The 288,358-nt window shown below is 40.6% G+C and overlaps 4 protein-coding genes and 1 long non-coding RNA gene across 15 annotated transcripts in view; 3 read left to right on the plus strand and 2 right to left on the minus strand.

Annotated features, from left to right (window-relative positions):
- Window positions 1-3,227: 3,227 nt before the first annotated feature.
- Window positions 3,228-5,450, minus strand: LOC115376511 (fatty acid-binding protein, intestinal-like). Its single transcript, XM_030076143.1, has 4 exons — window positions 5,315-5,450; window positions 4,507-4,679; window positions 3,991-4,098; window positions 3,228-3,881 (listed from the first exon to the last, which is right to left on the minus strand). Exons 1-4 carry the CDS (start codon window positions 5,379-5,381, stop codon window positions 3,831-3,833), a joined length of 399 nt encoding a protein of 132 aa, XP_029932003.1. The 5' UTR covers window positions 5,382-5,450; the 3' UTR covers window positions 3,228-3,830.
- A 6,222-nt stretch (window positions 5,451-11,672) lies between these two features.
- On the plus strand, window positions 11,673-16,373 carry LOC115376776 (uncharacterized). Its single transcript, XR_003929855.1, has 3 exons — window positions 11,673-12,357; window positions 13,576-13,725; window positions 14,103-16,373. It is a non-coding gene; the product is annotated as an uncharacterized LOC115376776 (long non-coding RNA).
- A 16,489-nt stretch (window positions 16,374-32,862) lies between these two features.
- LOC115376477 (doublesex- and mab-3-related transcription factor A1-like) lies at window positions 32,863-34,733 on the plus strand. Its single transcript, XM_030076068.1, has 2 exons — window positions 32,863-33,438; window positions 33,846-34,733. The coding sequence occupies exons 1-2, from the start codon at window positions 32,910-32,912 to the stop codon at window positions 34,631-34,633; spliced, it is 1,317 nt and encodes a 438-aa protein (XP_029931928.1). The 5' UTR covers window positions 32,863-32,909; the 3' UTR covers window positions 34,634-34,733.
- A 1,335-nt stretch (window positions 34,734-36,068) lies between these two features.
- On the plus strand, window positions 36,069-170,039 carry LOC115377074 (glucosidase 2 subunit beta-like). Of its 5 annotated transcripts, XM_030076941.1 has the most exons (15): window positions 36,069-36,256; window positions 36,805-36,921; window positions 38,540-38,635; window positions 40,575-40,632; window positions 41,723-41,840; window positions 48,396-48,516; window positions 57,740-57,806; window positions 62,058-62,136; window positions 79,083-79,169; window positions 92,791-92,860; window positions 127,821-127,890; window positions 130,553-130,642; window positions 150,509-150,580; window positions 165,177-165,276; window positions 168,740-170,039. In XM_030076941.1, the coding sequence occupies exons 1-15, from the start codon at window positions 36,175-36,177 to the stop codon at window positions 168,875-168,877; spliced, it is 1,365 nt and encodes a 454-aa protein (XP_029932801.1). In that variant the 5' UTR covers window positions 36,069-36,174; the 3' UTR covers window positions 168,878-170,039. The 5 variants fall into 5 exon arrangements, with proteins under 5 accessions (XP_029932801.1, XP_029932803.1, XP_029932804.1 ...); XM_030076943.1 differs by lacking the exons at window positions 165,177-165,276; window positions 168,740-170,039 and adding an exon at window positions 152,924-153,826; XM_030076944.1 differs by lacking the exons at window positions 165,177-165,276; window positions 168,740-170,039 and adding an exon at window positions 152,928-153,826.
- Window positions 170,040-191,253: 21,214 nt separating this feature from the next.
- LOC115376344 (ELAV like neuron-specific RNA binding protein 2) overlaps window positions 191,254-288,358 on the minus strand; it is a 175,809-nt gene continuing 78,704 nt past the window's right edge. The window contains exons 1-8 of one of the 7 annotated variants that reach the window (XM_030075863.1): window positions 227,236-227,541; window positions 212,728-212,819; window positions 211,170-211,413; window positions 203,279-203,382; window positions 199,228-199,381; window positions 196,745-196,970; window positions 195,959-195,997; window positions 191,254-193,873 (exon numbers count right to left, since the gene is read on the minus strand). In XM_030075863.1, coding sequence (XP_029931723.1) covers window positions 193,543-193,873; window positions 195,959-195,997; window positions 196,745-196,970; window positions 199,228-199,381; window positions 203,279-203,382; window positions 211,170-211,413; window positions 212,728-212,799 — 1,170 coding nt within the window. In that variant the 5' untranslated portion in view covers window positions 212,800-212,819; window positions 227,236-227,541 and the 3' untranslated portion in view covers window positions 191,254-193,542. Of the gene's footprint in view, window positions 193,874-195,958; window positions 195,998-196,744; window positions 196,971-199,227; window positions 199,382-203,278; window positions 203,383-211,169; window positions 211,414-212,727; window positions 212,820-225,372; window positions 225,500-227,235; window positions 227,542-288,358 lie in introns of those variants that run through there. The other 6 variants (XM_030075864.1, XM_030075862.1, XM_030075860.1 and 3 more) reach the window with 6 other exon arrangements.

The raw sequence follows: 288,358 nt of genomic DNA on the forward strand, positions 1-288,358 counted from the left end.
CGGGTGGGCCCCTGCACCCTCAGCCTCATAGCAATCAAAACACTGAAGACTTACACTTACCATTGTATTCCCTCTTTCTCACGTATTTCTGGCTCTCGTGGTCTTCCAAACGGGTCCAGTCTTTTAACCACGAGTCATTCTTTTAATCATTTGCGTGAAAGATGTAACAATCAACAATGGCACTGTGTAGGTGTGTCTTGTATGAGTTGAGGGGTTAACTGAGAGATTACATCATAGACTGAAGATGCAAGGCTCATCTAACCCCATCCCCACAGATGATATAGAGCTCCACATTGCTACCTACTGGTCATGAGAAGATATTACAGAATGCACTTGAGTGTTACATCAATGTGATTCTTCTGTAAAACCACGGTTTTTCATATATAGATATATATAATTCTGAAATGTCAAATGACTGTCTTGAATGAAGGGGAATAATTTTGCTATGAAACATCTTGATTGTGGCCAAAAGTTTATGATGCATCTCATTTCAGTTATCATCATTACACACTCAATAAAATATTACGGACACTTATGAGGTGAAAAAAGGTAAATCAGGCCATTATTCCTTATTGTGGATAAAGGTAACCTAGTGAGTAAGAGAAGAATTTAAAAGAATTAAGGTGTGGATGGTGCAAGAAGGGAAATGCAAGAATCAATGTCAAGAAAATGTGCAAGATTTTATAGATTAGTTTATTTCAAAACAGATGCCACATCTCATAAGGGCAAGGGAGGATGTAACCCCATTAATTTTTCAGAAACCAGACACAACAGCAATTTAGAATCAAACACAAGGAAAGGAGGACCACCAACCTTCGTTTAGCAGCGCTACAATCAGCAGTGTCAGAGTCCCTGAGCAGCATGTGAGGGGTCTCAGAAGACTCCTCTCCCCGTGGCGGGTTCAGGGGCAAACGAATGTTCAAAGCAGCATTGCTTTGGCCAGATTAGCCTGGGGCGCGGCAGGCTTATACCTCCATGAAAGAGGGTGCCACTCAGGGCTCAGTGGGGGGTCTGTACCGAGGCTGCGATCGATAGATGCTCGGCCTCCTCTCAGGCAGTACCATTGTGATTTTGTGTGTGTGTGTGTGTGTGTGTGGGTGTGTGGGTGTGTGTCAGTGTGTGTATGGGTGAGGAGGAGAGTCTAGTGAGGTCATTAGGGTGATGAGTGTAAGTTTTTGTGGATCCAGGGAGCAACTGGAGCCATATGCAAATCTAAGGCAAATCTTTTCCCTGCACTGCAAGAAAAAAATCCGCATCTTAATAAATCAATCAGCCTCATATTCAGTGTTAAAATCTTTTTTTTTTTTTCTTAGCTTTTCTTCAAAAAAGTGAAAAAATCTGCTGGTGGGGTGAGATAATTTCCTTTTTTGTGAGTGTATTATATTTACCTGCCATCATCTGCTATTGACCTACTTTACTTGAGAAACATGTGTGTATGGATGACACACACCTTCAAGATAAAACAGACCGCTGAAATATTCAATTATTTTTTTTCCTCAGCTCCTGATAGCACAGGTATGCTGAGAGATTCTGTTTTTGAGAGGCCTGGAGGTTTTTCCTGCGTAGGCAAGTAAGGGCATTTGAGCGTCTATATGACTTTTTTGGTTTTGCAAGAAATTATTCCTTTAATGCTGAATTATTTTCCAGTGTGTGGATGATAAAAAAGGCCTTCGGCAAGCTGCACTCCTGACAGTCTTTCCATTTGTAGCTGTCTGATTCCACAGGGATCAGGAAACTGAAAGAAGCGAGGGCCCATCCAAACTCATTTCTTTCCAGACCCTTCAAAAACCAAAACTTTGGACATAGGTGTATTATTAGACAAAAAAAAAAAAAAAAAAATCACTGTGGCCAATCACTTCAAGTCAAATGAACCATGGTCATGTAGTTAATCAGGGCATTGAACACTTCCCACAGACATATTTGTTCTTCTGTAGGTCACTTTATGTACCACAGGGCGATGCTGTGACTGCATTAAGCTGGGTTACATGTCACTTATTGACTATACACATGACATTGACATTTGCCCAGTTGCAATGGTAATTTGGCTCAGGTGATGCGTCATGTGACTGCTGACAGGTTCAAGATGGTGCCTCTTTGTTACTGTGGTCATTTGTGCTCAGCTCTGCATTAAAGAGTCTCCATGGAGCCCTGTGGTATGTGAACATTGTTTTTTGCACTACTTGCCACATGACACGTTAAAAGAACAAGGTTTTAACACTGAATATTTTGAGATTAAGATGGAGATTTTTTGCAGTGTGAGTCTATGTTTCAAATTACACTGACAATTTATATTTAATGACGCTACACCTGGGAGAGTAAAAGCATTACAGAAAAAGTAGTGGGAGTCATCATCATTTTGTGCCAAAAAGCACAGGTGACAGTAAAGGCTGGGCAGTGGTTGTGAATAATAGACAATTTATCTTAAAGGGATAACTGGGCTCAGGTCGACCTCTTGTGGCGAGAGAGGCTCAGTGCATGTGCATCTCTCTCTCTCTCTCTCTCTCTCTCTCTCTCTCTCTCTCTCTCTCTCTCTCTCTCTCTCTCTTTCTCCTCTATGAATGCGAAGCAAAGAACACATTTCCAAATGAATGATCTGCGTTGTCCAACACATTTATGTAACCATCATGTGAGAAACCCTCAGTCCATATAGCTGCTCGAACCTCGACAGTAAAAAGGTTTGACACATGACCGCAAGAGGCGTTGCTGTCATCATGTGATTAGCCCAGAGAAGTGCTATCTTTTAAAGGAGTAGTGCCTCCAATCTAAAGCTGCCACATAATCACAGGAGGCCTTCCTCATACAAGGTTACTTCAAGATATAAGTTTAAAATCAGGGTTTGAAATGCAGCGTCACAGTGACCGCTGTATTGTCTCTAGTGTTATTTCCCTTTATCAGAACAGCTGAACTTGTGGTGCCCATAAAACTAAGGGCAGTCTTTGTGCTGACCTGATATGACTTGATAACAGCTGGCATGATGAGCTTGGACCTTTGAAAGCTCAGATCACAAACTTCTCAGGGACTTGTCTTTATAGACTACTTTATAGTATTACTTAATTCCCCATGTGGTGTTTTTCCACTCATATTGAACACAACACAATAATAATATTCCCCACATATTCATATGTGGTTAAGGGAAAACAAAGAACTATTAGAGCTTACTTATTAACAGCAACAATATCAGACAAAACTTGCAATTCCCAAATTTACCATTCAAACAAAATCCACTGACACATGGCAATATATCTTTATTGTTACAGACCGTACAGTTTATCAAAACTTTTAGTGCAAAATGACTTAGCTCCCAATTGGTTAAAGGTGCATTACAAAGCTTAATTATATGGGAATTGTGCAGCATTATTTTTTTTCCAGGTTCTCCACTCTTTCTGGCACACTGGGCAGGTTTCCTTCACAGTGATTAAGTCTTGTCTGGGACAAAATGTTTTCAAATTAGATTCTAGTGCAGCTGCAGCGGTTGCCTAGGACTCAGCGCTTACGCGGGGTCCAGTTCAAACAATGTGCGATCCATCTCCACGGTTGTAGAGATTTAATCCAAGGCAGGTCTTGATCCATGTGTGAGAAACTGGTTGTTTTGGTTTTGGCCAATGCACTGATTGTTTGAAAGGCACATTGATATGTTATAAGGTAAAATTCAGTGGTCCACAATCACAGTGTCTCGCTCAGAACTCTTTGAAATCTTTGTCAGCATTTTGAGGTATATGGAATCAAATGTAATGGGAATACACTTGACTTTTCCATGTAGTGTTACTGTTAGAAAAACATCTACATAATATCATCTACATCAGAATATAAGTAGAACTGCAGACTCTGGGCTACTGCTTCTTGAAAATCCTCTTGGCGTCGACTCCCTCATAGTTGTAACTCTGTGGGGAAAAACATGGCGATATTCATTGCAGTGAAAACACAGGGGAAAAAAAATATATATCATTGGATTCTTATGAGGATCAACGTTATGAACTTTGACCTACTAACCTGTACAAGCTCTCCTCCCACCAGAGTCCTAGTGGTGGTCAGGACCTTACTGTTGTCTTTCCTGGTGAATTTACCCTTCAGCATCTCCCCCTCCATCTCCCACGTACCCTGGTTACAACATGAGGCATTAACATTTGGAATCATATTCATGTATTTATATTAACAAACTAAAAAAGCTTCAAGTCAGGTCTTTGAGATACTTGCACCTTTTGAGATACACAGTTTTGGGGATGATGCTTATCTTGTGTTACTTTGCCGCTCTTTCCAAAAAACATCAAACAAAGTACGTTTTTTACACTAATTCATGCACGCCTCTTGGGGTTTTTGTTAGCTTTTTGAGGAATTTATCTGTTACACTTCAGCTTCTACAGCTTCATTGCTGAACTGATTATTCTTTGAAACTTTCATATTGAGATGCATCAGTCTAAATCCTTATTTGACCCCGTTCTGGTTGCAAGTCTTAAGTAAATTACAAAACAGGTTCAAAGGATGCCTGAATGACTTTATAGCACTCACTGAGACTTCGGTGCCATCAGCCAGGGCGTAGTCGAACTGGACACCAAGGGTGAAGTCGATGTCTTTGGTGCGGAAGGTGCTGGACTCCTTGATGTGAAACTTGTCCCCTGTCTGCTCGATGATGATCTTCAGGTTGTCGTGCTCTGCCAGCTTCCTCTTCATGACGTTAATACCTGGTGGAACACACAGAAAACATAGGAAAGATAGAAAAACACAGACATATACTGCAGAATTTGCAGTATGGGACAATAGTGGGAATTTATCAAAAATAACTAACACGTTTATAGTTTGTCCTGTAGCAGCAGATTATAGCATTATATTATTGCAGCACGACTTCAAAAATATTATTATATTATGTTATATTCACTATAGGAGATGCAAAAGTTATTTGCAGCATCAAACTCTTTCAGCCAGTCCCTGCCTGGCCAGCACCCAAGTGTGGACTTGAAGTTTCCACCAGTTTGCTTTCCAAGTAGTAAACAGTGCTCATGTCCAAAGAAAGCATTTGTTTGTTGACAGGCTCTTAATTTAGCAGCAGCTATTATTATAGTCGGTGCCATAAAACTTCTCAACACTGTGCTGTGTCATATCCATACAGTATCATCAAATGTAGCCAGGGTGTCAGGTCATGCGGAAACACATGATACTTCAGTAGCACAATGACCTCATAAACTGGAGACACACTTTGATCACACGGGCAGGCAAAAATAAAACTGAGGTATAGGACATCATGAATGGAGTATTTCAGTGTGAACCATGCACACACATACACACACACAAAAAGCACACCCTGCAGGCACCCACTCACCCATTTGCTCCATGAACTTGTCATAATTCTCGCTGCGGTCGACCTTCCAGGTTCCATTGAACGCCATGGCTGCGGGGTTGTCGGGGTTGAGGGCACCAGTTGGTACTGAAGCACTGACAGACCGTGGGATTGTGAATGCCTGTTGGCCCTCAATTTATATATACCCCTCCCCTCTCCCTCTCTCCCTCTCGCTCCCTAACACCCCCCCGCACACCCCTACCCCCTCCCTTGGCTTGACATGGAAGATGCTCTTCTTTATCTCATTGATTATCTATCTGCTGATGTGGCCACATAAAGATTATGTCAAATGTGGGGCAATTGCCGCTTTGCCCTAAAGGATTCACTGATAAATAACTTGGAGGCAACTCCCCTCTGTGAATCTGGCACCGTAAAACACTGTAGCACTGTTCTGCAGGAGAAAAAAAGAGTGGGTTGTTTGTATGGCTGCCCATGGCAGTCGCTCAACTGGGCCCCTCTCTGTCGCTCATTCTTTCTCTGTCTCCCCGTTTACCCCCATCTCTCTTTGTGCCTGGCATGAAAATGACTTGTAAAGGACTTTCCCTTTTACTCTTGGGGGCTGAACTTGCGTGGTTATTATGACTAGTTGTCCAGAGGAACTACAAACTTTAGACTGGAACCTTTTTTCGTTTTTTCTTTTCTTTGAAAATACCAAAATAGTTATCATTCAGGGCTTGTCCTTCGACAATGGTACACCATAGTTGCATTCCTAAGAGGAAAGCTGTGTGCTTGGAGTTGGCATGGTGTGTGGGATTATGGACACCGGGAGAATACTGAATACATTGTTCACACCTCAGAAAGTCATTCCAGCCACTACACGATGCCACATTCATACAATATCACAGTGTCACAAGACAAGCGTCATTGGAATGAGATAGGTACATCTCACATATTGCACCAGCTGGTTTCCATGTTGTTTCTGCTCCAGATCCCCAAGAGGACTCTCATCAAGCTACAGACTTACATGTGAAGTGATTTTGCCCTCGGGACCCTGATATGAAAAGATATTTTAGTTTGTGAATTGTTTTGCTGTAATACTTGACAAATAGCATCAAAGTGGTGAGAGTACAACATAATGTTAAAATACTGTTTTCTATCGCAACAGTTCCTAGTGAATTAGATTACACACACAATCACACACACACACACACACACACCTCATTTTGCTGAAGGCCTCTTGGAAGCCTCTCAAGGACTTCCACTCTGTTATACAGTAGCACCACAAATCCAGTGGCATCACAGATCATATTTCATATGCTTATTATAGTTCACCTGTACCATCACTTTCCTATGCATGACATGCCACACTGTTAAAAATACTATAGGAATCATGGGTAATGTACACAGCTGAGTGAGTGAAGCTAATCTAACGTGACACTGATGTTCTTATAAGAGGCTGTTGTGGACAAAAATATGGGGGAGTTCAGGTTCATCTACCAACTACTGAGCATTCAGTGTCCAGTCTTAAAGGTTTCTCTTAAATAGGTGATAGGTGGTAAACTATACTTTGTAAATAGTAAATGGACTGCATTTCTGGACTGCTTTTACACTGAAATCATTTAGTTGGGTGTTCTGAAGAGTCTCCATCTCATGCTACTGGGAATAGGACCAACATCATAGGAACTTTAACAACTACACAAAGTGCATTATTGGTTAGTTTTGACTTTATAAACCTCATTCTTAAGCAAATGCTCAGTGCTGCGTCTCTGTGATAGAGGGTTTAATAAAGTGCAAGGAAATCTATCCTTTTAGGAAAAGAGTGCATGGTGAGAGAGATAAAGTGTGTTTTGGGACACAATTTGCAGTCTGACACAGACTCCCCTTTGCAAAATCCTATCGAGATTTTATTGATGACAGCATGTGCATAGATAAACTGAACCATGCAGGATGAGTACCAGAATATATTGAGAAATATCCAATATAACTGTTCAAAGCTCAAATAAATCAAACTTGCACAACATGAGATATTCTTCACCTTCCTAAGATATCTGACATATTCACACATTATGCTTTTTTTTTTAATATTCCCAGAGACCTTTTTGTCAGAATTGGGCAACAAACTTGTAATTGCATAACATAAGAGCAATAAAATGTAGTGTTTTATGGGTGAGTAAATCAACGAGAGTAAATGCCAGGCACAATAAAAAGTAATGATGGACGTAGTGTCTGCACATAGTTGCGCCTCCTTTCCCATAATCCTTTTTACTGCTCTTAATAAAGACATTTCGTACTTTGAATCTGTATTCGTGAGCCCATCTGATACAATGTGTACTATAGACAGTGAACACTATTTATATGGTGTATATTCAGACGTGTAAATCACAGCATAAAGAGATAAAGACATGTAATTGCGATTTCATATCTATTACTTATCGGCTTTTTCTGTACCAAAATCACATTTCAACCTCCCATCATTTCCTTTTCCCTCCAGCTCCGATCACCGGGTTGTTTTAGATGATGAGTGTGTTGGCAATGCAACCTATGGTGTGTGCATCTCTCTCAGGTCAGTGTTGCACTCACACTGATATGACTCTACATAATCTATCTAATGACTCCCCAAAGCTTATTTCTATGCACATAATTACTCCAGTTGTTGTTTCTCCATATTGCTATCTCCCCTGGGTCTCAATTACTTGTATTAATGTTAACACCACACCTGGCGCTTCTCCAGTGTACATTCATACTGTAGATCTTGATCTTAATGCAAAGTAAAGCTAAGGTACTCATGAGAGCGGGCCACACAAACACCAGCAAATTATTCATTCATTTAGCCTAATTATGGCATTTAATGATAATTAATGAATTTATTGTATTTTTTTTTTTTTTTTTTACAGGAACATTTGTTGCATAAACACAATGAATACTTCATAGTACAGGCAATTAAATTGCAGCACTCATAAGGTATTTAAACTTAGCAGTGCAGAGTATTGCATTGTTAAAAAGATGAAGGTAGTGGTGGGATGTCACATGTTCCTAATAATTATGGAGAGTGAGGAAATTGTCCCTCCCATGGCCAAAAATGTAAAAAATGTAAAAAGGATTTCCATGTGAATATTCATTGTCAGAAGCAGCAGCAGGACACTGAGCGCTCTGCTGACTGATCTATGTGTTTTTGATAATCATGTCTGCAAAAAGGTAAAACTGATAGATCATTAACCTCACCCTGACGCCTGGTACGGCTCTGCAGTGATCAGAATCGCTGTTGTCATCAGTCAAGCCCAGACCACTGTCATGTTTCCAACTTTGTATAAAGCAGCCAGGCATGTGTCAGCTGCACTGCCCTGAAACACTCTGCTGTTGCCTGTTGCCATCTAGTGGCACACTGATGCAACTGCTGCACACTGTTATTTCACTGCGGGCACACTGCAGGAGAGTCCAAACCAATCTGTAACAACAAATGACCAAGGTAATGTTGAGGTTTTGGTTAAATATATCTGTAGGTGCATGTCTGAGATCATTCTCTTTGATTCAGTTGAGCCGAGCCGGTTTAAACAGGAGCACTGAAGTATTTATTCAAACCAGTGATATGGGTTTGCACATCATTAAATGGAATCTCTTGAGAGACATTTAACTCCAAAAATTAAATTAAATTTAATTCAGATGTAACTACTTACTTATTAATTGTCCATAGGAATTAATTATAGACTTATTGAGAAAAATCCCTAGTTAATACGGTGTAGAATAAGGCTTGCAAAATGTGGGGCTAATAAGTATGACTAATACAAAACTAATTGCTTACTAATACTCACACTGATAAACAGCTGATTAATGGTTAATAAGTGTACGTAAAATAAAGTGTAACCTGGTTTTCCTAAGTCAAGGTAAACATGTTTTCAGTGCTTATCAACTTGTTTCTAGAATTTTCTCAAACCAAGAGTCATTTTCGTGATACTAATGGACTGATGTGCCTTATTCTGCATTGCTTCAACATATTTATGTTACCAGAAATTCCTGAAATGAGTGAAAGTGCATCGGAAACAGGTGGTAGTATCTCATCCTCCTGGCAGATTCTTGTTTGAAGTAAAACAAGATTTTAACACTGAATATGAGACTAAATGGCTTGTATAAGATGGAGATTTTCTTTGCGTAACTCACCCAGTTAGCTACATTATAATTGGGTGGCCCTGCATTTACAGCTATTTCCACTACCTAACATTCAGACGAAACATAACATTATAGCTGACAGTATCTGCATACAGTCCTGAAAAGGCACAGATGCATGCATAAGAAAAAAACACAATCCTGCCCTAAATACATCTCCGGTGCTTGTGGAGAGAAAGTGAAAGTCAATATTATTGAGGCGCAGCAATGAGGCAATATTTGAATTTCAAATGAGCCTCAGATAGCACAGAATGCTAGCATTCAGTCACCCTGACATGAGTGTACACGAATAGTGAAGAGGCGTACGGATGACAGAACGCTGACAAATAGCGGGTCCATTACACTGAATGAGAAACACTGTTTCACTGAGGGGAAATGGGATAATTGATCTAAATTAGGAAAGAGTGACCTAAAGCACCTGTGAGTGCCAGTGTAGGACAGAATGTGAGTAGTGTTAATGCGTCTTCTCAGATGAAGTAGCAATTCACCAACCTGTGTAGTATAAATGCAATGATTTATGCAGTCAAATGATGGAATTCTTTCAGCTCCATTTGACAGAGAGCCTCAGCTATGGGAGGACCACCACAAGGAAGATTGTGGAATGACTCATTAGGGGATACTTTTTGGAGCGACATGTCAACTTTTCTCTTCTGTGTTTCAGGGTACACGAGTGTCTTATGGCAATGTTGCATCACCACTTCAAAATCTCTTTCAAATGCATGCTGCACTGCTGAGCTTTGTTCAGACCCACGGAACTTTATTTCAAATTCAAGTGGAGATCCCAAGGTTTCCAAAGATACCAAATATGTCTTTCTGAATTACAGGGAAATTTTCTATTTGATGCAATGGTGTAGCCATAAAACAATGACTTCTTGGGCTTGAATATTTTACATAGTAATTCTCGCCTTGATGCAACTTCAGGGGAATTTAAAATGAAAATCAAGGGGGAGTTCAAGGGGTTAAAAAATCTCCATGTCTCCATTTTAATAAGAACTCAAACTCAATCTCAGCCTTAAATTCATGGAATAATGTAAACACAGATCCTTGTCTCAGTTGTTGGCTCTTTCCTTGGTAATAGCGTCTCTCCTATGTTCCCTTCCACCCCCCCATCTATATTTATTTTCCTGCGTCGACGGTGCGTTCCAACTCTGACAGGGGGATTACATGCCTGGCTTGGCCTACATCCTACAGACCCTGCTGGGACTGGTGCTGCCACCCACCGCAGGACGTCGGGTGCTCCGGGGCTACCAGCATGGCCCGGGTGTGGGTTTACAAATGATCCAGGACCAGGCGCCATGCAGCACCACCCCTAGAGTAGACCCGAGAAACGCCCCATGCCTAAAACACAGACATGAGCTGTGACTCTGCCACTGCTCCTCTAGTCAGCAGGACATGCATACTATGCTGCCCTAAAGTCTGAAAATGACTGGATCCTGGACTTTAAGTGAGTAATGAGTTGATCATGGGTGTAATTTCCACTCAGGATACAATACAGTGTGGAAAATATACCACAAAACTCTCAAAGCCTCTTTATTATAGACACTATACCAGTGGTTAGGAAGCTATGGATCGCGAGCCATTTCTGACTCTTTGCCAGAAGTAATATGGCTCTCGATAGTAACCACGCTTCAAAATCAGCATGAATTAACATAGTAAAATCCAATTTCTCTTTCTTTCTCCCTTTCTCTTTCCCTCTCTCTATCTTTCTGCCACACACATGCGCAGATAAGATCTGCAAAAGACCCACAAAAATTACAAGTCCGCTATATATGAAACAGCAGCCACTGTTTGACACTTTTTTGTCATTTTTTTTAATAGTCATGAAGCATCAGACTGTGTAACCTATCTAATCCCCCCGCTCTGACACTTTTTACAGTGTTGTTTTCCCTGTTTGTCTGCTTTCTGTTCTGTTGACTTCCTTGTCAGCAGTGTGTAAACTCACCAAAAAAAGCAACACACGTCCTGGATTGTTTTCACCCATGAGTAAAGCGAACACGGTCATAATAGGACAAAAAATGAACAAGCTAGACAGTGAAAGATGTGAGGGACCTGCAAACACCGACCATACAGGCCAGGGGTGTCTGCTGCCAGAGAGCTAAGAGACTGCAGGTTTTATTCCAACCAAAAACTCCACCAGGTGATTTCACTGATTGGTTCCTCCTCTCTGCTTGAAGGTGATGTGATCAGTGAAATCACCTGGTGGAGTTTTTGGTTGGAATGAACCTGCAGACTCCCGTTGGGCTATGTGAAGACAGTAAGACAGATAGCAGCTTTAGTCGAGTGAGTTAGACAGTGATTGACGAGAGAGTGTGAAAGTGGATAAAAGAAATATTTTGTGAAAGAGTTGAATTACCGCAATCATGAGAGGTTTTTCATTGTACAGTCATAACTGTGCACAAAAATTTTGCAAGATTAACCGTGGACAGACACACACATGGGATCAAACACAATATCTCCACAGGCTGCTGCCTAGACCGACTGTTAAGACAACCTGTGGCCTGCTGGAAGGCAAGTTTTCTCTCAAGAAGTTTCCTGATGGATCTCTGAACAGACAGAAAGTCATATGGACATACCACAACACTGAAATGTCATTCTGTTGGAGCACAAGTTTAAAATATCAGCTAATGCCAAATATGTTTTTGCTAACTTAACTTTGCCGTCTTTTGCTGACTATTGGAAGAGTCACAGTAGTAAGTTATACTAGTTAGTAGTAAGCTATGCAGTAAGTTAGAGCAGGTGCTGGCACTTGTGGAGTGTTTAAGGCTCAAATCTGTTGACAGCACACAGCTGAGCGATGCAGTCACGAAATGGATTTCCATGGAGTGTCTGCCCATCGGCGCTATTGAAGACAACCAGCTGAAAAACATCAGATTACATCAAAATCATATCAACAACTACTTAATACACTACACAACACTGGAAAGGTAAGCAATCAAGTAATCCTATACATGTTAAGTATGTGATTAATCATGATTAAGCCATGAGTACTTTGTGATTAACGTGACTGAAAAAATGAATCACTTGACATCCCTAGTACAAAATGTAAGAATTTAGTTTTAAATGGCTAAAAAACTCACTTTCAGATTTTAGTTATGCCCCTGCACATGATCCTCAATAAACCACAAGTGAACATGGACAACAATATTGTAAGACCAAGTGTATATGTGCACAGTGGGTGACTGTGAGTGTGCAAAGATTTCAGACAAATAGCTCTGGTCCAAAACTCTGTTTAATACAAATGAAATGAATTAAGGCTTTTCTGATGGTGACACTCCAAGCCCTGACAAGTGCAATTTAATTAGAAAGTTGAAACTAGGTTGCCCAAGTTTTGATTATCAAGAAGATCTGAATTTTCCTCCGTATATGTTGATGACCTTAAAATGGCAGATGTCGCATTGTAACTACTGAAAAGGTCCTTGGAATTCAGCGGTAAATGTGAAAACACAAAGTTATATTTCCCACACTCCCACACACTCCTTGATTGAAGAGTTAATTAACTGGCAATTGCAATCAGCTCATCTCATCCAGTTGATTCTGATTTGCACTTAGTCATTTGACCCATTTTGTTTCATGGAGTTGGCATTTTCAGGAAAGTTGAGAAAATGTTTTAGCAAAGACAACTTTCAGCCCCGACACCCTCAATTCCCCATCAATCACTACATAGTGCAGAACAGGACCATTATAGTGTTCATTACAGCTCAATGGTTTTTCCAATTACCATGTTGGTATACCTTAATCCTTATGCTGTGCGCTTCTCATAACAACTTAACACCTTCGCTTCCTCAGCAGATGTCCAATTGTTAATTACTCGGTCTAACATATGGAGAAACAAAGGCTTATTGATGACTGACCTCAAGGCCTTTAGGTGTTTAAGGGACATTAATAAGCGCTAGCAATCAAATGCCTCACAAAAGCTCATGCACAGGGTATAAGGTGACTGTCTCTTCACATCCTGTAAGTAATATTCTGTGACAAACGTCTTCATTCTCACAAGTGCTCTAATACCCTCATGGTACTTCCTACCTAATCTTGATGTTTCCTCTCCTTTCCTGCGTCCTATTCGCTGACGGGACGATCTCTAAGCTCTTAATTGCAGGCGGTGTGTGTACGCTTTACCCAATCCCAACCCCTTTTGTTCCCAGAGCTGTGGGAGAGACAAAGGTTCCTTTTTGCTCCTTGCCTTGACTCTCAGAAGTGCGAAGAAAGGATTAAGTCAACATTTCTCATGACCTCTGAGGCCTGGGGATTGGAGGGGAGCCTGCACAGCTCTTACAATAGGCAACCTGGCAGAGGTGTGTGTAAGACTGTGTATGTCTATCGCCTGCCAAAGTGGTTCAGTGTTGGCAAACCTCAAAATAAAATGGCTTCATTTTTAATCCTACAGTGCAATGAGCCAACAGTGCAATGAAAAATACATAGGTAGAGTTTTGCATTTGATGAAAAAGACTTCACAGAAGAGTCCATTCAATAGCATTTTATTGTTTAAAAACCTATTAGCGCCTGAGTGTCTGTCTAAAACGCAGACATTCCCTCAAAACAATAATCAAGTGCTAATATAATTCCGAATGGAGCTGCTCCAAAAATCCCTCCCACTGAGATTGAATGAGTCATAAAGCATGGAACAAGCTGCTACAGTTAACTGTTGTTGTTCATTTGTCTCCCATTACAGAAGCTCCATTTTGGCTAATTAGTCTTGACAGCAACTTTTCCCCGTGGTGTTGATTAGATCTAATTAATGACTCCAGGCAAGATGGAGGACTGGCGCCCTGAAGGAACCATTTCCATACATCCCAGGGTAATTGAAGCCTTCCTTTTTTCACCACAAAGAAATGACTATTTTCCTATCTTGGTTCCACTGTTTTTGTTGTTATTGTTGTTGCTGCCCCCATGGCTGATGTCATACGTGTCTGTTGTGTTAAATGGTAACTCTCTATCAATGTTGTGTGAGTAATATACAGATTCTGAGCACTGTATGACTGTATCAGTAGAGGCCTGTGTATTGTTTTTGTGTAAAGTAACATCCCTGTGGTCCAGCTTGAAACCCCAACTAGCCCAATGGAGCTGCTCAATGAACAGTTTAAAAAATGAAAAATGAAAGGGAAAAAAAACAGTAGTTATTAGATATGCACTCCAAGACTCCACTTTCCTCGGAATTAATTAAAACACAGCTACGTAAAATGAGAAGTATTTTTCAAATTGGCTCCCTTGACCTTAGTCCTCTGTTCCAACATTGCATCCTATAAATGAAAAACTTTCCATAGCAACTCATCCACTGCTACCTGCCAGCTCCCGTCTACCACCGACCTGTGGAGCGGAGACCTTTTGGGGCGGATTACATCTGAGATGAATTTCTCAGAGGAGCGCACCATGCCAAACTATGCATGTTGCAGGGGAACAGATTGTCCGGATAATCTGATTAACAGTGTGAAAACTTACCCTATCTGTGATGACTTGAAACCTCCAAACAAAGAGAGAGAGAGAGAGCAGGAGAGGGAGAGGGAGAGAGTGGTGAAGATGGTGTGATTAAGGTGGGGATGAATTCATCACGTAGGTGCACTGTCTGCCAACAAGTCAGAGCAGCGATTCTTACGTTTTTCAAGTGGCGTGTCACATCACAAAATGTTTTGAAGGTTAAATTATAACCATGAGAAAAACCCGGGAGTGGCTTGACACTATTGAAGCTTTTTGTCTTATTGACAGTCTTGCATCTATCAGAATGATGTCTTCAGATAAATATGCACAGGGAAAACTGTTCACTCTAAACAATTTTTAATGAAAGTATTATGCAAACTATAAAAAAAAAAAACGTTGATAAATTTCAGCCACATTCTCTCAGATACCAGTCTTGAAACATTCAATAGAAAGTAATCTATAGAGAGGGAGAAAGATTTCTGTAATTTAAACCAACAAACTGCTTTATTTCCCATTGACCTCCCGCAAAATGAACTTGGCCCCCGATTAAGAGACACCACTTTATTTTCATGCTGGTATAAACCAAAAGCCTCAGTAGAGCGCAGTATTTTCACCAGGTCTTTGGCTTCTATTGAAATCCTGTAGTGTGTTACGAATGCAAGGTGGGTTGAGGTTGGGGGCATCGTGGCGAGATATGGGGGCTCCTGGTGAGCACTGCAGGGGCTGGTGTTGGTGTGTCTCCGAGTCTCTGATGTTTATCTGGAGATACTCTAGAGTCTGATCACGGACACTCCCTCTTCCATCACCACCTGCTCTCAGAAATCCAAATAATTACCCGGGCACTAATGTGGGTGGTGGTCCTTATCTGCAGCCAATCACGGTGAAGCATAATGGAGTCACTGCCATTGCTCATGGCGTTGCTCATTTCTGCCAGATAAAGGGGGAGCTCATTAAGGAAATGAGATAAATAATACTGCTGCTAAAAATTCCTTGGTGCTGATGCACAACCAATGCAAAAAAAAGAAGAAAAAAACCCAACAACAACTGTGTTGAATGTGGTTTCTCACATACTGTATATACTGTAATCATTTATATATTTACTGCCTATAGGTAATTGCAGAACTACTCACTCTTAATGGATAAAAAAAAAAATACTTACTATGTTGCCCTTATAGTTCGACCAAAGAAGTGTAACGCATGTGAAATAACATATTGTCCTCATTTGTTCATATATGTTCATCCATACCTGCATGGACTCAAAAAGGGCACATATATTTACAAAATATGTTAGGCATATTATGTCCATATATGAAAATGTGTCAAATCTGAATATGTTTCATGTATGAGTATTCATGAGGACATATATGCCATATATGGAAATCCCCTACATGTGCGGTGTTATATTTCTGTGCAGATATCTTCCTTAGTTTTCTTACCAGAAGCCGACAAAAACATCCAGTATTGTCAGACAAGTGGGAATGCAATTCCCTGCAACTGCGTAGGCCTGATCTGACAAGCTGACCAGCGGTAGAGCTCAAAGCCTAAATAAACTGATTGACACAGAAAAAATTGGTTTGTCTTGTCTACAGGGAGCGTAGCAACATCATCCCTCACTATGGTCTTGTTTGACAGGGCAAAAGCAGTGGTGAAACGATCTGTAAATGGCTTGCTCGCTGGGATTCCTCCTGAGTGGTAGCTGCACTGATTTCACAGATAGTGCATGATATACAGCAACACGCTCAGCGAAGTGGTCTTCACACGGCAAAAATCTGCTTCTTAGCAAGCCATTTAGTCTCACATTCAGTCTTTGAAGATTGTTTTTTCTTAAAACAAGTGGAAAAATCTGCCAGTGGGATGAGATAATTCCACCTGTTTCCAATGCAGTTTCACATGATACAGGAATTTTTCCTGGAACAAATATAAATATGCTTAAACACAGGAGAGTAAGGCCAATCATCCCATTTGTATCATTAATGCAATGAGTTAAAATGACTTGTTAAAATGTTTTTTATTTTTTATTTATTTTTTTTTTTTAGTTTTGATGAGCCACATGTTATTTTCTGTTTCCACTTCCCCCTAAATTGCCCTAACAGATCACAGATTAATCACGTAATTTATTAATGCCTTCATTATCTAAATAAAAGCATAAACCATTAGAGGAATTGAGAATTGCGTGCCCTTGGTGTCTGAAGACTCAGGGTATTTCGTCGCCTGTTAAAACCCTGCTCCTCCCACAATTATTAATCCCCAGCATGACAGACACACAATCAGGCGAGACTCCCTGGGTCTCAACAATTTCAACCCTTCCTAAAACACAGAGGAAACATTTGGGGATTACGACGTTAGTTTTTCAGAGTCAATCACCTAGAAAATGGAGCCCTCAATGGGTCCCTGCAACCAATAAACGGTCACTTAGGCACAGAGAGCCGGGCCAAAGAGCACACTCAGGTGGAAGGAATACAGGCATGCTGGGAGTTGAGAGAGTGAATTAAAACTCACCCTCGGATGAAAAATGTGGAGCAGCCGTTCACACGTTTCCACGTCTGCTCACAATAGCTGTCAAATTGGCATGAGTCGCTTGCTGCTTGTGTGTGCAGGAGCAAAACACCAAAGTGGTCGTGAGTGATTTGCCTGTTATTATTCTCATCGTGCAGAGCCATAATTTCATCGCATTTTGATGTAGAAAATGATGAGGTTTTACACCACACTTCATGGAATCCCAGACACACACTGCAACCGAGCCTGCTTATAAAGTCCGGATGCAATTGCACACACAAAGTTTTATCAGCCGCCATTATTTGCACAGTGGTGAATTATTCATCAGATCGAAATCCCCTGAGCATCTGTCTGGTGCAAGCACTCAAAAAAAAAAAGCATTTCACATTTGTATAGATGCTGCCAAGTTATGACATTGCACAAATTATGATGGATGGCAATTACTGTTCATCAGTGTTCAGCAGAATTTGTTCAGGGGCTGATTGAGGATGTGATTGCTTAGCAAACTTTGCAACAAAATGCATCGAATACATAGTATTAATGTACGGCTGCAATCTGATCAGTTGCAGCAGGATAACCCATATATCATGATGACATGTTAAATACTTGTGGATTTCTAACTGAGATTAGCATTGTTTTATTGTTTTTATCGCATGCCTCCACTGACACCCCTATACACTACTTAAATTGGGGAATGTGCTGCATTCTGACTCCCACACTTCACTGCAGCCCATTCAATAAACATTCATGTGCATGGCAAAATCTGATTATGTGGGGCAATTTACCCCGAAACCATCGGAATTTCACAATGAGATCATGAACTTGGCATGTTGGAATTCTTCAGTTTCCTATCCAGACATTTATTTTTTCCCTGCGGCTGCGAGATAAAATGACATTAAAACATAAAAATATGTCAAACATTGATGGACATTTTGCATGCTGTGCTTGTACCACAACACATTGTGTTCTCGAAATGCAGTCACAATGGTTTCTCGATCAACCTCTGACTCATAAAAATCTAGGACAGGATCTGCCTCAGAAAGCTCAGAAAAGCTCCCATTGTTTGAGTCGCTCTCTATTTTTTAAAAAAAATGTTAATAACTTACCGCCAGTGTTTTAAATGACAGCCATTACGCTTGTCAGAACTGATGCTGTTACAGAAGTGGTCAGAAAACTGCCAGGTGTATAATTAGATAAACACTTTTTGTTGTAATTTCACACTGACCCTTTGCTGAGCCGCTGTTACCATCTTGATTTCCACATGCTCTATTGTAATTTCTCTTTGGAGCGCTGTTTATTTAAAGGAGCACAAAAGAAGATGTTGTTTAAAGAATTTCACACCTTATTACCCTAAGCTTGTTCCTCCTACTTTTACTTCTGCTCTGGAGCTATCATATTGCAGAAAGTCAGGTAAATCCACCTGGGGATTAAGGGCAAAAACTCAAACTTCATTCTCAGCTATATATTTGAATAGGGCGGAAAAACTTTGACTGCCTATAGATGTCAAAGTCGAGCTGAATCTCACTGGTGAAGACACTGATTTGGATGAAGGGTAAAGCTGTCTTTAATAGAGGAACACTCTAATTGCAGCAAACAACTATTATTTTTATGCTCTGACATTAAGTAAATCGTTCTACAGTACAATTTAAGACGGAATTAGCCTTTGATGCATTGAAGCAAATGTGGTCATTTTGACTTGATGCTAAAACACTATAAAATAAATCAACCTCCTTTGCCAAAGACAGGGGATTATTTATTACTGTCATTTAACTTTGTCTCATTTCCCTGTTGCACAGCAGATGGTGGATGCTTGTAAAATAATATTATATGAGTGCTGGAAACTTAGATTTTGGTCTTTTTTCCCCTGGATTTTCTGTTGTGTAACATCCGCTTGTGGTTGGCTGAGTGTCAGTGATGTTTGTTAATATTCTGCCAGTATTGGTCTTCAAAATTATACAAAATTGCAAGCATAAAATCTTGAATTCATCTAATGAACCACTGGCTAGCAGTTCTTCACTGATCATTAACTGTGTATTAAAGTTTCCAAGATGTAGTTCTTCATAAGAAAAAACAGCCAGTGGAGCTTGAGATCGAATTTAAACCATTTTCACCATCAAAAAACAACCAAATTGACATTTCATAACCCACTTGAAAATCTGATATAATTAGTGTTGAGAAAGGTGTGAAGTGGGCAACAGTGTTACATCTACATACTTAACTATAGAAGATTTATCGTTGCTAGCAATAAGATAACCAATGTATTTATATTCATATAATAATCCAAAATTTTCAATAGCCCTTGTGATTATAATTCTTACTCTCAGGTGTTTTCTTGCCATTTTTGATGCAGCTGTCAGGAGAAAAGAAACACAGAAGAGAAGCAGCAAGAGCCTCAGTTTGCTGTAAGTGGTGAAAGTTTGCATTAACATTCTCTAATGAAAGGTGTCGATGTGCGGATGCAAAAGCTACACACACAAATAAACTGTAGCGCTCGGCAGCGGTGTGCCATTACCTGAAAATTCACCTGCATTTTTCTCAGCAGGCACCTTCTATCAAATAGGTGTTTCCTCCGACAAAATGAGACTTTGATGTTTTTCCCTGTTGTGCTCGGCTTTTGTTACAGGTGAACAGCCCATCTTTTTTCCGTGCTGGCGGGGTAGCGAGGCATCAGAGGCTTTTCGAACCACTGTTTTCATGGTTAAAGCTTTCATCTCATTTACTGGTCCAGGAAATGTCATGCTGCTGTGGAGTGGTGTGTTGTTTTGTTTGCGGGGGGCAGTCTCAGCTTGCGCTCCTCGTTGGGGGGCTCAAGCATGCTGATTGCTTTAGGAAACCAGGTTGTCCTTAATAAGACAAAGTCCTGGGATTGATTCGACAAAACAGCTATGGACTTAGATGCTGCAGCACAAGCAGAACACAGCTGGGGTAAAAACAATTCTCCCTTCAGGTGGTAGCCATCCCTTTGGGAGCTCTTGTACCCCCTGTGTACCTGAGAGGATCAAAGTGATGTCTTGAGGAAAAGGGAGACAAATCTGTCAAATTTCAGGATGACAACTAAATCCTCCTACTCAGTGGGAAAACAGGAAATGTGCATTAGCTTAATGGGCTAAAGGGTAATTACAACTAGTGGTGTCAAGAGATTAAAAAAATTGAGAGATTAATTAATTATGATCTGTAATTAATTGATCTAATTAATCTCTTTTTTAATCTCACCTAAAATTGCTGAGAAAAGCCCTCAACTTGAGGTATTTCCCTTTAAATTCATTACATTATTGTAGCAGATCAGTCCGATGCGGGTCGGGGGGACGACCCCTCTTTTTCAAGACCCTTTTTTTTTGGGGGGGGGGGGGGGGGGATTATATGGACAAAATCTTGTTTGAATAAAAAAGCCAACGGCCGGCATCAGGCGAGCCGGCCGCGGCACCGGGTCTGGTCTGCCGGATCTGACAGGTGAGCGGCGCACACATAGCCTACTGCCATATCAATTTTTGTTCATACGCGGCTGCAATGACTGCGCAATGCGGCCATTCGCCGGTAATCGCGGCATCAGGCGAGCCTACCTACTGGTTTACATATGCACAATACATGTGTGTTTGCTTAGACCCCCAATATTAGACGAGGGCGTTTTTTCAGGGCATTTTCAATGGAAAAAATATCGTCTTATATTCGGATGAATACGGTAATGTATTAACTTCGATCACGCAACCTTTTCTTCCGCCTCCTCTCCTCTCCTCTCCTCTCCTCCACAGTCAGACACACACACACACGAATCGCGACACCCCCTCCTCAACATGCTGCCTGTTTACAACGGACTCGGACTGTTGGGGCGGGTGTTAATCAAAACAAACCAATCATGTCTTGACCTCTTCACAGGTTGCTGGCCTCTGATTGGCCTGGCCTGTCTCTCTGACTTAAAACACACAATGACAGCCAACCAATGTCCACTTCAGGGTGTGACTGACCATTGTTTTCCACCCCCAGCACAGGAAGCCCAACGCCTACAAACCGATTTTATAAAAAGTAAAGTTAGAGATTAATAATTAGATTAACTCGATTAAAAAACATAACGCGCTAAATATGACTGTAATTAATTAATCTCAATTAACGCGATAATTTGACACCACTAATTACAACACTTATTCCCAGTGACATTAGATACTGGAATTTCATCATCTAAACGAATTCCTTTGCTTGATAAAAGTAGCATATTTATATAGTCATGTTACTTGTATTCAGTCTCTCCTTAAAGGAACAACTCACATAAAAAAAAAAAGCTGTTTATCCCTGGCGCAACCTATCTGACTTAATTAGAAAAGTGACCATTGGTGAACATGATGTAGCCTATATAGTGTTTGTATTTCTTACAGATTAGGCACCTCCCTAGCAGGCAAAGCCACTTTGTGCATGTAAAAAAAGTTCAATTCTGATTAAATGCTTTGGGGTATGTAAACACACATCTTATCAGGTCACTTTGTATGGTGTCCATATAAACAGTGAAGCTAGAATCTCTAATCAGAACGATTGAAGAAATGTCGTCCATGTAACCGCAGCTATTGTCAGTGAATGTCTGAATCCCTACTGGTGTTAATAGATAAAGGTACTAAAAAGGTGATGCACTGCACATCATTTCTACCAAGGTCTATGATTAAAAAAAAAACTCAAAAAAAGGCCACTATGTGGTTAATCAGTTGTCAAAGAGTTCATTATTATAGCAGAGGGCAGGGTGTGACAAGAACCACACAATAGAAACACAACGGAGGCTCTTTAGTTTCAATGAGCCACTCCACTGGTGCAAAGGGTGACATCAGCGCTCCTCTAAGCTGTCCTTTGTGTCCCTTCCTCGTTCTCACCAGCAGGTTGTTTTCTAGTCCTCTCATTAAGCTCTGATCCCAAAATTAGAAGCCCTTCCAAACACTGCATCTGACCCCGCAGTGACCCTGGTCAGGCCAAGGAAGAGACACCTGTGATCGTGATGTTGAGGTGACAGACTGGAAATAAAAACAGTAACTAATTAAAAACAGAAAAAAATATATAAAATAACACGGTGGCACAAAGGCTGACTGCTCTAGTGTTTGATGATGAAATTTGCCCTTTAGTAAGAAAATATACTGCAAAAAAATCTCCATCGTAACAAGTCATCTGATCTTATATTCGTTGTTAAAAACTTATTATTATTCAAACAAGTGAAAAATAATGCAGCTGTTTTCATTGCTAATCAACATATTTCTTGAATCTCGTGTCATTTTATTGATACTATGTGAGTGGATCTGCCTTATTATCTTACACAACCAGATGTTGCAGGACATCTCACATTATCTGAGCACCAGAATTACATGCACCCTCTTGCACACTCTTTAGAACGCAACAACGCCGCATGTTTGCACGTTATAAGATTTAACGACAAGAGATGGAAGAGCCTTGAGTGAGCCCGACTTCAAATGGAAGTGCACGACATGTTGAAATCTCATAGGTTGGGCCTCATGGCACTGCAGCCAGCCATATGGAAAGCCAAATGGTTCAAAAAGACTCCGATACTGGTATCATATGGTGTGCACCTGGCACTATTCTGCCTTGTTTCAGCATATTTATATTGCTCCCAGAAAAATTCCCGAAATAAGTGAAACTGCATTGGAAACAAGTGGGATTATCTGATCCCACTGGCAGATTTTTTTCACTTGTTTGAAGAGAAAGAAGATTCACATATTGAATATGAGACTAAACAACTTGATATGATGGAGGTTTTTTGCAGCGTGGTAGTAATTTTAGATGCCTGAAATGTGACCCGTACATAGTTTTGATAGTAAGTGAAACTCTTTCAGGCACTCAAGTTATCCTGGAGACTCAAGATCCAGCTTAAAAAATGACAGAACCTGTTTGTCATTGGAACATAAAGTCTTGAAGCATACCAGAGGCAAGTTTGTAAGGAAACACGGGTAAATTTAAAATGCCCCTTGACTTAATCTTGCCTTAGATGCCGTTGATCTGTAACAACCTGATCACACACGTCTTTTCATACCAGCAATACAATAGTTTGGTGATTTCCCATTTTTCACAATCTACTGTATCGAGTTCCACAGTTTTGCACTCTTGTCTAACAATCTAATGTGAACTGCACTGGAATAAGGGTGATATCATGGTCATTATGTTTCCAAAAAGTCAGCAGTGCCTATCATCCAACCTTTGCAGGATTTGTAAACAGTGTTATAACTTCAAATAAGACGTACTTTCTCACACTCTCCAAAGCTTCACGAAGAGGATTCCTATCAAAAAGTGAACGATGGATGATAAGCAGTGTTTGCAGTTCGCAGCATCATGATCAGATAAATCCACTAAAGCCTGTGAACTTTAAGGTTGCAGCTCTTAAAATCTAATGCCCGCATTGATTTTGGGACTTCAGTTGTACAATTATACAACTTCTAAACTGATAAAAGATCCCGTTTATCTCCAGTTTAGGAGAAGGGAAGGAGTAAGATCTTCAAAAAAAAGTGCCCCAAAGATCCCTCATTTGGAAATGCTTTTGAAAATCGTGCTTTGTTCACACCTGTGGTCAATGCTTTATTTTGTGTTTTTTCACTTATCTGGGTGAGATCAGCATGCAGCCAGCATTTTGCAGTCCATAGTCCTGAATAGACTGCAGTGTGCATTGTTATCTGTTCCTCAGTCTCTGTACCAGACTGGCTATGGTTCCCCAGTGGCTTTGAACCACAACCAGGTGTCAGTCCATGTACATGCTTGTTTCTATGTTTTGGTGCCAACAGCGCTAAAGGCAAGGAAACAAATCTGGCTCGGATAGCAAGATTTTAACTTTTACTGTTGTCTTAAATTTAAGTTAAAATCATGTCAGCTTGAATATCCCAGACAATCATGCTTTGCCATGGAGTTATTTAGGGTTCATTAGTTAAATTAATTAAACAGCTTATTGTTGGTGTTAGTAGCTCATTAGTATATTGAAATATGAACAGTCTTCTGCCAGTCCTCTTAATAATGTAATAATTAGCTTATCAGGAAATAAACACAAAGAGCAACATCTTTTAATTTGTAACAAAAAGAAAAAAATACACAAAAATTAAAATAGAACTCAATAATGATACTCTTATGATTTCAGACAATTTAGTTAATATTTGAGAACATGATTTTTCTTTCATTGTAAAGTAGGAAAAGACAGATGGAGCGAGGGACTTCACTGTAGACTGGAACCAAACCATTTTAGCAAATGGTTTAATTTAATGTGATCATCTTTCACTGTGTTTCAGTCCTTTATTACTTTATAATCACTCACCAGTGGTGCATTCCTCATCACTGAAAAACCACTGCCACAAAAGGATGCATGAAATGTTTTGCTACTAAATTCTGAATTCTTTTGTGTGTGAACTTGATACATTTGGTGCCCTGAAAAATACTCTCAAAGAGGTCCTACCTTGAGTTTCTTCACTAACAGCGAAATGAAGAATGAATTTGTGTGCAACAATTAGTTTTAGTTTTACAATTTAAATGACCTTTAAATGACCATTTTATTGCATAGCCGATGGCTGTGAATTCACAAACTTGTGCTTCTTTTATTCACTATTGTCCTGTATACCTCTGGGAAAGTCTTGGCTCCCATAACATGCTTCCAGAGAAATTATAGTCGTGTCTTAATACCAAATTTCTTAAAATATTGGCAATCAACCTTGATTCAAAATAATAGGAAATCCTTGAAGTCATAGTTTATAGTTTTACAAATACTGTGATATTTGTTGGTCTATGTGAGAGTTATACATCCACCAAGCTCGGTTCATGAACCCTTTCCCTGTCATGAGAATGAGAGCTTCACTGGGAGGCACAGAACTATTTTCTGACGTAAAATAGTTTGGCCACTTTAAATACCAAGAGGCTGACTGAAGCTCTCATCTTCGTAACAGGGAAAGAAATTATGGAACAAACTTGTGGCTGTATTACACTCGCATAGACCAACAAATAGCACTATATGAATATATGAATATGTATAAATCTGAACCATCTCTTTAAGCGAAAAAGTTTTGCCAGCACATTTCATACCTATGCAGTTCCAGTATTTAAACACATTTTAAAAAGATGCATTTAGTAAAATTAGAGTTTGAACAATTAACTATGATACAGTTAAGCTGAATATAGATGTGATGCCTAGTTCTCATTTCACAAGCTTGCTGAACCAGCAAATTATTTTCACATTCAGCTCGGTACATGTTGTGATTAATTCTACATGGCATGCATTCCAGCCCCAGTAAACGCAGTTTTAGGAAGACATGCTGTAAATAAAACAGTTTCAAATGTGTTTCCCAGTGTGACTCCTGGTGGCAAGATGATAGTCTCATCAAAGCCGGTGAAGTGTGACTCATGTGCTTTTTCTCAGACATTTGGACACCTCATCTTTAACTGTATGTCATGCCAGGTCAAAAATGAATAAGATGCCCAACAAGGAGTGGATAAGATAAATAAGGTAACAAAGAGCCTTGTGTGCTCTCCATCAAACTGTAACAGATCTATCACGGCTCAGTGAAACGGACAGTGCTCATGTGAAGCATGATTTGGTTGATGACTTTCCTGGTATTCTAGGGGCAGAGAACAAATGACAGCGGGGCCGGCTGGGCAAGTATTTTAACGTTAACAAATCTGTAGGCGAAAGTATTTTGAACAATTATGGCTCTGATGATAAGAAATTCAGCATTCATAAACTATATCCACTCATTAACGTTTAATTTTGCATCAAAAGATGTTCCTAGTTGAAACAAATCCATCTAGTGAACACTTAAGTAAAATTAACTGTTTTTATACTTTTTATTCTTACCTGCACATTTTTTACTACAGTTGAAGGAGTCCATATGTCTGAATAGTAAAAGATGTTCCTTTTGCATGAACAAAACATAATCATTGTCCTCGATGTACAAGTTGAGATAGTCTAACTTGTGTGTATATATATCCCAACACCATATTCCAATATATTACATATTCAGTAACATATTTTGCTGTGTGTTTTCAGCAAAAGAGCAAGCATGCAGACTTTCAAAATGCTCCCACTTCCCTGACAGTTTTGAGTTTCCTCAAATCTGTGTAGCAACTCGTGTCTGATTTGTTTGCAGATACCAGTCACTATCATAGACAATGTTTAACAATTTCTAAGCTGTTATTGTCTGTTACTGAAAGCCTGGAGTATTTTCCCATAACACCCTGCCAGAGATGCACCGCACTGATGTCTCTCCCTCACCTGGGAGCCCATCTGATAGCACCTTTACCTTTCTCTCTGCTCACCCTCCCCTTTCCTTGTTTGTAGTTTTGTTCTCAACGCGCTCCTACTTTTTTAACACGGTTGTTGCAATCTAGAAATGTTTAAGATTGCCCCAGTGTGGCTACCTGTTGCAATGGTTCAACAGTAAACTATCAGGAATCTCTAGTAAGTCTAGGACTGCAATGGGGAGCTACACAAAAAGCATTTTAGAGATAGTCTTCTGTGAGTTTTCCATGACAAAGTTACTTGGAATATAACACTGACAAGTCCCAAACAAATAACTATTGTCAGCCTTATCTCATATTGTAAAATGCACATCCAATTTCTTATTCTCTGAATGGCTGATTTCGTGCACATGGAGGATTTTTACGATTTCCAAGCCAAATCCTAAAGACCATCACAGCTGCAGGAAACAAACAGAGACTTGCCAAAATCCTTTCTATTGGAATGATCAGATATCTTTTCACTCAAGGCCTAGTAAACAATACTTTGGAGGTCTAGCTGTTTGCCTGTTTGTATATGAGAAAGGTGAAGAAAGAGGATCCCTGTATCTTGAGTAGCTTTTGTGGTGGTTTGAAAGCAGTGTGACAGCTTAAAGTGTTGTGAATGATCATCAGAATAAATTAATTCAATAAATCTAACAGCTCTGCTAAAATCCCATTTTACTGTGTCATTTTCCATTACTTTTGACAAGAAATGCATTGAACCCTTGTACGAAACTGCTAAATTTGTGACTGATAATTTCTGCAAGATGAAATTACTGTAGAAAACTGGATATCTATTTAAAAGAGAAAAAAAGCATTTTAAAAATACATTGTCATTGCCTTCAAAATAATTCCTACCTAGCTGTCACCTGTGACAAGTTCATTTCAGCCTCTGTAGTCACTGACAACCACTGAACTGAGTGCAGCGAGAAATCTTAAATTGCTCATTCATATTTACAAAGTGCCAAAAGAAGACTCTTCCCCACACACTGTGTCCATCATTAGTGCACCCATTTCCTTGTTAATGCCTTCTTTAATCCTCTATCACTCCGTCTAGTGTCACATTTGATGGAAAAAAACACACTTAGAAACCTGAGTCTTCAAATCCTTCACAGGGGCTTTTGCTCATCTGCCACTAAGTTATGCATTGTTAAGCTGCAAAGCTCTCCTTGTAAGTGTATCTTTAAACAAAGAGGCGTCTTTGACGGGAAACAAATAGAGAGTGTAGCCAGAGTGAGTGCAAAACGGGGAACTCTCGGGTTCAATCTTAACCTGTTTAGACAGTGCAGTTTGCATTCACTGGCACCTGACCAGAACCTTTCAAGGCACTAATGTTCCCTATCCCACAGACACACACACACGCACGTCATTACAACATGAATGTGAAGCATGCACACAGACAGAAACATGCAATGAACCAATGCAAAAGACTAAAAAAAAATTAGCATGCATTTCCGTACAAATGCCAATGTTGCAATGTGTTAATGCAGAGGTAATATACATGATACACACATGTTTGCATGCACACACACATACACACACACACGAGATCCTCAGGAGCAAACTTGGCTGTCTTTGGCCCACCATTGTTCACTGGCACTGAGGCATTGCCGGGCTAAGTAAGGGGCCCTGATGGATACCTACCAGGCTCAGACCACCAATAAAGGTGTGAGAGGAGGAGAAAGAGCCAGAGATAGAGAATGGAGGAATATTGAATAGGGGACGAGGAGATGACGAGAGATAGCACAATATAGAGAGTCCCAGGGAGAGACGAGGAATTGGAACAAAATCTATTGTCCCGTGTATTCAAATGCACAGGTGTGTGCATGAGTGTAATATGGATGCTTCCCTCCCTCTCTGCTTGGTTTGGGGAATAATGAGCCAGTCTTGCAAAGCGAATAAAAACAACACTCAACATAGTTCAGCAGCAGAATTTTACGCACGAAACACCATATAAATGATAACTAATACCTGACTTTTCATCCACAAGTTTATCTAAAAGAAGAAGTGAATAGCATTCTCATTATTTGCCAAACAAAATCATGAGATAAGTTTAGTTTAAGTTTAAATATATCGAAATAAGGCAGAATAAGGCAGATCAGACCACGAGGATCAAGAAATGAGAAAATTATCATCAAATTACACTTCATATTTTGAAATATTATATATCTGATATGGAAACAAAACCTATACATGTCAATGCAAAATGCTGGACCCAAAAACTAACTAGTGCTATCATTTCTGCTAGGACGCTGGATGCAAGCAAAGGCAGCACTTATGTTCCAGGCGTTGAAACAGGGACACCAAGCCCAACTGCAGAGCAACGCTCAGCGTCCCTTAGCATGAAAGTAAAAACGGAGGAAACCATTTTGAAAGCTGTACCAAGGTGAAGTGCCTTGCTGAGCTCCACTGAGGCCGCACATGAAACATGACTCAGTTTGTGGCTTTTACTCATGAACTGCAATAAGAAAACCTGCCAATGCCACGAAAGCACAAGAGTGGAGAAACTCTTATATCCATATAGAGGGGGAATTAACATTTGTGAATCTCTGTGATGCATTTTATTGAACCAGCATGTCAAAGAATTTGGTGGCCATGATCAGAGGCCATTCACCCTGTCGATGGGCTGAAGTGGAGGCTACTGTGTGGCACTTGAATGACAAGGGTGTGTGGTAATTGATGAGAAAGCAAACGAACAAAGGCCAAGAGCCTTCTTGTGCTGAAAGACAGGATAATTTGCAGTCATTTAAGTGCTGTTACTGAACAATGCTGCGGTCTTGAAACTTAACAAATGTTTGAAATGTTTCCACGTCAAAGTCACACCAGTTCACAACTTCCTCGGCGTCTGTAATTCAGAGCTGCACTGCAAAAAAATCACCATATTAACAGGTCATTTAATCTCAAATTCAGCGTTAAAAATCTTCCTGTTCTTAAAACTCCATCAAGTGCCATTTTCTTGATCCCAGCTGGATGATTCTGCCTTATTTCAACATGTTTGTACTTGAAACAACCTGAAACAAGTGAAACTGCACTGGAATCAAGTGAGATTATCTCACCCCATGGTAGGATTTTCCCACTTGTTTTAAGACAAGCTTTTGAGACTCAGTACAAGACTAGATGACTGATATTTTTGTTGTGGGGTAACAACAGCACTGAAATGCTTTTGTGCATCAGAGAAGTTGCAGCTGCAGCCCAAGAACATCTTAAAATTAGGCTACCGATCTATTTGGGTAATAAAAGTAGATAATGTTACAGTTCATTGACCAGTAATAGCCAGTTTCTCTTCCTCTTTGCCCCGCTTCCTTACCTCCTCTGTCTCCCTCCCTCTCTCTACCCCTCTGACAGTGGGGGATGTAATCAGGTTTTGTGAGATTTGTGAGTAGATTAGCAGCCACCTTGCTTCAGATAAGGAGCTGGGCTGATAAAGCCCTGTCCTAGGAGGCACATGGCTGTGATGAAACACCATATCTGACATGGGCAGATCTCTTAAGAACACAATTAAGACACTGTCTAGCCCTATCTACTCTAACTGCACTTAAACCAACCAATCCCATCAGAGAGCTCAATGTTCAGCAATGATGCTGTAAAATTACAAATAAGAGTGTAAAAACACATTAAGCCAACGTCCTCGTTTGTTTCCAAAACACAGCACTGGATGAACTTTTTTTTTTTTCTATAATACAGAGAGAATAGTGCTGTATGGTATAATAGGTGATCCTGTATATGAAAAATGAAAAGAATGAAATTCTGATAGAGTATATAGGAGGTTGGTATTGGGGTGAATCTGGCATTAAGAAATTTTGAGCAGCCAGCCTGAAATGGCCTCCTGGTATGTTCCAGGGAGATAATAGACATAGGATAATTAAGTAATAAGTAAATAGAATCTGGTCAATCAATCCAGTCGACTACATACAGGCTAGTCCCTCTCATGCTTTCCTCATCTGATCTGTAGTGAGAGAGTAAAACTGAAATTAAGCCTTTTCCAAGGGCTCAGCACAGTGACACACACACATTTTGCATAATACATTTAGCCAAACACACGGGGCTTTGACATCCTGCTGCTTCTAGTCACCCGCCCCATGCATGACAAGGCTCTGCCTGGTCCACATAAACTGAATGCCAGGTGAGAGCAGCTTAATGTGCCTGCAAAAAAGCTTGCAAGCCGCAAATCCGAACCTCAAATTCCACTTCACAATGGATGAAATGATAAAAGCTGCATGTGCGTCCACAGAGCGCTGTGCATCTGCATCACTGGCATTTATTTTTTTGGCATATGCTGTCCATGTTGATGGTTGCATTTCAGATTATCTTCATGTCAGTGGTATACTGTACAGCTGGAGTGTGTCTCTCCCAGCCCCTATCAAAGCCCAATCCTTCTGGAACATCTTTCTGCAAATAGCAGATCCGCGCTCTCTCTCAAGGGCTGCAAAGCTCCTTCTGTACAAGTGATTATCTGGATGCTTTTGTTACGACAAATGCCAGTGCACATCAGCACACAGACTGTGTGTGTGTGTGTGTGTGTGTGTGTGTGTGTGTGTGTGTTTGTGTGTGTGTGTGTGCATATACGTGTTCACAAATTTGTGTGTCTGTGAAAGTGTACATGCATGTAAGTGTGTGTGCGTGTTCATGCATGTGTGCATGTGCTGCTCCCCCAAACACATTCGATACCCACAGTTGGCAGGTATGTTGCTGATAAGATCCATCACTTCGGGACTGATGGAGTGGGCATCCATGCGAGGAAGAGATGCAAATGGAGAGAGTGATGCACCGATTGAGGGTGCAAAAAGAGAAGTGAAGACAGGCAAAGAGGGAACAGCACGAGCTGAATAAAAATCACATCAGCCACTAAGTTTTTAAACTGAATAGACAATCTTCAGTTGTCTGGCAGTTCCAACACCCACCTGTCTACGGGTATGGTAATAACACTAGTGAGTAATAATACATTCGTTTGCATCAAATTATTGCGTATTATAACATAAGCAGTTGTCCTTCCTCCAGCAGCTGTAGCAGTCCTCAGAGATACCCTTGGGAGGATCATTATCTCAGCAAAACGCCACAAGGGAGTTGAGTGCTTCCATCCAATGCCTCTTTAACCCACATCTATTATTCAGAGGGAGTCTCGTAGAATCAAAACTGCAGGGAGATAGCAGGGAGGCCACTGATGTCTAAGCTGTTACATCTACAGATGAGTGAGATGTCTAATAGCTAGGGCTATTGGCATTAGTATAATTTATCACCATCAAAATGCTGGCTTTAAATGTACAGTATATGTAAATGCTTGAGTACTCAGTCAACTGCAAGACTATACATACATAGGCATGCATGCATTTGTGCACGCACGCACTGTTATAAAAAGCTGTGAAGCTACAATGAATTCACTGTCATACTCAATGACAGCTATTTTGCTATTGAGAGAGTCAGTCTCTGTGTGGCAAATGTAAACATGCATGCACCATCAGGCTAACATTGTTTTAGGTATGGATCACCCTTGGTGACTGCCAGCATGTTTGTCACATTATGTTGTGTTGTTTTCATGTAATAACAGTAAGGCAAGCTGTTGCGTGTAACTGGATCCTGTCTGAATGGAGAGAAATGAATGAAACATGGAACAAGGTGTCATTAGTTATCCACCGAACTCACTGGGTGTTTGTTGACAGATGGGTCTTTTGTCAAGGTAATTTGTTCAACAGAATAACCAGGTAACTAATTACCTGTTCCTTTTGTGGCTAACAGAGCCATTGTTGTGTTAAGCACGTCTTAACAGGGAATATTCGTTGCTCAATAGAGCAACAAGGGGAGGTATTGTGCGTGACTAACCTGAGGCATCACTGCTTGTCTTGTTCTGAAACAGCTTCAGTTGAATTCCTTGGGAACCCCTAACTTAACAAAGTCCACTTTTTTTTTTTTTTTTTTTTATAAATATTTTTATTTATCTATTTTTTAAGACTGAAGGGCTAGTGGTGAAAATTAAACACAGACCAGTCTACACAACTGCAAAAAAACAAAACAAAAAACCCACAATTTAAGTTTGAATGTAATTTCCTATAGAACACTGTTCAATTAAAGACCATATACTTTTTGGAATGCATGACAAGAAACCTGTTACCTAAAACTGTCCAGGCTCAGATGCACCAGGTAGACCACTATTCATCCAGGACTCAAATAAACATGACAGGATATTAAGAGGCTGGGGCAGAAAGGGGTGTGACGGAGGTGTTGTATTTCATGTCAAACCACCTGGAGACGAGACACTTAAAGCGCACTAGTTCAGGGTGCCAGTGGCATTAGACAGACGCCCGTCACCGAGAGAAGGCCGACTAACTTGAATGACTGCAGTTTTATGTCTGCACTGGACGGCCCGGAGACCTCGTGTGCAGCCCTAACAGCAATGGACGGCAGGATCAGACCGCTTGGCCTGGCTGGACACACCGCCAATCTGTCTGTCGGTGGGTTGCAGGTGCCCCCTTCCCTCCTGCGCCCTCCGCCTCTTTTCCTGCGGGCTTGTAATCCTGCGCTGGAGAGGGGTTACCCCCGCACCCCGAAGTGCGCCAGATGCAGAAACCACGGCGTAGTTTCCGCGCTCAAGGGTCACAAGCGCTTTTGCCGCTGGAGAGACTGCGTGTGCGCCAAGTGCACTTTGATAGCGGAGAGGCAGAGGGTGATGGCCGCGCAGGTGGCGCTGCGCAGGCAACAGGCACAAGAGGAGAGTGAGGCCCGGGAGCTCCGCTTCTTGTACCCCGGCTCCGGGACCGGAGGGGAGCCCGGAGTCCCTGTGGCGTCACCCATAAGGCCTGGGGCGCCCGCAGCTACGAGCGACAGCTCATCAGCCCCCAGTTTTGATGTTTTAGGACCGGAGAATCAAAAAGATGGTGAGTTGACAGCAAAGGCACCTTAACTCTGTTTCCATGTTTTTATTTGGGGATATGGTTTAACTACCTTTTTAGTCAACATGTGCATAAATCATAAGGGGGTAATCTAATAGTACCAATAGTAGTATCAGTCAAATACATCATAATGAATATAGTAAGAAGATTGCTTGTTAGTTATTATTAACTCATTAGGTTATACATTATCTTCCATTGGTGATTTGTCCATTACAATGGTGTATACGATATCGTGCGTTCGCCTTCATTAAACAGTCCTAATAATATATTAAAGAATCAGTTTTACTTTTTCGTGCCTTCATGTGCGTAATTTTTGCACAAACTGAAAGGTCACAATACCTTACAGACACGCTGATTTTAAACCATTTGTTTTTTTCCCTGTCACATTTCAGATGAAAAACTGAACAAGTACAGCTTTTATAACGGATGCATAGGCCGACCTCTCTTTGCTCCCCACCCTATACGACTGGCCTCTCCGAATGAGAAGCAGGCGATGTCTCCAAGTAAGGATAACATCGGTGCTACATTCAAAGATGACGGTGCCAGCACACCCCCAGATCAGCGGGTAGACCACATTGAGAGCCCGCAGAGGTCACTGTCCTCCTCGGATCCGGAGTCGGGGAGCGAGTCGGAGAGGCCCAAGGAATACCCAAGCCTGGATCGGGATCCCACCGATGTCATGGCCAAGATCTTCCCCCATCAGAAACGAGACACCCTGGAGTCCGTGGTGAGAACATGCAAGGGTGACATCGTGAAAGCCATTGAACTCATGCTTGGCTCCAAAGAGAACAAAATTGACTCTGATAGTTTGGCCCTGTCCCTGTCTGGCAACCCAAACGCGCTCAGGCCTAACTTAGGACTCCCACTTGGGGCTCTGGGGGGAAAGTCTGCCTTCTCCCCGCTCCACGCGACACCATCGGCCGCCGGAGGGGACAGCTTGTATGGGCTCAATCCTCATTTCAATATCAACCCCTTGCGACTGGCATATTCCTCTGCAAGTGGTGGGATGACAAGTTTTATGTCACCATATGTGACATCCGGACTGATGCCAGTGTTTCCATTGCGTCCACCCTTGGACTCCTACTCTTTCCCGGGCATGATCCGCGATCTCTCCTACCTCCAGAACAAGGAGTCACTATGCAACACAGCTCTTTACACACGGCTTAACCACGACAAATAAACCGTATTTGTTCAGTTGTCATTTGGCGTTCAGAATGGCCTTTTAAAAGCCCTTAAAGTGCCTCCATCCTGTTTAAGGTGTTAGGTATGGTGCCACTGAACTCTGGCAGTTTCCTGTTTTTACTTCTTGCAGTAGATTGTTTTTGAAAATATAAATTTTGTAAAGTTCAATTATTATTAATAAAGATATTCAAATATGTTCTCCATGTATGTTTGTTTCATGTATCTATAGCTTTTCTCCACAATATAAGAACAGTGTGGGTTTGGGGCCAGAGATGCTTATAAAATGCAATCTGTGACAGAACACAGCTACCTGCTTTAAGTTGCCATTATGGACAAAACAGTTCCAGTTTTAACTTTTTGGATAACTTTGCTTTGATTGCATGTCACATTCATGTAACAAACCATTCCAGGTTTAAAAACTGAAATATAAATCATTGTATTGATAATATCATCCATAAGCTCTATAAACCCATAACTAGTATTGATAGTGTGACAGTCAGAACATATCATAACATATGTCCTGAGGAAAGTGAATACTTGTATTTATTTTGTCTGGTGAGAGTGTATTTCTAAAATTGGGATGGATTATGCTGCCATTTTTTGTTGCCACATTAAAGTAATCCCTTCACATGTAATTGGTAATTTCCCTAACCAAGTGATTCAAACAATGCGAACACACTAATTTCAGTAATTAAATGACAAGAGAAGAGAAAGAGACAAGAAAAATAATAGCTTTAAATGTCTCATCTCCAGGGTAAGTGTTCCTGTATTTCACTTGCTCAGTTTGTTCACAATTCACAATTATCTAACACCTACTGAGCCTCAACTTTTTGTCTATTTTACACCTATAGGATGCATTTCAGTGGCAGGTCATCAGCATTCTTGCCAGTGCAGGTTATCAGTTTTTCTTATGCCAATGAGAGAATTTTTTTTTTTTAAAGAATATCTGACACCACTCTTTAGTCTTCATGCATTTAGTTTGATCATAATTTCCTGGGGTTCACTCTTTACAGTAACTGGTGAGCTCCTTACTTTGCTCACTAAATTCCAAATATGAACCTGGCATTCCCAAATTACTGTCTCCTGATAATGCAAATTTAATCTATTTGTAAGCATTTTGTGGTTTCCTGCTGTGTTATGAAGCTGAAGTCTCCATTCAGAGGTGGGGAAAAAAACTGGCAAACGTTTACACTACTCTGTTGCATTGTTGTTTCACCAGCTTGGAAACAAACAAAGAAACAAACAAACAAAGAAAACTCCTCTCTGCCCAGTCTCACCACAGCAGCGCAAAGTAAAGGTCAGCATCTGTGAGGGGATTTCAATCAAACGCCACCCTCACCACTGATTGGTCGTAGAAATCACAGGGGTAGCTAGGACAACCAATAGGAAGCGTTAGACGCGTCACCTGACCGAATGTTTCAGGAAGCCGTTGACAGTTCATATGAAATGTTGGGAGCATAGAGTAATGTGAACACGAAAAGCATTTTTAGCAGGTTTTTGTGTGACAGGAGGGTAACTTATCAAGTCCCGTGCTCTGACATGCGTCGACACATTATCATGGCCGTTGTTTTTTGGTCTGTTTGCGTAGACTCGCGAAAAATAAGAGGAATATCTTTGTCTTGTAAGTGCAGAGTCCCTTATCAGCTCAGGCTAACTAATGTCAACATCTGTGCAAACAACGCTATGTGTATAACGTTACTTATGAAATATGTGAAAGCTAAATAGTGACACTAGTGACAACAGTTAGTGAAGAAATTACATTGTTTTTTTTATTGCATTATGTGTGTTTTCAGTGTAATATAGTTGCTACAGGTAGTACGGTCTGTAGTCACTGTGTTATGGGTGTTTAATTTGAAAATGATTAGCTATCTAAATGTACAAAATTGGCGTGTATAAGGCATGATGCCAGCCGTGGTTTCACGAGCGAACATTTCATTTACAGACTCTGAAATTCCGCCGCTAACATGAGGCGACACTGTTTTCAGCTGGGCTTAAATCCAGAAATAAATATTTATGGAGCTGTCCATATTGATGCCTAACACATGGAAATTTACTGTACCAAATGTTGTTTTTGTTGTGTTACCCCCCGAGCTCGCTGGGTTACATCTCTAGCTGCAGTTCAAGGTCATGAACGTGTATCAGTGTCTGATTATTGTTACTCTGCAACAGACAAGCGTTTCTACAGGGAGAGGAAGTCTTTCCTGTGCATCGATGGGTCCAAAATGATCCCGTTTGAGCAGGTGAATGATGACTACTGCGACTGTGAGGATGGCTCTGATGAACCAGGTAAAGCAGCTCGCCCGTGGCAGTGTGTGGGGAGGTGTGAGGGGTCACATTGGATCACTGTTGGTATACTGTGTGCCATATTACTCATTAGATAGACTATTTTTTCGTTTTCCAGACCCCAAACAAATTTCCTTTCATAAAGACATGGATCCCAATTTGAAATGATTTTGACACATGAAAAGATACTGCTTTTTGGGTTGTGTTATGTATTAAACTGTTAAGATGTCGTATTTGAACTTTGGCAAATAAATTCAAAGCATCATGTCACCCCATTTTGTCTGCTGTAGACTTGTGGGCCTGTAAAGCCCTTTCAAACTGTAAACAGTGGTTTGGGCCTCTAGATAAACTTTATCTTGAAACTTAAACTTAACTTGAAAACAGTCATTTTTGTGTTGTGATAATTTCTAGTGAATTAGATTATAGTGAAGTAAGCTATTCCTTATTTTACTGAAGACAATGTGAAGGCCACTTAGGGACCCCTGGCAGTCCCCAGACCACACTTTGAACACCACCAATGTAGACCTCTGCACTTTAATGTTTACTACACACAGGGTCTCCCTTTGTGGGCTGATAATGATTTTACTGGACTGGGTATCATCTCGCTGTTGTTTTCACAGTTGGTCCATATTAGCCTTTCAAATGAAGTGGGTGATTAATCAGTGTTACTGTGCATGTGGACGAACTCGGAGCCCTCTGGTGGAAATCAAACTTACGGCACAGCAGAGCTTTGAGAGAGGCTCTGGACTCGGTTTTCTTTGCTTGAAATGAGAGAGGAGTTCCCATGTTGTGCTTTCACTTTAGAGATTTAAAGCGCATGTCAGATGTTGTCATTTAGGACTGGGCAACTATATCATTACTATATTGATATTGTGATATGAGACTATACATTCTGGGATTTTGGAGGTCATAATATTGTGGTATGATATAACCTTTCTTTTCTTGATTTGAAAAGCTGCATTACTGTGAACAGATACAATTTTCTGAACTCCTTCTTCCTGATTGGTCATCATATCCACATTACTAGTGATGATAAAAATCTTGTGCACAAATATCTTATGAAAGCACCAGTAGTCAACTCAGATTCAACTCACAGTACCAGTAGTCTGTCCTAGGGAGGCTTAGATCTCTAAGAACAGTTCTCTAATGACACTGCCCTCCTAAGGGCAACAAGAGCAGTGCACCAATATAAATTACTGATTGTAGTCCCTGTTTATTGTATGGAGTGCTGAAACGATAAGTTGATTTACTGATAAGCTGATCGACAGAAAATGAATCAAGTTCAATAATCGACGGTGTCAGTCATTTATCAAGTACAAATCCGCAAAATTTGCTGATTGCAACTTGACTGAGATCACTAAGAATTGCTCACTTTTCTGCATTCATATCATTTTAAAATAAATACTCAACTCAAGACAGCACTTTGGGCTCTATTAACCTCCGATGAGCATTATCATTATTTTTGATCCTTTATGCAGACTGAATGCTTAATTTGTTAATAAAAAAAAAAATCAATAGATGAATCCACAATATAGACAATCATTAGTCACAGCCCTTTTGTGTCTATTTTTTTCTGAAAGTCGATGAAGCAAGACTGACCTCTTCCCTTTGCCCTGTGTAGGCACTGCCGCCTGTCCTGGTGGCCGGTTCTATTGCTCCAACCTGGGCTTCCGGCCGCACTACATCCCATCATCACGAGTCAACGATGGGATTTGTGGTAAGGCCTTCTTTATTGCACTATATTGGAATGAAATAATAAACTTTTGAGAGGGAGACCTTGGTAAACTTTAGAGAACCTTTTGAAGGGAGGCCACGGATAAACATTGTTTTTGCTTCAAGGTTGGCGAGGCTGGACAGCAAGGTTAATATTGCAAGTGTCCTCATGATTCCCCGTGAAGAACAGACTTATTCTTGCAGGAAATGAGCTGCTGTAATAGTTGCTCAGAAAAACTGGTGCAAAGGTATGGTGCCAAGCATGAACTCCATTTCTTGGAACTGTCATATTTCAAAGGCTGTTTTGAGGTTTTAGTCAAAATAACAGTGCGCCATGAATTTTGCCTCATAAATCACTCAGGGAAGCATTGCGCGAAATTAAATGGTTTCAGTTACCCGCCACATAAGCATAATAGGGAGGATTATATGCTGCTTTTCAATGATTCCTCAAGAGCAGAAGTGCTGCCTTTAGCTACAGCTGGTAAACCACTCAAGTATGCAGAGCACTTAAGAAGTTATACCCATCGCTTGCTTTTTCGCCTTTGTGTTTTGCGTATATGCACAGGAATGCACATTTGACATGCTGTTAGAAGATGTTTCAAGTTGTGCACACTGACATCGGTTTTTGTAGTACAAACAAACAAAGATGAAGTGGTAGACATGGCAAACAAAAGTTCTCTCTCGCATCCCTACACACATACAGGCACATGCACCCTCTCGTTCACCCCCCCTAATTTTTCCTTGAACAGCATTCTGTGCTTTTTCTCAAGCCCTTTCTCCACTCTGTCTTGTGAAACCTGCCACACTCAGACGCCAAATTAGATCTGTTTGGAGCCCCCCTTCCCATCCACTCCTGTCCCTTCCTCCGGGAGCCCCACATTTTGGATAAAATCAACGCATTTCGTTGTCAAGAACTCTTTTCTGTCATTGGGCTCTCGGCAGCTTTAAATGGCACGTAACTGTAGTGGAAAAATAAGAGTGGAAACGAGAAGGTGGATAGAGGAGGATTTCTTATAGCCGCTTGCTTTCTTTTCCCTCAATTCTCCCTCTTTCTCATCTCCCACTTGTCTTCTCATACCTTCCCTGCCTTGAAAGGAGCCACTTAACAGCTAACACAGTGTCATTTTTCCTCTTGGACGGTTCGCTGAGAGATTTTCATTGACTTCCTTTGCTGGGCTCTAATGCCTCTCTTCCAATGGTCACCAACGGGGTTCTGGATAATTGAGGAGTTTCACACTGTGACCACTCTCCCGGCTGAAACATCTGAGCCAAAACCAGATCTGAGCAGTTGTAAAACAACATGTAGCTCATCCTATAAGTGGCTGATCTCAAGAGACCTTCCCTCAACCAGAGAGACATCTCATCCAGACACCGCAATCTTTTCTTCACCAGTCAGAGGCTGAAAACTGATTGTCTTGATCAAAGACATGGGCTAAAGATAATGCACTCAATACTCATACTTCAGTTTTTTCAGTGTAACACAATTAATCCGGGCCTGGTAGACTAGTCATTGCATAGACCTTTTTGGCAAATGTTGGCTTTTCACAGAAATAGGCTGTTGATGTTCATATACATTTTTAAATTTGGCACAGAACATTTAGTTTTTGCACTATAACATTCAGGATGGTACATGTGGAAAAGCAAACAATTGTAGTAGTCAGATTGCCACCATTGTTTCATATTGTGGTCATTGTAAAGAGTACTGCTTTTCAAAAAGAACCATGCTGTCACAAAAACAAATGATCTCACACATGTATTCGTCATTTTATGTGACAAACTTTATTGGATTTAACTTTAATCTCCAGTTTTTAACATTGTATCAGACCCAAAAATGATGCACTGATGAAATGATGAAGAAATACTACTTGGTTTCGTTGCTGTTATGTTGTGTGTTCCTCTGTCTCTGTGTGTAATGGGCTGGTTTCTCCTGTTCCTCTTGACAGATTGCTGCGACGCCTCAGATGAGTACAACAGCCACGCTCACTGCCAGAACTCTTGCAGGTCAGCTGAATCAGCGCTGAGATTGAATATTTGAAAATAGCACATGTAGATTTTGGCTTGACGATCCATCAAATTGCCAAATTTGAGGAATCATGGGCCATGTGTGGCTGAAGAATCTGCATCTGAATAAAATATTAACCCAATCTGTGGTTTAAAGAAAACTATCAAACAACACAGTTTATGTAGTTTGTTAAAAAGTACAGGTTTTTGTTTATCCAAGGTACCCTTTATGTGGTGCAATACACTGTCGTTGTGCAGTGACTCATTCTTTGTGCCACCAGGGGGCATGGTGCCACTATTATAAACACCTACTGTTGGTCTGTGCTGTATGTAGGTTTTTGTGACTTCTTACTGGCACAAACCCCTGCGATTTTAATGCATATACATCAGGGACATGTTTTGACGAGTTCATCCTGCATGAAGAGAATATGACTCACCGCCCCGTCACCATTTACTTTCCCCATCATGCAGCATTTACAGTTCAAGTTCCATCTCTAAAACGTACACTCTAGTCTGTTGCTGTTGTGGCTTTCACCAAGAGAATTTCTGGTGTGCACGGGACAATTACCTCGCTTCAAATTACATATTGTACAGATGGCAGGCCTGTAAACAAACTCTCAGACAAGTCCAAGCCTTTTCAGGATGTATGTTTATTTGAACTCAAACTGCAGAGAGCTATATTTACAGTCTTCACTGAGCTGCACTGCAAAGATTGACCATCCTATGATGCTGAGATGTCGTCCCCCGTGTAAACCCAACTTCTAATACAGTAACCCACTTATTTTGTTGACAGTACTCTATTATTTCACTCCGTGCCGTATGCCTCAAAACCACATACAAGCCAAGCATATCTCATTACGATTTCACAAAGTCCACACTCTTATTGTGTTTGCCAGACTTCGAAAACAATTTAGTTCAGCCACAGAGCGTCCACCCCCATCTTATTTACTCCTCTATTTTCCCATTTGGATTCCCGATGCATCATGGGCCCTTAAAAATTGGATTGTGCCATCTCTAAGACCATATCAGGGGTGGGTGATGTTTTCTCGGTAATGATGGGACTGTGCCTCGGTCGCTCTGTCTCCTCCAGGAATCTGGGACAGAGGGAGAGAGCGGATGTGGAGGGCCAGATGAGGACCTTAGACGAGGGGCTGCGACTAAAGCAGCAACTGATTGAGGAGGGGGTGCTGCTCTGGAGGGAGAAACAGGTAGGATGTAGTATGCTGCAGTAACTTCTGCCAAATGGCATGTTGAAGAAACAGAGGTGCCCCCACACCCGAGAGCATTATCCTTACTGTGAGAAAACCAGTGTCAACTGAGTGCGTTCTGCCTTTATTCTGTCTTAACTGCATGAAAAATACTTTGTGTAAATTTTGTTTGCGTGTATTTTCAATGTATGAAGGCATATAAATTTCACCTTCATCCATGGTTCAAGAGAAAAAAAATGTTGCTACACTGTTGTTATGAGTATGAGCAGAAGCGTACAATGTAAAAAACGAGAGCTATATTACATGAAGTGCCAAGGTGACAAGAAATACTGCAGTGAAAAGGTGATTTCCATTGGCCAAAAGCTACAAAAGACAGGAGCTGTCGATGTATCACCACCAATGTCAGCTTTGCAAAGCAAATGATGTGAAAATCAGTATGAATGAAACTACCTTGAAATATTTTGTGTAGGTTTGACATGAAAAAACTAATGTTGAGGAATTACAGTGGCCTAATTTGGCAAAAGGCGTGTGCCATGCAACTGTAATGTCCCGGTTTCAAAACACACACATCAGTATCAATAAATGAATGAAGGCCAATACACATTACCACAGTATACAATGTAAATAAAACTCTTCTCATCTTAACAAGTCATTGCATCTCATATTTAGTCTTGAAATCTTGTTTTTCTTAAAACCCGTGAGAAAATCTGCCAATAGGATGAGATAATTCTACTTAATTCCAAGGCACTTTCACTTGTTTCAGGAATTTTGCTGGAAATAAGTTGATTAGCACCATATACATTTGTGGTGCTTGCAGCTTTTGGTCAGTTTGCTTTTATGTGTGTTGTGCTGTGGGAACTCCTGATGTGAAGTAGCAGCTTGTGCCCTGTGACACTGGTTTGACCATACATGCTCATGGCAGACAACCCTCTGCTGCAGGCATCTGCTGTGCAGTTGCTAACATCAACCCTTCCCTGCTGTGCAGTCAATTTTGGCTTGTCGACATCACCAGTTTCTGGTTCTAATAACATGAAATACGCATTTTTGTTGCCACTAGCTCACTCATATCACTCTGTATCCTTTCATCAATTAGTGTCATTTAAGCCTTTTTGCGATGTAAGACACCCAGGAATTTGTACTGAAAATTATTGATGTTTTAGTTTCCTGCTCTTATTACTTTGCTTGTGGAACGGCACAGTGATGAAGTGGCAGCGAAAGTATTTTGACAGATAAAGATTATATTCAAAATAGAGCCATTTCTCAACTGTAGTCATAATTCCTTGTGCAGTAACTTCTGAACATCTATAACCCGTAAACAACACCAGGCTTTTGATATCCTCGTTTGACAGTGACTTCGCATTTCAGTGTATCTCTGTAAGGATTTACTGTAGCTGTGACTATACTTCATTTGCAGTTACTCTAAAGCAGTACAGAGTAAGTGGTTGGGGTAAGTTGGCACAAGTAAATAAGTGTCTGAGTTATCAAGCATTGAATCATCATGCTCCTTCTGCAGAGCTTCAAGATAAGTATGAACTACTGTTGCAGTTTTTTTTTTCTTCGCCTACTCTTCACTATCACCTTGACTTCAACAACTACTAGTCCAAATTGGAAACTGGAGCCCTGCAATACCACGGTAGATAAAATCAGCAAATATGACAGCTGAATATTTCTTTAGACCTTTTCAAGTTCTTTCTCTCTCTCTCTCTCTCTCTCTCTCTCTCTCTCTGTCTATCTATCTGTCTATCTATCTATCTATCTATCTATCTATCTATCTATCTATCTATCTATCTATCTATCTATAGGATATGTATATATATATATGTACAGTCTCTGTGGGTGAGGGCCAAGATTTCGGTATCAGAGGCATTCTGGTTCAATTTCCGTCTCTGTTGTAATCTGAGTGGTTTTGTGAAGGTAAACAGTCCATGTGGGGAGTGAAAGAGGCAGAACGAATTGGCAGAAATGCAGAAATGTCGTCTGGATTTTAAACACCGACAAAAACTATCAGTGTTTGTGTATTGTATGGAGAAATGTTTGACTCCCAAAAAAATTGTCGTTGCCCCTAGAGGCCAAATTGTCATCAGACGATAGCTGATAGGTTCTTAGATTGAACACATAATTACGGTATTCTGAAAATATTTGATGGAATCACTTGCAGCCGTTGGGGAAAAAGCTCCTGTGACACTCCGTAGAAACACTCAGTGAAGACTCATTGAGACCTCTTCAGGATTGCCCTAAATCTTTGTGCTGTTTTGTGCATTAATTAATCATTAGAGGAGCTGTTTAATTTCAAGGTAATTTTTTCCACTTTATTACACAGTGTCTCTAAAAGCGTTGTTTTGTGATTGTCAGGCATTTCTCACACATGACATTTTTCTTGTGATGGATGATACAGTTAAAAAGATATCACGGATTTGACAACATAGAGATTTTGACTAAAGGCCACTCTTTCAGACAGACACACACCCACACCCACCCACACACACACACACACACACACACAAGCACACATGCCTGATAGGCCAGCTGATGGCCCTCTGAGTGTATATTCTGCACGCTTTTTTTGTCAGATATTTCTGTTCCATGTTCTTTTCTGTAGCGGCTGATTGGCAGATCGAGGCTGAAGTGTCACCCAGCCCTCCGAGCCCCACTGCACATCGTGATCCTCTGTTCTCAATGTGTCTCTGTTGATATGGCAGGGTTACCTCAGGGGCCCCGTCTTGGGAACCTTACACAATAACTCAAAAGTGAACTCTTCCTAAGGTTCAGGGGTTAAAGAAACTACTTCTGTTGAAGAAATGGAGTGTTGGAAATTTTTTTTAATCAAATTAGACACCCCCCCCCATGGAATTAAAGCTGAGTGTTGCATGTCGGCACTGTGTGTCCTAGAACCAGAAGAAGTAGGGATGCTGTCTTTAATTGGCACAAGTCAGTATTCCGTGAAATTCACTTTAAAGGAACAGTTCACCCAAAAAAAACAAAAAAATAGTTCCCCATTTACTCCTCATGCAGTCACACAGATGATTTTTGTGTGATTTGGTGAGGTTTCCAGTTTGCTGCGGTCTTTCAAGTCTCCCAGCAGCCCAATACAGTGGGGCTGGATCGATATTAATTTGTTTAACTGTCACAATTTTACAGCAACAACTCTTTCCAAAAACAATGAACACTGTATCTGTCCTCCACTAATTCTTACGCTCTGGGGACAGATAGCGACAGTGTGCTGGCAGGTTTTTGGCAGGAAATATTTCCCCAAAAAACTGGGGAACCTGAGGGTTGAGGATTATGTCAATTATCTGTGTCGCTGTCTTTGGAAAAACAGTTGCTGTTGAGTTTTGTTTTTAGCCTAAATTTTGATAGTTTGAGCTCCACATACAAATATCCATTCAGCGTTGTATTGGGATGCTTGGAGACAGGGGAGATCGCTTTAGGATGGAAACCCCACCAAATCAGTCAGAATCTGTCTGCGTGGATAAATTCTAGTCAATGAGTGGCAAAATATTTTTTTTTGCATTTTGGTTGAACTTTTCCTTTATAGTTCATAATCAGCCTGCTGATAATTTTCATAATCTAAGGGTCCAGTCATAATTTAGCAAATGGGAAATGACGTGCTTCATTTGCAAGTCACCAAGCAGTATGGCAACTTATTTCATCTTTGATTTCTGTCTTTCATCTTTGATCTAAGGATTGCTGTGTTGGCCTTTTAGGTTATGTTCTAGCATGGTATCTGACTAAATGTTTGTTAATAAAATGGTTTGTTAGTAGCACTTCTACTGATATATCAAGTCTTTAGATGGTTACTTTGCTGGCTTTGTTAGCTTTTGGTTGTCTGTAGCATGCCAGCTGATATTTTGCTAGGTAGCATGGTTGCTGCCATAGTCATTCTTTTGAACATTTATATTTGACTTTATGGTACAATTTGGTTGCTGATCCGATGAGCTGGTTGTCTCAAGCCAGCAGAATCAGCTGTCCCTTTAGTCTGTTTTCACTGATACAGTTTGGCTACTGAGCAGGCCGTTCCAAGCTAGCAGTGTCAGATGTCCCATTAGCCTGCTGTTGTTGTTGAAGTCAGTAGCGAGTTTATAAATTATTGAGTAATGCGCGGAAGCCTCAAGTGTTGGTAGAGGGTAGTCAAAGTGACTTTACTTTATTTGGTGTCAAGACCAGGTGTTGAGGGGAGGGGTTATAGGACACCTGGAATCACAGTTGAGCCTTCTCAGGGTGTCATGGGCCTGATTCAATGAAACATCTGTGCTGTGAGGTGCCCACTTGATAACCACTGTGACATACCAGCACTCAAACATCAACCCTGTAACATTTAGATTAGGTGGCAGGTGAATGCTGCTGCCTGGCCAGTGTTTTCTAGAGATTTATGACAGCCTCAAGTTGTCCATAGTCACCATCTGTGGATTAGTGCATAGTTCTTTTGAAACCTGAGTTGGTCCTCTGTGTGCCTGCTCTCCTTGGATTATGACACTGTGCATTAGTAAAAGCTGCGACAGTTATATGGGGCTACATTTTTTCAGATTGTTGATGGGTCTGAGAGTGCATTTGTTGTTCAAACTTTAATAGAGCTTTCCAAGAAAAAAGATCCACCAAAAAGCAATGCAGTAGGGAGAACTCAAAAAAAAAATACTGTATGAATAAATCAGTACCAAATCTGTATAGTTAATCTTTTGAAACAAAATTAGTGATCAGTGTCATATCAACAAATCTCAGTTGCAAGCTTCTTCCATTTTCTGTTTAACATGTAATGCAAAATGAGCTGGGTATCGAGACAGATCTCACTGTACAGTATGTGTCACAACACATGGGTGCTGATATGATATGTATCATGGTACACTGTAATATGATATGATATGTGTCACTCCACATAATTTATAAATACAACTTATGATACAGCCGTCTACATAACACGTGGCTAGACTAATAAAACAGACAACATTTTATAGCCTGTGATAAATCAAGTGACAAACGGACTCAAAAAAATATGAAAATCCGTGCATAAACACTACATATTGACACAAGGGGCCAGAGAATTGATAAAGTATTATGAAAAATAATATTGCCATACTTGGCAGCATCGATTTTTTTTTTTTTTTTTTTTGCACATCTGAACATTCAACATGTCTTCATGCAGTGTATTGGAAAACCTGCTACAAGGGTTTACGGAAACACTAATGCCATATACATTAGTTGTTGGTGTGCCATAGCGGTGGACATGGGAGGAAAACTTTTTACACCAAGATGGTACTATACACAGATGGTACTATACACTATGCTCTTGCACACTCAAAATGGACCCCATAAATCACTGCAGCAAACTGAACGGGGCTAAGCAAACGGCATGCCCCAGAAAGGTAGTCATCCCTATCCGAACCAAGCAGAATCCATCACTGCATTATGAGAAAGTCTCTGAGGAGAGATTGGAAGGTAATACTGAGACAGACACACACATGCGCACATGCACACACGCACGCACGTGCACGCACACACATACACACACACACACATACACACACAGAGGCTGCTGCTTTCATATTAATTGGTCTATTACAGAGAGTGATGATAGGTTATGCTTGGTTGTCATATGCTGTCATTTTTTGTGCGACAGCAACACCTCCTGACGCAAGTGATTTAAATAGTCCATTGTGCAGTCCCCACTGCTGTCGTACAAGTCTTTGTAAATACAGAGGGTGGTGGTTTTGGTGGGGAGAGATGGACCGATGGAGAGAGTAAGATAAAGAGAACGAGTGAGCGAGTGCGTGTGGCAGAGAACGATTCAGTTCTTAACACTCATTTGCATAATTCCAGGCTCTACTTTCTCCAAAATGATGTTGGGGCTTAAAGCAAGTTGTACCTCATTCACTTATTATATTACTTTTAAGATTATACAGCTGTTGACATGACATTTCTCAAGTAAGAACTGTAATCATGCACCTGTAGAAAATGATACACACATCTACACACATGAAACAAAGTGCTTCAAATTTGCTTCCATGTTGAAATCCATAAACCATAATCCATACTGGTTGTTCCATATTTAGCAGCCAACTGGTATGTATTTGCTGCATTATGTTGATCTTAAAGGAAGATTCCAGCCTGAAACATGTTAACTCAATTACAACCTTGGATTGATGATTTACATTGCAGTTCTGGTGATGATGTCTTGATGTTTTTTTTTTTTTATTCTGTGCCTAACTAGCCAAACGTGAATTCACTGACATCACTGGGAAACAACAATGACCTTTAATAGGAAAAAATGAACAAAAAACAATCTGAGTTTCACTGTCAAAAATAAAAGATCAAGGCCTTCTTTGTACATTCACTGATTTGCAACAATATTAAGCAAGCATACATGGAGAATGAAAAGAGGGAGAGCTAATTCCTGTCTCACATTAAAATCCACTGTATGCATCACAATTGCCAGTGGATAAACAGAAATGAAACCAAACTCAACAAAATGGCAACAGAAATGCAACTTAAGTCACTCTTGCAATTTAAATCTGTCTTTCAGGGCAGAGTTTTCCTTTAAGCCCTCTTTTCGTGTCTATTTAGGCCCAGCTCAGAGACCTTCAGCAGGTAGCTGAGGACCTCCAGATCAAATTAGAGGAGCACAGGAGGAGAAAGCATGAGGCTGACAGACTCAAAGAGCAAACCCTAAAGGCAGGAGACAGAGGTAAGTGTCATGCCAGCATTAACATGCCATGATGTGGTTAGACTGTCTATCCAATGCAGTTTATCTAATCCATAGGATCCCAATAGTTTGCAGATAAAGTAACGCCAGTGTTACATTGACCACAGGGCACGATTGTGCAACAGCTCCCATTTCATTTCAGTAGAGACCCTCATTGGATGAAAATGAATTGACCCTAGTGCCTAAGGCCAGATGGTCATAATGACAAATGGTAGGGTGGCAGAAACAGCTGGAAGGCTTAAATACGGTAGCTCATGTCATGGAAATAAATAGACTAGGAAAGGAGTGCTGAGCAACAGCATATTGTGGTCCCACAGCTTTCCTTTTACATTCTTCTAACCTTGAGTGACAAGTTGCTTGTGACTCATAGGAAAATTCCCTTATCATGCCAAGCACAAGCTTGCCAGGCATTTACCTGACATTCAGGCTGGCATTGTTGAATGCACAGATAGTTGTGGGGCTGGATAGGAAAAAGGCACTCATTTTTACACTGAAGTCTGTAAGAATTTAGATTCATTAAAATGTGTGGGGGCAGGGATAGGGTTTGGTGAGGGTAAAGCATAGTTTTGTCTTTTTAAACTGGAGAAAGAGAGGGAGAATTTCTCATTTAATTTCTCAAACATTCCCATTCTTAATAACGCCTCATATAACAAACACATACAGAATTACGGTAATGGAAAACTATCATGCCAACGTGGAATTATTTATTTATTTGTTTTAAACATATTGGTCCATATTCATGAAACTCGACAGGGTGTAAGACTTTGATGGTTGCCATTTCCTGTATTCATAAACGGAGATTACTGCCTCAGCTGTACTGCTTTCACTATTTTGGCTCCACCGCTCATGGTAATTTGCATGTCCAGTGAGCGATTCATAAAAGCACACTGCTGTGCCAAAAAGTACCACTTGCCCTAGCAAGGTTTTATAGTTCCAACTTACGATGATCAATTTCAAAAAGAAGTCTAATTAATAAACGGCAATCTCTAAAAGCTACGTTTTGCCAGTGTGATTCAGTGAGGTTCTTGGAAACAGGTTCCAGCGGTTAATATATTTCGTGATTACTGCTGCATTTTAAATTGACATTTATGGTCCATTTGGGTACATAAAGGCCAGTCTCCTTGTAATTCAATTTGACAGTGGCAAACATTGAGGTTATGGCATTGGGAGTGCATTGTGTGACACATCCTCTTCTTTTAATGTACGAGTTCTACTGGTGATCTTTGCCTTTCTGACATATCTAGTTTGTGATCCGTTGTTCTTGCATATATGAGCGGATAATCCAGGGAGTTAAATATGCAACGCTTCATTTTTAAATTGAATTCCATTGGCTTTCAAATGGGCCACTACCTTGTAACCGGAAATTTCCTCTGTAGTTGTAGCCACCATGAAGATGCACTCCAGAAATCAGGAAATTTCACAATGAAGAAGGCAATATTTAAAAGCCTTTATTGTAGTGGTTAAATCACTGAAAAAGCCAACATGTTTTGACCACTGCAGGTCTTCGTCTGTAGTTGCAACAACCAATAGAGGGCAATCACATGACCCAGAGAATATCATGACAACTAAATACAGAAAGGACACAAAACACAAGAGATTCATAGAGCATCATAAATGCAAGTACCTGCCCATGTTTAGGTTTTGGGCACAAAAAGAGAGAGCCTATGCAGAAATAATTACAGAAAACAGGTGAAGTCTATATCCTCATCGAGACCAGGATACTTTAACGCATCCATTCGATGGATCCAGAAGCCTTCCTTTTGATTCCCTTTGATCGATCACTTCCTCTGACCTAAGATTTAATGTGCCCAATGCCCACTATACACAATAAGTAATCACTAGCATTGTGAATTTCCATAGGGTAATCACGATTTATAATTCTAATGGCTTATTTATGCTCAGCAAGGCGATCCCTCAGGCGACTTTTTATGCGGCCTGTGTAGAAAAAAAACGTTCCACACATGGACCTGATGGATGGTATATGACAAAAGTAGTATTGCAGCCAACAAGATCATTTTGTCAGCAAAATATTTAGATTGCACAACATTATCACAGCGAGGGCAATGCATTTGAAAGTGCCCACCGGTTTTGTTCAACTAAATACTGTTTTTATCTGCTGGAACATGTGAATGCATGAGTTTGTCCATGAGAGTGGGCGTTCAGGGAAAACTTTACTGAAAAGGATGTCACTCTCAATCAAGGCCCAGTTCCTTTTGACGGTCCGTTTGATTTGTTCAGCATGTGTGCTATATGTAATGGCAAAAAATAGATGAGACTGACGTGCAGGCTTACGTCTGGTGTTTTTTAGAGGAGCAGTATTCTGCTTAAGTGACTGTGCTCTGGTACATGCCTGCTTAGTCACCCTGGGGTTGTAAGCTTTGTCTAGAGCTTACAATCAGGCTGAGGCAGTGTCTATTGGACATGGCAGTAGTTGATAGAGAGCCTGATATTATGGTTAACAGAGTTCAAATATTTATGAAAATCCAAAAGTCAAGTCTCACTCCTGTCAAAACCTGTTAACACACTATCAATATAACAGCCATACCAGGTAATACAACGATGAAAGGGATAAACACAATTCAAAACTTATTTCTTTTCCTACAAGCCCAAAAACAGACAGGGGTAGTTAGAATAAAAAACAAATCTGTCTGTTGTTTGTCATAAAACAACATTATCCTCAGTCATCAAGGTGAATTCATTTATTTCATGCTTAGCTCTCAATTTCCACACATCCCTCTGCGATGTCCTGACGTGTTCCTGATTGATTTGCCATCTCGCATCAAACTAGCCCCCAAGTAAAAAAATTCTGATTGTTGGATAGGTCATTTGACTTTGGTGGCTCTGCTGAGTGTCCAGCCTTCACGCTCCCTGCAGTGCTAGCTGACCTTTGCTGGGCGCTTTTTAATGACACGTTAATGACACACATGTGGGCGTCACTGATCCCCTGAGTTCCTAGGCGCGCCGTCCCTTTGTTCCATCACTGCTCATCTTCAGGTTCTAATAACCATCAGTTTTAATTTCCACGGTATGTTGGCATGTCTCCTCCATGTTAGCTATCTGTCAAGGCTTCTTTATGCATTTCTAATGGCAGTTTGTGTCTGTATGGGTTTGACTGAGTTAGAGGAGGAAAATGTGCACATTGATGTGGTAGTAAATGTGCACGTGTCCCAGAGTTTGATGGCAGCTTCTGTGTGTATTTCAAAAGGTCAATGGGAATTTCAGAGACTTCAGTGCTAGGGCACCTGGGCAGTCTTTTTGCCTGCTTGCAACCTGCGACATTACATGTTGATTAATCTCTGAATAACGGGGCACAAGCACCATTAATCTGCCAGTGCTGTAGCTCAACAACACTTGATGGCTCCCTTGTGGGTCTTTAGTGTTATTGTTTACTGTGGCGAGCTGATAAGGCTTTTGTGTGCATTTTGATTTCATACATAGAAATAAAATGCACAGAGTGAAGGAAGGACTAAACAAGAGAACTGGCAATCCACAAGGAATTAATTCTCAAATCTATAACTTTGAAGTTTGATTGAGTGTTTAAGTTCATATGGCTGATGTTTTCCCTGACCTTTTTCCGAGAGCAACCTAAGCAGTTCTGACTCTGCTGCCTCTTGGCAATGCTGTGTATACTGGTTATTACATTTTGTAAATACCTGACCATCATACAGCTCTAAACAGCGCTGTTTATTACCAGCAGCATTCAGTGCAAGTTAAATGGATGCACCACAGGAATAATCTTCGGTTCTTAGATCACTGTCATTACAAGCAACCAACAGGAGGGAGCATAAAAGTAACTTGCTGGCAATAATCCTGTGAATGAATTAACAGATAAAAAAGAGGAGTATTGACAGAAAATAAGAAATAAGAGCTAAGGAAAGAGGGAGAGGACTTTTTTATGAGATCAATTTAGACCTAGAGGTGTAGGGCGAGGGAATATGATTCAGTCGGAAGGTGATGTGAGGTCTGTGACTTACACTGTTGGAGAAGCATGGAAGATTGCACTGGCATTCATTTTGAGACATATAAGGCTTTGTAGTGAGCCCTGTAAGCTCTTTGGAAATGTAGAAATGTACTTTTAGCAATGGCTCCATGTTTCACCTCTGGAAAGCAAATCTCGTCTCCACAAACCTCCACAAAGTCTAATGGAGATTATTAAGTAAATGTTCACAGTTTTCTCCAAGTCATCGTAATCCTTGAACATGTTACCATCATAGCCTATTAACTGAATGCCAGATCCTCTCTCTCTCTTTGAACATTAATGGTATGTAACTCTCTGGTGTCACATTAGAATACAAACACTTATCTTGAGATCCCCTTTTACCCCATTTTGTAGCATTTATTACGACACACGTTGTCCTGTCTTGGCCATTTTACTGTTCTTTAATAGTATCATAGTTAGTTTAATAGTTCTGCCTTCGCACACTACAGTGTTTAGTGGGCCTTTTAAACAAAATATTGAATTACTTCAATTAAAAACAGGAAAATCTCAACAAAGAGACAATAGTTTCTTTTAAACTACCTCTTGTCTTGCCTTTTATGACCAGTCAATATCCCGTGTCAATATGGGAATAAAAAGCTTGAGGATCTAGCAGCTGAGCCTGCAAAGTAGAACTTAACAGAGTTTTCCCCTTTGATTACTGCTGCTGTTGCTCACGTTTGTCTCCAGGGCTTCATACTCTGTTATTGGGAATTTTTAAAGGGCCGTGTTATTGGTGCCCTCACAGAAAATTACAGTTCAGTTCTTCATGGAGCAGTGTCATTGGGACGGTAAAAAAAGAATTGCACGGCTTTGGTAATTAGGGATATTGGATGTAATGGTTCAGGTTTGAGTGTCTCCTTTTGATATGCCTGTGCAGGAAGTACCATATCTTGGCAATTTCAGTCTATTTTATCAAGTTAACTGCGGCGTTTGGGAGTTGCAGGTCTTTTAGCGGCATTGACTGAGTGGAAATGTGATACCTTGCCAAATCTCAACCTATAACGCACCACAGATCCTCGTAGTGTGAAATGCTATCAGAACAGTAACAAAAACATTGCACAGTGTTCTTACTAACTGAAGGCACCACATGATGAACTATATCCTTTTTTTTTATTATTTTATTTTTTAGACAAGTGGACTCAATATTTACCGTTCCTGTAGGTTTTGCAAGGCATGCTGGGCGATTTGGAATAAATCCTCATTGAATAACAAAGGCTTCCTGGTTCCCTATTCTTCCCTGTTTGTCAGAGAGGACACTGATCGTGTGGGCTTGTTTTTCAAGGAGTACTTCTTAATGCCAACAGTGATAAGCTAGGAGTTCATGTTGAGGTTTCTTTCTCCTCTTTAATGATGTTTATTTGATTTGATACCCTCATAGAGACATATTTTACTTGCATTACTCCCTCTTTGAACGTTAATGGTACGTCCCAATATGCAAAGCTACGTTGCGCTCGCAGTTCACCCACAGTTTGAGGGGTTCCCTCAAGTTCACCGGTAATCCAGTGGTTGACCTGATTTCACTGGCAGGCTGTCTTGCAAACCGTTTCTGTGCTACCCGTGTTTTCCAAAGATGCATGAGTGCGTTAAGAAATCACACGCATTACTTAAGTGTATTGAAATGACAAGATGCTATAGCAATCAAATCAGTTTAGTTAATCGTAATAATTCCACAACGTAAACACAACTTTGCATGGCGAATCCTACTTATCTTACTTCTCTAAACTTATCTTTGAAGCTCTACAGTACAGACCTTTGTCAAATGTTTTTAGCTTACTTAGGTGTGAGATGGGTAGGGTCTGACCTTTTTGCGATCAAGCAGAAAGGTCAAAAGGTCAACATTTGTGTTTGTACAGCACAATCACCCCCTTTTGAGCACTTACAGTATGCTGTTCATTACACAACACGTAAAAGCACACTCCTACAAAAATATACTACCTGGTTTTAGTTAGATGTTTTATTTAGACTGGCCTAATAATTCTCAACTCATGAAATAGAAAAGACTTAACAGGGTTGCAACATAAAATAAACATGATATAAAATAAACTCTAAACATGGAATGAGTAGCTATGGCACATCCTTTAATTTTATGGTTTTTATTATCATATAATGAGAGAAAAAAATCCAAAAATGCTTGAAATTTATTTAGAAGTCACATCTAAAAAAATCTTTGTAAAAAATTATATGATATAACTCGATTTGGACTTGGAACATTTGTTATGTTGGCAAATGATATTAGATGCAGGGACTTAGTCATAATCTACTGTTAAATTAATTTACACCCTTGTGTCCGTTGCAAGGTCAGTCCAACATCACACCAACCCTGCCAGTGAGTTTAATGAGTAACTGTCATGCTTTTGTTTGCTGTATGAGCTACTGCCCCTTCTCTTAAAATACAAAGCTTTGCTGGAGACATTTTTGGCTTCCTTTTGTTGCTCTGACACATCTGGAGTGCAGTACATTGAACTTTAACACAGGCGCCAGCTAGTCAGCTAAAAACTATGTCAGACGTCTGCTCGTATCTTTAAAAATAAATCATCATTGGCAAACATGTTTCAAGTTTCTTTGAATAATACCCTGGACAAAAATAAAAATAAAAACACATCCAGTCAGGCATGCGGAGGTAATGAATTACCATTGTTTTTTTTTTTTTTTTTTTTTTTTTTTTGTAAAATGTAATTTTCACAGCATGTATTGATACTTTTGTAGACATATACAAAAAGTACATACAGCAACTGAAATGCTAAACGTGTAACTAAACGTAGACAACTTGGAAAGCTGACGTCTGCCCTATTAATGTCATTTTATATCCATATTTGCGGCACAATTGTACCTACAAATACCAGCTTCATTTCCCAGTGTCCATTCAGTCTCTTGCATAAATGGGTTAGGGTCATAAAATAGATTATACCTTTCAAAGTTGTCTGCAATATTTCTGATGCCTGAGAATGCCCTTATATATTTTTGACAGTCCTGTACAATATATATGGCATCTTACATATGGCTATATGGATGCATTCATATGTCAGAAAAAGCCCCTTTGGGCATCCAGTGTCTCACTGCATATTTATTGTATCTATTCTATTCAGTAAATAATTATTTTGATATGATTTTTATTCACATATGCACTTTTATTTTGAAGGCAAAATCACCATACTTCAGCTGTGTTTTGACATAACATGCTTGGCCTAGCTCACACAGGTGTTGATAATCAGGGTGGCTGATAAATATGTAACACTTGATTAACATGTTGATGTTCATTTGCTGACACGTAGACTGTCGCTGCAGAGCAAGGCAGCGGTAATGTGGCTCCGTCACGGTAATCACTGCCCTGGTAAATTTCTGAATAAGTTCACATTACTTTGCCACAGATTTTTCTCTTACTGCTGAGTTTTATGAATACGGCCCACTGTCTGAATCACCCCGGTGCTGTAAATCCCAGCCATTTCATGCTCTGTGCAGGTTGAAACACTTTTGCACACTCATACAATATTTCCTTTTCTTTCAGTAAAATGAAACTTCAGTGCACCACTTCAGACCTGTAACCTTTTTGATCCATTTTCATCTTAAAGCCTTCTTTTTCCTGAAAGAGGTATTTTCCTGCCTGGAAAACCCGCTCTTAGTGTATATAACAGAACGAAATGTGTGTTTTGTTAGCCTTTAAGTACAAAGCCCACAGTAACAAAGAAACCTCTGTATGGATAGCATGGTCGGTAGCCTCGACATAGATCCACAGTCTCCTGCTGATATGTTCCATTTTCTCTGTTCTCTTTGTGCCGCTCTTATTTTACGAGCTCACTCTGCTATCGCCAGGGCAACGTGGGGTGGATGAGTGATGGTGTCCATTAGTAAACATAGCCAGCTATATGTGCCATCGGCTTGGAGAGCCAATGTCTTGAACCTCCTCTTTCTCTGTTTTTTTTTTCTCCCTCCTACTCCCTCCTCACTTATTTTCCACATTCTTCCCCACTCCTCTACTACCTTATCCTCTCCATCTGATCCACACACTCCCTCATCCTCTGCCTTCCCCTCTCCCCTTCACCATCTATCCTCCTTACTGCTGTTTTTCATAGCTACAGCTCTGCAGTAAAGGCAGAGACGAGACCATTTCTCTCCCTCCTTCCTGCACTCATTTTGTGAGACAGAGAGCGTACGAATGGGTTGAGAATGTCAAGCATTAGGATGGGAATGGAGCGCCGTTCAAACAAAGGAAAGGCCACTGACATGACAGATGCTCTGTGTATTGTGGAAGAATATTAGCAAATCTTGTTTTTTCCCCTGGTTTGGTAGAGTCAAAGCCAGGGTGGAGAGTCTGGCTCCTCTGCGAGCACCTGCCGCTCTCTCTAACATTGTGGTCAACAAGTAATGGTACACAATTTTGCATCTTTTTAAATATATAAAATGATTCACAAGAAACACAGCTCAACACGTTTGCATTTTAATTCATGGTTCATTTTGGCAAGGCTGAATTTATAAACAGGAATTTTTTTACATTCCTGCAGCACACACTGAGCACAGCCGCTCTACTGTATGTTGAGGAAAAAAATGCTAATTTCAGAGTTAGCTTTTCTGTAATTAGTGCGGAAAGGTAATTGCGGCGGATGTGCAATTAGCATTATGTAGAGTGCTTTTCCCCAGTCTTAGGGGCCAATCAGTTTGCCCCTTTAGATTCTCAGCTTTGCTGATGATGTGGGAGACGCTTAGTATGGAACATAAGAGAACTTCCTCTCCCTCCCACTTCACCGAATGTGATTCAAAAAATGAATTGCTGTGGGTCACGTGCTCGCTGGAAAGGGGGCTGAGGAAGTTTCTGCGTCTCCTTTTCATCCGCCTGCGAATGTGAATGGAAAAGAGGGAAATCACTGTCATACCAGCCGTTACAGCACAAAGCTTCCTGATTGCATTCTGGACCCTGACATGCTTTTTTTCCTACAGGGAGACCAAATGTTCTTGCACAGCATGACTGACTCATTGCCTGATTGCCCAACAACCTCTCCTCTCTCCCTCTCTCCCCACTTCCTTAAACTCAGCTCTACTCTTGTCTTTTTTCTCCATCCCTGGTATCCAAACCTGCCTCTCAGTTTGCACTCAGTACAGATTTGTGTTGATAAAAGTTGTTGGTCATTAAAGATAGCTTTGGGGCATCACAGTGCTCTAAACATCTGGATTAGTATTAAATAAAACAACCAGGTAATTTTACCCAAATATGATTTTCTTTCCCATACATAGGTCACAGACATCAGAACAGAACAGTAACCAGCATTTTCCAAATACTCGACAGCAATAAAGATGGCAGGTAACTATTTCACGTCTCTCTAATGAAAGCCTTCTCACTCCATGCTTGTTGTGTTTCATGTTTTTACTTGACAGGCTCCTTTTTCTTTTGAATGACTCTAGGAACTCTGAAATTCCTACACAACCCCCTGTAGAATCTGTAGAAAATGTATAGCTCTGTCAATCTTAAATCATAGCATTTGTAATCATTGATTTTTCTAAATCTAACAATATGATTTATTAAACATTCATTTTCTTATATCTTTACTAAACATATAAGAGGTATAAGGATACCTAAGACATAACAGTGATTATTAGATGAGAGGGATAATAGTGGGGGTTTGCTGATATGGGTGTTTCAAGGCTGACAGACAACATCTGATATTAAATAAAAAAGGACAACGTCATTCAGACATATTGGCAAACTGATAAAGCAGTGTAACTCTAGATCATAATGTGAATGCAACTTTCTGTAAAAATGCATAAAGATATGGTGAATCCAGTTCTAATTTTTTTTTTTCTTATTTAGCATTATTCTTGAATGCTGTCTTCATCATGTCCACAAAGATCTGAGTGTTCTTAAAAGTCACTGCATGTATTGTTTTAGAGGCTGTATTTCCTCCTCCAGGGCTGGGTGGGCTTTGGAAATCCAGCTAATCCAACAAATTAAAAAAATTTAGATCAAACTTTAGAGAATAATATGTTTTTTTTTTTCTCATGATACAAAATAGATGTCTGATTCATGATTAACTGATTCACATTATGCACGTCTACCCTGTTCGTTGGTTCCTCCCCAACTTCCGATGCAGTGAAGTGTCATCAGTCCTAGCTGAGTATACCCCCCTCATCTTCTGAAACTACTCCGCCTCAGATCGTTTGTTCTTCAGCCAGCATCAAAAAGCAATCCATTGCCTTGTTTGCATTGTATAATCTGAAAGTCCCAGCAGGGCTCGCTTGTCAAACCCCCCCTCATCCCCCCAGCCTCCCCACACCTACCAGAGTTGACTAACTTGCTGCCGTGAGCAGTGTTTAACCTCTGCCAGTCTTATGGAGAATGGCACCCATTTGCTTTTTAAATTTGCTGGTGGCTTGCAGAAAAACAGAGCTCTTGATATCCAGCGAGCCAATCCCCTTCATCCTCCCCCTTTGGTGCTATGCCCACCCCACCCTCACTGTCCTCATCTACCCACACCCCTCCTGAAAGGAATCAATACTGCTTAAGCTAACTGGGCATATTCTTCCGGAAAGGAAGCGGAGCCGGGCATAGTAAACTAAAGACGCTATAAAACATATGGCTGCATCCAAGAGGAAGTGCTTGTGTTGCGCTTTTCCAGGGAGCGTTGTGTGCCCACTAATGCATTCCTGAGCCTGGATATGTACCATTATTCAGCCCTACACCCCCCCCTGTCCCTTCCCCATCCCTTCCCGCCCCTGCCTCCATCCATCCCCTCCAACCCCTTCCATCCCAAGTGGTATCTATCCATAGACTGTGCTTAAACAAACACATTACTAAGCTAAAATATCTGCAAGTGCCGCTTATTTTTATACAGCCGTTGTTTCAGTCAATCAGTCATTGGGATTCGGGGAGCTGGCTATCTGGAGGCAGGACATGTATTGATGTTCATTTGAATAAAGCAGGAGGTGGAGGCTCTGTATATGTATGCCACATCACCATTTTTCCTGTGAAGCGCTGCAGCTCACACACCCGAGTGTCAAGCTTGATTTAGTCGGCGTTTTGATAAACGCAAAGTACAGAGTCACTGGAATACCTGATGCTTGCACATTCCCAGGCGACTTGCTGACTTGGAATCGGATTAACATGCACATAGCAGACTCTTTATCTTGTAAAAAAAAAAAAAAAAAGGCTCCTGCCTCTGTCCCTAATGACACTTAGCAAAACACTACCCTGTGCTTAATCCACTGGATAGGAATTGCTAATTATCTTTAATGCAGATTCACTGATAGCTGTCCTCTCATTTATAAGCTAATCTCATTTTTGTGTCTGTTTAGCCTATTATCATTAATAATTGCTCATAATTTTCATGTCAACTTTTGAATCCCCTCTGAAATACATATTTGAAGGCAAAAAAGAAGAACGTGTCAGAGGCTGTCACGAGGCTGATTATCATGATAATTACATTCTTCATGCAAAAATTCTCTGTAGAAATTGTGTTGTTTTTGGGAATGTGCAGGGTACAGAAGGTCACATGTACATCAACATATCTTTAGTAAATAAAGATTTACCAGAAAAATTTATCCCTGCTATTTTTTTTATCTATGTGGCGTGGAGATTTCTTGACAAAAAATCAAGACACATTGGTCATTAGTGTATTTGGATTTCGGACTTGTCTGCTTTATTGTGTCCCAAACCTTCCCAAGCACCACACACAAGTGCCCCCCCTGTGCCAGCTGGCAGGCAGTTGGCAGCCCAGTGCAGGATTAACTGGTACCAGTATGCTGGCCTATAAATAGAGTCTACCAACTGCTTCAGGAAATGAACCATGATGGAGCCTCCCAAAGGCCCACGAACAGGTTGTGCTTTTCATCCCCTCCTCTCTGTCAGGATGTGTATTTGTGTGTATGTGTGTTTGTGTGTGTGTTCTCTAATGTTTATTACTGTCGGTTTCACTGCAACCCAGGTGTGCAATGCATGGCACCTTATTTTGTGTCACCCTGCTGTATACTGTAGTTGTGCAAATTAATGTGCAGAACACATTCATGTGTTTGTGTGTTTGTAGCTGTCTTGTTATCTTTTTCCGGAGGAGTTTAACCATGTATGTCTATTCCTGCAGTTTCTACATGCAACCCCCTGCTCCTATACAAACAGCCCCCTCTGTGATTGGGGCCACGGCCAGTTTTCTTCACATAAGATTGCAGTAGCCACTCCTCTAGCTCCTCTGTGAGACGCTTCGTATTTTACCACCAGTTACCTTGAGCATCGATCCTCTATAGTGGACTGAGGCGTTTGCTTTGTATATTTGCTTGACTATCTGCTTTTGAAGGGCTTCTAGGATTGATCCTGCCTATAGAGTCATTATCTCAACTCAGTAGTAAGATAAGATAAAATAAGATAAGATAAGATCAGATCAGATCAACTTTTTGATCACCACCGGGGAAATTCATGCCACTGCCTCTTACAAGAAGTAGAGGGGAATAGAGGAAAAAGATTGAGTTCTAAATGCTAAAAAATAAATGATGAAATATAAAACTATCTAAGCTATATATATATATATTGCATACACTATATGCGCCTGTCACATCATACAAATATGCATATGTGATCCTACAATGGAAATGGTTCATGATATGTTGGATAAAATATTGATATTGATAATTCAATTATTAATAACCATTAGCAGGTAGTAGTATGGATATGATGAGCAGGTACAGTAAAAGCAAACATTGTTCATTATAGTCAGCTAGAGCAGGCTTGTAAGTTCAGAAACCTTATTGTAACTCAGCCTTCAGTAACGCTGATAGTAATACAGTAATGATAATGATAATGATAATTATTATGATAATAATAATAATAATGATTATAACTTTAAAAAAAATAGAAGTTTACCAAGTATTTAATGGGATAAAATAACAATAGTTGTTATTTTATTTAATAGTTCAGACAGCCACTGGCAAACCTTTAAGTTTAGGAAAGGCTAATATTTAAGGTATTTCACAGTATTACTATAATCAAAATCCCAGACTATGACTAGTCTCATGTCATAATATTATTACAGCTCATGGCCTTTGTTAGATGGAATGACTATAATGTTTTAAGTGAATTATTGAACTGAATTATATTCTTCTCCCCATCTTTCGAGTCGCTCTCCAGTACGTACTGTCTAATAAAGGAGAGACGTCATGAAAGGAACTTCATCTAATTCAAGGGCAAGCTCGTTCGTAACGCTTGTGTGTCTGAAACTGGGAGAAGGCTCATTCCAAGTGGAGGCAGTAATACTTGCTAACATGGAAGCCACCAACATGTGTGCAGTCCCTGACAGCTATTTGACAAAGCAAGTCTCAACTTGACTCGGCTGCGTGTGACCATGAGGCTGAACCTTTTTTTTTTCTCCCTTTGCTCATTTGTTCAATCATTTTCTTTTCTATAGTTCCTCCATCTCCCTCTAAATTAGTTTGTTTGTTCGTTCCTCCCTACCTTCCTTCCTCCATACCTGTCTGCCTTCATTGTTCCCTTGTGCCTTTTCTTTTGTTTAACCATGTCACTGTGCTAACTCACCCTAACGCTGTTGCCATCTGTGTCTTTTGAACACCACAGAATAACAGTGAATGAAGTCCAGGCCAAAGTGGCGTTCATCCAGGATGAGGAGCGATCTCTATCTGAGGATGAAGCGGTGGTGAGTTGTCCTATATTCAGACAAATACAATAATGCTGTCACTTCCTCTGCTGTGTAATTGTATCAGGGGTTCCCAAACTGGGATCAGGGGACCACCAGGGGTGTCTGACAGGACCTCAGGGGGTCCCCAGGAGAATCAAGACTAATTTTGGTGCCGTTATTATTCTATTGCCCAGAAATGTATAGTATGAAAAAGTATCTAGGATGACTGGTGTTCAATCACCTGCCATTGTGATCTTAGGGCGGGTAGGTTTTCATTCCAATAAAACACTAATGCATCTGATTTCACTGACTAATATTATGAGGACCACAGAGGAGGAGTTAATCGGCGAAATCAGCTATCGCAATGTTTGTTTGGAAAGAAGAACGGTGCTTTTGGGTCATGGTGAAACATGACTGAAAATCATTGGTATACAGTATGTATAAACAGAAACCAGTTAGAGACCTAACTGGTTTCTATTTGGGTATCCTTGAGATAAAGACATTTAAAAAGGACCTCCACTGAATGCTAAAACACTCAGAACTGTGTTTGGGGATAAAAGGGTCCATGGAGATACTGTAATTATGAGTTAGTTGTTAAAAACAGTTCACTGAGCATAAAGCGTAGGTTCTTATGTGTTATGTGAGCTCAATTCTGCTCGTGACAGAAGCAGTGGGTCTGTCACTGGCATATTTTCACCTGTTTTTGCCAAATTCAAGCAATCTTCCTCTGACACCTCAAGTTTCTAGTTGAGATATAATGAGCTGTCATGTGAGGGACTTTCTTTAGGGCCTTGATGTTGCTTAATGTGTCACTGTTAAGGTTCTGACTCATCTCCTTGGAGATGATAGATATTTAGCTGTATTCAGGTTAACTTTCAGAGAGATTCCATTACAGAGTAGTAAAGTTAATTAAGTAAAGTTTATTTCCTCGGTGCCAACATAACAAGCAACCGATAGCAAGGAGCACAACCAAGCCAAACCCAGACAACATATGTGACAAATGTTTGTTTCCCTAGAATGAAAATATTTGATAGTGGTGCCATCAAGACAGTCAGTAATTCTAGGCGAAGAAGAGTCAGAACAAGTTTAGAAATGTTTTTCTTTTCAGCCATCCAGGGCTTATTTATTTATTTATTTTGGTTTGTTGCAAGCATTCCTCCCTCAACCTAATGCTCCAAACTGGTCAGACCAAAAAACAAAACCAGACTGTTAATACTATTCATTTTTTTTTTTTTTTTTTTTTTTTTTACATTTGTGTTTGCAGGAAGCTTAAGCTGTGGTTCGGAGATGAAGCAGAAATAGTAGCTTAGAAGACAGCTTCAGCTTTTATACAGATTTCAAAGTCGTGTTTCTCCTCTGGAATGATGAAATAATTTTGTTCAGCGACATTTTTGGTCCTTGTAAAATGCTGTTTGTTTCCGGTTTCTGAGTTTTAAGGCTTGCAGCTGTCACTGGGGTTGATCCTTCTAGTCTTGAATCCACGTAATGTGACCCTAAAAATATTAGAAATCAGATTGCGGTGATTCCCAGCCTGATTAAAATGGATGAGCCACCAGTTAGTGTTTCTTCTGCATCCAGATCCAATGGTAAACTACCTCATGCTCAGCTATTTTTTTTTCACGTCACGACCAAACACAAGAAAATGAATTCCCAGGTCACATACACCATACACTCACTAGATGGACAGTATATTCTTGAAATTAACATGCCCGGGGTAGACCACTTGTCATTTGCATTGTTAAGACTCAAAGGTCCAAGCAGCTCAAGTGGATTTCTTACACCTACATCTACCTTGCCCTCTGTGCTTTTTTTATTTTTTATTTTGCTTGGTTCCACTGCCATTTTCCCCCTCTTGTAAAACAGGGTCGCATCCACATCCATTTGAATTCAAAGCTGGACGAGCACAGTTTCCCCAATAGTGATTTTCCTTCAAACTGCAGTGTGTGAGAATGAGGCTGTCTGTTCCACTTTAAACTGTTGAGCCTCCCTCCTACCAGGCAGCAGATATCAAAATCTCTGGCTGTAAACAAAATGGCTGGAGCTCAGTTTTTCTCTTCTCTGCATTTGTTTTTTCAGCTATAAATGGCAATTGGTATGCACTATCACACACGCACATAAAACACAATCTGTTTGGGCCTCCTGGTGCAGGGCAGGAAAAGTTCCAATTGACAGAGCAGGTTGTCACATCACAGAGAATTTAGTCTATTGACAGAGATGCACAAATTTAAGTTTGTCTTTATTTTTAATTATAGTAGAAGTGTCCTCTAGCCTAGCTAGGGTTAATGTGTGTTATTGGCATTAGCTATATGTATCTAGGGGTGAATTTTAGCTGCTCTGAAATGTCATACCAGACCAATGATGAGGCTGGTTTACTTTTTGGGTGTTAGCATGTACAATGTAAAACACCTAAGCTCCAAAGCTTAAGCTGTAACTCACATGAAATCCTCATGGATGAGAAAAATCAGTGCTTGTTTGTTATTTCTCCACACTAACAGGGACACATTCCTAATGAATTCAAATGCATCTGAAGAGAGTGAATAAATATGAATATGCATGATTATGAAAATGCGTACTTATCTGTAATCAAAACAAACGGTGATCAAGCTGGGCAAATTAAATGGTGCCATTGACAGTAGTTAACAGGCAATTTATACTAGAATAGACAAGCAGCCCTGCGTTGGCAGCTTAACACCAAGGTCCAGGGGCAGCAACAGTGGTGCCATACAAGTAGATATTTATTTGTGTGTGTAAGGGGGTTTAGATAAATTATTTTGTTTTATGTTTGTCCAATAGCATTTAGTTCCTCTTCAGTTCATATCATCCCCTGGGGATTTCTACAGTACAAAGACATTTCTTTGGCGGCTTGACATTGCAATCCTGTTGTTGTATAGCCAGTGCATACCCTATGTCGGGTTCCTTTCAGGTTGATGGATAAATACCAGAATTGTGTTGATAATACAATAACACAATAACACACTAACACAGGCTCTTGGTGTAGTGTAATCTGCGGAGGGGCAGGAAAAAAGAGGAGCTATTTCCTCATCGGTGCTCAGTTGTAATGTCTGATGACCTTGATTACTTTTCTTCCGATGGGGCCTTTTTTTTTTTATTTTTTATTTTTGCATGCTTATTCAATTTGTGCGATTTTCACACCTTTTTTATTAGTTTCCCCCCTCTTTTTCCTTTCTCTTAAGAAGCTTTGGGCTCCACAGAAAATTCAGTTTCCACTTCAGCGGTCCAGATAATTCAAGAACAGAGAGGATTTTCAGGAGAACAATTTGATGATCAAAGGAGGCACTCCACTCTGCAGGAAAGGGACATTTTGAAGCGGTGCTCCGTCAGTATTCTGCCATTATGTTATCGTCCTCCATTCCAGCAGAAACCATTATTAATGTAGATTCAAGCACTCATATTCAAAAGGTAATCATTGGTATCGGAGAGGAATTTTCTTTCACGGTCGTTGAAGAATAGCATCCATTTATATTGAATTGTCTCCCATTTCAATACACATTAAACACAGGACAGATAAATTGTCCTGAATAGATATCATTTGACTCACATTAAACATTTGTACTAAATCAGCACATATGGTAGCAACATATTAATGCACCAATCGCTGCAGGAATAGCTGCTCTTAACGGTCAGCCTTGTTGTTTCAATTTGGTATCAACCACGGCACAGTGCATTCTCCGAAGCACTGATGTGTGACCAGGCTTGGACAGTAGCTGTGTGCTGGTGAACAGAACTGGAGGAAATTGCCTTCTCCCTAGCAATAAGCATTTGTGCAGAGGTGAATTTCACTTATCCATCTACTACTCACCCCCCCGCCCCCCCCTTCAAAGCCCCTAACTCACTCTACCAGAAAGAGAGACTGAATATGGAATATTTTTTTCCAATTGAACAGGAGGGTGAAAGAAATCCCCTGATGAAAAAGAAAGTCAACCTTTGGTGTTCAAGCACTCTTTGGAGGTGATAAGAGGAGAGGAAAGTTGAGGAAATTTCACTTTTTGAACGTGTAGGTGGAAAACATTACTGTAGGAATATGATAGGTTGGGAATCCCCTAAAAATAGCCTCCCAGTGGGCATGGCAAACCTGCTGTTTCACTGCTTAATAATATTGGCTATTCTCTCGGGCATCCTATATAGGGGGCTCACATAAAGTCTGTAACAAGGCAGAAATGAAGACAGTGTAGCTAAACTAGTATAGTTGGGGGTTAGTGGTGCGTGGACAAAGGGAAACAACGGACTCTTAAACATCTCATTATAATGAACTCCTTGGCATCCATAAGTACCTTCGAGCAATCCTGTAATGGTATCGTGCTGGTTTACACAATTTTCCATTTTTCAGTGAATGATGGAAGAAGAAATATGTTGGAGGCTGTATAATTGCATTGGAGTTGCATTCTATTTGCATTCAGACTGGACTGTTTGCCTGTCTGATGTCTGCATAATTGCATTTCTATACTGTGCTATGAAATACAACGGCAGCTGTGTAAATCAGGGTTGTCATGGAGTGCTGTACAGGACTCAAGATGCAAACATGGAAAAAAAAATAAGAATAATTAAAACAATGGCATATAGGCTTTTTTCCACAGACTAGATGACAAAATTCAAACACCTTGTATAAACACAGATGAACAGTGTAAACCTCCTGCATGCATTTGGTTTATTTCTGGTATTCTCTGTCATAGTGGTGGATTTACACCATCCCACAGAATCAGGATGCACCTGCGAAGCAATCCGGCCTCACGTTACTCGTCACCTTTCCATCTTGGCAAGACCGAGCTTTCTTTCTTGATGCTCACAGCAGCTATACTGTTACGTAGGCACACACACACACACACACACACACACACCTCGTGCCTTGCGGTGCCCTCCCTCCCTAGTCGCTACCAGCCAAGGTCAGCCACTCGGCCCAGCTCTTCACACCATCTGTTTGAGCTGGTTGACATTTGGCCTGAGCCAACACTGTGAATTCTCATTTCAGAGGGGGCCCGACACATTTGCATTCTGTTTCTATATTCTGTGTCAAGAGGGCATCTTTCACACATTTTTATCTTCAAGGCTAGAATAAGGGTCTTGACTGTATGTGCAAGTTATTAATCACTGATTGAGAGATTGAGAGTAATTATTCAAATTGGATCAGTGTTTGGGCTTTGCACATTCCTTGCATAATAGCTTTAGCCTCTTGGTAGAATATGGAAACTGCCCATTAAAGTCTTAATCCCTTTAAAGATGACTTAAACAGTTGCAATTTTTTATCAGCCCAACAGGCTTTTTGTTGGATTGTAAAGTTGTGACTTAAATTACAGCCACATGAACAGGAATGTAGACATATAGGTACCGGATGATGTTTCACAAGCCTCCACAAGGGGGCAGCAGACCTCCAAGCAGAGTGAGAGCGCATGGAGAAATGGAAAGTCACATTCACAGGTCATTTAATCTCTTTGTTTTGTCATGGGCTGGGCCTGCAGTACTGCTTTTCTGCTTAGCTCTCTCAGAAAGGGACAGAGATCCCTTCTGTTCAAAAATGAACAATCCTTACCTGCCTTGAAGAATTTCTCTTTAATGCATTTGCTGGGGGGTTTCATAAGCACACAGTATTTCGAGGATTTTGTGTTTGTGTGTTGTGGAGATTTTTTTTGGACCTGGGTGGTGCTAAAAGAGCAGAGGTTTTTTTTTTTTCGTATCTGCATTAAATTGTCTGAAATGCCTTTTTGGAGCAGTGTGAACTCTTGCGTCACTGAGGGTATCCTAGTAGTTCCACGAGTGCAGAGCTACAGTAAGCTGTGCTTAGGATTCAAGCTTATTGGAAATGACTGTATAGCTATAGGCCTTCGTGTTACTCGGTGTACAGTAGTTGTGGTATTCTGATAGCATGCACAGGCTTGACATTTCACATAATGTTTGCTTACAGATTTTTCAGTGGGTTAGGTACACCATATGTTCATGTAGTCTACTGGTTGGAAGTATTCAGAGTATGCAGAGAGTCAGAATGATGAAGCTCTATTATAGTGGTATTACGAGCTATGTAAAGCTACACAAGGCTTACATGATCACTATAACTTATGCCAGAAAAGTGGTTTGTGCAAGCTAGCAGGATCAAGGTAGTACACTCACTGGTGGTCAGTGAGGGTGTTGCTTATTCATTAATGTATCTCAACAACAGTGGTCTTATGCCAAAAGCCTGCAGTAACTAACTATAGGGCTAGATTGGTTCACAGGGAAAATGGGTGTTGTCTGTGCTGTCTCCCCCTCAGTACTGCTCATCACCTCCCATCACATGCCTAGTGTTTTTTCAGTGCTTTCAAGTTATATAATGTAAAATGACAGGCTAAAACCAGAAGTGGAGTGATGTGTAGTTTGTAGTGGCAGGGTAGAGAAATCTGACGTGCTAAAAACACTTTATTGTACTGTGTCATGTTCTTTACAGTGAGGAAGAGGTTATGGGAAAAATTTTAGTGGTAATTGTATACGCTGGTTTTTCTTTTTGCTGTTTGGAACTGCAAACCTGACAAGAATGTGAAGATTTCCCCCTCAATCTCTTTCCTTGTGCCTGCCCTTTCCCCTGCATCTCTAATCATCCCTACACACATTTTTTTGTTATGTAACTGCCGAGATTGGATGCACTCGAGGTCACACAGGTGGTATTGGTAATAGAGCCAGTGGGAGGTCAGAGGTGAGAGAAGGATGGAGAAAGGTGAAGGAGACATCATTTCGTGCTGCTCTGCCAAGTCCTGACAGAGGAGGGGATGGAGGCTTCTCAACAAGCCTCATTTCACCCGAACATGTTCCTGATGAAGGGGATGTCTCTGAGCCAAATACTGTGGCCATGAAGAAGCAATGTGCTTATGCTCAGTCTGTACTTACTGTGGGGTTTCTAAAGATTTCTAAAAAAAAAAAAAAAAAGTCTTTATACTCTTATTTATGCAAACAAAAGAGAATCTCCTTAAGCCTGACATTCTCCCTGTTTTGACATTAGCATATTATAAATAAAGTCAGAATGCAATCATTGCCTGTTCATCAAATTTTTGACATGCATCTGATTGAATATTCATGATGCCTCACACTGAGCGGTACAGTATATATAGAGACATGGCACCCCTGCCAGGAAAACAATGAGTCTGCACCTCTGCCACCATGTAAAAACCAAAAAATGACAAAGGAATTGGAAACATCTGTTTTTCTGTTCTAAGTGGTGGTCAGGGTTCAGTTTGAACTAAACAGATGGTTGGGTATATGAAATTATTACAGAGGTACTGTATTGTTTTTGGATACACAACATAGATAACCTATTGTTTTGTTCATTTTATTTCTTTTGATACAAAGGAAGATGGAGCCAGGGAGGTACAGGGGAGGAAACTATAGTTTTCTCCACTGGCAGATTTTTTTTTTTTTTTTCAACCTCGTTTGAAGCAAAACAAGATTTTAACACTAAATTTGAGACTAAAGGGCTAACATGGGATTATTTGCAATGAGGAGATTTAACCAGATGACATTCTCTGAGCACACAACAGTTCTAAATAATTATCATTGTTTCAATCACCCCGCAATATGACTAATAAAAAGCAGAATTACTGAAATATTACATACAACACAAGATAGCCAGAGAAAGTTACCATGCAGCAGTGTTTATAACACTATGTGAGTACATTACTGGAAGTGCTGTCTTACAAGCAGCACTGACAAACCACCCTTAAAGCAAGCCCACGGCAATGATTTGTATTCTTATCAGTGTTAACCACTTGACAAATACTATCGATGCTGCACCCGTGCAACTGCAGTCTCAAGAACAGGGTACATAATGTACAACGAACGATGTCCGAGCAGAAAAGACACTGTTGTCCCGTGGGGCAGGTGATAACATTGATCAGTGATCACTACCGCGTTCATATTACACTGAACATGCTCAATACAGGATTACCTAAACATTTCTAGGAGGATGTTGTTCTCCAAGTCATCATTGTACCCTGTTTTATTTACTTTTACTTCTTTTGGTTAAGAGGTTGAAGGGACATTTGACTTCATACTTCATTTTCAACCTGTAAACAATGAAGCCTGATGGGATTGTTGAAAGTCAAGCTGGGGCATTCTTGCTTTTCAGATAAATTTCAAATCAAATCGCATCAAATGTCTTCTGACCCAAAACAGGATGGGTCAGGGGAGTCGTGTGGCCGACAGACCGGTGGCTTGTTGAAGACCTCCATGCACCATGTGGGGAGAAGGGAAATGTGTTTTGCGAGGTTTCCATGGCGACCCCACCGCGCGGCATATAAGACGATAATGACAAGCTCTCCAAGACCACAGGGGCACCAGAATAGTGCACATCCTCCAGGTTTTTCATCTATTGTGGCACTTGGAGGAGTTGCACAACCTGACGTTCACCCTGAGAATGTTTCTTTCCCCATCATCTCAGGGCTTTTGAGGTCGGCAAAGATTGGGCTTGCTAGCAAAGGGATGACACACGGAATGACAAAACTCCTGTGTCTGTCTGTCAGGCTTGGTCTTTATCCGACTGACATTTGCTGGCTCAGGCTCATCCAGGCTCTGGAGAAGCCAGGGATAAGAGTCAGACACAGATGGCTTTTTCCCTTGCAGTTCTGTCTAGCACAACATTCGGGGGGGGGGGGAAGTTTGAGAATCTTCACCCTGTTTTCACAAACCCTTAGAAATGTAATTGCTCATACATGTAGTGGGAGAGACCACAGAATGTACTGCAACAGTCTGTCACTGTTTACTGTAATATCTTGCCTTGCAGTGCTGTACCAATTTCATTTTGCATTAGTAGCCATGTAAAGCCATACACATTTGAATTTTTCCCCATTCTGCCCAAACATTATTCGTGATTAAGGCTTGGTAGGGCTGTTCCTTCAGTAGAGAGAGTTTCAAGCCTCATGTTCTTTGAGAAAGTCAAAAGAACAACACAAAAATGGCTGGTGCTATTGCAGACTGATGAGGCAAAGCCAGCATGAAGGAGAAGAGGGGAGGTGTTGGTGTTAAATTGATTGGCGAGAGAAAAAAGCATCTGCTTTGCAATAGCTTAACAGTTGCCTCAGAAGCATGCCTGCCATTGTTTCCAAACAAGAATACCCACTTCTGTGTGCTGAGGAGTGTCGCCTTCGGAAGAAATCTGTGAGAGGGAAAGAAATTGTTACATAAGGAACATTTAGAGCCATCTTCTTTTTATAGCCCTCCAGGACCTTGATCTTTTTCCTTTTTTCATAGCTACCTCAACTCCTTTCTGTTCTCCAGGCTGTTCAGAGTTAATACGTAGGCAGAGAACAAAAGACTGGGGATACAGGGAGTCAACAGCTGATCCAATGACAGAAATGGCATAGAGGCGAAAGGGTCCCAGGTGTAGCCCTGACTCAAGTACCACTCCAAGATAGTGGGCTGTGATTGAGGGGGGCATCATGGACGACTGGGTTCTGTGTGACAAGCTGCCTGTTGTGCGCATATTTTGTGTCAGCAAGCAAAGAAACAGGACACCTTTGACCTTCACCAAGACAAAACAACCCAGATTTCAGTTAAAGGACAGCGCCAGCATGAGAGTGCAACTTTCTTGTCTCCACATTGATTTGAGTGAAGGTGGTTTGATCGGTAAGAGGTCCCTGATCTTGTTCAGCTGGAGCCAATATGCTGTAGGTAGACATTTTTGTATCAAAGGCAAATTTGAAATATATTACCTCTCTGTTCAGGATTTTTTTTTTTTTTAAAGATCTGCACGGACTTCTCACACAAAAGAGCATGTTTATCAGCAGAGGTCCTGCTGCAGTGATTAAAAAGGTTGCACTTCTGTTCTACATTGATTTCTACAGGGGGGTAAAGCTGAAGTAAGCTGAAACTAACAGAAACCGGCTTGTTAGATCTAGCATGGTTGCATCAGCCATAGTGCTAGTCATTAGTCATTACAGTGATGGGTTAGGTGTAAGCAGGCCATATAGTCAGTTCAATTCCATTCAGTTCAGTTCAATTAAATTCAATTTAGTTCAATTCAACTTTATTAGCCCTTGACAGACAATTTGATCTTGTGCATAGTGAACGCCAGCACAAAACAATCATAAACCCAGACATGACTAATACAAAAGCAATGATAGGACAATATGGAGGAGCAAATGCCTGTATACATATCTAAAATCTATTGTCTTTTAGATACAGATCTTCAAGACTTCAAAAATGATCATAAATTCTGTCAGCAATTTTGTCCAACATGACCTCAGCATCCTGTTGTGTTCTGAGGCTGAACAAACCAAAGAAATTCAGATGATGCATTATAAGCTGCACCATTTAAATGAAATGGTTTAAACTTCCTGTCTCCTTAGTGGGTGTGCTCACGTTTTTCCCTTCCCGTGACATCTCTGCAGCAGGTTAGCTGAAAAAGAGCAGGGGCCAGAGGTACAAAACGCTCAAAGCCTGAGATATGCATACGGATACTTTTTGTTGGATTTATAAAGCTGTGTGTACGCGTGGTTTTGTTTTATAAATCACAGTCTTTGTGTGCACTACCTAATGCCCACTCCCACCATCAGCCATAAATGGAGGTTGACACACCCCTAATTAGCTCATTTCCATATAAATACCTGTTGCTGCTCATTCACATTTTTAGACATGGCAACTAAAAGGACAGCAAGGTCCTCTAACAGCGCCAAAGCCGCCATCGCTGTCATTACGCATGGCCCAGCCTACTTATAGTACTCATCATAATGACTGTTAATTGATCGCACATGTACCTATAAATAAATCCACCCATCAATTACATCTGTATTATGTGTGACACAGTGCTACAGACACATTCTCACTCATAAATATAATAATATTGAAAAACAAAATCATACACGCACAATGAAATTTGATATTAGGACAGTTTGTATATTGAAATAATAAATATTTTCTACCATTTACCCACCAGCCTGCAGCCAAAACTCTGTGTAGGCATGGTGTGAAGTATGCGGGAAGGTACACACATTCTCACCGCACAATATTTTTTATAAATACTGATTTCTGTGTAGAAAATAACATATGCATGTTTCTGTCCTTATGCAGCGTTTATACATCTGGCCCCTGGTCCTGAACAAAATTACATTCCTCCTGATTTGTTTGTCTGAAAAATACCAATTTAGTGTCAAAATGTTTCGGAGGTCTGTAGGTTGTGAAAAGCAGGTCCAGTGTTTAATACAGTGACGGAGAGACCTAAGAATCATAATCTGTGCTCAGGTATTTCTTCTTCCATTGGAACGACTATACTTAGAAGATGACTGGGTGTTGGGCTCTCTCCCTTCCGAACGTTCTCTAAACAGACCAAACCTGTAGTGTTTAGTCAGTGGAAATCCTATGTTGGTTCATGTAACATCAATGCAGCACACTGGGGCATTCAGCGTTGTTGTTTCATCTGCATGCTCCATGCTTCTTCCAAGTCCTTCTTAATTTGTTTTTACAAACAGGCTTTGCTCCTGTTCTACACCGCAAACACTTCTCCTACCTCAGAGCTGTTGTATGTTTTATAGCGAGGGATGTAGTCAGAATCAAATCACATACATGTTTTCATGCTTGTATGAACGCAATCTCCTGTGTTTTTATTATATGAAGGGATATCGTACAATTGTACCTCCCTTTGGCCTGTGTTCCCCTGTGTACTTAAGTCAGGATCAGTATTGCATGCACTCTGATTCCCTTCTTCTCTCTTTCCATCTCTTTCTTTCTCTCTTTCTCATGCACTCCCCTCACTCCCTCTACAGAGTGACATTTATTAATTAAATATGGTGTACTGCCGCAGGATGCGCTTCCCTTTCCACTATCTCCAGACACTAATAATTACATTGGCATTTAGCTCCGTGATAAGCCGACCCTATGGCCTTTATGAAATGTTCCCTGGGCCTGGATACTGAGCAAAATATAGACCGATGTGATGCTGTACATCGATCCATCTGCCTGTCTGCTTGCTTTTATGTTAAGAAAAGAGGCACTGTTTATTGGCATGGTCAAAGAATCTATAGATATCTAATGTATACACCTGACATACACCTTTGAAGAATAAAGTTGACCTTCCGTATCAACACGCATACTCTAATTCTGTACTTAGGTGGGCTGTTTATATAAGGTCAGAGCTGATAATGATAGCCTATAACAGAAAATGACTCAGTCAGTTACTGTAGACAGATTTGTTGTTGCCTTGGAACATGATTTTTTGTAGCCTCTGTAGCTTTTTCATGCCGGGTGTACTCCTGCTATATTGTGACCTCTTGACTTATATTCTTCATTTCACCTTTTTTCCCTCCATTATCTGTGTGCTAACCACAAAGCTTTGTTTGTTAAAATTTAGGATCCCTTTAATGACAAATTGTGTGATGTGAGGATAAAGTGATGGATGGATGGGTAGATGGGTGGATGGATGAATAGATAGGTTGATAGGAGGAGATAGATATATAGCTACATAGATAAATAAGAACAAAGATAACTTAGTAAATGAATAAAATACAAAGTGTTCAGCTTGCAGTTCTTGTAAAGACCGTTTCGCTCTGCAATTCCACATTAGTACAGATATTACACAGGGTGGGAAATCTGACACAGAGGAGGGCTGCTACCTGAAAGGAACGACATTATTTTATAAATAATTTGGCACAGCTCGGTTTGCATTGATTATGCCCTGATTGATAAGGTCAAAGCAAAATCAGTTGGAAGTTAAAAATAAATGGGACCTTTGAACACTGAATCATAATGTGACTTTGAATGACATATCCTAAGACACGCTCTAACAGTTTATGTGAGTCTAAAGTAGCAGAGAAATGATAGGGATAAGCCAAACAGTCAATTATAGCAGTTTTTCGCTTTAAGATTATGCCTTAGTGGATCTAGTTTAAGTTACCCAGAAGGGTTTAGCCTGTTACGTTTGATTTTACCTAATTACCTTGCCTCAGGTGGCCTAATCATGCTTGTACATTGCAAGATTATAATGTGGCTTATCAGCTTGAGGGATGTATCAATTGATGCTTAAATTACAATTACTGTAAACATGTATTTAGTTTGCAAAAAGCTCCCCTGCACCACTTACATCTTAATAAGTTGACAGCAAATAGCCTGTCATCTCCCTCCACGATTCTCTGCTCTCATTGTCCCATGATTCCTGTAGTACAACCACTTCCCTTACTTGCACTGGCAGGGACAAATTGGTACCTAGATCTCATCCTGTTTTAATGACAGACTGTTGTTATTTGCTGTAATTTTGGTCTGTTCCACATCTTTCATGCGGCTAATGTTATTTCTCAAAGGCGATTCAATAACTTTCCAACAGGTAGGGATTAATTTTTGTCCTGCTTCGGTCGTAGAATAATTCCACAAACCACTGCGAGGCAATCACCCTGGCTTGGTTTGCTTGATTAATCTCTGATCACAAATTTAAACTTGGGAAACAGATTGAAGCCTAGCTTGTTCCAGCATGGCACCAGCTTGAAATCACCAGGGAAGGTTTGGGTGGAAATCATCTGGGCTTCAAATTGGACCTTTTGGACTCAGGAGATTGAATGTACCGTTCAGTATCAGCAACTATCATCAGTGTCGCACCTTGGGAAATCTTCCAATGAGTTCTATTATTTTGGTCGATGTTTCCCTCTTCGTCTATCAGGGTGGCTGAAAGGGGATCACTTGTTAGTGCTTCGCTGTCTGAACAACACGCCATGTGTTGCTGGAGACCTAAACAGAGCAGAGGATACTGCCCTGAAAAAGTGAATCAAGGTGACAAGGAGAGACTCGGATAAGAAAAAACTGAGATAAGGAGGATTTCTAACAGCTATACTTTGCTTTCCACCTGGCAGATCCATACCATATGTGACTTTCTAACAGTATGCACGCACATGAACTTTAGCGCTGCGTGGGAGCTTTAATATTTTCTCGTATAGGTTCATGGTAATATATGTCTCATCTTTTTGTTTGTGCTTTTTCCACAGATATGCAAGATGATACTTTTCATAACTCAAACTAGAAATCTAATATTCTCTTGCCAGGTGGATGCAAGTGGTATTTGTAGGTCTGTGCTGCTGGGGATAGCAAGATCTATCGAATAACATAGCTCAGTATGTAACTATGTTATTTGATCTTTCCTCTAGCTGTAAGGCAATATCTTTGCATACTGTTTTATCAGCCCTCCTTGTGGTTTGACTAAATAAAGTGTGGAGCTTATATGTCAAAACTGTGTATGAATCACCACTAACAGGATTCAAATCCCTCAGTAGCAACAGTTCATATACAACTTACAGACTCTGACTATATTGCTACATAAAAGTCAACATAACGGGTTTACAATTTTAACCATGTTAATATCATCATTGCTATATTACATGATACCTGCCGGCAGAGATGGGGGATGGGTGAACCCGACAGCAGCTATTTCACCACTTTATTTTCCCTACAACTGTAGTATTTTAGTTTGCAAACATCACCATGTTCACCTAATAGACCCCTGGTTGTATATTTCAACTAGAGCAAAGGGACCAATTTGCAGTTACCCAGATGCAGGCTGTCTTCTACTATTCATTTCATATATTAATAAATAAACATGAGTACGATGGAAACACATTACAGTTGTATTGTGAGGGAGAAGGTTAAAATTAGTCCCCCAGTTTTGTTTCATTATTAAACTGTTGGCCAAGTAAGCAAAGGTGCTTCATTTTCATTTTAATATAAATGATGGGAGCAATTTTTAGTCTCTTGCAGTTGCAGGACCAAACCACATTATTACACTTACTGTTACCTCATTTCACATATTGAGTCACTTGTAACCATTACGTGGTGTGGTACTGGGCTAGTGTAGTAAGTTGCAAATGGTTAACTGTTAAATATGTGATATTACTTTTAATATTTAATTTTCTCCTCATGGCTTGTAGAGGCCGATACAAATTAGACATTTGCTCGTTGATAATGATTGATCATGAACTGCTTTAACAAGCGTTGAGCTTATGATGCAGAGAGCCCATCATCACTAAAAAGATGAAGACTGAATACTGCACAATAGCCACTGAACTTCAGCCTCAAACAAAACACACGCTGAACCAATTTCCTCTCAGTTCACACAGCATATTTTTTCTGCATTTCAAACAAAAACAATTCTACAAGGTTCAAAAAGACCACCTAAGCACAAAAGAGCTCTAGCTGCTCAAGTCAAGGGTGATTCACAACACCTGCCTCCCAGTCCAAATGTCCAGATCCACAGTTGTGTTTATTAGCTTAGCTTAATTGTGCATAGTATCTAAAGGTCAGCGCCTGCTGTGATACATCGCTGCCAAAATGGCTTCCAGGGGACACTGTTTCACATGAATAAACACCAAGAGCTGTACCAGCTTCCACCCCTCTGTCCCCATCCCTTACCTCCCAATGTGCACCAGCATCACATTCGACTTTACAGGCCCTGCACAAGGCCCCGGTGACTGATGGGCATCCACTCATAGGCATCGCCTCGCTGACTTCCATTTCAGCTGGCAAAAGGCAGCAGATTAATTCGCTTGTCAATTTTTCCCCCTCTTCTGCAGAAGCCTATGTTTATTCAGATAGGAGAAATGATGTGTTTGTCCTCCACTGAATTAAAACATGCAGTATATCTGTATAACTACAGCCTTCTCCATGATGAATGGTATTTGACTTCTATAAGCAGTAAACTTCTCCGTTTGGCTGTAAAAGCTGATTTAATGAGAGAGTGACTTGAATAGATAAGCAGATATGGCAGTGGGGATATTGGGAGGCGAGCTGAATGGGAGATGGATGGTGTGCAGTTTATTATCAGTTATGTAATGCACTTTTTATAAGCCCGCACCTGCGGGGCCAGCAGGCACTGTGCAATAGATGAGATTGCAAGTGTGTGCATGAGGCTGTGCGTGTCCAAAGAGTGTGTGAAAGAGGAGGGGATGTGCATTTGTGGTGCAGGTCATGTACCAGATTGTGTTAAGAATTTACAAGGGAGGAAGAAATGTTATGTATTTTGAATACTAGAAATGGGCCTCAAAAATCAAATACAGTTAACAGCTGATTATTTGGGAAGGATTACTGTTTTTTTTTTTTTTGGTAATGCAGATATTCATATACCAAACTATCAAAATTTGAAGTATTCCTAATACCACCAATTTTATACATGTTACAAAAACTGTTTTAAATATGCCCTTTTAAAGTTGTGTCATTTAATATGTTATCACACAGAAACTGTAAAGTAGAACAAGGCTGCCGGTCTGTGTTCAACAAGAGCACAAAGGCAGAAATAGACCAGAAAGCTCCTTCTCACTTCTCTTTTACTTTTGTTCTTAATTGAAAAAGAAATTGATGAAGCATTCATTATTAAGGTAGCAAAGAAACTCAATCTTAAGCCTACTAACAGGACAGTCTATTTCAAAGATACAGACTGACTCATCAACGAATTGTTCGGGTAGCACACTGACCGCATCTTGATAAAATGTACTGTTCCACAACCATATTTATCTCTATTTTTTTATATTTGGACACTTGATGCTGTTTAATGAACAACGTCCAAACACTGGGTCTCTGTTTGTTTGCCCTTTTTGGGGAAAATTGAGGCATATTTTGTCAATTTCCTATTTAGCCTAGCTTTGGCTGTAAACAGGAAAATATCAAGTACCTACAAGTAAGAGCAGGTGAAGCCCTGGCTTTATACCTTGTAGGTTTGAACCAAAGGTGCTGTCACATCTTTAGTTCACCTTTTTCTTTGTAGCTTGATTGACATTTGAAACTGAAGGAATACCCCTGTACATGTTTGCATCTGCATAAGGTACAGTGAGTGTGTGCTTGTCAGACTTTGCTTAAAATATATTTCCTGATTATTCTTTGTAAATTGAAGTTTTTTTTTTTTTTTTTTTTTTTTTTTTGTAGTTTCCCTGGAGCACCCCGCAGTAGGGTTCATTGCATCGGGACAATTCAGAGTCAGTGTTAGTTTTTGCACTCTGTTCTGATCAGTATCTTCCTCCCCCCAGGCTTTGCTGGGAGGAGGCCACGAGATGGATCTCTCCATGTTCCAGCTCACACTCTGGGACAGCCTGAGAGCTGGGGACAGTGTCAAGGTGTGTTCCATCATCTTTCATTTCATCCCTCCACCTCTCTATTCCTTGGTTCTTTTCTACGTCTCTGCTACCCAACCACATCCTTCATTCCCACCTTGCTGCCTTGTGTTCCTTTGTTCTTTCTACAATTTTTTACTTTTACATTTTAAGTCCCTTGCTTCCTTGTTTATGCGCCCGGATTTTTTTCCTCTGAAACTTTTCCCTCTGTTCGTGATTTTACTGTAATCCATACTCATCACTTCAATCCACTTGCACTGCTTATAAACTTATGAACTTATAAACAATAACTACAACGATATGCAGTCAGAATTGGGTTGTTAAATCGAAAAATAAAAAGATGAAATACTTTAGCACTGTTTAAAAAAAAAACAACCACTGGCAGTATACTTTGCATTTCTGGGCCCGATTTGCTTGTCATGTTGTTGTTTTGTTGCTGTTTTTTCTTACTTCATATAACAGGCCAAAACTAGAAAAGGTCACGTCAAGATATTTTCAACACTGCACTAGTATAGTCTATTGTACAATGGACTATGCTAGTGGAAAGTTTTTTTTTTTTTTTTTTTTTTTTTTTAGTTATCTAAAGCATCAGTGTTAAATGTCAGCTTTAGTATCAGCGCCTAAGATTCAAAGAGAAAGAGCTTCTTTTGAGATTTGCCATTTTGTATGAGTATTAATATGGAGAGAAATCACTGGTAGAAGAACTACAAGATATGCATTTTGATTGAGGGAGCATGGCTGTGATATGGACATGCTTCTCGCTGCATATATTTATAAAACCACCCAGCTTTGACTTGAGAACAACAAGTTTATGCTCCTTCATATGTAGTTGTCAAAAGTCCTTCTGGGATTCAGGAAATGTAGGAAATCACTGCCTGAAGTAGAAGAGAACAGGACACGTTGAGGGCAATTGGTACTCCAAAAAAATACATTACAGCGTCTCATCGCAATAACTCTTGGAATTCACTGAACATCATAATATTTGATTATCATGGCTTGACTATTCAAGTAATCTGATCGTGGGTTGACCCATCTAAACATCATATCTGGAGCAGAATAATCCAGTTAAGACATCAGGCTTATTCTGATATGTGGCATGCACTCCTTTCACTTTTGGATTTTGTTGCCATTTAGATCTATAGCCCAATTATTTCTGTCTAATTTAAGTCTAATTTACATTTCCCAAATCATTTCTGAGTGTATAATACTTTTTTAAAGACTGTGTTGTGTCAACCCTAACTTGAAGTTAATTGTTGTCCTGATTAACTAAGTTGGCACAAACAAGAAGACATGGATATGACATAGATATGATATTTTCTATCAGACTTCCATTACCAATTTTCAAGTCTGTGAAAACTGTTTTCATATACAGTACAGGCCAAAAGTTTGGACACACCTTCTCATTCAATGCGTTTCCTTTATTTTCATGACTATTTACATTGTAGATTCTCACTGAAGGAATCAAATTCTCACTGAAGGAATCATTTATATTCTAGTTTCTTCAAAATAGCCACCCTTTGCTCTGATTACGGCTTTGCACACTCTTGGCATTCTCTCGATGAGCTTCAAGAGGTAGTCACCTGAAATGGTTTTCACTTCACAGGTGTGCCTTATCAGGGTTAATTAGTGGAATTTCTTGCTTTATCAATGGGGTTGGGACCATCAGTTGTGTTGTGCAGAAGTCAGGTTACTACACAGCCGACAGCCCTATTGGACAACTGTTAAAATTCATATTATGGCAAGAACCAATCAGCTAACTAAAGAAAAACGAGTGGCCATCATTAATTTAAGAAATGAAGGTCAGTCAGTCCGGAAAATTGCAAAAACTTTAAATGTGTCCCCAAGTGGAGTCGCAAAAACCATCAGGCGCTACAACGAAACTGGCACACATGAGGACCGACCCAGGAAAGGAAGACCAAGAGTCACCTCTGCTTCTGAGGACAAGTTCATCCGAGTCACCAGCCTCAGAAATCGCAAGTTAACAGCAGCTCAGATCAGAGACCAGATAAATGCCACACAGAGTTCTAGCAGCAGACCCATCTCTAGAACAACTGTTAAGAGGAGACTGCGCGAATCAGGCCTTCATGCTCAAATAGCTGCTAGGAAACCACTGCTAAGGAGAGGCAACAAGCAGAAGAGATTTGTTTGGGCCAAGAAACACAAGGAATGGACATTAGACCAGTGGAAATCTGTGCTTTGGTCTGATGAGTCCAAATTTGAGATCTTTGGCTACACCCGTTGTGTCTTTGTGAGACGCAGAAAAGGTGAACGGATGGATTCCACATGCCTGGTTCCCACTGTGAAGCATGGAGGAGGAGGTGTGATGGTGTGGGGGTGTTTTGCTGGTGACACTGTTGGGGATTTATTCAAAATTGAAGGCACACTGAACCAGCATGGCTACCACAGCATCCTGCAGCGACATGCCATCCCATCCGGTTTGCGTTTAGTTGGACCATCATTTATTTTTCAACAGGACAATGACCCCAAACACACCTCCAGGCTGTGTAAGGGCTATTTGACCAAGAAGGAGAGTGATGGAGTGCTGTGGCAGATGACCTGGCCTCCACAGTCACCGGACCTGAACCCAATCCAGATGGTTTGGGGTGAGCTGGACCGCAGAGTGAAGGCAAAGGGGCCAACAAGTGCTAAACACCTCTGGGAACTCCTTCAAGACTGTTGGAAAACCATTTCAGGTGACTACCTCTTGAAGCTCATCGAGAGAATGCCAAGAGTGTGCAAAGCAGTAATCAGAGCAAAGGGTGGGTATTTTGAAGAAACTAGAATATAAAACATGTTTTCAGTTATTTCACCTTTTTTTGTTAAGTACATAAATCCACATGTGTTCATTCATAGTTTTGATTCCTTCAGTTAGAATCTACAATGTAAATAGTCATGAAAATAAAGAAAACGCATTGATTGAGAAGGTGTGTCCAAACTTTTGGCCTGTACTGTATATCCATCTATCCTAACAGTGTGCACATACTACCAGGAATAATAGGAGTGAGCTCACTGATGGGGCCACAAAAAACCCTCTCATAGTATCCTTTAAAGAAAAATTGCAGACTAAAACATATTGAATTATGTAAATACATTCAAGATATTTTAAATGATTTACATTGTGTGGTGCCATTTTGCTGTTTGATGTTTGCTATTCCATGGCTAACTAGCCAAAAGAACAGCTACAGAGGGCTTTAGTAGGAAAAAGAAAACAAACAGAAATGTTAGCTGACAGGTTTCGGTGTCAACCCCAGAAAAACGAAAGAGCAAGAGTTTCTTTGTGTACTCAGCGATTTTCAGCGATGCTAAACAAACAGGGAATCCAGCACAGAAGAGGGAGAACTCATCTCTTTCTCCCATATCCCACAAGTCCGTTGTAGCTGCAGCTGCTCTCTTTGTGCATCGTGTTGGGTGAGCTAACCAAAAAAAAACCAAACAAACAAACAACAACAAGAAAAAAAAAAGAATTACACCCCAAAACAACAAATCAGCACCAGTAATGCAATGTAAATCATCTATCACCATTTTTAAATATCGTTAATGTGTTTTAGGGTGGAACTTTCCATTAACCTGATTATGGTCAAAAGCTGGGTTATATTATAACTGTAAACATTGCTATAGGCTCTCATTGTTTTTGGTTTACTCTGACAGGGAAGCGGTCCCATCTATTACCAGAGCTTGGTAACATTTATCACATGAATGTGTCCTGCCTTGACAGCCACAGTACCGTTGACCTCACAGCACCTCCCTTTCTTGAGTCACTGTTACCATGGTGTCTCTAAACTGCTGGCACATCGCTTGTGGAGTGTAGTTTGATAAACCACTTGTTTTCATGTGACGGGCAAGGCCTGGAAGAAAATGCCCATGCTCCCCCATCTTCTGAACCGAAGACGTGGAGTGTACAAGATACCATCCTTTCATTTCCTCTCCTCCAGATAAAAAGATGAGAGAGAAGGGCCAAAAGTGAGGCCTATCGCTGGGCAGCAGTGATTGAGTCCTTTTGCTAAGCCACAGAGAGAATCTGCTCAAATAACCCACTCCTACGATAAGAAGCTAGTCATTCCATAGACAAAAACATTGGGGCTCAGATTAGATTTCGCCGTCCGCCTGGCTTATCTAGGTGTTGGTCCACCGTGGAATGTGAATCATAACTAATCTCTTGTCCCTCGTCTTTTCATGAAAACCCCATTCAAACACACATGGGCTTATGCTTTTTTATTATTATTGTTGTTTATTGTTACAAATTTTTCATGCTGTCTGTGCTTTTGGCCTGTGTGATAGACTGAATCGATTTGCGCTTGATATTGAATGAGGAATATAAAAGGGACTAGCAAACATGTTTATGGAAAGTATATTAATGATTAATGATTAACTCCCGCCGTTGAATGTCTGATGAGTCATCGCTGTCACATGCAGAGAAATGCATATTGTTTTATAATGTCATATTCACAAAAGAATCCATAGCCATAGAGTTCCCCCATATGCATCACCGTTCATTTTCCTGAGACGCCTGAATCAAAAATCCTGATAGGGAAAATATTGTATTATAGAATGTATTCTATTAAGAGCAGTGACAGATTTGACCTTTTCACACAGATACAAAGGGACTGTGTGGGCCTCTGGGTCTAATTGTGTTATGTTGAAGCCTGGCGCGGTAGCTGTGGCGGCTAATGGCGCGTTTTCACTGCACTCCGCACCATGTTACGTCCCCTTACATAATGTGCACCCCAGCAACAAGGGCCGTCGCAAACACAACAATAGCCATGACAGCAGCCCCTGTTTCAAAAGCAAACATTGCTAATGACTCACCACATTTCTCATACAGCCCAATTAGAAGCTAATTATTCAACCTTTTCTCAAATTTCATATATGACTTAGTAGCTGGCCTACTTTGTCTTATCAGAGGGTTAGAAGATGGTTTATGGCCTCTTAGTTCCAGTTCCACGTGAAGAGAGAGGAATTTGTGCCTCCTACCCCAACCCTCTATACCAGTTTTTGTCTGCCCTGGATCTATTCCATTCTTTGCATTCATGGGTTTTGAATTATGCATGCAACACATAAATAATTGTTTTCATTCTCCTATCAGAACAAAAGACTCTGCAGGAATATTGCACTTGGCCTCATTGGCCAGACTGACATTTACAAATGGGTATCAGTGGTTAGAATGGCAATAAATGCTTAGTTAAATTTGAAAAGTCAATTCTTGTCATGGTTAAAAGCAGTAAATGCAACGTTCATCGCCGTGGCACAATGACAGTATAAACTTCAAGTGTTGTGACTATGTGAGAAAGTTCATAATGTGCTCCATTACTTCAGGGATGTGGGCTTCTACGAGGAAAAATGTGCCCGCGTCTACAGCTAACTGGCTCAATATTAGACTAAGAGCAGACTATGCGAGGGTAATTGGCTCTGCCTCTGACTGTGTGTCATTCAACTCATTTATAATAAAAGGGGATTTGTAGAGTAACAACCTCTAATTGTCATTTTTACAGGCACTAAACATAAAGAGGGTGCTTATAAATAGGAACCAAGAAATGTGTGTTTATATATATATATATATATATATATATATATATCTTGGAGAGTCTTTGTGGTGACAGGTTGGCCAAATGAGGAGAATCTGTTGATTGACAGAGCAGATTATATTCCCATTGACAGAGTGGATTATATTAATAAGTTAACAAAGAATATTGTAGACGGAAAGCTTATTTTTTTGCCATAATGTTAGCATTTACACCCTAACATCCATATTAAAAGTATTTAAGGCAAGAGAGGAAAGGTGAGTATAAATAGAACCACTTTTTAGGGAAATTTAAGATGTAGCAAAGTTGTTTAGGTAGAATTATCCCAAGAGCTATCATAAAATGTCTTCAACCCCTCTTTGCATTGTGTAATCATGCACATCAAGAGTCATCGATAAAAATAAAGACTTTTTTTTTGTACCTAAAATCTGTTGAAAAGATGAACTGATTAAATCAGCAGAATTAGCCAAGGATATTTTGGAAATCTAGAGAGAGTATGGCAGCATTTCAAGAACTATTTTTTTTTTTTTGGGATGGTGGTTGTACGCTGTGGAGACGGACATGCTGCATGGGGTGCATTTGTGTGAGCATTTAATGGACCCCCTGCTGGGCCCCCCGCCACCCCTCTTGTAAAGAAACCTAAGCAAAGCTGACATCAAGAGCATTTGGGGGTCTCTCTGCCGTCTACCTTGGCACAGTTTTCCTTGCCCCCCTGCACCCCTTCCTCTTTTTAAGCAAAGACAACTTTGGTGAATATTTCATGGGTTACATTGCCTCAGTTTCACTTCAGCGAGCAGGGAGAGTGGCACGCGATGACGACTGACAGGCCGATACGCTAGCATCGGCTAGGAGACAGCTTTCGTTTTTGGTCTGTCCTCCTGACACTCCCTTTTTTCCTCGCTTTTTCTTTCTGTTACAGTGAGCAGTTCTTTCAACTTAGCTGACTGCTGATCATTTAGCTGGTTCTTTGAGAATCTTTGCGACAACTGCTGCCTATCCATCTATATCAGATAAAATGTCAACATTGCAGATTAGTTTTTGGACAGATAGCAACATCGACAGCCCTCAGTGGTATAATTATTTGGTTTGAGAATGTGCAGAAATTTGAGATTCACTTCTGAAAAGTGAATTATTGCATGATTAAAAGTGTTTTCTCTGCAAAGGCTTCATTAGTAAGCTTTAAGGGAATGCACATACAAAGTTATTCTGTTTAAAGCTTTCCAGTGCTCCCATTTTTTGTGAATGATTCCATCTCCCTCTGCGTCTGATGCTGACCTTACTTTTCTCCTCGCTCAACCCTGCATTACGAAAATGTGCTGTTTAAACAATAAAATAATAGCGCTATCTTCACACATCTGCCGTGTCTTTCAGCACTACTCAAACTCCAAAGCCCCAACCTTTCAATATCATATTCTTCCAGTGCAAGCTTCAGTGATTGCTTTTGCTGTTATTGGAAGGCACACTTCATTTCCTCTCCCAACATTCAATTTCATGGAGGGATGGGAAAATGCTGCCTTGCCGTGGTAGTTTTGAAGATTTAACGATGCTACCGTACGCTCACTGATGATTTGCTGGTGCTGACTCCTCCTCTCTCTCTCTCTCTGTCTCTTTCTCTCATTCTCTTTCTCTCTCATGCTCTTATTTCCTAAACAGTGTGCTTGCTTGACTTACAGTATGTTTCCGCCTTGCCTCGCTCACTGTGATGAGCAGCTGAATGGTGTCACAGTGGCAGGGGCGGCTCTGTTGCTCTGTTGTGACAACATGCGTTTGATGTGGAAGTGGCAGTCCTCGGCTGCCATGTTTTCCCTTTCTGCTCTTTTACTTTCTTGTTCCTGCTCTGTCTGGAGCCCACCGCTGTCACACGTCAGGGAAAGCCAACTGGCATGACCTGAAAGTGTGACGGAGATACACAAGCTGTCATTTTACTCTTCATTGATAGTTCCCCAGTACACACAAACACTGAGACACATCGATTCCCATAGATTAAGGAAATTTTATTGGCTCTATATCTTGTTGAAACTGGTTTCCCTACATGCAGCAGAGGGTGCCAATGATATAGAAAACATGCTGCCTTATATCTATCTAGGGCTGTACGATTTATTGTTTCACCATTGTCATTGCAATGTGCGCATGTGCAATAGTTGCATTGCAGGAAGCACAGTGTCAAGTACGGCAAATGAACTCAAACACGTCACGCTACAACTTTTTTGCTGCTTGATACAAAAGGAAAACTCACAAGGTTCTCATTTTCCATGGGTAGTCCGATATTAAATAATCAGCAGCACCTTGTACTGGTGCTAGTTAAGAGTTAAAAAGTTAGTCATGGGGCTGGTTAACAACACACACACACACACACACACACACACACACACACAAAACTAGCAGCATTCAGAGCTAGCTGTACTTACATCTTACCAGCATACAGATAAATCTGTTAGTTGATTGAATTTTCCCATCCTCATCTGCCCCAAGATGCCTGTTTATCTTTCACCACAGAGATTAAGTGTTTGGATGTCCAAATTGCATGCAACTGTGATGTCAATTTGTAAGATTTTCCCACACACCCCACCTGTTGTCTCTCCACCTGCCCATGATGGCAGAGGGTTTAACCAGGTGTGGTAGAATAATAAGGGTATTTTGGTTTTTTTTTGGAAGAAGATAGACTTTTAAGTATGCAAATGATGAAAATTATGATTGGTAACTGCATATCTATACATGAATAATGCACTGCATGTACCAGGTGAAATTTCCTGTATTTTTTCATATTGCAACATATATCGCAGAATAAATAGATATCACAATATCACTTTTTTCTCAATATCATGCAGCCATCTATCTATCTATCTATCTATCTATCGGTCTGTATATCTGTATATCTGTCTATGCACTAAAATGCTTATATGCTAATTTTACTTAATTTTTCCCAAATTAAGACTCTCTCTCTCTCTCTCTCTCTCTCTCTCTCACACACACACACACACACGCACACACACACACACACACACACACACACACACACACACACACACACACACACACACACACACACACACACACACACACAAAACACACACATTGGTTTCACTATTGTTGGGAAATTGTGTTGATTTACATTTATTCTGTATAGCCTTTCTGTAATCTTAGCCATAACCAAGTCATGCCTAACCCTAACCCTTACCCTAAATTTAACCCAACCCTAATTCTAACCTTGACCAATAAACCAGAGTTAGCAAAATGTCCTCACAACCCCAATTGTATTCACAAGAACAGTGGTTTTCCAATAGTTGGTCCTCATAAGTATAGCTAAACAAGCCCATGCCTGTGCACACACACACACACACACACACACACAAACTCAGGCTGAACAATGCCACATTCATCACACGTAGTCTTTTCCACTACATCGATACCATTTGTGGTCCTCGCATGTTTCTTCCCAGCAAACATGACTCATACTGTAAAAAGGTGCAAAATGTGCAGCTGCAGTCACCACTTTAGTCTTCCTCAGTATCAAACACAATCTTATTCAACTCATGTTTGAAAGTAAAACATGACAACTTGTGTTTGTAGAGACGAAAAGCTTCCCCCTGCGCAATAGATGTTTTTTTTTTTTTTTTTGAGAGAGAGTGCCATTAAAATTAATCAAAAGATTCACTCGTTAAAAACCACCCTGACTCACTCCGTCACTCTTCTCGCTGTGAGCTGGGGAGACAGAAGAAGAAAGTGCCAGCAGCTATGTATGGGATCGGAAAAGGAAAACCACTCAGGGCGACTTTGTCCTCTGTTTGAACAGTGCCGCAGAGGGGGAAGAGGAGTGGGTGGGTGGGTGGGGGGGGGATTAGGGAGGGGGTAGGAGACAGAAGAAGTTTCTCACAGCTGCCCAGCCTGAGGCCCAAGATCTGTGGCGCTTCCCTTGTCACCGCGTCACCAGCCATCCGCTCTCGCCTGTCATTATTTTACCTCTCACTGAGCGTACACCCCCCCTCCACCAACACACACACACACAGATAATGCTGGCCCACACACACTCCCTGCGCTGCCTTGATCCACTCTTTGCTGCTGCCAGCATCAGCTCCTCAGACATGGTGCAACTTAAAGTGGGGTGGATTGAACAAGAATTTGTTGACATTCCTAGGTGGTAAATACAAGACAGGGTATTCTTACTAAAATGCTGCATGGTGGTACAAGATATGGCCACATATTTCTGCTTTCGGTTCTTAAATATTGCGACAAAAATATAGGATTACATCACTTTTTTCCATTGTTATCCTACTGACATACCAATAAAGGGGCTTAAAATAATAGCATTTTACAGTGATCCTTGTTTTTATAGTAATCAGATAAAGCACTTATCATGATTACCAGTTTGTTGTTAAACCATGATAAAATATTTGAGATTAGGTACGCAATCTAAAATTCGAATTAACACGGAAACTGTAAAAAGTTATTATTTTTGCGATACATGCTGTCTAGTAGTGATGCTTAGGTCAAGGCTTTTAATACCTCCACCCATCCGAGCCATTATGAGAGCCAATCTGCAACGCTCCACCCGGCTAAAATATGGGTTAATTAACCACCTGGACCCGACCTGACCCAACCCGCAAACCTCCAAATTTAGCAGATTTGACCTGTACCTGTCTTATGGCTAAGGCATCATCACTATGGCAATCAGTGACAAAATCAGTATTCGAATATTTACCGCAATAATAGTGATATGAAAACCATGATAATTTTGGTGACAACAGTTGTGATTCTGAATTTTCTTATCTTCGCATCTCTGGCACTTAGTATTACCACATTGCTCTTTTGCTGGTCAAACGTTTACAAATAATAGTAAATTGTGGCAATACTCAAAGATTCTTTGGGATTAAAAGGGCAGTAGAAGTTTACATGGCAAATCCTCACCAACGACAGCAGCTTCCCTTTAAATTACATCTTCAAACAGAGGGCTGTGTCAGACTTCTGTCACTGTCCAGTGGGATTTGTGGCTTCCCGCTCTGTGCAATGTCTTGCATTGGCAAGGGCTGCATGGTAGTGACAGATCCATCACAACCTTTCACCTTTGCCCAACATCACTGACCTGCTACAAGATGCCTGCAGGACCTTGGCTGTTGAACTCACTGGCCTGCTCTTCTGGAAACAGCCAGCCAGAGAAAAGCGGAAGCAAGACTGTATAGGAATACCACCCAGATGTACGCGACAGACACACATGCCACACACAGACATGCTGAAAGCAAACATATATATTGCATTTAAAGATGCAAAGCACATGACACATTAAATATTTGCGACAATATGTGATAAAATAGCACACAAACACTTAGCAACTGACATACTGCTGGGGGAATTCAGTTTAACACACACAGAAGGAGGCCATGTCTCTCCTAGTTGGCTGTCATGAATATAGGTCTGCCAAATGAACAACAAAAAACCTCCAAGAGTGTACGAAAGTGTTACATAAGTTAGGATTCTCTGTTGATTTGGACCTTAAGTCGGTGCACAGGCGGCTATTTAAATTGCATCAGTTCCTCTGATGTAAATGTGTATAGCCTTCAACTCCCTGAGAGCTTTTAGCCATTTATTTTGATTAGGGCTGTATTTATAAGATAAGTCTCTTAAGTAAGTCGCATGGGAAGATGGGCTGGCGAGGATGGTGGTGGGGGAACAAAATGAAGTCTGTTTGATGATTATAAACTCGGAAATATCTGCTTGTCAATTAATTAAGCGCTTCCTGGGTATGCGCTCCTCTTTTCATTTACTGGGCCTGTCTCTCGGTGGACAAATACTCGCGGTGCACCCACTGTATGTCTAAGCCGTAAAACACATCTCTGGCAGCCGGGGAACGGAGAATAAAGACCCTTCAAAGGCAGACACTTTTCTAGAGCAAGCCTTTTCATGTGCTGGCTGGTTTTTAAGGGAGCAGTGTATCTGGCTGCTTGAAGGGTTTACTGTGTCGGTGTCCCATTCTCAAACACAAACAAGCACTGGAGAATGATGTGGGAATGAAAAGCTAGGTAGACCGAGAGGACTCCGCTTGGAGTGATGCCTCCGTTATTGTGCCTCTTGGAGTGTGACAACACGCGCAAGAGACTTATCTTGTCGAGGATACGGCAATGTGAGCTTTGACTTTTGTCATGAGGGTAGTTCAGTCTGTTTTTTCATTCTGCGGTTGACACTGTAGTGAAACAAAAGTAGTATTAAACTAATGAAAAGTGTATTGTGCATCAAAAGTTGAATAAGAATCAAGCGAGCACACTGTTCATTCCTTCAGTTGGGTCATACTGTACATATCAGGTAATTTCCAGACAAGTATGCTAAACAGGATAAAATTTTGTAATGTTTACCAAAAACACAAAACACAAAAACACTAGTGCAACTAGTGTTGCAAATAAATGTATTATTACAAGTTAATCTCATGAAATAGGTGTGTAAAGTGTTCATCTGAGTAGTTACAATTACACAAACATATGTAAGTGTCATGCAAGACCAAGAACACAAGTAATTAAATTAAGATTTAATTTAATTACTTTAGAGGAATAATTTGTTCACACTAGCTGCTACCTGTAATGCACCATCATAGTCACTTTAAGTTAGCATGGCAAGTTTTCCAAAGATAGGACTAACCTAATGTATTGTGCATGGTTAATGCTTACTGTGTGGCTTAATGTGCACAAGCTTTGTATAAATGGAGGCATGGCATTTGAATAGCTTGGTTTTCAAGCTTGCTCGTGACACCCGAATTGTGCTATTTTGGCCACATGTTCTCACTTTTGTCTATTTGTGTGTGAAGTATGAATCGATATGGGGCAAAAGCTATGCTGTTGCCCTCCCTTGCTTAAAACAGAGCAGAATCACTGCAGCCTGGTTAATAAAGGGAAAAACCATCAGTGCGTTTTCGGGTGGAGCTGCTAATCTAAAAAATAAAAAAATCTTGACTTAACTTTCAAAAATCATAGGAATGACATTTTCGAATTTGTTACTTTAAACCACTTGTCTAACAGTGAAGCACAATACTCGATGACACGTTCTCTCATGGGTCTTTCGCATGACAATTTCCACGACTCCTTTTTTTCCCCTATTTTGCTCTGTCAGAATATTCTGAACCGCAAATACTTGATGCAACGTCAGAATGATCTTAAGCAGATTTTTGTTCTCCTCAGAGGTGGTGAGTCACTTTCCATTTGGCAACGCCTCTCACTCACACAGTAGAGATTACAGTCTGGTTCCCAGCGGAGGGAAAATGACAGTATTCACCACGCGCTAAGTCATCAAACAAGACCCATATTTCCACTGTCCCGTATGTGGAAATCATATCATATTTAGTCCTTTTCTGCATCACGAACTCTCCGAAAAGAACTGATGCTTTTTACTGTAGGTTGTTATTGTCATGACAGACGTTGTTCAGGGACTTTCTCTGCCTTTTTTTTTTTTTTTTTTTTTTTTAAACAGGGAATGCCCACAAGAATCAACAACAGAATATAGCATAGCTGTAATGGCACACGTTTGATTGCAGAGATAAATACTTTCCTTACCTCAGGTAGATTTCCAACCAGAAAGAAATGTCAATATTATGATGTTCTGTATATCAATATTATACTGCCATAGCATAACAATCAGCAAGCTTTACTTTCACAGGAACCTACACTAGAATTAGTAATTATCCTTCACCGAAACCTCCCACAACCTGGAGGTCCAGAATTTGATTTGACAGATATTGCTAATTGAATGCCATCTCAAACCGTATGACATGAAATTGCACTGGCTCCGCCTGTTTTTCCCCAGTGACCTAAAACAGAACACTAGCATCCAGGCATGTCGTCTTTCATTAAACTGTCTTTCAAGGGCTCCTGAGACCCTCTTATAGCACTGAAGGAACCTTGTGTGTTGCAACATCAAGTGCACAGCATCTTCAATATCTGCTGGGAGGTGTATGTGAGAGTCATGGGCTTAGAAAATCACTCCCTGCACCCCCCCTTTGCTTTGTCACACGCACACACACGTCAGGCTGCTTTATACATTAATGTAGGAGACACCCAAGGTCTTTTAAGTGTATGGATCTTTGACCTTGTTTTCTCTGCCTCTCTCTTTCCATTATATGCTCTTAGATCAAAGGCACATATGGCGTGCCAGCCAGTCTGGCGGATGAAGACCCCAACATCGAGGCGGCTGAGAGGGGTAAATTATTAAACCTTATCACCTTCCTTTCTGTCCTCGCTGTGCCTGTGAACCCCTCAAAACCCCATGTCTCTCCCTCCTACCCATCATGCTTCACTATATAGCTGTTAGCTCAACATTGATGGGTAATGCTGGGAGATTGTGTTTGTCTCCATATGTGCACATATTCTTGTGCACATATGTGTTATTTGCAGGAATTAGAGGAAAACAGACATGAAGAAAACCCACAGTGTTTTCCCCAGTCATGCCTGTGACACAGTCATAGTACAGCTCCAAGGCCATTTAAGCCTTAATTTCTGTCTTACAGACCAGGGTTGTTGGCTTTCATAACTTGCTAACTCTTCTTCTAAAACATGAAATGATGATCATGCCCCAGTTTATACTTCTGGAATACATGATTTCAGGTGAACACGAGTCTTTGTATATATGTATACCAAAACACAAGCATAATGTCAGTAGACGTGCTGCTACCTGTAGAGGTACTTACGTCAGATGAGTAGGTAACTTATTCAGGGAAAAATGTGTTAGTTTACACCCTGATTAACTTGTGTGAAAGACAGACACACTTCATATTGGGAAATATTCATTCTGCTCTGTTGTTAGCTATAGCCTGCCTTGAACAAAGAAAACAGGTGAAACAACTTGAGTAACTTGTATTGTGTAGTATACTATATTATTTGTTTTTCATTGGCTTAGCTAGCAGGAGCTTTGATTCGTAACTTGTGTGAATGGCAGGCACAATATATGTTGTGAAATGTATTTTTTGCTTGGTGTTAGATGTAGGTTTAACTTTGGAGACTTTGAAAGATGTCTCTAGGCTACAGAGCTGTCCAGTAAGGGTTACTCTTATCAATTTGTCTGGAAGGCACACACATGTGGTAAGGTAGAAATATATGTTTTCAGTGAGCATCCACAAAGTCAATTACACTTAGATAGGGTAGCTAATGAAAATAGTTAATGTAGTTAGCTAACTAAAGAAGAAATACAAAACTTACTATCCATTTCATTGGCAGCACCAACTTGTCTCCAAGCCTGATGCCAATTGTTGTATCATGGTATTCTCTGTTTCTGAAAACAATGTAATACAGAGTGGGCGGAAACAGGCACAATGAAGTTTTCCTCCATTGTCTTTGTTTACAATGAACCTAACAACAGAATCAAGACTTGCCTTACCGGGAGCTTCGCTTAAAAAGTGAGGCACCCCAAGCAGATAAACATGAGGGAACCTGAAGTGCAAAAGCAGCATGCAAAACACTTAATTCTCTGTGGGAACAATAGAAAAGTATCTCATACTGCTCGCACTGAGCGCTTAAATACCCTTAGAGCTATGATAGTAGGGCCTCTGTACAGATCACGAAATCTGGCCACAAACTCTAAATGACCGGATGGTTATCATCAAGATGATCCTCTTAAGGTATCTTTCCTAGTTTATTATGTGTCAGTGGTCAGCAGGACTGGTTTGGCACATGGTAGGTTTTCACTGGAAGGCAACAAACACCTTCTTATACTTGTCCACATTAAACTATGCAAAGACCAAAATATTTGTGTTGAACATGATCCACAAGTGGTGCACACAGCTTGCCTTGGGTCAAATGTGTCCAAAGGTGTTGTTGAACAAACTTTGGTCAGTGGAAACCTTTTAGGTTAGCTTATTGTAGAGTGAAATTCAATATGCTGTTACGACTAGAAATGGTCAAAGGCAGTGCAGTAAAGGATTTGAGGCTCCCTGGTCTCTTTTGGCTTTGATGCAGGTTGTTGTCCGGAATCAAAGACTCCTTTGCTCTTCTAGACGGTCTTTTCCCCTTCTTGGGCTAGATGTTACACTCTGTATGCATCAACCTTTTGGGAGTAGGAATTGGAAGTTGGACTTTTTCGAAGTGTCTTGAATTTTTTCTTCAGGTTTTACGGCTCATTATGTTGTAGAGTCACTTGTGAATTGTATTGACACTGCTGTCACGTTTCACTGAATCCTTTCTTTCTTTCTTTCTTTCTTTTTTCTTTCTTTCTTTCTTTCTTTCTTTCTTTCTTTCTTTCTTTCTTTCTTTCTTTCTTTCTTTCTCACAAGAATGATTATTTCACCAACATTATTCCTAACCTCTATTCTGGGCATAAAGAGTACAGCTCATGCACCAGTGCATTCTTGGAGAGTTCTGTACATTTACCACAAACTTTCTTTCCTCATCCACCACATAATATAGCTATATTTAAGTAAATTAATTATCTTAACATGTAAGTACATATTTATAGTAAATACATACATACTTACGTAAATACATATGTATTCATTTGTTTTTAGCATTAACATGAGTTGGGAAATACATTGTAAGCAAACCCTTTGAATCAACGCAACCACAAGACTTTCTTCATCGTGGCTGTAACTGCACAAAAAATATGAGGCTGATAGACCCAGTAGCAAGATTAGCTGCGGGCACACAGATACACAAACACATGCAACCAAACGTATGATCTGTGGAGATAAAAATATGTCCTTAAATATGTCCTTTTAAATAATATACATGTCCCATAAAATGAATATTCAGTGTTTCATTTTCATCACCATAGCACAAGTCCCTTGCCATGATGCTGCCGTGTTCATTGCCAAGTTGGCGTGGATGTGTTGGACTGTGGAAGAGGAGCTTCTCGCTGGCAATGACAACAGCATATTTGCTGTTACAGAGCAGTGAAGCATAAAAGTTTCTATTAATACGAGTAACTTGTACCTCAGCTTCTGACATCTGTTGAGCATCAAAGACAGTGACTGACAATATCACCATCAAATGAGCATGACTAGTTCTACAGGACTGGTGATGGCAGTGTTGAAACTCATTTGTCAGGGTAGAATGCAAAGTAGAAACTTTGCATGGAATTGCCAAGTGCTCCTTTAGCTTTAGGATATGTGGTTTATACTGGCATCTTCATAATGTATAATGTGTGCAAAAGTACTGTTGAATTGTGCAGGCAAAGGAGGTAAAAATGAAATTGTCCCTGTGGCATTTTTAACCAAGGGGTTGAATCGAAGGTTCATGGTACACCAACCAGCTGGTCTTTTCCAAAACTGCAATTGCAAAATACAGGCCATCCATGCAAGAGAGCTTTGTTTACCATGTCTCCTACACCTCCTCCCTCGGCCATAACTCCAACCTAAATTGAAGTGAGAATGCACTTCCTCCAGATATGTGGTTGAAGTGGAAGGCTGTGTGCCTGTGTCGTGTTTTGTTTTCAAGGTGATCTGGCTAGTTTACTCCCCCCCCACACCACCAGCCTATTCTCCCACTCCAGCTGCTGTGAGGAGCCAGGCCTAGGTATTTATGGCCAGCATAAAAATGTGTGTATTCCCTGTCACCCTACAGCTTGGATTTACAGCACAGCTGACAAACACACTGAATTAAAAAGGAGTGTCCAATTTGTATAGGAGTTTAGAGCCTGTCTGTTGTGCATGCTCCTGGTGGATTCTGCTGTTCATACATGTGTGTGTGTGCACGTGTCTCCCTGTCCATGTGCACCTCCTGCTACGTGAATATGTGTCTCTCTGTGTGTGTGTGTGTGTGTGTGTGTGTGTGTGTGTATGTGTCTGTGTGTATCTGTATCTGCCTGTGTGTATTTCTCAGTGTGCGCGAGTCAGTGTGTGCACACCAAGCCCGCCTGCTCTGAAACACCAGCAACAGATAACAGATGGTCCCCCTGCATTAGAAGTGTTTTATTTCCCTGCGGAAGCCAGATATGTCAAAAATAAGCATGTGCAACATTAGTCATTTGGAATATTCATGCCCCTGCCGTCCGCCGGTTTCCTTTTCACAGCCAAAATACCACCAGCCCAATTCTCCTAAGGAAGTAAGGGGAATAAGGGGAGAGGGGGAAAAAGCACTCCTCAGCTGAACTGATGGGGGAAAAGACTCAGGCCTACATGCAGCTCTAAATGAAGGATTTTTTTCCCTCTCCTGGTCGCTTATTTAGCAGGGCCAGGGCCATAATTAAAAAAGGGATGCAGAACGTAGACCGAATCTAGAATATTCGTCTTAAGAACCACAACCGCAACACACACACAGACTCACACAGTGTAACCTCAACCAGTAGTGGATTATACTTCTTATGCCTCTCCTCATAGACTAGCTACTCGATTGTAGAGGGCTAATGGCAGCTCTTCTTTCCCCTCGTCTACTCTTGTCTCAGCTCGTCTCCTCTCCTCTCCTCATCTCGTCTCCTCTCTCTCCTCTCCTCCCGTCTCATCTCATCTCATCTCCTCCTCTCATCTCATCTCCTCCTCTCCTCTCTCACCTCTTTAACAGTCAGATCCTTGCCAGCTTATGTCTCTGCCTCCTCTCCTCCCCAGCTTTCTATCTGCCCTTTTCTTTTACCATCCTCTTCTTCTTCCTCCCCTCCCAGCCCCACTCCCCACTACCACTGCTGAGCGTGGCTGCCATCCTTGTCCTTGGTGGCGGACATGAGCATGCATCATTATCAGGCCTGAATTAACCATCCACGCAGTCGGCAGCCCGGGCCCCACCAGGGGCCAATGCTGCGTTTTCTAACCACTGAAAACATGAATTTTGAGCAGCGCTTTCTCACTTGCCGTGGTCCCTCATGATCAGGGTTAATGCGCAGCAGCATGCGTGAATGATGTGGAAAGAAAAGAGGAGGGAAAAAAAGAGGGAAGGAAAAACTACCAGCATCAGTACACTGCTTATCGCAGAAATGCAATATAATTTATTCGAGAATATGCAAATCCAACAATCACTCTGCCTTGTTTACCGAAGGGACCTGCTGATTCAGAGTGTGAAAGAGAGACAGAGAGAGAGAGAAACACAATCCCAACCACGTCCACATACACGCACAAAGGCAGCCACCAGAAACTAATTTCACTGGTTTTCTTTAGATGTAGGAAATTAAGGGTGTAGGGCAATTTCTTGGCTGTGTCACAGCTGCAAAAAACTCATTCATTTCGGAGAAGCTGCGACGATAACATAAAGAGCATGGGTTGTATGCAGTTCACCTATATGCACGTACCTGGCTTGCTTACAAAGACTATTTGGATCTTCACGATGAGTAACATACTATTTGGAGTGTAATTAATAACAGAATATGCTTCCTATGTGATGGCAAAAACATTAAGAGACATCTGTGAGGGGTCGGGGTTAGCGCGTCTAGAGCTTCCTCATTAATTTACTGTTTAAGGAACCTACAAATGATCCAAAGGAACTCCCTCTTAAGCAACACATTAGATCATGCCTGCCTTACTTGTATATCAACATTAACATATTGTCGTAGCTCTTGCAAACCAACACTACCGCACAACTGCTGAGACAGTCAAAGTCAGCTCCTTTTCTCTTTTTTCCTCACTCGTTTTTCTACTCGTCTCAACGTTTTGGTGACTTTTTCAAAGGCGAGCCACATGTCAGGAATATGAGATTTGCTAATCTCCAATTAGCCACCATACAGCTAGCTACCTCTATAGGCACTTAATTAGCATATTACACTTTTCTGTAGTTGTGCCCCACCATGTTTGCATGCTCATTTTCTCACATATCCCTGCCTCCTACTACTCTAGCAGATTTATGCAATCTATTTAAAAATAAACCAGTTTATAGGATTTTTTTTTTTCATATTGTTTTGTAAAAGAGTAAGGTGAAGGCATTGTTCACCTATATTTATGGATATTTATCACAGCCTATACTGGAAGATGGGAGAAAATCACAAGTTGTAGTGGTGGTGTTACAGTTTTTTTTGTCTGTGATTAAAGTCTGTAAGAAAATATAATATTTTTTACGTGACATATATGAATCATTCGGCCAAATGCAGTAAGTGATACATGAGCAAATTAAATGTTCGTATCCACAATTTGTTCTTATTTTGCTAGTACCCACTGAATTGTGGGAGTCACCAGGGTTTTCATGTATTTGCTTTTCTCTTATGTAAAAGAAAATTTTACAAGTGGCCGAAGGCAGTCCTACCAAGATAAGAAAAAGCTTTTTCATTGTCAGTCCACAAATTGGTTGCCTCACACCTGCAAACAACATACATGCATAGCGACATTTAGATTATTTTATGTTTGTGTGCAGTTATAAGGTTTAGATTATTAAATTACTAATATTTGAATGTGGACATTTGAGAGGTTATTGAAATAACAGTGAAAAGCCTATAGACCGTGCCTGGTATTGAAAATAGTTCTATGCAAAAATGAATTTAAGAGAGTTTGTATAGTAGAGCTCCATCTGCGTCAGTGTTGTGGCTTCAGAAACTGCCCTGTCCTCCTGCAGTCATCACTATGGAGCACTCGGCTCTGACAATGTGTTTTCTGGTCTTCATTTTAATACTCAATATAACCATTTTCATTGTATTTCAGCAACTGTATGTCCCTCTGCTGAGAGGACATTCATAGCATCGCAGATTTTTTTTTGCCATTATTGGCTTTTTGACTTTCCTGTAACACCAGTACTGACTCTGCAAAAACACGTTTTCTTTCCTCTTCTTTTCTTTTTTTAAGTTCATTTAACAGAACTTCAGTTTAGTTCAGACCTTTTATTGTCCCAAGAGGGGAAATTTGACTTGGCTCAGCACAAACCACACAATCACAATCAACTCTGATTTCAGCTGCTGAAGGTCTTTTTCTTCCTACACCTTTATTGTTTGGTGGCATCTCTAATTCCTGGGCATGTACCCGAGTATTTTGCACACGGCAACATCTACTCTTGTATAGTGTTTAGCAGTTTACAGTCTACAGTCTACAGTCAGGCGGGATTCATCATTCAGCACACCTGAGTAAGAGCAGATTTGGATGGTTAACAGCCTTTGATGCATCTGGTGTTAACATCTCTTATGTTTTTTCTCTTAACAGAAAATATAAGATAAACTTTAGAGAATGTTGTTGAATCTGGCACATTATGTGTGAAAGCATTTCCAGTGCTTGTGGATTAGCAAAGTGTTGTCAGTGGTAATTCAGATAACCTAAACGAACAGATTCCATCCGAACGACATTATTGCTTGTCATTGTTATTCTCTGACCACAGGAGGTTTCTGATATTCTACAAAAAAAAAAAAAAATACAGTGACTAAAATACAGAGTATATACTTGCTAAATGCAGTGTGATGGGACAATCATTCAGTTATAATCAAGACAGTTACTCACAGTATATGGAATGAAATGTACCAAGTGCAAATGCACATTATGCATTTAAGCTCTCATCACTCTACCTCTACCCAATGTTGAATGTTATTTGGACAGACTTGAAGTGAAGCAAAGCTGAGATGAGAGGCAGATGAATCCAAATGTGTTCTATTTGTAGAACTGCTTTTCTCATTGGTAACTAAGAGTTGCACAGTCTGGTGTGTCACATTCAATTTTTGCTCTTCATCTTCTCCGGGTTCTGGAAACAGGTATGAGTTGCAGCCATTTCCTGACTCCCTGCTGAGAGCCCAATTAGCTCTGCTGTATTGTTTTCTCAGCACAGCATTGCGTGTACTTTTTCAGGTGAGTCCCTACAGCTAGTGCGAGTCCATGGAAAACAACAATTATCCCCTCCACCAGAATCTCTAAGGCCACACAAAGGAGTGCAGAGCTCAGAAAATTGATCCTTCCAGGCTTCCAGGCTGCTGTGTGGATGGGGGGGAAATAAACCCTCTATATGTGCAGAGAAAAGCAATCTCAAATGGGTTAGGTTTATGGTAAACACTTAGAGCTGTAATATGCAACTTTATGGCGTTTAAATAACAATAAATAAGTAATATATATATGTACACAACACTTTATCAGTCCCTCGGTACACACACCCCAGTTTGCCTACACTTGGATTTTCAGTGATGTTTTGAACATTTTTGGCCATCTACAGTTTGTTGTGTGTGTGATGAGGGTTGTGGCAATCAAACACAGGGAATTTAGAGCAACACTAACAATGTCAGAATGCAGTAAGATACAGAAAGAACAGCAAAGCTAAACATGGGACACAAAAACCCCCCTTCAAACCCAAAAGTTGACATCAGTGTTGCTTTTATTTATCGCAGAGTCCCTGTGTTCACTTTCTCATCTGTTGTGGGCTTTACAAATGTCAGCTACCTCAACCTCAGTCCAGATGCTGTGTCGGAGTAGGCAGCTTATCAAGATAAATGGCAAATGTTGGGAGAGGAACTTGACCTGCTGAGGGCGGTCACAAAAATGCAGATTGTATTTTTAACTTTAGGCTGTAGAAAATTGAACAAAATTATCATGTCCCTGTTTTCATTTAACATATTGCTATTATAGTGTAACACTCTGTGTACGTATAAGTCATCCATAATTTATAATTTATTTAACCAGGTTGAACTGATTGAGATATCAAATCTCTAATCAGATCTAATCAAAAGGAAAAATGTCAAAAAATATTCTACTACTACTACTACTACTAATAACGATAGACCTTATTGGCTTCTTAAGGTGCACAGTGTCATGGTGTTATTCTCAGAGACTGGCCATTACTCCCATGGATGTGTGCAGAACTATTCCGTGAAGTTTGCAGAACTATAAGAAAAAGTGTATGTCAAAAGGTCAGCATTAGCATTACATGGCACCTGACAAATACTAATTTATTCAATCGTGACATGTTGTTAAGGTCAATAGGATGCCATTTTAATGGCAGTCAGTGCATGTGAATGCCAAGTATTGTCTTGCATATTTATCCCTCACCTTGTGGAGAACCTCTGGTGCTGTCTTGCTCACCTGTAGCATGAACCCACAGTGTGCAGAATGCATCATTTCTGTTCTGGCTTGTTATTTACAGCAGCCTGCTGTCTTATTTGCAGTATGGAAAGTGGCCAGTCCCACTAAGTATTTTTATGAATTTTTGAGAGTTATGAGAGCATTGCATGAGCAAGGATTTGATCTCATGCAAGTGTGTGTAATGCTGATTAGCAAACTTAGCCACATGTACCCTTCTGCTTTTATTTATTTATTTATTTATTTATTTATTTATTTATACAGAGTACAGAGATACAGTGGCTGAGAACTGCTTTCTAGCTTTCCCTGAGACAATTCTCTTAAGGCATAGCACTTTGCTCTTGTAATATATATTGTTATGTAATATATAAATAGATTCTTGGAGATCTATTCTTAGTTCAGTAAATGGCAAACGCCTGTGGAAAATAAATTATGATGCAAGCACTGTAGAGATTTTCACTTTTTGTGAAGGCATTTTAGACCCTGAGCCTCACACTTTGCAGTTGCATAGTTACGCAATAGCAATTTTCATAAATATACTCTATAGTGTATATATACTCAATAATCTACATGTATATTTAAACATGTATAACGAGACGCACATAAAGACTGTAATGGACTTGACATTATATACTATAGTTTATTCCCACACCATTATTATGAGAAAATACACCTCAAGGTATGCTCATTAAGACATATCCTAATCATTTGTACTAGTTTACGTGCCTGTGTCGTGCTGAGTAGATGCAAACATACCTGATTACAATTAGATCTGATGAGCAGCTTGAAACACTTTGGTTGTTTGTATGTCTGTGTTAAGTGGAAATCTAGCAGATAATCCTCTGACATGGTGCTTGTTGTTTTGACTGGCTGTACTAAGTGGGAGCTCATTTGTCTCCATGTTTGCTCCACATCGACAGACATTGTACTCCATGCTCTGAAACCTCAGTTCTTGCAGTAAGCATCACGTTAACCTCTCCACTCCGAGTTCAAACTTCCCATGTAAGAGGGAATGCATTTATTTTGAAAAAAGAATTAATTGACCAGAAAAAGCATAGGCTTTTTCTGTTTTATTTTTAGATTCCAGCACATGCCATAACTCCCCGTGCTGGGTGGCTCCCAGACCACAGTCCTCATTGTAAAGAAAGCATTACCGACCCTGATTTGTGCATGTGTAGTTGCCTCCGGAGGGAAGCTGTGTATGCGATGTTTGCACAATTCTTGCACTTTATTGTCCTGTGAATCACCCAAGTTCATCTCCAATATTCCTGTCTTCATATTTCTACTTAAATGACCGTGAGAATTGCTCATTTGTCCTCTGAATGTATGTCATATCAACAATGCAATGCTAATCTGCTGGGGTCATACACCCTCCACCATGCTATTTTTGCCACACACACACTCTCTCTCTCTCTCACACGGACACACACACAACTGAGGTCAACAGCATAGCACAGTTCTTACTAGGTCGAATTGCTTTGAGGCAGAAGTTAATTTCCAACTCAACAGAGATAAATGACTTTGCTTTGACCTCCCTTTCTCACCGGCACAACAAAGACTTGCTTTTTGAGGAGACAGGCACAGTAAGTATCTGTAATTTAGCAGCAGTTGTTCATTATTTTCAGAATGAATAGATTTGATTTGGTAACAATCATTAGCTGGAGCTGGCACTGTCTTTTTCTGCTGAGCTCTGTTGGTCTCATATACTAGAGCTAAAATACTGTATATGCCCACAGAAAGCACCACTCTGCCTGTTTTTCTTCTTAGACAGCCAGATTGGATCTCAGATGAAGGCATTCATTTCTGTTGAGTATTTTTACCCCTGCAATCTCATTTTGTTCTTGAAGATTTTTTTTTTTTTTTTTACTTCTTTGTTTGGACACTTGAAAAGCAATTTGAATTCTAAATGTATCCCTCTGTGGATTTCCACAGTGACTTACCTGCTGTCTCTTATCAATCTGAGATGCATATTTTGCACTTAGCCTTGGTCAGAAGAGTTGTCATGAAGTCCTATAGTAACGCCATGTGTTTATATCATGTTTGTTTTGGCTTTTTTTGTTTTTGACCCTAAAGGACATTATTTTGTCCTCCGTTCCATCACTTGGTTAAACCCTAAACCATAATGCCACTGAGGGACAAAGAAATATGCCCGTTTTACTTTCCATGCGTTTTCCCACATGCACAATTCAGTCTTGGCTTGATTAAGGCAATACTCAGACTATTGTCATGTAAACACTTTTGTCTGATTATATTAATCAGGGCAAGATCAAAATAGGAGCAATTAACGTGGTAAACAAGTGTTTTTTTCTCTTTCTTTTGAATCTGCTTCTTAAAACTGCATGTCAGTCAACCAACATGGCAAGCCTGATGCTGTGTCTGCAAAGGAAGCAGCATGGTGCAGTGCAGTGGAGTTGCAACTGGCAGACAGATCATTAAATGAATCCATGTCAACCAGTTTATTAGAGAAATGGTGTTACTTCAAACCATGTAAACGTTGTAATCGAAACATTCTCTTAAGCTGATTACTCTCAGTAATCACGGCGTGGCGCGCATGTAAATGTACCCAATAACAAACTAATGCGTGCTCATTTTGCATTCTGCTCCATTATTTGTTCAGCCACGACTGCCCGACTCCGACATGGTTTTAGGTGTGTGAGACGTCACGTATTAATAAGCTTGTTACATTGTTACACTGATTATTCAGTTGAGACGTGTTCCCAAGCCCTTTGTAACGCCTAGAGGTTCATGCGACATTTCACATCGACTGATATTCAAAAGCTTTTCCACATACGGGCTGTCAGAATTTCTGCTCAGCATGCATTGCCATTTGAACATGCTTAGATGTATTAACTCGCATGAGCTTAAATGTTAATGGAAAGTTTCAGTCACACTAATGTTAAATGCATTACTGAAAATACAGCGTGGCTTTGCAGAATTGTTGGTTAGTCTGTGGCTGGATGAGGATGGAAATACTGAGATATTTATACATTTATAAATAGCCTACAGTACACTGAAATGAGAGTATTCAGAAGGCTGTTCAGGTTCGGGTCATTCCTCTGTTTATGAATACAATAAATAAATAAATAAATTGCACCACAAATATGGGCATAGAGTATGCAGAACATTGCTGCCTTTTAATATGCCAAGGCAATCTGATTTTAAATTTCTTTGCTTCTGTTGTTCAAAATGGGCAACATAAGCATTCACATAAATTTTTTTGTAGAGTCTGGTACAACTCTGAAAGTCATTTACTAGTCACAGAAGGCAATCAAAGTTTTAACACATAAAGTTATTTGATTTGGGTGCAGTTGGTTAGATCTCACGAGTTCATTTTCGTTTTACTTGCGAAACCATCTGGCCAACCAAAGTGGTATTGGAAGCATAGGCGGAGTTTGAAATTTGCGCTGGGTGGGGCAAACATTTTTTTAAATTATTATTTTATTTATTACAATACCAAACATAATGTAATTCAGATTTATTTCTGAAAATAATCTTATTTTATTGCATTGCTTAAATGTTTATAGATATGTATACAGGAAAAAAAAAAAAAAATTGAACTATTTTTGACTCAATGTAGTGACACATTTCAGACGCTAGGGGGGGCAATGCCCCACCTGCCCCCCCGCAAACTCCGCCTATGATTGGAAGCCACAAAATGGCTGGACCAATCAGAATCCTTTGAGGAATCGCAGGCGTGGCTTAGGTGATGATGACAGCAAGAAGCTACAATGAGATGAAATGGAAAACTGAATCAACGGGACATCAAAGTAGATTTTCCTTACATCAATGGTAAGAATCGGCTACCAACATGTTAACAAGCTAGCAGTTTGGTAAACAACATGCTTTCTTACTTTCACCATCACAGTTGTTGCTTTTTATTCAGCTTCGGTGGTGTCATTCTTCATTACACAGTTCATTTGTCTGTTTGGATGACTTAGAGAGACAGAGAGTTTATCCAATCAACTGCTGTGCATTTTTGTAAGCACACAGTGATGCTGTCCCTTTTCACTTTGAACTCAACAGCGCCCAGCCTCTGTTTTGTGAAGTGAGCAACATCATTGAAATTGTAAAATGGCTGTGTTAGGCTAAATTCTCTTTACTTACGATAGCATCACAGGTATTTTTAATGCTCTTATTCTGAGCAGTCAAAACCACTTTTGAATCATTTTAAACATCGTGATGACATAATTCCTTCAGGTGGAAATACCATCCAACATGTCGACTTTTGGATCCTAATCCTGCAACAATATTCTGTCTCCGGACCCTCAGTAGAGTTATCTCTTTCAGAATTAACCCTCATCAAAACTTGTTATCTTATTTGCCACTATCGATGGAGTCCTTAGTATTAATGTGCCTGGCTAGTTTTAACACATAGATTGTGCATGCTCAGTGACCATTTTGTTCTCAGTTATCCCCCCATATTCTTCTGCATTGCCCACCATGCTGCTTTAGCTTTTAACTTGGGCTCATACAAACACTGAGGCTCACCTCAGTTGGGCTTCAGCTCATCTCCAGCCGACATCCGGTATGTAATGAGCTTGAACAACAGACACAGAGATTATAATAGATGATACTTGAGGGTGACCGAGGTGGACGCCAGTGTAGCTGTTTGTATTGATTTGTGGCTGTAAAATGGTTCCCAAAGATTGGCAGATTCAAGAGATTGAGCTTGTTCAATTACTAATTGATCTCATTCCCACCTGGCTCTTGAAGACTTGAGCATGAAAGATGGGTATCTTTTTTTTTCATGGATCTTGGAGTTTACACAGTAAGAACATTGCACTGAAAATTAACAGTGTTACAGTCATGCATACACTCGCTGCGCTATAACAAGTCAATTAAATGGCTTTAATCAAATGACATATTATTATTGCTGTTCATTTTTGGTGAACAGTACTTTCAGTGTCATAACATATCCTAACAGAGAGACACCAGATTTTCCCTTTTGCCTGAGAATTTGCAGGAATCGTTTTTTCAGCCTAGCTTCGGTGAATGTCTACATTCACAACTTGATGAAATGTAAAGCCTCTGCTTGATAAATCCTCTAGTAGCTATGCGTGCATCATCTGTTAGCTATTAATGTAATCTCTACCACAGTGATATTCAGCTTGACCATCCAAGGCTCTCAAGTTCTGTTACAATTTATCCTGGCATGAGCAGACTGAAAGGCAGTTCAAGAAACAGTTGGATGAAATTCTGTTAAAAAGTCCCCTGTTGCATTGAATAACTGGGCTATTGGCAGATATGTTTCTCATTAGATCTGCCTGTCAGATTTTACTGGAACAAAAACTCATGCTGACTGAAAAATTGAAACATTCAAACATAGGGAACATCATGGAGATAGCTGATTGCCAGCCCTGTAATGATACATAGAAGCATAAGTTGTCTCCCACATTGGAGTGGTGTTAATTGCAGAGAAGATTTTTGCGCTTTAGCTTTTCTAAATGCTTGCTTATGCATATAACATCAAGGAGACGCTGATCATACCTAGACAACGTATTCTTCTTCACGCTGTCTTAAACTGAACCTGTCTTTGCCACTATTATGTTTATATGTGTTTCAGTCGTATTCTTCCCAGTTACGTTTTGCAAGAGTTGCAATCTTTTGGCCTCAAGAGATGCGATGGTCATCCATACACAGAAAGACTTTCACAAGGAAGCATGAGAGCAGCAGAAATGCTCAGCCATGGGATTTACCTGTCAACTGCACTTAAGCATGTGGGATAACCTACAGTAGACTCTGTGATGGTAAAATAAAAGATGACATGTCTTTCCTGTGATGTTTGTCACTGACTGCTTCATGTAGATCAGTGCCCCAGAGCTAAGAGGAAAATAAACTTGCATCATAAGACGGTTGCATGGATGTCTAAAGGTTCTAAAACCCGCAGAATCCTTTTTCATGTCAGCTTTCATACTTCTTCTTCTTTTTTTTTTTTTTTTTTTTCCATTTCAGCGCCTCACAACTATTTTAAATGTAAGCCAGCATTTCATGATGTGCTCTGCTTCTTTTCCTTGATTCCATATTTTTTGTTGGGTAACTTTACAGTGTGGTAGTAGTGCAAGTAAAGATATGGTGCCTCTTTAGAATACAAGGCTTTAATTCATGGGTTTCTTAGGAGACTTGAATGAGGGACTGAGTGTCTATTTTCTAAATTCCCTCTGTAATGGGGGAATTTGTGCCAGAGTTTGTTGTGCTGCTTGCGCAATGTGACTAACCAACAAAACACATAGATTCAGCCAAAACTTGTGATTTGGACTTGGTTCATTTGGAAAATTAAAACTTTTGGCTATTGATATTTTTGTGTCCCTGGTAACACCCCAAGTAATGCTGTACCTGGAACATGACTTAGCTCTGTCACAAAATTAGTATTCCACACAGCCACTGCTTATATTCAGCCTGGGCATTCATAAGAGTACTAGTTTTCAAGTACTCAGTACTCACTATTGCTTAAATTTTGAAAATATTACAAAAAAAAGTGTCAGTTACCTGGAATTTAATGCTTACTCTGTGTCAATATACATTGCTGGACATGTTTAAACTAAAATGTTTACTAAATGATGAATTGCATTGAAATAGTGATGCAACTTAAAGATATTTGCTAAAACCCAAGCCAAAACAAACCATGTCTTCTTCCACTGAACTAACAACCTGAACCACTGCAGATGCTCCTTTTATGTCGTTCCATAGTTTCAAAGTAGAGTGCACAAGGAACAATATCATCCAACCTAACAAGGAGCAAAATGAAGCCTGGATTAACATTTGAAATCTGCTGTCGTCGCCTTACTTTTAGGCTGCTGTGTCTAAAAGTACAGAGCAGTACAGTTTGGGGATTTTACTAAGCACAAAAACTCAGCTCAATTCCCAAAGCATCCGCCAACCACCCAACTGCACAGCACTGTTGGAAAATAGACACACAGGTAACTGATTTCTCCACTGACAATGCAACAGAAGAAAAGCTTGCTCTACCATTCCAACCATCTGGAAGTCTGGCTGAGACTTGAGACTGATGTGTAACTTTTAATTGGAGAGACAGTGGTGGGAAGCAAGAGAGTAGCAAGGAATGATCCCAGTGGATAGACAGGCAGTGCCGGCTGCCAGATGGACAACCTGCGTTTGCTGGAGTGCACACCATTTCACTCTTGGGCCAGTGTGGTGCATGTTCTAGTTTACAAAAAGCAGTTTGAGAGTCCTTGTTTGGCCTAAGATGTCTCAAATGATGTAAAATGTTATGTAGAGCATCACAGAGTATTTTTTTCTCAAGTGTGTTGACAAATGACACAAGGATCCAGTTAATATGTCTGACATAGATAGTATTGCAACCTTTTTGGACTATAGTGACAGTTCTTAAATAATCAGTTAAAGGGATGGATATCAAACATAAACAAGCATTTTTCTGAAAAATCACGATTGTCATCTCACTGCATGATATGTCTTTCAATGACCTCCACTGCTTACATTTGATAGTCTTCTGATTATAGATGAAAGTGCAAAATCTGTGTATATAAATGCCATACTACCTGATACTGAGAATGATATCAATTTACAACAAGTGACCACAGTTCTCCTTAAATTCAATCATGCATTCTGTGCATGAAACTAAAAATACAATAGTGAAATCGTTGCATCATGCGATGCAAATGAAGATATGCTTCTGCAAACCCTCCAAAATCTCTGGTGAATTCTAATATGAAAACAGCCAGCTCTCTTGTCTTGTGTTGATTTCTAGTTAGCCAGTTAACATTTTGATGCCACTTTGTGACCAACCAAGCTTGGGAGCAAGTCTGCCTCTAGCAGACACGATACAAAGTACAAAAAAAAGGCTTGTGATTGTCATGTCATGATTGTCTACATAAACTATTGTCTATTCTGGACTAGATAGAGAGTGGAATGTTGCAGAACAGGATCAGACTTATCTTGGATCAGGTTGAGGCAAGAACATTTGTAGAGTCACTGGGCTTTTTCTCACATTTGTTCTCAGATTAGCTTGAGTGAAGGCTTTCAGTAGGTGTCCATTGCTTTGACCAGTCTCTGCCTCAAAGTAATTCATAAAAAAAAAAAAAGATTCAGATTGTGTTTGTATTTTTAGACACAAAGATATGCCTCTAAAATTAAAATAGTGCACATCACAGAATATTTGTTTTCATGTTCCTTTTCCCCCCCTTGTTCTAAAATGACTGTTTATCATGTAATTATAGGCCAGCTTTAGGGGCCTGCACCTGGCAAGTATTTGAAACTAAAACAAATCATTGGTAAGCATTGTTTTTGCTTTAGTTGCCAGCGGAGGCTTACCTTTTCAGAATATTGAACAGGGGACAAAGTGTGTTCAGTTTGTGAGAAAACATCTGATTCCATGGACAAGTGTAACTGAAAGTACAGTACAGGCCAAAAGTTTGGACACACCTTCTCATTCAATGCGTTTTCTTTATTTTCATGACTATTTAAATTGTAGATTCTCACTGAAGGAATCAAAACTATGAATGAACACATGTGGAGTTATGCCAAGAGTGTGCAAAGCAGTAATCAGAGCAAAGGGTGGCTATTTTGAAGAAACTAGAATATAAAACATGTTTTCAGTTATTTCACCTTTTTTTGTTAAGTACATAACTCCACATGTGTTCATTCATAGTTTTGATGCCTTCAGTTAGAATCTACAATGTAAATAGTCATGAAAATAAAGAAAACGCATTGAATGAGAAGGTGTGTCCAAACTTTTGGCCTGTACTGTATAACTTACACACTTCTATCTTCAGTTTTTTTTTAATGGATCTTTTGTCAAATTGTTATTATTAGGGACTGAACAACATGTGGTTCTGAAGGCTTGTATCTTTTTTTTGTGTGTGTGTTGAGGCTGCTTTAATAGCTGATATTTTTTGTTGATATTCAGTATCTTTAAATTTGATCATTTACATGTCAAAACTAACAATGTTTACCAGTGACAAATGACAGTGTTAAATCCAGACATTGTTATCTTGATAGGGCGGAAAAAGCCTTGAAAACAGCATATCTATCCACTCCAAACCATTATGTCACTCAGAACTTTGCACTCAAGTGTATGCCAGTGAAAGTCTTTATTGGTTCGAGCTTTTAAGACGGGCTTTACTGCAGGTTTTGCGGTTTTATGTAGCTGCGGTCAGGGAGGAACCTCATGAGTAGCCACAGTCTGGTTTAATAAAGGACCAATATGTGTGTGATATATCAGCCAACTAATATGTTGTTCTAATACTAGTGATAAAATCACTCATTTACCTCAGTATCTTTCATTTCTAATAACTGAGTTGAGCTCCTGCGAAATACATTCTTCTGCCCAAATTTTGATAAGGGCATGCAACTCTTCATTTGTCTGACTTGCCCTTTCCATTGCTTTGCCATTTGTTATCGTAGTTTGTTTTTGGTGCTTGCTATGCTGTGTTGTAGCCCTCAAAGGACAGCCTATGTTTATGGAAGTTGTGATGTTGAGGGTTGACCAATCAGTATCAACCGCACTGCTGGCTCCTCCTAAGGCTTCTCAGTGCTGAGATTTTACTATCACCTCCAAGCAGGGCTGAAATTAGATTTCGGGAACCTTATTTAGAACTGTGTTATAACCTAAGGAGATAATTCCAGAACTTTCCAAATAGGTTTCAAGGCGTGGGATGCCTCACTAACTCTCTTTAGTCAAAAATGGGTAATTGAAAATGCATATGATGGTGTGATCCTACTGATCCAGTAATTAATTAAGATGTGAATAATTAATTAGCTCTTCCAGATCATAGAAAGATATGTTTAGTTTTAACTCACTAACTGATATACAAACCTTTCCTTTTTTTCTTCCCTGCCCCAACTTGGGGTTTTCAGTGTTCCAGGCACGGCTCACATCACTGTCAGTTAACCAAATACACTCCAGCATCTCATTCGTTTGTAACATTGGCGCAAATTAGCCTCTGTTTATTCTCCAGCCACAAGTGTGGTCTTGCAAGAGCTCTGGAGGAGGCGTTCTGTGCAAGAAAAGCCCGGGGCCATGATATTGCAATGAGAGGGATATAGATTGTGGGTGGGGTATGGCAGTGCTCCCTGTGTTTTTTCAACAGTGCCTGGCTAAAGAGCTCAGGGAATGAGGGTTGAGAAGTTGCGGTCTGGAACGGAGCCTCTGTCTCTCCATGACCCTCCCCTCTCTCCATTCGCCTGCCTCTTCAGGCTTGTGAACGTTTTTCTTCATTTCACACTTCTCTCACACTGAATATTCATTTTTCACCACTATTCCCTCTCTGCTGCCCCTACCTCACTGGCCAACCTCAAACACCCTTGACGTGGGAAATCAATTTGTACTGTATGTTTCATTTCTCCTCAGATTTAGATTTATTTCATGTTGGCTGCTTTTAATTAACTCTCTGGCTATGTGACGAAGGGAGTGGGGGTGGGGGGGGGGACTGAGAGAGATAAAAACTCCTCACATCCGCCAATGAGTTACACCGGCAATCATTTACCACTTAGACAGTAGTGCAGAAGACCCCCATCCGTTGCCCTAGCAACCGGTGCCTTGGTGATTGATTCCTCGCCAGTGTGGCATCGCTGCGGGGAATAGAGCGCGTGAGCTTAGCGTGCTTGCTACATCTTTCTAATTAAAATGGGATTACAGAGTCATTGCCGTTGTATGTTCAAACAAATGCAAGGCTGTGAAGGAAATCAATTTTGGTAAATGTCAGGGATGTTAAATACAACAGTGGATAAACAAATGTAAGCAAGCTCAATGTACTGATATGCACATTGACTCTAAACATGAAGATGTGCCTCCATGCGATTTGCACATTTTGGTTTTGTAGCGATTGAGGGCAACAATGCGTCCGTCTCATCTCGTCCAAGAGTCGGGCTTGATTGACGGTGAATGAATCATGTTATGCAGCACAAATCACCACACGTAACAACAATTAGTCTCTTTGCTGGTGTCTGCTAATCAGAAAATATTCTTCAAATTGGAGCTTAATGTACATCTTAAATGAACAACGGTTTCTTAATGTAATTGGATTAGGCAGAAGTCAATCATGTCCATGCTGTTTTCCCCCGTTTGGTTCAGACTAGTGTGTATTTAGGGGCCAAATATTCTCCCATGCCTTGGAGTGAGACTGGATTACTTCACATTTTACAGTGGCTGCCTGCACTTGTGCCATGGGGATACTGTAGCACACCAATATTGTATTTCAAGCATAGTCTCACATACATGAATGGGAAATTAATGCAGAGTGCACTAGATGGAGCAGCAGAAATAGAGAATATAATGTAACACACTATAGCAGCACTTGACAAATGGCACTGCAGAAGAAATGGGCCCATTTTAATCATTTTGTGTCATAATTCTTTGTTTTAGTTTGATATGAAGCTATTTTATTTTCAAACTCATAACTATGTAAAAATATTTCCCACACAGTCATATCCCTAGCACCCTGCTTGTTACATATTGTAGGATTATGCGACTATAACTTCTTTTAACTATTGAAGTGCCATTTCTCAGGACATAATCATGCTGTTGAGAGTCGCATTCTTATGAAGTCTCTAATTCATGTTGTTAAGTGGGCTCTCGAAGCTGACAATGACCCCAGAGTGGCCCTAGAACCCTGAAGAGTCAAAGAAAAGGAAATAGAGAGAGTGGTAGTGAGTGAATGAGCGAGACTGGAAAGAAGAGAGGGAGGCATATAGCTAAGAAAAAAGAGGTCTTACACTAGGTTTTCAGATTTCAATCACTACAATGCATTTAGCAAGGTGTAACATAGTGCCTTGGGCCCATTCCCAAGCTGAGCTCTTTGGCACTTGCTGTGTGGGATGTGTCATTACAGCAAAGGTAATAATAGACCGGGGAATTTATAATGTGACGCTTTTTACGTGCCTATGAAACAGTGCCTGAAAGCCCGCGACTGCTGACGGGAGGGAAAAAAAGAGGAGAAATACATGTTTGGTAGTAAACAGCAGAAAGCCTATTACTGGCTGATATGTCATGTGACTGAAACATATATTAAACCCCACATGAAGGACCTCTGGAATGGAATACACTTCAATTTCACCCGTATCAAAATGCGAAATGTGAGTCTGTCCGCAGTCGAAGGGGTGTACCAAGTGCCGCATACCTCTAGTATATCATCCCATGAAGTAGAGGTTTTTACGGGGCTCTCTGTGGGTAACGAACTACTCTCTGAAATGAAATGAGTGCCGTTATAGCCTTATGAAGTTGAGTGGCCTGATCCAGCATAAATCTGATTTTTTTTCCCTGTCTGTTTTGTTCTCCTCAATCTTTCCTTCTCTTGAAAAGGGTGCCTGGCTTTTATGTGCTCGGCAAGCAGACCGGCATGTTTTTTGTGCTCAGGGAAAAAATATGGGAACATGAATGTGTTACTTTTTTATGGCCCGACAAGAGTTGTAATTTGAAGAGTCTTCTATTTGTGTGACTGCCGTTCAATGTGTTTCCTACTTGGTTCAGTTTAGTTAAAAATGCTTATTCATGACTCAGATTAACACAAACCGTCTACACCATCTTTTAATGCAAGTCAAAGACAGTTATTGTATGCCTGTGAATTGGACCCTGAAGTTTCTGTGTCAGGCAAACGTTTGCGGAAACAGGAATCGAATGAAAATATAAGGGAAAAAATATAACAGTCATTTGAATGAGTTTCAAGTTTAACACCTCACCTCATGCTAGAGAACAGTATGAGTGATGAAATGTGGTGCATGAGTTTGCATTGTTTTGGTATGGTGGTGTGGGTGTTCTTTAGAGACTTTGGTCAAATATTAGTATCTATGGCTGCCCAGTGCCAGATAGATGTATTGTGCTGCACATGGCAATGCAATAAGTGTCAGAAAGTTTAACCAATCACAAGAAAGTACTCGAAAGCTATTGCATTATATTTATAGGGTAACTTATCTTACAGTTGCTGAATTGCCCAAGTATGATAAATCCCGCCACAGTGACTTATTTGCAAGCATTAGTTAGCCTGGTCTGCTGTTTACCAAAGTCTTAGCTGGGAGGAAAGGAGTCGAAGCCTGAATTCTCCAAGTGGCATAACTGGCTGAGGGAGGATGACAGTGTACCGTTGTTAAGAGTGTGTTAAAAATCACACATACGTGTGTGCGAATGGCGGCGTGTGCGCTCTCTCCTCTCGAGCGGAGAAGAAAACCATCTGGGATTGTGTTTGTGTTAAGCAAAGTGCAATGCTTTTTTCCCTCTCTCTCTCTCACTCACACAGACGCCTGGCATCATGTAAGGACTAATGTGGAATCTAAATCTGGACCTTGTTGATAGAAAATGGCAGGTCACACTGTTTGGCGTGTGACTCTCACAAACCTCAGTGCAGGCAATGGTGCTAATAGATAATTGCCAACTTAATAGGAGGTGACATGTCATATGATGCTGCACACAGAGCCACTGAATTTGTCTCCAAATAACTACCTTTATTGACAACACAACTTCCAGAGTTAGCTTAGACGCAGGCCTTAAGCATTATTGTTTGCACACAGTCTTTCTCTCTCTCTCTCCCTCCGTTGATTACACTTCCTGTGAAGCCCCATTTTACTTTTGCTGTCTCACCTTTTACTCATGCATTTGGCACACACTGTACCTCTTTTTGAGTATCATGACCTTTTTGAATTATCTAATTGAATTGTTGAATTTCTTCTTCTTCTTCTTCTTAATAATAGTAATGATGACAGTGATGAGGATGACAATAATAATAATACTAATATAACAATGTTTATACTAAAAGTACTGTAAGTGCACAATATTACTGTGTAGGTGCTTAATGCAAATCTGTCTAATACAGAATGTACCCATTTTATAAACTCATTTATAAATCTGGCCTGTGATGATGTAACTATGAATATTTTTAGGAAACCACATTGCTACTGCCCAAAAATGTATCCCAACTTGAGCATACTGGATAAGAGAACAAAACTGGTCCAATTTGGTCCAAGTTTCTGGTGGCAAATAATCAAAATTCACATCACCTTAGTGCTCAGTCAGGCACAGTGTAATATTAATTGAATTAAAAAAAAAAAAAAAAAAAAAGAGTGGGATCCGCCAGTTCACTCTATTTTCACTCTATTTAAAACCGATGCAAGAACACTTTGGTAAGAATTTAATTTTAGTGCATTATGTTTGTACAATTTGAAGTTAGATTGTGTTGTTAGTACATTATGTCTCAGGGGCTGTACTTACAGAGTAGTGTGGTTTAGTTGCAATACCCCTCCATAGATTAATACACTGGAATAAATCCACTGTACATTTGCAAATTATCATGTTATGTTACTGCGCTACATGGATGTAAAACATCCATCATCACATGAAATGCAAGCGGTCTTTGCCTCCTCTTGTGAACTTTTGTTCATAGATTGCAAGACTTTGCGTGCAAAGCCTCTGTCACTTGTTCCCTCAACACACATAAATCCTCTCATCCACACACACACACACACACACACACACACACACACTTGGCTCATCACAGCCGTTTGCTGTAGACTCACACCCCCCTCCTCCTCCTCCCACTCATCCTACTGATTGGAGTTGTCAGGAGTCAGAGGGTCACAGAAGAGGATGTCAATAGGCCTCATCCACAGACACAGAGAAACACACACACACACACACGAAGAGCGAGCGAGCAAAGCGATAAAGATGAGCAGCAGACAGACAGGCAGGCAGACAGACAGTAATACAGTCCTCTCTGGAGTGTGTATAAACACACTCCCAATCACCTCATCACGTCAACAGCTGTGCATCAGCTCACTCTCCCACTCACAGCAGCCGTGCACAGCGATGCCAGCAACGAGCATTCGATTTATATTCATTATTCACCAGTCAACTGCCTTGATTTCAGTGATTGGATATACCCTCAACCACCTCCTGGCCCCTCCCTCCTCTTTCCTGAGTCCCAGGGGAAGGCTCAATGCCTCCCCTTAGCTCCCCTGGAGTGGATAGATCTCTGTGTGTGTGTGTGTGTGTGTGTGTGTGTGTGTGTGTGTGTGTGTGTGTGTGTGTGTGTCTGTCTGTCATTTATGTTAAATGGTGCTGGGCACGTGGTGGAGAGAGGGCTTTTGGGATATGAGTAGAGAGCGCATGTGATTGGATGGATTCCAGAAGAGGAGACAGAGAGAGAGAGTAGGGAAAAGCTTGCAGAAAACTTCAAAAGCCCAACCTTTATTCACATAAACAGTATAGTGACTCCAGGACAATTAGTAGGTAATGTAATTTAGATTTTTTTTTTTCACTGACTTATTCTTACACAGAGGCCTCAATGTAGGAAGATCTACATATCTTATCCACATCTTATTTTTACAGTATAAGACCATTTCAGCACCATTCCTCCACCATTGTGCTGATTTCTACTGGGGCTGCAACTGATTTTTAGTGTTGATTAATCTTTTTTCAAGTCGTATTGCCTATGAAATGTTACAAATAATGACAAATGCCTACCGCAAGTTACCACAATCCCACATGATGTTTTTAAATTGCTTCCTTAGTTTGACTGGCCATAATGATCCAGCCAAACACCAAAAAACAAAGTATTCCTTTTGTAACAATATGAAACAGAGATAAAAAAAAAAAACTGCAAAGTTTGGTATCTGTGAAGCTGAAAGCAGCAAATGTTTGGTATCTTTACTTGATAAATGACTACAATGATTAATCAGTTATCAAAATTATCGATTGATAATCGATCGATTAATCAGCTACTCATTTCAGCACTACTCTACACACCAGTTGATTTCATCAATCCTGAAACATGATACTTGTTCTGACACATTGTGATACATACAGGTGATTAATTTCTTGATTTCAAATATTGTACAGTGATTTATGAAATTGAAAACTTTGGGTGAGTGGGTGAAGGAATCAAGTTACTAATGTTTTCCCACAGCATACCCCTCCAGTCTGGTATAATTTGTTTCAGGTAACTTGTGGAAACACATAACAAGGAGCATCTCGTTAGCAAGAAGCTCATCAGACAGAATTGAGTGCAGAAGAGGCAAGCTCAGAAATAAAAGAGGTTTGTGTTTGACGAGACATTGGCTTGGCTATCTTTATCTCTTACCATAAGTAGAGACACACACAAGCTCATAGGCACTTTGCGCTCAAATTGTTTTGGGCACCTGTCATCCTCTATTATAATTAGCAAGTGGATGTCTAAATAATTGCCATCAGGCTGCGGCTGCTGGATCAGTGTTGGTAGCCTAAGCTCCGTCCTTGTCCCTCGCCTTTGGTTCTGGTATTATTTAAAGGGCTGGAGCGCCTTTACAAAGCAGTGCCCTTAGCGAAGTCTTAAGCTGCGTGTTAACTCAGCGACATCTGGAGCGCTGAAATAATTAACTGACGCAAGCCGCTTCGGCATTGGTCTCACCGTTTGTTTGGTCCACACACCTCCCCAACACGCAGTCACACAGATACACACACACACACACACGCACCCACAAGCATCCACATGCATACAAGCAGCTTTTGATTATAATTGTGACACTGCCAGGAGAGAAGGAGGTAACACACTCGTCCCAGTGGGTATTGAGGACGGTTGTAAAAGTAAACGAGGCAGATGGGCCTGTCTTGAAATGTAGGGTGAAAACTCCTTTGAGAAATGAAGATTTAATAGTTAAGTTGAAGTGCTTGTGTAATTTGAAAGGCACTACATGGAGCCAACTATGAATACTATGAACTGCAGATACAATATTTTTATATAAACCTTCATGATATCTTTGACCTCGGTATCATTATTGTGACAGTATTGTAAAGTTGGTTGTCAGTTCTTTCATGAGATATTTACATACAAGAGATATTTAATAAACAGTCATTAGTCATTAGTCAAATAACAGAACAGCCACAACAGTCTAGTAAGTATAGAAAATTGCATTGCAAGCCTTTAAAACTGGGAAAATTGGATATTGTGAATTCATGATATTATAATATCCAAAATTGCAGATGCTGTTGAGTCTCATATCACAGTATCAATATAATTCAGCCCTATCTGTATAACTGTATGGTTCTACAATTGCAGTGCTCCATAATAAAGTACATTAATCAACAAGCACAGCCCAGATTTCTGCATTGTAGGAATACAACTTGGCTAAGTCACTGATTTTAGAGTAGAATGTGTTTCGTAAACCATCTAATTTCACATCAACCATGCTGGTGACTTGTGAGGTGGATGATGCTTATACCTGGTTAAAAAGCAGGTGCAGTGCCATCATTCTCTCCTTATGTTGTGTTTGTGTGTGTGTGTGTGTGAGAACCCAGCTTGCTTCTATAAAGAGCGACGCTTCAGGACTGGTGGGAGCTATCCTGGAGTATATCGCCAGCCGTCGCGTGACGACTTGACTCACACTTGTCGTTCTCCGTTCCTCCTCTTTCCTTCTGATTAGACTGATACAGTGCAGAGATATATGTCAGGACCACACACACACACTCACTCACACACCATAACTGCAAAGGGCTGTTGCCTGAGGGAAAACCATAGGTCACCAGGCTCTCATCTTCACCACCCCCTTCCTTTACAGGCACCAAGGCTGGTTGATGTCACTCCTGCTCAGCAGCGCCCTCCACCAGTCTGCTGGCAGAGGCGCCGCCTTGGATGTGGATTAGCCAGTCACTGACATTCAGTTTAGTCCAACAACAGCTGCTGCCTCTCCAAACCAGCTACTTTCCAGAAAAATATCTCCAGGGCTTCTTCCAGCCCCCTGCCAGCCCCCTCCCATTTCCTCCCTCCATCATGTTCCCCTCACCCCCTTTTTTCTCTCTTGTTCTACACGCTACCTCTGTCACACTGGTACACTTCCTGTGCTGCTATCTCACTACACAGCTGTGTGTGTATTCACGCGCACAAGCTAGTTTGCCTCTCTGTCTCGCCTTACAGTTCTCTGATTTGTCTGACATGTCCTGAAAAGCCCCCCATTTGGAGAAACATTAGCATAACACCGCTTAGAGTGCAGTGGTGTCTACAGAAATAACTTCCTGTTAGAAAAAGATACAATAGAGCTCTTCTGTGGGGTTGTTTTCTCCCAGTCAGCCCAGCCAATGTCACTTCCACTAACTGCTCATTATAATACTGGCGCAAGTTAAGGGATCTCAAATGGAGCCCACAGTAAAATACAAAGCCCTCTGGTCAGTCGTCTGTGGTGGAAGTGGAAGCTGGCAAGATGAGAAAACAGAATATGGAAAACTGTCTTCAGTATGTGTTTTTGATGTTAGCTGCTCTTGTTATATGTTAGGACAGCTGCAGCACACTTTAGCTATAAACCTAGCATTTTCTCTTTCACTGTGTCCCCAAAGCATACTGTGTACTAGGGATACACCAGTTTACTGGTAGAATATCGCTATCGGCCGATACTGGCCCTGTTGACTTCAATCAGCCAGTAAAATGAAATTCACAAACATTTACTGATACTGAATATTTATCCATCCATTTTTGTCCAGACCTTGAGACCTTGTCCCATCTTCCATAGGAGGCCTCCAGGATAAAAAGGAATTTTTGGGGATTTTATTATCATTATTGTTATGCCTGTCATTTAGAAAGTGACAAATTGGATCAACTAAACATCTATAGCAACTCAAACCACTGTTTTCACTACAGGGGCTGAGTGCAACTGAGTGCATCTTCTCTTGCCATTACTGTTAGTGATCACTGGCTGACCGGGTGACTGAGAAGTGAGACCCATGAAAAATAACATGGTTCTGAAATGTTCTAGCGATGCTGAATGTTTCATAAATTTGTGTGATTTGATTTGTGCTCATTCAGACAAGGCCTAAAGACTTTAAAACAGTTCAGTTAAAAAGAAACATATATCGGTATCGGCTATTAGCCAACTTGTTATTTTAAAGATTGGTATTAGCAGCTGCCCAGAATTTCACAATTGGTGCATCCCTACTACATACCATTACTAAACCGTATTGCATACTGTTACTAAACTGTAAATTAAATGTACTGAACCATTTTTACTAACTGGATGTGAGGTAAGAAATTATTTTTGTTTTTCATGAATGTCTCCTTTTACTGTTGTCCCTTAAGGTGACTTAGATTCTGTTGTCCACAAGAGTTGATCCATTTATTTTGAATTTTTCAGCTGTGAGTAGTTCCTTCCTTCCTGCTGCATGCTGCGTTGTGGGACAATGCTGCACAATAATTGCACACTCAAATTGCTTAGCGAATTAAGTGTCTTTATAGACATTTGTGAGTACACTGCATTTTCATACCTATGCATTGTGAAAATACATAATCTGAACTCAGTTAGAATGAGTATGTATTATTCTTTTGGGACAGGTCTCCTGTGTGTTCTTTCTTCCCGATGCCTGCTCAGCGAGTGCTGTCCATGGTGCTGACTTAGACAGTGCAAGCTGCTGCTGTCCATGGTGCTAACATCACGTCTGTGTGGCTGTGTTTCAGCTGGTCCTTGCTGAGCAGCAGCTGACTGTGTTTACTTCACTTGGCTCTGTCCGTTGTGCTACCTCATCTGTTTCCAGCACAGCCAGTTCGCCCACAGTGCTAACACTGCTGGTTTGGTCCTTGGTGCAGTTTGAGCTGTCCAGTAGCCACTTATTGCAGGCAGAGCCAATGTATGCCAGACATTATAAGATGCTAGCTAGCACTCTAGGACCCAGTAATTGAAACCTCATGAGTAAGCCTTTTTATATCAGACTCAGATTCTACCAATTAAATGTATCTCTTACAAGGTCTGATTTATTGATTGATTTTTGTTAGCAACCTTATACATTTAAATTTACACATGGCTCTAATTTATATGTGGTGCATGCTCATTTTAAAGTTACAACAAAATGAAAAAAACAAAAAACAAAAACCTTTTCCAAAAAATGACAAGATTGACTTTATTTTCCAAATGACTTTATTTTTCTGTTTTTTTTTTTTTTTTTTTTTTTTGTAGTTTTAGCAGCATAACATGTTAGAACAGTTATACCCTCCCATCAAATAACTGGCTTTCTTTCCTTAACTGGCCATCCACTGGTTTTCACTTTTGAAAGATGCCTCTCTGTGTTAATCCCTGCAACAACAGCCTGTTTCAACTGGAAATACAAATCAATTAAGGAAGCAGGATGCTCTCAAAATGCTGTTTCATTGACTTTAACCGTGGCAATGTTAACATTAGCATGATATTGCTCCAAAGACATATTGGGCTGGAAAAAAATATAAAAGGAACAGCATTAAGTACAAAGTCCTGCTGAGGCCCATGAATTGCTAGTAGGAACACAATGTCATGAGTCCAGTTGTGGGTAAGAAGCTAATGTGTTGTCCTCATGGTGCAAGCATAGTTAGGTACAATTTACTGTTGTGCAATCCACGCTGCTATTTTTGGTTGTGCTGTTCAAGGTGCTTGTTCAGATGCTGCTGCTTTGAGTAGTATAAACAAATTAGCTTTGTACACATGAATACTGTGGAGAAGGGCGCACTTTGATCCAATGTAGTTGAGTTGCATCTAAAGACATGAGGATATCTCATTAAAAATAGCGAAGTCACGCTGAAGTAAGGGCCATGTAACCTCAGATGAGAACATGTGATGTGGATGTATGGATGTATGCCATATATAACAAAAAAAAAATGTAATTTTAGGCCACATTATTATTTGCATCCACAAGACAGCTTCCTTAAACACCATAAAGTTTCTGGTGTAGCGTTCTCTATCAGTATTCTGTGGATACACCTAAATTGGGCATTTATTTAACAAGCATCCTCTCTCAAAAATGCTGGCATGACAGCTACCTACAGAAATTGCACTCCTACACCGCTGTCTTCCAAACACAAATGCTTAAACATGTCCCTCGGTTCACATTGGAGTGAACAGGGAGCTTACCGAGGCGACGCATCTCGGCACTCGACAAATGAATAGACAGGTGAGGCGGTGGAGCTCGAGTGGGTAAGAGAAGAAGAAGAAGAAGAAGAGTGGGGGGTGGGTGGGGAATCGGTGCAGGTTACAAACCTTGGCAGGGGCTGATGTTAATTAAAGGTTCTGTTCAGCACTTTCCAAATTAGCTGAGAAATGTTAAGCAGGAAGGGTTTGCCATTAACGTGATACTCGCTGTGACCCCTGACCCTGGCTGAGGGCGACGCGTCCTTGAGACATAATTGTGCTCAACCTGGAGTGCTAGTTCGACAGAAGGAGCGAGGGGAGAGTCAAGAGAGGAGCAGGGTGAGAAAGTGGTTCCTTTTGGTGTACCAGCAGAATGAGCTACTACTATATTTTCCCTCTTCTTCTATTAAGCTGTCGAGAGGTTGAAAAGATCTGCCTCTCGCCCTCCCTCGCCCTTACTCATGTGTGCTGATAGCCACAGGAGGAATGTATTGGATTGTAACCATATGAGGGATACACCAAATTAGCCCATTTTCACATCTCAAATGTTGGAACTCTGATTTGAGTGGCTGCCAGCTTTCTGTCTCTTATGTTGTCTGAAATAGATTTTTTCTTCCCAAGCTCCTGAAGCTAACAGTGTTTGGCACCAAACCAAGATGATCCCAGATAAAGATATTTTATGAGATGGTGCAGACGAGTACTCTCCTGTGTGCAGCCCCAGTTATGTCGAGAGCTTGCTTTTGTCTGTGCATACTTGTCCATCACGCATTTACTCTATGTTCTTCAAATGAGCCCACCTCCTTCAGCTCATGTCACGTGACTACACAAACACACATTGAAGCATTAGTCATATATTTTTTCGCATGAGTCACTCAAGACCATTGCAAGTGAAAGTGTTCCTGGACTAAATAGCTACATTTAAGGAAGCACAAGTCATAAAATTGTCATAAACTTGGCATAATCAAATCAGAGTGTTAGCACTGAATGGCATAACTTATGATTATTGTGGCCCGTTTGCCCCTACAGCTACACAACCACCTAGTGAGCACTTTCACTTAGCAGACGGTGATCATTGCTTGCAAAAGCATCGAGAGGCAGCATGTTGATTTGTACATGAGAGTGGCATGCTTCCTGCTATTACAGTATGTTGCAAGATGACAGAGTTACCCCGGAAGGGGACCAAGTCATGAGGAGCAGAGGAGACACAGAAGTAGGTCAGCTCCTAGGCGTTTGTTACATCATACATATTCATAAACAGCACCCAGTTGTTGCAGAGTGAACTCACTTCACACAAACTGTTTAATCTGTTCATTAGGCCCCCTTCTCCATTTAAATGTTAAAGAGTGAGTGTGCATACTGATGGCGATATGTGCAGTAGACACTAACTGCCATGTTTACATGTATGTTATGGCTAAGAGGAGTGTGATTATATAAACAGCGTATCATTATAATCACATATAAGCACCTCTGTCTACTGTTATTTTTCATTATTTTTGTGTTGATCCTGAATTTAAAATATGTTACACCCTAACTCATGGAAGCATTATTTTGCAAATAATTTACTCTTCAAGTCATGCTTTTTGCATTTAAGCCTTAGATAGCTGGCAGGAAAGTTACATGCAGCAATGTGAAATCTTATCAAAGCAATGCAGCTGCAGTTTATCACAGTGATTGTAGCTTGTAGTTTATGGACTGAGTGATCAATTAGTAGTAAGACTGCATGTGGAAATACATGTTTACTGTTGTATTTAATGTATGTTATAACAACTGTCTTTTCACTAAGCATGGAAACCATCTTAATTCACCCATATGAATATTTTCTGATAAATTAATTACATTTTAATCAGTTAAACAGTGATTAACAGTCATCAGCACAAGAGTAATGGCATGTTTATTTTAATCTAAATTAATGGCAGCTGTGCAGTGAATGGACCCATTCTCAATTTCAGCACGTCCCGGTCGTGGGCCGCTTGTCCTTCAGCCACTATGGATAAAAGGAGAGTTGCAGGAGAGTGTGGGAGAATGAATAGAAACTGAGTCAGTCACAGGGCTATGAATCGCACTGATAGTTCAAAACATGATGCTATTTCTGCCTGCTACTGTTATTCACTCAACCCTAATACAATCAGACACTCCAACACAACGATTATGCAGGGGGCGAGATTGACCTCTTCTCAACTCCCAGCAGCCTGTGCTACAGTTTCAGAATAATTTGTGAGATTTGAAGGGATAAATGGAGAGAAACATAAGGATTGGGAGTTGTAACAGTATTTCAGTGGATAAATGTGGTTTCAACAGTCCTTTCCTCTGTAGTTTGACAAGTTCTAATCAATGTGCAATGTGCAAAAGTGCATTCCTTTACTGTCCAAGAAACACTTCTCTGCAGGTTAATATCACAGTATTATTATATTTTTGCATTGATTTTGATAATGTATCTTTGTTGTCAAGGGAAACACATCAGTAATGTTCACCTTTGGGAAGGCCTCTTTGATGCTGATGTGTGGCTATTATTACTATTGTCAGTCCTGCTGACAGTAAATGAAGGAGACTCTTGTTCATTGTTGCAAGTTGTCATAAACATTTCATTATGGGAACTGTCAACCTCTACTTCAGCCCTTGCTACAGCAGTCAGAGCGATGTCTTTGGTTGATAAGGAAGACAAAGTGAGGGAAAGACAGAGAAAATGGAGCTGGAGCTTGATAGGTGTGGGTGATAGGAGGAAAACCCAGGAGCTTGAGCTGAAAATATTGAAGGTAAGGAGCAAGGAGAGGATCAAGGGATGAATAAACAGAGGAAATTAAGGAAAAGCAGGGAAAAAAAAAGAAAACAATGAGGAAGCTCGAGCCTGCTGCCAGTTTGTACTTTAAAGAGCTGGCTTTTACAGACAACAAACTCCTACATGTGCCTGGTAGACAAACTCTAGTTAAAGGTTCCTGTTGCTTGCGTGAGTGTGGGGTTCAAGGGTGGCCCCACTGCCTTCCCTTTGTTTTGTTAAGCACGGCCGTGTTGCACATTGCTAGGCTCACAGGCTTCTTTTCTGAGAGCTGCAGAGAAATTGCCTCGCCTATTGATCTGCTCGCATGTAAACAGAGCATCTTTGGTCTTGGCTCAAGGTATGTATGCACAGGGGATTTCAGACAGAAAATGGCACATACTATACAGTGCTTTCCTTGTCTTCTATTTTTATATACAGCCTCTGCGCCTTAATAAACCTCTTGATAGGCCGTAGTGCTAAAAGTGAAGTACAGTATACTTCCTGCACAACGAAATGTCAGCCACCGTTAAAGATTTTGTTTCATAAAGCAAAATCACTTCCCCTGAGTTCTCCTTATAAATAACCCTACTAATAATAGTATCAGTGGTAGATCAGGTGGAAAGCATTTATTCCTATACTATGCAGTTGTTTAGATCAGATTGTTCAGTGAGGCAACGTGTCAGTTAAGTGTAATTTGCACAATGGCAGAGGAAGCTAATGTGGCATGATTTCCTAAGATGGCATGAAGGCAACGACGTCTCGAGTAGTTGAACGCATGCAGAGGTTGTGATGCCGTGACATCCATTGACCATATGACCGATAATCCAATCTTTGAACATATTAGCTCCCACCCCACTCAACCATAAGCATTACGTCTTTTTAATATGCATTGGCCTCAGGTTATTTTGGCCTTAGATACAATAGCTGGTGCAGAGACCATTCAGAAGACTCTTAGAGGCTTTAGTTGCCCTGTGTTCCCTGCTCTGGGTACTTTTGTACGCCTGGCTGCTCTCCCTGAGTCTTTTTTCCCCCTCCTTGTCTCCCTTCTTACCATCACCACTCTCTCCATACACGCCTGGGCTGCTGCAAGGGGTCAAATGTCACCCACATGGGATTTTCCTTCTCCTTTTGTCATCGTTCAGCCTGATGATTGGTGTGTGTGTCTGTGTGTGTGAGAGGGAGAGAGACGGAGAAAGAGAGTGAGAGAGCGAATCTAAGAGTATGCGAGAGAGGGTTGAAGAGAAAATGTAACTGTGTAATGCATATATGGCTGTGTGAGTTTGAGGGGATTGGGGGTAGGTTAGGGACAAATCTACCCTTCTTGGTGTTATAAAAATAGCCGTTACAGCATGGAAAATCACAGCTTGCCTCTTGGACACACTGCATCTGTACTAAGGTTCGGCAAGAAACGGGTGCCGGGGGACTAGTGCGGGTGGTATCTTTATGGGCGACCAGCTGAGACCACATGCAAGGAACATGCTAATTGGTATTCAGGCCAGGGATCTCACAGCCTCCCACACACCCCTTGCCGTGCACACACTCTTTTCCTGTTGCCACCGCACCAGGCCCCAGCGAGAGTTTCCTCGATGACAGAGCCCAACCTGTCCTCTTCCAGAAACCCCTGTAAATCCCCAGGACCGCCGACGCAAGACAATTAAACTGGAGTCTTCTCAGCCTCTCTTCTATTTTCTGCCATCTTCTCCCTATTTTTCTCACTACTTCTTTGTTCTCCATTTTCTTCTTTTCTGCTGATTCTTTCAGCCTCTCAACTCTTGAATAATCCTGCTGTGGGGGCCACTGTAGTCAAATGGTTCACTTATGAAATGATGCTGTTGTGTTATGTGCTGTTTTAAGAATACTTGCCATCAGCTGATGTGTCAGCTAAGGCTGGGTGCTGTGGACAAAATCAAACATCACAATATCTTTGACTGAACAGATTTTTTGACAAACAATCATTAGTCCTGTGGATATGATAATCAAACAGGTAGAGGCAAATAATAGAACAGCTAGAACAGTCCAATTATTGAAGAAAATTGTAGCCTTAAAAACCAGGAAAAGACAGCAGTTATACCATATCATGATATTATGATATCCATAATCCCACATTATCTCATATCACAATATTGTTGTTATATCAATAAACTGTTTATGTCCTTTAAATGGAAACATCAGGAAGCTTATAACACCATATTTTTTTGGTTTTGCCTTGCAGTGCATTATATGCAGAATGATGCAAGTATGCAAACATATAGAATTTCTCTTGTACATACGGACATTCATTTCAAATTGCGTTGCACTTTTACAGTTCTGCCTACATGTCACAGTCACTCGCAACAGAGTTTAAAAAGATCAGCGCTTCCCACAAGAATGTGACATCTTGTCATGCCAGGAACAGCATTGGAACATCCCAGTGTGACAACGAGAAACAAACACATCATCACTGTGGCTACCTCTCCTCATCTCACACTCCCTTTCGCTTCTTTTATCTCTCTCATTCTCTGCCTTGGTTAACACAATTGTCAGTGTGAAGTGACTAATTAAGCCCACGGGCCTTTCGGCAGTCACCACACCTGGAAAAAAGCGTTTGTGTGTTTGTACGCAGCCTTGCTCCTCTCTCAGTCCTAGATATAACAGCCTATATCAAGAGCCCACTGTTTGGCAACACGCAGCTGTTCGGATGCAACAACTCCCGAATTGTTAATTTGTCTGACTTTTGTTTTGTCTAGATGCTGTGAGGGAGGATACTGATCTGAAGAAGGTAGAGGAGGCCTATGAGACAGTAAACATGGAAATAAGGTAAGAGAAGAATAACAAAGACGGAGAAGTAGAGGTTACTTTCCATAGTCACGTATTTGTGGCTAGTTCCTAATATTTTACACTCCCTCTGGGCCAGGCATTTGCTTCTCACCTGCGCCCGGAAACTAAGCATGCTATTGTAAGCAAGGTAGCATTGTATATAACCAGGCCTTAAAATAGACCCTGTCCTTCTGCACCAGAGTAGTGAGGAAAGCTGCACAGTAATGAGTTTGCACTCTGTGACACCTAAGGCGAATTTTAATGAAGAAAAACAAATGTTACTGGTTGCCTACTGTGCACTGGTGGGTAGGCCTATTCCAACTTTGTTTTCAGCAGCACACAGTCTGTCTGGGTATGAATAATCCAAACTTCTCAGTGTCACCTTCTCAAGACAGATATGGAACAAAATAGCTGACAAACACACTGTAATTATTTTGTATCAATAGAAGCAAATGCCATCCTGTCACTGCGTAAGAGCTTCATATTTATATATCCATCTAGAAAATCTGTCATCATCAAAGAGTTGTGTGTTTTAATATTAACAAAGAGATTCCAGTGACTGTGTGCTTAGGCTTAGGTTTACATTCTGCACCAGTGTCTTTTTCAAATGCCATTTCCCTACATTACAGTACGCGGGCACACTCCAACCTGCTTACACAGCTGCAATAAAAAAAAAAAAAAAAAAGGCAGAGCAGGTTTGGGAGGTTAGGGTGAGAATTCCTATCACATGCCTTTGCTCTCTTTCAGATGTTTGCACCAAGCTCTGCAACAGCCAGCAATAGCTGATAAGTAGCTTCTGTGGCCCTTAGGCCTGCAAACTGTTCATTACAGTAGGGAGAGAGCAGAGCCAACGACAGGGATGGCAGTTACCAAAAGGTCAAGTTTTTTTCTCCCCCTAACAAAAGCCTGCACGAGGACTAAAAAGAGGGAAAAAGAGCTGGCATGACTCCAGTTGCTCTATTTCTTCATTGGCCACCTTGCTTGAATTGCTCCTGGTCAAATTACTCATGTGCCTCACTATCTATCATCTGTGCATGCTGGGGCAGTAGGAATATGGATTTTTTCCCCCCTTTGCGTTCTCTCTCTGTGGCCTTGTCGCTTTGCAGGGCTATGTAGATATCAGTAGTACATAGCTAGTTCCTTCGTACATGTCACGGCTATGTATGTAACAGAGAACTACTATGGAAAAGCATTTCCCTTTTTAATTTCTATTTTTTTTTTTTTAATTTCTTTTCCGCATCTGAAAAGGGCACCTGCCATAAATATTGACTTTCAGTGCATTGCAGTAATATTTTAACCCTAGCCCTGCTAAGGTTTGCGCTCACAAACCTACAGTCATGCAACTTGCATTGCTTTTTGACCACGATTCACACCCCCATTCCACCCTACCTTATCAGCCTCAAGGAAAAAAAATCACCCTGCCTAACCAGTTGTTAACCCCATTAGCAATTCTGCATTATGAATATGGAAATGAGGGCCTGTGTTCAATTGGAGATAGGGCTCAGTTCCCTTATTTGCGATTAGTGAGGAAAAGCTGCTCTGGCCAGCTCTGATAATTGGTGGCATTGCATAGCAATGGGCCTGAAAGGGGCTCCTCATCAACAAGCTGTGCAAGAAGTCAGTCACTTAAAGTAGCAAGAAAAAGAAATAAGGTACAATGTCAGCGCAGCAACAATTTATCTAGAGATTATTAAAGTGACTTGTCAGTGAGTCACAGCAAATGGCCAATATCCAGAAGGGTCAGGAGAAGAGCTGCTCATTAAAAACTGATTAAATTAAAGAACTACTTCCTCTTTTAGTATATTTCCTCTGTTTCAGCTAATAATATAATAAAAAAGTTAGCTAAACTGTGATACAAATAGTCATAGGCGTCTTTCTGGTTTGTCAGTAACCAGTACATTACACCAACCAAATTTCATTTTTTGTCTCTCACTCTCTTGTTTCAGTGTCGAAGTTTGCACACAACAACAGGGTTTCTTTCTTTTTATAGTTCAGATACCTGAAATCATTACATAAACCCACTGCTGTGTGCATGTGTGATTTCTCACTGTTTAGGAGCACCATGCTCATGAGTGTAACATTCACATTTGTTTAAATCCTTACATATTGTCACATATTAAAGGAAAATTACTTCCTGAAAGACAGCAACGCTATTTGAAAACAGAGATTGGTGACTAACAATGTGTTTCTGGTGACGTTTTGTTGTTACAGTTTGTAATTTGATGCACACAGAGAGCAGCTGCAGCTACAGCAGAGGTTAATGGAGGAAAAAAGTGAGCTCTCTCTACTCTGTGCTGGATTTCTCCTCGTATGTTTGTTTAACATCGCTGCAAATCACTACAAGAAGCTCTTGCTCTTTTATTTTTAAGGGTTTACGCTAAAACCTTAACAGCTTATTTTCCCATTTCATGTAGTTGATTTTTTTTTTCTTTTAACCACCACTGTAGCTCTGCTGAGATTATCTCCCAGTGACATCAGTGGATTAACTTGTAGCTAGTTTGCTGCATAATAACAAAAAATAAACAACAAAATGAAGACAGAAACACAAGGTAAATGATCAAACCAAGGTTTTAAATGGAGTTTATGTGTTTTAGGCTGAAATTTTCATTTATAATTCAACATTTATAACTGCTTGTGAATATTTTTCTTTTGGTTTCCCCAGTGACCTAAGGAACAAGCTGACCATAGACTATGGAACAGATCGGGAGTTTCTGTTTTTGAACAGTCAGTGTTATCAACTGAAAGTCTATGAGTAAGTACTGACAGAATTTACATTACTCTTGCATTATGTGCTTCATGTTTCCTCACATTATGAAAACTAGTCCCAGAATGTTGAATCAGATTTTACGGTGCACTTGCACACTTTTGACAACCTACCTATGAATTGATGAAACTACTAATGTAAAGTTATATTAACTAATAATGCGGGATTAACATTATATTAGTTCATCAAAGCTCAGCACAAAAACAAAAAAGCACAGCAGTTTTGAGAAGCATCACAAAATCAACATTAACAGTGTGCTTTAAAGGCTAGTGTCTATCTTATTTTGACCCACTGGACAAAAATTAATCCTATCTGTGGCAAATGTGAACCACCTCAGTAAAGATCCAGCCATTTAAAGTTGATAATTTGTGAGCTCCAAGTCACCCTGGGGAAGCCAAGCAGCTAAATCAACTAAATTTAATCAACAGAATGAGCTTCTTTCACTCTCTTTCCTTGCATCCCTATGGCCCCTGCTGGGGTAGAATCTGTTCTCCTCAGAATTGCTTGCCAGCTGGAGCTTTCCAAGCCTGTGGGTGGTTGCAATTTTGAAAGAAAATTATCTGAGATCTGCGCTGACATGGGCACTGCAAATACATTTTTCAGGCATCCTTGGAATCTGTAGTTTTCCCATGCCCTTAGACACCGGCATGATTTGTTTACTTAGTTTGCCATTTAGGAGGCAAAATCTGTAAGGAAGAAAAAAATTGCAATTCTCAGATGTAAGCCAATAATCTAGCTGTGTCTTTTTGTTTTACCAAGGATAATGTTAGATGACAAGATTATGTTTCTTTTGCAAAATGTGTCTGCAAACACTATGAACTCTATGATTTAGGAATGCAGTGCTGTGGAAACTACTCCAGTATATGTGTGCATATGTATATATGCATATATTCAACTACACAGAAAATAAAATATCACAGATAGTGCAAGGGTAATCTAACTCTAAGGCGTTGTGCTGATGGAGCCTACTTCTCTCAATCACACACCCTCAGCCCTCTGCCCAAATGCTCCAACTCTGTTACCTTTCTTTCTAGGGCCTATTAGCATCATAAACACCGTTCTATTTTTCATCTTTTAACTAACTGAAGAGCACAATATCCACAAGCATCACCTCAGCTGAGGGTCCCTTGACCTACCAGCACCCTTTCAGCAATGTACCAGTTCCCCTTCCCTCCTCCCCTTTATCCTTGCTGTTCGCCTTGAACCGTGATCCTGAAAAGACGTGACATTGACAGACAGATAAACCAACGGCTCTCTATAGCGCTCCCTCCCATGCCCTCGAGTAGTGAACTAGCAGAGCTCCAGCTCCTCTCCGATAATGGAACAGAATCCCACACTCCTCTCTCCAGCTTCTTGATCATCAGTTGAAACCAGCTAACATCCACCCTCCCTAGTGTTTAGATCTCTCACGTTTGATTAAATTGCTCTCTCTTTTTTTTTTTCCTGAGCGGCAGCCAATATTGGAGAAAAGTGCCTGGAGCCATAAAAGTTTGCTGAGCTGAAACCTTGCCTATCTTTAATATAACTAATAGCTGTGCCTTTTTTTTTTTTAAATGAATAGAATTCATTTGGTCTTCGCGTGTGGTGTGGCAAGAAAAAAGAAGTCAAATGCCACTGGTGGAGGATCATTTAGAGACACTGATACGAGTTGAGCAGCTCTGTGCATTAGATAGCCCTAATGGAGCAAGGAAATAGAAGAAGCCGATTGCTTTGTGGCAGATACACACAAACTTTGGCTTTGGACCCGTTTACTCGAATATACTGTGGACCCAACTCTTTAATGTTGAAAATGTGTCTGAGCCACACACTTCATTTCCATCTGAGGGTGTCAGCGGAGACTTCTGCTTTTCTCCTGTGAAGGGCTATCCTTTTCTCTGTACCTCTTTTGTTGAGTTATTTCCCGTTCCTTGCCTCATGGTGGTATGATTCACTTCTGTAATTTGAGGATTGAGGCTTTCTCTTGTTTGTCCAGGGAAAATATAATTACTTAGATTTCAAAGGGGAAAACAGCCTTTTGTTGTTGAAGACTTTCAAGTGGAATGATTAACGCCAAGATTAGTAGCTAAATGCCGTGTAGCAGTGCACTCCACATTGCCTCCTCATCAATTTCTATAAAGGCCATAAACAACATGAATAAATGCAAGGGAGATAGCTTGTTCTGGGTGCATTATCATTTAATGGCATTTACTGCTGTGCTTTCTTGTGCTTCCTTACAGACCAGTATTACCTGTCCTTACATTACATCACATTCGAGATATAAAAGCTGAGCTCCAAAAATGTGCCCATTAAAAATCCATGTATTCTCACTGAAACATTCTTTGGGGTGCTGGTGGGCCCTTATCACGAGTCAGGAATTTTAACCGCAGGCTTCTGCCAGTGAATCAGAAATAAGCTTGGCAATTCAGTCAACACAGCCTGGCACAGCATGAAGGAAGACACCCCATAATGAGTTCTCAGAGGCGGAGTCCCTACCTACAGCGGAGTCTAATATTCCTCCTGTGGATTTGTTGACACTCCTCAAAGCAACTTAAATCGAAGGGCCGTGATTTATGCAAGACTGTCAGGTCAGATTGACTCAGCCTCCACTCTCGTGTCATTAGAAAGTACAGGGCTTCAGTGAGTCATGCCCGCCACTGTGGTTCAGCTTTGACAGAGAGGAGAGAAGGATAACGCAGCACAAGTGGCACTTCTGTCTATAGAACATCACATGGCCTTAACAGGGTAGTGGGTTCTTCTTGGGAGGAAAGAGACACCAGCAGGATCCAAGCCTAGAGGGAGCCGTTTCAGATTGGATGGAAACCCAGACAAGGCGGGGTGTGTGGAATCCTAGATGTGCCTGCTGATTGCCGTAAGCGTAGCAAAGGCAATGAAAATGGAGAACCATACGCAGGGTCGATTTTATTACAGTCGTGCCATGAATGTTATAAGGCTACAAATAGAGGGTTAACATGACCTTTGTGATATATAGACAGCAAGCTATTTGCTCTTTGTTGCCCCGGACAGTAAAGGTAACATGACACACGTCATATCTGAAATGAAAGTATCTGAGTAAAGCTTGACTCTTGCTGAGGATTGTCTCAGAGCATCTGGAAATTAGAAAAAGAGAGAAATAGAGGAAGCAATTAGCATGCATTGTCATACATTCTGCAGCCTCAGCATACACTATGTGATTTAATCTAACCACTAGATGGTATCAAGAGCAGTGGGTTTGGATGTAAACTCTTCACAAAGCCACTCCTCTCGCCCTCCATCCCTGTCTCTCCCCCCTCCAAAACCATGCATCGTGGCTGTACGGAAGCCAGCCGAGGACAAACTTTGCTAACCTCTGTGACTGCAGTGCAATACCAACTGTAGTGTATTTTGTTACGTTTGTTATCATGTTGCCTTGCTGACTCTGAATGTGGCCTTTTCAGATCTGTGCACATGCTGGAATTGATTTATATCAGGCTTGTACAACATATGGCCCCGGGCCTAGATGCGGCCAGGCAACCAATAAAATCCAACCCACGACTAATTATTTACATTATCAATATGTTCTTCTATATCTTTAAGTACTGGCTAAAGAGCGCCCTCCTACACTGAAAAAGCAATACTTCAGACATTAACGGCTGACTAAAGGTGATGCGTCTCAGTCATAGCAGTATTTTGATTGGTCAAGAGACATAAATACTATGTTGAGGCCGATTCAACTTGGGTGCACTCCATTTGGATGTGTCACTGAGCCACTTATTATGTAGCAGAGAAGGCACTGATCAAAGGCACTGATCAAACTGGAAGAGACAGTGGCAAATAATAATGTATATGAATGTATAATGAATATGGTGCCAAATTCACTTATTGTTTGTGTTTGTGCAAAGATAAATAATTACTTGAAGAGGCAGTGTTAAATCAGGTTTCAGTCAGAGGGCCTTTGCTAAATCAGTTAAAAAAAATAAATAAAAACAACCACAACAACAACAACAACAATAATGATGACAATGTGAAGCCAGAAATGTAAAAGGACTACCGCCGTACAACAGTCAAATCCATGTGCCCAACATGAAGACATTGTTTGCTCTGGTTTATGAAGAGCAGTGAGAGGCAGACGGGCTGGTTAATCATAATTGGAACGTTGTTATATGACAAGTGGTAGTAGAGCTGGCACTGGCTGCTTATGCAGGTCCATGCCTCAGAGCGTGAGCTCCTCGTCACACTCAGTGGCTTTCAAATTATGATAGATGTGGCTGGGACACTGTCGTTAAATTAATGCATGAAATTCAGCATTACTCTTAATGAGCTGCTCATGCAATTAATTAACTTCAAAAGGTCACATTTGGTCAATTGTCAATAACAGAAAGGGCACAAAGAGCACATTCACCTGCTTTTGGACACAAGCATTCTGTGGCGATGCTGTGAAAAATACAGCCTTGTAAAAATGGGCTTTATAATCACTAATCAGAATAGTTTAATGCAAGCCTGTTCTGCAGACTCTCATTTGTAGTGAGCTGAAATGAACAACTGAATCACTCAATTTAACATCTATTATTAAAAACATCTTTTTAATAAAGGCATTATTTTGCATGTAGTAGCAGAAGAATAAGTAACTACATTTTAACATTTGCTGTCTTGATTTTATGAGCACTAATCTTCTTCATTGGCTAGGGACAAAGGGACCGAGAGGTTCAAAATAATAAACTGAGAGGTTTGAACCAATAAAACTCTCTCACCTGTTCATACCAGAGAGGACGGAATCTTAGCTTGCAAGCAATAGCTCAATTTTTTTCTTTTTTTCCCACCACACGTGGATTATGAACGCTACTTTAGGTAGCAAACCAACAAAAGTAGCCATCATACTTAATCATATCTAAATTCTGAGAAGCCAGTAATTGCGTTGCTCAGTGGTAGCCTAATCTAACATGACACTAGACCTATACTAGATTGAAAATACTGCATATTTTAATTATATTTTACTTTACTTTGCACCATGGTGTTTTTCATGTATTAAAAATATTCAGCAAAAATATTTAATTAATTAGCTGTACCGCCTGGCCTTACCTTGTTAGCAGCAAGAGAGCATGTAGGCCTACAATATGAGTTACACACACACACACACACACACACACACACACACAAACATAGAATCTCCATCAATTCTGTGTTATTTAGCCCTGAAACATGTGGAGGTACCACATACTACTGCAGTCTGTAACACAGTGACAGCAAACTTTTAAAGTCAACTACTGTACCTTGAGAGCGGATGTTTAAGAGTCACTCCACAAGATGTTTCCTGTTAAATGTTCTGACTCTTGGCTCGATAAATTTTTTTTTTCACTTTTAGTGTGGGAGGTCTAATTATCACCTTAAGTTATGTTGAGGGAGATTGCCTTGAATGTTGTGCTGCTAAGAGTCTTTTTACACCTTTGACGATGAAAAGTGTGAAATATTCTTTTGAACCAACTTCCTTCGCACCTGAGTTCATGTAGTCTTCTACTCATGGCCATTTTAAAGCATTTTAATGTTCTCTCAGGAATTCCAATTAATAAAGACCAAAGGCTTCTAATTATTCTACTATGTATGATATCCAGAAATTTGTCTGAAAAATTTATTTCCTCTTTTCAATCATGTAGCTGTTGTTGGGGAACTCAAGACAGCTATTCTGTGCAGGGTCTTTAGGAAATTTACCGTTTTTCCCAAACAACAGGATTGCTTCTGATCCAAATTCCTCAACTGTTGCCATCTTTTAAGTTGGCTGTGGGTCTTATTCTTACTTAATACGCATCCTTCATTATATCAGCAGATTTCAGTAAGCCAATTTAACACGTTTAAGGCCTTTTAATGCCACATGGACTTAGATTTAAAACCAATTTAACAGCCACAATAAAGGCAAAAAAGACATCTGGTAATATAGTTGAGCATAGACTCTGAATACATTTTGTATAAATGGGCAATGGCATCAGGAATTTAATCTTTTGAGGTCTGGCTGTGTGAATTAAAGTACATTGGATGAAAAAAAAAAATACGTGTTTGGAACATTATTGAGTGAATCGAAGAGAGGACTTGTAGGTGGAACTTGCCGTGACCAACACTAGGTGCAAAGAAAATAATACAACAAAAGAAAAGAAAACGAACACTGCTGCAGGCCCCAGACGTTCAGACCTTTTGACAGAATTGCACATTTAATAACATTTGCCTTGACTAAACAGTAAACTGTAACGGTATGAATCTTTGGCTTAACCTGAATTCAGTTCAGTTCATGATTCACTAGTGTGCGATTCAATTTACGAACTCTTTAGTTTTTGGAACAATTCAATTTGAGTTGATTAGAGTCAACGATTCGAATCACGACTTCAAGCCAAAAAAATGATATCCATTAATAAAGAAACGTGCCAGAATTGAAGGCTATTCTCTTTCTTCTGAATTGTGAAAAAAAAAAACAGATAACAGAATTACTTCAACATTATTCCCTCTATTAAAAAACCTTAATTGACTAAACAGATGCAGTGTATAGTACCCATTTAGGTCACCACAACATTAGTTAGTTGTCGGAATCATAAATTTATATCAGTTTAGGTCAGAGGTCAGAGTTAATCCTTCTGTTTATTTCTTTTAGCAGATCTCTTCACTTGAATTGGCGGGATTTATAATCGACACATTAATGGATTCCCTACTAAGTGCAAAAAATATGTAAAGTGCTGAATAGCAGCATCAACATGAATTGACATTAGCTTTATAAATGACAAACTATCACAAAACAGATCTGTAGCGAGTAAGACACATTTGAGATAATTTAACTCAAGGGCTTTTCAGACGTTTTAAAGACCCATGGATTCCCAGTTTTTGTCCCTTGGTGCCCATCATATCCTCAGTGTGCCTCAACCTTCACCTATGTTGAGAAGAAAATAGCAGCAATAATAACATAACATCATGAGAGATGGACTTGGCAGTAAGAGTGCAGCTTTAAAAGATCTGCCAGAAGCTATTTGCCTCATTGCTTTTAGTGATGGCTCTGAAAACTAAATTGGCTTCAAGTTCGCTTGTTTTGTTTCCCATTTTTTGTATATAAATCGAGGCATGTTTGAGGGAGAGAGGGCCTTTCGCTCAGTATCATTTCTTTTTTTTTTTTCTCTCTCGGTAATGTATGTGGGAAAGGGGCACAGCTGAGCCTTCCCATACCCTTTCCATGTAGTTCCATGCATAATAAGATAAACAATAAAAGCATATCTCCTATGCATCGACTCCCAGCTCGTCTTAAAGAACTTCAAGGCCAAAATATGGTAAGCTGTCAGGAAAGTGAACTTCAATCAGGCTGATATTGAAAACACCGTACACCATTTTATTGAGACTTGCATTTGTGGTTCACCATGTGGAAAATAAAGGTAAACTGAAAAATGGCCTACTTGGACTATGTCTTTTTTTTTTTTTTTTTCAAACTCACTCTGGAAGGATAAATAAGACATTGGGACTTCGGGCTGGCGGCAGAATCTCTCAGCAGAGGCCCGATTACCAAGCGAAAAGGATTACAATGACCCAATCTCACAATAATCGCGATGCCCTATTTGAAATGATATGAGTCCTTGAAATGGAATTTAAACTAGGCTCCCTAATATTAGTCACAGTATTAGAATTTGACTTCACAATTGCACTTGAAACCCGATGAACTGACCATTTGAAATATAAGGAGTGGAAAAAGTAAAACCCTCATAATAAGCTGCTGCACGTACTTTTACTGCTTTACTGTAGTGTGAGAAGTGAGATACAAAACACTGCAGAATTTTCTCAACATAAAGACATAAATCAAAGTGGCTTGCTCGCTGCTCCGTCTCCAAGGTGCTCTTACATTAGATGCACCACACAGCCGTAGAAAAACTTTCTTCCACTGTAGTAAGACAAGGCCATTGTTCCTAAAATAAGAATAGTCTTCCTGTGAGTATTTAATGACAGTTACTGCAGTAATAACAACACAGTGCAGTAGTGTGGAAAAATGAAAGCATGCTCTTCATGCCAGATCAGCTGCTCTGGTTTATAGAGAGAAAATTACTTTTGAATCTTAATCATATGTTCACAGCCAAGTAAGCTAAGTATTGAACTTCTTGATCTGTGTTTGAGACATTATCTGCGTTAGTGGTACAGTTATTTGAACAAAGCACTACATTCTCGTCTCAGGAAAAGTCATAATGAATATTGTCTGATTTTTCATATTGTCTGATGTTTTTTGGATGGCTCTTGCCCCTGGCTGCTGAAACCCTACTGCAACAGTACATCTTTACCAGAGTTAGATTGAAGGCATTAAAATATAATAACACTGGTTCATCCATTTTTCCTCTTTAAAAAAAACATATAAAAATAACACAAAAAGAGCATAAGTATCAGGCTCTCACAAAATGCGCTTCTAATCTATAGAAGTCACATCGATTCAGCGCAAAATGAAAGCAAATCAATCAAAAGAAGCCAGTGCAACAGCAGCAGGATATGAAAAGATCCACCCACTAACAAGCAAAATAAAATATGTTGTAGCATTACTAGCTCTGCATTTTTGTAAGTTACTGTAGACTCAAAGAAGGAAAAAAAAACTCACCTCATCAGCAGTTATCCAAGTTTAGTCCAGGGAATGCCCTTTTCCAGGTGCTCTTTTTATTCTTATCCAGTACACTGAAAAGGGTACACAGTGTTCGACGTTTGTATTGATAACACTTTCAGACACATAACTGTGAACCAGACTAGGCATTTATATCTGTTTGATTAGTTTGCAAGGATCTGAATGAATGTGTATCCACTCATCAACTACTGCATTTTGGGACCATATAAATTTAATGGATGAATAGCAAAGAACAGACACACAGAATTAGAAATGCGGATGTATAGGGTATACATCTGTAACCTGTCCCTGAAACACCTCACTTTGTCCACACTTTGTTTTTTGTACAAGCAGCTCAGGGGATTCTGTTACTTAATATTGATTCAGGTAGTGGAAAAAATACCAATAAACCAGTGCCTCACATCAAAAAAACAAAACAAACAAAAAACATCTTTACTTCCATGTGAATGTGGTGTCATCATTACATTTCCGAGGAACATAAATTAGTGTCATAACTGTTTCATCCATTGGAGGTCTAGTGAACTTGACAGAGAAGCCACTAGTAAGTTTAGATGTATTTGTGCTCTTAGGGTCTCCATGCTCATTGTCTTAGGTGAGTGTAAATATTAGCCACAAACGTTTCACTGTACTGTGTGAACTGTAGGATTCCCCAGCACCCACAGATTGTGACAAAAACACAAATGCTCAGGGTTCATGATTCATGTCACCGCTCTCCCTTGTCTGCCCTCTTCGGTAACTCTTCACTGACAGGCGACAGGTCCCCACCCCTTTTTCGTGGGCGAACCTGTCAAACTTTCGCAGTCTTTTGAAATGAGGCGAGCGAAAGGCTGGGGTGAAGTCTACAGGAAGATAATTGGAAGAATAAAAACTAATGGTGAAGTCAAGAGTATACAGAATGCAGATGCTCATTATCACATAGTTATCGTAGTTTGGAGACTTGGGCCTGGCAAATATATTTCTCACCCAGTATTATAAGACCCTCGTCCATCATGCCCTTGTTTATGATCAAAGCCGGAGATCAAATGACAGCCTTGAGGATGAGTGTATTAAAGCCTGCTCTCCCTCTTCTCACATTAGTTTGTCATTTTGTTTCAGGTTTGGCTCTGGGTGGCAAATCACATCGCTGCAGTGTGAAGGAGAGGAAAAAACAGAGCATACCTAAGACATTTTCAAAATTTCATGTGTTCCAAAAATCCTCGAATCATATATGTTCCAAAACTCTTTCTAGAAACTAAACTTGATCAGATATTAAATGCAGAGCTATGTGTATAATGCACCACTGCTGTTGTGGTATGTATACATCCCACAACAGCAGTGGTGCTCTGCTGCAGTTGGAGGCCATTATGAAACCGTAATGCAGTCTACGGTTTTATGAATGTCGCTGTTAACTATAAACTGGTATTAATAATGTTGAATGAGTACTTAGGTGTTCCAACAAGTCGTCTCCTTTTAATCATTCCAACTGCAGGCATTTGGGAACAATGAACCAACTGGCTGATGACCAAATGATTGCACTGCGATCTCAGGGTTTTTCTTGGCACAATAAAGAAAAGAAAAAAGCTTTTGGTGCTGCTTGTGCTGGCCCATGCCCCAGGGGATAGGCCCCAGTGCTGACGTGGGTTGGTAATATGAAGGCTATTACAGAAATATAGTTAAAAGGCAGTTTACATAATATACAAGAAAAGAATATTCTAAAAACAAACAAACAAAAAAACTAGCAAGTCAACTAGCAGTCTCTTATATTGGCTCAAAAAAAAAAAAAAAAAAAGATATTGACAGATGTGTCAGGTCTTAGAAATATAATATCCCTAATATTAAAATCTGTATGAGAGCCCAAATCTCATATTAGTCAGGTCAGAATGCAAACAACAGAGGTCTGTGATTACACAAAAGATTATTACAGAATCATATTACACCTAGTGCAAATTTGGAGTGCTTATGGCCTTAAAAATAGAATATTTTAATAACATTATGTTGAAAAAAATGAATACCCATGCTTTATACAGACGCTCGCAATATGGAAAGCTGTCTGTATGCATACAAGGCTCACCTACTTCTGTAGTTGCATAATAACTACAATTATAATCCTATGATTACACAATTCGAAAAACAATGTATATCAAATATTATAATCACCTGCAGATATTTTTGTTGGCAAATGATTATTTTTAGTTTCCCTATGCAGTATTTAATTACTATGACTGATATTACAGTACTCACTCATCTACCCTAATCAATCTTTTGTTCATGAAAGAGTAAAATACAGAAAATATATGAACCATATATTAGAGACTACCCACTCTTATAGCTTCTCTGCAGAACAATCAGGTCTATTAGGTACTATTTTGGAGTTTGCGTAGGTGGTAAACACCGAGTTTAGAGTGGCCAATTGACTTGTTTTAGCTCTTCTGACCTTATTACCATTTCTTAGAGAGCTATACTTTCCTCTTTACCAGCAGACAAATGTGCCATTTATTCCTTTTTCCTTATGTACTGTGAGGATTCCTCTTAGAAGGGCACAACCATTATTATACCGCAGTACTGACTGCCAGGTACTTTTGTTGATTTGCTGATTTCCATCATCCAGTTGTTACCTGATAAATTTTCTGGAAATCTAGCAATGAGCCGATGTTATACCTCTGCTAAAAACCCACGAAAAGCTGGTTGGTGATCAGCTAAAGGAACTTTTAGACTCTGGTGTATTTCTTTTTTTCATATAATGTATTTTCTCTAATAAGTCAGTTTCAGGAAACAAAACAGTGCTAGTACTACTGCTCTCAAAGTTGCTATCTCTGCCGCTTTGTCGTTCTGTCAAAGTCTTTTTTACCACAGCATCACCCAGTATTTTGGTTTGCCAGCTATTTGTCAGCTAGAATCCAGTGTGCCTTGATGGCTTCATCCATCTCTTTTTTTCTTGACCATCATCTATCTTACACTCTCCATATTTTTCACCCTGTCCGATGCTCTGTACCAACTTTACGCCGATGACATTGTTGTTTACTTCTCAGCTTCGTCTGCTGTACAGGCCCTTGATTTCTCTAGTCTGCTTTTAATGTTCTTCGGTCCCATTTACAGCAGCTTATGTCGTTTATCAGCACAACAGAGTCATCCTGTAACTTTCAAATTGTCTTATTCTCTCAAGCAAAAGAGATTGAATTAGTTTCCAGTTACAAGCACTTGGGTATAATCATTGAGCACAAATATCTCAGAGTTCATATTGACAATGTAGCAGTGTTAATTTTGACAGCCATTTTAATTTTAGTCTTAGTCTTAGTCTTATTGACGAAAATGCTTATTAGTCTTAGTCACATTTTAGTCATTGCTGTCCTTAATAGTTTTAGTCTAGTCTTAGTTGAAGAAAATTAAAAAGATTTTAGTCTAGATTTAGTCGACGAAAATTAAAACAAATTTAGTCGAGTTTTAGTCATTAGTTTTAGTCATTCATATATATATATATATATATATATATATATATACAGTGGTGTGAAAAAGTGTTTGCCCCCTCCCTGATATCTTATTTTTTTGCATGTTTGTCACACTTAAATGTTTCAGATCATCAAACAAATTTAAATATAAGACAAAGATAACACAAGTAAACACAAAATGCAGTTTTTAAATGAAGGTTTTTATTATTAAGGCGTAAAAAAAATCCAAACCTACATGGCCCTGTGTTAAAAAGTGTTTGCCCCCTAAACCTAATAAGTGGTTGGGCCACCGTTAGCAGCAAAAACTGCAATCAGGTGTTTGCGATAACTTGTAATGAGTCTCTTACAGTGCTGTGGAGGAATTTTGGCCCACTCATCTTTGCAGAATTGTTGTAATTTAGCTATATTGGAGGGTTTTTGAGCATGAACCACCTTTTTAAGGTCATGCCACAGTATCTCTGTGGGATTCAGGTCAGGACTTTGACAAGGCTACTCCAAAGTCTTCATTTTATTTTTCTTCAGCCATTCAGAGGTGGACTTGCTGGTGTGTTTTGGATCATTGTCCTGCTGCGTAACCCAAGTGTGCCTGAGTTTGAGGTCATGAACTGATGGCCAGACATTGTCCTTCAGAATTTTCTGGTAGAGAGCAGAATTCATGGTTCCATCAATTATGGCAAGTCGTCCAGGTCCTGAAGCAGCAAAGCAGCCCCAGACCATCACACTACCACCACCATGTTTCACTGTTGGTATGATTTTATTTTTATGAAACGCTGTGTTAGTTTTATGCCAGATGTAACGGGATGCACATCTTCCAAAAAGTTCAACCTTTGTCTTGTCAGTCCACAGAATATTTTCCCAAATGTCTTGGGGATCATCAAGATGTTTTTTGGCAAATGTGAGACGAGCCTGCGTGTTCTTTTTGGTCAGCAGTGGTTTTCGCCTTGGAACTCTCCCATGGATGCCATTTTTGCCCAGTCTTGTTCTTATTGTTGAATCATGGACACTGACCTCCACTGAGGCAAGTGAGGTCTGCAGTTCTTTAGATGTTGTTCTGGCTTGGATTTTTCGTAGCTGCACTCTTGGAGTATTTTTGGTCGGCCGGCCACTCCTGGGAAGGTTCACCACTGTCCCAAGTTTTCTCCATTTGTGGATAATGGCTCTCACTGTGGTTCACTGGAGTCCCAAAGCTTTAGAAATGGCTTTGTAACCTTTTCCAGACTGATAGATCTCAATAACTTTTTTTCCCATTTGTTCCTGTATTTCTTTGGGTCTCAGCATGATGTCTAGCTTTTGGGGATCTTTTGGTCTACATCACTTTGTCAGAGAAGTCCTATTTAAGTGATTTCTTGACTGAGAACAGGTATGGCAGTAATCAGGCCCGGTTGTGGCTAGAGAAATTGAACTCAGCTGTGATAAACCACAGTGAAGTTATGTTTTAACAAGGGGGGCAAACACTTTTTCACACAGGGCCATGTAGGTTTGGATTTTTTTTTCGCCTTAATAATAAAAACCTTCATTTAAAAATTGCATTTTGTCTTTACTTGTGTTATCTTTGTCTTATATTTAAATTTGTTTGATGATCTGAAACATTTAAGTGTGACAAACCTGCAAAAAAATAAGAAAACAGGGAGGGGGCAAACACTTTTTCACACAACTGTATATATATATATATATATATATATATATATATATATATATATATATAAATAATTTAAACTAATTGAATCATGCCAATACAGGTAGACTCTCCCATCAATGGAGATGAAATGCAACCATTACATGCAGTACTTAATGATATACTCAGGATTGTACATTACACACATGTAAAATTGATAACTGTGGAATCAATTGTCATTATAAACAAAGACAGTCAAGAAACAAAACATTCTTTCTTTTCGATCGTGGCTTTATTTCTGAGAACCAGACCTTCAGTCTACTGTGCCACTGTCATTTAGAAGATGCATTTGACTATTAGGATGTAAAACTTAACAGACATCAAAATATACAGCCCCAGTCTATATTTACCTGTTTGCTTTAGGTTAGATAAATTTGCTGACTTGTAAGTGCAAGTCCATTACCCGTGTGTTACCGTGTGTGTGTGCGCGCAGGCTGCCTGGTAGTCTCATTTATACTGTGTCGTCGGACGGAAACGCGTGGCGAACACAGCCGCGATCCGTCTGGGCCTGTATATCGGCTGTTCGCCGACACCGGTCGCGGTCCCTGCCGCAGTGTGGGCCTGTAGCCTGTCAGCTGTGTTCGCTGCACAGTTCCGGCGTACACCGCAGTGTAAATGAGGCTGTAGGTGTGGATGCGCACATTCTCAACCAAACAAGCCACAGGATGCATTATTCATATTTTCAGCTTTTGGCAGACAGATTGCACACAGTTGGAGGAAATAATGCATTTTGAAAGTCCACTACACCACCTACTGACATTTTCGTCCCGTCTCGTCTTGTCATGACGAAAATACACACACGTCTCATTATGTTTCCGTCATCAAAGAGCTATTTTTAGCTCGTCATCGTCCCATCTTCGTCATGAAAAAAAGGGTCGTTGACGAATATATTTCGTCATCATAATCGTTGACGAAAGTAACACTGCAATGTAGTTAGTCTTGTCTCAAAAGAAATCACGCTTCCCCTTTTTTAGGAAATACCTTGTTCTGGCGACTGTTTTTTTTTTTTTTTTTTTTCCTTTGTTAGATTGTGGCGATTTGCTCTGCATGACTGGTTGTGCCCAGTGTCTACAGATGCTGAATACTGTATATGCTCTGTATTCCTTCTCAGGCTGTAAATATCTTACACACCATTGCACCCTTTATGCCCGACCTGAGTGGCCCTCTTTGTACGTGTGTAGGCGTACCCACTGGTTGTGCTTCATTTACAAATCCCTCCTTGGGCTTGTACCTACTTACTTGAGCACTTTTCAAGAGGTCGAGGACATTATGGACTATGATCTCACAGTTTCCTGCAGATGTCTCCTGCCCATGTCTGTACAGAATTTGTGTTCTAACTGTAATTTATTTATGTTTATTGTCCTCTCTATGTTGTCCTTATTTTAACTTAAATGCATTTTTTTTTGTCCTATCTTCTTGACCACATCTTACTTACTAAATCTTGTTGCTTAGATATTTTAGTGACGAGACTACTAGAGGAGGTCTTTATAATTGTATGATCATTAACCATAGGCTTCTGTCTTATGTTAAACATATAATTGTCCCACTCCTTTGATAAAAAGCCTGCACCTCTCCTCTCAACTTTCTCTAACCTCCCAATTTTGCTAAGCACCAGAGTAAGTTGTGTATTATCACACCAATTATTATATCCATTTAATCATAGCACAGAGACTGCAATACACAAATGATGTTCTTTTAACAGTGGATTAAGAATCACATACATTGCTCTTAATTGTTTTATGTCCCCAAAGAGTCCCTCAATAATCAGATCTGGGTCCTATTCGCTTCTCTATGTTCATGTTTACTCTTGTTCTTTTAATTCATTGGCACACCACTTCCTTTCACTGCTGTGCTAACAACACACAGCTGTAGCAGACAGCAAAAGCTAATGATATCAGTAGCCTTGACATTTTTACAGATTACACAGTAAACAATTATTTCTTGATAGCAAATCAGAAGCTGTTATTTATGGCCCCTCGACTGCATCTTCTCAAATCCAAGAAGAGCATCAGCTTGCATCAAAACGGCTGTTAGAAATTCAGTTACATTTGGGAGTTAAAGTTCTGCTCTGAAATGTGAGAAACACACCCAAACAGTTCTTGATCTATCAGTCAAGATATCAATTAAGAAATATCTCCACGATTAGATCATTTTTTGACACTTAACTGGACAAACCTATCCACTACTTAACTTCAATTCACATTAATCTCTATGTTTGTCTCAACCAGAAAACACAAACCATAAAAACAAAAACAAAACATAAATCTCATATCCCTTTAAAATGCAATATTACAAGTGGCTGGCACAAGCAGAGTGTGCTAATTGGTTTTGGTTTTATAAAAAGACATACAAGTCATTGCCTCGGCTTGTGCTGCTGATCTATTTTCAACTCTAGCACCAGTCACAGAATTGAAAATAAAGCTTCCTTAACATATTAGTTCATCCATGCAGTGGCAATGTAGGGGAGTTTTTTTTTTTTTTTTTTTTTTTTAATTATGATTATTAATTTCTATTATACTGATTCTGCCGTTATTTAAAGATGACATGTACATGAAGCTACCTTGAACACAGAATAAATTGTTACGAACACACTGTTTATGTTTAGATTGCAAGTAATTGTGCTCACACACCTTTCGACCCACAGTCGCTCTTGGCTATCTCGGCAAACAGTGGTGGTAACCCTGAAGAGTTTGCAACTAAACAATTAATTATGTCATCGTTTATATTTCAGAGAGTCACCTTTTGACTTCTGGCATGTTTGCGGAAAGTGTACACAGGGTTACCTGTAAACCAATTAGCTAGTTTTGAAGTTACTGCAGAGTTTGCAGTGTCACCCTCAGTGAACCCCACCTACGCAGTCACATAGCAGTCCAGCGGGAGAAGGGCTTAATTGCTCTCTTTCTCCTTCTCCCTCTCTTGACTGGATCTCAGTGGACTGGGGAATAAATATGCTCATTTTTTTCTCTGTAGGCCTAGTGAGTACTAGCTGGTTGATTGTGTCAGATCTGTAATTAATAAAGAATTGTTAATATGGCTACAAAGCTTTGATTTTGCTGCTCTTTGTCTGATTTTATTTTAAGTAGTGTTTTATAGTCAAGGTTACTCTATTAGAATATTTTAACATGGGAAGTTTATATTTATTTTTTTTATACCTTCTTTATCTAATATAAAGAACTTGTTGCATTTAATATTTGGAAATTGTTTTGCACCAGAAAGTGGTAGATTTATAAGGGAATTGAGCCTGTAGTCTAATCCAGTGAAGAGTGAAATACTGCCTGAGGGGCTAAATGGTTGCATCTAAGATATTTATTCTCTGACTGTGTACCTTCAGGCCCCAGAACACCTGCCAAAGATTGACACAGAGGTACCAGCTTATTATGGCTTGTGTCAGAGCCGCATTGTCATACAGTGCCAGATCGAAGATGTCGGGGGTGGGGGGCAGTGTGGCGTTCAGGACTCAGCTAGAAGGATCATTGTTGTCATTTTCAGTGTGTGCTGCTCCCTCATAACTTTCTAATTGTTGTCAGAGGTTTAATCGCTGTGCATGCTCCTTTCAGTTTTGTCTTCTGGCCTTGTCTCTTTCTCTCCCTCCACCTTGTTTTTTTTTTTTTTATTATTTTCTCCACCTTGTGTCCTCCCTGCCGCACGTCATCATCAGTCATGTTCACGGCCTGTACAGTTGGTGATTCACATGCACAGCGTCACCAGCGGCACACTCTGTCTGGTTCCCTCCCACTCTCTTGCACACACTTTTTTTCTTTTTATCCCTCTGTCTTCCACTTTCCTCTGTCTTTGTCTGTGCTCCCTCAGCTCTCTGCTGCACTCTGTCCATCTCACTCACTCACTAGACTGCTGCCTTACATTTCTGTCTCTGACAGTTTCTTCTCCTAGCACCTTTTGTCACTGCCTCTCCATCTCAGATATTTTCTCCTTGTGTCACACTGTTCATTTGCTTAGGGTAGCTGGGGAGGGTGTGTGAATGTGTCTGTTTGACCTTTCCGCTGCGTCTCATTTATGCAACGCGTAGGGCAGAATATGAAGTGTCTGTCTCAGAGACAGACAGCTAACTGACTCGCACCTCCACCCGCATGTGGGTCTCGGCATTTCTAATATCTCTTAACTTTTTTACCCAGAGACACGTCTCTTTGTTATATTGTGACTCCCCTGCCTTTGTTTTCCCAGAAGCTGCCACATGGAGGCGAGCATCCAAGGTCAGATCGCAGTGCCCGTGCACACAAATAGCCTAGACTTTTTTGTGCAATGCTGGCGTGTCAGCAAAAGTGGGCAGGGATGGATGGCTTTGCCTTGAGCGTAAGAGAGAGGCAGATAGAGGGGGTAGAGAAGTACAGACATACAGGGGTACTCTCCTATGGGATTCATTTGATTGCTCTTTCACTGCATTACCCTCTTCCCTTCCCCCTTCCCTTGCTCACTATGCTGTTGTCTATCAGGTGCCATCTGTTTCTGTGCTCATATGAGGATGTTTGTTGTTGCTCAGACACCTGCTTTACAAACTTAATGAATGCAGTGGCTTGTGTAAAGAACAATAAAGTCAGTGTCAAGAGGGAATTCTGATATTTCTTTAATGGCAGGTTTTTGTCGCGCGCCACATTGTTTTATTCAGGCCTAGACTGTAGTCAGCAGTTTGATGGATTCCAGTTGAATAGGGCTGTGAGTAAAGTATCTCCTCAAAAATGATGTTTGTTCTATATGCTGACATTTAGGACCAGATGCTCACTGATGCATTTGAATGTGAGTATTTCAAGTGCCGTGCAGTGGTTATGTAAGGTCTCCGTTGGTCCTTCAGCGTGGGTGTCCTGCTAAACTGTCACATGATGTTGGTGCTGACTGTGGGTGTTGAGTGTCCTTGATGAGGTCAGGGCCAGCTGTAAAGGAACCTTTAACCACTCCTCAGCTCCTCTTCAGTCTTGGAGAAAAAAAAAAAACAAACTTAAACAAAGGATAGGCATTATACATTTTGGAGAAAGTATCAGGGACAGTGTTACATGGAAACCTTCCTATACACTGTTTTTGAGTGTAAAATAATAAATTAAAATTAAGAAAATAAAAAAATCCCAGAAGAAACCTTGCTGCATAGTGTCACATTTCTTGGGGGGCAATAGATTCTCAATAGGCTTAGTCATGGTGAGACACATTTAATTCTACTCCGAGCTGTACTGCTTACTCTGCAGTCAAAAAGATGCTTAATTTTTTTTTTCTTGGCCCTTATCTCTGGTGGTTGGGGGAAGGGGCACCACTGTGTAACATACAGTAGACATGAAAGGATAAATGCCTAAATGAAACTCTCAGAGATGAGAAGCATTTAATGCAGTCCGCAAACAACCGCATGAGCAGAGAACTCAGCAGCCAATCACTTACCTCTCTCCGTCTATCCCTCTTTCTCTGATGTTCATCATTTTCTTTTCTTTCATCTTGCTTTTCTCTCATACTGCTTTTGATCCCCCCCCCCACTTCCCGGCCCACGTCTACTTAGGCTGCAACCATTTTTTCCTCCACCCCATTCCCTGCACTTCTCTCCCTCACTCTCCCTCTCTATCTCTATCTCTCTCTCTCATTGTGGTTGTCTGGGCGTCTTTTGCTCTTTTATAACAGCCAATACATTGGTTCAAATGTCAGGGAAAAAAAGGGCTGCTGCCTTTCGCCTTGTCGGTTTCACCATCAAGGTCTTTGATCAGTTTGTTACTGGAGCTAGTGATCATGCCTCCACTCTCCAGCACTAGCCCTGGTTGGTACATTAGTGATGGTCTGTGCTAATTGCTAACTTCTCTAGTTTCCTCTTTGCCTTGCTAGAGAAACCGTGGGTGGCAGGGTAACTGGTAGCTCCCTGTCAATCTCGTGTCCCAGTGGGTAGCCATTGAGCGAAGACAGAGTCTTGCTGTTCAATAATTCTGCTTAGCGAAACGCCTACTTGAATCCACTGTCTCCACTCAAGCTTGAGCATGTTGGGGTCATGAAGGTGTCTACTAGTCTTTCTACTTTGTCTGTTTCCTGTGCCAGTGAATGTTTTGCTTTCCATTAACGCCTGGCACAAAGAGCAGGGGAAAAAAAACAGGATCCAACACGACAAGCAATGTTGTTAAGAACAGCATAACCTCTATGGATTACAACTTGTTCCACTTTTCTCCAGTAGTATATTTTGTTTTCTCTTTTCCCTGTAGGTATACTTACACCTTATGCCCCTTCAATCAAGTCACACAAAAGAGCGCTGTTGGAACAGAGGTCTCATTAGGGTGAGTATATAAATCATCCTCTGTTTTGTGTCCATAGTTCAAACTACAAACATTCAAAAGCTAAGGTTCTTGAAATATTCCATCTATAGTAAAAAGCTAGCAATGTCTATTAACACATCACATTCTAACATTTGCAAGGTGGTGGATGCTTTTATCCAAAGTGCCTTACAGTACCACGAGTGCATTCATTTATGCTGTAGGTCTTCAAATCTATAGTAAGACATTTAGACGCTATTGTACAGCACACTTATACTTGCTACATGAAACAACAAGATACATTTATTTATTTGGATAGCAACCTAGGAAAAGAAAATGCACAGTTCCACACTTGGTAAAGCTAAAGTGGCTTATTGCTGAATTCTTACTGACACAAAATAGCTAAATTCACATTACAGCATTCTTCGCCTTTATAAATTGTCTTGAACATTGCTTGATACAAATTCCACTACTGCAGTAGTCTGAAGGCTCCTTAATCACTGATGTAATGTTCATATGAAGTTAGCCTAAGACCAATATTTGCGCTATTGATTTCTTTTACTGTTATTCAGTCTCTGTTAGGCTCCATATGACCTTTAATCAATTGGTAACAGATCTCTATTAAAGTTAATACCTTTTGATCAATGACAGAGGGGGCGAGCTTCATATACTACTGGGGTTGTATTTCCACGGCCATGAAGGGTTTCAATTTCATCTAAAGGATTACGCCTTTGTCTTTTACCACTCCCAAGGGATTGGCTGTGCTGGCCGCTGGACATCGGTCTGTAGCGAAATGCCGATGTGCTATGAAAGATGCCAGTCCCTCCCTGTAGAAGCGTACCTTTAGATGTCACCAGACGAGCTCTATTTTCTCCTTTCTTTTGTTCTCCAGCAGTGTTAGGTGGACACCGGGTGGTGGTGAGATTGCTTCACAGGGGTCAGCAAGAAGAATAAAAAAGACACTATACACTCAGTTTAAATTCTTTGGTAGAATATGTCGTCCTGTAGCCAACAATGGTGTGCCTTCCGCTCACTGATTTAGAAACAACAGCTCTCATTTACCTGCCGTTTCTTTTCTTATGCTCTTATGCTTATATGATCACATTCCGCCCCTTTTCCCCACCTTCTTATATTTGTTACCTCTCTGTGAAGCGAAAAAGAATGAAAACTCATATATCTTTTTGATGCTTTCCTTGTTTTTTTTTTCTTTTTTGTCTTCGGAATTTTAGATTTGAGGTGATAATTATGGGATGTCGCCATGCTGTCCTCTTCCACTCTCTCATTAGCCTTAACCGTCAGTCATCCGACACTTTTGTAGGGTGCAATTATGGAAATGCTATTCCATTGACATTGACACTTCCCTGGCAAAAAAAAAAAAAAAAAAGCTTTTATGATGTGATTCAACTCCTCCCCAAAGAGGAAGACTCAATTGCATGGCTGTTTTGGTTGTAGCGGGCACATAGGCTAACAACTTGTTTTCTGAGCAGACAATATAAAGGCCTAAATGACCATGGAAAATTTGCGACAAAGTGTCAAAACATTTTCTCTCCTTCTTGATGTGATACCATTAGGCCTGGCTTCTCTCGTGGCAGTTGGAGTGAGACATTAAAGACACAACGGGGATAATTTATTAGCAATTATCCTTTTTTTGCACGTGCAGTTTTGCTTTCAGACAGCAAACTAATTGGAATCTAAAGCAAGACTTTGTGTTCTTTTTGCACTGTCACCTCCCACACTACCCACTCGCTTTTGGAGTGGAAAGTGCAATGCTTCAGCATGTTTTAGCGCAGGAAAGAGGAAGGACAGAATGCTAACTGTGAGTAATATGACCCCATCTCCTCTGCCTGCCTGTCACTCATGATGGTATGGAAGGGCAGAAGAACCAAATGGAACCAGTGGTCAAATATATCTCCAACACATGTCTCGAGATATGGTCATTCTGCCTGGAACAAAACTGACGCCACAGAGAAGAAAAACAACACATTCTCAAATATATTAGAATTTATTTATGTTGAAAAGTTTCAGGTAGCACTGATAATGTTGCTAAATACAGCAAAGAAAACAGCTCATGAAGACAAAGACATCCCCTTTTCTTTCCCTCTGAAAAAAAAAAAACAAGCTGGTTAATGGAAATGCTAGGATGTGCTATTTTGAATATGGCGTGATATAACTTGCCAACACCAATATCAACACCTTAATGTGATTTGTTGGAGTGGGCAAGCAGTGCCACACTGTATGATGCAATGTACTGTTTCCAGGGAGAGCGCAGTGAAGGCTATAGGTGTGGAGGGGTTTTGGGGAATGGGGGAAGGGGAAGCACATGAATCATAGCTGGCGCACTGGGAATAAAGTTCATTTTTTATCCAGACAGACCATCAGTCAGCCCTCGCAGGATATGGCTGGGCCTCCTGATATCAATCTGCATGGAGGCATCCTCCTTCTCCCAAGAGTGGGTGAGGGGGGCGAGGGGAGTGTTTTGATTTAAACGGCAGCATTTATCACACCTGCTTCAGCATCCTAAAGGACAACCAGCGAGAAGGAGAAGAGAGAGAGAGACACAGAGAGAGCGAGAGAGAGGGAGGAGGAACATTAACATCCGTGGCTTGTCAACCAAAGTGTGAAGTTGTACTGCCAGCACAACTGTGACTACTCTTGCCATGTATTTGCAATCGCTATTACTTGCATCTACCGCTTGACTATTAGGTAGAGCAGTGGTTCTCAATCATTCTGGCTCGTGATCCTGCAAAACAAACCAGTGCCTACTAGCGACCCCTTGTCACAGGCTGCATATGCAGAGTGGTGAACAGACCACCTACAGAATGACCAGCTCTTTATGTTCTTTCACTTGCTTAATTATCAGAGGAGGCGTGAAACCAGCCAGTATGTCACAAGACAATAGAAGCAAGAGTAACATGTTAAAAAATAATCATGTTTGTTTTTGCATATTAAAAATTTGTTTATGTCTCAATACTCTTGCAACCCCCCAAAATTATCTCACAACCATCTGGGGGGTCTCGACCCCCAGTTTGAGAACCACTGAGGTTGCAGACTAGTTACATTAATGGTTCTGGTTGTCCTATTAAATGGATGGTGGTGCTGCAGAGTTTTTATTACAGCTCACGTTCACTGCTTAGTTTGTGATGTGTGGCAGGGCTCATAAAAATCAGTGTACATTGTTCACTGAGCCTTAATATTACCGCATGCCTGGTGTATGTTCATGGTTGTTGTTGGGCCATTAACCATACAGATATCCTTCAGGAACAATAAATCAGCCTGGGAGCATTTCTTTTGTTGCTGCTTGCTTTTTATACTGTTGCCACACACACTGCCATCATGGCTTCTTCAGGCACAGCAGTCCCGCTGTACGCTCCCAATTATGTGTAAATGTAGATTTTATACAATGCACACTCACCTATGAATTACAGTGTCTGCATATTGCATTTAGCCGCTCTGTATAAAGTCGTCAGCAGCACAACTGCTTCCTGAAATGGACACTGTAACAATAACATCAGCTATGATAATGATAACAGAGTAGGGGAAAATGCTCATATTGCGACAAACACCATCCCAGTGTGACAGCATTGTCCATCTTAATAACACCCCACCCCCATCCAGACACACACATGCATGTACACACACACACACACACACACACACACACACACACCGTAGACCAATGCAAACATGCTGGCTGGGTACAATGGCAGGGCAGCAAACACAGATAGTTTGCAAAATGTATTCGTCTACCTGGACACACAAACAAAGAAGTATACGTACATCAGTAATCTATAGAAACATGTAAGGTTTCTTTCACAGAACTTGAACTGGATTACAATGGGCTTTCCTATTCAAGTCAAGATAGCACAGTGGCGGCCATTTTTATGTGAATTGCTGCCTTTGCAAAGAACTGGCTAACTTCTGTATTTTAGTTGATGGTAACCATGGTGGACACAGTAACTACTTTTAGCAGTATGTTCTCAGTTCACAAAGGAATGTCAAAGGCTTTATCACTGGAGCAAGTAATAACAATTGCCATTTTACTCTCAACTAGCCAAATGACCACGACACACAGTTCCATGTCCATTGTACTTCATTCAAGTCCTGTGGTTTCTTTTCCACTCTGTCGGATAAGGGACAGGAAACGTATTTCTACAGTGAGTGAAGTAGCTGCTGTGTGCTGCTGTAGGTTGATTAGCGGTCACTGCACTTGCTTTTCAGCAAAGTTAGGAGGTCAGATGTGCAATAGAGGCTGGTCTGGCGAAAGCTGATGACTCGTAAAGGCATCGTACTGCTTTGCTCTGTGTGCGGGCTTACATAACATGAAGGCATTGATTTGCTTCCATTGACACACATTTGAGGAACAGACTGCGCACAAATACATGGAAGCGCAAGATTGATCTGTGTCACCAGCACATCAAATTCATTTGTATCTCACAAACTTCTTAGATATCAACAGAATTCTTGGTTGCATCACAGGAGTGTAAATGAGTGATCAACAGTTTGGCAGTCAGATTAGGTTTAATGCAGTATATATCAGAATAAGCACATAGTGTGTCCTGTTCTCTTATAGACATACCCAGATTTTATGAATGTTATCATATGGTTATGTAACCATAATTAGCTCGCTGCAGAACACAGGATTTTATGTTTCCTATTAGGAGCAGTCATGGCAGTTAGCTAACATTACCATGATGCATCATGGCGAGGAGTGTGGTGATGCCAGGTGTCATATGAGCAACAATGATGGTTTCAGTTGTAAGTATCAAAGCAAAGGAAGAGACAGCGAGGGCAGTCAGAGCCAAAAAGGTAATAAAAGACAGAACCTTAGCATTTTAAGCTACAAAGGTTACTGTATTGTAGTTACTGTCAGCTAAACTTTATGAATGTAATGTGACTGTATCTTTGCAAAGGTGAAAGTAAAAAAACAATGCAAAAAAAAACCATTTGAATACACTGATATTGTTCAGCCATTGGATAAACAATAACAAATCACAGAGCAAAATGAAATGCAGTTGCACCTTCTCATTCACGATTTCTGCCTCAGTTTGCATGCCTGCCTTCCAGTGTTTACAAACAAAAAACAAGTTTATACTCACAAGACAACGGCGGAAATCTGTCTGCTTCCAGTTAGCAATTTACCTGCCATAAAACCTTATGTTTATGTTGTATGAAAGAGTGGAGCAGCATAAATGCATGTAGAAATATTATTATTCACTCCCCGTCTCCTTCATTTAACTGTTAGAATGGAAGTTCCAAGAAACTACATTGTCAACACAATGTAATTAGCTCTATTCAATCTATTTTTCTTCCTAACTGCTAACAACAACAAACACAAGTACGACTGAAAAAAGCACTTAAGCATGCCCCCAGCATACTGCCTGGCTATAATAACCTTTCACCATGCGCAGAAGTGCAGTTGAAATATTTATGTGGCCCTTTTTATAGCTTGCTTAGGATAAACACATGGAAATAACTCCAGCTACATGATATGCAGCAGTCCAGACAAATCACTCAGAACCCTGAACTTAAACTTTATGAACCCTGAGCATTTTCTTTGTTTTTATTAGGTGAAAAATATAATTGAAACATTTGAATTCATAGTCTCCCAAAGGTTAGTCAAGATGAGAGATGGTGGATAAAGCGTCTTGAAAGTAAAAAAATAAATAAATAAATAAAATAAACAAGAATGTATAGACGTTTTAACATGTAGCCACAAAACCAAAAATATAAAAAAATACCACGTTGTCACAAGACCAGCAGTATTTCCAGCACTGCTCTGCAGCGTGTGTATATGTTTTTTTCTTTCTCCTTCCTTTTTGTTCTCTAGACACAGGGGGATGGGATCATTTGCATGGGCTGTGGAGGAGCAAAGGATCAGTTGAGGGGTCACCCAATGAGTTTTTGTTTTGGGACTCCAGGGAAATCAGGTGGCCACGCGGTCGGGGTCACGGGGTCGGCGTGTGCTGCCTCATAAGGTTCAAGGAGCTAGGACTTCTATTGCACCGGGGTCAAACTGCTCTCTGCTCATCATCACTGAGAGCACATCAGCAAAGAAAAAAAGGCAGTGTTGAAATTGTGCAGGACCCAGCAAGCAGCTTGCTTGTTCACCCTTTAACCTTGAAAACCCACAGTGTTTGACAATCTGAGCTTGGAATATGTCCAAAATCCAAGTTTGAAGATAGGATATAGAAAACAAGAATAATAATGATTCTTTTATTTATCTAGGCACTGCTAAGTGGTTAATAACACATTACAGAATAGTGAAGGACCACATAAGGGACATTTTTACAACCACAGTTATGACTCACATTGCACATTTTAAAACAGGACAATATACCCAGTCAAGGTCATAAATGTCTCCATGTATGAATATTGTGATTGAAGCGCACGCAGGAGCCATGAAGGCAGGCACATATAGCACCACTGTGCATCAGAGTCAGGGAGTGGGGGAGAAAAGGGCTATTGTGAAGGCAAAAAAGGCTATTAGTGTTGCCAGTTACTCTTGCAGGTTCACATTGCTCAGTATTCAAACCCACAGGTCTCCCTTGAACTGCTTTATTGAACAGTAGATTCTCAAACAGAAAACAGTGGAGAAGTGAGGTAGCCTAGCAACATTGAAACCACAGTGAATGACTGCGTATGCCCGCTGCGAATGCGGCAGGCAAGAGCCAGGCAGTCGAAACGACAGCGCAGAGCAGCCCCGCAGAGAGTGGGATGTGCTGGCCACCGTGAAAAATACAAATAGGACTGTTTGTAATGGTATAGACATACACATGCTGTCTATAGAGCTTCCTTTTGAGCCAAGCACAAATATAGCATTAGAGTGATGCTTTTAAAGACCTATTGCCGGGATCATTTTTAAACCAGTGCTCGACTGACTCTACATTGTTTCACCATCATGTGTTACTTGTGAAAGGTTGCTCCACTCTAAATAAAAGGTCCCCAGAATGTGTCAGGGAGAGCATCCCAAGGCGCTGAGAGGAAGAAGAGCAGCAGTGTGAATGTCTCCAGGCTGTCAAAGTCCTTTGAGAGGCCTTGGCTTGAATGATCCAGCTGATCAAATTTATGGGCACAGGCAAAAAAAAAAAAAAAAAAGTCTGTGGCCATGGTAATATGGAAATGTGTTCATTTGATCAATAATAGCCACTTCCTCTTGAGGGCAGCTTAAAAACCCCAGTGCCTTTTGTTGAAGTATTAAAAGTGAGGAAGTTCTGACAGAAAATGTATCACATCCCCTCTCCTTTTAAAATTAATTACTGTTCATTGGCGGTTTTCTGCAGTGGCTGTGCATGTATAAACAAGAAAAGTAGTTAATTATCTCAATAGGTGGCCATTTTATTGCGCAGCAGTCACGAGGGAGCTGGAAGATATTACTGTAAAACTGCTGGAACTTGAACAGGTTACAAGTAAGCACCAAGAAATTGAACATTAATCTCAGATTCAATCTGGCAACGACACACTTCATCAGTTCTTTACACAACTACACAACTTTTGATTTAATATCAGTTACACTATCTGAGACATGGGTATTTTACTTACTGACTCTCATATTTAAAGTCAAACTCAAGGTCCTTTCGGTTAAAATATCAACTACATCACATATGTGTATATTCTCCATATAGTATCCATTAGTTTGAAATAGGCTCTTTTAAAAGAGAGCCTGATGGGAAATCAGCTATTAGATTAAAAAAAAAAATGTAATTGATCTAAAACTCAAATTTTAATATAGCATTACAGGCCTTACAGTGCCTACAGTGTGTCATGTGTCCCTAAATGCAAGTTGGTAGATTCTTAATATGCAATGTGCTGTCTTTGTATAACACATTATTCTAATTTGACTCTTAGTCAAACAATTTTGTCCAGAATGACAGCACATCACAATCCCATGCATAATCTTTTAGTGAGATGACTAATGGCTCTGTTTGTTGCCGTGCTTTCTGTTGCTTCACTTACCTTCTACTATCTTTGGAATGTGCTCACTTAATGAGCGGAGCGATGCTCCCTTTCATGTGTTCATATCAAAGCTAGTCCCGTCGCTTAATTGTTTTGATAGGCATTTGAAAAAAAGGATTGATTTTATTTTTTTCATCTATTCTAAGCCGTAATGATTTAACCCACAGAGTAGTGACAGTTCTACTGGAACAAGTGCATAATTATACATTAAAGTGTTCTACTTAATGTGCTCGTTTTCAAGCTGTCAAGGTCATTCGCTGGAGTGCCATTAGTGAAGAGAGGGGCCCTCTTTACCTGGGAACATGGCAGCCGCTTAATACCCAACACTTCAGAGGAGCATCCCACAGTATAGTAGCCTAGTATAGTCAACTGACAGGCAGGCATAGAGGTGGTTTCTCAAAAAATGTAATTTATGTAATACAGTCTATTTACTAGGAGAATTTTAACACCTATATTTCCTTGTGTATTTACATTCTATAGGGTCCTCCTGCCTAACAGCCCTTATCTGTCAATCAAGGTGATGTGTAATGACTCTTGTGTGTCTGAGGAGAGGGTTAAAGTGGTAGGGAGTGAAGAGTGGCGGGGGGGTAAGGGGGGCTGACACTGTGAACCCCTGATGGCCTTTCTGCTGGGTAGCCATGGCAACATCTAGCCTAGTCGTTAATGAGGCACAAGTGAGCTGTTAACAGAATACTGATTTGGGTTTGACATCAGCCCTAATTCATATCTGTCGGGAGGTGTTGATGAAATATACACCCTGAGTGTGTTTTATAACTGTCTGTCTGTAAAATGGCCTGGATGTATGTGCCGCAAATGTTAATTTAAAAAAAAAAAAAAAAAAAAAGCTGTGAATGTTACTCATACATCCGTAATTAGACTGCATTTCTTTTGGTCAAATGTGTTATACTTAAGACTACTAGCCAACAGAATGGTGGCACAAAACCAAAACCTCTAGCATGTTGGTCTTCAAACCCATGCCATCTGCAAATTCAGTGATTGACATTTTAAAGATTTGTTTACATTCTCACATACCACATCACATGTATTTGGTTGGATCGCGCAGGCTATTATGTGCAATATTAAATCTCGCTCCTGCTCTGTGCCCCGCAGATCTGGAATAAGTATTCGGTGGACAAAGAACGAGGCGGTATAAATGCCCTCTTTGTATATCAATCATATGAAATGAGGTGAAAGCAAGCGTCTGACTGGGCACCCAGCATGTGCCCTTCACATGTTCCTGTGTGTATGAATTATTTATTAAGGCACTGGGCACAATTGGTGGCAGGGGGCGAGAGGGGCATCAGTGACTGGCAAAGTAATGACAGCGGCTGGCTCAACTCAAAACTCTGCTCTCTAATTTGTGACCTTACGAGTGTGGCAGAGGTCGACGGCGCGCGGCTTTGCGCTGCCTTTTTCCGTAGTGTTGCCTCACCACATCAGGATTCCCAATTTCACTCCCTGCCTGCTGGTGCGGCGCTGCTTCCTGCTGCAAATGATTAGCGCATTAACGGCGTAGTGAGGGGCCTAACTTGCTACTCCAGGCCCCTTGTTAAAGCACTGGAAAACATAGCTGTGAGGTATCATTCAGTGCAGTGGCAGCTAATGAGTGGATGTTACCGTACAGTAGGTATCTGAAGGTGAGGATAATGAGCACACACTTGACGCCATCTTAACGCAGGTTGGAGCTGGGTGTTGGAGTGTCATTTACAAAGAATTTAATGCTGAGTTGACACATCTTAATGTTGACGGTTGCTACCTTGCCAACAGCTCCACATGACAGGGGTATATTTAAAGGACCTGGCATGATGTTGACACTCTCCATCGGATGTTAAATTGAGGGTAATTACACTGAACAAGACAGCCTTTTCTTGACATAAAACACCATGGTTCTCTACTTGTTTAATTATTTATTATTCATTATATTCATTTTTTTTTTTTGTAAATAAATTTACTCAATAGTCACTTTTCCAGACAGTGATATACATGGGTATCCACGCAGATGTTGAGGTGTGAATGCTTGCATATGAGTAAACGCTGATATTCATTTCAGATAAACAAACTCTGTGCAAATGTAAAGAAATTATGATTTTAGGATTGTGTTGTGTTGTTTTATTTTATTTACTTCCTTCGCTACCTTCTGTGTATACAAATGTGGAAACAATGGAAGTGCATATCATGCTTCAGTTGTGCATAATTTGAGTGTCTGTGCACCCAGCAGGACATTGTGCGCATCATATAGTTCATGCTAATGCAGATCTAATTCCCGTAAATACAATACACATTCAAACCCGTGACATTGCATCACATGTAAATGCAAACATGCTCCATATATGCATATATGCATGCAGACCCGGTCACCTGCCGTGCCCTTGTGTGTGTCAGCCAGATATGATAATGATTCAGTATTGTTTCAATTGACTTTCTAATGAATTCACTCAAAGATAGCACTAAAGGCAAATGAGCAAATTTGTATTCAATCTACTTGTGGAAACCGCTGAGATACCAAAGGGCCATAGTTCTTTTTCCTCTTTGCCTTTAGTTTTGTTCATCCAGCTTCTCTCCAGTGAAGTCCTAGGGTCTCAAAACATGCTCACACACATCAAGTCGCACACACGCACATACACTTTTGGCCCAGATTTTTGTCTCCCCTCAGTATCTGCGGGGTGTTTAAACACCAGAGTAGAGTTGTCTAAATGATAATTGCTTCTGACAGGTTGATGTGTGGCTATATTGGAGGGGCTAACTCTCCTCTCAGTGCTGGGTGAGATTAGCCGTGGATCTACGGGATTTATCACTCGAGGCGTGCGGATTAGCGCTGCGATGAAGTTTAAAACAGAATCACTGGCGACCGCATCGTTTAAAAAAAAAAAATAAATAAATAAATAAAATAAAATAAGAGAAGCTTATATCAGCTCAAGCCATTATCAGAAGGAGAAGAGAAAGCTAATCAGCTTTTTTTTTTTTTTTTTTTTTTTTTTTTTAAAGCTAATTATTCTTAATGAGGATTAGATTATAAATCAGTTAAACAATGTGGGCATTCCAAGACCACTTTTTGCAATTCAGTCATTACAAAAACTCTTTTGCATATTCTTAAATTGGCAGATTGGAAGTTTGATTAACATTTTACTTGAGTGTACTACAGTATGTGATTCAATGATTTTTTTTTTTTGTTTGTTTGTTTTTTGTTTGTTTGTTTGTTTGTTTTTTCTCTCTTTGGTCACTTTCTTGCAGCAAACCTTTCTGTACATCTCTTGGCTTTAAGTTGGAAACTCCAATTTTCATGTTTTTTTTTTTTTGTGTGTGTGTGTGTGTGTGTGTGTATACTGAATGTAATTAAATCTCGTTTCCATCTGCTATTCTGTGTGCCAATAGAAATCACACCTTAGTGATTCAGAGGCAAAATTAAATGAGATTGACTCTCTAATGTCTGTGATCAGCAGCATGTCTGGTGCTAGGACAGAGTTCTCCCAAGGCCCACTATCTCACCCACAATGCAACGCAAATGTATGGATAATAGGTTTAGCAGGCTAGATATTCTACTATTACAGGTTTATCTGTGTTGGAAGGTGCATTTTATGGCATTAGAGAAGGCCAGACAAAGAATGAATCATAGCCCAGATATCTGTAAACAAGATTCCCGGCGTTTTAAACCTCAAAAAGAGCATGTGTTCAATATCTCCCATCATTAATCATTAAAAGGAAGTCTGCATTCATGATCCCCCTTGTCTCCATGTGGTCGGAAATGGATTTCCGCAAAAGCAAGGAGGCAATTTTCTGTCCTCCACCAGAACAAATCTATTTACATACTTGGCTTTTATTACATTTATTCATTTTTATTTCTGTTCTTTTCTAGTCAGACATTTCTTAACCCTTCTCTTACATATATATATATATATATATATATATATATATATTTTTTTTTTTTTTTTCTTCCTACTCCTGAAGATGCTAGTCTAAGTGATCTGAATGCTAATGCTTGGGCGTGGACCTTCATGGATGTTTTGGCACGCAGGCAAGCAGGGTTTCTTGCTCGCTTTTAGGAAAAAGGAGCAACCGATCAGCCAACATGCGATAGGAGGGAAAGAAAATGCATACAGTAATCCAGATAATTTAAGGAGACCAACGCTGTCACCACAAGTGCAAGTGAGCCACTGTTATGGGCACGGAGCATCATGTGTATCATGGTTGCAGCTTAAAGCCAAACCGTGATAAATTGGATGAGAAAATAGAGTTGACATTGCTCCGGGGGTCCATTTTGCAAGTTGAGCCTGTGCTATATTGTATATCACAGGGTCAGAGAGGAACATATATTCTTTACGCACTCTGATGCCGAGGTATGCATTTCCCAGTTTTTAAATGTCAACACAAATTGTGGAGAAATGAAGCAGTGGGGCCACAGGAGCTCTTTTTCCAAATGCTAGTGTAAATAACTAGCTAGTGCGTTCGCCTCTCTGATAACTGCAGAATGCCTGTAAAAAAATGGTCTGCCAGTAGCATTTGTGAGGAGGTATTATTACAGGGAACGATCTGTCAATAAGGTTCCATCTTGTGACTCCTGTGAGTCCACATGACTGGAGTGTGTCGACCACATCCCGGTGATAACTGGAGACTAATTGACAGGGCCTGACGCTGCCTCCCGGGGCGCAGGACGGCTGACAGAGCGAGAATGGAGGTAAGAGAAGGAAGGGAACAAAGAGGAGGCGAGGGGATGAGGTGGATATATGTGTTGAGGGGCTGGGGGAGGATGAAGGTGAGGCGCAAGGGATCCCTGGTCAACTGGTAGCGAGAGCCAGTGCACTGTCACTTTCCCTGCTCACCACATCTCCCGGCCATGACAGCAATCCATTTGAGGGCCTCCTAGTGCTAACCGAGTGCTAAAACCCAATCAAACAGGCTGGAAGGAAAAAGGCGAGACGCTTGGGCCCAGCCGGCTTCCACTTGTGTGAGCAATTCACCTCTGACTGACCTGTTCAGACATCTTAAATAAGCCATGCACGTCACGGATGGCAGAAAAGCCACACTCGGGGACCTCAAGACAGCCGTGTGTCTGCAAAGGCTGGAGAGTGCTTTTTGAAATCAAAGAGAGCGCCATGTTTTCCCTCAGTAAGGTCAAATGAGAGTAAAGAGTGCTGTTAAAAGAAATGTGTCAGGAATTCTGTTTGTTGGCCAAAACTTAGTACAATAACGCCAAGCGCCAATAAGGTTTGTGTTTCTACTGTACCTCGTGTAGTCTAGTCAGCCTGTTTGGGATCAGACAGCAAAACGATGTCTCCCTCTGTGTCATTACTTTCAGCTAAGTCTGCCATTTAATATTTATGGTTATTGCTGTTTGATGTTTGGGGGAGAAAACAGCTAGATCAAATGGTTATCATGGAAAAAATACATTCACTAATGCCAGCCGACTGGTTTGTTCACAGCAATTCAACATAACTAGACAGGAACCTTTATTCGTTCCAGTGGGGAAACAAGGCTTTTGAGAAGAAAAACGTCTTTCCTTTATGCTGAGAAGGTGACACTGCAGCAAATGTTTTGACACAAACTACGCGTTTGCATCATTTGACTGAAAGTAAAATTCTGTCTTAACACAGGGGAAGCTTTTTAGGGTGAAAAGGTTCATTATAAGACCAAAACAAAAATGGAAATAGCTGTCAATGTAATGATACAGCTTTTTTTTCACTCCATGCTGTTTTCCAAAGCCAAACAGCAATAGCTTAACTTTTAGTGATCAAACATTTGAGAATAATTTTATCATTACCTTCTGCCCCCACAAAAATATTGCTGGTATATATGTACATGATGCAGCATTTAATATTTAGCATTTTGACCTTTAAAATGCAGGAAATAGTTACTGGTGTTTGCCTTCGTAGGACAAAATAATACAATATGTAAGAGCAAGAGACATTTTAATGACTTAAATCAACTATGCAGCAATATATAAAATATTTCCCTGCTTAATATGGCTGTATTTTTTGACTAAAACCAATACTCACCTAAATCATGAGTAAAACGCAACAGATATCAATGTGAACTGTGCGTATCGTTGTAAAAAATGCTACGTATACATTATTTGGGTTCAGCAGGGATGATCAGAGTAAGTTTGTTCGCCAGTGAAAATGTAATCAAATGGCATCTGTCAGTCCTGCAGGCTGTGTTGGACAGTGTCCACGGGCACCCTGGCTCGCTTTGGTTCTCCTAACTAACTCCACTTGAAAGACTTGGTGAGGCTGTAATTAGCTAGCACTGGGCAGGCACAGCCTCGCTTGGGATGGGCTTCAGTGGCGTTGTGTTCCTCTCTTCTCCTTCCCTTGTGAGCTATCGCACTGAGAATTAACTCTGACAAATGGTAATTAATATTTCCCCTCCATTGTTGAGGAAGAGACAGGGTGTGAGAGAGTGCCAATGCTGGGAACCATTGGAGGGCACTGCCAGACTGGCCTTCTTGCCAGCTTTTTATTTTTGCTGAGGGAAACTGATTTTCTGTAAGCCAACCTGGTGTTTAGTGATAGCAAATGTTTCTGTGCTTGATTTGTCCCAACTGTTTATGTAGAATTGGGAAATTATTGATTGCGTGGCTGCACTAATGGATGGAAACCATTTTTTTTATCATCTGGCTTTTTTTTCCCCACAAATGTTAAAAATGAGCATGCTCTTCTTTGTGAATTCCCAGGAAGTGGGGGACATGGGCAGGAACGCCAGAGAACCAGTACTCGAGGATGAGGTATGAGAGTGGAGAACCCTGCTGGCAAGGCCCAACTCGCAATACTATGGTTAGTATTGGACACACACACACACACACACATACAGGCACGGATGGTGAGGAGAATGGTAGGCAGAAGGTCCAAGGGGCAAAGATATGCAGACGTGCCAGTGAGCCAATCACACTAATAAAGTAATAGATGGATAGACAGATGGGCAAACTGGTAGACAGGCACATGGACAGACTGGCAAATCAACAGATGGATAGACAGACAGATGGATATCGTAAAAGAGGAGGAAACAAAGAGAAGTCATTTTGTACTCCACGTCTCAGTTCCACTCCAACGAACAGAGGAAGTGAAACAGGGTCTTAAAGACCCAATCTGGAGTTTTATTGATCATGTCAATTATGGGTACTTACACTTAGATCTTGGAAAAGTAAGACTTGCAGATGGAACATAATTGTCATTTTCTCCCGTTGTAATTTACACATGGTTCCATTTTTCTCCATCGATTACAATAGAAAAGCGATTGTGATGGGCAATGTAAATATAAGTGAACCATTTGCAGGTGCAGATTTCTGCAAACAATGTGGCAAGCTTGTCTAAGAAATCAATAAGTTTGAGAGTGAAAACTTGTCTCCTGCTCTGTTGAATAAACATTGTCATTACTGGAGTTAAAATGTCAATCAGACCTTAGAGTCTTCACAGGCAGAAATGCTGTGAATGTGTAATGCTCATACAAAAAGGTGTTACTGTGTTACTGTTACTCCACAAAGCCACGCTGTCGAGGCCAGCTTGCTCTCTCCCGCTCTGCTCTGTCAGGCTACATTGACTTAATGGTTGGAGTTGCACGAGCTGCTCCGCTCTCCCATCGCGCCCCTTCTTTCAGTCAAATTCATGAGATCCATTTACTTTTTGTGTGGGAATTTGCTCAATTAAAAATGCAGCACGTTTAATCATCTCATTTTCTTAGCTAGGCCCCCCTCTTCAAATAGGAGTCCAGTAAAAGCCGTCTGCAAATGTATGTACTCATGCCATCCAGGGGCCCCCTTTGAGAAGACTAAATTGAATTCCTTTGATACGACTCTCCCTTTACCCCCCCGACTGTGCGCAATCGGCATAAATGAAGTCTCGGCAGAAGTCGTCCCTCATTATATCTGAAATGCTGAACCTCGGCTTTGCACAGCGCTCTCTCCTTCTGTGGTGAAACACGCTTCTTTCTTTAGACTTCAGTCGGGGATGATGTATTGTTTCAGTAATGGATACTGAGGTAATTCAAAGACAAGAAACATGCGGTGCACCTTAAGACTCAAACATGGGGAAGGTTGAGTTGGACCACTGAAGTTATTAATTAAATTGAAAGTGCTGGATGGTGACTATTGTGCGTGAAAGCTGTGAGGTTGGGCTATTCTTATCCAGCTGGTCGCTTTTGTGTCTCTGTTCCTCATCTAATGCACTCGCTCCGCATTATCTGAGTTTTTCAACCTTTATTTGTGTAGGAAAAGTCGACAGAGCAGGCTTGCTCTTCTCCAGCAACACCTCGCATGGAATGCGTACAGCTCCACATATTTACACCTGAGAATCGCCCAGTACAACTTAACTGCTATCCATTGCAGCAACTGGGTTTGAATACCCTGATCAAGGGCACTGCGGCAGAGCGATTTTACTTTCCCTAGCCACATTTTCCTAATCCATGATGCCTGGCTAGGTGTGCAGTAATAACTGTTGATGACAGCTTTGCTAGCCCTATCAAGTTGTAACTGAATATTTGCCTGCAACATGTTTTGGTCACACTTTAGATTCGCCACTGCAGATGCAAAGGTATTCTTAATGGTGAACGAGCGTCACTCAGTATAAGCCCAAGTGACCAATTTGGGTCCTGATGACATACACGATATGGACAAAAGTATTGGGACACACATCTTAACCACTGAATGCAAGTGTGTCATTCAGTCCCATTGCCACAGGTGTATAAAATCAAGCAGCTAGCCATGCAGTCTGCCCTTCAAACATTTGTGAAAGAATGGCTCGTTCTAAAAAATGGTACTGTAAGAGTAAGGATGCCACCGTTACAAGTCAGTTGGTGAGCTTTCTTCCCTCCTGGATATTCCACCATCAGCTGTAAGTGGTATTATTGCAAACTGGAAGTGTTTAGGAACCACTGCAACTAGGCCACCAGGTCGCAGACAGAGCGGGGGTTGGGGAGTGTTGGCGGCACATTGTGCATAAAAGTGGCCAATGCTCTGCTGACTCAAAAACCTCCGAGTCTGGTTTTGGTGAACACCAGGAGAACATTCCCTGCCTGACTGCATTGTGCCGACTGTAAAGTTTGGTGGAGGAGGGATAATGCTATGGGCTTGTTTTTCTCGGGTTGCTCTGATTTTTTTGAAGACGTTGTTTAACATGGTTGCCAGGTAGCGCAAGATGAGTTAAGCCTAGTGTGTGACGTAGATTAGATTGTCTCTCAATTTTAGCTTGCAAAATTTATTTCACACACACCACCCATTGGATTGGACGTGTCAGACAATGACAGATTAATTGGAGAAATGGCATTGTGTGAGGAGGGCAGAGAGACTTTGGCAGAAACGGGAGTGTTGACAGGTATGCCTGATGAGCATGCCTCGTCCCTCTGAAAAAAAAAACTATGCTAAAGCCACGTGGGTCTTTAATCTGAAACACACCTACCTCCCTGCAATAAGTCAAAACCAAACCAGCAATACACAGGCGCACACACACCCGCATGCAATTTCACACTGTCTCAGACGAACTGACACACACCCCCTTAAAACCTCCATATAACAAGATACTAAGTGACACAACAAAAGACACTATTTTTAATCCAAGTATGGGACAAAACCAAATCACTAGTTGTACCAGGCTGAAACTTTAGCACAATAATACCTGTCAAGTTCCCGTCTCTCTCTCCCTCTCTTGTTCTCTCTCCAGGTGCCTTTGTTCGCTGAAGGGATTGTCTGTACACGGTGCAGTACGATGTGAGGGGTTGCTATGGAAACCCCCTAGAAGTAAAATAAGTTGTTTTTCCCTTCCAACCTCTTGCAGAAGGCGTCAAAGTCACCTATTAAAGTCATGACAGTGGTGATCGCATCCCAGTAACGTCCTCCACGCCAAATGGGGGACGGCAGCGGTGATGTCCCATAACTCCACAGCGTCCCGGGTCACAGCATCACCGCGGCTCCTGTACGCTCCAATATGATATATAACCAAGAAGAAGTATAATTTCATTTGAGGAGAGACCTGAATATGTTCGTGTCGCAACAAATCGCTGTGAACTCCGCCACCATTTTTGGCATAATTTTGTCATTTGCAGTGAACCCCACTCCTTCATTTCCCAGCCGTCCCGCAGAGGTATTACAATAAAGGGTCATACTTGGTGGGTCACTAAAACAGGAGGTGAGAGAGCATCCTCAATCAGCTTCCGTGATGAGACAAAACTGAAAATGGTTCTCAACTTTGGCTAACAATGTCTCCTCTCCCGGCACCTCCTTAACTTTTCTTTCTCGTGCCTTTCTAGGTCACACTGACATGTGGGACGGAGACAGCCTTGCGATCGGTGAAGGAGCCCAGCAAGTGCCAGTACATCGTGGACTTCCAGACTCCTGTGGCCTGTCAGCCGGTGCTAAAGCAGCAGGGCATACACAGTGAACTGTGACCCTCCCCAAACTGGCCTAGCCCAAATTAGCTTTAGCCCCACTAGCTAGCTTGTGGTGACAGACCGGGGTCCTGAGGGTCCCCTCTCACATCTGTGTTGTCAGAACATATACACTTTGAAGCAATAATCTCAAAGGTCAGAATCTGCCTTTTAAGAACACTGTCCCTGGACTGTTTAACATTTCATTGATTGTTACACTGCTGCTTTACTTCTCTTACATGTTATTCTGGGAATTCATTTGGGGCGACGAGTCGTCACCACTTTCTGTTTTGTCTAGAAAAGTCTGGTGAACATGACTGTAGTGTGTTTCTCGTTTAGTGTGTGTGTATACGTTTTGTGTGTAATCATTTTGAACAGTGCATTTCTTTTTTCCTATCGAGGCTTAGACTTAAAGCCAAACAAGATTACTAGAGTGGAGTAATGTAGTTACTGTATCAAATACCTGCCTCAGTCCTCATGAAAAATATAAGGGGCTTTTTGGCCTGCATCCTTTTACCTTATCATAGTGGCACTTTATTATTATTTACAGTATTTCCAAAAAAATGAGACATGGGGGGGATTTCAAGTCCTGCAAATTAGTAAAGTATAAACCTTTATTTGCTATCTATCCACTGTATATCTCAATATATGAACTCATGGTTAGTACTGCTATTGGTCATTCATTTCATACAGAATATAAGATTTCTCAATGATTTCACGTGATTAGTGTGTGTCAGTTTTAGTAGTCTGACTGTTTATGATTTGACTGATGCTGCAGCAGATTTTGGAGTTTGTACAGTGGAGCCCCCCTGCTCATTGTGGCACAGCTAAATCAGTGTTAGGTGTCCAGCAGGCTGGCTCCTGCATCTTGAACCTGCTGGGGCGGTCGAGGCGCCTGTTTGCCTTCAGCAATGCAATGGCCCGAGGCTCTGTAGCCCAGGGACTGTTGTTTTTTTATTCCTCTGACTTCACTTCCCATCCGCGCTCCCTTTGATGGCAAATATCACTGTTTGCTTTCACCTTCAGTTTCCATAATCATTTCACACATGCACCCCCTCCGACCCAACTCCAGCATCTAAACTGCAAACAAAACATCCATCTTAACAAGTCATTTAGTCTCAATTTGAGTCTTAAAGTGTTGTTTTTCTTCTTATGTTGAAACAAGGCAAAATGAGACAGATCAGCCCAGTAGCGTCAAGAAAATTACACTTGATTCAAGAAAATTCTGGAAACAAGTTGATTAGCATTGGAAACAAGTGGGATTATCACATCCCACTGGCAGATTTTTTTTTTTTTTTTTTTAACCTTGTTTTAAGAAAAATAAGATTTTAACACTGAATATGAGACTAATGAATTAGGTTTTGGTTTTCAAAGTTGGACTGATGATTTGTCCTTATTTGCACAAAGAACAAATAAAACAATACAGATTACATTTATAAATATGTGTCTGCTCTCTCTCTCCCTCTCTTTCTTCTTTAAAAGGCAAACACCCCAATCAATCAGCTTAATTGGCAAGACAAAAACTCAGTGTTTGGCTGCTGAGAAAGTAATCCTTTTTGACTCCCCATGAGGAATGTTAATGTTCGTCTCCGGGGAAAGACAGTCATTTTACATCTTTCAGCTGGGAGTTGCAAATTGTGCAACAGATGCCCAAGTTGAAGTCAGCATCAGGGAAAGAAAAAAAAAAAAAAAAGGGCCAATGCTGGCTCTTAGCTCTTCCAGCAGCTGGAAATGCTGCCAATCACATGGAGAGTGTCAAGAGCAGCACTCCTTCTGATATTGCAGATGGCTTCGTTGCATTATTGGCATCTGGGGAAAACTTTACAGAGCGTCATTTCCATACAGCGGCCCTTTGATGGCGCCTCATGAAGATTGTTTTCTGTATGAGGCCAGGGTAAAAATCTACACTCAAGAAAGGCACAGATTCGACAGTCTGCACAGTATCAACAGCTACTCACTGTGCTGAATGATCATCACCGGCTGAATTAGTTGCACGCCTCGCCCCGCGCAGTGTGGGCTGGAACTACGCTGGAATATTACGGTGTAAACGGCCGGGGCGTTTAGAGAAGAAAGACAGAAAAAAAAAAAAGAAAAAACTGCTTTGGATTTGTGTTTTTGAACTGACTGGCCATTGATGTGCTGCTGGAGATCAGAAAAAAGGAGTGAGGGAGTTGCGGGAAGCATTCAGTAGGGAGACCGAGCACAAGCTGAGCGCACAGACACACAGACACGCACAGGCGCACGCACTTACACACCTCCAGTCAGCACATTTGCACATGAAGGGGCAGGGATGGGAAGTCTTTCCACAGTTGAGCGTGGGCGTATTTGTGTGTTGACTCCAAATTGCTAAAAGGGCCCAGAGGCTTTATATTGCATTAAATCCCCGACTCAGCTTTGTTGAAACTAGTTCAGGGTACCTGTTCTCTGGAGTGGGAGACAGCAAGGCCTCGCCTGCCTGCCTGCCTGACTGACTAGTGACTGACTGGCTGACTGACGCCCACCGCTCTCCAACGCTACTCTGCCTCTTTTGGAGATTGTTTTTAAGCTTCCTCTTTTGAAGGAAGGCCAGTTATACCCTCAGGGTTGAAAGAGAAAAAAGGGTGCTTGTGTTGAGTCGGCGTGCGACAGTGACATCCATCTCCCTGGCGTCCCCACTTTCACTCCCATGTATTCAGTCACGATACTGACAGGAGGCTTCACAGTCAGCCTCTAGCCTACATATTTTTCAAATGGCACGCTGTTTTCAAGGCATTTGGTTTGTGAGAATGCGTGCAGTCCAACACGCCCAGTTTCTGCTGGTCTTTGAGTGAAAAATGGATGTGCTGGAGAGGAATGGTACAGTACGGCTAAATCTGTTAAACTCAGGGCTTCTCTGGGCCTTGGTGCCAGTTCTTTACTAATAAATATGACCTGGAGACATTGCAGATATTTTATTCATTTGATGAGATGGGATGAAAATTCAGAATCATGATCATCATTTTTTCCCCCCTAGTATTATCGCAGTATTATTCTTTTAACTCTTTGAGCTCTGATTTTCCTTGAAATTTCCCCTTCGGTGTTAGAAAAAAAGCAGCAATGTCACAAACATCATCACACTAATTTTGAATGAAATATTCAAACCCCAGGATGCCATTGTTTTATGGCCGCACCATTTTATACCCATTTCCCTGTAATGCAACAGGACATATTTAAGATCTCAGGAAACCCTGTGATCCATCGAGGGGCAGAGTTGAAGAGGTTAACGTCCCCTTGGGTTCAAAATGTCCCGATTGCTGTCACTAGCCTCCACCATGATTCATTTAAAAGCTAAACCAACACTCGATGCTGACTTGATGCTGCCTTTGGTTGATGCCAGACAGGCTGTGCTGCCAAAATGGTGAGTCTTTGAAAACATAATGGGTATCGTGAAATTAAAATTTGTAACAGTGCAACTTAGCATCCGATATTTTGTCAAAGTTTCTTGTACAACGGCTCATGATTTCATTCCTAAGTATCAGTACTATATCCCAAACTTAAGATACGATCCTTTTTTTTTGCCTCGAAGGAGCTGATATCTCAACCAGTTAGTTGGCACATTTTATTATTAAGACTCTTGCTGCTGTATTGTAGCTGCTGTAGTACAATATCTGCTATATAGTTGCCATTTTTTAGAATAAAGTGATAGCAAATGCCTAAACAATGACAGCAATGTCATACTTTGTGAGGAGTCATTTTCTCTGAGAAGTTGCTCCTCTGTGCCTTAATTAGGATGGCGAATGAAGAGAAGGTTCTGTTTCAATAATGGTAAAATATGCCAGTCTGAGGCCCTGGCTTCAGGCTAGTGAAGAACGCAGACCAGAAATGTTGGTATTTTGCTTTGTGGCGTGGTCATGCAGAGCAAAGTGCGCGCCAGTCTGAGCGGCATCTGGCCTTAGCTTCGCACTTCGCCTTAATCGGGAGGAGGGCTGGCTGCCGCAACTGAAGACCGAGCAAGAGCGAAAGAATTAGAGATGCGGGTGAACAAAGAATAATATTGACAGGGGGGACGGGAGAGCGAGGGGGAGGAAGAGAAAGAGATACACAGATAGACAAATAAACAACAACAAAAATGACAGGGCGGGATGGCGCTGGAGGGAAAACTGTGCTTTGAGAGGAGGAGAGAGACAAACCGACAGAGGAGACAAGAGGAATAGGAGGAGCAGAGAGGGGAAGATGGGAAAGTGGGAGAGGCGGGGGGAATGTGTTTGTGTGTGTGTTTGTGTGTGTGTGTAGAGGGGAGGTGGTGCCTTTCTGGTCAGAGGGTGCGTGTTTGTGTGTTTGTGCTCTCACATCGGCAAGTGAGGCTCAACACTTCCCCTGTGGAGTGGATGAGTGTAAGCGTGTCGCGGTTGGAGGCTGGGAGGCCGATCTGTGATAGCATGTGGTTACCATGGGCTTCCCGCAGTTGGCATCTCCCACTTAGTAGATGAGACTCTGTTTGAGACGGGGTTGGGAGAGGCAGCGTCGCTGTGTAGCCTTGGCTTTGATTTTTTTATCTTTTATTTATTATCCTTATTTATTTATTTATTTTTGCTGAGGCACAAGACAAAAGGACTGGGACATATCTGTGGGGGCCGGACAGAGTCGCTCTCTCTTTACTTCAAACCTTAAAGTACGGCTTGTCAGCACAGGTTGATAAAGGTCATAAATCACGTAATGCCCCTTTAAATGGATTTTTTAATCACTGCTCGTAAGGGGTCACAGTGCAGATCAACATACCAGGATGGACGGGGCATCTTCCATTTTTACGTGTATCGTCGCCATGGCGTCGGGCTAGCTCCCTATAAACCGGCTTACGGCATGTTGCAAATCACTTTTCAGCGTCTAGCTGTTCAGCTGGTGTCCGTTAACACTTTTTTCTCCACTAAAGTTTGGCTCAACTACAACAGTTTGTAGTATGTAAGGAGTTATACTGAGTTAAAGCTTAGCAAAAATTATCGCCAATTTATCCTTTACCTTTATCCTTAACCCTAACCCTAATGATCATGGCAAAGAGAGAAATGCCCATTCGATTTCAATGGTCTATAGCAGGGGTCTTCAACATTTTTCAAGACAAGGACCCTCAAACTGATGTAATGGAACAGGGACCCCTTTCACTATATATTGTATAAATTGTGTTTTATATTAAACTTGGCCTAGTGACATGTATAAATGAACTTTGTTACTGTGCATTCAATACTAAGCTATGCAAATAATACAAGGGTTTATTTATTCAAGTTTTTATATTAAATGTGCAAGGTAAAGTGACAGAAAAAGGTAAAGTGGAAACAAAAATAAGTGATGGCCTGTTAGTGCCATTGCCTTGAATAAACATATCTGTAACATTGCAAACAATACTGAACTATTAAAATAATTAAAAGATTTGTGTTAATGTGTATGTAAAGACTTTTGTGGGGAAAAAATCTGGTAATTTAAAAAAAAAAAATACATATTAACAATTGTCTAATCAGCCCTGTTGAAGACCTCTGGTCTATAGGTCATATAGTTAAAAAAACATAGAAAACACTTGTTTTTAGGTACCAACAGGTACAATTTGAGATACCAGTTCCATGTGTGGGCAAAGTTATAGAGAGCAAACATAGTAATAACTTTAATAACTTTAAAACGTCAAGTCTTGGATTGACTGACCAGCTAAGACCCAGTGTGGCAGAGCTTTAGGAGTTTTGGTCAAACAGACTAACTGTAAACTGTGTTGTTTACGTTTTCAGAATTTTAAAGACTGAAAAAAACATCCAGGTTTGTTTGTGTCCTATATGTTCTACATACAGTATGTGAAATATAGACCAATTTTCACATCATACATACTGTTAAGAACTCTTTAAAAGGTGCTAGTTTATTTTGTCATGGAAACTTAACTGAATTTCATGGAAAAGCCACTATTGATAAAGAAGCCCATAAACCCTGACCATGTTTAAGGTTCTATATGTTTTGTTATGCTGGTCTCTATGTTTTATCATTTTGCTGGAATGCCTCTTTTGGAAATCCATCCATAATCAAACTTATAGGACCACAGTACATCACAGCGGTGGTTTTCAAAGCTGGACCCACAGGAGCCCTTGGGGTTCCTTCCAGGGGCCCCTGAGCAAAACAAGTAATAGTTTAATTTCACTCATTTTAATTCATTAGAAATTGCAATAGCATATAATGTATCGCCTTTCAAGTATGACATCTAAACAATGTAACGCTTAGCACAAACCAAAATACTTTTTCAGGGTCCCTGAGGCAAAAGCACTTCAAATCGGCGGCCTCAGCTTAATGAAAGTCATTTGGGGGGTCCGGGACGGGCCTGAAAACCCGTTGCAGGACGCAGTAATTCTCATGCAGAATCCTGTGCTTACAATCGTGCACTTGTTTCTTGGACCACGCCCAACAATATGAGAATCGAGGACACGGTTTTATGTGGGAGCCTGTGCATCAGTGTGCAATAAACAGTTAAGTATTCTGATGAAAGGAAACATCAACCCCCAGTTGTGCCTTTCATTCTAGCATAAGAGTGTTGGTAGATATTGCTTAGGTGTGCGTGTGTGTGTCGTATTTGTGTATGTGCACAGTGCGGGATGCATGTGTAACCTTGCGGATCACAATTTCAGCACTTTGGAGGAGGTCTGGTGCCTGAACCGCCGGCACAATGTAAATAACCCTCGTGACAGACTGCAACTTGCTTGACAGTGGTAATCCAAACGGTTCCCTTGCCCTTCTGTGGCCGTTTCTCCCGGTGTAAATTGTTGTTTTTTCCCTCTTGTAGCCCCCATTAGGATGATAGATGAGAGGAGATGCAGAGGGGATGGTTAATCTTTCACACACACACACACAGAGAGAGAGTGAGAGAGAGAGAGAATAGAGAGAGGGAGGGAGGAGGAGAGCGGCGTGCCATGTACATAAATAAACAGGATGTTGGAATTTAGCAGGAAAATGTGGGAGAGGACGAAAATTACAGTGATCACAAGTCACACCGGATGGAAGGCCAAGAGAGAGGGAAGAGCAGGCCTCGCTGAAGAGATAGAAAATGATTGAAATAGAACAACACAGGATGGGAGATGGCATGAAAAGCAGATTGGGATGAAAAGGGGGGAGAAAAAAAAAAGAAACGAGAGAAACTGGGATGTAGGAAGCGGGAGGCAGAGCAGTGGGATCCTGGTGGGAGAGGGGAGGGGATTCTGGAGGGCTATATTGAGCTCCCTTTCTCCGCAGGAGCTGCTTAATGAGCTCAGAGTTTGTAAGTAATTATTGGTTATCAACCTGATAATAGTCATTGCTCCATTTTGCGTTGCAGTTTCCACATACTTATACAATTATGGCAAATTATTACTGCAGCTCAGTCTTGGCGTCCCCTGTTTTGAATTTCAAACGTAGCCGCGGCCACGGCTCGGTCATTATTTTTGCATTACATAATATAGGTTACAAGAGAGGGGGAAGAAGAAGAAGAAGAAAAAGTAAGGAGGTAGCCTGCCACATCCTTCTGCTGAGCAATAGATGCACTTGCAAGGACAAACAGTGAGGGAGCCCCATTTTTCACAGCAATTCTATTTTTCAAAAACAAATACCAGAATTTCATTAGGCTCGGCTGCAAAAATAAAAAAAAAAAAAAGAAAAAGAAAAAGAAAAGAGAAGTAAGAAAGAACAGCGGATCACATATTCAGGCACCTTTTCCGGTGGTTAATATTTGCTCTCGTTGGTCATCGCACACGGCCGCGCGACGCCCCAAATAAAGATCAAATAAGCGGACCCCCTTCCCTCGGAAAAGCAAATACACAGCCTCAGCGGTGTGTGTTTGTGCGCTGCGGGGAGGGGGTGGGTGTGGGGGTAAGAGAGAGAGAGAGAGAGAGAGAGAGTGATAGCCGAGCAAGTGACTTGGCGTGCACAGCAGCCTCCACTATGCAGGGAAGTCATCCATTTTAAAGGGCTGTAGCAGAGTACCTGCTAGCTTTTCATTACCAGGTGAGACACTTTGATAGGATCTGAGGAGCCAGACGGATGGTCAGCCAGACGGACAGATGGCTGTCTGCTCCATTACCCAGGGACACAACACTGCATTGGACACGTCATATTCTCTCTGCACACACACACACACACACACACACACACACACTGGACCGAAGACAGACAGGAGTAGGAGTGCTGAGGAGTAGGAGGACAATAGGGACAGGAAATGGCATGCGGCATTCATGTGGAGATGCAAAAAACACACCACCCAGCTAAAATAGCAAAGATGTCAGTAGTTACACTGTGCGCTGACTGAGTCGTCACTTTGACCAGCAGCTAAAATAGATAAATAAAACGGCCGACAGCTGCTTTAGAGCTGAAAATGCCTGTCGATGCCGCTTACCCGAAATGTAAATGTTGTATTGTCAATTCAGACACTATGCGCCTGGGCTGTATGCACAGATTATTGATCCGAGTGTAAGTTCCTCTTCAAAGTCTACACGTTTGATCAAAGGTGCCGGAGAGCGGATGGCATTTTTCTAAAGCGAGAGACCAGCGATACACCTGAGGAAGAGTGGTGGTGGAGGGGGAGGGCAAAGAGGGGGGACGGGGTGGTGGTGGAGGGGGGTCGGTCTCTCTGCCGCGACAGATCTGGATCAAAAGTGCCTATTGCAGAATCAAAGTCGGTGCCATCAATATTTCATCATAGGAGAACCTGCCAGTCGTCGCAAACCGCTGGCTGCACCCTTGCTTCCTTTCCTTTCCCTCTCCTTTCCTTTGTTTTCCTTTCCTTTCCTTGTTGTTTCTACAATCTGTAATCGGTTAAAATACTATTGTAAATGGTAATAAATAACAGACTAGTGTACACTGTGGCCTGTAGGCCTCCTAAAGCTGTGGGATATTATTCCAGCACTATGATTATAAATGCTTTTAATCACAATATTGTCCAAATCAGTATATCCTGATTACTTACAATAGCAATAAAACATGTTAACTTTTAGTGATTCTTTTTAGTTAATCTACTCTGTTGTGCCACGCGAGTAACTTAAAAACACCTTTGATGACTTTGCCCTTTAAATACTAAACTATTCTTGCAAAGAAATATGCACAATATTGGAACCCGTTCGAGTGGGAGCAAATTATCCTACCAGGCACAAAATAGCTTTTTGGATTGTTTTCCTTCTAATTGTCCTCATTTCTGGTCTATTAGTTAATCTGTGCTTTCTGTTTGATGTATGGGTGGCTTTTTGTGGTTGTAAAATGACAAAAGAGACAATGCAAGGGTTGCCAAATAAGATAAAGATCATTGTATGTAAACTTCAGATTAGATTGTTTGACCTCTGCTCCGACTGGCCCTGACTTGGACCAGCTGGCTGCCTCTGTGAGACAGAGGTCTGTATAAGAGGAACAAGCAGCTGCACCTCCCTTGAACTGTTTTCGAATACCCAACCATCCGAGTCTGAAAATTAAACAATGCCTCTACCTATAGAGAGCACGATAAAAAATTAATAACCAATATCTCAACCTTAACTCCTGCAAATTCCTGATTAAATCGTCAACAAGCTTCAGGCTCCGTGTAATTAAGGCCAAATGATATCCTCAGCACAGTAAACTCGAGTCTATATCCGCAATGCTTGATAAATAATACGGTTATCTGTTTGCAAATGATTAAGCCTCATGTGAAACATATGCAAATATAACTCCAACAAGTTCAGAGAACTTCAGCCAGACGGTGTGTCATATTCATGCATACAACCCCAATGTGTCAGAATTTGGATTCTTCCTCCAATCCCAAAACGAAGAGGCAGCAAGAATCACGCTGTGCAGAAACTAGGCTACACTGTGCTTAACATGGCACCACACCGACTAATACACGAAGAGGTTAAGCCAATGCATTCAGGGCAGCTCTTTCCCCCACAACAGTATTAAGGGAGGGGAGGGGAATAAAACTTTGCATTATTTTTAGAAGGAAATTATGTCTCTGCATCTCAGTAATTATAAAGCAATTCAGAACTGACTGATAGGCCTCCGGTTGACTTTTTTTCCCCCCTACTCTCCGCCGCCTTATCTTTTCCTACCACAACTGCACAGACTCCTACATGCATTTTAATATGGTAATTATCGAGTGAATTCTAAACACTAACCAAAAGGAAAGGCTGGCGAAAGCATTTAAAATGGGATTCAGCCACCAGTTTCCTATATTAACACAACTCACGCTTCCCCCGTTTTTTTGATTAGGAGGATTTATTCAGGGTATTTATAGCCCCTATCTCTTTTGTGTCTGTTGGCAGGCGTGCCATTTACAGTGTTTTGCTCCAGTCATTTGGCTGATTTGCAGAGGAGATAAACCCAGCTGTAATGTCCACAGAGAATGAGAAAGCTGCATATAAAAAGTGCTATCATTGTTTAGGCTAGGGGAGCATTGTTAAGTCTGAGCTATGCCGGATATGGCATTGTCCACTTAAAGATGGCATTCATTCCTTGGTTTCCAGACTTATCTTTGTAATGTAATACAATAAGGAATGCTCTTGGAAAGCTGAGTTTGCAGATTGTTGTTTGCTTTTTCTCCCATAGACGGCACTTCAGTTGAGGGGGGGAAAAAAAGTGTTGTTTGACAACCTTGGTCCCAAAGTTATTTTTCAGCAGCTAAAATAAATGGATACATAAGGAGAGAGTGAGCAAAAGAGTGAGAGGGGGAGGCGAGGACCTCCCTGTGGACCCCCCTATCTCCAGGCAAGTTTTTCTCTTGTTTGATGGAGCTCAACAGACAAGAGTTTTCCCACTGAGGCAAAGTTAAGGGGAAGCAACAACTGCAGTGCCATGGGTGAAAACATCTCAGCTCACAGTTTACCAAATCTGTGTTGGAAGGAAAACCAAAGTTGCTCCACTTCAGCTTTGCTGAAGAGGTCTTGGAGGCCTATGGATCCATCACTTTCAAGTTTGCTGGAGCCAATCGGATCCTAATACCTACTGGAGGGCGCTTCGGTTTTTACATGGTCCTCCTTGACTGGACTGCACTCCTGCTGTCAGTTGCCTTATCAATCTCACTTCAGCCGTGGAATCCAACTGCGCAGCTGTGTTTTTATTCCCGTAGATGCCGCTGAGGTGTGATGTAGCAGGAAGCGCCGAAGGCCATGACACCACTAACCTTGCACAGCCAGTTTATCTCGCAAGATCACACACATTCTCTGACTCGCAAAACCATCCAGATTATAAACGGGAGCCACCAATCGGCATCCTTTGCAGAAACCACAGGTGTGGCTTGAGTGGAGACACCAGTGACATGCAACAGTGCATCACATTCGAAAAGTGACACGCTTACCGCTTATGCTTGCTTGCTTTCACCATGAGGTTTGGTGCCCTCTTATGGTGTGATACGATTCGTTTGTCTAATTGGACAACCTAAGAAGGGTCCAAAGACCCAAAACCCTCAAGGAACGCCCCCTTCATGGAATGCACCCCTTCCTCCTTACCCTAACCTTAACCACACTGCCTCATCTTCATCACTAACCTCAACCATCTCTGACTCAATGCTTCAGCTCCATCATTTCTGACCTTGGGAGGAGCATGAGAAGGGCGTTCCGTGAAGCGTTGAGGTCTTCGTGTCTGCCACCAAACCATATTGGACGCGTTAGCTAATGCTGGACAGATGGTTGATGCAATCGCCTGCTATGTATTTTTGTAAACGCCTGTTGCTGCCGGCTCGACTCCAAATGGTTTGAACCCAACTTTGCCCAGACCTTGTTTTGTTAACAACGGAAGCGAAATGAGAGTAGGGCTGTGCGGTGCTATGCCACCACGGGGGAAAACAATTGACAGCTGAAGGGGCCTAAACACTAAATCCATATATTCTATTAATATCAAATCAGATCTGTTGCCTGCTATCCCTCTGAAAATTGGTCACTGCTGCATCGATTGGCGCCCTCGGGCTTTGATCAAGCTGGAAATGACTGTAATCTAGACAGATGAGGATGTCTCGGCGGCATGATTTCATTGTGTCTCGCAGTCCTGACAGGTGTCCTCATCGCTCTGTCCTTCTCTGCATTCTTTTCACTCTTCTTATTTATTCTCTCTCTACATAGTTATGATTGCCTCCCTTTATTTTTCTTCTGCCGTCTCCCTCCCTCTTTCTCCTGTCCCTTTCTCTTTATTCCTCTCTCTCTGTCTGTCTCTCTCTCCTCTCCTCCCTCCTAGGTTAGGTTTGCAGCCTTGCCCGTGGGCCCAGGGATGTTGTATTAATTAACTCGCCTCACTGCACTCTCATCAAGCTGCCGGTAAATGGCCCCGCTCCAAGTTTCCCTCCCGGAGCGCACCAAGATGGCAGCATCCGTAAACAACTTGAAATTTACGGTACTGCAGTCACAGTAGCAAGGGCCCTGCTATTCCATACGCTGAAGGAAGGCAGGCTGGAGCGTGCAATTCAAACAGAGAGTCTTGCTCTGCACGGTGCTGTGTGGTTTAATATGTAAATGCATTTTCGTCTGACTCAAACTGCCATCGCAGGCATCTTTTTTTTTTTTCTCTTCCCTCTACCTCTGACGTTTGTGATTTGCAATTGCCGCCCGGAACAAAGTGCAATCTTTTTTAATGTGCACTGCAATAAGGAATGCGCCCATTGCTCAGCGGTGGAGCGTCATAAACAACTTTGTATACCTTTTGTTATTATGTGGCATGATTAAAATGGGTGCAAATCTTTGTCAATATTAACATGGCTGACAAGCAGCCATGCAAATGACTTTGCTCCTCAGAGAGAGTGCAGACTGTAATGAGGTAAATACTACAGTGTGTTTCTCGAGCTGGGATGTCAGAAGAATTTGAGTTGGGCGGCTGAGGAAACTCAAGGTGGGTAAATACGCCCCCATTCCCAGAGGATTCCCAAGCCACAGTTTGTCTTTTATTAGATGCAATAAATAAATAATTCCAATCAAACTGGAAGGTTTAATGAAGTGTTTTGACAGCAAAAGCCAACTAATTAATACCATTTAATACCCTCATACAAATTCCTTCATTTTTTACCCTCTTTTGTTCCTCCTAACTCTCATGAGAGTAGGTTTCCTTAATAAAGGCATTAATTTGTCATTGTTGAGCATTGACAGGGAGCGCCCGCTCTAAAACACACAACTGGATGTTTTCTGATGATAACACAATACAAAACGCTTCATAACGAATTCAGTAAATTAATTAAAATACCTATTTGCAGAAGCCCAAACACTTTTCTTTGCAGATTCAGAAAGCCAGATGATTATGTTTTACCTACAGCGCTGTTGGAACAACACTTCCTTCAGATGTTGAGCATATGAAAATGCAGCGTGCTCACACTGAATTGAACCTGAGCTGATCAGGAGCAGCTCATTGAGATGCACTAAAGCTATAAAGCCAACTGTGAATCACGCTAACAGCAGGGCAACACAGCGACGCCGCTTTCTAGAGGCCTAGCGCAGAAGTACACCATACTAGCATCATGCATAAACAATGATCCGATGGTTATGTGTGTGTGTGTGGATACAGTATCTCTGCATATTCTCTCACACAATAGCAGCTATAGGGGAAAATAGCCCTCGCAGGGACACACCCAGTGGAGAGTCAAATCAAACATCATTATTCCCTGGCTAAATATTTTGAAGAGATCTCATCTCTGCTGGCCGCTGAGGAAATGAGAGCTGAGGCGCTATTCCTGGTATGCTCTGGTCATCCTTAAATCGGGCCTTATTAGAGATGAAAGCAGAGAGAGAGAGACACTAGCAAAGCAGCCACTAGCTATTTCTCCCTCCGCCTGGCTCCAACACAAACACAGCAACGCAAAGCTAACACAGGCATGCATTTATGCATGGGCACGCTCGGAAAACATACAGCGTACATCCAGTCGCGTATCACAAACAAAGTGATATCCAGCACACACACACACACATACACACAAGGGGAGTGTTTCCTTCATCAAGGCCTCCATACTCCAGTGAGAGCTCCATTCCTCAAAGGCATAGATCAACAGACACAGTGGGAGGGCTGCAATCCATAGAGAGTGTCCGGTCTGGCAGAGGGAAAAACACATACATTATAAGTGCACTGCACCTCCCTCTCCTCGTGCTCGCTTTTCATCTCCTCGCCTTGGGCCTGCAATTACATTTTACAGGGACGAGCCATGCGGTGCGAGAGCAGCGTGGAGAAGACATGGATCGGTTGTTGCGAAGCAGGTAGTCATGGGGCCTTGTGGCATCTGCCCGCGCTCTGTTTGGCATGCGGACGCCAGGACCCGTAAGGGAAGAGGCACCGTGGAGTTATGGGTTATTTACCTGCATCTCAGGGGTGTGGGCAGCACTGTCAGCCTCTGATCCCCGATTCCACTGTTCTTTGCTTCATGGTGAAATTGTTCTGCCATCAGTGCCGGGGAAAAGAGCAAATCGCACGCTATCGGTTGTTGCAATGCATCTCGCGATGCCAAAGTCACACAGAGGAGGGGAAGTGAAATTACAGGAGCCAACCTGACACCGGCATGGAGGAGAGGTCACGGCTCACGCTGCCTCCCATTGTCATTCATATCACCGCCCGCGTACCCTGTGCAGGCAGTGGAAAATGGCCAGAGCTACAGTAGCTACTCCGTCTCGCTGTTGTTGTGATGGCAGAAGCTGACACCTGTGTTGAATGTGGCTCGAGCTGCCGCACAACGGACTGTGATGCTCCTTTTTCCCTGTGCCTTCTGCCATTTTTCTCGGGGATTTTACATTTGAATGCGGGAGTAGAATGCCAGTGACAGGTAGTGGTGTTAGCAGCCAAGCTCAACATCATGATGAAGGGAGAAAGGAAGAGGAGTGTTGGTAGTCACAAGTCCTCATACGTGTTTTTCTGTTTTTTTTTTTTTCTCCCTTGATTACTCATAGAATAAACATCTGATATGATATATGATATTCCTCAATGCCAATTGCTGTAAAAAAAAAAAAAAATCAATAGAGCTGCAATATTCTTCACGATACTGTATTGATTTTCTATGTATCATTTATGCACTTTGTCATATTATGTTATGACAGCAACATTTTACTGCACTGTGTTAAGTGTATTGTGCTACTTGTGTTTTTGAAGAGGAAATTTTGAATTAAATTGTTTTGCATCAGTTTGTAGTGTATCATTTAATATCTTTTATCTGTCTGCCCATTTGTTTTGCAGTACGGCTCTACTTATGCATGCTCAGTCACTTCTGGAGGTTATTGTAATGTATTGACATAAATAATATCACGACCCATGTATCGTAATACATGTACCGTGAGGTCCTTGTTCATTACCCGGTTGTATTTGCACAACACCGGCAGCTGGTGATGTTTACAGGCCACAGCAGATGAGATTTGCTCTTTGCAGCCACCAGCTCGCTCTGCCTGGTTGTGCCTCTTGTTCTTCTCCTACAATTGCAGTCAAGGACAAGAGGAAGACTTGTCGATAGCCGTCACTGGCGGAACATCCTCTCTCCCAGAGATGAGGGCCGGAGCCCTCTGAGTCGTTTCCTCCGAGCCGCAACTCATCTTTGATTTCCAAAGTCAACAGTCAGAGGCATGGATTTCCTCTCAGTTCTCTTCAGACTATTGGCGGGAGCTGAAGAAAGAAGAGAGAAAGATAGGGGGAAGCTGTTTTGTTGATTGCCGTTCTTGTGCCGGCGGCCTGCCACAGTCGCTATTCTCAGGGCTTGTTTTTGCGTGGGGGGTGAGAGAGAGGAGAGATTTTGCAGTCGCACTGCGAAATGAGAAATGACACGCTTTCCCCAAACGTGCCGCCTCATCGGCCTGTTATGGATTAGTTAAGGCTGTTATTCTAATCTGCACCCCTTTTCTTCACTGCCTCATTATGGGATGGAGGTGCCAAGGCCTCATAGGGGGAGTAACATGGGGCCCTGTTAGCAGTCATTAGGAAAAGATAGATGATGCCTCGCTGATGGAAGTCGGTGCTGATCTGACAGGGTTGGAGGAAGCCAAGCTTCCACCATTTCTGATGTAAGCGTTCAAATCCAATCACCGAACGCCTTTGACTGTGGACTGGAAGAAGTAGGCAGACATCAGAATGAGGTCCTGTGCTGAGCCGAGTGCCAGTCTTGATGTATAACAAATGTATAGATGAAGCAGAGAGGCACTAAACATCGTGAATCGCAGCAAATCCAAGCCACACGGCGCCTTCGCCACGGAGAGCGGGAGGTTGTTGCTGAATTGTGACAAACTCTCCACAAACTATTAGGATAAGTTCAAACAATTCTGCGCGACTCTGTGTTTAATTTTCAAGGTTTAATTAAATTCAAGTTGGCCAAAGTGGAACTCGGTGATACGCTACTTTTCAGCGTTTTGAACTCGGCCATTTTCCCATTTGGATTTGTGCGCAATCAACAAGGGCCGCTGATCACCACTTATCCTCTTAAACAGACACATGTGAAATGTCTAAACCTTTGTAACCGCGTGTTAAAAAGAATATTTCAGGAGGTGCTCGATGGGAAAAACCTGACAGAGAGAGGTGCTTGTGAATTTACCTGTAAAGCACCGGTGTCAGTGCCATTAAAAGGATCATATAAAAGGTACATAAAGAAGCACTATTCAGCCACTCCACGCCAATCAACTTAAAGCCCTTTTCATTTAAAATGTTCAAGAGCATTTAACCGGTGGATGAAAGACATTGTTCCACCGGGTACAAATATTCAATGAACAGCTGTGCGGCGAGCAGACAATCAGATCAGCTTGAGGAGGGAGATGAAGTGATGGCGGCTCCGACGGAGCTCCGAATAACAGGAACACAAATCATGCCAAACACTGTGAGGCCACGTGGAAGGAGGAATTAAACAAGTGTGGTTTTACAGCGACGGAGAGTGTGCGGTACTAACAATGTCAGATCTTGGCGATGCCAGTAAGTGAGCACAAACAAGTTTTTTTTTTTTTTTTTTTTTTTTTATTATGGGCAGTGAGCGAGCACATGGTCGTCTGGTGCTGTTGTGTTTGCTGCTATCTCAGCCTCTAAATGTGCTTATTTTCATATGTCATTGCCACCAATATTTTTTTCACAACCTTTTGAGAGCCATGAAAACCACCAACTTGAATATTCAGCATGGCTGTGGGAGCAATAATAAGTGTAGCTGGTCATTTTTATTTATTTATTTATTTATTTTGCATAATGTGACCATTGTGAAGGCCTTTTTTTGGAGCCTGAAGGCCCCTTTTCAGCCTAATTTTGAATAACAGCTTATTGACTATGACTACTGTGTCTATGAGGAGTTTGCATGACCTCCAGTTCATTTTTAACAATTTGCCAAATGTAAGTAAATGTTTTAATATTTCCATGTTTTTATTCATTTTGAATTGATGAACATTTCACTGCCCAGCCCGGTTTGACTTTTAAGAGCTTACTCCACAAAGAGATTTATGACAAATGAACGAACGTCAAGGTTTTGCAAGGCGACAGTGTGAATAGTAATAGAGACTGATTCTAGCACTTCTCGTCAAGAACATAATAAAACAAAAACTATATTCATAATAAATAACTGAATAAATAAATAAATAAATAAATAAAATAATGCAGCATGTTTTGCTGTACTTGCGCAGTTTGCAGTTCTGATTAACATATTTTTCATACCGGGCGAAAATGAATAGGAGCAAAAGGCTTAATATAGAAAGTAGGCAAATGAAGACTGATATTTAAACACAAGAAAAGACACCAATAAGAATTACGTAAACAAACAGCATTTGTGATTTGTACTGATTGAGCTGAACTTCTAAAAGTTTGTCTATGTTAAACTTCTTAAATGCATAATTGATCCATCACTCTGTCCAAGTGGATAAGCAATATAGCTACCATCAATTAGTAATCTTGACAAATATGCTTGAGCATAATCAAAAACAAATTTGTAAGTGCAATATAGTTTAGCTGATCATCACAAAACAAACTATCTGCAAAGACATTTTAAAATTAACCATAGTGTTACATCAATAGCAGAGAAAGTGGAATGCATTTGTTACATATCCGCTAGAGCCAGGGATTGAAAGTCTGGAGTTTAGCTTCTCATTTGGACTTGGACTGTCAACACTTCTATTTTGAACATGGATCCCAAAATGTCCTGAAGTGAATCCAGTGCAGGGAAACGTGCAGGTGTGCAGAATGTCGGCGTTCTGCCTCGTGCTTTTGAGCTCAGTCGTTCCTGTCATTAACCAACTCATTATCCCATTTGTCTGTGCATGAATACAAGCTCTTTGGAAAACACCTACTAGGCGAGAGCGTGAATGCTAAGAGTCCCCGTGGCTCGGTTGTGCTGAAAAATCTTGACTTGGGAGGATAGCTGCAGACTATAAATGAGCTTAGCAGAAAACATCCGGTGCTCCATAAACCACATCAGCAGAGCGGCCACATGCAACCGTGTTCATGGGCACCTGCTGACATCAGCAGCAGCGCTGGACCAAATGTACTGACATGTTTTATTTACCTTCTCCCCCCGTCGCAGATATCACGCCATGCTAGATATTATGAGTGTGCGAGGGTGTGAGAGCACAGACTGGGTGGGACGATACTGGAGAGACAGAGAGAGCATGTTTTAACCCTTTTGTGGCTCCGGTGTGGCTTGTGAAGTTGGGGGTCAGATACAGAAAATGAACGTATAGAGGACACCGCTGGAGGTCAAATCACCCGAACCTTGCTGTTCCTATGGGAACTGCAGTCCAAAGCAAAATCACTTTACGGCGCGTTGAAATTATAATGAAGCTACATCAAGGGCAGACGGGGCAAACGTCTCTCCTATCATCCATTACCATCATAGAAGCACAGCAACGGCTTATGATATTAAAATACTCTTGATGTTTTCTACAATGTAAGAGAGCTCATACGCAAAGAAAAGGTGGAAGAGTGCAGATAACATCAATCACAATCTAAAACTCCTTAGAAAAATGATGCATCAAGATACTGAATGTTTTTTTTTTAATGGTTAAGGCTGGTTATGAACTTTAAGAACAATTTTATATTTTGGTCCTTGCAGTGCTGGCACTAAGAAGCCACTGAAGATAAAAAATGATGTGCTCTCCCCCCAGTAAAAATAATAAAAGTAATTTCACTCCTTTATACTTATTCATCATTTACTCTGGGCTATCATCTTCAGATCTGAAAGACTGCTTGTCCAAACCGCACAATCGTTAAGTCTACTCTTGAAGCACCAGTCAAACCCTGATGATTCAGTGCGCTGGCCGAGGAAACCAAGAGCAGACAGCGCTGCAGCCGAGGCTCAAAATCACTTTTTGCACGTCAAATAATCGAGAGGGATGCGACATCAACTTATGAGTCATCTGAGATAGCCATTAACTGCTCAGGCCTGTTGCCTAATCCTATTTCTACCAGCGCCGTGTAATCGGAACATATAGCTGGACGGCGCCCAATCGCGTCACTTGTCTGTCATGACAACGCTGGTCTAAAGCTGGGAGAAGCGCCACAAACACGCCATACAGCCCAACACGCTGTCACTCAGCCAAAGCTCCACACACGTCAATATCTGTTAGGCGCAGAGCACCGCAAACCCAGTGACACGTGTCAGGGAGGCCTAAAAATGACAAAAAGGAGGCTTTTAAACAGCACTGCAAGTCAAAAAAAAAAAAAAAAAAAAAAACAGTCCCTTTCACACTCGAAATGACCGTCAGGAGAGATTACTTGTGTTCTAACATGCCAGCTAATGGAACTGCACACATCAGACTAAAACTATTGAAGGCACCGAAAGCTTTTAAAGCTGTCCATCGGCTCGCTACTGTACACAGGCTAGTGGTAATACTACATGACTGAGCAGGGCATAAATACTGGCTTCATTAAATTAAGTGTCAGGCTGCGGCTTTTGTCAACACGGCATCGCTCGAGAGAACTTTTCTGTGGAAAAAGGCGACGCGGCTGCTTCGGCGGCTCACATCTGTGTCCTTCCAACGCCCCTTAAAATGACAGTCGGCCAGCGCGAGGTGGCTGCACAGTGGGGAAGCACACTTCAAAGCGGGCTATTTCATCTTCGCCGAGGCTGTCGGCCTCAAGTGGAGCATGAGATAAGGAAAATCAATACTCTATATCAGGCTTCTTCCTTCAAGCCCGGCGCTGCTCTTTGTGGCAGCGCAGTCGAACCAGCGCCTGAACTCTGCCCCAATTAACTGTTGACAAAACCAGTAAATACACTGACCTTTTGCTTTGCTTTTTTTTTTTTTTTTAAACTCAGTGTTTGATGTTAAATACCGTGTTGTGCACAAGTCATTCAGTTCTTAGCCAATGAGTACAGATTATTGTTTTAGCGGCAAACAATTTAGAAAACAGATTTAATGTGAAATTTCAAACAGCCTCCAACACCGATATGAAATCAGTCATTTGTCTTTAGTTTTGTATGCTCACCTCCAACAAATGTTCACTGAAGTGGCCACAACATGTTAACACACTAAATGCTGCTCTGTATGTTTCTCGTGTGCATCTAAAACAACTCACTCGTCTGGGGAAGGTGCAAGTTAAATGTATGTGAATAAACAGGTTTCCAAAAGCAAACTATTGCAAACAGGGCTCCTAATAACCGTACAAGACCTGGCAGACCACTGAACCTATCACGATGAGATATACATCACTAAAAGCTTTCATCTTTCAGAGATAGGGGGAAGAGAGAGAGATGGGGGAAAAAAAAAAAATCAAGCTCCAGTCTTGCTTCAGATCTGACAAAAATCCACAGGTGTTTCTGTCGATCCTTCCGCCATGAGAGACATCAGCGCTATGGGTCTGAAAGGATGTGTAGCTGTCACAAAGCCGCTACTGAGAGAAAGGAGGAGACAAAAGAAGAGAATTTGCACTACAAAACTGAAACTGGACACCTGAGATGTGGAGTACGGCGCGATGCACTGATGGGTCTAAATTTAGCATTTCTGGAAGTAAGAGAAGGTAGTACGTGTCGTGAAATCACAAAGCGGCCAAGTGCAATATCCAGGAGTTGGAGGCTTTTGAGGGTAAAATGTGAAAGAATACTATAATGAATGAAGTATTATGGTACCACAGAGATGCCGTAGCTTACAAATTGTGTTCTCCACATGTAAGAAAACATGTCGGCTGACTGTAGATCCCAGCAACAACCACATCATTAATAGTGAAAATGGAACTTGTAAAGCAAAAATCATATCACAATATCAGTTAAAACAATGGCAGTATGTTTTCTCTCTAAACCCGAATGCTGTTGAGCACAGACAAAACTGCAATCCCCCCCGGAGAACATGAGAGTGGGGATAAGTTCATTGCACAGCGAGATAACAGTAACACTGCTAAACAAATCGAGATGAACTTGAAGAATGCACTGGCCAGCACCGAGCCCAGACCTCAATATCAGTTCAAGTCTTCGGGATTATTTGGATCGTGAGAGGCAAAAAATGCAAACGGCTTCTGCAACTGAACTCTAGAGGTGTTTCTAAGCAGCATAGAGAAAATATCAAGACTGGAAAATAATATGAACTGTAATAAAGGTGCATAAAATACTTAGTTTTAGTGTATTTAGTTATGGTGACTGTAAAGACGTGTTAAATGTTTTTCCAGACACTGAAAAATGAATAATGTGCTCTCAGCGGCAAAATTTCACAAAAGGGTGGTCTGGCTTTTGCACAGTGCTGTATAAATTTCAGGTAAAATCCAGTATTTACTATTAAACTGACTTTCAAAATTTTTGCCATGTCACATTAAGGGGAAAAAAACTTGTCAACTTCAAGTATGGGGTACAAGCTCACCCGAAAAAGCTTTCAATGACGTTTGTAGTAAACAAAGTCACAGAAACCCCCTGTCAGAAAAGGGACTGTAATGCCTTGTATTTTGGGATCGAGACAGTAGAGCTATCAACAGGTCATTCTTGTCAAAGAAAAAAAAAAAACGTAAACTGTGAAGCCGATGTATAGTCTGCACCGACTTCTAATTCATCTTAAGCACTCAAACAGTACAATTCAATTATTACTACAGATTAGGCATTAAGTACATTTCACAAAATAAAAATTAAAGTAAAAACAACAACAAAAAAAAAAAAGGAAATGAACCTCACCTGTCATGACTTAACTGAAACAAACTGGCTATGATGTTAACCACCATGATCGGCCTCAGCGAACGACCGTTCCTCAAAGTGGCCATAAATAAATACACTGGTCAGAACCAGTGTTTTGTTTTTGTTTTTTTTTGCCACTTTGAAGTGAATATTGAATAGGCAAGACGGTGGGAGAGCAGAGCAAATAATTGCATTTAACAGAACAGTGGTGGCTGTTATTTGTTTTGCTAATACTTACACAGTAATTGGGTTAAAAAAAAAAAAAAAAAAAAAAAGATAGGTTCAACAACGGCAATAGTGAAGGACTCCAGAGCAATGATAGAAAAAATAAATTATGAATAACACTTAACATGCTAAACTGAGACCAGTGCTATGTTTCCTTGCTTCCTATAATGATACTAAAGTAATGATGGGATTCATTCACAAAATTGCATTGCCCTTCAACTTATTTATTGATGTACTGAACATGGAAAAAATCCAAAGTATCCAAACACAAAGTAAAGAACATGTACATCCTTTTAAATACTCAACAAAAAGATATATTCTATTCCAAAAATGCCGTGAACCAAGTCAGACTGTACAACTTCAAATAAATAATCATTCTCACATTAAGAATCGAGATAAGAGGGTGGGAGGAACATTTTTTCATGCCGGGCCGTCAGCACAATTTCAGAACCCAATCATGAAGTAGTAGTCTGTTACAAAAAGAAAAGTTACTTTCATTAATGAGAGGGTCAGGCATGAAAAATGTAGCCCCTACCCCACAGCAGCAAGTATCACAAATCATCTAGACTTAAAGTTTAACTTTTACAAGTAACCCAAAGAAGGAATAGATAAACAAGAAAAAAGCAGTTGCAAAGATAATTATATAATGCATAGCACACTGCTCATTTTAAGGGGAAGCATGACTAGTAATTGGTTTAAATACCAAGCAGGATGCAGGTGCAGTATTCAGTGCATCTAAGGCTTGACCAGCCTCCATTTGTTTGTTTGAGATAAGCAAGACGTTGGTAGTCGAACTCTTGCGACCCATTTTGCCATGGTCATGGAACTGCTTCACCGTCCTTCCCCAAAGTGAATAAAGCAATATACACCTTTTTACGATTTTAAAGACAGGTTATATGCATTACGTATATATGAGTATGAAAAAAAAAGGTAATCAAATAGTTCAAAACTGTGGTTTATATCCATTCTTTACCACATAAATATATATATATCTATAATGTTTATATATAAAAAACAAAACAAAAATGTCTATAGTTTCTTAATACCTTTTTTACGAAGCAAGACTATCTACAGACCAAACAATCAACAAATTTGATGCACTGTAATGCTAGTCCATAGGACAACAAATCAAATATTTTAACTGAAGGGAAACAACTGAAATAAAAAGGCAATATCCAAAAAGAAAATACCTTACATACTCCTTAAAAGAAAAAAAGCACTTTGCAATGAAGTCCAAACTAGAACAAAAAAGAAGTTTGCCAAATACTCAACATAAAAAAGGACTTATTTACATAGCTCTAAGCTCAGGAGTAATCCGTTCTTTTCTTCATTCAAACTAGTTTTCTTAAGCTGCTGCCTTCATCGGCTTGTCCTCCTCCATCTTTCATACAAAGTAGGTAAAAACCCTTATTGGCTGATATTAAGACAAAGTCAGTCTAATGATACAGCGTTAAGTACACCACAAAACACCATGAGCTCTGTCTGAAGGGAATCCTTTAGGAAGAACTGATTTTTATCCCCCGTTTACCTTTTAAGATATCTCCACGTTATAATTTTGCATGCACTTTTGCGGATAAACCTTTGTTATTTTTGTCCATTTCGAAATCAAATCGGAAAGCGAGTTGCTAGTCATATAACAACCAGAATGATGGGACGACCCACAGATGATTTTACAAACGAAACCAGCACTGCCATTGATTCTAGAATCTAAAGATAATACAAAGATCTCAAAAGGTATCTTTTACATCATAAATCTCTCCAGAAATTTCAACCACTGCAAACTTTCTGGTAAAGTTCAAAAGCTCACAAGGTGTCATATGAAGATATTTCTCAAAGTATCCAAGTCAAAATATTTTGTTCCAGGTCCAGTAAAAAGTTTCTCCAAATTTTTCTTTTTATAAAAATAGATGCTTTTTAAACCCACATCAAAGAGGTTCTTAGCTCTTTGGCAAGGTACTGCTTTAAGAATTTTTTTTGTCTTTTCTCCATTAATTTTACAATAAGCAACATTATGCAGCCAACCAATAACCAACTCATATTACGATAAACAGAATACTTACAAAATCAACAAAACCGCAAATAGTTCAAAATAAGTACTTGCTAACCACTGAAGGCATAACGCACCTAAGGCAAATCAGGACACAAAAATACAAAGTAAATCACTACACAAAGCCTTACAAGACTGTTTCAAAGCAGATGTGCAACAAAATGACAAAAACATTAGTAACATTTTAGAAGGTCCATCTGTAAAGACAGCAAGAGAATGCAACATCACAGGCATGAAAACCTGCAGTATTTTTTTTCTGTGTCAACATAAAGTATATCAAGAAGATTCAAAGCTTAGCAATGAAGGAAAAGAAAAGAAAATCACATTGTTGAACGCTAAATATTGTTTTCCTTCGTAACACTGATTTACAAAGATGTTTTTACTAATGTAGAAAGTATACGGTCGATACGTTCCATTTTATGCAGTTTTCTAGAAACAATCGAGTGGGTATTAGGCTTTGTGCGTTTTGTTGGTTTTGAATGAGACTTGCAGAACTCTGTCCCCAAGGCGGTATCCATTCAAGCTGGCGATGGCCACGGCCGCCTCGTCGTAGTTAGTCATGGTGACAAAACCAAATCCTTTGCACTTGTTTGTGTTGAAGTCACGGATGACCTTCACATTTGTGACCGCACCGAAAGGCCCAAACATCTGCCATAGGATGCTTTCATCTGCGTCTGGAGCCAGGTTGTAGACGAAGATGCACCAGCCGGTGCCTGCGTGCCCCGGGATGTTGATGCCAGCCAGGCTGGTCACCCCGTCAATGGCCATGGGGGAGAACCTGCTGTAAAAATAGAAAACAGCACGGTTCAAGACCAGACCAAAAGGCTGAACAGGCCTTTTCTAAAGACAAAGGATCATGCCGACAAGCTCAACACAATCTGACAGGTCTCTACAGGCTCCAGTGGTAGCCCTACTTCATTCTGAGCCGTGTTTACACTGCTCTTACACTCCAAGTGTTAAAAATCCTTTAGTTTCACAAACATCTTCGTCATAAATCATTTGATGATCAAGTTCTTGTATGGCAAGTGTGAATATTTTCTCTTCAGCTAGGCAATTATTTATGAAGTCAGCCTTGTCAGGAGTAAGCTGAGCTGTATATCCCAACTGTGCTGCACATAAGGAAGGTTGAAGACAAGATATGTATTAACGTGCTCACTCATCTCACATATCAAAGCTAGAGATTTCAAATCCAACTTTTCCCTCCTACAAGATGGTACACCATCAGATCAGTTTTACTATGCTGACTGTGTGCTGATGGCATACAAAATATTACATATGCCCAAGAGTTACAGGTTGCATGTGCAATGTGGGTATTATCCCATTCTAAATCCAGCCCTTGTGTATTTCAAGAGGGGCAATTCTACAAAAGTGCAAGTTTACTTCCTGGAAAACATACAAATTCTAGCAAATTTTGATGGAAAATACCTCACAAAAAAAAAAAAAAAAGAAAAAAAGTACTTTCTGCCAAGATTACAATAAGATGGCAAAGAAGAGCCCTGGTCTTTGGTAAATGTGGTTTTACATTTTGAAGAAACAAAATCCAAAGTGCATGGAAAGGCCATGAATTATTGCAGCAGGTGTCACATGAGATTAGCTGCTCCAGTTGGCCTCTCAGGGAACATCCACCATGACAGGTGTGCTCCCAGCATCAAGGACCCGGAGAGAGATTTGGCAACCAAGACGTCAGCCAACGAGCAGGGGAGAAGAGAAATCACAAGTCTACTGTCGCCAGTGATGGGCCTTTGAGCTTTTAGGGGATTGAACTTCAATCATGCTCTAGGAAGGCATTCTATGAAATTGAGCTCAGACAAACTGCTATCCTGGTGAATCCTGAAAGGCATCTGACGCAACAAAGTTTAAAAACAGGACAAGACTGTCCATAATAGATCAAGGTAAAAAGGGTGGAGCTCAAAATACAAGTATGCAATTTTGTGCAATAGCGAGTAAGAAGATTGTAAAATTCTGTCACTTGTTATGTAGACAAGCAGCGTAGACAATGCTTTAATCTAGACCCGGTGCTGTGACAGCATGCCAACAAAAGAAAATGAAGTACATTTCACTGTAGCACTAACATTCATTTAGAAACATGAATATGAACATTTAATAATTACCATTATGAATCCAACTGACTATTTTCCTCATATTTAATCTGTTGTACTGTAAATAAAGAGGTCAGAGAGGGCACCCAGTCGAGGAGCATGTTGAGGCAGAGGGGAAGTGATGGCTCAGGGTTACAGGAGCAGGTAAGCCATTTACTGGGTGACACGTGACCCGTCACCGGCAGTTTCCCCTGCCAGCGTGAATCAACCTCAGAGCCAACAGTGCTCGTCCCTAACCTTGTCTTCTTCACTCATACCCTGTCTCCTTCTCTTCCTCTCACACACCCCAACCTCAAAGCAGCACTTGCTGTACGACACACAGCCTGACACAACATGAACACACTTGTGGGCACACAGTGGCGTGTATGCCAGCGTTTGCCACCAAGTCTGCCCACCAAGACGAGCTTCCATCCTGCTTTAAAAGAACTTCTTCTATTGCTGGCAACTGAGATTTTAAGAGTTATTTAGTCCCACTGTGGTTTCAGGAGTATTTATTTTTTTTATTTTTTTTTTTTTTAAATGGAGGGCACTAATGCACGCACACAGTGATTTTTCTTTGATCAACAACCTCATATTGAGTAAATGCCACTTAATTCCACGCGTGCCCTACCTACAAGGACTCGTGAGGCACAAAAAAAAAAAAAAAAAAAAAAAAAAAAAAAAAACACAACCTATGAAAGAAAAATCAGACGTGTCCCCTAAACCTCCTCATGTTAGGTCTGAATTAATGAACACTAAGAAATCTGGAATAAAGTAAATCAATTTACCTTTTGACTCCGTAGGCCATGTTTAGAAGATTGTCCAACCTAAAAAGACACACACACACACACACACAAGCATACAGGTACATTAACTCCAGTATAAATGACGCTTTTCATGAAGGTGATGATGAATGCATTTTTACAAGTATTGCTCAGGATGCTACAGAGATGAATCAGTGGCTCTGTTACCATAGCTACTCAAGTTATTCCCCAGACTATTATGTCCATATTAACCTGACATTTGAACTTGTTTATCTTGTTTATCAATATTCTACCTACACAACAGGACCAACAGGTGGGAAATACTGCAGCAAGGCTTTAGCTTTCATAGTACAATACCTTTTTTTTTTTTAAATATATCCAAGACAGCTTACATACAAGGATCATGTCAATCACTTAAATTAAAAGGCGAGAAAATTCAGTTACAAATTTATTTCCACATTTGTGGCCAATAACAAGCTTTTGTCTATATAATTTTCATTAAACTATCCAGATTATTGCTAATCTCAGATCAAAGTTTGACAAAAACCCCCAAACCCAATGGTGTAGGCCTACATCTGCAACAGGAGGAACACAGCAAAGTTTAAAATGATAATATGGAAATGGATTATTCTGTCCAGAGTACTGATGAGCTCCAACACAGAATATTTTCATAATACTGCAGTGAGAGACAATTCAAATGCTATTTTCAATAGCCTTGGAGAATCAATGATTCAATATCACTAGCAGTATTAACTGGGCTTGGCTCTGATCAGAATTTTTTTTTTTTTTTTTTTGGTGTGCCCCTTTTACCTGAAGCGCTGTGCCTGCTGTGCGAGGGGTCCTGGGTACCTTCGATTGGGTGACTGATACAGCTGGGACAGGAGCGCCTGGCTCGTCTTCTGGCTCGGGTTGTTGGCGAACTTGACTGTGATGGGCTCAGCGGCGCCGGGTGGTTTCTGGCAGTTCAGACCCTTGATGGCCTCCTCAGCCTCAATTCGCCGGTCAAAACGGATGAAGCCCACCCCTCTAGAGACACCTGGAGGCAGGACAGGGAGCACAGAGGCCAGTTAGGCTCAGTACGTCCGGGCAGCCACGCCAGCATTCAACAATCAATGACTTGCACTGAATTCAATGACACAAGGGATATCTGGTATCGTCAGAATGGAAATACAGGGGCAAAACAGGTTCAGCATTTCAGACAGGCTTATCTTAAGATAATTAAGTGTTTTGTATTCAAAATACCATGTTAGTTTTGTTGCTACTATAGCAGCTGTATTAATGACACGCTCCTGGAAAAAAGGTCACAAAAATGCCAAATTCCACAATCAGACAAAAACCTCCAGCAAAAACACTTCAGACCGACAGAGACTGTGCTACCAGTTACATTTTTTAACTGCATGATCTCATCAATGACCCAACCACCAACTAAAATAATGGATTTTACCAAGACTTTATACACAGTGTTGTATCATGTTAATTATAAGGCTGTGCAATATGGACAAAATCTTCTATCACGGTATGGATAATTTCATATCTTGATAATGATATATATCACGATACAGTATGTTTTTTGTAAATTTAGTGAAAGTATTGTCTATGCAAAATAACCACACACCGAGTACTTTTTGATAATTCTGTGAAATGAATACAAATGAATGGCACTCTCTCTTTTCCCCTGACATTGAACACAAGTGAGGTTTGCTTTTGCTTTCAACACTTGCCTTCTATGTAGTTTGCATCTTTTGCCTCTCAGTTCTTCTGTAAGTGGAGGAGGAGGTCTTTGTTGGAGTCTGACGTGGGAACCAGTCTGCTGTGTACTTTGCAAAAATACCGTTTTCTGGTCAATGTCACGTTTTTTTATCCAAACCAAGTCCTCCCCTTCTTAGGGACAAGTGCCTCAACATGTCTTGATCGAGTCCTGCTCTGTATTGGCGCGTTGCTGGGTGTGTCGTTCTGTATCATGCTCATCCATGTTTGTTTGTGATTCAAGCCCGTGTGCAGTAATTGTGCATTCAAGACAACAAGGGGCTCCGACCCAGTGACATAAAATACTGCACTAAGGCGGCTTTTGCAACAACAGCGATGGAAATGAGGAAAATTTATCAATAGACATTTTTCTCTCCTATGATACATAAAATTGCCATACTGCACAGCCCTATTAATAAATTATATTAACAATAAACTATCTCTGCAGTGCCTTTCTTAAAGTTGCTAAGTGCGTTACAAGATCAAAATAAACAGTACAAAGAAAGCTTAAGTATGAACAGTAACAGTTTAAAAGATTGCTCCAGCAATTCTCTGAGAACAACATGGACCTTTAAAGTACATGGGCCCATTCTCTTAACACAAAAGCTGCAATTACTGTCAAACAGCGCATAAGCATAAATAACCAATGGAGACGAAGACGACTGAGTGGTTCAAATGTACTTGGCCGATCACCAATGAGAAATTCATAACATTTTATCGGTCACTGCAACTGTACAAACATCTCAATGTTACACTACATCAAAACTTTGGGTTTTAACTACATTTATAACATTTCTTTGTTGCACATCTGCGTATGCAGAAAATGAGCCACAAAGACAAAAAACAGCATAATGAGTACCTCTCCAAAAGCTACAGCAGCAGTGAGACCACTGAACCACTGAATGATAGTCTAATTTTTCAGAAAAAAGAAATAATATTGAAATCAAAATAAATGACATGAGAGCTTTTTCCTGAAAGAATATTGTACAGATACAGACGCAGCGTTGGGAAATGGCTTGGTAGAAAAAAATTCTGTTTATTAGTATTTCATAAAGCTCCCGTTTTCCACATGGCGGTTGGGAAATGGAGATTTTAACTGTTCTAAATGCATTTTATTTCTTGCCATGAAAACAGGCATTGCAGTTCCACCTTGGGGATGGGAAGAGAAAAGGAGGCGAGCAAGAGAAGGTAAAAAGGCAGCGGGGGAAGATTGGAGAGGAGAAAAGGAATTACCAGGCATCGGGTCCTGTTACTTTACACCCATTTCATATTCTATCCATCTATGCATATTTATGAACACCTCTAGTGGAAAATTGCATTTTTGGGGACCACATACCGCCACCTCTGATGTATTCCTCCGGCCTGGCTGTGGCATTTTGTCAGGGAGCCAGCGAGGGAGGGAAGGAGGGAGGGAGAGGAATGAGGCAATATAATAAGAGTGGCAGGGGACAATAAATAAATAAACAAATAAATAAATACATAAATAAATAAATAAAAGACAGACAGACAGACGTGGGGGAAGGGGGCTGTTGTCAGTTTCCACTCACCGGTCACCTGGTCCACCAGAATGCGTGAGGTAATGATGCGTCCGTACTGAGAGAAGAGCTGCTCCAGTTCTTTCTGAGTCATTGTTTTTGGCAAGCCACTGACGTACAAATTCGCATCTCGGATAGAGGCGGAGCTGGGGCGTGCGTAGGAAACCTGCAGCAGGAGATCGAACACATGACCGCCGGTTTGCTTGTGCAGCACATTAAAGTCATTTTCAGCACAGCACACAGTGATACACTCAACACATTTCTATTATGAATTGGCTGAGCAGGGGGTTGGCTATTCATCACATTTCTTGTCACATTTGTTCAGACTAACAGATGAGAGCGGACACCGTGGCCTATTTCTGGTAGAGAGAATGCAAGCACAAACTGGTCTTTAACCGTAACAAGCTCAGGGCCAATTAAAAAGACGTAAACTCTAAAGAAACTGGTAATGCAGACCGCATGATGTTGTATATGCTACAAATCATACAGCACAGCATGAAAATCACCATGTGAAGTTACTCTTTGTGCTAGTGATCGTAGTATCATTGCTCAGCATGAAGGGGTCTTATGAATTATGGCACCCTTATAGCATGAATAAGTCTTCGAGTAAGGTCGAATTCATATTTAACACTGATATGAATACAGAAGGATATGTAATACTGACTAAGGGTGTAATGCTTCATCTTTTTCCGAGTTCATTTATACCTCGGTGTAATGGTCAGTTTCTTTTGTTTCAGTCTGTTTTGCAAAACCTGAACTGAAAATTTGACTGATACTGAATTCAAGTAACGTCTTTCTAATGTAAACATATCAACACAAACGTCACTGATTAAAGGGGCTTTTTCCAATGTTTTCAAAAGGCTGTGCAACCAACAAACAGAATGGTGCGGCTTGTGGAAAAGCCAGTTATATTAAATAAAATCACAAACCACTCCATGCATGGCTCAGTGAACCAAAATTTCAGAATTATGTTTTTTTTGCTTGCTTGTTTCAGCAGAAAACTGTTACACACCTAATATTGACTGAAACCTGTGAAAACAATGGTGTGGGCTACTTGAGTACAGTACACTGGGTCCCTGTCTCTGCAGTTATTTTGTCCTAAAATGACAGCGAAAGTTAAAAAGTTAAACGGTATCTACAGCTGTTCTGCAAGCAGAAACTCACAATGTGTGAATAAGTTATTTTGTTTTCTCATGGCTGTTAAATCGAGCAGAAGTGCACCAGGAGTTTGTCAGCCTATAAAAGCTGGTTAAAGGCATGCACGGCTTATTTTGCTAAGACATACACCAGCCATTACTTGCCCATTAATAAACTACACACAGTCAATTGTTTTGTCAAAAGACAATGGTGTCTATCAGCATCACCATATAAAGGTAGCACAAAATTACTTATCAAATGCCTCATGCAAAAAACAAACATTAGCGTTACCTAAGTACTTGCTGTCAGATTTAGTTTCACTGATATACTTTCAGTTTCATTTCTTTTTTTGGTAATATGCCATAAATGCTACCTTTTAAGAAAGTTTATAATGTTAGAATGTTAGAATGTGTCAATTTAATTCTGTGTTTATTATTGAAGTTGCAGTTCGCAGAGGTCTTGAGCTGGACTACATTATATTGAGGTGTTTCTAATTTTTTTATCCCTCCCTCTTTTATACAAGATGGGGACAGAATATTGACAGCAGCTCTAAATAAAATGCAGTCCAGTACAAGAGCAGCACTAACTATGAGCTCAATGCCAAACAGAGTTGAATGCACACCTCTATTACTGTGACAAAAAGAAAACCTGAGCATTATAGGCACCAGAAAAGTAAACTTTATGGCAAAACAGTTGGACTGAACTGCATTCGACTGTGCGGGTGTACCTAACAAAGTAGCAACTGAGTGTGTCTATCTCTTTCTATATCCATCTCTATATCTATATTTATAACCATCTATCTATCCATACATACACCCATATGTATGTGTGTACTGTAAACCCAGAACTGTGTTGCGTGAGCAGAGTATGTTGCAACAACTACAATAATGCAGCAAAAAGAAAAGGAAAGAATTACATGAATAAATAAAAAATATTCTTAAGTATCCTTGATCTCCTCTGATGGGTCCTGGGGTGTTTTGCCAATTCAATGCCACCATGCAAAGAAGGAAGAACAGGCAGAAGGAGTCTAGAACAATTTTTTTTCTGTGCTGAATATGTAATTAAAAAAAAAAAAGAAGTTTATTGACTTAAGGGGTTTTCTAGGACAGATGCAGCACTGTTTGGTATAAACTTTCAAAAAAAAAAAAAAAAAATCTGAATATTTGGCTCTGGATAGTCTTAAATCCACTGTTGGGAATTTAACAAAGTAGGCACTCTGAAACTAATCTTGTCCACTGCTTGTCCATGACATATCTGAAAGAGGTGATCCTGCCCCCCGGCACTGGGCCAAACAAACGCGCAGCATACTCATAAATCAACATTTGTTCATAAACAGTCCAGTAATAGAAAACAGAGGGGGACCAGATAGCCATCTACCAGGTACAGTGGATCAATATATCATTACACCCTTGAGTAGTCATAAATTCATTTTCCTCCGTGCACCATCCATCCCTCTTCAGAGTCATGTAGACGTTCATGCACACACATGCAGCCACAAGTGCTCGCACAAACACACAGAGCCGACTTCATGTGCTGATGTGAATGGCTTGAATGATGCTTTTGCTGAGGGAAAGAGTGAGTGAGAGTGTGTGTGTGTGTGTGTGTGTGGGAACAGTGCGGAGTCGGAGGCCGCTGTATCTTGCTTTTGCCTGTGCCTAGTCACTGCAGGTTCTTGTGACAGGGCTGTCTATTATCTGTAGTGCACCATCGCCATATTTAATTACAGTGTCAGGCCTGCTAAATGGTCCTACACCAAGACTCTCTCTGCAATCTCACCCGATGGATTGTATCAATAAAACTCACTCGCTTTAATTAAACCTCCAAATAGGATCCCTTCTGGTGCTCTCCGATCAATGACACCCCCATGGTCTCCACTCCCACAGTTCCCCCTATTCCTGTCCTGAAGGGGAAGCAGACGAGGTGAATGTGAAGCTGAAGCTGAAGCTCTCTCTCCACAGCCCAGCAACTCCCTCACTGTTCCTCCACCCCCACCTCGCAGTCTCACCTTCACACTTCATTTGATGCTAATATTTGCAAAGTATATTCCTCTACCTCACTGGGCGTTATTTGCACTTCTGACAGAGCAGCTGGAGAATTTTGGATGATGTGTGATATATAAAAAAATGCTCCCATGTTCTACTTTCAGAGGTGCGAGCTAAAGAAGGCGAGGCAGAGAAAGAAAAAAAAAAAGCTGTGTTCTGTTTGATTCATGTAAATGAAACGGTGCAGCTAAAAAACATGCCACATCTCCAATCCTCAGTATAAATGTGAAGTAATTATGTATGCGAAACACAATTTGGTGCCACTCAAAGGTCAATTTATTATCACCCAATACATTTTTTGCCTACAGACATTTCCTCTCTTCCCCAATCAGCCTCTGATTCGAGAGTGATCCTGCTAGTTGCCTATAAGGCCACTGTCGAAAATATCACATCTAGTAATTTGGCTCCACCATCCACAAGTCCTGCTGCACTATATGAACCAAATGAGTTTTTCCCACCAGCACATCCAGTCCTACACTGCCTGATGAATGCTAATAGCAGCCACCTCCCTGTAACAGCATCATACAGCAGTGCTACAGCACATGCAACCATAGAAACAGTTCTGCTCTACTTGAGGCCCAGGCAAAGCTGCCTGTGCCCAGATTAACAATAGGCTCCTTTCCCTCCCCTCATTTCTTCCACCTCACTATGTTCTTACTCCAACCAAGATATATGGGTATGTATGTATGTATAGGTGATTTTTGAAACTGACTGTGAATGGTGAATGATTAATGTGGCTTAAATTAGCATACAGTGTTCAGTTGAGTTTAAAGAAAAGGAAAAACATTTGGGGAGGCAAGATAATCAAACAGAATAAAATGCCAGCATACTTGTATTTTAATATGAAAGATGATGACATGTGCCACATTTATTTATTCATTTACCTTTATGGTTTTGGTCTGCAGTCTGAGGCCATTTAAGGTATTAATGGCTTTTTCCGCGTCTTTCGGGTCCACGTAGTTGACGAATCCGTAACCTAGGCTCTGTCCTGCAATCATGGGAACAAAGCAAATCCACAGTCACATTTAAGTGTACTTTCACATGAATGGCTGAACACAAATCATCCAATCAAAATGTATTACCACATTTTAGGATCAAATGTAAAACATCAGCCGTTCACAATTCACTGTTACATGCAACAATGCAGTTTTGCTACAAAAATAAAAAGGCAAACGTCACTCATTCTGTCACAATATACGCAGCCACAGTCACAACCTAAAAATCGTAATCAAGCTACAGCATGCCACGATGCCTCTTGTCCTTTGTACTGAAGCTCAGAGAGCAGAGTATGTTGAGTACAGGAGGCTACAAGGCCATCTCTATCAAATGCCTTTTTGGCTAGCATCTCTAGCCAGCTCCTTGACAAACATGTCTTAAATTACCAACGACAAGCGCTTCCTCTGCTTTCACACCAACTCATCTCTAGCACAGTGCAGCAGCTGAGGCTCAATGTGTTCCCCTCCCTCCACAGTTTATCTCTAAAATGTACAATAGATTGACACCCACTCTTTATGTGCACAGAGGCAATTCAATTTCCTCCACCCACACTGCTGGGTCTCTACGCAATTTCACTGCTGGTCAAGTTCACCAGCGCAAAGCAACTTCAGCAGATTAATACACAAGTGACTTGAATATTATCAAAAACTTCAGTTTTTCGAAGATCAGATGGAAGACGGTATTGTCATATTCCCACAGAATCACATTTAAGCATAGCACAACAAGAGGTTCACCTTAAGAAGAAAATGCTTACATTGATTAATAAATTCAGGTAAAGAGGTATTTTAACTGAGGTGGCTTGTTGAACTTTCAACCTTTTCACACTTGTCAACCTTCCATACATTTTTACTCATTATGGAGGGTACGGCTGGTTACTAGCAAGGACCTCACAATAGATTAAGCATCAAAAAAACATGTGAGACAATTAGGGCTGCAAATAATGATTGTTTTCACTGATTTTTTTTTTTTTTTTTCACTTCATCAAATCAGCTATCATTTTGTTTATCTATGGAGCTGATTCAACCAATGTTTGGGATTTTTACTTGATAAATGACTATCGTCTAATTGTGTCAGCATCAGGTGACAAACTGATTCAAAATTTCCATTCCAAATTAGCAGAACATTTGTACTTAACAGTGCACTAAAATGCAAAGTAGATGTCATATATAACATCATGAAAATGACGTGCATACACAACATATGGACAGAAGGAGCTACAGACAATGCAGGGTTTGGAAAATATATCAAGATACTCAGCCGCATCATTATTTTTTTTGCACAGCTATAAAGAGTGATACACCACCCGTCCTCAATTTATGCCCATCACACCCAGTCAAACCAAACCACATATTCTGGGCCGTCAAGCTATTACAATGCATGGAAAATAAGAATTTGCAACCAACTGTCGGCTTTATCCCGCGAGTAGCACCCAATAACCTATACGCATCCATACTGGCTTTATCTGGCTTAGCACCATGAGTCACTGCTCTCATGGGCCCCTCAACTGTGATCAAGAGAAGTTCATAAACTTAATTTCACCTTCCATCTCAGGGACTACTATAGCCAGGAGAAACACGCCGAGCCTTTGAAATGAGCTGGTGAGATGACACTTTTACTTATGCCTGGAGGGCAAACACAGCTTGCTTCACTGGGTTATTTTACATTGTGTGTGCATGTGTGTGAGAGCTGGCGTACCAACATTCATGTCTTCTTATGGTATGCTTTTAACATTTGCTACTCCTTTAGTTACAATTATGACTATATTGCATGTGATGTATCCAGAGTTGCAGCTGGCAGGAAGGATGGAGTAGATTTGGAGGGATGCACTTTTGAACATGGGACCAGAGTAGCATGGCCTTTAGAGGCAGGAAGGAGACGTCAAGGGTAAGCTGCAGCAATACAAGAACATTTAAAGCTTAGAAGACATGCAGCTCTCTAGTGATTACTTAACGTCCTTACGTAGCACCAGCACACAGATGTAGGTTGGCTTAAATACACTGCCACGGGGCTGAGGAGGAGACAGAAAAGCAACAAAATCTAAAAAGGGGACGGGGCTGTGCGGTGCTGAAACTGAATCAGTACAACATCCCCGTGAAATGATGCTGAAGGCTTTGAATAACAACATCAGGGCCCACATCCCCCCCCCCCCCCCCCCCCCCCCCCCCCAAACTGAATTTAAAACCACTGCCGGAAGGATCGTCTGAATTAAAAAACCTACTGGTTTAAAAAAACCAAACCAAAACAAAACAAAACAAAAAAAACATTAAACCTACTTCAGTTGGCTTGATTAATTGATGAATATGATCAGTTGCTGTTGATACCTGAATGCTAAAATGTACTTATCAGTACAAAACGACAACAGAACAATGACAAAATACAAGGCTTGGCACTGGGAAACAATTCAACCTTTCTCATGCAGTGTTGGGATTTTGTAACCTGCAACCACTTCACAACTAAAACTGAAACTGTGGAAAATAAAAACTGAATTTGGGGGCACTGGTGCATCTAGAGACTTTCACTGACTTCTGTAGAGCTGGCATGGTGAGCTCACACACTGCTCTGGCCTATCAAACATTGGACTCACTTTGTTTACCTCAAAGCTGTTTAATTATTTAAAATAAATTCCCCTTCAGACTTCTTCTAGCTGGCATTTTTGCCCCAATAAAATGGGTATTTTGTTTTAGTATGTGTAACGCCCCTGAAAGACAGTATTAATTTTAGGAGACACAAGTCCACACTTTAAATTTGCTCTAGCACTGTACACTGTGACACACTGCTTGCATGTATTTGTGTGTGCTAGACAGCGACTTCACACTTATTTTGTCAAAGATGTGCAAAAGGGTCCACCACTCAAGATACGAAGTGACCCATGTGTACAATGCCACTTAAGGAAACACATACTGCCCTATTTGCCAAACCAATTAAACTGTTGGGATTTTCCATGGTATTTAAAGTACCATAATGTCATGTTAAGAAGTTACAAAAATGGAAACCGTGTAAAGAACTGATGCACATATGATGCTCATTATGTGCTCTGGTAGCGCTCGGCGTTCAGTGTAAATAATATAGTTTATCTCTGTTTCACAAAGTGTTACACAGGGTTTCACAAAGAAAATATACTGTATTTCCTAAATATATTCTATGTTGTTCACATTATCTATAATACTATGTTCCTTAGATTTTGTGACAGAAATTCATTTGTTTCTGTTTATGAAGAGCCAAACTGACAGCAGCATTCCAGCTAATGCACTCCAACAATACTTTTTTCCCCCAATCACCAACACGGCGCTGTGTGCAGATAAAAATATAATGCAGTGGATTTCCACAGATAGCGATGCTTTAATATCATCCTAACATAAAGAAAAATAGTCCCGTGCAGGTTTAAGGCAGTTACTGTTGTATAATAAGTCGAGATTAACAATATAAACTTGGGCTGTAACCGACTCACAGTTTCCGGAGCGACCCCACCCCCTCTAACAGTGCAACATCTACATTAGGCTGCTTTCGCCATTATTTCAAGCAGTCCTTGTTTTTCCTCCACCAGCTCAGTGGGCGGCATCAGCTTTTCTTTTGTTTGGTAAAGTAGGTATGTCTTTATTTCATGCAGTTGCATGTGACATGTTTTCATGTTGATTATGGGGAGAGCGGCTGACAACGAAGCGTTTGCGACAGTAACTTTGTAAAAGTGAACATCAGTATTGTCCTCTCAGTTCTCCACTTAATTAATACAATTAATTATGCATCCACCAGCTCTAAAAGGATATAAAAAAACTTTATATTTTTCCATTCCTACAGCAACACATTCACAGTGCATTTTAAGAGAATGTGTAAGTGAAAGCTGAACTTCCACCAATAAACTTGATATTTAAAGATGCCATTAAAGCAACACAGAACTGATGAGAAATCTAATTTGGTTCTATTTATACTTTGCTAGATCTGTTCTTGCCTACCACAAATACACTGAAATTGAAAACCAGCCTCAATCATTAGAGACTAAATAAGGTAAACAGAAGCACCATGGTGGGAAGTCTCCAAATACTTGCTGGTGAATTTGGTATACAACTTCAATTTTTTTTTATTCTAACAGCCACTTTAGAAAGGTAATCAACCTTGATTTTGGAGGTCCTATTCAAGAAATCTGTTTGGCAGATTAGTAGCAAGTGATGAAAGGACTATTTTTTTTTTTTTTTTTTAAGTTAAACCATTATCAGCCAGAATCTGTTGATAATCATTTTCTACATCTCCTGTAAACTTTTCACTTGAGATGGAATCAAGGCCTTAAGTATTGCCTCAAGTCATTTTTGCTCTAGGTTGATTTCCTACAGCTTGTTTCATTTAGCTCCTAACATGTGAATTATTTACAGCATTACTTTCACACTTGCTCTGCTAAATGTACCCTATCAAGCGTGTTTATGTTCAATCGTTCAAGCAGGTTGCACTCAACACTGATTTCAACACAATTGCCTGTCAATTCAGCTCAACACGTTTCACAAAATATCAGTTTCTTTTCTTGCATGCATGGCTGAATAAGGGCATTAACTGCATGGACACAGCTGAGCATCACTACTTTCATCACCACTGCATGCCAAAAACCTAAATTCAGCAATGAACACACAGTGGCATTGTCGTGCCACTTCAATTTAAAAGAAAGAGAATATGAAACTTGTATATTAAGCTGCCTGGCACTGGATTTGTTGCACACCAACTGAGCCACTGCTTACTTTTCAGCTATACAGCACATAATAATGGTGTTAAGTGAGTTCTTTATATAGATAAGCTTATAATAGGATTTAGCTTTTTCAGGGTGGTAAGACCGCCCCAAGATACATCATGTGTTGTAGTTATAGGAAATAAGGATAAAAAAGCATTTAGCCCAAAACACTGAACATCTACATTTTTAGACATTACTAGTCGCAGGGAACAGCAGAAACATGCAAAAGACTCCTATGAATACTGGTCAGCCCCATGTAAGCACTGTGAAATATTTAAGATTATGAATATTTCAGAGCCAGAGGTGGTGGTGTGCACAACTTGCATAGAGATGCACCGATTGCAATTTTCTGGGCCAATTCCAGGTTGTTGTCCTTTTTGTTTTTTTTTTTGTTTTTTAAGTCTGACCTGCCAATTCAAATTTTCTTTCTAATAACTATAACTGACAGCATACAAAACAGTTTTAGAACTTCTCCTTAATAGACAATTCAACTGTGTGTTCATAATAAAAACACTGAGATGAAATAACTTAAATTTTATCCAGAACTGCACCAGATTAGGACCTTCTCAGTCTTTCACTCAAACAAATCTCCAAAAAAAAAAAAAAAAAAAAAAAAAAAGTGCTCCAGGTTACTGTACAGAGCATTTTTGCACAAATAAAATCCAAATGAAAATGAATTGCTGTACACTTGGACTGCACATCAACCACTATCTGTTATGTTGCAAGTCGAAGTTTATTTTGGAAGGACACTATGCAGATAATGAACAGAAATTGTTTGACTTTTTTTTTTTTTTTTTACTGCCAGAGTCAAAACTCTGTTACACAGAGCACAGGGAGACAAACACGTGATACGGATTAACAGGGAAAGTAGTCTGTATCTAAGACTGATCAACTGGTCACCAGTCATGGCTGATCGAGCAGAAAATTGTCCGATTCCGGTCAGTGGCCGATCGATTGATGTATCTCTAATCTTGTATGTTCATTTGATGAAAGCGGACTACCCTTGGATCTCAAAATATAAAGATGTTTAATTATAAAAAGGAAAACAGACTCAATTTTAGACGGCAAAAACAGCAAATAACCTTGTGCCCTCCAGCCTCCATTCATCAGCTCATATTACTGAGGCTGTGCATGTTTCAGGTCAAAATGCAAATGAAACAGATGCTTATTCCTCTTTAAAAAGGCTAGCAAGGCCCAGTCCCTCACTGTCAAACAGCGTTATAAGAAGCAGATGGAGAAAGGTCTAGGTAACCTTGACCAACGCAGCGAGCAGCAGCACTCCAGCAGCCTCAGCCATTATCTACCTGCTCACATCTGAGAGGCCATGTCAGCATGTGCCTCCAGCAGCTGCATCCCTCCCTTTAAAAACCACTTGAAGTCACATTTAAGTCTTCTACCAGCCCAAATATAAGCAACTTCATCACTGAATAGAAATTTAACTCTAGAATTCCCCCAACTCCGTAAAGAACCAAGAAAGACTGCCTCTTTCAATAAAAAGTACCTGTTCAGTAAGTACCTAGGGCTCATTTTTCACCTTTACCATCTTGGCGCAAAATTAAAAACACACTGCAAAATGAACCGTAGCTCGTCTTTTATTGGAGAAGATCAGATTTTCTGCTATGCTGGTTCCATAATGGTTCCAACTGGGAACGTAAACAAGTATAGGCGTATTTGGTTACCCATTTTAAAACTAGATAATGCTAACAAATACTTTAATATTGAGAATGTAACTATGAAAAACATTATATCCACTAAAGACAGAGGCAATATCAAACAAGTAGGGCAGCCACACTGACCCGTTTGTCTGTGTTTATTTCAGTTTAATTTCAACAACAGCCTTCTGTCAATCAGACAGGGTTGATCAAGTGCCAATTTCAATTTTTTCTAATGTTTTCAATAAATTCAATACAGTTTAACTTTTTTCTGGAGTGGCTAAATAGGCCGTGATTATTAGTCACCATCACCATTTGTCACATTTAGGCACTTAAGGTGTTCCTACATTTGTTTTAGTAGTGACAAACAGGCACTGCAGACTTTGATAAGGCATACAAGCCTCATCAAAGGACTACAAAAATAAAGACATGACAAAAAAGCCTGGTATCTGTTTGGGATTATTATAGTTTTTCCAGATTAGTTTTTTTTTTTTTTTTTTTTTTTTAATTTATAGTCTAATCTGTTTTTTTTTTTGTTTTGTTTTGTTTTTTTGGTTGTGTGTGGTTTTTTATGAACCTGGTCCATTATGAGCTGCACTCTTGGCATATCTTCTCTTTAGTGTCCTCCTTTGCCCACTATGTTCACAATCCATAAACAACACAACAGAAAGTCATCTGTCCTAAAGTGTATCCATTTTCAGGATCAGTGCAGCCACATTAGCAGGCCTTCATCTACTAACCACACACACACACACACACACACACACACACACACACACACACACACACACACACACACACACACACACACACACAGAAACAAACCTAATCAATCATCGCCACTGGAGCTACTTCACACAAGAAAGTGCAAAAACCAAGCAGTCGAAAAAGTAATCAAATACTTCAAGCCACTAGGCCCCAATTAAAAAAAAAAAAAAACAGATCAAGAAAACAGATACTGGCTACTAAATAACTTGCTATTTATGAGGATGACATCTAGTAAATGTACACAACCAGAGCCTTGTTTTGCTCCACTATTGGTTGAATTTCAAAATAAATGCCCTTGTGTTCACTCAGGGTAAAAATCAAAGTTCCATAATTCATGACACCAGAGATCAAAAGAGATCAAATACAGAGAGGGAATTCACATACTGTGCATGCATAAACAGAAAAAAAAGCTCATGACATGGACAATACTGCTGGTAGGGCCCCACTGATACACTAATCAAGGAGGAAAAAATTTAGTGTTAATATCTGAATTTTACTTAGAATTTTATAGGCCAAAAAATTGTGCAGAAATCTCAGTTTTACTGGAGAATAGTTTTCACATACCAATAAAAATGAGCACCAAGTATCTGTTGGGCCCTAACTAATAATCAGTAATGGCAACAGAAAGAGTTGCTGTCTGCACGTTACCTGTTATTTTGTCTCGCACAAGTTTACAGGACTCGATTTCACCGATGCTGCCGAACAAGCTCTTGAGCTCCTCCTGGGTCATATTTTGCGGTAGGTAGTTCACTATCAAGTTAGTTTTACTGTCCTCTATGCTCCCTGACTCTACAGGAGAGGAGCAGTTGTTTGAGATTGTGGAGGGACCGTTGCTTGTGTTGTTGCAAGTTGGCCCATTGGACAGCTGTGTTTCCATCGCGGCAATTACCTGCTAAAGAGACAGGAAAACTCAAGTCAGAACCACATGCTAATTAAAGATAACTGTCAAAACAGCAAGAGATAGTTAAAAAAGGACGCTCTTCACACACGGAGACACCGTTTTGTTGGAAAACTTATTCTGTTGACAGTATTATATGTTTAATTCAGCCTCAATGCAAAATATCATTGTATGCTGGGGAAGCCCCAAAGCACAAAATGAGTATAGAGTATTCACTGCACACAAAAAAAAGTCAACTTCAGACTGTTTTGTTTTGCGTTTACAGATTGAGAGTGCTGTCCTTCATCCAACTTATGTGTATCGCAGTTTGTGTGGGCCATAGGGCAACTCAAATCAATAATACATGTAATTATTGTAAATGGTTCAAATGTAATGAGCTGTGAAGCTGCAAATCTGGAGCTGGTGATTTGGAGCCCCCTCAAAACAATAAGGGATAAAGTATTCAGCTATACAAAATAGTGCTTTTTGTTTTGATACATGGCCAATGTGAAATGGTTCGACCGACCTGCTACCACAGGTAGAAAAAGAATGTACAAAAAAAAAAGAAACTGCTCACTGAATTCAATTTTGGCTGTGTGACTACAAAAACATGATTGTTACTTTTCTTGTTTCTAGGTAGACAGATGAAAATCTCAACTGTAATTTGTCAAAAAAAAACAAAACACTTGATAAAGCAGTATAAAAGCTGGCATGAGATTAAAAATATCTGTCAAGGTTAAATGTCGCAACCAAAGAAACAATTCATTCAGCAAAATACGCTAATCGAGAAAAGCAGAGCCTATAGCGGTACCAGTCTGCAGCCATCAGTACACTTACATCGAACAACAGCCTTGAGTAGTAAAGTATTTAAGATTAAAGCCGAAATCCTTCATGTTAAGGCAACCAGCAGCAAGTTAATGTATGAAGAGTCATCCTTTATTAACATATCCAGCAATGTGCAGAATGCAGGTCAGGTAAATCACACCACTACCCATAATATTCTTAGACCATCAATATTGAAAGATAATTTGTGCACGGAGGCCATACAGCCATAATTTGAAGTGTGATTCTATGAGGTAAACAGTTTTAGACCATACCAATACAGTCGCATAGCATATGAACGACTTGGGAGCTTTTCATACACAAAACCAACAAAGAAAAAAAAGGGGGAGAAAAAAAAAAGTGCCATAAATTCAAAATTGATCACGTGATTAATTTGATTTGAACGTCCAAACATGACTGCGAGCTAACATCATTGGTATGGCCTGAGCACTGAGACAATGAGCAGGCCTTCTGGCCAAATGAATTCAAAAAAGAAGTGCCACAGACCCCAGTCCAAGGCTCAGCCGCCCACGAACCACTTCTAAGCAGAGAAGCCACATCGCACAGTCTGACTGCCATGATAGTTTTGTCGATGCCGTCTGCAAATGTGGACACAAAAAGTACTTCATGTTAGATCAACAAGAACAAAAGCAACAGTCAGTGGTGATCACATGTCATTGTTGGGGGGTGTGGGGAGGGTTGGCTTTTTTTTTGGAACTGGCTGTCCATGCAGATTGGCTTATACCAGGGAGAGGCAAAAGGCATTGTTTCACTTTGTCACAATTCATCTTCAGCAAGGAGCAAACAGCATAACCAAGGAATGTGGAAATGTTCAGTCAAGAAAGAAACCTGGCCACAAGAACAGGGACAATAAGCATGAGGAATGGCAATTAGTATAATGGATGGGGTTGCTTCACAGGGATGTGTCCACTGAAATTGGACAACACAAATCAATTAGTCTGCTCACATCCAGCAGATAAAGCGACTGCTTCCAATGACATCTTGCCAATCTTAAAACCATGTTAAACACACACAAAACACTAGCTATTTAATCCGTGTATATATGAACCTCAAACAAAGCATTAATCTATTTTCCTCCAGATATCTTAACATATGGACACCTATGGTCCTCCAAAATGACAGCCTGGATACATGAAATGCTCTCATCGTGAGAAGCAACAGCTTTCCTACGAAACATTTGAGCAACCACAACAGTTAAAACAGCAAATTACACCTGAGTTAAATCACCACAACAAACACAGTAAACATAAGCCACCATAGTTAAATAGCTATTCAATTATGTTGCTATAGCAGCAAATCTAGGCTGCCTATCTGATGGAAAATCTTACTACAACCGATCAACATGCCGCCACTTTGTTGGCCAACACTGTGGACCAACAGGACATTTTGTAATACACCACGTTCACAAGCCAATCACAACATGTTACCATTCAAATTTCCAACACTTCAACTGTCTACAGACCATCACAGAGTAATCCAGCATTTATTAATGTTTGCTTTCTTGGAAGAACAGACTGCTTTAGGCACATTTGCTATAATGGCTTCAAATTGTTCAATATTAAGGGTAATAAAGGTGAATACACATAAATGGCTGCAACCCACTCCTTTAAGTACAAAAGCGCAAGACTGAATGTTGCCACTGGCAACAGCCTGACAATGAAATCCATAGTTACATTTGAAAACTTTGGTTGCTTCAGTTTGGTTGAAAGCAAATGCTTAAGGCTTAATGAATTGTTTACAATCTTTTACTTACACAGCAGGGACATGATGGTTTACTTATTTACCTCTGTTAAAATAATTACACAAACAGTTTTGTTTATTACACATTAAAGCTGTATCCCACTTCCCACACTTCACTCCAATCAGAAAAAAAAAACATCTTGTATAGGTGAGACTGATATTTTGCATAGGCTGAATGGTCTCTTGCTCTAGCCTAGATACCATTTATTTGTTATGATAAACTTTAATATTATTTAGTGTATTCATTTCCTTATGCAACTCCTTTTTTAAATTCATCTCTATATTTGTTGGCCACTTTGAGACTGTAACTGTGATTAAGGGTTCTAAATAAACATGAACTGGACCTTGACCACATGAACTTCTGTCCTCATCCACTCTATGTATTGCACGATGCAGCAATATGAATATGAACTGAATGAAATTAGCCTGAGGTAAAGCAGAAACAGCTCAGGGTGGCAGGTAACACCAACTTCAAACTACAGGATTATTAATATTGGCTTTGGCACTGTGGCAAAGTTTAAAGGTGTTAATTTTCCTGCTGCTGCAGTCACTGCAGAGAAAATGTGTTTCCTATACAGTGCTGATATTTGAGCAGCCTGTCCAGGTAAATTAACATCCCACCAAGAAAATTTTTAGTGCTGGATTCATTACATGTGCCATGATGAATGAATTTAGTAGTTAAATGAGGACTGAAAGCTACCAAGTGCCAAAAGCATCTTAGTAACCTACAATGACCATAATTCATTTCACCCATGACACAGCGCACAGAGTGTTTACAACAAAGCTCAAAAAATCTGAATGCATTAGTAGTCAGCTGCTGTGTCAGTGCAATTTGCTTATGCTAGACAGACGTTTGTGCTTGGGGTAAAATAAAATAATAACAGATTGTGTTGTGGGCTTGATGAGTAAAATGTCTATTACAAGTTGTCAATCCCACCACTCTTTCCCCTGCCTCCACTGCTGCTGAAGCAAACTGACAACCTGTGGGAAACACTCACACAAGTCTGGAAATTTGATCAGTTACTTTGGTTTTTAGAATTGCAACGCTCCAGACAGTCAACATTTATGTCCCATCCTCGTTAGATAGTTACAGAGAACTGAAGAGCGTCTTTTTGAAAATTAAAGGTCACTCTACAAAAACAGACCTTTTCACCGACTCCTCTGAACCATCTGAAAATTGAGCTGTGAATAATATGATTGAAAATTTCCATCCATATTCCCCATCCGTATCTGTAGTGAGTGAGTTATTATTGTTCATTCTTTCCTAGCATCACTGTTTTTTTAGGCTTCAGAATAAAGGCTGTAGAGGAGAAAAAAAAACACCATCCAGCAACATCGTATTAGCACCCATGTGCTAATGGATGATTCAATGAACTTCCTAGAATGTCCCTCAACCAAGGTCAAAACCCACTGGCTATAAAGCTTCAACAAAAATAGAGAGCTAGTACCCTGCAGCAAAAAGCTCCCACTCCTACATACTGTAGTTGGGGCCTGTTACAGGATATAATATGGTTCATTCAGCTGAGATTTTTTTTTTTTCCCAAACAGGCCCACTGCAGTGCACATGAATGTCAAACGGCAAATAAATAGTGCATTGGGATGTTATGGCAACAACTGGAAGAATCAAAAACAAAATTGTCTGATGGCCCAGTGCCAAAGAAGCTAACTTGGGCCAGTTAACTGGTCTGGCCCAATTTGGGTCAGTGCAACAAAGTTTGTGGTAATACTATTCCCTGTGCAGTGGTAAGCCTGATTACTCCGACTCTCTTGCCTGCCACTGGCCCAGTTTCCTCTCTGTTGTGCTTTTTCTAACCACTTAGCTTGGACATCACCTCAGTTGATCAGGGTCTGGCTGCAGTTTCATTTGATGTGGGAGCAACAGCTTCCTTGGGTTGAAAATTTTGAAGTAATTTAGTCTGTCGTTTGCACGGTGCCCAGGAAGATTAACGACCACTTCCTGGAAGCTAATAGGGATTCAAATGAAAGAATAAAGAATTTTGTTTGTCAGCCATTTCAAAAGGATGATCATATGAGCTTATTTAAAAAAAAAAAAAAAAAAAAAAAGTACCAGTACCACAAGCATTTGATACCTACAGGTTACAGAATCACAAAGTCAATCACTGATCCTCATAGTCATAAAAATTAATGTACAAACCTACCAGTCATGCTTATTTCTATTCAACATTGGTTTTCGCTTCAGTTTCTTAAAATTATGCTTTTTAGTCCCGTTATTACAAAGTTCTAGTAAACTACAAAAACGTATGTGTTAGTACTGACTTAACATTTATGTTACACAATGCCTGCTCTATGCAATCAACATGTTTTTCCTATTGTTTCTTGTTTTTATTTCAAAAGAATGAATTTCAAGAATTTCGAGAATAAGACTACAGAGGTTGTATCGAGCTGGAATTTTGGGCCAAGCTTTACCATCCCCGTCTATTAAAGGCCCGGTGGGTCCCACTAAGGATGTCATGAGAACTGATACTTCAGTACCAATTCGATGCCAATAGTCCAAAAATACGCACCAAAGAAAAGACAAACACGTGAAAGACAGAACAGCAGCTCTGCCTCGGCTTGTCCAAAAGAAACACAGCAAGAGTCATGTGAGCAAGTATTTTGTGTCTGAGGTGGATGATCAGGGGATAAAAATGAATTCGCATCACAAAATATGCAAACGGTGCCATCAAAGTTTCCTGTTAAATAGTTTTTTATCTAATTATGTATAAGCCTACATATTATTTCCATATTTTTCTCACGTCTCTGCTGGATACTGCAATTGAAATTCTGTGATCTAAAAAGTTATTTAACCACAGTTGACTATTTTTTTTTTTAAATACTTGAAGGCTTATATACTTGAATGTTCCACAGATTTTAATGCTTCAATTGGTTTGCCAGTTTTTTAGTTGTTTTTTTTTGTTTTTTTTAACATACAATTGACGAGCAGGTTGGAATGCAAACTAAATTTTTGGACATGCAACTAAAATTCATACAGCATTCGTCAGCATTACACAAAACATTTCTACACAAAAACGAATGGCAGCAAAAGACTCCTCCACAAATAACTTGCCACAATGTCTGGTGGGTACAATATCTAAATATTTTCGAGGCAGAATGGTTAACATTTTTTTAATGCTCAAGCAAATGGACTGTAATTGAACACATGAAAATATACAAGAAATTATCCAATCCAAGTGCCAACACCAAAATCTGTGAATAGCTTAGTTTCAGTGCTCTCAAATTACATCACACGGCTTATCTGATTGGGGAAGTTAACTAATGATGGACAGATGGCTGACCCAATCACCTGCTGTGTTTCTGAAGACGCCCGTTGCTGGCACCAGTTTCTCCAAATGGTCTGAAATGTCAAATCTGAGTCAACTTATGTTGATACTAGCCACCGTCATAAGAACCTCTGAAGCTTTGTTTGATTCTGGGATTCAAACAGCTAGATTCATTTCTCATTGGCTTACTCACACTGCGTCTACTTTGATACACTGGCATTTAGCTAACGGGGAGAGCATTATGGAGAAAACAAAAACATATGGAGAGAAAGCTGGAGATGCCTCTGCTTGTGCTTGAAGATGATGATGATTAATAGCCTATTCTATAGCGATGGTGTAGCTGAACTTATTCAACAAAAGCACTCCAGACACTGACATACAGTACGACAGGGTTCATTTAACTGTTCAATCTGTACCACCCTGGAAAGCACCAGATAAGTACACTGCATCAAAAATGTGAAGCACAGAGTTTAGAGCAGACACACCTACTGCGACAAAACCATTGAAAAATTGGAAAAAAAAAAAGTGCAGCTGCATTCAAAAGGGCATCCTAGCTATAAGCTGTCAGCTACAGTGTTGGAGTCACATGCTACTTTTATCTGGAGTTGGATCACATTATTGAGCACACCACTGTGTCTGGTGGGTGGAGCAAATCTATCCGCCTGATGCTAGTATTTTCTCCTGTTTGATGGGTGGTGGGATTTAATTTGCCACCCTGCTCTGATTATGTAGAGACAGCCTTGAAAACTGGCACAATTTTAAGCAAACACCAGCATCAGCATCATCATTTAAAAACAAACACTATTATGCAAGCATAAGACCACGACTGTAAATGGGACCACGCTTCCTATAGGTGCCAGAGAAACCTGAGAACATATGAGCCTCTTGATCCCTGAGAGATAAAAATATAAATCTCTTTCCAACAGATGTCTCGATGTAGGCCAACAATTCTTTCACCATACCAAACCGTTGACAAGTTTTCTTAATAGTTTAACTTAAACAGATTAAAGACTTCCTGAATGTGCCAAGTACAGTTGACATCAAGTCTAAAAACACTTGCAGTGCGTTCCAGTGATGCAACGATGTGGGCCAGAACTTCACAGCTCAACTGAACTCTCCCGCTGCACTTTCCATCTGTTATTTGTCTCAGTCTGAAACCAGTAAGATTCTACAAAAAAAAAAAAAAAAAAAAAAAAAACTGAAGGTCTCTGTTACTGCTTCCACTTGTCAACTGTCTGCAGTTCAGTCGAGATGACAGAAAGGGCACAAGGACAGGAATTACAAGAACCTGAGTGAAATTCAGCCAAGACTATCACTTGCCAACACGACAACTCTGAAGAAATCTCAGCAAGTAGCTTCCCCCACGTGCAGAGAGAAAAGCAGATGATCACAATATAAACATAGCAGAGGAGAGCATATTGTTTTTCAGGAAAATGACTTGCTTCAATCTCCAATTCATATGTTTCACCTTTTCTTCTAAGTACAAAGTACAAACATTGGCTATTGTCCCGCTGGAGATGGTGCCACAAGGCAGAAATATTTCATTAGATAAACACTTGGAAGAGGAAGCTTGGCACGACGCCTCTCCCCAAAAATTTCAGTGAAGGCTTTCACTGTGTGCAGCCAGCCAGCAGCCTCCTCCTAGTGCTGGCATTTGAGTACGCAGCATCTTGTTCCCCTGGAGGCCTTGCCTCGCAGTTTTCGTCAGAAACCAGCCCCAGTTAAAGATCATGAGGTTCTTTTTTTGTTTTCCATCATTGCTAGGATAAACCCATCCACCTCCACAGTTTTACCCCACCGAGCAGGCTCCCTTTTAGGACTCATTAAAGTGTAGCATGTTTAGTTACTGGTACTCTCAGATCCCACTGCCTTCTCAAGAGGGGGAGGAGGGGAGAAAAGCCTTGCACGCAATGTTACTATGAAAAGAAACAATCTGTTGACGTGCACAACATCTCCAATTTAGGTAGCAAACGTCTCCATTTAAAACAAGATGAATGTTTTTGATGGCTGACAGGCTCTGAAGTTGTCAATACTGTCAGCGTGACCATGTGCAAATCACTAAATGGTCATATTAAACATGTCATAGCCGTCATATAGTAAGATCCATGTGGTATAGTCACTCAAACATTAAAGCGGGTACTGTACTTGTGTTTTGTGCCTTAGCTGTGTAATGCTTCAACTTCAGAATTCAGTGGTGGTGACAAGCTCTGTCTCAGTAGCGCACTGATTGTGTTAATTACATGAAAAACTGTTTAGAGGCAAGGCTTGACAGCTGATGAAAATCTACTGCACAAAAGTACAGCAGTAAATCAACTGTTAATAAGACCAATCACAAACAAATTATATTTCCTGTCCTCCACAAGGACTACTGGAGGTCAAAAATTCATGAGGCATGTGGCCTAAAACTAGGAATATCAAAAGCCCCTTTAGCTCTAAAATAACTAAATGAAGTGATGTGATTAACACAAAACTGCCATTGAGGAGAGACTTGACTTTCCTCATTTGGTTTTCCAGTTTATTCTAATTACAATAACAGGCTATCACACAATGTAAATTTACTCTAGTTGGAGAAACATAAGTGACCAGCATGCTTTCAAATATTTATTTTAAATGTAAGAAACGAAAAAGAAAAAAAAAAAAACACTGCATTGCACTTTGGTTGGATACGAACTGTTACAGGCAGGAAGAAAACAAAACCAAGATGACTCGCCACACCCTGATTTAGATAGAAGCAACAACAAATATCACATGTTCCTGCTGACCTGTGTGTGTACATATATAGAACAACATTAGAGAATTCCTTCAATACACTGATTCAGTGGCATACACCACTGACTGTGTCAGCAACACTACACAAGATGGCCCTACATGTAAAAAGTCACATATCGCCACTGCAGTCCTTAAGCCGAGTACATATTTGCTTTTATGGGACTTGGAAACCAATATAGGAAGTTGGTTTCCAAGTTTTTTTTTTTTTTTGGATAAACATTGTGAGAGTGATTTCCTGAGATTTCCTGAGTACATTTTTAGCATCTGGGCAAAAGTTAAATGTCACTTTCTTCTTTGACACATACTACATAAAAAGTGGGGCAAATACAGTTGACAATTTTTCATGATTGTGTATTAGATGAGGTATTCTTGTGCATTAGATGAGGTATTCAACTGGTCAACAAAATCCAAATTACTATGAGGTCAATTTCTTCGAATGGAGGAAAGCCCTACCTGAAACCAACAGTGAATGAGCCCAGTGTGTACCATCCTGACACTGTGCACATAAGTGAAGGCATAGCATTTCAACTACTAGTTCCTCTGAGAATTAAATTGGCCAAGTATGCGTGACAAGTTGCAGAGTGCAGAGCTCCAGAGTGCACACAATGACATGCATGGCCTGTCCTTGAGAATTAAAAACCCACAAAGTAACAGCTCAAAATACCTGAGCTGCCAACAAACGTGACTAGTCTAACCACATGCTATGACTGTATAAAGACAAGGCAAATGATCAACATACAGTCCTGTAAAATGTCCAAACACTGCTCTCCTACTGGGAAGAACACCGCTGGAGGTGTACTGATAGTATCTGTGGTATTGGAACTGAACAAGCTCCCAAGTAATTCTACTCAGATTGACAAATGAAGCAATCCTGATGAACATCAATCATTTTTGGTGCAACAAAACACCATTCAGACATGAGGAAAAATGTCAGTCAGTGATACCGAGTGCCATTTGTACCCACATAAGGGGTCTGGCAAGGAGAGGTGAAGCAGTCACAGTTAGAAATAATACCGGAAGTGATGCAATCCTACCTTCAAAATAAAAAAAGGGCAAAACGTGGCAAAAACACTGCAAATTTATTGCAAAATTGTGACCACAGGATGCTACTTTTATTATTCTGGCTAGCTTGCCACAAACATAAAAAATACTGGAATGTCACCATTTGTAAAGAAAGGAAAAAAAAAATGTTTTTCTCATTTTCTATGCTACTATTATCATCCTAATCTTTTATTTGACTGAGGAGAGTTAAACAATTTCAGAGCTTGTTTGGATCAAATAAGGCACCTGTTCCTGTAATTGTTTCATAATAGGCCAATACTAAGCACCAGGATTGAATGATAATTAAGTGGTACATTGACTGGGCTTGTGTCAGCCAAAATTCCTAAAGAACTCTGGTATCAGCACACCTCTAAATACAATAAAGAATGGGGTGTGACTCAAACCTAATATACTCTGGCCTTTACCAGTTGTCAGATGTTTGCCCATCTACTATCATTGCATGAAGAGGTGCATGACAATTTATTATACCTGGGAGGCTGAACGTGTGATGTTAAAGCTAGGTTTGACACTGGACATTGTGATGACAGTGCTCTAGAAATAGCTCTAATACTCTGTATAGGTGACGACGCTAAACAATAAATCATAACTATGTTAACGACAATGCAGTGATCATTCATTTTGTGCTGGGACTGGAATCAATGCTGCAGGTGTAGCTGATGCCTCAGCATCTACTACGCATTATCTGCTTGAGTCTCAGAAGACCACCTATGTTATCAATCTCTTCAATAAACGATTTGTGTTATGACTTTGGTACCTGTGACACACTGGCTGCTAAGGCCCAAAACATAAATCTAGGCTTAGATAAATGATCACATCATCTCTAACATTACTGAGGCCAGCAGCCTGAAATGTTGACAGACAAAGGACAAAGGCTGAATACTATTATAGCGTCTCAATACTGTTAGTTTATGGATAGTCTGACAAGCTTTTATGAAAAGGTGCACATTATACTGCAAAGAATAGAAAGCAGCATTAGTGGATGTATGACTAAATGAGACTAAAGACTAAATGCTGTAAGAACTATATAGAACATGGGATGTGTGAGATCTATAAGAGCCGCTGTGATACAGTGACAGGGTCCAAGGACACTGCGGTGCTGGCCTCCGGCGATGACCTGCGTACACACAAGAGGGAGGGACACCCTGTGGCCAGACAACATGGATAGATGGGGAAGAACAAGTCCTGCGCGCCACCCACAGACTAAGTCTCCACTGCAGAGGGAGAGTGGAGGGGGAGAAAGAGGGGGATGGGATGGAAGATTTGAGGAGGACAAAGCGGGCAGAACTGCCTTTTTTTCCAAGCTCAAGCCACCCCCTGTATAGTAACCCAGTTCCCTGACAGCCCAACACATTGCTGCACAGAACACACTGAAGTGGCCTTACCAAGTTCACTCACTTTCCTATATTTTAGTCGCTCTGTTAGCAGCCTTTATTTAGAAAGGCAAATGTCTGGGCTCAATAATACATCAAGACAACCACTTATCTCTGGCCCCTCATGGAGCAGAGGCTGCTGAAACTGTGGAAGGGGCAGGAACATTAAAAGGGGGAAATGCTAAGCTGAGCTTGCCAATCAGCAAACAGTTTTAAGTTCATATCTTCTGTCATTGCTACACCAACATTGGCATTCATATTAATACTGCCTGGTATCATTCCTAAAGCAGTTACTCCCTGTGAATGCCATTTGTACAAAGAAAAATCCACAATGCTGACCAATTCTGTTTAATATTAAAAATCGAATAGGATGACCTTTAACTAAATTAACACCAAATCTAAAACTGGTCAGTGCAACATTTGCCATTTCTGTAGATAAAGTATTTCAAGTTTTTATTTCAAGATACCAAAAAAAAGTACCAAAAAGCTTAACAGCGTTTGTGTCATCCTAGTCTCAAAGATTATATTACATTAGACTAATCCTTCATATTTCATACTTGTCCACAAACCGTGATTTTAAGTAAAGCAAAGACCTGAGGATGAATGTGCAAAAATCATATGCAACTATGTACAGTAATCGGCTAATAAAACTTGCAGTTTTGTGCTCCTCTGGCCAATGATGTTAAAACCAAAAAATAATCGGGAACAACATTCAAAGTAACATAAAAAGTGTATCACACCCTTACCCATGCAGTTAACACCCTTGCTCGTCTCTATTTGCCCATCTCCCGATCCCCACCGGACCACAGATGGCATGTGTGTCAGCAACCTCCTGGTAAATTAACTGGTCAGACTTTTAGCTGATTTGATACGTAATCTTTTCATGAACTCGACCGACTAATGATTACTCACCATGCACTAAGTATGTCTCAAAAGCCTGAGGCTTTAACACTTTCCCTCCTCAGTACTGAAGAAATAGCAAAAATCATAAGCACTAGAAATATTAACGACATAGAAATGACCTTTGAGAACATACCACAATACAAACACAAAGCCATACAGCTAAAAAACTGCTTTTCTTCCTGTGTTTACACTAATCCAATAGCATCCATTTAATCCTTCACAAGTGGAGATCTGACGCTTGAATTACTATAGTCACAGCACACTTAATTAACTACTGTCCTACACAACTTTGTCAAACACCACAGATCATAGTAAGGTACTGGGGAAAAAAATACAACTGTTTCATGCTCTGGAGAAAAATAAACCTTTAGCCTCACCTGCATATACAGTCAACCATTTAAGGGCTTATTAAATGATTGATATTATACTAAACAGTGTTGCCCAATATGGGTTTCTCAATGGCCGATGCAGATATTTAGAGAGCAGGACAGCTGAAAGCCAATATAACACCTATATATAGTTTTGTTTTGTTTTTTTTGCATTTGATAAAATACAATTTAATCATGACAAATGAGACAATCGCTGAACTTAAATGAATATATATAGATAGATAGATAGATAGATAGATATAATATAGTCACTATCAAGTTTCAGTGCACTTATCAGCAATTATCATTATCTCCTTGTTTCTGAGAGACCAAAAATTTGTAAGTTTACATAAATAAAATAAACAAACAATATTAGTGCACACAGTAGCAGAATCTGTTTTAGGACCCAATGAACATTTATTTAGCAAATAGAATATTTACTTAAGCAGAAAAATATATGAAAATAAAAAATGTACATTGTCTCTGCTGAAGTTGCTTCAGAGGTTACTTAAATAGGGGAAAAAAACAGGCAAACATCAGCTGATACAGATCTCAAAATGCTATATAATAGGCCGATTAAATCAATCTACCGCTACAGCTCCAGGAAGACAATACATATCTCTTCAATGTATGAAAAATACTTTACTGTGGAGACAAAAGATCCTAGAGGACAGCAAATACATGTTTGCACAAAATGATACCCTGTGTTGAAAAGTCTAAGTGGTTTTAAAATTAGGTGTGTTAATTGAGCAAACTGGTGGCAGGGCTTGATCATCTGAAAGGCTGCGTGTGCAAAGTGAAGCACTGCAATAGGCGCACATGTGCACCGTGCAGTCGGCTTCACTGTGGCCCTGTAAAGAGGTGAGGAGGGCTGGCTGCTAGCTGGCTAAAAGGCTCATCAGTGACACCTGTGCTGCCGCAGACACACCCTGCGCACCGCCAGCGACTGCCCCTGAATACCAACTCAATTAGCGTTCATCTCGTCAGCCGCGATGGCGCTGCCAAAATCCGCCAGAGCCTCAGCCTTGAGTCCAGCTTCGAGTTAGCATTAAGAGCCGGGCTGAGCGGCAAAGGTCCGGCGGTGCGAGCTAGCATAACAATTAATTAGCTTGTGGGCTAAAATCAAACGTGGGCTTATGCGGCTAGTCGCAACTTGCACCACCTGTGACGCATTCTCCGACCGCATGGATGAATAATTACGGGTCAAATACAAACATAATCCGACTAAGCCGTGGGTCAAAGAAAATTAATTTTTGTTTGCGGTGTTAGCACGGGCGCTCCAGCGGGTTCAGCCAGAGCTCCGTTAATTAGTCGACATTAGTTTTGCATATTAGCTAGCCTTTCTTTGCTCTTTTTTAAAACTTCCCTACCGCACAAAAATGACCGGCTTTAACATTTTCTACAGTATATGCAAGTTAAAGTTAAAATAACTTGAAGACTTATTTTAAAAAAAGAAAACAGTCATTTTCAATTAAGGTTTCCAAGCAATTTAAACGTCCGACTTTCACTCGGTGACGCTTGCGACGTAAATCTAAGTTTGAGCTAGCTAACCCTACCACGTGCAGTGCCGTTTTATACACTTTATTGAACATAATTTGGCAAGTGAGACATTTACACTAACAGTTGGTGATACCTTACCTCTCGACGCGGATGTTAAGCGTGAGTATTTATTGATAGAAAGTCTGAAGGCATCAAACTCTCGGTTGCACTCTTTGCGCACAGGATAATAGGGGGGCGGTGGCGGGAACGGCTATCCTAAATAAACTAATCAGACCCTCAGCCAATCAGGGGAGACCTCACGAGAGTCAACCCGGATGTTGGCTCCGGCTAATTAATTTGCTGCAGGTGTACATAGCCAATCTTTTATTGTAGGCTACCGAACATGCAACTGCCAATAATTGGAAAGGTCAAGTCAAAAGGAGGAAAAATAGAGAAAACGGAGACAACTTGAGCGTAACGCGAGGGTTTCCAAAGCCGGCTCCTGGGTGGGATTCAGAGGATTCCCGTTCAAATGAGCCACAGTTCAGTTCATCTGCAAGTTGGTCCAAAGAGATCAAATCTCCTATGTTTCCTTCCCATCTACTGCACGGTACAAGCAACCTATAGACATCTGTACCTGAACATATTTTACAACAAATTCTAATTCTAATGAAATGTAGGTCTATGTTCTACGGGGCATCAGTTCAAAGGTCTGTTGCATGAAAAAAAAAAAAAAAAAAAAAAGTTTGGGAACTTCTGGTCGAATATCCTGCAGACCATTAGTGGAGTTTCCAGATAATAGATGGTTATTCTATGCCTGTCTTGAACAGCTGCAACAGGAAGGGTGGCCAATAATAGCCTAATCCCATAGGCCTATTGTATCTTATAAATACAAATGACAGCAGAACGTCAAAAACCCTGCCATTCCAAGTAAAAACATACAACACAATAATCCTCTAGCAATACAATAGTGTAAAAAAATAATAGGCCCACCACTATGGAGTGGTCTACCAAAGACACAGTCCTGAAAGGAATATTGGGTTGCAAGGTTTTTTTTTCCACATTGGCAGATGGAGTACAGGGCTTTCAGAGCAGTGAGTTGAATATCTTGGTTAATGGAGGCTCAGCAAGTTCCAGTGCTCCTCTTTGGGCGAGAAAAGTTAGCCAGGTCTGAAGTCTTAACAATGGCATCAGTGGTAGTGCAATGCACAGACTGCAAGCCGCCTAACCTAGATAGCATATCTTGCACCTTGTTTCGTTTTTGACAGTCACCAAGAGTTCACCTGTGAATTATCCTCGACCGTCTGTTTCCATAGGGTCAACCCCAGCAAGTTGTACCCCATATTAGGCTATGTTTAAAAAAAAAAAAAAAAAACTGGGCTATTTGCCATTGTCTGTATAGCCCATGTGCAGCTTAAAATATGCAGGTGTTCATAGTGATGAAAAAGAGACTAATAAATCATGCTAAAATATATTTGAATTAATTTGGCCGCAGAGATCACTGCAGCAATTAATAATTTTAAACAGCAGGAATGCAAAGTAAAATATTGCAGTAGTCTAATGAGTGCAACGTGCACACAGGTTCACTTCAGCCCTTTAGATGCGGTAAAATAAGCGACTGACAACGCGGGTCCCACGTTTCAGCACTGTACCAAGGCCTATTTCTGCACACTAGACAACTAAATATGCTCGCCCATGACTGTAAGCTCACTGGAAGATTTTTGAAATGGACGCATGTGGGGGGAAATAGCCTGCTTAATCCTACCGTGCAGGTTACGTCAATATCATTTGCCAAGGCATCGCAATTCAGAGTTGAAAAATCATCTGTCCATGGGAAAATGAATGTAAATGCAACGTTCACGCTGACTTTCCTATCGCGTTTACATGCAGTAAGAGCATAGCCTACTTCAATGAATGCATGGTCTACTCTAGTCTGCCCACTTCAGTAAAATAATTGATATAGGCTAAAATATCGATTCAAAAATGTTTTAGGTGAATGAGCAAATGTGTAAAATATCTTACCGTTTCTATAAATGAAAGTTACGGACGTCCTTAGGCAAACAATCTCTGAATCAAACACCTGGCCAATAGCTTGTAAAATGATGGATTCCGCTCTCTCTTAGTTCAAACTTGGAAACATAAAAGCCAACACAAACAAGATAAAATGAGGAAATGAAATATTTATTAAATCAAAACACAGAAATGGGTTCCTTTCAGCAAATGCATGAAACAAAAGGAAAAAGAACAGAAGAAATAAAATGAATCAAATAATTAAAAAAGCCGGCTTCTGCCTGTCTCGCTCTTTACAGGTGCGCCACACAAATACGCGACATCACTGAGTGGAAACCAATGCAAGGAGGAGGTTCTCTTTAAAAGGAAGATAGTCCTGCCGGCAAATATATAGGGCCGTATCACAGCAAGGCTATACCTCTCCGCTGTCTCCGTTTCATCCATTCAACCTACACATGAGCACGCATTGGACGCGGAAGTATACCCAGAGTAGCTCCATCCACCGCTATGCACACAGCAGCCCTTCACTGTAATTGGCTATAACACGGTCCTCGTCGGACTTAACCATCTTTCCAAAGCAAAAGATGCCATTCGTCCTCAGTCGAATCACTCAAAACGATCAAGCATTTTTCCTAAATATGGCATTTGAAGTCAGACGCCGCCTCGTCGAGGCATGCACAGTGCAGCAGGCGGGAATAACACCATGACTTGATAGTATTTGGTTTCCCAGAGAAATGCGTTTTCCACCGCATCTTTGCAAAAAGAAAAAAAAAGAAAGAAAAAAAAAAAGACTTACCGTTTAAAAAGTGAGACCATGCAGCAAAGCTATAAAGCTCCTACAAAGGAATTTTAACTTCCTGCATTCAGCTGCAGGGAATCGCTCATATCTCCCCTGCCTGTGGGGCTTATATCATAATTCTGCACGGGAAAAAACAAACATCACACCACACAATAACTCGATAACATCCATAGGGTCTTTCTTATTAGGCCTGCCGCATTCAACATCACCGTTTTTTTTTTTTTTTTTTTTTGCCACATCATGCCCCTTCCCGATCTGCGCCATTTCAGCCCTCTCTCACATTACTTGTCAATATACCCATATGAAATCAACGCTTTCATTGTCTGCACTCTGCCCATGGAGCCGCGTTCAGCACCAGATTTCAGCACCACGGACAGCGCACACTGTTTTGCTGTCGTGGCTCTGCGCTGTGAAGCAGTCAACATGAATTACATTCAAAACGTTTCAATGGAAATTTAACCTGTCGGCTGGAAACAAAGGTGGGGGGTAATTTGGGCTCGTTTGCAATATTTTAAGCACGATCAGACTGTGCCTCAGCGAAAGGGGACGCTTTGTTTAAGCTCTTCGTGCAATATTTAACCAATATGAACGTGCAGTTAAGTACAACAGTAAAAAATACACACACACACACACACACACACACACACACACTTGGAAATCCCAACAGCAGGAACTATAGCAGGCTCCTTCTCATGCATATCTTTTGTTGACGTTTTGGGGGGTGGAGCAATAAATGTTGGCTGAATGTAGGCTGGCAAGGATAAAAGTGAGAATCCATGCTCTCAGGATAAACGAGTGTAAACATGTAGGCTTACAGTGCTGGCTCAAGACTAAGGAAATTAATCGTGTTTGCTAATTCAAAACCCTACTGCACAAAGCCTGTAATGAAATGAGAGCAGATATTAAATTCAAGTCCAGCCTTGCCATGTTATTTTGCATGTTGTCCATTAAGCCAATCTGCAGTTTTGCCACACAAAGGATAAAATGGTGAAATTGTCTATTAGAAGAGAGAGAGATTTCAACTGATACGATTTAAAGATCAACCACATGGATGTCTACAATCGCATCTAAAGAAAACATTAGCTTTCTTGGCTCAAAATGACACCAGGAGGCAGTGAATCATACAAACACAATATGCTCCTACTCATACAGGTTTTAGTATAAATGTTGAAGGTTACAGGGATATTAAATATTGACATAATCTCTTGACATAATAATACCGCCGCACATAATCTACACACTTAAACAGGTTCACTGGCATGTTTTTGAAAAGATGTACACACCTTGATAAAGTGAATGATATTTGAAAATACTACATGGCATATCTTATTGGCACCAACAATCCAACATTTTTAGAGGACTCATGCAATGGAAAAACCCTGGTTTACACTATGATTCGTTTTAAAATGTTGACTCCTGTTGTCCTTTTCATTTTCATGTTATCATGGTATTTCACATATACACTGGAATTTATAAAGTGGGATCTCCAAGGACAAAGGGGGAAAAAAAACAGCCTTTAGAATGAATGGTCAAAAACTGAATCCTGTTAAGTTCAAGTTTATTGTCATGTGCATATAGAAAATGTTTACAACAAATAACCAACCTCCTAAGCCAACTGGGAAAAATACATCCCCGGGGTCCTGCTTAATGTCCCAATATACACAAGGCATGGTGCTGCAGCACTGTTTTGGAACATGCCATGTTAACCGTGGGCTAACTATAGCCAATACAGAGCGATGCGACACATGGAAACCAGCTGCAGAGCTCTTTAAGGATAATTGGCACCCAGTATATAAATGGTCTGAAAAACAAACTGCATTTGATCCCACGGTGTGCATCAAAGTGTTATTCCAAGTGTTCTAATTTACTTTCATCAAGCAATGCACAGCTTTTGTGTTTACCAAGACCAACTGAAAAGTATTTGCAGTTATATTATCAGCAAGTTGCATTATGGTATGTACAGCATTTTTTCAGAAGTAGAGGTAGATCTGTCAAACATGGAAAACCATTGACTTTCAGAAATGAGATTGTGATTTTTAACAATGTTGCGTGTATATTTCTGAAAACATACAGTTGTCATATATTACCAGAAACAAGGGAGACTTTTTTGTCCTAATGTAATGTTGAGGCACAGCTTCAATGAAACTCAATTAGAATGGTTTTTGGGAGATAAGATGTATGTTTTCTGGCTCCCAGCTGATCAGACTGTTTAAGAATGAAGCTCATTTGCATATCAAAACTCAAATGTTCTTAAGGTCCACAAAAATCAATCTTCCATTCAGTCTTTGAAAAAAAGTATTTCCAGGCTTTACATCTTTAGGACATCAAATCTTCAAATCTTGGTTCTCTGGTTTCTGGCTTGGGGAAAGTCTTTTCATGCTCACAAATATCAATTAGATAATTAGCATTTAAATGGCACATATGAATTCTTAAATTGAATGGTGGTACTCCTTGAGTGAACATGGACCTATTGCCCTTATTTCTAATGATGACTTCTGAAGGTGTTTCTCAAAATTAAGTAAGGGAGCCCTCTTCCACAGGTTGATTGTATTTAAAAGATCAGGGAAGGTGCAGTATAGTAGATCAAATCAAGGAAATGTAAGGGTGCCAGCACTGGAGGCAGCATATTTACAACAAATAAAAGCTTGCTAAGCTAACTGTTCCCAAGTCAAGTTAGATGGATTATGCATTTAACAAAATCCTTCTGCAGAGGCATATATGCTCTCATTAGATTACACATGACAAATTGACAATTTGACAAATCACCTCTTTTACTGCAGGTACTGCTGGGCCACTGCTTAAAGTGGGAAATCCAACTTTGTTCTGTTAAGTTAGATAAATACCTAGAGACAAGCCAAAGACATTGATACAGCCGAGCAGTCAATAAAGTTGGCATGGGGCTGAACAAGTACAAAACTCACTGAGCCCTGGAGTATTATTCTATCTATGAGATTTGCCTGCATGGCAGCCATTTCGGCCAGTACAAAAAGCAGCAGTCATTATGAAATCTGACCAGACTCCAGCAGCTTTGGTCCAGAAACCTTGTCTTACTGTCAGGCCCTCACTGCATGGTCCTGGCCGGCTACGCCATCCTCAGTGAACAGTAGGAAAACAACCATCTTGGTTCCACCAAGGAGACAAACAAGCACAACCCAGTGTGGGAGAAAGGGCATATTTGACTCTGCTAGTTAAAATGAAAGCCCCCTCTGGCTGGTCAAATAAAAAGAAAACTGGGAGTAGTGAAATCCTGTCTATACTTGCAACATGAAAAGCAGCATGAGTAGTATGGCCGTGCCATGCTCCAAGGCAGCTGAAAAGTGAGAGATCAGTGAGATAAAGTGAACTCAACAACACCATTTGTCACTTATGTACCTGTTAATTTCTTAGGCATTTCATCATCACACCTTTGTTTGTTTAGTTTCATTTCCTGTTATGTTAACCAGAATTCCAGATAATAGCACCAATACACATTACCAAACCGGGTTTGTTTGTGTTTAGCGTTATATTCAAGTTAAGATTTCGATCATTCTTAATCTTAGCTTGAAATAAGAATGACAGACAAACATTGTTGACATCAGTTAATTTTATTGCTATTTTCATTACACAGGTTGACAACATTATTGAATTAAGGAAATTTCCTTTGTCTTAGTTTCTTACCGGTCGCAGGAGATCACTGTGTGGGAGGGTGCCGCCCCGCAAAGCCCGGCCTGTTGAGCGTTAGGTGGAGCCAACGGAGGAGCTCCCATGTCGGAGGGGGGAAGCGGCAGATGTTATTTATATGTATTTCTTTTATGTTTCATGAATGGCGGAGAAAAGCATAAATGGTGATGTGTTCAAGTGCAGTGGGAAATTTGCGTGTCTGTTTGTAATGATGACGTGTGCTTATTAATTGCTGTGTTTGAGATATTTCACGTGCCCACCCCTGTGGTGAGGATGGTGAGGGCCTGATGCAGCATGACCACAGGTATGTCACTATAAATCCAGTCATCTGGGGGATGCCAGAGAGAGACGGTGATGCACAGCAGATGCCAGGGCTTGTGCCATGATTTTGATTTTGGGCTGTTATGAGTTGATTTATCAGTTTTTATGTTAATCGTTTTTCCACCTTAGTTTTTATGTTTTGCATATTTCCAGGTTGCACATGTAAATAAATGCCCACCTATAGGACTTGGAACAAAGCCGCTTGAGTCTGCCTCCTTTACAATAGACCCCCTGGCAACAATTGTCTTTCAGTCAGGTAGAGGAGTTTTAAATACCCTTCACTTGAAGAGACAGCTAACTAACATCATGCCAAACAGCAACATGCCAACCTGTTGGAGTGGCAAACAATTTCCCGACTACACCAACCTTGGCTTGTGAAAGGTGTGTGGCCCTTCTTAAAAGAAGATGAGGAAAAGTCAAATTTAAAACTTTGCAAAATGTTTCTATATTTCTCTCCTAAAGAATTTCCATGTTACCTGTATCTCATCCTGACTTGTACAACCTTATACTGAACCACAACACAGCGCCAAGACATAAAAACCTTCACCTACAGCAAGATTTAAGGAACTTGCACATATTTCTCTGTGATAGAAAAAAGTATAATTCTACTGCAATGATGCAGCTGCCCTATTTACAGGGGATTTTGAATAGGTGAACCTCAACCTCAGCTCAAAGCTATCATTTATGTCATGCTGTACTTACTGTCCATGAGCTAAAAGGTGGCAAACAGGCTCATCAGGGGACTCTTTATTGTAAAGCAATATCACTCTAATGGAGAGAAAGAGCGAGCATCCAAACCTGACTCGGGGTCAGGCCACCATCCATATTTCAGGACCGCAAATATGTACAAGTACCCCCCTGGAGAGAATGCAACTCAGTGCTGGGGTCATTAACCTAATCCATCTCAGTAATGTGGAGCGCCAAGGCCTGAGACCATTTGGATCTTCTCATCTTCTCTCAGCTCCCTGATCATCTGTATCACTGATCCAGTGGGTCACACCTATTGCTATTAAATGTCAAGGGTGAGTGCTCTTGACCTCCTCGCCCCCCCCAGACGCACGCTGGCAGGTCCCTAGGCGGACCGAGCAGCCTCTTCTCAGACGCAGGCGTTCTGTCTCTAAAATAGATTCTTTCAGAGGGACTAAGATGTCAATAGCAGTTCCTTTGAGACATTAACATGCCCTGTATTGGAGCCTCCTCAGTGACAATGGCCTCCGCGTTGCATTCAGGTGATTACCAACACTCCCTGCTGGGACTGAACTAAAATATGTCGACATGCACCTCCTGACGGGCAGCAAAAGAGGGTAATAAGCATAATTGCTGTAAAATACCTCTTAACATCTCTTTCTTTGCAGGGCATGATGATAGGGAAGGGTGCTATGAAGAAGAGTGGAGGGGGAAAGTGAAATGAGATATTATAGATTTTCATGAGCTGGGATGTTTTAAGCATTGACAGTAATAGACCCTAAAACCCCATGCTTTTCCTTTAAATTTCCCCCCCAAGTAACTTCACAGTTAGAAAAACATTTTTTTCCACACAGTACAACAATGTGACATACATACTCTGTATCTGCTGGCTGCAAAGCTTCACTGAAGCTACATGACACTTACCTTATACTGAGTGAAATACTGCAACTCAAGATGCCATTGTTTTATGGCTGCAGCATTACATCAAATGGAAAATATTTAAATGTCTTGTGCACCACTTTATACACATTTCCCCGTAATTCAGCAGGACATATTTGTTATTTTTGGAAACCTGTGGATCTCCGCTAGAATTTAAAATAACAGCTTGACCATGCAGCAATAAGGAACAGCAATGGGGCTGGCAGGGTAGAAGTGGATTTAATATAATGGCCTCTAAACATAACATTTGTTTAAGGATGGCATTTTAAAAAAGCAGCTCTATGTAGTTTGCTATAAGAAACAAAAGCCGCAGTTAATCTGGGATTTGTTATGTAGTTTGCTATAAGAAACAAAAGCCGCAGTTAATCTGGGATTTGTGATATACATACCATATTTTAAAAAAATATGAAATTTGATAGAGGTATTTAGCTTTACAGTTATCTGCATTCTATAAAATTATAGCAGGGTTATAGTTTAAATGTATCAAGTGCGTGTGCTATAATTTCATTTTGAAAGTATGAGGCATCACAAGTGTAGTCAGACTGGCTTCCTTTTGTTGCAGAAATAATAATTCATAAAACTACAATGTGCAATTTCACATGCTGGTGGCCCTAACTGGCAGCAAGAGCTGTGAAGATTTCAACACCAGGAAATTTAGCATCACTCAAGAGTTTGCACTTCCCAGACCTAAATTTCTTGCTTTTAGTGGATGGTGAGGCAGTGAAAAAAAAAAAAAAAAATCATTTGGCAGCCAGTTCAGTCGTTGTAGCTGAGTGCAGTTCTCGCTTGCTGAAGCGCTCGCTCAGTGCTTTCTTTTTTTTTTTTTTGGAAGCAAATGCTGTATTTCCCACTTAAATTTTAATTTGCCACTCCTTTTGCATGAATAATGTATTATTCTGTGACCATACATGGCCACATAATAATACTAATAATAGTTTGGGCAAATTGGGCTAATCTGCAGCATCTTAATTAAGAGTGAGGTGGAGCCCCCTTCTCAGTCGCAGCACCACTCCTCTGTCATTTAGACTGACAAACCAGGTGTATTTTTACATAAAAATCTTGCCTAGTGTAACTTTAAGGACTAAACACATTTGTATGCAAAAAAATTCAATCAAGGTAACTTGTTATTTTAGGTTGTTTTATAACAGTGGAGTAAACTGAAAGATATTTAGCCAGGTATGGAACTGTAGGGGGGAAAAATCACAACTCAAACCCTGACAAACACAATCACCTAATGTCTGCGCTATATGGCTCCTTTCATCCTAATGCTGCGCTGTCATTTCACCTGCTTTAAACCAGAAATGGTAGGGAGGCCTTGGGGCTCTGAGATCACTACTCTTTTGTAGATTTCCCATGGTAGCGAGGATGATGGTTGTGTATGATGTCATTGATTGTAGAGCATGCAATATGGGCCCTGCTGGGAAGCAGCGCTCCCACTGTGACCATTAGGTCTGTGTAATGCAAGACTGAGTGATGTCATAGCAAGACCACAGGGACCGCAGAGACAAAAAGGGCTGTGTGACATAGTGGCAATACAATGAGACAGTTTGATAGAGGCTTAACAGGCTTCGGTGAATAAGAATCACTCTTTGGAGCACAGATTCATGTATTATATAGGCTCACGTAACTCCATACCATAGAGTACAGTGGGGTTTCTTGGCTAACATGTATATGCTTTCGTCCTTCTGCTTGTATGAAAACAGCACTGTAACACAGATTCCAGCTGAAAATCATTATGTAGATCTTGCTTATAGGTTTTTACAATGCAACGTATATGATGGACTTGACTCAAGATTTAAGGTCCAGAGGACTGAATGCAGTTTATATATAAACAATATCTACCATATACTTGTTTGTTTGTTTTTTCATTTATCACAGACTGACCTGTCTTCATCAAACATAGTAATCCAGGAGATATAGCAGCTGAGGGCTTCCTCTGATGGTCAGGTTAAAGACAATGAATGTGGTAGCCTGTAGTAAAGCAGTTGTTTTGCGACACTCACGTCAACTCCGTGCATGCAGTCAAACGAATTATTCTGATGAAAGAAACAGAAAGTTGATTGGAATTCATTTTTCACTACCTTTCAGACAAACCAAATCAAGTGCAGTCACTTTGTCTACTGAACAAAAGAGGCACTTTTATTGAAAAGCTGCTACGGTGTGATAAAAAAAAAGTCCTTAAAGCAACAAAAACCAAATAAAACCTGAAAACAATTTCTTTCATCTAGATCCTTGGGGAAATATTGCTTGCGGTAGAACAGAGTGAGGTTTTGGATCTCAGAGAAAATAGGGCATGAAATCTCAATTAGATGTGTCAAGATCCTGGGAAATTTCAATGCCTTTTTACACACCCTTGTCTTTGGGAGACATTGAGGAGCGCTTGTCCACCCAGAGCTTCATTCTCCCCTGAAATAGCCTGGCCTAAATAGCCTGATTGGATAGTGGAATGGGCATGGGCCTTTCTCTTTGGGGTGCAGGGGAGGGGGAGCAGGTGCAGGGGAGACGGCGATCGATTTGGTTGTCCACAGATAAAATAAGAAATCAAGGGGTTTTATGTGGCACCACTCCCTGGCAAGCCTTCACAGGGTCCAGGAGATTAGAAAGTGAATTTCCCAGACAACAAACAAAGGGCATCATTAAACAGCGGCCCTAGACTGCTCGCCACTTTGTCTCCTAAGTGTGATTTGATCTTAGGCTCCGCTTTAAATCCAAATGTCTGGGAAGAAGAGGGAGTTTGTGAATTCTTGTCTGATTAAATGCCAATGGTCTCTGCCCTCAGCCTCTGTAGCGAGTCTTTACGTATGATAGAGAAATACGCTGACTTTCCTGAAAATAAGCTCTTTGATCAGCTAACCGTTATGTGATGAGAAGATTGGTAGCAGTCTCTGTTATCTGTTTCTGTTTATCCTGCATTTATCTAGTTTACAAAGATGAAAAAAAAAAACACAGCAAAAAAAAAAAAAAAAAAAAAAAATCCATCTTAAAAACTCATTCAATCTCATACTCAGTATTAAAATTTGTTTTTCTTTAAACAAGAAAAATCTGCCAGGGAGATAGTCCTACTTGTTTCCAATGCAATTTCTCTCTTTAAGGATTTTATTCTGGGAACTAGTATAAATATATGGAAACAATAAGACAGATCAAGCAAACTTTTATCAAGAAATTGACACTTGATTGAAGAAAATTAGGAGAAAAACAAGATTTTAACACTGAATATGAGACTAAATTACCTATTATGATGAAGTTTTTTTTTTTTTTTTTTTTTTTTTTTTTACAGTGTAATTATACTGCCACTGTACTTACAATCTCTGGCACATTGTGTCCAATTCCTGATGCAGATTTGTGATGCCGCATCCTAAAGTGGGTCATGAGCCAAGATTACTCAGATTATTTGTCTTTAAACTGGTATATTCCTTTAAAAATCTGATCTATCATTTTTGAACGCACTAATGAAGATCCTGACCTGAGTAAAAATGCAAGTCGATCTACAACCTAGGCTTTTAAACTCATGTTTACCTGCCACAATACGTTACAACCAGTTTGTCTTGTTTCATTATCCCAGCTAATCAATTAGAGGGAAAAAAAAATCAATCCAGGAAAATGAACAAAACTAGCAGTGAGGTGAGAAAGGGCCACGGAGGGCGCTGTCCTGTGAATCGACATCAAGAATAAACCTCCACTGTGTCGCAGGTGCACACCATGCCAGCTCCAGCTATTCCCTCATTTACCCAGCACCTGCCATTGTTGTAATGCATAGCAGCATGGATTAGTAGCGTTTCATGACCGCTGGGATAATCTATACAGCTCCCTCTTCACCCTCTCTAGTTACATGCATTTTGTGTGTCTCTTGGGTAAAAAAAATCCTCTTTATGCAATATGGCAGTTTGGTAAGCAAAATTCCTGAGTCATGTTTGTCAAATGAGGTGATGACTGACCCTCATCACGACTACAGGACCAACAAAGGTCCTGAAAGAAAAAAAAAATCATTTAGTCTCATGCAGTGTTATAATCTTTTTGTGGGCTTACAAAACAAAGACCATGTATTGTGTTATGTGTTATGTTTTGTGGATCTATATTTATTGAATTAAAAAAAAAAAAGTGGGACTTGTTTTAAGATTTTAGCTGAACAGAAGACTAAACAACTTGCTAAGATGGAGGTTTTTGCAGAGTAAGGATCACAATGCCCTTTTCCAAAGCGTGACATGGAAAGATCCTGGAAGCCAAAATGGCTCCCTGCTACCTGTTTTCAAGGTGTTTCTGACCTTGTATTTCCAAAGTGCAATTTATTATTCATTAGCCATATCAACACTCAGCTAGGACACTGCTGGCACAAACATAAAGAGCCAACACTTTCCTCAAATTAAAAAAAAGAGAAAAGATTTCATTAGGAGGCAAAGAGTGAGGGATAAATGTTATACATTCGGGTCAAACAAACGAGTGATGGGATGATTAATTATTCAGCCATGTCAGTTTGCTGAGATAATGGCTTCTCCGCCCTAATGAATTTAACTAAAGAGAAACATGTTTGGTTCCTATTTTGGTCCACCGTTTGAGGTATGATTCAGCTCTGCAGTGTCACATTAGTGCCGCACTACATTAAATTGCCTCCACCCAGAGAAATATTTGTACAAATTAGACAGCCCAGCTTTACTGAGAAGATGAATAGGGCATGTATCTCATTCATTATTGCAAAGGGATTTATTGTGATATGATTGAAAATGTATCCATAGAGGACAAAGAGGACTTGCTCACTCTGTTCCAACGCCTTGTATAGATTCCTTCATTCCCAGTCTGTTTATTACTATTATAAAAGTTAAGAGATCTAACTCAATATCTATTGAACTCAAAGTAACTGAAAGAAAGACAGGGGAACTGCTGATCTCACCATTATATGTGTGTGTGTGTGGGTGGGTGTGTAATGATCTCCCTCAGTTCAGCTCAATTCTCTTTGCAAGAAGTTAAAAAAAAAAAAAAAAATGCACAAAAAGCACTTCCGCATCCCAAATCTGTAGTCATATGTGTGTTCAATAAGTGCCTGTAGAAACATGTGTTCAACGCTCGTTTATATTTTGTTGTATTTCTCTTCCTTTTTGGAGTATTTTTTTGAAATTATAAAGCTTTTGCAGTGAAGAACACTTACAGCTAACAGCGCCTTGGCACGTAAAATATAAAATCTATGCCGTTTATGTTGTTATCGTTTTACATTTAAGTGACACATTGCTTGCCGGCTGTGAGACATAAAATGTTTGCCATTGATTTCGGCTTCAGAAGTTGATGATTTAATGATGATGTTAATGTCTTTTGGGGGGCGACATCACATGATCATAACAACAAAAGAGCAATTTTTTCCCTTGTGGAGAGCTTCAAACCAGCAGCCATCAAAAAATGCCCCCCGCCCCAAACAATCCTGCTGCAAACCAATCATAAAAGATTCAGCGATTCATCATACTGTAAACTGTGTGTGTGGAGACAGGCAGGTGCTGAGATCTTTAGGTGTCAATCACAATGTGAAAGGAGGGGTAAAGAAAATCTATTTTTGCCTTATCAGATATTTCAGTCCCAGCTGGGGGGGAGTGGGAATTCTCAGCCACCTTCTCCAGGCTTGCAGACACTGATCACACGGGCCTGCGTGTGATCATGGGGAGCTCAATTAACGTTGTCCCAGGGGACAGTTCAATCAGAGAGACAAACATTCCCCAAACATAGCTTACGTGACCTGCAGCCAATGGTGCATCTTAACCCCCGTCCATTGATTGACTTCAGCAGGTTTTGGGATGGTGGTGCTTTTGAGGCATCGTCTTAAAACTTCCAGATCAGTCAGAAACCTGGGAATGAGGATGAGGTTTTTTTTTTTTTTTTTTTTTTTTTTTTTTTCTTTTTTCAGCAGAAGCCGCTTTGGAGAATTGTTGTTGCAGAGCTACATTCAACAGCTGAAGTGGGTAAAAAAAAAAAAAAAATGTCGAGAGAAGAAAGAGGATATTTGAGTAAGTCTTAACCACTCAGCCAACCTCAGTCATGCTACGTCTCATGCCAAGGCCTCCAAATACAAGCTATTTCTGCGATTTTACACTTGGAGATACTCTGAGCAGCTGTGTATTTGTAATTTTCTATTGACACAGCCTTACGTATGCTCTTCCATCTATCCCCTATTCTCATGCAATGTTAAATATACCTGCACTTGCCGTAAAAAAAGAATGACTATTCTACAGAGACTGGCATCGCAAATCCATTTGTTACAACTCTCTTTTGCAGATCACACATAGGTCTCGCGAATTACTTCGTTTCCATTTCAAAGCGCTACGATCTGGGATTTTTACAGCAAAGATATCTCATTTAAAATGGATCCATAATTGAATCTGAGATCACGCTTTCCCAGATATGGCGCCTTTTCCCCTGACACAAGCATATCAGAAGAATCCTACGTTTCAAAGTGGCTTTCATGAGATTCCATGAGAATATGGCTAATACGGCGCACTTAGGCAGATCACAATGGGCATAATCCCGTGTTTGGCAGCCTATCTCCCAGTGGTGCGCTAATAATAAAGACCCCACTGTCTCCAACAGAAAAAATGCGTCAGTCTTTCTGATTTGTTGTGACTTAGACTGCGAGATTGACTGAGATTGAACGCTAAAAATGTGACAACCACGACAAGACAATTGTCCTTTTCCTTGCCTCCCTCTACACTGTGTAACATTCGTGGGCAGGAAGAGACAACAAGCTTGAAAAATGTGCCCCAAATAGAGAAAAGGGGACCTATTTTATCTCTTGAAACAGGAATGTTGTGGAAACTAAAGACTTCCAGTATCAAGACTTATAGAAGAAAGAGGGGCACTTGGTATCAAAAACGTCACAGGCACTTTAGGCTTCATTTCGTGTCACTGTGCCTGGATAATCCCTGATTTTAAATCCAGGCTTCCTTCTGTATTATGCGTACTATTTGATCTTTTGTTAGGTAACCACTTCAGTGCAACCATTTACAGCCCAATTAAATGAATCTTTGTTCAAAACACTCATATTTTACGATTTGTTTCACAAAATATAATTTAGGGTCGGCTGGCACATTTTTAGTGCTTTATGCCGCCTCCGAATGTAGCACTCTGCCCTCCTGAGAAGAGAAGACAGGGATTTCCCCCCCCCCCCACAAATCAAAATCAATAACTATCTAAACGGGCAAATCTCACAGCATTAATCTTCTGGATTCACCAATGACTCTAACTGTAATTAATCAATGCTTTAAACTGGGGGAAATTGGCAATTAATCTTTAATTCTCCAATGGAACATACACAGAGGCAAAGTGCGACGAACACAGTGAGGCCGAGTTATACCGGCGCAAAGCTTGTTCAATACAAGTCTAATGAGGTCTATTATGAGGCTGACGTGGTGTTTTTGAAGCAGCCGAGTGTGCAGGAGGAGCGGCCGTGAAGTGGACAGTGCGAGTCATTATGCTTAGCGTTTTGCTAAATGCACAGCGGCGAGGAAAGGCGTCGATTTTAAAGCAATTTATCTGGTCCCCTCCAAAAAGTATCCAAGCTTGAAGATCATAATGCGGCCGTGGCATTTGATGAAATTTCTCTTGCCGTACAAACTTTTGGGATGTGCATGGTATTGAACCGAGTGGCCCTTTCTTTTGTTAGGTAATTGAATAATGTATTACTCTGGCCAAACAAAGCAGCAAAGGTCACACATGATCAGGCTTGCAATTCATTCTGAGTTTCTGTAAGCTTTATCAAACAGGTGAATCTGCCCTGACACCTACTCAGTGAGTCTAAACAAAAAGACACAACAGAATAGAAATCAGTCAAGCCTGTCGTGCTGACCTACTTGACTGTGGTGTGTGCTGAACAGCGAATGCCTGAGAAGACTCTTTCTCTCTGTCTCTCTTCTTCCTCCTTTTTTCCCCCCCGTTTCTCCATTTTGTGTACCTGAGCCTCTTGTCAGTTGCAGAGACATACTGTACTGCCAAGCAACAGAAAAGCTCTGTGGAGGGCACAAAAAAAAAAAAAAAAAAAATTCACCACCTTTTGAAGGACAAAATAGCTCCACAACAGGCATATCACTGTGAATATTAATTAATTTTATACGCACTAAAATAATTTCATGTGACAGCTCTTATTTTGTTCACTTAGAGATTCAATTGAGAACATTTAAGTTGAAAGAAAACAATTTGTGGAGACAATATCTCATTAAGCTTGACTAGCAGGCAAAAAAGGGAAGAGGTGACAGTGTAATTGGAAGCCCGAAATAAAAGTATGAAGCATAGGGAGCATTTGCAATAAATTGGTACCTCTATTTCCAAGTAGGTTATCATGCCATCTGTCTTATTTTTTGTCTAGGAACATGACCTTATCATTATTTTTAAAAATGTTAGATAACCACTCAAAATTTTCACATGAGTTTTGTTTTAAATTCACCCTATAAATACCATGAACAGTGTACTTTTCCATTAAAAGGCAGAATATGGTTGTGTACGTTCACACAGATGAGCTGAATAGTAAGTAAACACTATCCCTTACTGATTTCCCTTACTAAATGGAAAACTTGAGATGTGTATAAAGAGAACAGGTGACTTACAGAGGGAGTTTTACACTTTGAGATAGCTGGCATATTAATTGTGCAAAAGGGGCTACAAAGCAGCACAACAAAGATGTCTCCGATATTTTGTAAATTCAGTGTAAAACTGAAACCCAAACGCCTATTAAAAACAGAACTTGAACAAGGACTCATAATTATTTGTGTCGTGGTTCCATTATGTTGACTTGAAGTTGATCTATCACCCAGACTGAGAAACAGCCTACTATGGCATACTGGTGGCTGTCCAAAGGCTTTTGCTGTCACTCATTGCACGGTTGCCATGGTAACAGCCTGTAAGGCCACAAACCCCATTAAACTACATTTCAACTCGAGATAGTGTACAATACTGAGAAGCCAAACTTGCTGATGTTTAATTCTATTACAATCCTGGCAAAACCTGGATAACTTAAAGCACGATGAGCGTGTCACATTTTGCAGAGGGTCAGAGCAGAGTGCTGATCGCTCTGCTGTACCATCTCCACGATGTGTGTGTGGATAAGTGTTGAGGCGGTGCGGGTGGGAGTTATCCTGTGTTTGCATTTCATGCTACTTCGGGGATCCTCGCTCGCAGTGACATTTCTGAATTTCACACAAGCCTGATCCAGAAAAGAACTTTTACTCGAGTTATTCTACTGCTCGTGTTGCAGGCAGTCACAGATACTTACCCATCCGCAAATCTAATATAAAAACATCTAATCTCTGTTGTCATATGTGTTAAATATATAGTCAGATATGAACCAAACATGTGTACTCACTCTGGATAGGGTGATATTACATGTACAGCATGCATGTTGAATGTATATGTGGAACCTATATATGAAAACAATGGGGAGGATGCATGTATTTGTAATATATGTTCATTAAATGTCCAAAATGCAATTTAAAAACTCTGTGTCTGAACAAATCAATCTTATTTTCAGAGTTAAATTCTTGCATTTCCTCAAAGTAGTGAAAAATGGAATGAGATACAGTAATCCCAGTTGTTTCCAGTGTTTATCAACTTTTTTTTTTTCCGAATCAATCAATCTTGAATCAATTAAGTGTCATTTTTTGACACTAGTGGGCTGATGGGCCTTGTTGTGTCTTGTTTCAACATATTTACACTTGTTCCCAGAAAAACTAGTGAAACAAGTGAAACTGCATTGGAAACAAGTGGGATTATCTCATCCCACTGTAATTTGTTTTCACTTGTTCTAAGAAAAACAAGATTTTAACACTGAATATGAGATTAAATGATTTGAAATGAATGTGTTCCAAATTAAAATCCATTTCATATAGAGGTATTTAACCTGCACATGTATGCCACATGTGACAAATACCCAATATGTATAGGCTATTACATTTCTTTATATTTCCGTCTGCTTGCTACTGTCAACTTTTGTCTTTGCTTCTTTTGCAGGATGCATTTGTTACTACTAAGCTGTAATTAAACGGCCAGTTAGACGTTTAAGAAAATATACAAAGCATCCCTCCAAAACCGAATAAAAAAGGGAACACACTGGCCCTCCATGCACCATGTGGCGAGGAACCCCATCCTCACATTGTTCGCTACAAACTCTACATTTCACTTGTTTTATTCTCTGTCATGGCAGCTTCTCCCGACACGGGGGAACAGTTTAGAATCAAACTGCCAGGAGTCGACAGCTCTGGTGTTTGGGGGAGAGAGAGAGAGAGGGAGAGAGACAGAGAAAGAGAGAGAGAAAGAGAGAGAGAGAGAGAGGAATGGGAGCTATGGGGGGGAGAAATGTGGAGGCACAACAGGTAGCTCTGTCAAACTCCTGGGGCCTGCCTGGCTGATCCCTGCCTCTCATTAGAACAGAAGGATGACACACAGGCATCGGAGAAAGAGGGCAAGATGGCGGGAATGAGGCAGAGGGAGAGCGAACGAGAGACAGCGAAAGGCAAAGTGAGCTTGCTTACCTAAGGAGCCCCTCCACTGGCAAGTTTGGTGTAATTGAGCTATGTTCCAGGGAGTGGTACGAGTAAAATAAAGCTTTGTGTGTGAGAGATAGGCTGTGAGGGGGGGAGGGGTGGTGTGGGGAGGACAAGTAATTGGAAACTGTGCCATGACAGGCTGGTGGGTGAATATCCCTGGCCCACTGACTCACCAGCAGTGCTGTTTCTGGAGGATACTGGAACCCCAGTGTGCCAGCTCTTGCCGAGGCACCGCCCCCACATGTTGAAAACAAAGTCTCTGCAAGTGCGAAGAGAATGAATACAAACACATAAATCATATTCCCTAAAATATGTGCAGTGTGATCAGTCTCTCTCTCTCTCTCTCTCTCTCTCTCTCTCTGTGTTAATTAATATTTTATTTAAGGTTTTTACTGACTACAGAGGGAAGACAACACGCAAAGAACACAAATCAGAAGAGATACTAAATATCCAAAAGTCACTCAATAGTGATTTGCATACAGCACAATATAACAAAGCATGTACCTTGGGATATACATAAAAAAAGGAGGAGGCAAGGGAAGAAAGTTGCTGTGCTATAAACTAAATTTGTAAGAATTTTAACAAAAGCATTATATACAGGTGATTTTAGCTTTTCATTGATGCACATTTTGGGTGTCATCTGATGTCCCTTAAAAAGAAATCTGCACATATTGCTGCCATTTAAACCTCTTCAGCGCTGCTGCTCCCATCGGCGGGTTCATCATTACAAATTAATGCTGCGAGACCGAGCTTTGTTCAAACCCACAGAACTTTATTTTAAATTCTAGAAGAGATCCTAAGGTTTCCAAAGACACCAAATCTGTGCTGCCGAATAACGGGGAGATGTGTATAAAATGATGCACAACATATCTAGATATTTTCTGTTTGATGTAATGCTGCAGCCATAAAACAATGGCATCCTGGCTTGAATATTTCACTCAGTATAAGTGAGATGTAGCTTCAATGAAGTGTTGCAACCACCAGATATAGAAAATGTATGTGACATTGTTGTACAATATGAAGAAAAAAAAAGTTTTTCTCACTTTGAAGCTACATAAGGGGAGCCGTTTCTCACAATTCTCAAATCAACAGTCGCTGCCAATTGTTTGCACGCTGCTATTTTACACATAAAACAGATACACGGACAGACTTCCAGTAAACCATCAATAATCTCTTCAGCACCATGATGGTGGTTTGAACTTTGCAATCAGTTTCAAGTCAATTTTAAAGCACACTTCCACTGCGAAATGCTCAGGCAGTTCAAATGAAGGATTAACACTCGAATACATGAGGATACAGCTAAGTGTCCCATTTAGGCTGGTTTTGGACAGTCTGTGTAACACAATCCCAGCGGCGGTGGGAGTTTGCTCCTCTCACCTTATGAACACCACATTTGACAGTTTTCTTGTGATGCTCTGCTGAGAGGCACATAGTCGCAAAATCTGTATGCGTGGTGAAATACCAAAACCGGCGGCTGGCACAAAAGTACTGCCATCAAATGCAGAGACAATGTGAGAGGCTGTCAAGCGCCAGGTACTGTACCAGAGTCCTGCTGTCTGTAACGACAGAATTTTATGCTCCAGTGAACATGCAAGGACCACCATGTCACAGCACACAGAGAGAGAAACCGTGAAGCGCAAAAAATAGAAGAACTTGACAGATACCAAGAGAAACAAAATGGCCTCCTGTCAAGACGGGTCAGCGGGGAGAGGCTGGCCAGAAGCCACTCCCTCATGCCTCAAACAACTCCAAAGAGGGGGGAAACTCAGTATAGTCTGAACACGCTGTACCATTAAGCGAATCATTAAAGAAGAACACACAGATTCACAACCTAATTTGAGCAGTCTGGACAGCAAAGGGGTGACTCATGGCGGTGCGTTTTTTTTTTTTTTTTTTTTTTTGCAGCGAGATATCTTCACACAGTGCTATAACACAATAAAACCCAAACACAGCATTTGCACAGGAACCTTGTGGGCGCAATTTTTTAATGCTCTGATACCCTGCAACACAAGAGATACGGATAAAAAGGCAACATATAAATTATTTAAAGTCTGACCAACCAAAAAAGATCAAAATGTTGTCTAGACACAACATTGTGTTAGTCATGCTCGACTTGTTTGATGTACCTGCCATCACTTATTCTGAGTATTTGCATAAGTAGTTCATGTAGACGGTTTCGGTTGTATTTGACTGGGATTTTCTTGTCTTTTTGTCCTGTATTTGCTCCTGGTAGCTTTTGCAACCTAATGATATTAAAAGCAGCAGCTGATGGAGAAAGTCACCACATTAGCGTTTTCCTCCTGGAAACATCATGCACAGCTAAGTATGATCATTATTTTGATACTAACCTCCATAATGCACTTTGATTAAAGAAACAGCAGGGCATCAAAAGCATTCGAAGTACTCTGTGTTTGGTGGAACATTGTTAACTATTTCTCTGCAAGGCTGAGAGGGAAGTGGCATTTTCAAAATAAAACCAATTCTTCATTTAACATAATTGAACAGCAGATAAACATACATACATAGCAAATATAACATGTGACTTCACACCCAGTCTATATAGAACAGAAATACATCCTGAACAATCTGAGTATGCATTTTAGCTTTAATCTACTTTGTGTCAGGTTACAATGCTACATAAACTGTATTTTTGGATATGTATTGTATTATGAGTGGACTAATTAAGTTTAGGGAGTCATCTCAAGTCATTTAGTCTCACATTCAGTCTTAAAATGTTTTTGGTAAAACAAGTTAAAAAAAAAAATTAATCTGCCTGTGGGATGAGATAATCCCACGTGTTTCCAGAATTTTCTTGAATCATGTGTCATTTTGTTAACACTCAGTGGGCTGATCTGCTTTATTCTGCCTTATTTCAACATATTTATACTTGTTCCCAGAAAAATTCATGGAACAAGTGAAACTGCACTGGAAACAGCTGTGATTATCTCATCCTACTGGTAGATTTTAATATGAATATGAGGTGAAATGACTTGCTACGGTGGAGTTTTTCCAGTATTCCCAGCATCTTACCACAATATTCAGATGCTGACAATCAGTGGGTTGATGATGCGGTGTTACTGCATTATTCCTTGTGGCTTTTCAGTGGGAACTGTTCAGCAGGTCATCACTGTTTAATTGCTCACGTGTCACCAAGCTGAGCGAGGTGGGAATATTTTGCTCTGGAGAGACGTCTCCATATCACGACGTTTACTGCTGGGGAGGAGGCGAGCGACGCTGCTGCGGGCAAACGGGAGAAAGTGGGAGGTAAGGTGTGGTGGGGGAGGAGGGGCGTAATGACAAGCCATAAAATTTTTAATGCCTCCACACCCTACCCCTTTCTGCGAGACACTCAATTATTGATACTTTTATGGTACGTCCAAGAAGCTGCAAAGAGTTAGGCCGGTAGGACAGCGGGGTTACTGGCAAAAACAACAAGAAAAGAGGAAAAACAAACAGCCAGCACAGCTATCTATCACACTTGCTGACTATCCAAATGAACAAGGGAGTTGCAAAACACACATACTGGTGGGAAGCAATAACATTTGAATGTCAAAAAATAATTCTTGGAGTAATATTTTCTAATATTACAGCCACCGCAAAGGCCATGAATGGCCATGGGGGAAAAGGAAATGACTTACTACTTTCGTCTGTGACAGTTCATAATTCCATTTCCAATATCTTTTCTTTTAAAAGTTTAAGGTCGCTCATGATAGCTGTACTTGCCATATCTAATATACGTCTCTTGAAATGTATTTCTCATTCCTTCTCTATTTTCTTTTTTTTTTTTCATTCAGCGTGATGACATGTGACAGCCAAAGTGAAATCTCCTTTATTATTTGCCCGCCATTTTGTGCCCTTGCATAATTGCCCATTGCTGTGTCTGAATGCTCTGTAATTACACCTTCCCTCAAAGGGTATCGAACACACGCCTTTATTGAGAAGGATGAACTGAACGCTGACTTAAACAACGAGCCTCGGCTCCTGTGCTGTGAGGGAGGGGGACGGATTTCATAATATTTTATACGGCTGGTGTCCCAGATTCGCAGCCAGCGGTTTTCAACCCTAGTCAATATATCCTTGTCATACAAAGTAAAACAATTCCAATCACACCTAAAGCAAACAAAAAGGTCCCGAAGGAGCAGGATTAGCTGTGTGGTTGAAAGCTTATGAAGAATTCCATCTCCAGTGACAATATTTGTGGATGGATGTGGCGTTGTATATTTCCAAAGCATTTTCTAAAAACAAAAACAAAGCTCCACGTCCACTTTTCTTTAATGTGGTGCAAAGTGATTACTGGCCATGTATGGGCTCTGCTGTATTGTAATTGGAACCAGAACGGTCCTATTCCGGCTGCCTCCTGTCAGAGGATATGCCACTTGTAATGTATGGCATCCCACCCACTCACTTCAAGAACACGCTGCGGCTCAAATGTCGAGCTCGTTTTCCAAGTTTGGGGACACTGGCTGCCCAATTTACATCTGCAAGTTCAAACAACTGACCATGCACTGCCTCTTTCTCTTTTTGTTAAAATGAATATGCATCTTGTAATGGTTATCAATTTAATTTGAAGGGATAACCCAAGTTTTTACACACGCAATCACCAATTAGTGAGCAGGGAAAGAGTGCCGATAACACATCCCAAACAAGCCTGGTTTTTTGTGCATACTTAAAAACATATTTTCAGGTTTGAGCAGCCATTCAAAACCTCTTGTTCCTGCAACATGGAAGGAATTGGATGATGTACACGTGTGTGGAACAGCAAGGAGGAGCAAATATGTCTAATATGTCTCTCTCTTTTTTTTTTTTTTAGAAATGGAAGTTTTCATTGTTCTTACTGTGAACCAGAGGAGACTATAGACACCAGTCTCACTCCAGTTAAAAGACAGCAGTATGAGCTACATGCTAACAAGTTACAGCATCTAATGGCAGATTTTTTCGAAACTGCTACCACTAACAACTAAAGATTGGCTGTCCTGGAAGAACCTGCCTACTCGAGAGACAGACCTTCCCTAAGTCAATACGCCTGGTGTAAAGGCAAAAAGATTTTGAGTAACAGACAACACAAATATTATCTAAGTAGCCAACTTCAACTTCAAAATGATAAGCTTTGTTTTAAAATCATCCAGCTTTAAGTACTGCACATATTTGGAATGTCTCATCAGCTGAGTTTCCATCCAAAATGTTTCGCATATTTTAACCACATTTCATTCATTTTATATATATATATATATATATATATATATATATATATATATATATATATATATATATATATATATATAAAGCGAATGAATGCAGGTTTCATTAAACTTCATTATACAAATTATCTTATCGAAGTTCGAAGTGTGTCATGTTTATTGTCTGACAGAAGAGTTGGTCCCAAGTTCTCTGTCATGTCATTGTTATGTAAATAAAGTGTTTCTGTGACCCCTTTAGCGCATTGACTCTTTTTCAAAAAAGGCAAAAACTACCTCAACCATGTGAAAAAACTTCTTTGCAAAATTGAGAAAATTCTTTTTTTTTTTTTTTTTTTTTTTAATTTATTTCATTTTATCAACCTTTTCTGATGTGATACTTCAAAATGGGAATAAAATATGTTAATGGAAAACACGGCTGTTGTTCATTTCTGTGTCCATTCTGTCATGTGAAAATGTGAAAATTTCACATGTGTAGTATGTCTTTTCACATGTGAAAATTTGAATTTCACATGTGAATGTAACATTTTAATATGTGACTGGCAATATTCACATGTGAAAAGAAAATTATGTCATATGTGAACTTTAAGTTTTTTGCATGTGATTTGCTTTTCACATGTGATTTTCAGTTTTCACATGTGAAAAGAAAACAATCTCACATGTGAAATAGAAACTTTCACAGGTCACCTGAAAGTGAAAACAAAATTGGTCACACAAAGTCATGTGGAATTAGCATTTTCACATGTGACTGACTTCAACTAGAATTTCTGCACATGAAAACAACATGAAATCACATAAAATTTGATCTTCACATGTGATTCCACATTATCACATGTGACAATTCTCTTCACATGTGAAATTATATTTCACAGGTGAAAACAACACATTTCACATGAAATCAAATGTGAAACTTACATCTTCACATTAAGTCCACACTTTCACATGTGACTGGTGTCCTCTCATGTGGACTATAATTTTCATGTGAAAAAAATCACTTGTGGTTTCAGATCACATGCAGAAAACCAACCTGAAAATCACAAGTGAAATCATTAAATCACATGTGGTTATACATCACATGTGTTCCATAACCACATTTGGTTTAAAGATTTCACATGTGATTTTTTCTAAGGGGAATCACGGTAAGAGACAAAAAATAAAGATGTGTTCCTTTAAATGTAATTACACTGTAACAGGTTGGATTTGCTGTAGTCCAGATCAAACTTCTTTGATTTTCAGGTAAAGCCTTTATGATCAAAGTGACAGCCAGAATGCGACATGTACAACATTTTTACAAAAGGAGAGCTATAACTTGCGTCGGACTGGTTTGTGTTACATTCTCCCACATCATCAAATCTTGTACATTTCCACCATATATAGTGAAACAATGAGGGGAGCACACCAGCATATATATATATCAACAGGCTGAGGACAGTCTGCATGAATGGGAGGCTCAGACACACATGCCCTCAAGACTGGTGATCTTTCACTGGATGCTGACACTAGCCAATTACAACCCACCCACATCCCACTTGTTTTTAAGAGCAATTAGTCAGGCCCAGTGTGGATTCCAGGAAGGTCTTGGGAGCTGAGGGAAATCTGCCACAGGTCAGCCAGCTCAGAGGAAGGTTTAGTGCTTAGAGAGCCCCTCTCCATTCAACTCTGTGCTTGAAATGTGTGGGCTGCATTGAAGTGGAGTAACAGAGTGAGAGTTCAGCACGCTTAACACCCCCGGGGTCAGCTATGATCATCATCAGACAAGAACCATAAAAAAGACATACACATGATCATTGGGAGGGATTTTCCTTTCAGCGCAATGTTGTTATCCACATCGCAGATTTGACAGATTGAATATGGCAGAGGAGGAAGGGAGGGAAAGATCTGCATGCCGGTGGAACTCGGCTCAGAAGATAACTTTTTCATACTGCTTGCGTAACAGATATAAAATATTTTCTGACACATTTTAATAGGAGGGAACATTCAGCTCTGGACCATATGGCTTTCTGCTGAGGGGAGCAAAAGTAAGACTATGTCTGTCGGATAAACCTCCCAGGTGTGTGACTCGGTGAACCAGTTACCACTTGCGGAAATGCGCCAGCATGAAAGCATAGCTGAAAATGCTCTTAAAACACTGCTTGTAAGGATCGCGCCCATGACAATATCAACACGACACGACTTGTTAAAGTCAATCGCAGAGGCCTTAGCGATACAGCTTCTCATTTTAACAACCATGGCACATCAAATACTGCAAAACCTCCATCTTAACAAGTTAGCCTCAAATGCTCGGTTCTCAAAACCTCTTCTTCAAACAAGTAGGGTGAGATGATGCCACTTGTTTCCAGTGCAATTTCACTTGTTTAAGGAATTTCACTGGGAACAAATTGCAATGTGTTCAAGTAAGGCAGAATAAGGCAGATCAACCTACTTGTCTCAAGAAAATAACACTTGATTCAAGAAATGAAAATTGTGAAGGAATTTTCTCTGTAGCTGTAGGTGACATTTAGGCCCCTTTTCAGCTGCACTGATAGGACGTATTTGTCTCCATGCAACCAAGGCCATCTGTCTGGGGCATGCCAGACGCAGGGAGACAAGACCAGGCAGATTGACGCCTTTCACGAACGCAGAGCTGTTGACCTCTAGCATGCTTAGGTAAGGATATCTCCTTTAAATACGGCCTGCCGGTGAGCAACCCTCAGCATCGGTGTGGTACTACACAGTGTTTGCACTTGTAACGCTCATACTCTCTTCTCCTCAGCTGAGTATCAATAAACATCCTTTGCATAAGACATCACAGTCTCCTGAGATCTCCTTCAGCTGACCACTTTTCCATCACAAGAGCAAGATTAATGTGATTTTCTCATCCCACTGGTAGATTTTTTCACTTGTTTGAAGAAAAAACTGATTTTACGACTGAATATGAGGCTAAATTACTTAAGATGGCGATTTTTTTTTTGCAGTGAATAAAGCCTGGATGGGTGGACAAAAGTGAATGAATAGCCTTTTGAACAAAAAAAAAAAAAATGTTTTGAGAGCGCCTACTTTCCAGTTCAATTTCTCCTCACCTCACATCACGACTTAGGATGAAACAGCATAAAAAGCAAGAAAACAAGAGAGAAAGCGTCTGTGTTCTTGGCCCGGGAAGCCTGACAACAAATTCAGGGGCCGTAACAATGGCTGTGCGACTTGCCTGTGACCTCCTGTCACCGCATGATAAATACCTGGCAGTGGTCATGGTCGCCTTGAGCAAAAGTGGGGGATTGTGGGACACTGAGGAGAGCTTTGTTTCAGTTTGGCATGAGGTGTTCATTTCCTCCGTTCGTCCCTGTTGACCCCCCATCCAACATATTTACTGCCTTTAAACACAACAGATGGCGGGGTTGTTCATGTACAGAGCAGGTCAAGAAACAAAGAAACTCATCATAAGGAGCCGCAGAACTATTTTAAGGTCCCGGCGGTGTCATTTGATTCCTGACTCATCTCTAGTGGTGGGCCAGAGCGTAAGAAGAAATGCACAACGGGCTTTAGTATCCAGTGGATTATTGCTGCTGTGTTCATGTTTGAGCCTATATTCCCCGTTTCTTGTGATGATAGCGCTTTTATCAAGGGTCTACTTCCTGATTGGAGGGGCTCCAAAGTGACCTGTCTGGGAGAACAAGAGAGACACATTAGCAGTGTTGTGAGCAATTTCCACTCGCCCATCAAAAAGTGCGCTGTGTCCAGTAATTGTTGTTTAATTGTCAGTGAAATGTTGTTTTCTGGTTTGACAGTTCGAAAATAGACATCGGCGGAGGGGCGGGGGGGCAGGGCGGGGGGCTCTCCACCTCTTAGGCTTATGACAAATGGCATCGAGTAGTTTCTCCTTCACGACTGTGAAAAGTTTATAAGACAAATCAGCCCCGAGAGGATTCATTTGTTTAATTTAGGATTACTTAGTGAGAAATATTGCTATTTCCCATCTCTCAAGGTTCAGTGTGACCTTTAATATGTGCACCTAACGCGGCACGGGGAAAGGGAAGGAGAGGGATACAGTGCGATCATCGGCTGCTAGTACATGAAATGCTCCGTATCGCTCGCTGCTGTTAGAGGGAACATGCTTTTCCGCGTTTTCTTGATAGAGCAAAATGCCAGTTGTAAGCTGTCCATTACAAGCTGCTCTTAAGCAGTGACAGAATCGCTCTCCTGCCAGTGTGTGTGCTCAAGGCCACTGAAATGACTGAGCAGGCATCAAAATCAGAAATGGCCATCACACTGCAAGGATCTCACTCGTTCGATCTCTCTCTCTAGGACAAGCTGCTGCTTGTGCACTCCACCTTCTCTATCTCTCTCTCCATCCCTCTCTCCCACTCCCCTCCTGCTTTATCAAGGCACCGAGACCCCCCTGGGAGGCTCTGATCTCCAGTGCACATCCTGAAGAATTAATGACTTCTAATGTACCAGTTAATGCAGAAAAGGCGGAACATCCATCATAACTGACAATTTAATGGCGCTTTCATAGATGGGCCACTCACATCTTTCCCATTCTCCTTCAACCATTTTCCCCTTCCACTCTCTTTGCAAACAGACACACTCATGCACGTACATGGAGAGCACACACACCGAAATATACTGTAGCACATGTACAATGCACACAGAGAAGAGCAACATTATCCCTCTTCATGGTAAATGTTTCCAGAATGCTCTGGGAGGATCGTTTAGTCAGAAGCATGAGATACATTAAACAGCATTAGACATGGCACATCCTTTTCACTCAAGAGAAGTGTCCAGGGTCTAACTCTGAGCCTTATTTTACAGCACATACTTTTGTAAGTCTGATATGTCAATAACGTTCATGTTTGCCACTTGTGAATGGAAAGTGCTCCCCTGTATCGTAGGGTGTCTACCATCTGGAGACGCAGAAGAAGAGCGCCGGCTCACTGGTGAAGGCTAAGCTGTGGAGGCTAGGTACAGGCACACTGTAAGGCCTGCCTAGATAATGAAATCAAATGGACGATGCCACATACATTTGCAGTAAACACAAAATCTGATGTATATTCACCTACCAAAGGAAAAACAAAACAAAACACAAAAACAAAACAGCTGAAACTTTATTTTATGAAACTTTATCACCAAATCAAACAGTTTTTCTATGAAATCATATCCATTTATCCTCCTTGCTTCAGCGCAGGCCCCTTGTTTCGTCTAAGGGATTTTTTTGGGAGCAAGTATAAATATGTTGAAACAAAGCAGAATAAGGCAGATCAGCCCACCAGTACGAAGAAAATACTACTTGATTCAAGAAAATTCAGGAAACAAGTTGATTAGTATTGGACACAAGTTGGATTGTTTCATCCCACTGGCAGATTTGTCAGTAGTTTTAAGAAGAACGAGATTTTCACACTGAATATGAGACTAAATCACTTGGTAAGATGGAGATTTTTTTTTTTTCAGTGTGATAACAAAAACAGGGATTTTGTATTTTGTGTGTTGTTGCTCAGTTGTCCATTTTCCCAAATGCTTATTAGCAGGGCTAAGCACAGCTTCAAGTGATATGTGTGCACATTAACTAAAGATACACAGTACATAAAGCCTGCTGTTATACGAGCCAAACAAAGGGCCGTGCTACTGAACAGGCTGATAGAAAACCACCTGGCTGCCAGGGCCCCTCTGTGTGCACAGTTGATCTAGAGTGCCAATATTCCCAGGAACAACTTGCACTGGGAGCTAATGTCCCTTTTAACTGATCTCAAATTATGTCCAGAAGACCGTCCAATCGATGGGAATGCCCAGTGATGGGAGACAGTGCCACCGTGCAGCTAAATGAGATGCTGTTTCATAACGGTGCATTGCAGCATCAGAATCGGTCTTTGTGGGGTTTGGCCTGAGAAAAGGAAAGCAGTTTTGACTCAGCATCTATTTACATGAACAACAAACTCCACTGAAAAGCATGCCAGGAGAAATGTTATGGAGACCAAGAGTCCGATCTCAGAAAACTGGCGTTAGTGAAGAAGTTGTGATGCCTTAAATGGAGACTGATAGTTACTGTGGACATGCAGAGCTTTCAGGTTTGTTCCAGCTCTGCTGCCATGCTAAAGGTGCTGTAATGCTATTGTCGTGTCTGTGTGAGGAAATACAGGAGGACAACAGTGCATACATAAGGATTAATACTCATTTTTGCAGACTTGATTTTGATCTTTTTTAACCAGGCACTGCATGTACAAAATATTATCTGTCTGATTTTAGGTGCAGCCCCCTTTCCTTGTCTCCTGCTGAAGAACACTGGCAAACTGTCTATCTGCCTCCCAAACGAGTACAAACTAGAGTCGATTAGATACAGTTCGTTGGTGTTCTTTTGCAGGAAATAGTCCCCAAAAAAACTCTTCACACCCTAGGGCTGTGGATTATGTTGGGTATCTGTGTCATTGTTTTTGGAAAGAACTGCTGCTGTTGATTTTTTAACATGTACATTTGTGACGATACGAGCTCCACAAACAAATACCCATCATATTGAAGCGAAGGGAGATAGGAAAGACTGCAGCAGAGTGGAAATCTTGCCAAATTACTCGGAAATTATCTGGGTGGACAGATTGCACTGAGGTAAACGGGAAAAAATATTTTTTTGTATTTTAGGTAAACTGTTCCTTTACTAAGGGAACTCAGGATTATGGTATTTTACCTTTTCATCATGAAAAGAATAAGTGCTCAAATATTTTGCACAATCAGTGTTGACTGCCTTTGGTTTAGCTTCGAGTTCAGCAACCCAACTTGGGCTCAGGTTTGGTGGTGGGTGGCAGCCGGTCTGCACTGGGCCAAACCGACTCTCTAACTCCCTGAAACACCAGCCCACAACACACACACTGGCACCCATGCTCTGTCCCTCCAAGGTTTCACAATGTCACGATCACAATATTTAATGCAATTTCCTGCAAGTTTCACCGAACAAAGCACTGGTTATGGACATGCAAGAACATTTGACATTTAACAACAAACATTACTGCAAAAGACAGTGCAAAGCAATTCCCTGAAGTTTCGCACAAGAGTCAGGATATGTTGTTTTGTACTTTATGTAACACTATTTTATAACACGGTGGTGGAAAACTTCTCTACCGCTGTGCACACCTGGAGAGTGGCTGGCACATGTCGACAACTCAGACCACTCAGAACAATGCTGTTTCATTCTCACTGCAATGAACTAATTATAAGTATAAGTAAGAAACTTAGTATATGAATTATACAAAAAAAAACAAAAAACAGTTAGTCTTGTCTTTTATATTAACCACTGCAATCTCATTGCAAATAAACCCCCCAAAACATTGCAAACTATATTGTAATTTTTTAGAAAATCCACCATGAAATCAAACATTTTATGCTGCAATAATCTGCAAAAAACTCATGAAATTCATGGGGGTGCAACAGCCAGTCATGATGTAGCTTCATGGGCACACAGGCCCATAGTTTTGATTAGTGTACATGACAACACACACACACACACACACACACACACACACACACACACACAAATGCATGTGCACACTTTTGGAATGGAGGCATTAAAAATTGATTTTCTGCTCAAGCTTCATGACCCTAACCCTGAAATGACCTGACTGCAAGTATACAACCAGAGCAAGACCAGGAACACATGGGAGTGTGTGTGTGTGTGTGTGTGCGTGTACATGCATGTGGATGGATGTGTATATGTATTTTAGCACGAGTGCATGTGTCTCTAACTGGATGTGTCTTGATGCAGCCAAAATCAGGCATTGCGATACTGTTGTTGTTGTTTTTTATTGCAATAAACTGCATTGTTTATTATAATGCACCATACTAACCAAACTTTTCTGTTGTAACGCAGATCTCCAGTATCATTCAGCTGGATATCAGCTTCTGCATGTTGAGTTTTGACCTCTGAGAGCTGACAACACAGATTGCACAACAAGCGTGCGCAACGGAGCCTTTGGAGAATTTACTTTTCAAAGGAAAACTAAATCTGCGGCAGATGCTTGCTTTCCTTGGGACGTCACTGCTCACAAGGATAGGCAGGTCAAAAGTGCAAGAAAAGCATGTTAGTATTGAGCAGGCAGATGGTATCTGAGAATCTCTTGTCATTGACCTGCAACCTGCAAACCAAATACAGTGGTGTGGTAGAAACAGATCATATGACATGCTGCTGTATATACAATAAGGCCTGTAACTCAGCCATGCGTTAAATGGAAAAAATCAATGTTGTACAATCAATTAGAGATCCTTATTTCAAGTCTGGATTGGGTTCAGCTTGTTGTATAATGTCTGAAAGTTGGAAGACATACTTCTCCATCGGAAAACCACTTTCTACCCACATACTAGCTCCCATTGGCATTGCATTGGATCTATACAGCGCTTTAAACTTTTGCATGCGACCAGAGAGAGAGAGAGATGTTGAACATTGCGTACGGCCCCTGTGAATTTTGTTCACGAGGTAAAATCGGGCATATAAAGAATCATGGCAAATTATAAAATCAAAGCCTGGCTTTTTTTTTTTTTTTCAATTCCACCAGCTAAGTAGCAATCTGAAGTCAAATAGCCGTTGGTAACCGGTGGATGATGTTTAGCGCTAGCTCATTTAATTCCTTTATTATTTCTCAGCAAGCTCTCTGCTTCAGAAATCACAGGAAATTGATTCCATTATCTGTATCACTTTCCTCTGTGTATAGCTCCTGCATATGAAATGCAACCCACCCGCCATCTTAACATCATCCCTGCCATTGAAGTGACATTACTATTGCCATGGCAACAAACCTCCTTCTCCATAGAGAAATTGTAGAACACAGCTTCTTGTTTTTTGGAGTCAGGTATAGCAGATTTAGATGTGCACACACCACTCACCTCAAATCACAAACTTTTACCCCCAGAGATTTCTCAGTTAAAAGGTTTGCAAATTTGTCAAGAGGCCTAAAAGGAATGTGGCACACAATGTACGTCATCATGTTTGCATGTATCAGATTCTACCATGGTTTTCGTCCACTCACCCCAGCTGAGTGGACGTATTCCTATGTTCTGGACAATCTTTAAGGTATTGGCTTGCAGTTTTCTGGCCTGCACAAACAGTATTTCTGTACATTCTGTGCATGAGTCGGCACATATAAGCATTTTCTGTATGGATGCTCCTGTGCCCACCTCCGCAGACATGTTCAGATGAGGTATTCAGAACCTTTTTTCTATGCATAATGATACTTCCATCCAAACTGGCGCTTTCTGTGCATACATCATTACATCTGTAATGTGAATACACTGACAAGCTCTCTCTCTCTCTCTCTCTCTCTCTCTCTGTATATATATACAGACATACATATGTGCGTGTGTGTGTGTGTGCGAGTTATTTTTATAGTCTAACAATCTGAGTGAGGTGATATGAATATCACGACACATTTCTGACATTGTGTGTTTTTGCTGTGAATTCACATACCTGTATGTTTTTTCATATTTCCATATCATAGTTATAACTTCCATGTAGTATGCCTACTTGATATTTGTACATATTTTTTCTTGTGTCTAACTGCTTATATTTCTTATAGTTATTCTGTCTTTGTCTCATTCAATTGGACTGCTGTTATTTTGAAAACTCTATTTTTCCTCATACTTTTTAGACATGCACTAAATGGACTATGCACTATTGTTGAAATCCCTTTTTTTCTTATTTATATTGTACTTTTATTTGCTGCACCCATTACAATTTGCTGCTGCAAAACCCCAGTTTCACCATACTATTATTAAAATTTCATCTTGGGAGAGACTAATGAAATAAAGTGAAATATTAACCTGGAAATTTCTTTGAAAAGTGTCATGATAATAAAATAAGCCCTGCAGATTTCTACAACTTTCAGTATGACGCATGAAATTAATAGTCGGGTTATCTGGGATTGTCAAAAACACTCACTGTGTTTTTATTGTTTCTGGATCAAATGTCTATGCACCTCATCTGTGTCGCCATCTACCCTACTGTGGTGGATAATTTTTGGCCTGCATATGGCTTCATATCACAGGCCTGATAGTGTTTAACAAAACATGCTGAGTTAATTTAACGTTGATGTAACACTGTGAAATTTCACATAATAAAAATCTTCTCAAAGCCACGCCGCACGTGCGAAAAGGCTTAATTGTGAGTACCAGTGCTTCCAATTCCAGCAGTAGGGAAGAAATGGGGAGATCTCTCCCATTGCGGGCCTTGAAAGGAGTCATTACATTAACAAATGTGGCAGTTAAAGCTTCAAAAAAGCTCGGAGAAGAAAATTTGCTGTTCATCGCAGATTTTGTCTGTACTTGTCAAAGAAAGAACTGTGTGAGAGAGGAACAAAAAGGCCTTTGATAGGCCTATACTCAAGGACATCGACACAGTACCTTGCAAAATCTAATTTCCAAAGTGTGAAATTTCCTCATTCTCTCCCATGATAGCTTCATTTCATAGTGAAAGCTAATTATGGGCGCTATAATTTCTTTCTGCAGTCAAGTCATCACCTACTCAAATACAGAGCCACTCGCCAAATGAGACAATATAATTGCTCTGGCAAAAACAAATGCTCTTTAAGACACTGGCCATTATGTTTAAGACATTTTAATACATAGAGGGCGAAATAATGCTTTTTTAATCTTGTTTATGTCTGGGTCTTTGGATGTGTGTGCATGTATGTGCTATCATCTGTCACTTGGGGCGGACGAATACCATTTCCTGTGTTCACTGCTAGTTGTTTTTCGTCCCATCCCTCATGCATCACTCTTCCTCATGCTGTGCATCTCACTATTGCTTCTCTGCTGGAGAATTTGTCACTTTTCAACAAAAGTGAAACAGCAGAACAACAGTTACAAGCAAAACAAACAGCCAGCCCACCCCTGTGACGTCTTGTTAAAAAAAAAAAAAAAAGGGGTGGAGGGGGGGCCTGGCCAGATTTAAGATTCACTTGGGTTGCAATCTGCATGCTAAGGCCCATCAATTTTTCATGGCTCTCACACTATGAGCACTCACAGCCAGAAGGGGGTAATGCAAAATTGATTTGTGTATTAAAACTGCTTAGCCAAGCAGGCATCACTGGGAAATGTAGTGATTACCCCCTTGAGACTCGAGAAGGCCATGTATAGCCAAAGTGATGGAAAGTGGGACTGTTCCTGTGCAAACACAAATACTGTACACATCCATCTAGTCAATGAAAAAAGAAGAAGCAATTCTTAAATTACATGAACACAGATTCTGAGGAGGGCATCGTTAGACGGTTATGGGGAGACTTCAATTATTTATGACATTTGTGCTTTATTGGACAGTGCACGGCAGACTGTGGTGGGGACACACATCAAGTTGAAAGCCAGACTGCTGAATGATGCCACAAGCAATAATATCAAACCAATGCTTTCACAAGCTATGATGCAAACTAATGATGTTACAAGTCCATAGAAATTTCCACTGTCTGTCCTTATTTTCTTACTTACAATGAAAACATGCGGTAATTAAGATCCCACGCAGAATATAAACGAAACAGCGCATGAGAAATTCCCGCCTAAGAGACGTGTTGTGTTAATCCACAATCTCTCCCACGACTTGTTGAACGCAGCACATGCAGCCGTTACAACACACATGATGCAGAGGCTGACGTGTGATTCCCGAGGCCTCATTTCATGTACGACGCATCCGCACACTCAAGCCTCTCCTGGTTGTGACAAAGGAATTCAACCTTCCAGGGGTCTAATCATTGCACGCAACAACATGACCCGTGTCCCTCTTGGAATTTACAAATGCTCACCCTTGTACAGTAACCTTGCGTGGCTGCGCAAAACATAGCTGACATATACATATTTATCAAAGTGTCTTAGTAGAGGTCATCAAACGAGTCACATGGATTTTTCTGTTTCGCTCTGCTCGCCTTGCCTACATTCACCAAGCGTGTCCTTAAGTGTCAAAAGATGGAAGTGAATACCTGCACTCCTAGAATATTTACCAGCCTTTGGCGAGGCTGTTCCCGCTATTATCAAAGGAATCTGTAACGCGGCAAGTCACACTCTTTGTGAACTGAGTTGACACGAGCAAATTTTATTGTATTTTCCTCACGAAACCCCAAATCTTCCGAGGTAAAGTTTAAACATGCAGCGGTTTTCGCAGACTGACGGCTCTGAGAAAACACAAAAGTGCAGCTTGGAAAAAAGTTTGGCATTTGCACAGTTTGTTTGTCGGCTCCATTGGTGCCAACAAATTCACGGCGTCTCCACCAATCACTTGTCCATCACTACTTCCCCTCCCACATTGTGCTTTGACAACTCTTCAGCTCTGAAAAAACCGAAAAACTCACTCAAAGGTCATTTTTTATTCTGCGACATGAAAAGCTCACTTCAGTAAATCCCCTTTAATCGTTATTTGCAAAAGAGTTGGCACACGTCACCGCATCTGCCAAACAAGTGGTGAGTCACAGTCGATGGTTTCAGTTAATGGTCAGCGCAACGAGGGGAGTTTAACACAAATGGAATGCCATTTCTTGATTGGAGCCAGTGACATGCAAGTGCAATTTAGTGCTGACCTGCGTGTCAAAACATGTCCTCAACTGCAGGACCAGCCAGAGGTAGTGAGACTGAGCTGATTAGGGTGGGCAACAACAGGGGGGGAAAAAAAGATGGCTGACTGAGACCAGAAAAGTTTACAGACATGATAATACGGCTGCAGGATTATGTGTGGCCATGCTTGTGTAGATCTGTAGAGGTATACACAAAGGTATATATTCTAGGCAACACTTAAAGAGGTGCAATGCACTCAAAGAAGTGCATGCAAACATAGAAATGATTTGGAACAAACACACAAATCTATTTAAAAATGCATCACCACCAACTGATTTGCCCTTGAAATCCAGAACAGTTAGCAAATCTGTAGCCACAAATTCCTACACTGACAGTACGGATTTACTTTTTTTTTTTTTTTTTTTTTTTTCTTCTCAAGGCTGATGGGCTTGGTACAAATCTACACATTACACTGCAAAAAAAAAAAAACAAAACAAAAAAAAAAAACTGTCTCAACAAGTCATTTAGTCCCACATTTTGTTTTTCTTTAAAGATGTAACAAAATGTGCTAATGGGTTTAAAAATTTTTTTTTTTTTTTTTTTTTTTTTTTTAAATGTTGAGACAAGGCAGAATAAAGCAGATCGGCCCAGTAGTATGAGGGAAACAAGCTGATAAGCATCGGAATCAAGTGGAATTATTTCATCTCACTGGAACTTTTTTTTTTATTTTTTTTCTACCTGTTTTAAGAAACAAGACTGGATATGAGGCTAAAGATTTTTTTGCAGTGTGTGTGCCGCAGATCCTTTAAAAAGCAAAACTCATACTTGTTTCATCCTCTGAAGTAATCATATCTTGGCAGGAAAAGCGAGAGAAACTCATTCCTGACCAAAAAAAAAAAAAAAAAAAAAAAAAAAACGTGGTTGCAACCCGTGGTTACAAATGCATTTGAAAATGGCAGCATGGGTTTTTATCCATGTTTGAGGAGCAGCTCCTGACCTTTACAAGTAAGAGCTCAAACATGCTGTCTTCTATACATCTGGGCTTTGGGCCTGGCAGTCACCGGGCTTTGTGGTGATTATGGAAATATTTGTTGATCTCTCTGGCTGTAAAAAGCCTAAGGGAGCATTTACCAGCCCCACCATCAACCACTCTGTCCAACCTCTCATCTCTGTGCTGGACTCCTCGTGGTGTGGTTTTGTGGTTCCTTCTCAGCCTATAATCTTCTCCGCCACAAAGGCATCTCGAGTGAAGACAGAAGGATCGTCTTGGGAATTTCCTGTCTGCACAGCTAACACATCTCCGCTGCATGAGAACCAGGAACTGCTGCCCTGGGTAGCACCTCAACCTTCAAACATGTTTCGATACGGTGCGTTTTATAACAGATCAGAACATAACCTAAGCCCTGCAGGATTGGACCCACCTTCACCTCTTCAACTCTTGACATGGCTGAAGTGTGTTCAGACCCACAGAACTTGATTTGAAATTGTAGTGGAGATCTCAAGGTTTTCCAGGATACCACATATGTCCTGCTGAATTACAGGGAAATGTGTATAAAATGATGCACAAGACATCAAGATTTTTTTTTTTTATTTGATGCCATAAAACAATGGCATCTTGTGTTTGAATATTTCACTCAATATGAACAGGATGAATCCTCAGTGATACAGATATATGAATATATGTGACACTGTCATATGATATGGATTTTTTCTCTGACGCTGCAGCACTTAAAGGGAATTTCAAAGGAAAATCAGGGTTCAATGGGTTAATTCTGCCCTTTTTTTCCCCTGTAAGGAGTTTTCCACCAACCTTGCATTGGTTTTGAAGCTCCGAGGTTCATGTCCTTTATGCTACACGATTGCTGTGATTGTTTTTCTTAAACTAACATGTTCTAGTTAGCAGATGAACTCGAGATGACCCAATTTGTGCAATTTATTTGTGTTAGCTTGTGTTTTCACTGGCAGGATTCCTAACTTGCTGTGGCCTCAGTAGCAGTGCTTAAGTACAGTATAAAGGCATATGAAAATGCCTCATATCAAACAAAAAGTAAACGGTTAATGTTCACTAAATCCTGTCTTTGACGTGCCATTTCAGCGCCTGTTTCCACACCTCCTCAGTTCTGGCACTTTCATCTCCAAAATGTTCTTTTAGCTACGGGGTCACATTCAAAATTTGAGCCATTCAAATGTATTTATTTTTTTTTACCATTCCACTCCAAAGACACATCTGTCAAAGGAAGTGCACTATCTCCAACACGCGGGAGGATCTTATCTAACCTTTCCTGCCTCATGAAAAATTCAGCATCCTGGCCACCAATCTCCGCTGTCTCAGGATGTATGTCCGATACAGAGGCGGAGGTGCTGGTGAGAGAGAAGGAAATTGCTTTGGACTCCAGCACTGTATGATCAGTATTATCATGGCAATGGACCTCATTCACCCACATATTCTATAGCGCCCTTTACCGCACGCATTCAGAGCAGTCAAATTCCAAATTCATTCCAGACTGAGTTCTATGTGTGTGTGTGTGTGTGTGTGTGTGTGTGTGTGTGTGTGTGAGAATGCTTTGGCTTGGTGATGGCTGCTTGTGATAGAGGTGGCAGCTTACGTAACAAGGGGAGTGCAGCGGTGGGGCGCAGAGAGGAGCTGAGCGGCAAACCGTGGCATGACAGCTCTCCGAATGTGGAGGGGAAGGTCTAACGCGGGTGAATGATGGAGATGTCGAGATAAAGCGCCCTGTCAATCTCAAGCAAGTGTTGCCCTGGCTCACCCTCACACCCCCTCCTCCTCCTCCTCCTCCTCAGGGGGGGTCTGGCTGACAGGACAGAGGAGGGCCCCAAATATCAGGTAGCAGCTACTCAACATTAGACAAGCCAAACAGCTGCTTTCTGAAAAGACACAGACTTCACTCTGTCTCTTTTTTCATCAATCTCTCCTCCTCTCCCCTGTGCCGAAAGAGTCTTTTCAGACACCAAGACAGAATTATTGGGAATCTTTTGTCTTATCTTTCAGGTTTTGACCTCTACAGACAGACCCGAGACGGTAATGTGACAGCAGATGCTCTTCGAAGTGGTTTTGCGTTTCCCGCTCCCTTGGGCTCATTTATCATTCATATTAGAGGACGCTGCCCTTTTGACTCAGCTTATTCGTGGATAATTTGTTTACCCCATATAGAATTGTGGTTTCCATTATCTCTCTTGCTGTTGTGGTAGATATTTCTGCAATAATTAATCTGTAGATGTGTTATTCAAGCGTGTAAATATAATGGCATCTACCTATATATCTAGCCATAGTACATGCCCTTCTTTTTACTGCAGACTGGACGAACCACATTGCCTTTGTCCCCGAGAAGAAAAATTAAATTAAAATTCATTTTTGGTCTCTTTTCAGCAAATTATAACAAGGGACGGTCTGGAAACTAGTTGGTGGAGAGACACTCGAGCTCTCTGTTACAACCTAACAATTTAATTCTGCTGTATTACATTCGAAACAGAATAGTCTGCAGAGCTAATGTAGGACAGATGGAAGATAAACGCACAAAGTAGGACCGCTACAGTGGCCCTTACTGTACAATGGGTTTAAATTTATGCCCAAGGCGTGAACCGCCTACGCAACCCTGCCAGCCACCTACTGTATGTTTGCTTAGCTTTGCACAGAAGCGTGAACACCACCATCAATTGCATTATCTCACTGCAATGCCTCAGCCCATTAGATGAGAAGTCACACTGGTTTTGTTTCCACCCCTGCCTCCGCTGGGCAGAGGGACAGCCCCTGTGGGTGAGCACCAACTGCAGCCCACCCGCTGGGCCAGACGACAGGGAGCAGCCGTGCCGAGACACCCTGGCCAGAGGCTTGCCAGCAGGGGCACTAGGCCCAGCCGAGGCAGCCGCTCTGGTTGGATGTCCATCTGGGTGATAAGTGCAACAGACTCCACTCACCCCCAAGGGCTCGCAGCAGGAAGTGGATAGAGAGACAAGCCACCACACTGCACAGGAGAGCCAGAGATTATAAAATCCCAGGATAAGAAAAGGGGGAATAAAAGACTACAAGTCCTTATGTGTGCTAATGAGATGGTCAGTGGACTGCACTATGGCTCTTTTCTAGTCTACCGGCCGCTAAAAGCGCGATACAATGCATGCCTCACATCCACCCATTCACGCACACATTCATACACTGGCTGAGGCCGCTGCCATGCAACGCGCCAACCTGCTCTTCAGGAGTGGTGAGGATGTCAGATGTTGCTCGGGGACACTTCGTCACGCTCTCTGGAGGAGCGGAATCAAAGCAGGAACCCTCCGATTACTAGACGGCCGCTCTGCCTCGTAATCCATGCTTCCTCAGGATCTAGAAACAGATCTTTTCCCTATATTTTACGGCTGGGCATTGGCAATTCAGTAAATATCCCGATACAGGGATCATGGTGGGATTTATATCACTATACATTGCAATACTCTACAAAACTGACTGAAAATGTATACATAGAAATTAAAACACAACCTACTGCATAACACCAGGTAGATTAAGAAAAGATACGTTATATGATAAACTGGGTGACAAACTGACTCTGAACAGCACACAATGCATTAAAATATATTTTTCATAACATTATATGAAAATGTAACTTAGGGGTCGATATTTTGATGTTTTCAACAGAAAAATGGACATTATTTAAGGGAAATAACCAGTTAAAATTTTCATACAGTCCGTCCACATTATATTTCCATTAACACTGCCAATAAAGTTCGCCAAAGTGATGATTAGAATCAGAAAATGACAATTACGTAACATCAGCAAGTGACATTCAGAGTGTAACCTCTGAATTAAAAAGCTGGAGGTGGCCACGTTTATTATTATACGGAAATGTGAAATTAGAAAATCAGTAATTACAAAATTATTTGAAAACTTGTTAGATTCAATGTTTTTGCAAATTACAGCTTATCTTGAATGCTTGTGTTAATGCACAGAACTATTTATTAACTGCCCACAGATAGTCACTGAAAGTAGCAATCAATGTATGTTGCCATGGTTTCTTATGCTGCTGTATGCTGTGACTTGTGGCCTACATTTGAGAGTGGGCTTTGTAGTGTTGTGGGGGAAATATAATAAAAGAAAAGAGGAACATTTGATTGCTCTGTGATGCATGCACCCAGAAAGAGAAGAAATATCATTAGACTTGACAGGAGTTTTGTTGAATCCATAAAGACCTGAACGATTTTTCTTGTAAAATGTTTTTCATGTTTTTTTTTTTTCTCTTTCTTTGTGATGCTGCTTGTGTAATGCACACGGAACGACAAACACAACCTTGACCTTACATGTGGAAATTATAAAATAAATACAGAAGCAGTAGTCGCCTTAAGAGCACATATTAAGGCTCCAATCAATACCTGCCAAGGTAAAGTGACCCGCTCCATAAATGTCCTCACTGTGAGGCACAGACAGATAAATTATCTGCAGGAAATCAAGATAATGACTTTCATTTACTCAATAAGCAGATATTAATTATCTGTCTGACAGATTAGGGGGCCAGACTTATTGAGAGCCTTGAGATAAATGGGTTTCTGATCAAGATATAATGAAAACCTTTTAAGGTCCTCTAAGCAAGCACTTGGGCATTTACATATTCATTTCTGTCCTTGTTTTGGCTATCACTGAGGATTTTATTCCGCCACCACACCCTAACACCCTGCCACCGCTGTGTGTGTGTGTGTGTTTTTTTTTTCTTTCTTCTTCTTCAGAGAATTTGATCTTATCACAAATATGGTGCCTCCGCCAGACTCCTCCCCCACCACCTCGGGCAGAAAAGTAATGAAATGATGAATTTATGAAACAACCGCAGGGTGACTATGATGAATTTTGTGGTATCTCTCAGACTAATGGCTCTGTCAACAAGAACAACTCTCTATGGACAAGCGCAAATAGCCAAAGCAATCACGGTATTTGCGGTTTAATGCACAAAACACGAGTGCCGGTAGCTTAATTTTAGGCTGCAAATATCCCTCTGATGAGAGAGGTTAATCCAGCATTGATTACTGAGGATGCAGGTTTTTTTTTTCCTCCATCACCGAAATGCCCCCCCCCCCCCCCATCCCTGACTGTCTCTCCTCAGAAGCGTATGCACCAGAGGGGCTAGATGGCAAGATGATTCGCGGCGGGCCATCGTGCATTTGTCTGTTGTTCAATCATTTAACCTGCCAATAGCAGCGCAGTCTTGGAGATACTCATGAGAACCAGTCCTGCCCCGCAGCTGAGCTGACACCGTGGCAGGGAGCAATCTGGTTACTCTGCGATACCACAAGGCAAAAGAGAACGGGCAGCGTCTACATTGACTATTAGCTGCCAAGGCTTTCCTCAAGTTGGCACAGTCTTGGTGGTCACTCTTGGTTCGCAAGCACTGCTCCTGGCTGTTAGGAGAGGCACAACAGGGGATTCCTCGGAAGCAACAAAAAAACTCAGACAAACACAGGTTGCTTGCATTATTATCAGTGTTTAAACTTCGATGGTGGGTGAGGCGCCTCTCACCTACAATACAGTGTGTGGGTGGAAGTGACCTTCTCAACGGTTGCCAGCAGTTACATCTGTGCTACGAGATTCCACCGCTAAAAAATGATATTACACAACACTGATTTATACAGTATCACAGTTAAAAAATCATGACAAGGTCTTATTTTCCTTCCCTAGGCTACTACAGCATTTACACTTTTCTTCAAACAGCCGATTTTATTCATTTTGACATGTATGTTGCACATTTTTACCCTTACTGCCTGTGTTAACAGTGCAGGAAGAGCACTTACTGTTGCTCCCTAACCAAGCAGTCCCTCATATCTTGGCACGATTTATTTCAAGATCTAAAATGAAACAGAGGTTCCTCATCAGCTTAGCAACACACACGCACACATTTTTGGGGGTGAGAAACAAACAAACCAAATGCCCTGCCACAAATGCCATATCCAGCTAATTAATTTGAGACTGGGGATTTTGTGTGTCTATGTGCGTGTGTGTTTTCAGTCTGCCCAGTTACCACGGCAGTACCTCTGCGGGGCGAGTGCCTGACCACATACCAATCAGTTGCCTGGGTAATGTGTATAATTGATCGAAGCCTCATTTAGATTCTGTGGAACAGAGCATGCAAATTGTCCTTGCCAAGTCACAATGACGGTCCTATTTCATGGCACAATCAGAAATTTCGCTGCTAATTTTGCAAACTGAAGCTAGTGCTCCATGTTAATTGCATGCTTGGGCGCCAGCATCAACAAGATGTAAATAAGGACAGGTTGTTGGTTTATGTCCACCTTCAGAGTGACTCTGTCTTATGCACAAACCCCCAAGAAGTTAGAGAGCTGGCTGTATGGTCGGAGCATTTGTGATCCATATTTTATTTGGTCGAGCTTGGTGTTTTTCAGTGTGCCATTGATTGGTTCTGTCACTAGCTGCTGCACAAGTTATTGTTGGCTCCATTGTGGGCTACTAACTGCTGAGACCCTCCATCACCTACATGCTTACAATGTCGATATCGTACTCTCTTGATCCTGCATTATCCATAAGGGAATATTCACAGTGGGACGTGCTGATGGGGGAGAGCACACATAATTCTGATGGCAAGTCCTTTATTCAGCCACACGGAGACTATAATGGCTTTAATTTTTCATGTTTGCATTTGCAATGAAATCTGTTCAGAATTAATATCCTCTGACTGGCAGAAAGTGGTAAACAGTTTCTTGTTACTTATTAAAGGAAGGCTGTCTTTGGCAAAGTTTTGCTAAGTGAGCATCACAGCATCTTTAGCAGTCTTGTCATTCCTCTAGACTATAATGAATGAATTAACAAATGAAAGAGGATTTGCTTGTCTTGGGCTCTCCCTCAGAGGAAGGTTAATTTCCATTCAATATGCTAAACTGCTTAGAACCCAGGAACTTGTGCTAGCCTTTTCACAGCAAGCGCAGTGGTCTGCCCTGCGACCCTTTGGCCCATCTTTAATCCTGCAGGATCCCACGGTCAATATCTTAAGATTGATTCACCTCTCGAGTCAAATAAACTATTAAATCCATTAGCGAGACGGCTCAGGCTTACTTTACATTTTGATTACAATCAATTACTGTTTCCTGCCCCAGATCTGATTCTTGCGGTTCCGTCCAAATATTCAGAACGTACACTGCAGTGTGAACAGCGGTCAGAACAAAGTGAAATCTGGCCAGTGAATAAAGTTAGTATTCCCGGGCCTTGAAACTCCATGTATTTATGTTTTAACTCAGCGACCCCTGGGCACTGATCATAATCTCGTTGGAAAGAGAAGCAGAAAATGAAGTCCCGGGGCCTCTAATGACAAAGATTTATAGGTGGGTGTAGCACCATATTTATCACGGATTATTTACGGAGAGATTCTCTGTGATGAGTGTGGCTGATGTGTGTGGAGTGGGGACATGGGGCATGAATCAGTCCGAGCTACAGAGCCTGGATCTTCCACCAAGGACAAAAAGAGCATATGACAAACCACAGGCAGGGAGAAACTGCAGTGAGCTGTGGTTAAGGCAAAAGCCAGAGAGGAGAGAGTAACTCCACTATAGTCAGAAAAACTAAACCCAAGTATGTATTTTATATGATTACTGACATACAACCCATTCATTTACAGTGATAACAACCTCCAGAAGAAATGAAGCTTTGCAAATGTATAAATTCAAGCAAAATTTCAGGTATTATATTTCTTTTCATAGTTGTTTTTTTTTTCTTTCTTAATTCTTGACTTCCAAATTACAGGTTTGCTTCGACTGTGTCAAAACTGAAAGCATCCACAAGTTCTTCTCCAGTAATGTCCAGCGTCGGATTTACAACAGCGTGGCTTCCCGGCGTGGCTTTTGCAGCTAAAACATGCTCAATTCAGCTCGTTTGAAAAGCTAAAAACGCTAAAAATGCAAGTGTGACATTTGATTAATTTCACTCAAACATTCCCAGCTCCAGCCCAAATTAAAAGGCTACGCATGTCACTTTAGAAAGACACTGATACAATGTGTAAGGTAGTGTTTTTCCTCCTCCTTTGCCAGTGTGCGCTGCTTAAACACACATTATGCACTGATGTGTTATGACATAAACACTTCACTTTTTAACAATGGAGCCACTGTTAGTAGTTAGTTCATGCTCACATCATACTAATGTGGGAGTTGACATGAATCACGATGACTAAATGAAGAAAAAGGTGCTTTGTTCTTCTAAATTAGTGATAGTAGTTCTATGTCAGTAATAGATTTTTGGGATTCTGTTGTGCATAGTGGCTGCCATTAGTGATTTACAGTACTAATGAATCAATAGGAAGCACTTAAAGGATCTTGTACACAAACCATTGCCTCTGAGGGCAGAGGGCTAACACTTATAACTCTGAATGAGCGACCGGCTAAATGATCTGACCCTGACATGGTGGTGATATCAGAGATAAATGGTTGTTAGGTAACTGTCAGTGTCAGCGCTCACTAGCTGCATTTAAAATTACAGAAACTGGCAGACAGTAGCTTAATTTTGCACTGGATGTCTGGATCAGAAACTAGTTTAAAAAAAATAATAATAATGTGCACACATGCATATAGGTTCTATTGCATTTGACTGAACTGAGTTTTACACTGTGGGCATATTTAAAGCGCAGTCTTTTCTTAAAATTAAATAAGCAATTGGAGGTTCCTGTGGATGTGTAGAATCTGTAAATGCTGTTTGGAAGCGAAATTAAATTCAACCACCTCATGATTTTTATATGCCGTTTTGTCCGTGAGGGACATTTGTTAAGGCGATTTTGTTTGGTGCAGTCTATGCGATTCCAATCATGTCAATACATTTTAATCTAGCATTTACTGTTCAAAACAGCATCACAATGATAATCCTCTCAGACTGAAAACACTACCTATGCTTACGCTTATTAGGGAACACATGCAAACGTGTATATCCAGAACAAGGAAAAAAGAAATAAAGAGAGAGAGAGTGAGAGAGACAGACAGAGAGAGAGAGAGAGAGAGAGAGAGAGGGAGAGAGTGAGAGAGAGAAAGAGAGAGATAGCTTTAATGCCTGTGTCCCTTTTAGACACGCTTTTAATTCCACTGCAGGAATATCAGCAATATTTAACTGGAAATGTCACAGAATGTCAAGTCAGAAAATGTCACTAGGGAAGGACTGGAGGGTGACCCCAAACCTCCCCTTTAAGATGAAATAAATATGCCTCTGTGGTATTGTAAAGAGGGATTTTTTTCAGGGCACGATTTCTCCATTTTACGGAGCTATTCATTTTCATAGCAACAGAGGGGCGAAAAGGCAGAAGACAGGCCAGGGAGAGATAAATGAACTCATCAATCGTGCAGAGTGGGGACACAAGAATGGCTGACGTCTACCCTGTCATTTTGAGCAGCCATCGGGTAATTGTTGACTCGCACCATCACCACACTGTCGGCTCTGGCTTTTGCCTCCCATGTTATTACTCTTGTGAATACTAATAGGAATTGTTAGTGTTTTTTAACTGATCTATGGATAAAATATTGACATATTAAAACACGCATTTTAGGGATGAGTCAGCCACTTGATGAGCCATTTGTTCTAGTTTCCAGTTCTAGTTTCTTGATTTCAGGGTGTCTGCAGGTCTTTTAAAGTTTTAAAATGTCTTTCTTTCATAATTTATTGCAAGACGTTCATGATGCAATATATATATATATATATATATATATATATATATATGTATACCACGTATATTTTTTCATGTCGTTGCACTTATTATTTATCTTTATAATTAATACACCTAGTGACACAAACAGAAGAGAAAAAATTATATTTATATACATATGCACCCACATACACACACAAATACATTAATTAAATAAAAGAGGCATTAATTGTCATAAAGTTCAACTGTATTGAGACTGTCCTCCAGCCAAATAGGTTGTGTGTACAGACCTACAGTTATGATTTAACATTAAATGACCTCTCACCATCCTGTAAGTAATGACACTGTGGTGTAATACAGAGGGAGTGACAGAGTGCACATAAGCAGGGTAGTGGGGTGGCCGATGGGTCAATCAGCATGACTTGCACTCAGCCAACCTGAGCTCAAATCCAAGCCAGAACAGAATAGGTCTTTTTCCCTAATATCAGCAAACAATAGCTAATGTTTCATAACCTCACCTGGTGCCTAAGCAGAAAGGGTTAAAGTAACTCAAGATGTACCAAATGTACTAGAATTGAGGGAGCTGAATTATTTGAAATTGCACTATATATAATAGGTCTAAGGGTTGAAATACAGTTTAATGTGTTCTAGTTGAAGTGGCACAGAGAGGACAAATGCCTGGAAGACAGCAAATCATATTGTGAGTACAACGGGAAATAGTGAGAGTGAATAAATTGCATTGTGAAATGTTTACAATTAGTGATACAGCAGACAAGAAGAAACAAAGACAGAATTAAAAAAAAACAAAACAAGGTTGAGTCAGAGAAGTTAGACAGACTGTGCAGTTCATGTCAATTAATTACAGCTGGTAGGAGGCTGCATAGATAGAAAAAGCTGAGCTAAAGAAGTTCCAGAAGCTTGACTTGAAGTTTCTCTCTCTCTCTTTGTGTGTGTGTGTGTGTGTGTGTGTGTGTGTGAGCGACAGAGAGAGAGAGAGAGAAAGAGAGAGAGAGGTCTGTAGAATGGATATGAGGTGAAGGCACAGCTGTGTAATGCATCAAATACCGTACATAGTATCACAAAGATATTGATACCACTGGTTAGAAGAGAAATTGCCCAACACTTGTGCGTGTGTGTGTGTGTATTTATTTTCAAAATTGTCAGAATGGTGACAATTCAAACACATGTAGCTGAACAGTAAGTCAAAATGCATGGGGTCTTTTTGTTTTCTTGCTGCTCCTTCAGATGCTCAAAACTCACAAAATTACGAGTAGTATTGTTTCAAAAAGAGAGCAGAAAAATCTCTAAGTTTAATCATAAATATTTGTATGTTTGTTTGAAATTGTAGGAGTTTTAACAACAACAACAAAAAAAAAGCAATTAAATTGTTGCGGAAAACTGATGACTGCACTGAATGAGAGGGTGATTCGTTTGCTGAATTTTTAAAAAGTCCATCACACTTAAGTTGCAAAATCTCAAAAACTATACAAGATATCAAAAAGCTGCTCAGAAGTCTTGAGGTACAGCTTCTGCTGACCCGGTTAAAGGTTGAATGAAGTTTGTAGCTTAAAGTATGATGAAGTAGTTAAACTTTAAACAGGGAATGGTTTGGCCAAACTACATAGACTCTTATTGTAAAACGAAAAAAAGTGAATTTTTTTTTTTTTTTAACTTTTTAAAAAGTATAAGTACATAAGTCCAAAAAAATGTATGAAGGACACTGAGTATTTTAAAAGTTGAAACGTTTCATGGTTCCCTGGTAGCTCAGCTGGTAGAGTGTGTACCACTTGTTAAGGCAGATATGCCCAAAAAAGTTGAAGCCTTTCTAGTTGAAAGTGTAAAAGAGCGAAAAATTGCTCAATTCAGCTGCTTTGATGTGGCATCTGGTTCTCTGTGCATGTAAATCAAACACTAGGAATATGTTGGGACATTGTGTTATTTTGTAAGGCGGCGTGCAACAAATGACACTTTTTAAAGGAGAGCAACACTGCAACACAACATAATGTACGTCCTATTTAGTAGATTATTACAGTGAACAAAGACAGATAGATAGACAGCGAGATAGATGGATTGATTGCTACTTTAATTTAGAAACCCTAGTGAGGGAATTGGGAACTGTATCTTCATCTATAGCTTGATTGTCAGATTATAACATCCTCCTCTTTTCCCAAATGGCGTGACAAACCTCGTCAGCGTGCAGAGCAAAATATCAACCTCACATCAGTAGTGACAGGGCACCAGGCAACAACGATCTCCTCCTCTTTAGCCAAAGAGTCTGCTGTAGAAGCTTTTAGTTGGGCAGACACAAAAGTATCGACACGCCTTCCCCTTGTCTTCATAAATCACTGCGTTCAGGTTTTAAGAGGCAAAATGCACAATAATCACCACCGCATCACTGCTGCTGTCCCTTTGCTGTCACACAGGGAGGCACACGGCCGAAAAAAGCACTAAGTGTGTTATTGTGTTGTGTTACTAGTCAGCCTCCCTAAGTGTGTGTTTGTGTCTGTGTGTGTGAGACAGGGTTATTAGCATTACCTCAAACTCAAACTAAAATGAAAACAGAAAGTACATTTCATTGCCTCAAAAAACACCACTGTTTTACACCGGAATTACAATTAAACCAAGACTTTGTGACTAAAAACTTCACAAAAATATCTTGGATACTTTCAAAACTAACTAAACTGTAGTTTTAATTTTTTATTTTGTTGTCTTCGAGTGTAGTTTTCAGATGGTATTCTCTTGTGTTAAAGTAAAAAAAAAAAAAAAAAAAAAAAAAACTCCTGAGACCTGGGGGTAAAAGTTTCTAAATTTTAATTTTCCCTTTAATGCTTTTTAGTGGTTGGTGCAACAAAAACATGTTACACAAAATATAATGCCATATAGATAGCATATTTTTATTTGTTTTTCAGGATGCCCACTGCAATAGACCACTAGTTAATTTTTGTCACAAAAAGTATATGCTGTCTTTGTCCCTCCATCCATCACCGGGGCGCACTTCAGCTGTTATTGGGGACAGAGGCACTGAAAGCCAGCCTCACATGCCTGAGCGTCCGCCCTGAGGCTCCAGGCTGCTGGAGCTCTGCCTGCAGCCGCACGGCGAGTGTCGCACCTGGCTGCACTCCTCGACGACTCGCTGCAGCGATTCAGCCTCGCTGGAGCCCCTGATGCTTTCTATTGCAGTGACCCAGGTGAAGATGTGTGTGTGTGTGTACTTGTGCACACACACATAACCTCTGGATTCTTGGCATTCACGTTCCTTTTTTTTTCTTCAAGTTTCAGTGAACAGGTAATACTTTACATTTTGCTGCTGTAACTATGATAATGCCAAACTGTATCAAATCAAACCTACAGCCACAGCTATATTATATACAATTTCTACATAACAATATAATAATATTTTAACAGTATCTGAATATTGTTAGTAGGGTTGTTTCATATGACAAAAACTACAAGTAATACTAATAGTCTGACTTCCCTTGAGCAACTCCAAACAGGTGTTAGTCAACCCCAGGAACTTTGATTTATCCTTATTTTTCCAAAAGTTCCCAAATTTTTTCAAAGTTAGAAAAGGACTTTTTCTCCTTTTTGTGCAGCAATGCCACATACATGTGCTGTCTCTGCTGGTTGCAGCGCTTCACTGAAGTGTGATATTTAGTTAGGCTGAAATATAGTAACTACCGAGCGAAAAAAATGCAGCAAACCAAATTAACAGAAAAGGTGCATGATGACTGCTATTATATTTTGAGGGCTAATTTGAGGTCTACATGACAACTAAAGATTGATTGTTGTTTGAAATCATGTTACAGCAGAAATGCATTTATTGGAATGAGAGTATTTACTGGAGTGTATTTATTAGAGTGTTGGTTTATTAGGGTGTTGGTTGAGGAGCCAGATCCATAAAAGTCTGTGTACATTCACATATAAAAATCTGTACACACACACACAAAGTAGAAATATGAATATGCAGTGTATGTGTCAGATTTATGAAGCCATGCATACACACTGTTCTGTTCTATACATACCAGTCATTGTGAAATTGTGCGCAAGTGCACAAGTGTAATGAGCCTTAAATGGAGGCTGACACAGGCCTAATACGCCTGCTCTACATGGAAACAACTGCTTGCTGTTCACCCAGTCTTTAGAAATAACATGAAAAAGACAATCAGGAGAAAGCGCAATTTCACCAAAGGTCAGACTGAAATGATGGCTGGTGAGCTTCCGTTTCTTTGTTTGGGGACGATTATCGCTGTCACCACCAGCGAGACAAAACAGAATGGAAAAAAGTGACTAAACTCATTGACGTGGTCCGTTTGGAAATCAGGACCCTGGAATAGTTAAAAAAGAAATGGTGCAACAACAAACACATCTTGAAGAAATGCATGTGTTAGAGCTACAGGCAGAGGTGTGGAGGTGTCGGGACCCCAGCTTTCTCTAAACTAGATGTGCTCCCATCTATCAGCACGGTCTCCAAATAATTGTTCTCTTTTTATTCTTGTTTTCCACCAGCACTAGAGATAGAGCAAGGGTTTGCCCCACTTTTTTATTTGTATAGAGGTCACCACCTTATAAAGCTGATACGCCGTGTCTGTATGATAATAAGGTAAAGCTTTGGTGTTTTGCAAAAGTTGATCTGAGGTTGAGCTTCATTGAAATAAGTATCATGGGGGAAATGAAAACAGAAGTTCAAATAATGGCTTTTGTAACAAAAAACAACTTACATTTGCCCTCTACACTCACTACACTCCTCATTTCATGACTGAACTACTTAATTCTACTTAAAACAAAGTACAGAATTTAGATGATGCACCTCAAAATGTCTTAATCCATGCACAAAGCCCATCAGTTTTTTCAGCTGTAGACCTCTCAAAAAAGAGAATTTCAATACTTAAATGAAAGTGTATTTTCAAAAACAAATTCAGGGACTGATTTTGATAATTAAATTGTTCCTTGATCCACACACAGAACTTCTCCTGGACGCCTTTTCAGGTCAAGTTAAATGAAGGGATCCTGTTTCCCAGTGTTTCTCCAGAACCTGGTTGAACACACGTTTTCTTAACATTGTAACTCCTTTTTACTTTAATGCCCAGCCTCTCTCGGCAAATGAATGACTTGAAAGGCCCCAAAAAATGGTGACCTGCCACATTTATCACACAAACTAACGTGTATTCCACTGGTGTTGAAAGCTTTTACAGCCGCATTGTCTTGGCTGTCGAGAACGCTGACACACTTTACATTTAAAGTGAGGCATATCTCTCATTTACACCACCAAACCTATCCATTATTATTTTAGGGAAAAGCGCTAAAGCAAAATTTATGACCTCAGCTGCTGTCAGTTCATTTTGTTTGTCGTGTGAGAGCTGAATGAACAACAGGAATGAAAAGTGTGAAGACAAACCATACCTGTAAGACTGTGCTCCTTGGCACTGTTTTCATTATTTAAGTCCATGCATTCCCCACTAGGTCTGTTCATATAATCCAAATTACATTATAAAACTGACAAAAGTAGGTTTACAGATTAATAAGCCTACATGAATGTAAATCTTATGCTAGTTGTATACAAGATGTGGAAAAACTGAGCACAGTGCAAAGGGATTTTATTGCTGCCGTTGATCTTAGCATGAAAATAGTCCTTAGGTGGGATGCCTGGTGGCAAAAACAAAAATGTTAATAAACTTGAGTGATTCCAAACCAATAAAAGATGTCAAAAGGCTGAATACAAGCACACAATAATCTGAATTATTTAAAGTATGAATGGAGTTTCTAGCTGGAAGTGTGTGGAAGTAGTTAGACCAGTCGCTTCCAGCTTGTGCATGAATTAATGAGGTTCATGCATCCCACCTTTACACTGTTATACTTACCTGGAGGGAAAACACCTATACCTACCTGTAATGCTTACCTGTGGAGAGAAATGCAAGAAAATCCTTGAACTTACCTATCCCAGGCTCTGTGAAAAAGTTAGACTTATTACTGTGAGAGCTTGCTATCTAATCTAAAGGAAACTGTTATAGTTTATTCATGGAATTATCTGACTTCTCTACTGGAGCAAAAACACACTATTAATATAAGACTTGCATGCTGTTTATACAAAACACTGCCTTAAATTTTGTTTTTAAAAGGTCTGAAAGCCTGTAAGCAGTCCTACACAGCACACACAACATTCTTAAAGCAGTGCTTATTTTACTTTGACTCCATAGTGCTACAGTATTTTAGGCGAGGCAGTCTGCTGCGCCGTGATTGGAGATGTTTCAGCCAATCCTAGCGGGCAGGGTAAGCAAACACTTCGGCAAGCACCGCCCAGCAACACGCTCTGCCCTCAGCCATGACAAAGCAAGGATGTGATGGATGGGCCTGCCTGTCCTGCTACCTGCATCAACACACACGCATACACACACACACACACACAAACATAGTCACGGACTCAAGAGCATAAGTGGCTCTGCGTTGACATTTGAACTTGTGGCAAAATGTTTAAAACCAGCCATTGGGCCCACTGAACCTGAATCATTAGGTATTTCATTGCACCAAAAAGCACGGGATACAGGGGAAGATGAAACAGTTGTAATCCGAAATCAATAAGGCTGGAGACAGAGAAAATATTCCAGAAACACGAAGAGGACAGAGGGCACAGTTCAGCAAATAGGCACAGGGATTTTCTCTGTCTCTTTCTTTTAGCTGCACCAGGGTAAGTTTTCCAAGGGCAGAAATGATCCACTTACGCCCTATCAAGACATTAGCCAGGAGTGCTAGGTGTCAGATTAGATACGCATTCGCTTTGCTGCAGTGCATCAGAACATCTCTTTCCCCCTCTCTCGCTCTCTGCCTCGCTCTCTGCCAGACCAAAGAGGACATCAGTGCTATATCTTCCTTTAGATATCTACCCCGGTGCTTTTAACATTAAGGAAATCGATATTAACAAGATTTAGTCCATTCACTGCTGAGTTTTATAGTTTACAATAATGGACCTAATGCAGATCATTACCAACGAGGCCAATCAAGTTATATCCCAGCCTGGCAAACACTGTACGGATTCGTCAAACTGACCCCCAACAAGAGAGGGAAGAGCTTGCATGAAGCTGGGCGATCGCAAGCTACCGTTTCAGAGGACTTCATTAATGTTGAGGATTCGCCGTGCAACAGTTGTTTACCGGCAATTAATTCCTCCAGACATGCATTAGGATCAAGTGTCGTCGCAAGACAGTCTGCGAGCTAGTACATCAAAATAGCAACGAGCCTTATTTCGGAGAGATTGAGAATAGAATTCAAAGATAATTTATGCGGGAAGATCAACAGGTTTTGTGGCGAGTTTAGATCAGCACAGAGGAGCTGGCATCTGTCATCTATTAATTATACTGAAAATACAGTATGTGTTGCCCTGAGAGCATACATTGTCGCTGTCTACAATCATGATTATTATGCACGATTTGTGTTCATGTGTGAAATACCAAAAAAAAAAAAAAAAAAAAGAGGCCTACGCACTGCTTTACTTGTCCTTGTCCTTTCTATGACATCCCATCCTTGCTAAAGAATGAGGACAAAAAGTTACATACGTTTCATCAATTTTATATCGTTTTACTGATCACTACACCTTTTGAGCCAATCTTAAGACACTATATCGAATAATGCTGATAAGGAAAGCACTTAATTAAACCCTTCTGTCTTGGATTAAACGTCTTCGCCTCACCTAAGGTCCCCGCAGCAAAGGGAAATCAAGTTTCAGCGGACAAAAGCTTTTACGCCAGCAAAAATTCTAAGTGGCCAACCAAGGGTCGGGAGAGATACGGGGTGACACTCAAGAGATGTGAGGAGGGTTTTTTTTTGGTTCCTTTTTTATACCACCCACTACGCTAACTTTGCTATTGGCAGGTAATTATATTAAAGGTGCATTATTTCAAGGTCCCAGTACTTTAAATGTGATAAAGAGTAATCTGCTGTCTGTGTCCTTTCCAGGGGTTAGCCTGTCCCTCTGCCTTTGTCTAAGTCCTTACATCATCCTTGGGTGCTCATGGGAAAAAAAAAAAAAAGTACCTGATATGACATGTTGATGGACTTAAAAACCGGAGTGGCTTTAAACTAATCATTTCCTGCAAACTGAAGGTGCCTAATAATTGCTCTTTTAAAACTGCCGTTCCCCAAAGCATTTGTTAACAAGTAGGTGGTCTCGAGTTGCCATCGGGTAGCGTGGGATGCAGTGCTTTATGTAATCGGCAAACAAATATGTTATGCAAAGCTCTTTTGATGAAGTTATTGCCGACACGAAGGCGTACAGTGGCTGGGACCTTGAACTGAGAGAAAGAAACAGCGATCATCGATACTTGATGTGTATAGCTGCGCTGAATATTCACAGTTGCCTCTTGAAAGCCACCCACATCAAGTGGCCATAACCTGCTTGAGCAGCAACCCAATAGTATTCATTCAGATAATACCTCTTATTACTTCAGCCGCTCAAACCATGCGACTTAAAATATGGCACAGATTTTAGGTCAAAGGCAGAAAAAGATTACATATTGTGACCCAATACTAAGCATTTTCCATTTTCTGACTGTGCTGCCTGCCTTTTTTTTTTTTTTTTTTTTTTTTTTTTAGCACTGAATGATGCTACGGAGACTCAAAGCGTTTTATAACCAAACCCTTTGGTCACACGCTCTGCATCAGGAGTGTTAAATACAGGAATTAACTTCAAATTTATCCACCACTTTGAGCACAGCTGACTTAACCTCTCCCTACTTAAATCTCACGTTAATTCTTGTTAATTCGAGCATTTCCATCAATCAGTCATTAATACCTGGGCCGGAATTTTCGGTGTACTTTTAATCTTAATATCTGGCCGGCTAAACCCCGTGGACATTTAGACGCAGACACTTCCGTGGCCTAAAAAACTGGATCGCTGCCTTGTGACTTGGGCTCTGTCTACACCTGATCCAACTTCTCTGGGCTGAGTAATGTCAGGGCAACGTTACATCATTTCCAGAGGAGGATGAAATGCCAGAGATGTTCCTGACCATGTGCACTCCATCCCAGTTCCCCTTTCCATCAGACCCCGTGTCCCCAGGCTCTAGTGCTCCTACATGGGCTGAGAGAACAGGCATTAACCTTTGAGGATAGGGCTTTTTTTATATATATATCTGTTTTCAAGACGAAGGGAAAATAGGGCATCTGCTGCTATTGATTTTTCCTATGTCTGCTCTGAGTCAGTGGCCAAGTTTTGAGAGTGTCATATTTTCTGGCTCCCTCTCAAAACTATTCTGCAGATCTGTTTTTTTTTGTGTTTTTTCTTTTTCTTTTTTTTTTTTTTTTAAATGCCATAGGGTGTTATTAAGTGTTGTACTTTTGAGAAATCACAATATGTACTTTAAGTTTCTCTGTTGTGCTTCATCTCATCATTCTCTCTTCCTTATGGTCATACATACAGGCAGAACAACAACAGACTAACACTCATTTTCCCAATTTTGCTTTTTTATGTCAACTCGTGCTTCATTTTGCCATTGCACTAAAGCCTAAAATGCTGTTATTATGCAGAGCATTCATTTGATTGACGGACCAGTAATTTCCTCTTTAATGATTGCATTGTCCTCTCCTCTCTTCATGGACATAAACTTTTATTGCATAATAGCTTGGCTTTGACGCTACACTAAGTTTGTCTTTATGGGTGTTCACAAACATTGACCACAGTTGCACATTATGTCAGACGTTTTTAAAGTGCAAAGTAAAACTACACCCTTCAGATTGACGATACTGAGATCCGTCCCATGGTAAGGGGCCCAGATGAATTTCAGATATATGAAGCAAAAGTCCTTGGGAATAGAATGGCTGTACTCATTAAGGCCCCTTCGTTTCACCACTGGAAACATAGGTACAGCGGTGATTTATAACACTCAAAATGAGGTGCACAGACTTTTCTGCAGTAGGAATTGTATCTACCTTGCACTGAACATGAATCAGCACATTCAGAATAGAATGTGTTGAGAATCTGCATATATCTGCAAAAGATACCAAAAATCTGTCTTTGTTTCAAGTAAGACTTGTGCCCACACATGATATAAGAAGGGAGAGAGAGAAAGAAAAAAAAAACTGGCACTTTTACAAATACAATCACAAAAGAGTAACTGTGAGAAGACATAATCAACATTTAAAGCAAAAGGTTCTCCAAATGCCATGCAGTTTCTCTTTGATGAAATTTAGAGGCTCGATTTCAAAACAGTCATTTTCCCAAACATTTAGGTGATCGCCCCACTACAATGATTATGCAAACGTGTTCTGCACGCAACAGTAACAGGTTTAAAAGACGGGTCGCTCCTTTGTATTTAGTCTCAAATAACGAGGCTACAAATTAATGCAAGGAGCTCAAAATGAGCAAAGGAAGGTGCCTGTTCTTAATTTAGTCTTTGTTGTCATTATCGCAAGCAAAGATGGTCGCCTTCAAACTGTTTGTTGTTTCTGCTTTGGTTGTTCCCTGTGAAGACTGCTATAGCTCCGATTCCCAAATTTTCATTCTACCTCCAATCTGCAATTCAAATGGTAAGAATATGCAGAATAGGCCAGATGGTGGATCCCAGCCTGCTATTCCCCAGCCCATCAATGAACCCTTTCTGTGCCTATTCTTCTGCACCCCCTTCAACAAATACTTTCAAAATATTTACAAATCTCAAGATGTCTCAGATGAACCAATTTGCACATTTATTGAATTAATTCATAATTAATACTGATCGAGGTGAGCTTATCCTCTCATTGCACAGTTCTTTAGCTCTCTATACATGCTGTGGTAATGGCATGTATAGAGAGCTAAAGAACATATTTTTTTTTATTTGCACTGACTGTATGTTATCATGAACAAGCTGTGATGCAAACAGTGATATTGACTGACATTTCTTTCTTTATGTCATGACAGTCAAAACACCAGGAAGCCCATCTCCACCAGGCCTGCAAGATCCCAAACATGTTGACTTTGCTCCTTGTCTATTTGTTTGCGTGTATTTTGCCAATTTGGTCATAAAAAGCTGTCAATCACAAGTCCATCAACCCTCCCAAATATGGGCCAGACATCCAGTCTCTCAGCCCTGAATGTTTAAGCAACTTTTGCCTGCCAACCATTGGCTTTCATGGAACCAAAAACGGAGCAGGAAATGATCATTTGCATCTCCGCCAACCTGTCAAGTCAAACCCTCACCGACAAATGAACGCTGTCAGGCGCTGACATGATGGGCGCTTTTGCGCACACACGCTAAAGTGTGTCAGGAACTCATCTCCCCACCTGTCCTTCAACAACGCCACGGGGTGCCATCTTGCTTTTTACTTGCTTGTGCTGATGAGAGGGGAACTTGAGCTCCATCCCCTTTTCACTCCCCAAAAATAGACCTCTGTCCTGTGCCCTTCTTGGCAGTAGTAAGTGTTCCTAGTAATGACACATTGTCAGAAAGCTATGCAAAGTAACAATTTGCCCAGGTATCTCCATTTCAATTTTTAAATACCTTGCTCCAGCGAGCGAGACATGATCCCTCTAAATTTAGATCAAATCCCATTAAGCTTGAAAACATTACTGACACACTCTTGGAGGGTGTGGATTGAGTCTAATACAGGATGTTCGTGTACTACAGTCTTGTGCAGCTACACTTTATTTTCTTTATTTTCTTTTCCAGTTGTGATCTGTCATGCTACTTTATTCACAGATTCATTCGGCTCACACCCAGAGCTGGCTGAAATTGTGCCACGATGCACAACACAGGCGTTAATTGTATAGCACGTGAATAGGGACATTTTCCACAGTATGGTGTTTAAAGGTGGTAATGTTGTTTTTGTGCAAAAATGCCACACTATATAACACAGGGACACATTATCTGATTCATTCCCCTGAAATAAATAATTTGTCAGTGTATCTGCTAATCTGAAGGGAAATCCAAAGTGACATTCAGATGTATTTTCATGCATGATTTGTGGAGTGCCAAACGTCATTGTCTAAGGCCGTTGAATATTGTTCCTGTATGAGTGTAGGTAACTGTACTATTTTTTGAATACATGGTTGTATAGCGTAGAAAACATTAGCCTAACACTGGATTTAACTTCTGACCTATATGAAGCTTTTCACACCTGCTTTTACATTTTCACAGCGTGCCTCAACAGCTCTTGACTAAGGGTGCTACTGTTATGCCGCTGGGACTTAGAAACAAGCTGTTAAAAAGCAAAGGGAACTCCAATATCAATGTGATCCTCAAGTAAAGAAAAGAAAGGTGACTGCACAGCAAAAAAAAACTAAGAGCATGCAATTCACATTGTGTTACAGTGTCTCCTTTCTCAGTGACAGAAGAGATATTGCCATAAAGTCCATGTCAGCGGAGAACGTCCTGATAAAGTCAATGTCAAGAATATTCTCTTATGAAATTAACAAAAACTGGCCTACCTGCAGACTGAAAAACACACTTTTTAAAACCCTAACAGAGTGCTCCGAATGTATAGAATAGATTTTGGCTTCATTTTATTCAGAATTATATATACCCACTGCCAAAATTGGAGATACATTCTTTTATTTATCCATGAGTGATGAACAGCAATAAAGCAACTGAGAGTAAGATGTCTGATAAAAGAGCACAGATTGAGAACCAGCCGAATTATTTCTGTGTGTCTCGCAGAAATAAGTCATATGCACTGCTGCTTTATGTGAGGACTATGGGAGAATTTACAGCCTACAGGCTAGGGCTCATCTCTCCCCTCCCTTTTCACAGATAATGTTATGGCACTCGGGGGGCTTCCTTGTACATATCATTGCTGCCCTCTGCAGTTCTACACCCATTTGCTTCTTAATGAAGATGACACAGCCAAATGAGTTGATAAGGCTCTAATGCGCTGCTGTATGACAATGTTGCATTTCTACATTTAACAGGCTTCTACTGTCCCACAATGTCTGTTTTGTCAAACGCATTATAGAGATTACACGTTTATTCTGGCAAATAATTGCAGTGCAAACAAATTAGCCATTTTTATGCACTATAACGCTGGTGAGATACCAGTTCAGCTCCTTCAAAACCTTCTAATTCCTCAATTCAAGTCCTGCCAATAATGCAAGGTCTACGTTTCGTGAAAATTCTGCTCGACACAAGCACATTTCAAACAACAACAAAACAGTATTCAGTTCAGTTAATTCAGCTCAGTTTTGGCTGTTTAAATGAAGTACTACGCTTTTTTTTTTTTTCTCCTTCTCACACTGAAGCATTCACAGTGGCATAAACGTTCAACCCTCACCTGTGGTGTGATGCGTCTTGTGACACACAGCTCAGCTTTTCCCTTTGGGCCCGCCTGCCTGCCTGCCTGCCTGCTGCATAACAGGACAATGCAATTAATGACAGATGGCCAGGCGATGACCACGTCCTTGAGCTGCGAGCCTTATTGGCACCTCCCGCTAATTGTATCACATATAACGCAACTAAAAGCATAATAAATCTGGGAGAGAGGGAATGTTTTATGCAAGTGCTCTCCTTCTTTTCCAAGCGGTAAATTGCTCCACTCTTGAAATATCTACAACCTTATGACACCCACACTGCATTAGCTTAATTGCCTTTTTTCTCTGCCCAGGTTCTTGGGCCCTGAGAAAGAGAGCAAGGGGAAAAAAGCACCCACTGCGATTAAGAAATTGTAGTGTGATCCTTTCACTGATTAACAAAGATTGCTGCCGATTAGGTGTTATCGTCAGCTATAAAGTGGTTCAGAGGGAGAGGGCACGAAATGTAGATAGACAGATAGTTAGATAGATAGATAGATATGACATTGGGAAGCAGTGACACAGTGTGAACAGTGGGCCCTGGGAAGCATGCCACAAATCTAAGACCCCATGTCTGGATTCATGTTTTTCATAACTTATGACTTACTGAAAGTCAATTAATGAGGCAACTTCCTTGGCTCACCTGAGGAGTCTCAGAAAGTCTGTTTTGCTCGCGTCCGCGTAGACAGCTTGTGTCACCGCAGGGTTTTCCCCTCAACGCCGACTGGCACTACCCACCCCTGCCGCCCAACCTTCCCATCTCACCCTGGGCTCGTTACAGGGAGAGTGATGACGATGTCTTGGAGCAGCTGCTGCAGGAACGGCGCCGCCAAGAGACTGGAACCAAGGTCCCTGCCAACACGCTAGCAAAATCCAAAAATGTGGCCAAATACATACTCTCAAGCACATGAACTATATGTTTGGAAAAAACTGGGTCTTGCGAACGGAAAATCGTTGTCAAATAATCAGCAGTTGATGAGGCTAAAGCTGAGCACACATACCCACCCACGCACACAACCAAACCACTTAACATGAACCAGGGTTCCTGCACTCCACACATGTACCGGCCGGCGATCAATTGCTGATATTGACTGTAACATGAACGGCGACGCTCAGGCACATGTACATCAACACGGCCAAGTGATTGGTGGATTGATTTTTTCTCCCCTTTGCCCTTATTCTCCAGTCTTTCTTGAATTCATAATTTCTCTTGCTTCTTTTCCCCCTTTTATTTCAGGACAGATTTTTTTTTTATTGCAGATCATAGCAAAAAGGGCTGATATAATCTATTATAATCCATCCTGAGGGAAAACTAATTCCATCCATGGCCTCAGGGGTCACCTCAAGAAGGGGCGCCGCCTTCATAAAATCCTGTGCTTTCCGTGTAAGCAGACAAGATTAGCAATGAGGTTTGTGCTACCTCACAACCTCAGCTATGAAATGTTTTACACAATCAAAACTAACACGAGCAGTAAAACCTTCAGTAAATGTCTTTGTGTTTAACATTGCTAGACATGCCTTGTGTTTGCAAAGATCATCTATAAAATTGTCCTCAACTGCATGTTATTAAACACAGTATTTGTCTGCGGTAGATTCAGTGTATTAGATCCTAGCAATATCATGGAGTACTGCTTCTGGCTTCCCCTTACAGCAAAGACAGGAAGTCCCCTAATACTTCATTTCACCCACTGACTCTATATCATCTGTACTTTTCACTGGCTTATCTGCTATAGCCCCCCGTCCCCTGCGATAACTTTACCCTTAACCTAATGACCTAGCAAATTAGTCTTAGCCCTTCCTTCCATTGTAGATTATGCTGCAACACGGGCACGGTAATAAGCCGTCAGACAAAGTAAATGCCCACAATGTAGGGCACAAATCTTATTTGGTCGGCGCCAAAGTCTACAAAGAAAGCTGAGTCTGCAGCAGGGCTGCTTACTCCGGTGGAAGAGGGAGATTTATTAACATATTTCATTAAATATATTGAACAACTGGGGACCATGGGTTCAAACATTTGGATGCAGGAGCCGTCTTAAGGGAATGTGGGAGGGAATTTGATCAAAACAAAAGTCCAGAAAAAGAATCCAGGACCTGCCTTGAGAATGTTAACTATCGTGACTCCTGACAGACGGTAGATCATGGGTCCTTTCCAGTAATGCACTGAAATGACAGCAGACAACATACCTGCTTGTATGTCTTTGTGTGTGTGTGTGGATATATATGTGCATGTGCGTTGTTAACAGCGTAAGATAGGAAAACAGGGTATTTTCTGAACTGTTCTTTTATGCTTGGAGATTAAAATGCTTATGGGAATACAAAACAAGTATTTGATTGATTTTCTGTTTATTTTCAAACAGCAAGTACTTTTCTCCTCCAACTGAAAAATAAAAAAGATAATTAAGGTCAGCAAATTTCCAGTGTATTGCTCAAGGTAAATGGACTGCATTTCTATAGTGCTTGTCTAGTCTAGTCTACCGACCACTCAAAGCTCTTTACATATCCCTCCATTCACACACACATTCACACTGATGGCAGAGGCCACTATGCAAAGTGCCAAGCTGCCCATCAGGAGCGGTCAGGGCTTCAGCGACTTGCTCACACTTCGACGTGCGTTCTGGAGGAGCCGGGGATCGAACCTGGAACCTTGCGATGACCAGATGACCGCTCTAGCTCCT

The sequence above is a fragment of the Myripristis murdjan genome, chromosome 18 (assembly GCF_902150065.1).
Source record: "Myripristis murdjan chromosome 18, fMyrMur1.1, whole genome shotgun sequence".
Classification (NCBI taxonomy): domain Eukaryota; kingdom Metazoa; phylum Chordata; class Actinopteri; order Holocentriformes; family Holocentridae; genus Myripristis; species Myripristis murdjan.

Excerpts from the sequence above, each read along its gene's own strand:
- LOC115376511 (XM_030076143.1), bottom strand. The coding sequence starts at position 5,381 with ATGGCGTTCAATGGAACCTGGAAGGTCGACCGCAGCGAGAATTATGAC. Across the intron at positions 4,680-5,314 it reads CAAGTTCATGGAGCAAATGG|GTATTAACGTCATGAAGAGG; the intron begins GTGAGTGGGTGC and ends GTGTTCCACCAG. Across the intron at positions 3,882-3,990 it reads TGGGAGGAGAGCTTGTACAG|AGTTACAACTATGAGGGAGT; the intron begins GTTAGTAGGTCA and ends TTTTCCCCACAG.
- LOC115376477 (XM_030076068.1), top strand. The coding sequence starts at position 32,910 with ATGTCTGCACTGGACGGCCCGGAGACCTCGTGTGCAGCCCTAACAGCA. Across the intron at positions 33,439-33,845 it reads ACCGGAGAATCAAAAAGATG|ATGAAAAACTGAACAAGTAC; the intron begins GTGAGTTGACAG and ends GTCACATTTCAG.
- LOC115377074 (XM_030076941.1), top strand. The coding sequence starts at position 36,175 with ATGCGTCGACACATTATCATGGCCGTTGTTTTTTGGTCTGTTTGCGTA. Across the intron at positions 79,170-92,790 it reads GAGCTGGGGACAGTGTCAAG|ATCAAAGGCACATATGGCGT; the intron begins GTGTGTTCCATC and ends ATATGCTCTTAG. Across the intron at positions 150,581-165,176 it reads GGAACAGAGGTCTCATTAGG|GAAGTGGGGGACATGGGCAG; the intron begins GTGAGTATATAA and ends GTGAATTCCCAG.